Below are 230,134 nucleotides of genomic sequence, written 5' to 3'. Positions count from 1 at the left end.
ACTTGGCCGTTTCTCTGTTTTACGCGGGTTAAAATTTGTTATCTAATATTATTTCTAAACATTTAAGAAAAAAACTAGTATTTAATTTTATATTATTAAAAAACTAATTAAAGAATAAATAAACAAAAAAAAAATCGATATTTACTAACAAAAAATTTGAATTGGATGCTGACCGTTAACACCACGTTTCATTTTGATTGGTTGATGGAGGAGGTTCGGGGGGAAACCCGACCCGAGAAGAAGACATAGTCATACGTAGGTAGGGTCTGAGTTTGGATCACAATATTTGTGACACGTGGAGATCGTGGGGCCGAGGTTTGAGGTCAAAAGGAAAAAACAAAAGAGAATCAAATATAGAGAAACAAAAGAAGAAGCAACCAGAAAACTAGGCGGAGAAAAAAAGAGGGAAAATCAAAAGGGAGAACATTACCAACCTCTAACTCCTGCTCTTGATCCCACCACTGAAAGCGACCTCATCATCTTATCCATCAAAATATATTTCTTTTTTTTTTCTTTTTTTTTTGTATATATGTTGGCAATGAGTGTTGTGTGTGTGTGTCTCTGAATTGGGCTTGATGTGTAAAGTTGAATTTGTATGTGTGAATTGGGTTAGTGAATCCTCTATAAATTAATATTTTATATATTAATAATTTTTTTAAAATAGTAAAATCTTTCGGTTCTAATTTAAGTTTTTGTAAAAAATCATCAAATTCGATAAGATAATAAGATAATAATTTTTTGGAAATTTTCTTTATAAATACTAGGTCCCATTAAAACTCTAAATTAATAATTCATAAATATTACAATTATAAATATTATAGTAATTTGCTAAAATATGAAGTCCGTAATGCTTTACGCATTTGATCATTCATGGATGATGCTGCGATGCCTTTTAGATGAGAAGACATGGTTGGGTATTATGAATTATTTTATTTTTATATTGAGATTTATATTAGTACATATAAAAAAGGTGATAGAGTCTATGGTGTGTAGAGAACGCATAGGATCGGCGTTGCTAGGACGTGGGCGCTGCGTGGCGCTCCTGAAACCGCTCATCTCAATTTGTGGCAAAAACCTTCATTATGTTTGGATTAATATTTTGAATGTTTTTGTTTTGGTGTTTTGGAGATAAAGAGAGAAAAATATAAATAAGTAAGTATGTGTTTTGAGATAGATAGTATGTTTGGATTTGTCTTTTGAGATATATGATATGTTTGGATTTGTGTTTTGATATAATATAAAATAGTGTAAAATAAGTGATGTAAGTTTGATGTTGGGATTTAGAAGACAGGAGTTACTGTTCATTGTCAAATCATGTCTTTGAATATATATATTTCGTAATATATATATGTATGTATATAATATTTTGTTTGTTAGTGAAATATAATATATATATTTATGTTAAGAGAAGAATAAAAAATAATAAAAAAAGTAATAAAATAAAATAAATTACAATTGCACAGCTAGTGGAGGTGTGCAAAACACAAAACCAAACATAGCCCTTCATTCTCTGATACCTCACTCTTGAGTTTATTTGAGTCTAAGTTATATTTTCTAGTTAGTTTTCTACTTCTTTTATTTTTGGGAGAATTACACCTTTTCAGCGATTTGGTACGAATGTACGTAGATCATTATAGTTTGTAAAGCTATATCTAATATTTTTAAAATTTATTTTTATCTAACAAATAAATCTTTTATTAGTTAAAATTAACTGAATTTATCGATATTAATGCAGAAACTGAATAGAAATTGATATTTACTCTTACTTGACTTAAAATTGACTTATTACAAGTCAAAAAAAAATTTCGGACTAAACGATTTATTTGATCTGCTATAAATCAGTAGTACGTCAAGTGGGGTAAAAGTAATTTTTTAAAATTTTTTTGTTAATATCAACAAATTCGATAAATTTTGACTAATAGTGGATTTATTTATTAAACAGAAGCAAATTTGAAGGGTGTCAAATGTAATTTTTAATCATAAAGGGTTTATGTGTAATTACACTAAATTTAGGAAAGGGGATTATGATTATCTTTTTTGTGTGTGTTTTATTTGTAGGGAAAGGGGTTTGGATTTTTCCCTATTTTGTGTTAAAGTATTTGATATTGAATTTGGATATCTAAAATGAATATAATTGCTTTAATCTTACGGTCTTCAATTTTGGTTTAAAGCAAATAAAAGTTTGCATCACTGGTAAAATTAAGATTTCACAACTGAAAAATTGAGGGTTTGAGTTGCACGAACAATATATATAATATAATATTTAATTATAGTTAATTGCTGACATGGTTAATTATCAATGGCCACAAATAGTCATTTATCTCCGCCTCACAACGGTTGTTGGCAGTGGCTTGCAATGGTGGCTAAAATATTTGTCATGGCTAATATTTTACCATGACTATTAGCTGTGGTAAACAATTTTTTCATGATGGAAAAGCTAGTTTTATGCATCAATTTTATTTAATCATAATTAATAATAGTTATGTACCATATTTTTAGTTATAGCCATTAAAATTACAGGCAGTAGTAATTTTATTTTAGTAGAATATGGATGTGTAGTGTACTTTAATATTAGTGTCTTGTTTCGTTGTTTTTTTAATATGTTCGTTCAGTTAGAAATATCGAATTAGTATTTGAGTTTGAATATATTGAATGATGTCACCATGTTATGAATCTTACTGGGCAAATAAATTATCTCGGTTTAGAATGTACTTTCACTTAAGATGATTTCGAGATAAAGGAAAAATTCAAAAGTATTAGATACAATAAAAGAATATATATCTAACGTTTAGGACTGTGTATTTATCTATATTAGTCTTATCGCACCATCTCTACGTGCATATAATTGATGAGAATTTTGTAGCCCAGCCCTCAACCCATATGCTTTTGGATGGCAGCTCACTCACACCTTCTTTTAGTCCACTTCTGGGCTTAGCCCACTCGTCCACACCGACCAGCTTACCTAGCCTACTGGTCCAACCCACCTTCTTATATATATTTATTCGTACTTTTGTTGAAATCCTAAACCTAAACTCATTCCCTTGCTTTTCTCTCACCTCCTTGTTCTCTTCTTTCTTTGTAATCCTCGTTGTCGTTTCTTTTTCCTCGTCTTCTTCCTCCAGCACCCTTATCTCTCACCTCCTTTAATGGTCTCTCTCTATAAATGCCTCTTCCTCTCTGCTTCTGAGACACAATCCAATAGACAGAACAATCTTCTTCTCCCTTTCTCCAAAATCTCTGTGTTCTTTGTGAACTATAAACCATGAAGTGATTTGGGTTTTGTGAAGTCTTGTGTGGACGAGTGTTCTTAGTGGTGTGATCTCTGTGAGTTTTTTGCATCTAGTGTGTGTGGTTGCTAGCCTCTATGGCTGTGGGCTTCCCGTCACTGGATCTGACCTTTGAGTCCTTTAATTGCTTTGTTCTCCTTTTATTTGTATAAATAAAATTGTTGATATTCCCTTGTAATATTAGTTTGTAATTTTAAGGGTTTTATAACCCATATTTCTGTTGTAATAGTTGATTAGGCCATTTGGTTCCATTGGACTCACTACTGCTGATTCCACCCGACAGTGGTATCATAGCCGTTGACAACTGGTAAGATGGTTTCTCTTCTTTCTGTGATTTTTTTTTTTTTTGTTGCTGTGTGCGGAAACTATTAAAGAGCTTATCTTTTAATGCTTGGTTGGGTTGCTATATTTATGTTTAATTATTTACTAACCTAGACCAAATTCCTTGCTAAATCCCTCACCTAGTCGAGCCCTTGAGGCTGACTGGTATCTGGATTGAGGTTTTAGCCAAGATTCCCTTAAACTGTTATTTGTATACTCTATTAGTTTTTTGCTCAAAATCTGATAATTATTATGTACTCTGTGATTAATATTTTAGATACTTCTATTAATATGGTTGGTTATAATCTGCAACCTTGTAATAAAAAACTAATTTTTTTAATTTGGCAACAAAAGATGAAAGACATTTTAATTCAAAAAAAGTATTCAAAGCAATTGATGAAAAATGTGCGCATACCATTTCTGAAGAAAGGAAACTTGACAATGATGAATATGCACACTCTTTATAATTTTAAATTTATTAGCTACAATTTTAAGAAAAGTAGGAAAAAGAATTCTACAAAAGATCTTTGGAATAAACTTGAAAAAGTTTATACTGAAACCTCTTTACCCAATAAGTTGCTTTTACTTGAGAATTTTTTTAGATATAAACTTGATTTATCTAAAAATATTGAATAAAACTTAGATGATTTTACAAAATTAACTCAAGATATAAAATTAAACGGTGATAAGAATATAAATAATTATTCTCCTATAGTTTTGTTAAATGTCATACTTGAAGTTTATAGTGATGTTAAAGCTACAATAAAATACGGAAGAGATGATGTAAATCTTGATACTGTATTTAATGGTCTTAAGAGTAAAGAAATGGATATAAAAACTAACAAACCTAATCATAATCAGAATGAAGTTAATTATGTTAGAAAAAGAACAAAATACATAAATTCTTATTATAAATTTAGAAGACATAGCAAAGGAAGAAGTAGAAGTCAAGTAAATCAAGATCTAGAACTAGGGATGAAAAGCCTAGAGAAAGAAGGTGTTCCAATTGTGGAGGTAAATGACACTATATCAAAGACTATAAGAAACTAAAAAGAGATAATAATAAAAATAATAATAATAATAATAATAATAATAATAATAATAATAATAATAACAACAACAACAACAACAAAGAAGATGCTAATGTAATAATTGTGGATTATTCTAAAGAAGTATATGTGATTTGTGATGTAAATTCTGTGCAGCCTTTGAATATGTGTGAGTGATTAATTGACTTTAGTTGTACCTTTCACATGAGTCGTTTTAAAGAAAATTCACAAATTATAGATCTGAAAATTTAGGCTTTGTGTCCATGACAAATGAGAAACTTTGTGAAATAAAAAGTGTTAGTGAGATATGCTTAACCTTTAAAGATGGTTATAAGTTAACCTTGAAGAATGTTAGACATGTTCCTGATTTATATTACAATTTAATCTCATGTGCTGCACTTGAAGAAGAAGGGATAAAAGGTAGATGGGGAAAGGGAATAATGAAAATAATGAAAGGATCTCTTACTGTGTTTAAGGTTGAACGAAAAAGAAACCTATATATGTGTTCTGTAAATTATGACATTCTTGTTGCAACTATTTCAAAAGGTGATAAGACCAATTTATGACATAAAAGATTAGGACACATTAGTATGAAGGACCTGGAATTACTATAGAAAGAAGGTATCTTGACTGAAAAACTTTACAAAATTGACTTCTATGATGAATGCATACTAGGAAAATAACATAAAGTTCATTTTCCTGCATCACCTTATCCTAACCCTTCATCATCATCATGTGTTGTTGATCATGTGCATGTTGATATTTGGGAGCCTGCTATTATTCCCATCCATGGTGGAAATAGATATTTTCTAACTATAATTGATAATTACTGTAGAAGGTCTTTGTGTTAACGAAATAAAAATCTAAGGTTTTCAAAAAATTCAGGAAATGCAAAACTTTAGTAGAAAATCAGTCAAGAACGAAGTTAAAATCCTTATGAACTGATAATGGATTAGAATTTTGTAATCAAAATTTTTCTAATCTATGTGATGAATTGGGTAATAAGAGGCACAAAATAAATCCCTATGCCCCTCAATAAAATGGTGTCGTTGAAAGAATGTATATTACAATACAAAAATATTTTAATACTTGGAAAATGTTTCGTTTTTCATTTCAATTTTTGTTAATATTTTCTTTCTTTTTAAAGAACAAGCTTTTGACTGTAGTTCAAATCAATTGTTTTAAATACTACAGTTATAGCTTTTATTTTTTTCTTTAAATTGAGTCACTTCAAAATTGTTTTAGTTTTTCATTATAATTTCTTTAACCCTTTCTTTACTTTTGTCTTTTTACAATTTTTTTTTCTATTGCATGATAATATAGTTTTCAGTAATGTAAAGAGCAACATAACAGGGTAATATGTTTTTCATTCTTTTCTTTTTGATGTTCAATTCTATGTCTCTTATGTGATATTTGCTATGTGTGTGAGTTTCTTTTCTTTTTCTTTTTTCCTGTTAATCTTCCTTTTTTCATCTTTTAGATATTAATTCTTACTTTTTTTTTTATGGCGAATTGACTATGAAATGTTCTTCTTTGGAGTTTTATGATTTTATAATTTATGTATTTGTTTTTATGTAAAATGTTGTTTCTCATTTATCTAAGTAGACTAAATATTGAATATTACACAAATTAATAAAATATATAAATGTTTAGAAATTTACTTTTTTATTTTTCATTCAATATTTAATTTTATATCATAGTCAGTGCAGATTTTTCCATTTGCCTTTTAAAATTTTATTATCAATCATCAACGGAACAGACGATATACCATGGCTGTGTGCAGGAGACTAGAATGAAATCCTTTTCGAGCATGAGAAAATCGGGGCAAATCGACCGCAGTAGCAGGTAGAAGCATTTCAGGATGCGCTTCGACGTTGTAATCTCACAGATATTGGGTATGGAATCGACGTCAACAACCACATACAGTTAGAGTAAGGCTCGACCGAGCCTGTAGGAATCCGAGGTGGTGCCCGATGTTTCCAAGGGCAAAGGTGATCCACCTTCCTCTTCTCCGTTCTGATCATTGTCCATTGTTAGACATGAAACCAGTGCAATGGGCGAGAGAGATCAGCGTAAGAAAAGGTTCAGATTTGAAGCGATGTTGCTCATCCTGACAGATTGTGACAAGTTCATCCGGGACGCTTGTGAAGCTGTATTGTTAACTGATCCGAACCAGGCGGTGTGGGAAATAATTAAAAGCTGTAGGGCGGGGCTGTTGAAGTGGGATAAAGAAGAATTTGGTCATGTAGGCAGAGGAATAAAGAAACTGAAACAAGAGTTGTCGGCGAAGCAACAGGGATTGATTGATGAAGGCACACATGGTGACATTCAAAGGTCAAAGAAAAAATTAGAGGAGTACCGTGTGAAGGACGAGTTGTTGTGGCAACATAGATGCGAGGCCCATTGGATGACAGAACGTGATCGAAAACGAAGTATTTTCATGCTACAGCCACAACGAAAAAAATAGAATGCCATCAAACGGATCCAGGATGAGCGGGGACAGTGGCAGACTGAGACAGAGGCAATTCAAACAATATTCATCGACTATTTTCGTGACATCTTCACTAGTAGTAATCCAAGGATGTGGTGCTTGACGAGGTGATGAACACTGTACCGACGAAGGCCACGACAGAGATGAACGATTAGCTTGTTCAGCCTTTCACTGCTATTGAGGTTCAAAATGCTATTTATCAAATGTTTCCCCTGAAATCCCCTGACCCGGATGGTATGCCTCCGTTGTTTTTTCAACGGTTCTGGCATATTATTGGAGCTGATGTTACTCGCAGTGTGCTTCATATACTTAACAGTGGATCTCTGCTTCATAAAATGAACTTTACCCATATTGTGTTGTTACCCAAACGGTATGATCCAGAAACAGCTACCCACTTTCGGCCAATTAGTCTCCGCAACTTTATAATTAGGATTGCGTCAAAGTGCGTCGCTCATAGGCTCAAAGTGATCTTAGATAGGATTATTTCACCTAGCCGATCTGCAAAAATGTCTCGTTGCCCTAAAGCTTGACATGAGTAAAGCGTATAGTAGAGTAGAATGGAGTTTCTTGAGATGAGTGCCAGATAAAATAGGAATACAGGAGCGTTTTGTGAGGGTTGTTATGTCATTAGTCACTTCTGTATCATATTCTATTATGCTTAATGGCTCGCTCATTTGGTTACTTTAAACCTCATCGGGGCATTTGCTAAGGTGATCCACTATCTCCGTATCTATTTTTACTTGTTGCAGAAGTATTTAGTTGTATGATTCATATAGCTGAGCAAAGAGGCGAGATTACGGGGGTGGCAATTTCTCGCACCTCCCCATGCATATCTCACTTATTTTTTTGTAGATGATACCATTATTTTTGGGCATGCTCGGGAGGAAGAAATGGCAGCAATCAAGAGGATTTTGCAAGCTTATGGGGTGGCGTCCGGGCAGGAGATTAATTTGGACAAGTCTAACATTGTAATAAGCCGTAATGTAACCGAGGCACAACGTACTTATCTAGCTTCTATTCTGGGGATTTAGGTGGTTCATAAGCATGAAAAATATCTTGGTTTACTAGCTACAGTAGGTAAGTCTTGGGGTGAACTCTTTCGAGGAATCAAAGATAAGAGTCTGGAATTGGACCCAAGGATGGAACTCAAAGTTACTTTCACAAGCTGGAAAAGGAGTTTTGATTAAATCTGTTATTCAATCAATCCCTACATATGTTATGTCTATTTTTAGGTTACCAGATTACTTACTGCGGGAAGTTGAGGGGATGACAGCAGATTTTTGGTGGAATAGTAGGGGAACGAAAGACACATTGGGCGATGTAGTCGACGCTGTCTAACCCGCCGGGGGAAGGGGGCCTCGGATTTCGTGAACTACGTGTGTTTAACATGGCGCGGATGGAGACTGATAAGAACCGACAGTCTAGTTAGCCAATTGTTCAAAGCGAAGTACTATCCACAAAAAACGTTCATGGAAGCTACTTTGGGGCATCGACCTTCCTTAAGTTGGCGTAGTATTCTTGCCGCTCGGGACTGATGAAGCTCGCTTGGAAATCCATGAGATTAAGCAGAGATGCAACAGAGAAATACCTAACTCACAAATTTAGAGAAATAATTTCTTCTCATAGAGAACGGAAAAATCAAATCCAAACGGAATGCGTTGCTTCTGTTTAAATAGATACAGAATATGAAAACTGAAGGAGGGAAAATATTCAAAACTAACTAAACTACCCCAACTGCCAGCTAAGCTAATCTAACTACCATTGTACACGTCAGCAGCTGCATAAGTAAGAAATGCGATAAAAGACAGAAGCGTAAAAAGAGAAGTGCGACTATGACTGAAGCATTGTGTTCTGTTCTGTTTCTTCGTGGCCTATGTCTGCAACTTCAGCTCCATTGTTGCAGTGATCATTGCTGTAACTCTACAGGGACCTATTGTTAAGAGGGTGTCGGTGGAAGATTGGTGGAGGGCATAGCGTGTGCATTTGGAGAGATCGTTCGCTCCCACGCCTGGTGGAGTTCAGACCTATAATGCCACCAAGGATCCTTGATCCTGATGCTAAGGTCAGTTAGTTAATTGATCTGGATACAACCTGCTGGAAGGAACAACTGATTATGCGAATATTCAATGAGGACGAGGAGACGCTGATAAGGGACATTCCACTACAGCAGGTTCATGGGGCAGATACAATCATTTGGCACTATGGAAAAACAGGCCAATTCTCAGTAAAGAGTGCGTATCGTGTGGAGTTGGAACGGGTTAGGATGCAAGGAGTGTCAAGCTCGTGTACACAAAGTGCAGACGATGAAGTGCGACAGAGAAGTGAATGGAAAGAAATATGGCGACGTCGTGTGCCGCCGAAGATTCGGACTTTCATGTGGAGAGTCTGATAGGTGTATCGGCCCGGACGGCCCAATGATACAAGTGGACGGCCCAATTCTTATAGCAACGGCCCAAACTGTAATTGGGTGCTAGAAATGGACTGTATAGATAGTATTTAGATGATATAATAGATACTATTATAATGAAAAAAAGCCAATAAATATAGCGCGCATAGTTGTTAGGATTTGTATCTTCTCAAAGGCTTAGATATGACCAAGTGGTGCATGATTCTTTTCATAGGGAACCATTGTACTGAGCTTACGAGATAGGCACTCTATATTTTGAGGAATGACAATTGAATGAAGACAGAGTGAAGAATTCCAAAGAAAATTTTTTTCTTCTCCCCTTCAGCTTCTGGAGCTCTTTCCTAGCTCGAATAGGAAAATCGACAATCGTAATTTTATATCATAACAGAGTCTGTCACGAAGTTTTACCAGCTACAGAACGATTATCAAGTAGGATTCCAGGGGTTATGGTGGTGTCTGTTGTGTGTTCGGCATAGACTTAATTGCTTCAACTCAGGATTTTAATGGTTATCATGTGAATTGGTGTTATTGGTTTCGGTCGAAATTAATAAATCTATCATCGTTTCTTCTAAAAAAATAATAAATAAATAAAATTCCAAACTTTTTTTTGTTGGTTTTTAATTTTTTTAATCTATTATTTTATTTAATGAATTCATGAACTACGTGAGTGGTTATTTCCAAATAATGAAATTTTATAAACTATGTAATCCTGAATCAAAATGTTCATAAGTCTAAATTCACAATTTTTACAATTTGGACTATGATTTAATTGACCAAATAGTTATAAGATTCTTAATTGAGGATGGACATCCATAAACAATAGAACCCTTCTTTTTTCACGATTATTATCAGTTTCGTGTTTTCTTGATTTTATGAATTATGTGATATTACATACAATTTGATTCATAATAATAATAAAAATAAATATTTCCCTGAAAAAAAGAAAAAATAAAAGAATGAATGCAAACTTCTTATCTGTGAAAAGTAGAACTCATAAAATAAGAAAAGGCCTGGTTAGTTGCTTTTTAATTTTTTTTCCAGTATCAATTGATTTATTTGATGAGTTCATGAAATTATGCGTAAATTAATTTTTTTAATTTAATTTATATATACTATTATGCTTACTTTTATTTAAATAATGAAGATGGTTTTTATTTAATTTATTTAAATAAAACATATTTTTATTTTTATCCATATCTTTTTAATATATATGTTCTTATAATTATAAATTTCTATAAATTTTATTGATGTTGATGCACTATAATTATTTTTTTAAAAACAAGTAATTTATTTTCAAAAATTGATTGAATTTCACATATTTGAAATTTCATTAGAATATAATATTAATCATGATTAAATTAAATCTTTGCGTAGCACGGATCATATGATAGTGTGTGTATATATATATATATAAAGGCCTTGTAGTTTAAATATTATAATTCTTGGTTGATTATTAGGGTGTTTGTCTAAATCTATTTAAAAGATCTTATAAGTTCATACACAGTACAAGATATTTTTATTAGATTATACGATATCAAATTTCATGTTAAAGATAAATTTTTCAAGTGTTTGCATAAAAGAAATTGATGAAGCTTATAAATTATTAATAATAACGAATTTATAATTAATATGAAAAAGTTTGTTTGAATTTCTTAAAACTAAGTTAAGAACGCCTATTTTTTTTCCCATAAGAGTTTATATAATCTCCTAATATTTTATTTTGGAGTTTATATAGGTAAGTGGATAACCCTTGATTTTTTTTAATTACATATTCTAGTTTATTACCAAGTAAGAATTCAGAATAGACTTAATGTAGGGACCACACTTAGACACTTGAAATAACGAAAATACCCTAGTTTTTCATTTCCATAACTTACCTTGGATTTGCACGTAAAGCATACAGCCCAATCTAAATTGGAGTATGTACAAACCTATTACGATCTTACGATTAACATGGGTTAATCGTTCATATGAAATTGTACAACTCGACCAGACCTATAAATATATGCTCTCAAGTATGACATTTGACTACCATAGTTTTTTTCCCGAGCTTAATTTCATTTCAAACCTATAATTTTTACTGACTTAAATATTAGAAAATCCTAATTGTCAGTTCAATATAAAAATTGGATGAAAACTTAACGAAAACTAATGGAATTGGCTCGTTGTTAGATGAACGTTAAAATCAGAGAGAGATTTGTAATTTTTCAAACAACAAGGAGGAATCAATAATTATGCCAAAGTTCAGGAAAAGTAATTATAATTTACCCTACATAATATTTAAAAATATTTTTTTTTCAAACAACTCATATAATTTAACTTTGAAAACTCGGTTCAAATTTGATCAAATAACTTAAGTTTAAAAGCTCGACTTAAGCTAGACTCATGAACCAGCTTGATGCATTTTACCCATTCAGTTGAGGTTTTCGTGGTAAAACAATTTTCTTGTTGACGATTTTCACCTTTTCTATAAATAAAAGCATGCAAGTACTATCACACACTATAAATAATTGTATACTTATGGGAGCAAGAATTTTTAGGAACATTTGGAATATTTCGTTTTTGAGCAAAATAGTCGTTTTCAAATAGTGTTCGATCGATTACATATTAATCGATATTCAATTGATTGATATGAGGTTTGCGACAAAAAGAATTTGTCTAAGCCACTTCTTTTCTTTTTGTCCAAGTTGCTTTTCTTTTTCTCTAACTCACTTCCTTTTTTCTGTATGAGTTTCGAGAATATCCTCATTCATAGGTCCGAGATCTACATCTCTGAATTGAAAGGTTCGAGTGATCAACTCTGCAATCAGTTGTTTGAATCAATAGGTCTTCAAATTGTTCATTTGAAAAAATAGAAACCCTTCTTATTGGATGATCATGATACTTTTCGAAAATCGAAATTTTTGATCAATGTAGGAACATCCTTTTTGTTATGGTTAAATGCAATATAACCCTATGAGATAAAGAAACCTCTTGGGGGCGCAAAAACACAATACGAATTTATCAACCTTTTAAAAAAATTCAAATTAGAGATGCATGCATGTATATTGTGCTTGCATCACACTTAGTTTTTAAATACTCAAAATTTCGAATTCATAGACAAAATCTTAATCATTCACAAATGCTATGTTTTAAAATGACACTTATATATGGATTATATATATGAATTAATAAATAAAATATAGAGCAAGTTGATACAAGTTTTAAATATAAAATACTTCAACTCGGAATAATATATAGAAACGAACATTTTTTATATGTTGCACTAACTAATTTCTCGTTTATATTTTCAATCTAATTCGTTGTCCTAAGAATTTAATTATGGTGACATATATTGTAAAAGTACAACTTCAAAAAATTTAAATTTAAAAAAAACGACAAGATTAATGTTTCAAATAAAAATTACAGTTAATTACACTTAGACTCCCTTTGAAAATATGAAACTACACTCCCCCCCCCAAAAAAAAATTAAAATTACACTTACAGCCCTTTTGAAAATTCACTGTTTACACTTGTCCTCCTTTCGTTAGGATTTGGATGAAAAATGCTTACATTAGCTAAAAAAATTATATAAATTTTTAATTTTGTCCGTCTTTCAACATTGCCATGTAATAATTTTATACTTAAAAAAAAATGTAATAATGTTAACCTCACTCTATATATGTATATATTATATTTATTGCTTTTAAGTACAAGAATATACTTAGACATTTTTTTGCAAATTTCAATATTTTTCATCCAATTCCTAATAGAAGTGGGTCAGAATTTTTTGTAAGGGTGTAAATATAATTTCAGAACTGTTTTTTGAGAAAAGTGCAACTTTTCATTTTGAGAGGGGGTATGTTGTAATTAACCCATACTTGATGAAATTAAATTTTGACTCAAGGTTGTACCAAAATGCTCATTTGAATTTTCTTGGTGCACATACCAATCAAGCTTGAAAATATTTTCCCTTTACGAAATGCTTAAAACTCCTTCAAGCTCGACTTATCACTAAAAACAATTAAATGTGTCGAATCAAATTGTTGAAGCTTAATTCATGTTTGACTCATTTCTCTCACAATGGTAGAGGCGCATTATGTGTGTGCATCATCCGCATGACAAGAGAAATATAAACAGTCACTTTCCCCAAACTGTATAATACCAATCAAGCTCATTCCCTTTTGAACTTGAATCCAAGGCATGAAAATTGTTCGTGTGCTCCAGCCATAAAGAATAAAATGGACTAGAATACTAGGGAACTACCGAAAATTCTAGCCCGAGCCGGCTCGACTGAACCTAAGTCAATCATATGGTGAGTGCAATATACTTGTCGTGTGATTGATATTGTACAATTAAAAAAAAATGACCAATCACATAGCAAATGTGATATACTTGCTCTGTGATTAGTTTGTACATACTCAACATTTGAGAATTAAGGGTATCCCAATATACCTCGTGATGGAAGCCCTCAATTAACCCTCCTGATGTGGGGAATTGATCGCAGCAGAGAAGTCTAGACTCATCGCTCGCCTGCTGTTCACAAACGCCACAAACTGGATGACGTCTAAAGGGCTAAAAGAAATGAGGCGGACCACAAACCACATTTTCACAAACTTCGGACCAAGCTGTTGTAGTTCTGATATTAAATCAACATAAGTAATAGTTTCATGTCGACTAAAGAGTATGAAATTGCCAGAATAAGGCATTCTTAGGATCTGAAGTGAAAGTTGACAGTCTGAGCTTGAGAGAGGCATATGATGAACAACACCATATATAGGAACAACATTATATTTCAGAAATGATGAACATGAAATTAGTGAATACTCAGCAATCTGAGTTTTTCAGCCGGAGATAGACAATGAGAACTTTTGATAACAAACACGTTTTTGTTTATACAATGTAAACCTGGGAGGCAACGACAGCTGCTTGCCAAAGGCCATTTTCGTCTGTAGCTGCTGCAGATAATGCTGCCAGTGTTTAATCCAATATGTATCGAAACCGATTAGCTACTGGAAAAACTTCATCTCTGCCCCTTCTACATGAAAAACCTATGATTTTTTTTACAAATCTAACTAAGCAATTCTACATTCGGGGTATTGATGAGGTATTAAGACGAAACATAAGTAGAAAAATGATCAGGGAATTGGATGTACATCATGGCATCAGCAGGATATCAAAGATTTCCTAAACCTAAAGCATAAGTTGGCATCTGAAAAATCATTGGACAAAGCTGAAGAAACACAGCCTTATCCCTGTAAAAATTCAAAGCCTGGAGTTAAAAGAAGTTCAGCTGGAGGTTTTACACGCGTGAAATCTGCGTGCTGGAGAGAACGGCTAATATCATCAACTGAGAAGGGGATGCTGCATGCAGTGTAAAAGAAAAAGATTATTAATACTGGAAGTTGAATTTCAATTTCGTAAAGAGCAAATAGACATTACATCTTATTACCTTGAATTGTCATCCAACAAAAATGAATTACTATCAGCATGACCCGAGTCCTCTTTCATAAGTGTCTTCATGCTCGAAATAACCTATTAAGACCCAAATAAGAAATCTGAATTCAAGAAGCCTCAACAGCGTCAATGGTAAGTATAATATAAACTAGAGAAAGAAAAGGAAAGACGAAAACTTACATCTGGAGATACACTTCGTGTGTTGTAGTCGTCGTCCCAATAAAGATTACAAATTTTATAAAGCTGTTGAGTGCTTAGTATCTGTGGACACACATTATATTGCACAAATGAAACTCCTCAAAATCTTATGCAGGGAAAGATGCATCATTAGTTGGATAAGAACGGAAATATTAAATTAGATCACAAATTAAACAATAATATTTAAACACAAAAATACATCTCTACGAGTTGAGTCAAGTCAATTTTGAAAACTCTCTTATTTCTCAAGATCTTTGGAAAATTGTAAATGAAGGCTTTTAGGGTGAAATTTAGGCTGATTTGTCTCATACAGAGCAGAAGAAATACAATGAGAACATAAGGGAAGATTTAAAATCCTATTGATGAAGGAATAAGAGGTAAATCGATCTATATTCTAAAACATTATGGGTGGAGAAAATTAGAAAAATGCATGAGATATCTTTAAATTGAAGTTCCAACATCTGAATCCATTGACTTGAATCATAATGAAGAAATTTTGATAACTCATCCATAAAGATAGTAAAAACATCTGAATACTATCACAAGCTGCTAAAATATCATATGTTATGCAGATACCATTAAAAAAAAATGAATTGTAGCAAAAATTTTGTAAAACATGTCAAAAAAATTTGAAATTGTTGTAATGGATGAATCAAAAGATTAGTTCACATTGACATTTGTAGAGCTCATGGGTTCTCATTTTGCCCGGCCCACTATTATTCATGATCGGTCTTAGGGTGGTCTTAGGCCTCTAAATGGGCCCTAACTGGATCTATTTTTAAACTTAGGTCCAACCCATGGACGACCCGGTTGAGGCGCAAACCAAGCCCAGACTAGGCCCACATCAAACTCAAATGTGTTCGTTTAAATATATATATATATATATTTTATAATATTGAGGTTTCTTATAAACAATTAAATTTATAATTGTCTTTTGTAATAAATAAATAAGAAATTAAATCACATGAAAATATATATATTAAAAAATAATAGTTAAGAATATATACTTAAAAAAAAAGGCCCAACAGGCTCGGCCTAAGCTCGGTCCAGAAATAGGTGGTCTTGGGCCATTGGGTTGGGCTGGTCCCAAGTATTTCGATCCCATGCGGGCCTGGATCGAACTAGCTCATTTTTTTATTATCCGGCACTGGGTTGGGTTAGCCCATCGTGACTAGTTTTCCTCTTGAATTAGTTCACCTAGATGTTTGAGGACTTTTAGAAATTGAAAGAATATTACTATATTGAATTGAATTTTCAATTGTACAGGAGGGTCAATTACATACAAGTTTTCTTGACAATAAAAAGAAAACAAATATCAAATTCCATAATTGTAGGATATCCTAACTACCAGCCTAATTACAACAATACAGAATATCCTAAGAACACAATCAACCTAATTCTAGGGATACAAACATCCAAAAAATAGCTAACTTAAAAGATACTCATGTTTTCCCATTTCCCCACAAGCTGGGGAATAAGCATTCCAAGATTGGACACAATATGCTCAAAAGTTGAACTACTTAACCCCTTGGTAAGTACATCAACAAGTTCTTTGTAGCCACATACGGTCTGCAAATTAAACCTCTCTAATTTTACTTTTATTAAGTGCCTATCAACTTCAATGTGTTTTATTCAATCATTTTGCACTGTGTTATGAGCTATAGTAATCATATATTTGTTATCACAATAATGTTTCATTGGGCCATCCCAGTTAATCTTTAAATCTTCTAGAATAATCTTCAACCAAAGTAGTTGACACACTCCTTAAGCCATTGCTTGAAATTCTACCTCGGCACTAGATCGTGCTACCACATTTTACTTCTCAATGTCACAAGGTTCCACCAAAAATGGTACAATATCCCGAGATTGAACTCCTATAAACAGCTGTGTCAGAGTTTTAGATATGTGAAGAGAGAAACAAACGACGAACATTTACATGGTTCGTTCATATGACCTACATCCACGAGATAAATGCCTAAAGGACTAAATCATATTATTCTCTTTTAGTTTGAGATATAACCTCCACCTATTTATATATGTGAATTACATATGTGTATAACATAAAAATAAGGAACTATCTCTAAAATCAAATCATATAGATATCACAAGAATCACTAAGATTTTTGTTGTGATTCTCTTGTGATTTTTCAGTTATTTGGAAAATCAATTCATGATTCTCAACACTCCCCCTCAACTTGGATATGGAGATCTTGATCGTAATGTCAACTTGGACAACAGAAGTCAAAACTTTTCTTTCAGTGTGATGCCAGGGGAGGTCACCGGATGTCAAGGCATCATCATGCCATGTATACACATCCACAGTAGCATAAATAGAGATATCATGTCAGAAAGCCAGTTTTAGGGGCAAAACACACTTAGCCTATAGAAGCAAGGTCGATTAGACACGCACACAAATTAGGTGTAAGACAAATTAGGGTTTCAAACGGCGACGCTCTAGGGTTTCATAAGGTAGAACGCAGGTAGGGCAGCAGCGGAGTGTAGGGATTCAACAGGCTCTCACTTTGTTCTTTCTTTCTTTCCTTTTTTTTTTAGTTTTTTGAGAAACTCGCTCTGATACCATGTCAGAGTTTTAGATAAGTGAAGTGAGAAACAGAAGACGAACATTTACGTGATTCAGTCATATGACCGACGTCCACATGAGACAAATGCCCAAAGGACTAAATCATATCAATCTCTCTTAGTTTGATGATATAACATCCACCTATTTATATAGGTGAATTACATATGCGTATAACATAAAAATAAGGAAATATCTCCAAAATTAAATCATATAGATATGACAAGAATCACTAAGATTTCGTTGTGATTTTACAATTATTTGGAGAATCAATTCATGATTCCCAACAAGTTGATTCTGCATGATCAACATTGGTATATATGTTTTAAGTGCTAGATCTCCATTTCTCTTAAAAAGAGTACCTTTTCCCGGTGTTCCTTTGAGATAGTGCAGTGCTTGAGCTATCTGCAAATAACTTTCTTTTGGGCTATGCATGAACTGACTTATCATACTCATTGCATATGGTGTGTGGTGAGAGAGAGACCGATAAAACGAGCCTCCCTACAAGCTGCTGATACATTTCCCTATCTACTGCAACGTCCTCCCTGCCTTCCCAAGTTTAATGTTTGGGTCTATTAGAGTACATAACGGTTCGCAAGTTGTCTTGCCTATTTCTTACAGAAGATCAACAGCATACTTTTATTGGGAGACAAAGTACTATGCTTTGAGTGAGCTACTTCAACGCCAAGAAAATAATTCAACCTTCCTAACTCTTGATCTTGAACTCCTTAGTCAAACATTGATTTAAAAAATTTATCTTTTCCCTATCAGTATTTTGTCATCAACATATATTAGAAGTATCATCACTGACCCTAAAGGTGATTGTTTGATGAACATATGTCCCCCTTGGCTTTGTAGATATCTAATAGCTATCATACTCTTGCAAATCTCCCAAACCTTGCCCTTGGTGATTGTTTCAATCCATACAAGGCCTTTTTAACTTGCAAACAGTCTGAAGAGCTACATCGTTTCTAAAACCTAGTAGCACTTCCATGTAGATTTTTTTTTCATCTGGTTCTCTGTGCAAATACAAATCCTTGATATCAAATTGCTACAATTACCAACTATAGTTAGCTACCAAAGATACAACTCTTACAGTGTTCATCTTTGCTACAAAAGCAAAAGTCTCTAGGTAGTCAATTCTATAAGTTTGGGTATAGCGTTTGCCCACCAATCTTACCTTATACCTTTCAAGCCATTTGCCCTATACTTCACAATGTAAATCCATTTACAACCTATAGCTTTCTTCCAACTAGTAGCTTCACTAACTCCCCTGTTTTAAATTTTTTTAAATACTTCCATTTCCACCTCATAGCTTGTTTCCATTTTCTATTGGTTAAAGTCTCAAATAATGTTTTAGGAATAGGAATGTTGTTTAGGTCAACACGGAAGGCTTTACGAGATGCTGAAGATTTTCTAAAGAAAGGAAATGACCAAGAGGGAATAGTGGTTGTTTGGTACATTCTATAGTCCCTTTCTAATAGCAATGTGAAGATCTTGATCATCAATGTCCAAATGAGATCTAATTTTGCTATGTAAAGAGTTCAGGAATGTTACCTCATTCTCAAAATTCAGGTCGAAGTCTTGGACTTACACAAATTCAGGATAGACCATCTTTTTCCTTGAATACACCTTGCCAAATCTCACATTCTCAAAGGCAGGTTGGTACATTCTATGGTCCCTTTCTAATACCAATGTCTCCTCTTGTTGATTTTGAGGTTTAGGTTCACACAACCATATGTTCATATGTAGACGCCTAATTAGCCTCATGTAGAGGCTTAGAAGAATATGGAAAATCAAGTACGAAAAAAGTCCCCAAGGTCCACTTTTTCCTTCAGTCCAATTTTTATATTTTCTCCTTGAAAACGAGGAGTGGTGAAATAAGATTCATGATTATCGAAAATGACATCCATTGAGACATAAAACTGCCTTGATGGAGGGCGATAACACTTATACCCTTTTCGAGTTGAAGAGTAACCAATAAAGACACAATTTATATATGGTGGTCAATGAACATAAGCTGTGGCTATTTCTTTTTCTACTGTTTGGACATGGGGAATATGTTATCAGATGGTTCGGTGAGTTGGTCATATGGTTAGTAGCTCCTAAATCCATAATACATAATCTAGGAGTTCACAAAGGTGGTTTCAGAGACATTTAATCAAACAGAGAATGGAAACTCACCTCATATGTCAAAGAAGAGATACCTGAAGGTTTATCCATGCTACAAATTGCAACCAAGATATCATGCAACTCACCAAGATGTTATAGTGGTTGTTTCTACTACCTTCAGTATCTCCATGGAAGAAAAGAAATCTCTAGACAATTAAGGCTAAATGCCTTAAAGAAAAAAACCAACTATAAAGGCCGGTCGGAATCACATAATTGTATGCAATGGAGGCGAGGAAATTGGTCAATTTTTTTCTTCTTCTAGGGATTGAAAGCCTTACAACTCAGATACAATGTTAGAAATTGAAAGAATATTTTCTATACCGAATTGAAGTTTCAAATGTACAGGAGAGTCACAATATACAAGTTTCCTTAAATAAATATGAAATAAAAATCAAAGCACATGATTCTGTGGGATCCTAACTACTAGCCTAATTACAACGAACAAACAATCTAATTGTAGGCATTCGAACATCCTAAATAGCTAACCTAACAAAAAGCTCATGTTTTCGCACAGAACCATGTCCTGTTTTGTCGAAAGCTAGGTTTCGGTATTTTTGTGACCTTTGTCGATGATTTTGCTCCAGTAACTTGGGTTTACTTAATGAAAAGTCATTTTGAATTGTTTTGTTATTTTTCTGTCTTTGTTATTGAGGTTCAAAAGCAGTTTCATACTTTTATTCAAATATTATGAAATGATAATGCTAAAGAGTATTTGTAAAAAACCTTCCGGACTTACACGATCAAGCATGGAATACTTCACCAAACCTCTCATGTGTATACAAATTGGTGTTCGTCCTCAGGAGATCCTAGGTCTGTTAAGCGTGTCTTCCTAGGTTACTCTCACCTGCAAAAGAAGGTATTGTTGCTACTGTCCAACTCTTAGTAAGTATCTTGTTTCAGCAGATGTTACTTTTCTGCAACATGTTCCTTTCTTTCCTACAATGCCTACCAACTCTTCCAAGAAGAAGGGGGGGATGGCGATTTGTTGACTTACAATGTCACTTATTAGTCAACTAGTATAGCTGATTCCTAGACACCACCTCAACTTCCCATCCACCATTTCTATTCCAGACAAAAGGTTCCTTCTAATACAGGTTCAGTGCTAGTTCATTCTTCGTTGTGAAAACAAAAGTTCTATGATGAGTGATCTTGACATTCCAATTGCTTTGCGCATAGGTCAAGTACAGTTTCCTCACTCTATTTCCTCATTTGTTTCATATGATCATTTGCCATCCTCATGACATGTTTTTGTTCCCTTCCTGGACTCTGTTGCTACCTACCTAAAAAACTATTCATGAGATCTTATCCCATCTTGGTCAGTGTACAACTATGATAAACAGGAGATAATGCTTTGAATGCTAATAATACGGATGTTAGTTTAGTTGCGTGCAAGGGAAAAGGCTGTCGGGTGCAAGTGGGTACACACTGTTGAATTCAATTTGGATGGATATGTTGATTGGCTTAAAGGGCACCTTGTTGCTCAAGGCTATGCTCATACCTATGGCGTGGATTACTCCAACAATTTTGTTCACATATTCATTTTGTTGTAGTCACTAAGATTTGGCCCTTGTATTAGTTAGACATAAAATTGCCTTCCTTCATGGTGATATACAAGAGGAGCGATGTACGGAGCAACCACCTGGGTTTGTTGCTCAGGAGGAGTTTGGGAGAGTCTGCCATATTTAGATGTCCTAAAATGTCCTAAAACATTTGGAAAATTCAATCAGGCTATTGAAAACTTTGGTTTAAGCAAAAGCATATCCGACCACTCTGTTTTCTGTAAACTATCTGTGTCTGGAATCATCCTTCTTGTAGTGCATGTTGATAACATTATCATTGGGTGTAATGACACAATGCCAATTTCATCTCCGAAGACCTTCCTGTACAGTTAATTTTACACTAAAGATTTAGGAGTACTTAAATACTCTTCAGGAGTTCAAAAATGTGGCAAGAAGCAAGAAGGTCATTGTTCTATCTTGGAGAAAATATGTCCTTGATGTGTTGGCTGAAATTGGAAAATTCGGAGTTAAACTCAGTATTCCAATGTCTCCTAATCTGTAATAGCTTACAAGAGAACATTAGATTGGAACTTTTTGAAGAACCTGAGAGGTATAGGGTGCTGGCTGAAAATTTAAATTATTTAACAGACTCGCCCTGACATTGCATATTCGGTTAGTGTTCTGAACTAATTCATGTCCTCCCAACAATTCATCACTGGACTACACTAGAGCGAATCATGTGGTCTTCTCAAATGTGGACTGCGCAGGTTCTAGGATTGATAGAAGCTAGGTTACTGTTCCTTTATTGGAGGTAACTTGATCTCATGGAGAAGTAAGAAGTAGAATGTGGTTTCCCAATCTAGTGCAAAAGCAGGGTACAGAGCCATGACATAGTCTTTATGCAAAACATATATCAGTTCCTAACTGAAGTTGGGCTTAAAATTTCAATACCAACAAACTTCTGGTGAGATAATCAAGCTACTCTTCACATTGCCTTTGGGAGGACCAAACGTATCATGATTGATTGTCATTTTGTTCGAGCAAACGTTCAGCAAAAATTGGGTCTCTATAAGCTACATGACGACACTAGATCAACTAAGAGATCTTTTTCAAAAGGTTATAATCGGGACTCGGATTGATTATCTGTATAACAAGTTGGGCCTGATTAATATCTAGCTCCAACTTGGGAGGGGGCATTGATGAAAAGGAAAGTATTACTAGGAGATTGCATATGTATATTAGGAAGGGTTTTAGTTAGGATTGTAGGGATTTGACTGATTCTATTTCCTAGTTTAAGTTCTCTTTGTATGTATAAATAAGTGTATAGATTGAATACAAAATACACACGAAAATCCCTTTACATCTTATTCTACACAGCCCAACACTGAAGTAACAATGATAAAGAAAATGTCACAACTATATTTTCACTATAGCAACGAACAAATGTATACTGCCTCTTTGACCCCAAAAGCAATAAATTGATGAAACTTGATTTTAGATATGCACTTTCATGAAATGAAGTTTGGGATTGCGAAAACAAAAATAGCTAGAGATAAATCTAATCAAATCTTATGAAGGAGAAAATCAATATTCAAGTTCTTCAGTCGATCCAAAATGAAGCTCAAACTAGAATTTGATTGGATTCTAATTCTGAATCCCCAATAGGAAAGTTGCATTCATTAGAAAGAATTTATAGGTTATCAAATGTTGCACTCTCTTGCGAATCATAGAATTTTAAAGACGCAATAAAGGTAAAGGGATAACCGTCAGCTAGTTGATCTTCCTCAATAGAAGGACATGGTTGAACTAAAATTAGTTTATACAAGTCATGTAAGCAACAATTTGCAAAGTTACTTGCTGTCTCTGTGCAAGATGAGTTGGCAGTCTATCAACTTGATATCAACTTAACTTTTCTAAATGAAGAGTTGTAAGAAAAGTTTATATAGCATAACCACAAAGCTACATTATGCAAGACAGTAAAGCTGGTGAATGATTTCTGTGAGGCTTTCTATTGCTTAAAACAAGCGCACTCTTGTATGGAGTAGCAAAACTCGCAAGTACTTTATTCGAAGTGGATTCCATTTAAGTCCAAGTGAGATATCTCTATATGTAATAAGGGAGGTAAAACTAATTCTTGAACTGTGTTTATTTTTATTTTACTGTTTTTTTCGGCACAAAAAAGTTTTGGTGGCTTCACTGATTACCCTCATGGGCTAGGGCATAACCTGAAAACCATAGGTCGGCTAACATGAGTACTACTTACAAGTTAGCCACCAACAAAGCCCTTATGTCGGTAGAGGGAATAGAACCCACAACCATCCAACTGGAAGTGGTCCATCCTAATCATTTGAACCAACTAGTGTCTGCGAATTGTATCTTTTGTGTTGATGAAATATACATTGGCACTTTTTTATACTAAAGAAAATAGAAAAGGCAATATGATGATTGCACTTGGCAAATGTGAAAAATGAAGAAAGAAAACTAAAATTGAAATAAGCGAGAGCGAACGAAAAAGAAAAGGACAAACTTACTGGGCACAAGTCGGTGGTGAGGTCCTCATAAGTAATTCGTAACTTTTGGTGTATGACCTGCACAATTGGTTTGATATCGGTCTAAAATATATACTGAAATGCATGTAATACCAACAATGCTGCATTCATAATGCAATAACACTAATTCTATATCTAAACGCATTGTATTTCCGGGATACTGACATTTAAACTAAAATACATGTAAAAGCTCATTTTTCTTGAATTTGTACAGCAATTTAATAAACTTTATACAGGGATTGCATAATTGGTGAAGTGTATTAGAAATAGTTTGTATAGGGAAGGACAACATAACATACCAGAAATCCTACAGCTTGTTGTACATGTTTTAGTTCATTTCTTGATGAACCTGCATACTGTACGAGATAACTAATTGCTCAATCTACATTTGGCAAATGACTAATCAAGCAATAAGTAACCATGATACCAGCAAAGAATAAACCTCTACCACTTGTGCTATGAATATAATGGCTTTCAGTAATAATTTCAGTAGCTACGATGATAGTATACCTCTCGTGCATTTACGCACCAAAGTTCTAATTCACCTAACCCTGCTTTTACGTATTCCCCATTGCTAAATGTGCAGCACTCTCTATGGAGAAGGAGGCTACGGAAACATGAAATAAGGTTACAAGCATAAGAAAATCGGACAGCTTATGCCAAAACGACGACCACGGTAAAGGTATGTGAGCTACCTGTTGAAAAGCTGAATGTTAATATACGAGAAAATTTGCATGAAGGTTTTCTGTACAAAGATCAGAGGAACCTGAAACAACAATTTCTATTAGATGAAGTACAAGATTCATAAAACAAAAATAGAGTTTGTTCTTACGTACAAAATTGTCTTTTAGTATATTCAGATGCCTATTTAGGCTCTCAATGATGTTCTGCCAATGGTTAGCCAAAGAACTGCCAGATGATTTCAAAGAGTTTCCTCCGAGTGTTCTGGGTGCCTGAGTATTATATATTCTACATAAGAAATAATGAATATGACAAGTATAACAGAGCAAATCATAGATGTGATGGAGGCCACTTCTTTGACAAAAGGAAACAAATAAGTAAAAGCTCATCTACAGGTATACTCTTTTACCTGTTTGGAATACAAATTAGCTATTGTGAGAACCAGTTTTTTTTAATGCATTTTCACTTTCAAAAGCCTCAAAGAATATAAAATGGAGACTAGAAGCTGTAAATACAAAGACTCACATAAGAATCGATATAGAGCACTAAATCCAATTTGCCGGAGCAGTTAAGCATGAAAATAAAAGATAAGCTTAAAAGAGAGTCCAGTGAAGTACACCGTAAAAAGACAAGCAAACGAACAAATAGCTCAAAGACTAAACCTTGTCGAGACCTTACTTGGATGCACAAAGAAAGGAGAGATGAAAGTTCCTTCTTTAGATTATCACGAATGATTCCGTAAATCTTCTCAACATAAGCAGTTAATTGTTGCTTGAACAATAGAGCTGGATACTTAGCCTCAACCTGGCATACTCCGCTCAGTCCACCTATAGAAACGTTGGCAGAAGAAGCAGATCGGAAATTCTGGAAACAGATCAATATCAAATAGTTACTCTGTTGTGTTATTGAAATTACTAGGAAAGTGCTTAAGACCAACGAATATGACAATGATATTCCTCCACTAATGGGCATTTGCCAGAAATAAATAAGAACTTCATACTCGGGCCATCCTTCCAAAAAACGATGTAGGTTGTGGAGGTTTCCCAGGAGTTGAACCAGTAGCTTTTATAGTTTGTTGAAGTAAAAAGAGTAGTGTAGATATGTTGGAAAGCCAGTAAGCCATATGCTTATTGTTCGACTCATCCTGCAACGTGATACAGAAAATCAATGTAAATAAGAGAGAACTAGAAAAACAAAGATGCTGGACTAGCGTAGTGGTGTACAACATAACAGATTGGAATGGATCAATTGGTGAAAGCTGGCTATTGCCTTTCTAGCTTTTCAGATTGTTATAGGAGCAATACAAACAGCTGCATCAGAAAAATTGGACCCTTTTGTTTAGCTAGAATTTTAGAGTTCCAACACTCAAATGAAGCACTAAGCATAATTACAAAAGAACATATTAATCATCTGATCCTAACGGAAACTGAAGAGAAACAAGTGAATCATCAAGGAACAACACCATTCAGTATCAAGCAGTGTTTCTTTCTCTTTGGCCAAACAATCGAATCTAACACAGAAGCAGAGAAATGCAGACTGCTACCAGAAAGTTACAGCTTCACTTAAATATTTGGAAAATGCACCTCTATGGCAAAACCGATTGTCTGAATAAGACGATCAAATACACTAGTTTTTTCAGCTTCAAAGGATTTCCAGTGGACAAGGCATTTGTAAACGGTAAATGCAGCAACAGGTTTTCCTTCAATAAAACCAAGATCTTCCGTTATGCATCTAATGAGAGCATCTACATTCTCCTGGAACCACCACAAACTTTGTTATTCATGGACTGAATTAACAGCAAAAGGGAAAAATAAATCTATTAACCTACAAGCAGAGAAGTGAAAAATTTGTCTAACTATTTATATGAAATACAGGAAAACTCAGATGAGATAATACTTGATAGCATTAGCTTTCATTCAATTTATTGTGTCTTCCACTTTTTATTTGTTCCTCATTTGAAAATTGAAGGGAAAAAACCAATGAAATTACTTAATACCTTTTTCTGATTTTCAGCTTGACAATACATACTGGATAAACAAGTAAAAGGTTACAAGATTTAAAGGCTATGGTCATCATGGACGATCTACAACACTCCCTAACAATAGACCAAGTAATGCAGTTTCAATCTTTTTCACTATGTGGAACTCATACAATTTGTAAAAGATCAACACAAAGTGAAGTCATTTTGTTTCACTGATTATGACTTAAAAGGGATCTATATCTAAAAAGAAAGATTAAAGCAAATTTACTAAAAAATCCTCCTCAACATTATTTTTATTTGCTTAAACTCAGCAAGCCAGTACCAGGAGAACATCTTCGGTCACACGGCCGGCCAACATTACCTTAGAAATATAGGCCCTGCTAAAGGACTTCCACAGCTACGTCAAGTTTCCACTGCTCTTTAGTGTCCTCTTCTTTTTGGGCACAACAAGCAGTTTCACGTCACATATCAAATATATTACACACATTGAATACTTGCATAAAAACATGCTTGCATGAAAATCATTGGTTTCCTAGGTTGATTAATGGAAATAGTGTACCCGTTGCGTCTCTGTATTGGATCTCCTCAGCTTGCTATCAGATCCAATGCCAAATCTTTTAATGGGCTGTGCACTTTGGGGTTCCTGTATAAACAAGCTAGTAAAAATGATCAAGCTGATAGACAATGCAACTTTTATGTGTTACAAAACAGTGTGTAACTTCAAAATTGCCATGTCGTAGAGCTGACTTACATGATCACCATTCTCCACAGGCTGCAACAAAAAAGCAATATCGTATCAGACCTACAAAAAGTTCAAAACTTTGACAAAGATTGTAACCTAACCTGCATGGTTTGAACTAAATGTCCAGACATTTTCCCAGCAGGACTATTCTTCAAAGCTTGTCGGTGAAGAATCTCATCCTCGATCTCAATATCTGAAAGTTTCTCTTCGAGCCTAAATTAGAAGTAAGAGAAGAAAACACCATAGGCATCAAAGCTTTCGAGTTCACCAACTTCACATGGTTGAAGGAAATAAAATTAGTCTTCATTGGAATTAGGGATTACTACTCCTCCCCTTAAGTTTGATGTAATTACACGTAAACTTCATGTGAATTGGAAAGTTACATTTAGTACTCCTAAACTTTGCTTTATTCCGTTAGTCAAAATTCACTTAATTGCTTGATATTGACAAAGAAACTAAATAAAAATTGATATTTACCTTCGATTGGCCTATTACCGACTTATTGCAAGTCACACACAAATTTTTCTGACTAAACTACCCTTATAATCGTGAAGAAATACCTTCTCACATGCATTAACATGAAAATGCATATGGGTAATTTGGTCGTAAAGGATTAATGACTTGCAATAAATCAGTAATAAGTTAATCGGAGGTAATTATGGATTTTTATCCGATCTTTTTTGTTCAGATCAGGAAATTCGATAAATTTTGATTAACACAGGACTTATTTGTTAAATGCAAGCAACTTAACCTCAGGGATACTAAATAATTTTTCAAATCACAGAAAATCTATATATAATTACACCAAACTTCAGGGAAGGGGAGTATAATTATCCCTTGAAATTAAAACACAAAAGAAAATGTACAGGAATAATTCCTTCAATTGAGCTCATTGGCCTCTTAAATGGTTACGGGAATGACAAATTTACTAAATAACCACCTCTGCACTGTAGTCTTCAATTGAATAATCTTCGTCTCTGCCTCCAAAGCTTGCTTCAACCTGTCCTCGCTGAGCTTGCTGGTTTCTTCATACTTCTTCTCTGTTTCATCGATTTTCTTTTCCAAAGAACTTACTAGTGACTGGACCATAATTACTCTTATTCATTAGATTTTGCAAATAAATATGTTACCAAGATACAAATAAAATTGGAAAAAAAAGGCAATTTACCACCATCTGATGCGATAACAAAAAGAACTCCGATCAAATGAAGCAAATTATACCCCTATCAAAACCATTGATAAGGGGTAAAATGCTTTATTTTTCAAAACATATGTAGTAATTTGCTACTCGTTTCACATATCATACGGGATAAATTGCATTTAAACCTGAATTAAATATGACTTGGATTCATGAACTCACCTTCAGCTTTTCATTTTCAGCAGATAGTTTATCAACCAGTTCATCTTTAATAACAGGAAGATCCTGTATAAAAGTTGCTGGCCCAGCTAGTTTCTTCGCAGTTTCAAGTTCCTTCATCAGCTGATCTTTAGTTTCCTGAAACTGCACCTGCATTTTCTCCAACGCTGATGCTAGCTTTGCTGTTTCCTGATTTTTGACTTCCTCAATGTCAGCCTGGAGAAAGAGATCAAACAATTAGGGAAAGTGACAGAATTGATTGTTATCTCTCCCTTTCATGCATTATAATATAAAGACGCATGAACCATTTATAGATTTCCATGTTGGCATGGCTAGCGATTTAATTGGTGCCCCATTACGCGAAGTATTGTCCGTTTTGGCTTCGTATGAGCCTCACGGACGCCTCGCTAGGGAAAAGAGGCCTCAAGGCTTATAAGCCACTCATGCTCGTCTTCTGCAACCAATGTAAAACGCTTGCCTACATCATTAGGCCCCTTGGCGAGGGGCTTGGGAGGGGCACATGGCCTCACCCCACAGATGGCGCAAAATGATGTGGCTTGCGACTCAACAGTGCCCCATTGCCCGAGGGATTCTTCGCTATGGCTTTTTATAAGGCTCACGGCTTTGTCCTGAAAAGGAGCCTCGTTAGAGAGAGGAGGTTTTGGGGTAGCCACTCATGCTCCTTGTTTGCAACACGATGTTACACATCTAAAACTTATTGTCAAGGCAAACACAAATATACTACCCTCATTCGTTTTTCCAACTGCAGTTGCCAAGTTAAATCTTCAACTTCCTTTTCGAGCTTGCTTTTGGCTTCTTGGAGTGCTCCAGTTTCCTTCGCAGCCTGAGAAAGAATGGACAGTGTCAACATTTTCCATTACTTGTTTCTTTCCCTTGGTAACCAAACGTTTGTGGGGTTAAATGCAATTTAACCATGTGATATGTGAAATGAACAAAAAATTCCCTATAAAAAAAGAATTGTAAATTATCCCCTGTGTTTTGAAAAATAAAGCAAATTACCCACTATATATGATTTTTAGATAGGGAGTAATTTTCTTTATCTTTCAAAATACAAGGGGTAATTTGCTACTTTTTTTCATAGAATCTTTTTACTCATTTTTCATATCGCAGGGATAAATTGCATTTTTCCCAAATGTTTGATGGTTTGAATCAAAGACTTAGATTACTTTAAAAACCATTTCAACACTTCAAATTCAAAATTTGAACTATTAACAAACAAACAGCATTATACTTGAAAATTGTCACTGAACTGCAACATTATTAAACAAAGGACTGCGCGCTTCCTTTCCTGAGCAGTTCATTATACGCAAGTAAAGGTGATAAGAAACACTCACCGATTTAAGCATTCGTAGTTCTTTACAAGCCAATTTTGCTCTCCAAGCACACTGAGCAGCTATTGCTGCTCTCTTCAATCTCAAATAACCACAACAGGCCAATGTCCCTCGACATCGACTCTGGAAATGGACCATCCATTAGTTAAAACTTTTCCCACACAACAATGAAAAAGCAAGTTCTTAATACATAAATTCCTATGTCTTCAGCAATAAATAATGGATAAATACAATTTACATAAAAATCTGTGTGAAGCATGTTGGCCTGATCATGATCATAACGAATACATAATTGGATTATATGTTCTTTTTTTTAAAGAACAAAGTGGTCACTAATTAGTCCTAAGGAGCTAAACTATTGATATTTTAGAAGTTGAATGACTAAAATACAACTTCAATATGTTTAGGGACTGAAAATAGACTAGTGGCAATGTATGAGGATTAAAATTGTAATTATTCCAAAAACTCCTTTCTCTAAACTGTTGATAAGGGAGTAACTTGCTATTTCTTTTTCATAGGAATTCTTTTTGCTCATTTTCAATATCACAGGGAGGTAAATTACATTTAGGGTAGAAATACCTCCTCGTTGCTTGAAAAATTACATATACCTCACTGATTTTAACGTCCGCTACATATTCATTGGGAGGCTGCTCTCCGGATTCTAAATATATTAAGGGAGCCCTCGTTAAAGGATTGTTATTGAGACAACATGGACACATTAAAGAAGCCTATTTTGATGTTGACTATGCTGGTTCCAACAATGATAGAAAGTCTACTTTGGGTACTGCACCTATCTTGGGGGGATTTTAGTGACTTGGCGCAGTAACAAACAAACTTCAATTGCTCGATCTAGTGCAAAAGCTGAATACAGGGCCATGGCACACACTGCTAGTGAGATACTACGGTTGAAAAATCTACTTGGAGAATTGGGTTTCAGATAAACTGATCGTGTGCCAATGTAATGTGACAATCAGGCGGCTATTCACATAGCTAATAATCTGATGTTTCATGAGAGAACAAAATATATTGAAGTTGATTGTCACTTTGTCATGAGTAAAAAAGTTTTTACTCCATTTACACCTCCTTGAGAGCAGAGAGCGCAGATCTTTCCACTAAAGCTTTTGGGACAAAACAATTCAATAACTTGTTCAACAAGTTGGACATGGTTGATATTTATGCTCTAGCTTGACGAGTGTTAGAAGATATATATTAATAGATCTGATATGGTTTGTATATATCTAGTAGTATAGTTATATTTGGTAGGTATTTGTTCTATTTCTATATATTTGAGGTGGTTTTTTCTATTTAAATATGCATATCTCATTTTTCGTTCTCTACTTTTTACAAACATATATTAGGAGAGTTGTTGGCAGTAGATTAAAGCAAATCTGGACAAAAGAATCCGAAGTATACACCCGAAACGGGTCGCTTAAATCCAGAGTAAACATCCAAAAAGAGTACCCAATAAATCACTTGTAAGTATAGTTCAATTCTCTCATTAAAAGTCTTCAAACCCATTGTATCTAATAACATACCTCTTGACCAAAAGTTATTAAGGTAAGCTTATTTAAGAGATGTGTTAAGGTTATACAAATCCATAAAAGTGGGCAAAAATAAAGAGGCATAACTATTAGTCAGTGCTATACTTTTTTCGCATGAAATTACCTGGATGAGGATGGCTGATTTAGTTTTCTTTCTTAACCAAAGTTCATTACGAGCAGCCACTCCCCTCATTCCCGCTTGAATAAGAATAGCAGAAGAGGACAAAAGCGCATAAGCTTTCCTAGCAAAAAAAGTGCGTGCATCTTTCTGGATGATCAAAGCAGCAGCAGTTCTCCTCCTATGCCCATAAATATGGCGTGCATCTTGCCCTGACGTCCAAAGAAACAACAATTAATAGAACTTACTACAATGAATATGACCACTTGGAATATTTCCCATGCTCTTTTACATACATAACAAAATGGATATTTTTCTATAGGAATGACTATTACCACTGGGAATATTTCCATACACTTGTACATACATAACAAAATGGAATAATTACATGACAACAGTTGAAGTTAGGCATATTACTATGTACTCTCTTGGTTTTGAGTGTATACATTCATATTGTACATTTCTAATACCATTCTGAAGACAAGATGGACAAGCAAAAATAGAATCTAAAACATGACTAATGGGGGTAAATGTAACTTTCTAGAAAATTGAATTTATTTTGTTGTTATAATATGTTCAAACCTCAAAGGGTGCGTATATAATTATTCCTAAGAAATAAAAGTAAAATAATTACATACTAATTAATACCTCTACATAAAGCTTGAATTTGTATAGCTGACATGCGTAATGAGATGAACTTTTTGCGATCCAAATAAAAACGAATTCTTCTCTGTATTTTGCATGCAGATTTCCCAAGCACGCGGCTTCGGTGAGAATCTAGTTCAGCCATCTGACCAGCTCTAAGAAATACTTTTGTTCTGCCAATCTGTAAAACTAGATGCAATGAGCAAAATTTATATCTTGTGCCTCTCTCTAGTGCATGATACAAGTACAACTATGACATTCTAAGTAAAATTAGCATTCGAGGACAACCTTGAAACAAGTGTCCCACGAATGAATAATGAACTAATCAAATGATCCTGACTTTTATATGGCAAGTAAAAGAAGAAGCATTAAAATTACTTCAAAGAAGGTTCAAGCTTTTGCTAAGGCCAATGAAAGGAGTAATAAAAGTTAATTATGGTAAGAAATCATGCAAAGATGTAATTCCACACTTATTAGGAGAAAATTAACATCTTAACAATGAAATATGCAAAATGATCAGTTAATATATGTTGTCTCCATGATTTCATCCTTGTATTTCGAATGAGCACGGATAATCCAAGCTCAAATAAAAAGGACCAAATTCAATTGCAAGCTACCTTACCAAACACAATACTTGCCAAATTCTTGAAAAAAAGCACAATGTACGTCATAAAAGTACCTGGTAACCTTTAAGGTCAACCTTGTCCATGAGTCTTCTACAAGCATTAACCTCATCGCAACTATAAAAGTGTAAGGAATTAAAAATCAGTAGGACGAGCCACCTATAAAAGAATTACATGATTAAAAGAGAACTTGTGAAACTGAGGTTTGGGATGAGAGTCAAGTATAAATTGCATTGTAGTACAAAGGCCAAGGTTACACGAACAGATATCAAGTCAGTAAAAAAGAAATGCTCAGGGAAGAAGGGAGGGAGAAATACTTGACACAAGCTGATTGTTAATGTTAAACTAGATAAAACAAAATTATTGATGGAATTACATATTTTAATTCAAGGATAATAGGGAAGGATTATTGCACTTACGCTCCTAAAAATAGCCAAATTAGGCAAATCATCCATCTATTTGCGTAATTACACTGAAACCCCCTCTAGTTCATTTTTTTCTAACACTTTCAACGCTCTCTACTATAACACAAAAAATGTTGCCAACCCTTGAAATAGCCGAATGATATGCCGATTTTACCATGCTGACTTCATGTATCTGTTGATCAGATTTCGTTGTACCATAATGCATCAGCTGAATTAAGGTTGGCAAGAGGGAGGTTTGTGGTGGACCAAAGACCTGCCTAACTTCATTTGAGAAAACCTACACCCAGACCTACCATGAATAAAAGCCAGCCCCGCCCTGCCCCGCTCCACCCCCCCTCCCCCAATTGTTACGCCACCCCCACCCTAACCGAATTAATTGTTTAAAATTATTTTTTATAAAGTTCTACAATAATAAACATTTTCTTAAATAAATTAAGTGAAATTATTCATATGAACCATAAAAAAATTTGGATTTTTAAATTGGATCAATTAATGTGACTTTTTATGATTGATGTTTTAAATGTAATTGTCATAACAACTAAATATTTGTTACACAGTCTGTGAACAATAAATAAATATAGTATTAATCATTCAAATACAAATACCATCCCTACTTAATTTCAAATCATAATTTTCAAAAAAGTGAAGTGAGTGAATCAAAAACTGAAAACTTAAAATTCAAAAATTTAAAAATAAATTAATTATTAATAATATTTTTGTTCGGGTCTAAATGTAGGGTTGGTTACAAAATTTAAACTCGATTCCACCCCGAGACCCATTTAATGGGACTTGAATGGGGTGGGGGCCCGATTCACCCGAACCCATTACCATGTCTAGCTATATATGTAGTTAAACAAATATGAGACGTATTTTTTTAATACTCTGTCAAATGGAAATATGACTGTTATATAAAAAACCGAAATTTAGATTAAATTTCTTTAATAATAAAAAACATGATACTGGAACTAAAACTACTTAAAAAATTGAAAAAAATTGTCTAACTGAAACTCCAAATCATAATCAAGTAATATGTAAGTCCTCAAGAAATTTCCGTGCTCCTACATTCTCAGTCACTCTTTCTACGATCTCCAGTTAACTAGATACTAGAAAGAAACAATCTTTCAATTGGATTAATAAATTCTCCATTTTCAATTTCATATGTTTGACAGGGTCATATTAATTTATAGGACAAACACTAAAATGTCAGGATCAAGACAAATTCACCTATTATTCCCCTAGATGTCTCTTGAAATGCATCATCCATTTTGCTGAAAGATGCAGCAAGAGGAGTAAGAGAAAAGGAAAGGGAAAAAAAACAGGGGATCAAGTAGGAAACTGAAACTGGTTCACTAGAAAAACACTAAGACCTCTGTCATGAGTAGAAAGAAGTGGTGTTTGGTACTCTTTCATATCCGCAATATGTATGATGTTTCAGATGGTGGGTTTGTATCATATCGTGTTAAAGATCCAAGTCCAAACTTCATCAATTCTCCACCATGCTATTAGGTAGTTATAAATTCCTTATTGACATGGCAGATTATGGGAAATATTAATAACTGGTGTCCTCAAAACAACGTCAGAAAAGGAAAACCCAAAAGCTAATTTAATCGTATCGAACAGCAGATGGAAATAAGAATTTCAGAAGCAATAAACGAAATAAAAAATTCCAGAACAATGTGAATCATAAAACCATAATTATGCACATGATATTGTGATTTAAGTTAGATAATCCCATATTGGGAACAATTTACTAAGTGCATGCCTATTCGTGCAAACAATCATATAAAGTTGTAAATTTTCTACCCACATATTTTCATCTAAATCAGTGTTCTATATTAGCTAAGCTATCGACAAATTTTTTGTTCTCATGTTTTAGACAAGAAATTCTGTAATACTTGTGGAGCAATTAATATTATATTCATGCATTTAATGCAAGTAGATTCTTCAACAGTATGTATAGGACAAATTTATTGATACCACATTGAACAAATTGTTGGCATATTTACCTTCCATTTACAACACTAGGCTCAAGGATTTTGAAACGACTTATGAACTCATCAAATGTTCTCCTAGTGGGATATCCAGCACAACTTATCCTGATTGCCTCCATAACCCCCTGGAACAATTTCTTTAGTAATTTCAGAATACTTGACAAATGGAAGAAAAATCCTATTGAGGACAGAAAAACAATTGAACAATGATGATGACCATGACAACATGACAGGTGTAAGACTAAAGCTTACCCCACAACGAAGCTGCTGCAGTACAATAGAATTCTCAAAGATACCAGGCTTTAGGAGATTATTGGGCTTCACACAACGAATGTAGTGTGGCTCCGTCGCATTAAGAGTCTCAAGTAGAGCTTGCAGTTGTTGCTGTATTAGATACAAGACATGGATTAACTAAAGATTGAAGAAGAAAACCTACAGTATACACTCTTCATGAATGAACAAGAAAAAATGAACCTTAAATTGAGAACCAATGGAAGAGAATTTTGATGTTTTAGAAGACTCCTGAGGTAAAGGGGGGAAAAGGCCAGAGACAAAGGAGGAATCTGAAGAACTAAGGAGAGCCTGATGCTCAGGAACAACATAATCCTTGTTCTTATCCAAAAACAGTTCTGTTTGGTAAGTGACCTGCAGTCAGAGTTGAAACTCACATTAAGCAACACGGCTGTTTTTTCAAGCCATATATTGGATGCATGACATAAGATAGGTATACATCTCCTGCATAATGGCAAATGGTGAAGCCACTTCGCGATAACTTTGGCTTGGCAAAACGCTTGTGGTTTTTGAATGTCTGGTATAGCTTCTGTGCGAATGTCTCATTGGTAGATCTAGGGAACATGCTACAAGAAATAAACAATTTAAGCAAATTGAATAAATGGTGCCATTAAATAGTTTCGACTACTTATTACAAGATCAAGATTTGAACACATACTTACCAAGCCTCGTCAAGAAGAGCAATAATGCCGCCAGGTTTCTGAAAGGAGCAAGTTCCATTAGAAATTTATGGGTCAGAAAGAAAATTATAGAGGATAAGACCAAAAAGCATTTTGAATATGTATTAGTCATCCACTTGAATGATTAACATTCAAGAAATCTCTTGATAATTTTTCGTTATCTGTGGACTAGGAACCAAGTGCCAGTACAGAGCAAGATCATTTCGAAATCAGTCACATGACAACATACAATCTAAGTCACATATATTACATATTATAAGTAAAAGTATGTAATTGAAACTACCAAAAAGATTAAAATATCACATAAATAAGGAAAGAAATGATGATATTCTTGTTATACTAATTGATTAGTTGCTATGTGTTACCGAGGACACAAAAACAACAGAACTAAAATACTTTAGTGTCATGTATAGTTGAATTGCACAAAAATAAACATCTTTGGTATAAAAGATCATCAAAGAGGGACAAAAAAATATAAGTGGAGATACCAAAAGCAGAGATTCAAGTGAAAGTGCTATATCTGAACTTCTAAGGAGATAGTTTGAGATGAAGTCAATTATTTGTCAAAAAATTAACTGTATAAAACTAGCATGTAGGTGCTAGGTCAGTTCATATCTGATCTTAAAATGTCGTCCAAAGATTTATAGCATAAATTCATTGATGTCTTGTTAAAATAAAGTATGCAACACAAATAAGGTAAAGGTCAAAATACAATCCATCCTGGACAAAACCATTTTTTTAGGATAAGTGGCACAAACATCTAAAGATTCAGACAAGAAAAGAACAAATGAAACATTTCATGAAGAATATAAGACATTACATATGTAACGACTCCGGAACTATTGTTTGTAAACCATAAATGGATCCACAATAGGAAACAATTATTAATTCAACAATCTTACAAATTAACCAAAGAATTCAAGTCGAACTTAAACAACAAATGCGGCATCTGAAGTAAAATTTTCATGCATGGATATGTGCCTACATTCTGACAATAGTAAATTTAAATTGTACCATTGCTTCTTCATACATGAGTGGCATACAAAAGCTTAATGTTAACAGCACTATGTGTCTTGGATAATTGCAGATCATTGGATGAAGATAAAAATAATTATTTGATTACTTATACAACTACAAGATATGACGATGAAATAAGTTTATCTCAAAGATTAAGAAACCTCAAGTGGTTCAAATAAAGAAATGATAATATGAAAATTGTGGAAACTTATTCTTAATTTCTTCTTTCTTTCACATGACTTAGTGAAGCGGGCCAATGATCTTAAAGAAAATATATTAAGTAGAATATACAATTTGTCACCAAGTTACTTTTCATGTAAGTGAGTAACACACACATATAAAGATGTCAATAGGACATGAAGTAAACCAATGGTTTCATATTAGCAATTTTGACACATTAAGAACAAACTAAACTAAACCATACACTTTGATTCTCAAATAACCTTGCATAAATTACAAAAAGAAGCACAAAAATTGTACATAGACTTAGGTCCTCAAAAGGACCAATAACATGATAAGTACAGATTTAGACCAAAGCGATTTACAACATCATAACAAAATATGTATCAACTCATTAGAAGGTGAAACTTTGAAAAAATGATGAGTAGCAATAAAATTATACTGAACTAGGAATTAGTTCAGTATTCAGACCTTTTCAATAAGATCAAGAATATCTTGATTATCAATAAACTCTATATAACTCCAATCAATTTCTTCTTTTGAATACTCTTCTTGCTCCATCTTGAAAACATGCTGCCAGAAAATAGAAAATATCATCTCGATTCACTATTCTGATTTCTTTAGGTCTAGTTTAATCTTTTTATGTCAACCTTCTCAACTACTAGCAGAGGATAGACGATATATTATTGTATCACCTGATTGAAATGTTGCTGCAGTTTCTCATTAGTCAAATTTATACAAAATTGCTCAAAGCTGCAAGAAAAGTGTGAGAAATAAGAAAATATGCATAAAAAAGATGTAGAGTCAAGAGTTTAAGGAGTAAAGGATCACGTAGCATAATCAAAAAGCTAGTTAAGTAAAAATAAATTGTACAAAAGTATAATTCAGTTGTAACTCATGGCAACCTTAAATAATGCTAGCTAGCAAAAGTAAAAATATTACATAAGTTCTTCACAAAAGTAAGTAGAATTATTTCAATAAGCCTAAGTTCTACGATGAATCCCAATTGGATACTATGATCATTACCACAAATAACTAAAGCATATGAAATATGCGGCCGGAGATAAAGTACTTAAGTTCAAAAGCTACCATCATATAGTAGTGAATAACAACTTGACCTAGCATTCTTTAGGTCATATCTGCAAATGATGAAGATTAAGCATACCGGTCAAGCACCTGTTTGTCTTGAAGCTCTCAAAGCCATAGATATCCAGCACCCCAATTAAGAATTTTGAATTAGGATCTTGTCCAATAGAATGGTTGATCTTGTCCACGAGCCTGTTGCATAAAGTAAGTATAGTTGAATAAAACATTTGAAGTAAGAACAAACAGTCAAAAGACACAGTTTCCACATTTCCTTACCAATCAAACAATCTTGAGTAGAGAATTTTAGCCAAACCATCTCTACTGATAGCTGCAGCATCTGGATCAAGGCTTTTTGTTATGGTCTCATCAGGAGTAACCATGACACGTTGGCACAAGGAATTTTCAAGAGATTTCTTGTTGCACCTAAACAAAGATTTTAGCTCAAGAGCATTCTGATCCACCATAAAATATAAAAAAATCCAGGAATTTGATTATAAAAATTCAAATAGACCGGATTGCTTACATTAAGAGATCAGCTGCTGTTTTCAGATGGAATCGAGATTTGTCATCCTTGGGTTGTGAATCATCACCGTTGCTTCCCTTTGCAAACTCAATATTACCCAAATGAAGAATTGCAGCCACAACTCGGAAAATAGAGTCCTAAAAATGGAGATTTTACCAATATTAGGACCATAAATTTAAAGACAGTAACGTCAAAATATTGATACCTGTTCATCAAAACTGATCCCAACAACATCCATGGCCCTCCTTGTGGAAAGATATTCCTTTCCATCATTAATTCCAGCCAATTCATAACAATTCGATTGATTTAAATAATGAAACATCCTTGGATCTCCCAATTTGTATCTTTCAATATCCTGCCAAAAAGCATGAGAATTTGACAGTCAAAAGATTGACATTTAGGTTAAAATCATCTTGGAATCATAAAATATTTAAGTTGATATGTCAGTTATATATTACTTTGTATTGGTATCTTAAGGCAAGCAAAAACTTTACACCCAAAACATGTATTTCTTCCATTAGACAAAGGCCATTCAAGTTAAATTTTTCAAGAAAAAGAAAATTCAACAAATCTTATTGTTCTAGGTTTGCTAAATTCCCCTTTTCATGGGTAGGTCAAAAAGGAAGATAATATCAAAAGTAGCACCACCCAACCAAACTTTGCATGTAAGGTCTAGTTCAATGTTATCAATAGCTGTAAACAGCTTGTAAAATACTCTAAATAAATGTCATCCTACACTAAAGAAAGCAATTTTTATGACCCCCAAGATTAGATTTAAAAAGGTAGACTAGATAATTAGATACATCATTTCTTCGACCATGAATATATTGTAGGTACAATAGGAAACATAAAATTAAAAAAACGGTCATCTTTTATAAATGTAGATAGTAAATGTCAAGAGAATAATTATCGCATTAGATTTCTTTACATGACATTCAGCTAGCAGAAAGCAATGAAAAATATTAACAATATATTTTCTGTTCACCATATCTAAAATTTCATATTTCAGTCGATGAGCTATAGTTAACCAAGCAAATGATAATTGGAATAGTTAAATCTATTCCATCCCAACAAGGACACACATATTGTACTGAGTTCATATTGTGATTTGGAGAATAAACACACTTCCAAATGAATGCAGAACAAGAGGTGCCCATCTGACGTACAGACTCAACACTGGTGCCAACATTCAACAAAATCAAAAGATTAGATTTAAGTCCAACAAGGACACACATATTATATTTTGACTTAATTCGATGATAAATTGGAGATAAATTATAATTCCAAATAAATGCAGATGGAGATGTGTCCATTTGAAGTATAGATCAACCAACGGTCCCAACATTCACAAAAGTCAGAAGATTAGGAAATTATGATCTTAAACATGAAAAGTAAATGCAGATGCAGCAACTCCTGAAAGCTAGTGGAATCAATCAATCCCATTCATCAACCTCAACTTAATTACACTGGAAGGAGATACCACACTAGAATTATTTAATTGAGTTTTCAAATAATTGTACCTATTTTTAAATAGTTTTTCCCAATAATGGAAATATTGAGGTGAAACATATATGCAAGAAAAATAACTACCTGATCTTCTCCACTTGGGCCATAATAACCATTTCCTACAGCCAATATTGGAAAGTTTGAATGTCATAAGGACTCGTCAGAAGTGTGAAGGGTATTCCAAAACTCTGTGGTGTGGAATGGAGGCCCTCCACAGTGGTCATTGTAACACTTCATTAATCCTACATCAAATGTGCATGTTGGCTGGACCATAATGTATAAAGTTCAAATACTAATGGCCCAAGAGCCAATACTGAACTCAGGATAGTCATTACGAGCCAAAGGGAAAAGGATTAAAGTAGATAGTTTCATGTCTGTGTTTTGTGTTGCTCAGCTGCCAAACTGGAGCATAACAGAACAAGGCTAAGATTTTAACGATTTTCATATAACAAGTAATAAAGAAGAAGCTAGCTAGTTACATTATAACTCAATGTTGTCCATGTGAATAAACCAATATTACACAATGTATCCAACAAATCATACTTTGCTAATTTGACAGTGCTTTCTGTTGACTAGCATGAACCTGAAAAGCCACATAAATCAAAATAAATGTAAAAGTAGCTCAAAGTGTAAAGAATGGCCAATAATATTTTACAATCTGGAAAATGAACCTAATAATTTATACTGGAATTTAAGAATGGTATAAATATAAGATTTTCATAATGAAGTTCCAATTACACCAGAAAAAAATTATCAATCATAGGATAGAGACAACAATAACAATTCAAAGCACTCACTACTGCACTCTGATTCATGATTTACTATTATGCTATAGAATGTAATTCTACAGAGTCCATAACAGACAAAAGCATTTGCCATATGATAACTTATGATGGACAATCCAAAACAACCAATGTTACAATTGTACTTAAGTGTTGTTGCATTTGCCATATGATAACTTATGATGGACAATCCAAAACAACCAATGTTACAATTGTACTTAAGTGTTGTTGCTTAAGGTTTATAATAAAGTATGAACTGAATTTCACCTAATTAGGAGCAAGGACGTTTTTTGAAAAGTAAGCAAAAAAACATCATAAACAATACAAGATGAACTTGAGCAATGTGTCTTAACCTTGGATGCTAAAATTAAGTTGACAAATGGAAAGAATCAGAAATAATTTCTCCGACAGCAACAATGTATTACCTCTGCTGGGCCAGCACAAAGCATATAAAAGCAATGGTAGTTTCTTTCAGGATCAGACACTTGGCAAACACGCGATCTTTCAAGCAAATACGTTCTGATTGCAGCACCAGAAATCCTACCCCTATTATTAAACTGAATCTCCACAAATTTTCCAAAGCGGCTGCCATGAAAAAGCAAGTTTATCTTTTGACGAAAAACTAAAACAATATATCAAAGATAATCATAGACAAAATTGTATTTTGAGGCAAAAAGTGAGAAACCTTGAATTATTGTTTCTCACTGTCTTTGCATTGCCAAATGCTTCCAGGACTGGATTTGACTGTGAAATTCAGGATAAGAAAGGGGGACTTTAGGTGGGAAAGAAAAAGAAATAATCTTAAATATCCACTTAACCCTCTTTTTTGTTATTTGGCCTCTTTGGGGAGAAAGGGTTATGGGATAGGATATAAACACAAAACTATATTCAGTTATCTAGAATAAAGAAACTTATTCAGAAGCAAACCTCAAGCACTTTCTGCTCCACAGACCTTCCCCCAGTAGCAACTCCGCCTCCCATATATGCAAGATACTGCATCAACATCTTTGTGCTCTCAGTTTTACCAGCTCCACTCTCTCCACTGACCAAAATTGACTGGCTTATACCTTCATTAATCATCTGCCTGTATCCAGAAGTTCGTTTCACTTGTTAGAACAAAACATCAAAAATAGCTGACATCAATATTTAGACATCCTGAAGAACATAAAATATTGCCTGTAAGCAGCATCTGCAATAGCAAATGGGTGTGGGCTCAGCTCACCAAGGGCCCTTCCTGTGTACTCTTGCATCATATGATTATTGTATAGATGAGGTAACCGTTGAAACGGGTTCACTGCTATCAAAATGCTACCTGTATAGGACTGCAATAAACCATCTGAGTATTGCGCTCATAAACCTAATCATCGAAAATAAAGTTTCTGATACATGTTGCACAATGCAGAACATGGTCTTATACAAGGAACCAAAATGCACCACAAACTTATTTGTGAATATACAGGCTAAATTGCAAAGTGAAGTGCTTCGTCAAGGGAATACAAGAGAATGTTATCAAAGATATAAAAAGTACTAGTAAACACTTAAGTTTGTGAAAAATGGAGAAGGAAGTAAGACCGGAATATATACATCCTTAATTTTGAGGAGTCTAGAAAATTTAATCATTGAACACTACTCACATATATTTCATTCATATCATATCTACATCTCAGATTGTGCAGAACTCCTGGCTCATGCAGATACGCAAGCTTTGTCATGTCATCCACGCCACAGGAAGGAGCATCAAGATCTTTTGGGTATACATTGGCTACAGCAGCTACTGCCTACAAGGTAAAGATAAGCATAAAGAATGAAAGTTAATCTTTTTTCAAGATTCTCTCCCACTTAGACAAATATCCCGTTGTAGGATTGCTGAACAAATTTACCACCATCACGATTGTTTGATTATTATCTTATTGCAGAAATAGGTAAAAAGGGAAGGATGATACGAAATAAAATGTGATTTAAATCATAAGTGCAATGTAACTAAGAAAATGAACATCTACGCATGCGCAAAGATGTTTAGCATTCAATTTAATGTCAAGTTATCATAAAGCAACAGGTTTATATGATTTAGGAACACCAGGTTAAAACAACTATCAATGTGCAGAGCAAACTTTAGGATGCAAATTTACATAAGATGGAGTTTTTGGGAGTGAATTCATAAAATATTTTTGGCCGCTTAATTGCACTAGTCTTTTCTAAAAGCATAAGATGTTTCTAGACACAAACCTAACTATAATAGTAATAAACTCTTGAACTTTCCATGCTAGAAACAATCAACTTAGATCTAAATACATGGGAAGCAAGGTTTGTCCGCTACGGATACCAACATTAAACTTCAGCACGCCAAGATCTATCCTTTTGATGCTCGTAAAAGTTAATTTCACAATTATGAACCAATCAATTACTGATGTTGGATCATGCATGCATTAAATCTCAGTTCATAGAATATGACTAGGGATTCTTCCAGCCGCTCGAGCATTATGAAATTTCTTTATGGTATAGTTCAAATACACTAGTAAATAACAGACTATATTCGAAAAGTTGATAAATTGCTGAAATCAACTAATCAGAAAAGGCACACACAGGGGAGAGAGAGAAAGACCCAGAACATATGAACCATTGCCGACATATTGACTCACTCTTTAGGCATGCTTTCGGGACACTATATAGACATTACATAAGAAAGCAGCTAACATACAGTATGTCTGCATATGAGAAAACATCCATATATCAAATACATACCGTTTTCCCTGATGTACAAATTACTTTGATCTTTTTACCCTTAACTTCCACAACCTCCCCATCTATCCAAGATACCTCAGAATCCTCCAGCCACACATGAGATCCAACTGCTATATTGGCTGAAACAGTCTGATGAAAATTAGGGTTACTATTTATCATTTTCTTAAAGAAGCAATGTAAACAACACAAAGTACATAATGGCAATTTATTTCATATGTAGTATATACTGCAATGTCTAGTCTGTAGATCCAATATCTCAAACAATTTAGCGTTCCATAATACATGAAGAAAAACTAAATGCTCTTGCACTTAGCAACTACTGACAAGAACCAACAAAATACCAAAGAAAATTAAAACTCATTTCACGAGAGTCCTTTCAGCTCTCTCCTTGTAATATCAAGGTGAAATGAGTTACTTTTTGTAGCTTGTATACCATGAAATGAACTCGATTATTAAAATTATGTTTGATTTAAAACATTTTTATTTCCAAAACTCAATCAAACATGCCTTTTCAGCTCTCCTCAACTTTTCAACTGTGTCTAAAATCCAACCATTAAATATTTTCTGTCTAATAGGTTCCAAAATAGTATGTTTTAAATCCAAGCACTTCAATATTTTGCCAGAAAATTTCTTGATAATCTAAAATTTAAAATCTTGAAAGTGGAACTCTAGGTGATGCGACTATTATACCTCTCTACTGCCCCCAAGCTGGAAAATTTTCCATGAAGACAAAACTCAAGGGATTAAAAACCTAAAAGGCCTTTTATCTTCCGAACTAGAGTAAGAACAACACCAATCCCCCCCCACCCCACCCCCCCCCGCCCCCCAACCCAAGCTAAATTTACCATATTATGAGTTACAACTCCCATAAATATTTACTTAAAATCTGTCCTCTACATTATCACATTAAGTTCACCACTCTACAAGCCCCCGACAAAAGAAACTACAACATATCCATGCAGGGGGGATAAAAAGAAAAAGAAAAAAATCCATACCATTTCGGACTTTGGAGGCATTAGAACCCAAGATACTTCCTCAAATGGTTAATGCGTAGAAACCCATGAACAATTTCTCCCAACAATCCATGTTTAAGTATAATCACATCGTATATTTATTTGTATCATTTGAATAGACAATATTATTGCCCACATATTACGTATTTCATCAATATTTCCTTCTCTCACACAGCTCTTCTACTCCTCCACAATGATAATGTCCGAAATATGAGGAAATGATCCAGGGGATATGAGAATGAGGGTTTAGAATCACACTGGAAAATCACTCTTTGTATACATATGTATGCATGATAAATGTATCAAGATAATACGAGAAATCGGAAAACCCCCTCCTCCCTCCGCACACTGCTTTTCCTTTCCCTAGGGAATGGGAAATGAATTCCTCACACTCTCCTTTACAATGCGATGCTTTCTCTCTATGTTTCTCCTATTCCTTTCCCTCTCGCTCTCCTCTCTTTTGGTTTCTTTCCGTTTTTCTTGCTCTTGAAATGTCTAAAATGTAGAGAAACCTCAACTGAATTCTTTTAGCACCAACGACATAGTGATGTTCCTATAATGCCTCTGGAGAATTTGCGTTATTTTGGCACTTGGGGAAAGATTTAAACGGCTAAATTAATATATATTTTTATCGTAAATACCTATATATATTAGATGAATAGCAATTCACCTTTTGTAATATTAAAAATGTGCACGTTAGCCCCTATGAAAAAAATATAACAATTTAGTCCCCTGTACTTTTTAAATGCATCAATTTACCTCCTTATACATGGAGATAAATTGCTTCATTTTAAAAATCTTAGGGGAGTAAATTGTTATATTTTGAAAAATATACGGAGGTAAATCACTATTTAATTTTTTATAAAAGAGTGATTTACTCACTTACAATATCACAAGGGAGTTGCTTGTATTTTTTCTATATATATTTATCACATACAAATGCACATCCTCTCTTAATATTCCCCCATACGGCTTGTATAATCTTTTCTATCCCTATAGTTTTTGTATTTATTAATATTTAATAGTATTTGTAACAATATTTTGATGGTCTATTCATAGATCCCATGTTCTTTATTTGAAAATAAGCATTTAAGAATAAGAAAAAGAGGTTTGGAGTCTACAGAGAATAGTTACTCTTATTTTTTTCCTATACAATTAGGAGGAACGAATCAATAAACTTAGATTTTTTTTTAAATTTATAATACATTATTAACACGACACTCACTCAATCAAGGTGAAATGTCAAAATTCTCTAGGCGCAATTATTTCTTATTTGTTAACTTATACAATGCCATAGCTATTCTTATTATTATTTATTCAATAACGATAATCACATATTATACATTTTGTTGTCCCCTAAAGTAGACTTATATAAATAAGGGATTTATCATAATTGATATTACTTCTAAAAGTAGGCATATAATATTTAATTTCATCCCCCGAAGTAGATGTTTTCAATAGAATTTATTGCTTTCTGGACTAAATAATGAGTTAACTTACCTCCAATAATTTTGGTACTATATATTTACACATTTGATTTTCTTGAAGTGATTTGAAATAATGGTTGATTCAAGAATCCCAAAAATTCATCATTTATTTAATTGATAAGTGGCCATTTATTTGACAAAATGGTATATATGTTGCAAGTCCATTTTTGCCTTACTTGAGGTTAACTTAATTAATTTACTTCAACAATATTTATATTCATTAAATTTTATTATTAAGAAAAAAGATAATATAAAGAATGTATTCTAACTTAGGTTAAATGTAATTTACTCCCTGTGATATTAGAAATAAGCAATACAGCCCCTTCTGGAAAAAGAACTGCAATTTACACTCCTTGTAATTTTAAGGATAAAGTAATTAAGCCCTTTGCGCACTTTTGTGCAGTACATGTGCATTTTATTTTTAATGTCTTTTATTTTAAATTATAATATTATATTTATATATTTATTTAATAAGATCCAACCGTTGGATCTTATTAAATCTAAGATTCAATTACATCTAGATCAATGGCCTAGATATAAAATAGTATATTTATGTAATATATACTTACATAAAATTTAAGTAAAAGTATATGTACAATATATGTACTTTTAATTAAAATATATATCTATCTATATATATATATAGAGAGAGAGAGAGAAGGAGAGGCTGGATGGAGGGGAAGACAGGCAACGTAGTGTGGGCACAACCAGGTTGTGCTGCACAATCAGTCGCCATGCTGAAAATGTTCCGGCGGCATGCTCCCGACACCATAGGATTGGGTTTTGTGATATTTTTGTTCTATTCTTTTGAATTATAATTTAATTATGATTATTTTTTTCTATTTTCGTAAAAATATGTTTTTGCCATGCAAAATTAACTATGGTAAATTTATAAAAAAAAATATTTCCTTATACATGTTTGTTGTTTCAAAAACAATAAATAATGCATAGCATCACATGCAATAAACTTAGCATACCCCTATTAGGATGATCACAATCTCGTTTCTATGCGACCCTCTGAGACCGCAGTGGATCATTGGTCTTTCTAAAAATAGGCCCTATGCTATTATAAATTATATAATAGATTACATTGAATGAGCCTTTTGTAATCCTTCTTTTCTTCATGATCCTCTCCAAGTTCCTTCTTGGACTCCATCTTCATGGATGTCTTTATTTGTTGTTGCTTATTTTAGTCAAAGAGAGAAGTGAAATATGAGAGAAAGAAAATTTAAAGAATAGACAGAGAGAGGAGAAGAAAGAAAATGAAAAATTAAAGAAGATAATATAGATGTGTGGGAAAAAGAGAGAAAACTGAAGGGGGTCGGGCAATGGACCTGCACGGCAAGACCGAGAGTAGCCACAACAGCGGCTTTGCGGAACAGTGATCGAAGCGGCGGAGCAGCGATGGTTGACGGATGCTTTTGGGAGAGAGGCGGATTTGGCTGAAAAGGGGAAAGGAGAAAGATGGGATGAGAATTTAGGGCTTTGAATTTTTGCATTTTTTTAATAATAAAATATATAGTAAATAATAATAAAGAAAAAAAAAGTGTGAGTATGTGTGGATGTGTGATGCATTAACAGATTAGGTTATTGAGTTAGGCATGGACAGGCCTAACTCAAGGTGATATACTACTCTTGTTGACAGATTAGTTGGTTGATTTAAGTGTGGGTACGCCTAACTTAACATGATAAAATTGTCTCTCAACAGATTAGGTTGTTGGGTTATGCGTGGACACGCCTAACTGAAGGGTTGTTTTGTGTTCACTGTGACATGTAAAAATCGATGTTAGTGATGCCACAACACTCACCAGAAGCTAGATGAGAGAAAAAATGAGAAAAGAAAAAAAAAAAAAATACATGGGTTGCCTCCCAAGAAGCGCATTTCTTTAACGTCTTTGGCTAGACGTTGTTGTGCCTCAACTCAAATAAGTTGGACGTCCCGAATCCACTTCTTCGATGTAATGCACCCGGTGGTTGTGGATTTAGGAGAACTTGGCGGTCCATGGATAACTTCTTCCTTAAACTTATATTTTTATGAAAGACTTTATTCTTGTAAGTGTTTGGGCTCAAGGGAGGCTTTGATTGATTGTCGTCTTGAAATGCCACCTCACCACCGAATATAGGATTTCCTCACACCAAAAGGTCAATAAAATCCATGAAAACAGAATGCATATCATTAGAATTTGTGTGACACCACCAATGCTAAAACTCATAATCTCATTATCAAATTTCATAGAGAGAATTCCAGCATCAATATCAATTTTAGTTAGAGGTTTTAAGGAATGGTCTTCCTAGCAAGATGGATGTGGAATTAAGAGAATTATTCCCCGTCATATAAAGCACATAAAAATTATCAGGAAAAACCAATTCATTAACTTGCACAAGTACATCCTCAAGAACTCCTTCGGGGGTAAACCACGAAGCGATCAACAAATTGAAGCACAACCCCTGTTTATTTCAATGGGCCAACATTCAAAGATTCAAAGACAATAAGAGGCATAACATTGATTGAAGCACCCAAATTACACATAGCTTTTTCTATTCCAATCTTTTCAATTGTTCAAGGGATATAAAACGTACCCAGATCTTTGCATTTAGGAGGTAGTTCTCTTTGAAGAATGGTAGATGCATTTTCTCCCATACTTACCCTTTCATTACCTTTCAATTTGGATTTGTTGGTGCAGAACTCCTTGAGAAACTTTGCATAGTGAGGTATTTGTTAATTGCATCGAGCAAGAGAATATTTACCTCAACTTTGCGTAAAATTTCAAGAATCTCCTTCTCCTCGTCATCTTTTTTAAACCTGGCAAATCTCTTCGAGAAGGAAGGTTTGGACACAAACACCTTGGGAGTGTCCTTGCTGACTTGGTTGGGTTTTTCAGCTTTTGTTGGAGGAATTTCGAATTCATGCTCTGTTTGCCCTGCTGTGCGTGCCCAAGCACAACTGAATTTTCATCCTCTATTTGCAGCTCTTTTCCACTACACAAGGTAATAGCACTAACACTTTGCTTAGGATTAATGATAGTTTGGAAGGGCAACTTACCTTGAGATTCCAAATGACTGACAGGTGATGCCAACTGAATTATTTGGGACTCCAAATTTTGAATGCTTGTACGAGTGTAGGACTCCAAATTTTGGATGCTTGTACGAGTCTCCTGTTAAAATTATTGAGTGTTACCAACAAATGTTTTCATCATGTCCTCAAGAGACATACTTGAGTTGGAATTAGATTGAGGAGCTGGTGGTGGTTGTTGGTATGAAAGTCTTTGAAAATTTTGAGGTTGATTGCCATATCTCAAATTTGGGTGGTCTCTCCATTGGGGATTATATGTATTAGAAAAGGGATCATGTCCCCTTTGTGATGGTCCAGAGAATCCTCCTAAGGCATTGGCATGTATGGTGGGTTCTTCTTGGAGTGTTGGACATGCATCAATAAAGTGACCCAAAGAGGTACAAATGCCACAAGTTTTAACTTGTTGAGTATTCCATTAATCTTTTAGTTCAATTATGAATCTACCTTTTTAATCCTAGTAGAATTAGGTATCTAATTAGTATATATATATGATGTAATTTACTTTAAGAGACACTTTTAACTCTTGAGAATTTCAGACTCCGAATACTCGTCTCTCTATTTTTTTGCGTTTTTATGATATTTTCTCTTACTTTGCTTTTCATGCGTTCTTTCATGAGCATGTCTAGCTAGTTCTCTCATTCCGGTTAAAGACTTGGTGAATGTTTAGTTCCAATGAGTTGTGAGATCTAATTCATGCTTTCTACGTTCATTCATATTGATATTTGTGTTGTTCTCTGTATTTTTATTACAAATAATTTGATTTATGAATGATAGGTACCGTTATTCACTGTCAAGAATATTTGCGTAGCCAATTGAACTTGCAAACCCGTAATTATTTGTTTCGTTCAGTAACTAATGTTAACATAGCATAATTGATTATGTAAAAATTTTCGATTATGTTGTGGGAAATGCACAATCTAACTTAAATAAATTTTTGTATGAATTTATTGGTTAGAATTGAGCCTTTCTAGTTCTTAATGTTGTCGGTAAATTAAATTTTGAGGACGTTCCCAAGGTTGTTTACTGACTAGGGATTTAGTCAACAGACGTTCTTTGACTATCCACTAGGTAAGGAAATGTGAGGTCGTTAGGTCGTATCAATGGGCATAACTAATTTATCTATCATGAATGATTGTTATCTTTGTATCTATGATCGACTGTCGAATTAAGCATGATTCTGTGTTTAACTGGAATACTCTTCTCTTTTTATTAGCCTTTTAGTTTATTTAATTTTTATTCTTATTCTTCTTCACAATAAAAAATCCCCCTTATTTTTATTTTATTTTTACTCTTGAAGGAATTAATTTAAAACCAATCCCTGTGGATTCGACAACCATCAAATTCATAATAGATAAATTGATTATGGTCATTGGTACGACCTAAAAATCTCACATTTTCTTACCTTGTCGATAGTCAAGAACGTTCGTTGACTAGATCTCTAATCAGTTGGGAACGTTCTCAAGATTTAATTTACCAACAACATTAAGAACTAGAAAGGAACAATTCTAACCAATAAATTGTTAAGAGGATTTATTTAACCTAGATTGTGCATTCCCTACAACATAATTGAAAACAACTACATAATAATTATGATGCGTTATCAATAGTTATTGAACAAAACAAATAGTTACGGATTTGCAAGTTCAATTGACTAGGCAAAATATTCTTGATAATCAATAACGTTACTTATAATTCATAAATCAGATTATTTGTAATAAAAGCACAGAGAACAACACAAATATTAATATGAATGAAAGTAGAAATTATAAATGAGATCTCACAACTCATTGAAATTAAGTATTCACCAAGTCTTTAACCGAAATTAAAAGAATTAGTTTAGCATGCTAATGAGAGAACAATTAAAAGAAGGAGAGAAAATATTATAAAAAAATGCAGAGAATATGCTCCCAAGAATGAGATATCAAAAGATGTTTATATGGTGAATTACATCAAATATATATACTACTAGTTACTTGATCCTATTAAAACTAATAAAGGTAAATTCCTAATAAAACTAAAAAGACTTAAGGAAGTAAAATTAATATCCTAAACAAATTCTTCCAGCTAAGATAGTTTTCAATCAGCCAAAGGAGTCCTAGTTCACCTCAAATCTTTTCAAATTTTGTTTCTTGAACTTCCTTTTTCAGCAGCATTCCCGCAAGGTTAGGGGAGGGCACGCCTAACTCTTCCTTCTAATATGTCAAGTATTGATCCATTATGAGCTAATGTTGCAATATGACCTTTGATTAGAATCATTTTGATTACAAAAAATAGCAAAATACCACTTAAAATTATAATGAAATGCACTCATATCAATCTTCTTGGAAATAAAATTTTTTAAAGAATACTTAAGAGATAGTTTGCAACTCGAGAAGTCGAGTGTTGCATATAAGGCAGTTGAAATGCCCACAACTTCATTTAATTGCAGTTCACAAGCTCTTGAGAAGGTCAGCTATAATCTCCAAAGGAGTATGCTAGCTTTGACCGATCATTTGGATAGTGATCCAAAAGGCATTTCAGGAGGTGATATCTAACATCGATTTGGGAAAATGGCTTGAGGCCACAAAATACGAAATGGATTCCATGTTCCTATAGAGTATGGACTTTGGTTCCTATTTGCTCGACTAGGACATCGAGGACGCTCCATTTCTTCAGTCCAATGTGGGCTGTAAAACAGTCAATAATGCCAGTTGGGTGTGCCATAACGGTGATATTTGCACAAGGAGTGTTATAGCGCACATATATTCTGCATAGGAAGAGGTTTTAAATAGGCGTGTATAGTTCTGAGTGTAGTGCAATGTGCCTTTCTTATTTGAAAAAAATTCTCACAATTTTCATGGGAACCAAACCTGAAAAGTTGATCCAAATATATGTATTGTTACATCGTCATCCACAATGGGTTTGTCTAACTTAACTCAAAGGCAAATTTACCTCCAAGCTTTTGCCATTGTCGATCTAAGAATTTCATCAAAATACACAACAAATCATGGTAAAATCTGTTATTCAGCTAATATAATTCTGCATTCCATTTCTATATGAGGAGTATATTAGTTGACGAAATTGAGGTCATATAAATTTAGAGGTCATGTCAAACCCCTCCATATGCGTATAGGCTAATTGTACTTTTTTTTAAAAAAAAAAAAAGAACACAGTGATGTGGACTTGGAAATCCCATATCCATTCAAATCATCGCCAAAAGAATAAATGGCCTCAGATGCTAACTATATAACCACATGGGTTGTTGTAGAAATCAATGTTCAAAACCAACCTGGTGAGTCTATATGATTACTTTCTATTTGTCAGTAATTTTTCAAATCAGAATTGCAACTCAGTTGCCTATAAAAGATCCTTATGAAGCATACTTCCTTTAATTAGAAATATTCCAAATTTATTGCCCTGCGATGGATTGGCTGTAATGGCAGAATGAATTACAGGCAGAATGAATTACAGGCAACATAAGATTTTGGCAATATTAAGAGAATACAGATTAGGTTGTTGTCAGGAAATTGCATCCAATGTCAGAGCACAGTACTTGTCCATGACAATCCCATTTTTGAGGAGGAAAGAAAGAACTATGCATGTCCTTGTAATATTCTTGCCACTGCTATTTGAAGATTTAATTTTTGTTTATTAGTAAGATCATTTGTCAGGCACTTTCACACTTGGGAAAAAAAGTGAACAAATGAGTTTTAATAACTAATTGAGCTCAAACACGTTTTCAATTACATAGGACTTTAATGCCAATGAGCCCTACTTTGTGGAAAAACGAGTCTCCCAAATATAACGTTATGAATTTGAATCGCACTAGCATATGAATTTTTAATTATTTTAATTATAATTGTTTGTCTAATTAAATAACAATTGTTTATTATGTAGATACAATTTAAGTTAAGGTTCACCTAATTCTTGAAAAATCAATTATGTAGATATTGATCTTAGCATAACAGATTTAAAATAATTAGCTCCCATAGAAATTAATCTTAAAAAGATTGAAATCGCCTAAAGCAATAAGCCAACAAAATAGCCCCAATTTCTACTTTTCACAAAAGGCTGATTAGTACATTTGAACAATCTTAAATAATTATAATTTAGAATCGAAATCTATAACTACTCAAAAATAAAAAACTATATATATATATATAGAAACCCAAGAGTATTTGATTAAAATAAATAACCAAATTACCCTTGCTAGTAGCTAAAATCCCCTGACACGATAGGGGATTTGCGTGGGTTTGCTTAAGAAGTGGATCAGAACAGATCGAATCGATTCAACTGGATTAAAAAATTCGTCGATTGGATGACCAAAGGATGAAAGCCACGTGTCCTAGTTTGGGAAGTGTCCATAACGGCATATACATTAGAGCAAATCTATAAATAGTGCTTCAGTAAAATAACCCAAGTATAATAAGTTAGTACTTATTAGTTTAAAACTGTAAATGATTTTTTGAAGTGAAATAATTGGGCAGGGATCGAGCCAAACACTTTGCCACAACACCAGCAACTTTCTCTAAATAAATAAAAAAAAAACTAAGTACAAAATAAACTTTCATTGTACTTTACTTATAAGAGCATTCAACCTCAGACCTTTACTAATTCGATTGTTGAAATAATTTTATCCGGATAATCTCACATGTTGATTTCAAGCTCATTTTGACCAATTAAGAAGAAACTCAATATCCAAGAATCCTTTGCCCATATTATTATTTATTTTAAAAATATTTCGATTGAGCTCAACTTAAACCTTAATAATTTCATATTAAAAAGAAAAAAGAAAACGGAGTCATCCCATGTGAGGCATAGGATGCTCCTCACGTCCAAGTCCTTGTCACCTCATAAATATTTGCATGCATATTCTCTGCAAAATCAGTAGGGCCATATTCTGCTGACACACACACCAAATATCAGCTAATACCTCCAAATCCCACCTAAATAATGTACGTACATGTGAAAGGCTTTAGGTATTTCAATCAACTCTCATGAAATATTATGGGGCACCACAGACGACAAAAGGGAGCCCCTCACGAGCACCTTTGCTACTCCCATAAATGATCTCATCTAACCAAGAATCCCTTTCCATAACACTGCAACTTATACATATATATTTATGTGGTGGGGGTCACTATTGCTTCACATTCGTGAACCGGAGCCTTGCTTGCCTTGGGCCCCATTCCCTCCTGTTAGGTATGTTAAAATCTTCTGTCACGTTTTTGTGTGATTCTATCGTTGTTTGATTGCTACGCATTCTTTTTGTTAAGTTAGATTGTGCTTTAAAGTGAAAATAATATTTTTTGTAGACCCTAATTTAGGGTCTTTACGATTTCTATTATATTGGTTACGGAGCTCTCATTCTTAATCTCGTAATTTAAAAATAATAGCATTTTTGATCCCGTATCATCTTTCCGTTAAATATTTAATGGAAAAGACCACGTGGCTTTTAAGTTTTTAGACTTAGCACTTAACGGCAACATGCTAATTAATCACATGACTTTTTCGTGAGAAAAGTCTGACGAAAGTGTCGTGTGATTAAATTTGTTACTTTTCTAAAATTATAAGACCAAAAATGAGAATCCCAGTAACTAATAGAATTAAAAGTGTAAAGACTATAAGCTAAGGGATGAGAATTGATTTAAAAGTGGGACTATATTGATTATAGGTGTAAATGTCTTTGAGGAGAAAGGAAAAAAAATAAAGGAAAGAAAACAAGAATTTAATTTAGGGTATTCAAACTTGTCTCAATATGACAATTGAATCTAAAGTTGTCAGATTTTTGAATTGTAAATTATTACATGTTTGAATAATTATATATCCTAGTTCGAGGGTCTATAAGGATTCGCATGGGATTTGGATTTAAAAATAGTACGACAATACACTAGAAGAGAAAGATGTTAGCCGCAAGATTAATAATCAAGTGATGATATTAAAATTATCATTAATTATAATTTAACGTACATTTATTTATAATAATAATAATAATAATTATATTATGATAAAATTAAAATTATTATCATTTAAGATATATTTCTAAGTATAATATTTCTAGGTATAGTATTTATAATCTATTTGATTATAACTATATATTTATAAATAAAATATATCAATTAAATTCATGTAGTAATTGTTAACTTCGATTCTATGGATTTATATGGGGAAAATTGCAATTTTGATCCCCTAAGTACTTAAAGTGATAATCTTAATCTTGTACGAATCTATTTTGATAATTTTATCCTCTAATTTTAATAATTTCACACATTGAGAATGAAAATAATCGAGATTTACTAAAGTAGTTGGAATTTACTTGATATTTTTATCACTAATATCACATTTTTTGTTTTTTGGGAATGCAATTTATCCCTCTGTGATAAATGAAACGAGCAAAAAATTATTATGAATTTCTTTTTACAAATTATCCCATATATTTTAAAAAATAAAACAAATTATCCCCCTAGTAATAATTTAAATAGTGATATAATTTACTAATTTATAATTTTTTTTTACTCATTTTTACATATCACATAGGATAAATTATATAAGAATTCCATTTTTTTAGTAGTATATAAAGTCCCCACATACAAATTAAAGACAATGAAATCAGAGATCAGTAGCCTTATAAGTTTATTTCATTCAATTATTGCACACCTCATAATAATGTACTCAACATTCTCACTTTATGACACAACACACACACACACACTTATATAAATGTCACCACGCTCTCCTCACCTGAAATTCAAGAATTACAACATGGGGAGCTGTCAAACGAAAGAGAAGAGCAGCAGGGCGAGCGAGAGGGTGGTGGAGGGGTTGAAGAGCAAGGTGAGGGTTCTCCAAGGTGAAATCAACGAGATGATGTGCATGAGAGAGAGAGAGAGCCAAGTTTACGAGCGCGAGCTTATGGTGTTGGCTTTGAGACAGGCGGAGTGGAGGAGGGAGAGGAAGAGGCTGAAAGATGAGCTGAGGAGACTCGGCAGGGTCGTCGAGGAGAAAGAAGAGCGGCTGCGGTGCATGGAGGGCTGCTGCGTGCTGGAGGAGCAAGCCAGGAGGGACGAGACGTTGGAGAAGTGGAAGCAGCTCTATTTTGCTATCAAGGTTGAGCTTGATGATCTCATTAGCAGGACGCATCAAGGTTCGGTTATAGTAGTTTCTCGTTTCTTTTTAGCTGTGTTAGGGATGATCGCGTTTATGTAGATGTTTGCAGTTGTTTGAATGATTATGCCCGCTGAAAAGCAATTTATCTATGTGATATTGCAAATGAGCAGATTATCCTTCTATTAAAAAAAAATAAAACAATTTACCTCCTATACTTTTTTAAAAACATAAGGAGGTAAATTGTTGTATTTTAGATTATATAGAGAAGTAAATTGCTATTTTATTTTTATAAGAGGCTAATTTGCTCATTTTCAATATTACTGGCATTTTCCCTAATCATGCAGGTAATTAACTCTTGATTGTCGGTGATGCTTTTATCATAGTGATAGTTGCTTTCTGTGTATGATTATAACATCGCCCATAAAGTTTTTTTTTTTTTTGTGATTAAATAAAAAGTAAGGGTGGAATTTGTAATTTGTCAATAATTGAGGGTTTGAAAGTGTAATTACAGGATCCTTAAGTAAAATCTTCTTTCTTTGGAGAAGGTTGAGTTTAGTTTCTTTTTTCTTATAAGCACAGGGACGATTACATATGACTACTCTCATGATCGCCTAACTACAGAAGTATTTGCTTTGAATTATTACACGCGGTCATCATTATTGGTTGGTGATGTTTATACCAGCTGTTTTTGTACACAATGAAAACATCATGCATAAGGGTTGTTTATGTAATTACTCAAAAAGTATGGACAAATTCTGCAATTTGACTACAATTGAGGTACTAGTAGTGTAATTAATCTTTCTTCCTTGAAGGGGATTGTGTTGTCTTCTTGATGTTTTGTGTGCTGTTGTTTCCGTAGAAGAAAGACTGATGTGTTGGAAGACAGATGAAGAAGAGATGGTGATGAAGGAGCTGCAAGCAAAGGAAGAAAGAATTGAACTTCTCCAAGCAAAGTTAGCTTCAATGGAAGATCAAGAATTCAAGAGAGAGAGAGAGGTGGACATATTGAGACAAAGCCTGAGGATAATGAGCCATAAAAAGAGAGGAACAAAGCCTGGCAAGAGGTCAATCCAGGAATTTTGATCTCTCGATCGGACAACATATATTATTATAAGCTAATTGTCAATTTATTAGAGTAATCAGTACAAGGTTGTTTTGTGGGGTTGTCAATTAATTAAGGGCCCTCGTCATTTAGGCCAGTGTGCAAGATTCTTGCATCATGAACCAGCAGATCAGCAACTATATATATATATATATATATACATATTACTGTATGCCAAATCAATATACAAAAAGAAATTAAATCTCATTTTTCTCGCGTAGGTCTACTTGTCTTCTCCTTGAGTAGATCTTTGACTTGATTAAGAGAGTGTTTGAATGAGCTTATAAATTTTTTAAAATATCGTATAAAATATTTATGAGTTAATGGGAAGTTGCCAAGTGTTTGATAGTTTTATTTTGTGTAAGAAACTGATAAGATTAGAAAATAAAAGTTTAGGAGCTCATATAAGCTCTCTAGGAAAAGTATGGGGACCCCATTTATTTTAAAAATCTTAATAAATTGGTTCGATATTTTTCAAATTAATTACTAATTAGTCATTAGAAACAAATTATGTATAAGCTCCATGAATTTATTTTATTTATTTAAACACTTTGATAACTTCTTTTCAAAATAAAGGGTAAACGGTAAGAAGCTCTCTTGAGCTTTAACATAATATAAATATGTTTGATTACAATTTTGATCATATATATATATATTTTGCGCGTAGGAGAGGTGGCAGGGGATTTGAGAACTTAGCCACAGTCCCGAAACTTGACCAGTAAGTGCTAAGTTGGCGTTTTTAAGGATTTTAGAATTTGGCTTCTCTGACAAAGCCAAAAATGAAAAAAAAAAAAAATTCTTGCCACATAGGACACTTAGAAAAAACCCAGCACACAGTATTTTTATATTGACGTCACAATCCTCTTATATTTCATTCTTAATTTTTGGAACGGCTGAACCGTTACAACGATTATTTCAATCATTGTGTTACAAGTTGTGTTCCTACTATTGTAAAAAAGGCGGAATGATAAAATATTGTATTACAGTAATGTATTCTCTTATGTTGTTTAATTTTTTTTAATACTAATATTTTTGTTTGTTTCGTGGGAGACATTTCAAAAGCTGTTGGAGCACTAACCGATTGCCAAGATACACTACCCTCATTGGAGGGCTAGGCGGCAATGATCGAGTAACAACTATGGCTGGCAGCTGACGGGGGCAAGAGCAAGGACCGTGTATTTGATCTTGATTTTGAGGTCCACGCCTCGAGCCACCTACACATTACCAGCACTACCGCTACTACCACCGCCACGCCCAGACATGGAGGATTGGATGGTCCAGCTGGAGATAATGATTGTCAACATGATAAGCATGATGAAGTTATTGTGATAACTCTGCAATTATCATGATTTTATAGCGATTTAATCTTTCTTTTTAAGCCAAAATACTCTTAATTATGTGATTTTATTGCATATTCAGCAAAAAGGAAGATTACAAGGAAATTTCTGCAGAATTGACAAAGCGTGCCCACGCTTAGTGGAGTAGTCAACTCGGGATAAGGATAAGCACGAGCGATTTCCCCAAGAGATAAAGGAATCAAGTGTTTAGATTTAGAAAGGATTCTTTAAAGCTTATCTCTTGTAATTTATTTACCTTTTTAGAGTTTATCACGTATCTATCCCCCCACTACGTCTAGATTCATAGGGGACTTTTATTATAAATAGGGGGATCTCTTCATTAGAAGACGTTCAGCTTTTTATGTTAGAACTCTATAGAATTCTCTGTTCATCTCTTCTCTTTAATTTTATTCTACTACCGGAATTAATGGAATTCCACTTTCTAGTGTGTTCTTTTATTAATATGTCCGGCTAAATTCCTTAATTTTCTGGTTAAGGTATGGTGATTGCTTGATTCCCATTATGTTGTGAGATCTAATCTGCGTTCTACACTTGTCAAACAAATATTCATGTTATTCTCTGTGCTTTAATTACAAACGTCTGATTTATGAATGATTCGGCCGGTTGTTCATTATCAAGAAGGTTTGCTCAGCTAATTGAACTTTATAAATCCGTGTAATTGTTTATTTAGTTCAATACTTAGTGGCAACGTATCATGATTAGTTATGTCACAGTATTTAATTATGTTATGGGGAATGCATGATCTAGTTTAAACGAATTGTCCTCGTAGGAGTTTGTTGATTAGAATCAGGCCTTTCTAATTCTTAATGCTGTTAATAGATTAAATCTTGTGGACGTTCCCAAGGTTGTCTGTTAATTAGAGATCTAGCCAACGGTCGTACCTTGGCTAACGAAAAGGTAAGGAAAGGTGAGGTTGTTAGGTCGTACCAACGACCATAACTGGTTTATTCGTCCATACATGTGTTATTCTTGCATCAATGATCAACTCACGAGAATCAAGCATAATCCTAGCCTTAACCGGGAAATCTCTCTCATATCTCTATCAGATATTTTTAATTATTTAGTTTTTGATCACTTCATTTATCACAACCTTCCCCCCATTATTTTCTATTTTCTTAAAGAAATCAACTTAAAGCCAATCTCTGTGGATCGACCCTACTCCCACTTTCACAAGTGTAGTAGGAATTATTTTTGGTGACTTCGACACTCATCATATTGCAAGCCAACGCCTTGACTGTCGGCCTCTCACAACCCAGCGCCTAACGTAACCACCCATCACAGCCTTCGGCGGACTCTTTTGCCCTAGACAATGATGAGATGGACCATGCCGATGAAAGGGGCAAGTGTAGATTAGGGTTTTTTTTTTTATATTTGTAAACATACAATTTTTTTATATTAATATAATACTTTTTAGCAATTATCCATTTGTAATGTTAATTACATTCCATAATTTAATATTATTTAATAAATCAAATTAAAATAAAATAATTAATTTTACTAATTAATTATAATAATAAAATTATTATTTTAAAATTTAAAATATTTTTTAATAAATATATAAATTGGGAATGGGCTTTTTTACATTTTGTGAATGTGTTTAAATAAAAAAAATATATCATTACAAATTTAATGACTAAATATTGTATGAACTGTTTTAAAACAATGTCTTAAATCTTGTAGAAAATAATGGTGCAAAAATCGTTTCAAAACATGCAACAGTTCCTATATGTATTCCAAACAAAGGATAAAGGCATTTTAAAGTATATTCCAATTGAAGGTTCAAACTATGATTCAGTGCCCATTCCAAAATGTATCACTCGGACATACAAAAGTCGTGCCAAAATGTATTTCTAAATTAGTGGGAATATATGTCTTTCTCACATTCAAATTTATGTACATAGTGTTACAATGCCTTTTCAAAATATGTACAAAAATTAAAATCATTCCAAAACAAAAAATATTCCGAAAAAAAAACTTATATTTTTAGATAGTCAGACGTAATTAGGAATTTATATGAACAAGTGGTACAAAAACTGTTACTAATTAGGAAGGATCCTGGCCCATCCATTTCAAATAATTAGGAACACCGTCTATTATGATGGAAGGGATCCCATTCCACGGCCATTCCAAAGTCATGTTTAAAATTAAAATTAGCTCAAACGTCATGATGATATAGTAAAAGTAAATGATTTGGATACTTAGTAAAAAATAAATGCGAGGATTGAATAGAGCATCTAAATATTTTTTTTCATTTATTACGTTTGAAAATGTCTAATACATAGAATTCTCAAATAATGAAGGAAAATTTCATCACTACCTAAAATAAATAAAAAAAAATACTAACAACCTATAACCATGCAATTATCTTACAATAGCATAAGATTGTCAAAACCCTTATTACATCCTTAGGACAATTAATTGAAATAATATTGTTATAAACTAATTAAAATTCCTAAAGAAAGCGAAGATGAAAACTTAGCATCGGCCTTGTTTCATTTATTGTTACCCATTCCAAGACTGTTCTTCACACCATCAATGGCGTCTTGAGCCATATGAGCCATCTGTTCTCCCTTCTGTATATATAACCATAAAGAAAGTAAACAATATATACTAAATAATAAAGTTAAATCCGAATAGAAAGAAAATCAAACTCATTTGTATATTAACTTACTGAAGTAATTTCTACTTTTAAAAAGGGGTTTAATGCAATTTACCCCATATGATATTGTAAACGAGCAAATTACGTTCCTATGATAAAAAAAATAGCAATTTATCTCCCTGTACTTAAAAATTACAGGGGGATAAATTACTGCATTTTTAAAAACAGTACAGGGAGGTAAGTTGCTACGTTATTTTTTTTTTTTTATATAGAGGATAATGTGCTCATTTATAATATTACAGGGATGTGAATAATTAATTATTTTAATATTATTGTAGAAAGATAAGTTGAGAACCTGCTGAAGAAATGCAGTATTTTCTTCCTTGCTTCTTTGAGCCTGGCCTTGGGTATTGCCAGCCATATCGCAGGCCTTGTCATGAGCTGCATTTGCTGTGCCTTTGACTGACTCCATCCATTCTTCTGCCTTGCCCTGCCCACCCCCAATACCACATATATACATCATATATTTCTTCTATTTTATGTCATAAATTCCTTTTCATCTAACTTTTTGTAGACCTTTTAGTATATCAAATAGGTTTAATATGTTTTGGGTTTGTAATTTTGGTCGTTTTGGTGCTGGATTTTTCAAAAGTTACCGGAATAAATCATGTTCCCCTATCGATTTTGACATTTTTATCCGTTACCTTTCTATAAGTTGCAAAAATGTCTTGTAATTTTTTGATATTTCGTAATTTGGGTCATTCGGGTATTGGATTTTGCAAAGTTATCGGAGTAAATCACGTACCATGTCATTTTTTTTTTTTAATTTTTCACCCGTATTGGCAAAAGTGAATCAATCAAAACAAAACTCTTATTTGATGAACCACGTGAAACACACATGATTTATTCCGATGACTTTTACAAAATTCGGCATCAAAAAGACCAAAATTACGGAATGTTAAAACGTTAAATGACTCTTACAATCCTAAAAATATAAAAGATGTTAAAAGTGCCAAAATTACAGGATCGAAAATATTTAAACCTCTCAAATATGTAGCAAAAAGAAATTAAAATATATAGATGCAACTTATATTAAAAAGATATGTCTTTTTAACATTAATCTGAACAACAGCCAATGTAAGAATACCTGAGCCTGGCCGTGTGTCTGTCCTGCATTGAATTGGGCACTCGACATCTTCTCTTAGACTTTTAATTTAGAAACTATTAAAGATTTTTATTTTAATGTAAAATAATTTGTAGAAGAAAGTAAGTGTATTGGTATTGCTTTAAATCTTTTCAACTTTTTAAGATATTTATAATGTGATTGAGTAATGGAAAAATGAGGAGTGGCATTTACATTTGTTGGTGATTAGTGAATTGCTGCCTTTGACTTGTGCATTACACACTAATGTCCAAGTTTGGGCGTAGAATGTGCTTCTCCATGCATTATACAATTCACATTTATTTTTCGGGGTAATTACACTCTTCTTCTTTAAAGTTTGGTATAGTTATATACGTAGACTCTTTGTGATTCAAAAAATTATATCTAACATTCCTAAAATTAGCTTTAATCTAATAAATAGTCCTCCCGTTAGTCAAAATTCACTGAATTTGTTGATATTAACAAAAAAATAAACAAAGATATTTGTTTAACCCCGATTGATTTGTTATTGATTTATTGCAAGTCAAATAAATCTTTTTATGACCAAATTACCCTTATACGACTTCATGCATTGATGCACGTGATGAGGTATTTCTTCACCGTTATAAAATAGTTAATCGAAAAAAAATTATTTGACTTGTAATAAGTTAGTAATGAGTTAATTGAGGATACGTATCAATTTTCATTCAACTTTTTGTTATTATCATAAAATTCAATGAATTTTGACTGACGGGAGTACTTATTTGTTAGACGAAAGCAAACCTCAGTGTTGTTAGATGTAATTTTTTAAATTATAAAGAATGTACGTGTAATTACATCGGACCTCAAGAGATGGGAGTGCGACATCCTTATTTCTATCATCCAATTTGTATTTACTTAATGAGATGTAAACTTAGGATAATTGCATTTTTCTTCCCTATAGTTAGCCAATTAGTTGAATTTGGACCTCTAAAACTCTCTTTGATTTGGGTCGTTTTTTATTTGTGTTTGGTCAGAAATGGTCATTACCGCTAAGTAGGCTATTAGTTTGACGGAATTAAACTATGAATTTTCAGAATTGGTATGAGTATAGAAAATGTAATACGAAGTTTGATTTATTGCATACAAACACTTTCATAATCAATAAATTGCTTATTACGGAATTTAAGTAATTATCCTTTATAACGCATTTTTACTTAGATCATTTTTAATTAAAATTTTTAAATCATTTATTTTCAGCTGAGGCCATATGATCTTAGAGGTTCTTTTGAGTCTTGCTCGAGCCGGATGATAAAAAATTATCATGTCCGATTCCTTCGGGGGATAGATCTATAAGAATTCACCTATCCCAATAATGGACCGTAGGTGCGATGATTTACTTCACGGGCGAGGTCTCTGGTTCAAGTCCAGGATGGCCCAGCTGCGCCAGGGAAAAGAATAGAAGATGGAGCTACCTTGTTTTGTAAAGCAGAAACTCCGGAATACAATGGCAGCGACTGATTTCCTAGTTGGAAAGCAGGAGGGTATAGTTGGTCGTGATAGTGCAGTGAGTCTACCCCCCCTTTTTCCCTTTCCTACCACCCCAAAAAGGGTAGTAATTAATTACTAGTTAACAGAGACAAACCTCAAATTTTTGGATAAAATATAAAATAAAAAAAGATGTTGCGGAGACAGGATTTGAACCCGTGACCTCAAGGTTATGAGCCTTGCGAGCTACCAAACTGCTCTACCCCGCGCCAAAGAGAAGAGGTCAAAACTAATAGCAAACAAGGATTGAATGTGCCCCTCTACCATATCTGTACAAATAGAATAGTACATTTATTCAGAATGGTAAAGAGGCCCTTTATGAATTCGAACTCTGCTATATGTGTGGGTGGGATGCTATTTCTTCTGCATAATTGGTATTGTCTACTATAATAGTATGTGTTGGTTAAACTTAATTTATTCGATATTATTTATCAAAATATGATTGTTGTAATAATCTTTGTTGATATTAACATTCGTCAGAAACGATTGTAATCGATTTATTTCAATTAATAATAATTCATCGCTCTTAGTTAAAAAAAAAAAGAAAAAACTCATTTTCAACAACTTAAGAAATAGTTTTACCATTTTTCTCATAAAATTAATTACTACATAAGTATTTTACTTTTTTTATAATTTTTAACTTTTTGGAGTCTAAATTGTATCCCACAAGATTTCAAGATATTTGTTTTATGAAACGAAGGCCAGAATTGGTGTATAGAAATGGAATTGGCATTCTCAAGTCCGTTCCGATATAAATATGATTGGTATAGGCAAAAAAAAAAAAAAATAGTGATTCCATAGAAATTCTTATTCTAGGGTGTATTTTATCAAGTATCATTTTTTTTATTAATTCAAAATATTATTTTGAATTAATAATAAGAAATAAATTTTCTCGTTTATTCTTTTTTAATAACGTATAAAATATTTTATAAATTGCTTATTAAAAATATTTCTATTATACAATGCATTCAACATATTAATATAATATATATATATATATATATATATATGTGTGAAAGGACAAATTTATTACAAAAGTATATTAAAAATTTTACCAACATCAAAATCGACCGTTGTTTTCGCCTATCAACATGTCTTAAAACCATAATTAGCTTGTGGTCTTTTTCAGTCTTTTTAACAGGAATTTTATTAGATTTTAATTCTCTCTCTCTCTCTCTCTCTCTATATATATATATATATATATATATATATACATCCTTAAGACGCATCTTTCATCTTCATCTTTGTATAGTAATGTGAAAGAATTTGGTGTATATGTTTAATGAAAAAAGCTACATGATCATTAAATATATGAGATCAAAAGTGAGAATCTTGTAACATATGTAACCAAAAATGTAAAGGTTCCAATGATCACATGCTCTTTTCCCGTTAAAACATATAACGAAAATGTTTCATTTGATCAAAAGTGCTACTTTCTAGATGTTATTAGACTAAAAGTGAAAATTCCGTAACCCATGAGGCCAAAAGCGGAAAGATCCTAAGTTATAGACGAAAAACATCATTCCCTGAATATGGGCGTTAAATAGACGACGCATGTCATAAAATCAATTAAGTCCTTTTGTTATGTAAGAACTTGTCAGGTTATACATAACTAGTGACGAAATGCTCAAATTAATTAGACATATATAAATAAGTTGCGAATTGTTTTTACGACATCATTACATTACATTATGACAAGAATTCAGTGATAGAATCCTAAAATTAGAACACAATTCTATCACTACAAAAAGATTGCTAACACCCTAAAATCCATCTATCTTATGACAGCATGAGATTGTAAAAGCTCTTCTTATTACATCTTGGGAGCTATAAATCTTTATCAAGAAATTCTCAAGACATTAAGTATGCCTTCTTTCACTTCTTGTCATTCATCCCAAGAGTGTTCTTCATTCCATCGATGGCCCCTTGAGCCATGTTCACCATCTGTTCTCCGGTCTGCACAACAATAATCAAATTAAGGAAACAAAACTATATACACTTACCCTAAATTTGTACACAAATATATAATCAAACTCAATCATATATTGATTCAACTCCTAAATGAACTTTCATGATTGAGCAACTGAAAACATAATAAAAAAAAATTATACGAATACTTTTTATTTGGGTTGATTACACTTCGGCCTCCTGTAAAAATATTGAATTGCACTTTAATTCTTCCGTAGAAGTTTCAGAATTCCACTTACACTCCATCCGAAAATTCACTGTTTTACACATGAACTATTTTCGTTAGGGTTTGAACGAAAAATGATGACATTAGTAACCCCTCATTTAACATGTTCATGCCTATAAGAGAAAATTTGTAATTATGTTAACCTTACTCCACACAGATATATATATATATATATATATTATATTTATTTATTATAAGTACAAAACTATACATGAAAATATTAAACGAGTGGCAAAACTGAAAATTTATGGAATTTTCTTGTTAACGTTAGTATTTTTCGTCCAAATCCGAATGAAATGGTGTTAGGTGTACAGATTGAATTTTAAATGAAGTATAAGTACAATTTCAAAAAAAAATTGAAAGAAAATGTAATTTGTGTTTTTAAAAGGGATCTAGATGTAATTATCCCTTGTTTATTTTGTACATTTTGTTTAGAAAGATAAGTTAAGAACCTGCTGAAGAAGTCCAGCATTTTCCTCCTTGCTTCTCTGGGCCTGCCCTTGGGAATCACCCGCCATATCGCAGGCCTTGTCATGCGCCGCATTTGCTGTGCTCTTAGCTGATTCCGTCCAATTCTCTGCCTTTGCCTGCCCAATAGTATATTCATATAAAGTTAAGTATACCACATCTCTATGATCTCTTTACTTAATAAACGCCTTTTTTTTGTCTTGCAATAATTACACCCTCTCCTCGTGAAATCTGATATAATTATATGTAGATTTTTTATAATTAAAAAAATTATACGTAGTATTTTTAAAGTTTGCTTCTGTCTAACAATAAGTCCATCCGCTAGTTAAAATTCACCAAATTTGTTAATTCTAATAAAAAAACTAAGTAAAAATTGATATTTACTTTCGATTGACTTATTACTGTACTGACTTATTGCGAGTTAAATAATTTTTTTCCGATTTAATTTTCTTTCTGCATTAACACGTGAAGATGTATGAGAGTAATTTGATCATAAAATATTTATTTGACATGTAATAAATCAATAATAAGTCAATCCGAGGTAGATATAGTATTTTTTTTAAAATTTTTTTATTAATATCAGTAAATTCGATGAATTTTGACTAAATTGAGAGTCTTATTTGTTAGACGGAAGCAAACCTCAGGGGTGCTAGATGTAATTTTCCAAACCACAGTGAGCCTACGTGTAATAATTACACCTAACTTTAGGAGAGGTGAGTGTAATTATCCCTTTTTTCAGTCATACTTGATGTATAATGCGATATGTAAAATATGTATGTTTTTTAAAGTGAAAGCGATGCATTATTATTCTTTATGAATAAGCCGATTACAATCATAATATGAAATCTGTATATTTAACAACTATAACAATCATATATTAAATAACAATATCAGATAATTATATCTACTCAACGCCTACTATTAAAGTAGGACAACATCCCACACGTTTGTAGAGTTCGAACTTATGATGACCTCAGAATCATGAGGTTTCAGTTTCGCTTAAAATCGGAAAATAATATTTAAGTATCTCATAATGCAATTGTGAGATGAATATTCACCTGAGTCTGGCCGTGGGTTTGTCCTGCATTGAACTGGCTGCTCGACATTTTCTTTGAAAGTTTTGAGTAGGGAAATACTGAAGCTTTTGTTTCGAATGTACCGTGACTCGATCTAACTATTTGAGCTCTTGAAGTATTTATAATGTTGTCGATTAATAAAAGAACAGCAACAAATTGCATGCATTTTGTATAGGAAATTGCTGGTGATGAGTGAATTGCTGCCTTTGACTTGTGCAATACGCACTGATGTCCAAGTTTTGCCATTGGATGTGCTTCTCCATGAGTCATACAATTAATTTTAAGATAATTGATTTAAAAATCTCTAATCATAAGTTTTGGGACGGGGGAAATTATATATTTTTCGTTCCGTAACTTGGATTTTGTATAATTTTAGTCCAAGTTTTTATAGAATTCTAAAAAATAGTTTTATAACTTCTAAAACTCTCATTTTTCATTCTCCTACCAACTTTCATAAGAATTGATCGAAAAAACTACATGCGAGCATGTAATTGTTTCACTCCATTCTAAAAAGATTAATGGTTGTTGTAGTTTTTTCTATTAACTAGTAGACTGAAAACGGAACTTTCTGCAAGTTATGAAACTATTTTTGAGAATTAGATTAACAATTTCCTAGTTTGAGTAGGTAAATGCAAATTTATTTATTGTATTACTTTTCATATACATAATCCTATCTGCTAGTAAATTTTAAAATGAAATAAATGAAGAAGAGAAATCCAATTTGATGTGATTAAAATTGGCAAAGATCAATACCTTTGTGCTAAACATGAGATTGTCCAAAACAACCCAAATGATGATGACACGGATCCATAGGTAAAGTAAGGCCCATTTAGGTCCACAAGTCAGCTGAGGAGGATGGATGAGCAACACGTGTTGGTATTACCAAAGAGGACATATGTCATCCGTACAAGTGGTTCTCGGTATATATACCCCAGCATTTATGAAAATATAGGTAAATATTCATTAGATAAACTCATATATTCCATAATATTGACTTATGATTTATCTTTCTAAGACCTAACTTAAACGTCGCAGTACTCACACCGAATCTAGTGTAAACCTCTTTGTTGTGCAGTCTCAAGCTTGTTCTCATCCGTTCAAGCCCAGGAGTCTAATGACTTATGACATTTGGAGATCGAGCCCCATCATTTTGGCACCATATGTGGAAAACAACCTTGAGCACATAATACATGACGGTATAGCGAATGATCGATTTCCTAATGAGAGAAACTCACCTGAGGAAATGGGCACTCTAGGAGTGATAAGAACGGGAGCTCTTATACAACTTATGAGGGAAGACTTGCAGAATATTATCTCTACCGTTGTTAAAGCGGCACTAGAGTAGAGTGAAGCCAGCGCTAAAGAAACAACTTTCACACAGAGAAGATTATTTGAGGAGGAAATTTACAACGAACAACACTGATACAAGAGAATGAGCCCCCCCCGGGGGGGGGGGGGGGGGGTTCATGGGAGCCTTAGGAACCTCTTGTATAAGGAATGAGAAGTGAGTCGTTTATATCCAATGAGGAGAAGGGGGTCCTCTTTTGTGGCAGAATTAGCCCTTAGGTGATTTAAAATCCCAAATCTCCCAAATATGATGGGTGTAAGGACTCCCAAGAGCATGCACTATCCTTAGAACACATCATGCAACTTTATGAACTATCAACTACAATGAACGCTCCCATGGGATAGGAGGATATGCAAGGGACAAGAGGCCACCCCATGTGGGGAAGTTCACGACCTATACACCCCTCAATGCACGAAGGGGGAGAGCCCTGATGGCCAAAGAAAATAGCAGTAAGGTCTCCAGCACCCATGAACGAAGGCCAAGTTCGTAGGAATACCACAAGTATTGTTACTTCCACAGAGATGTAGGGCATGACACAGAAAAATGCTTTCAGTTGAAGGATGAGATTGAGAGATTGACCTCTTTGGTATAAGAGTAGTACAAAATTCCAGCTGAGGCAAATGAGTCAATCACGAGAGGGAAACACCAATCTTATAAGACTCCCAGGAAGGCAAGAAATAGTTAACGATTCCGAAAGAAAGGGGGTTGATGATAACCAACCAAGAAGAGATGTCATAAATACCATCTTAGGAGGACCCACATCGGGAAACTCTAGGACGCAAGGAAAAGATACTCCAGGGCTTCAAACCAGAGCGGACTCATCCTGGCGATACATAAAACGCAAAGAACTAATCTAATAACCTTTGATGACAGTGATCATCATGGGGTGGAAAGACCAAAGGATGATCCTCTCATCATATCCATGGATGTGGCTAATTCCAGATAAAGAAGGTGCTTGTAGATAATGAAAATTCCATCAACATTATCTTATTGGATGTGTTGAAGAGAATGGATTTAGATTTTGTAACTTTAAAGCCGGTATCGATCCCTTTAAAAGGTTTTGGAGGGTTGATGCCTTTGGGAACTATTGATGTACCGACATCCTTATGAGACGACCCCCATAGGAAAACGGTAATGCTGAAATAGCTCTTGCTTGATGAGCCATTTACGTATAATGTGATCCTAGGATGGCAGGCTTAAACAAATTCCAAGCGGTGGTATCTACTTTTCTCCAGAAACTAAAATGCACAGTGAGAGGTGATTAACTGATAGGAAAACGAGAAGGATACTAAAAAAGACAAGTCCAAAATCTTTAAACAACTTAGAAAAAGTATTGATGTCCTGACCATTGGTTTGAGTAAAAAAAATTAGAGGTAAATGTCAATTCACGTTTTAAAGTTGTGGCTGACTTGTATTATACTTACACATTTGTACTTTTTTGGTAAATGGGTAGGAGGGTATGTCTTAGATCAATCCAATGGAAAGTCTTGCCACAGACAACACTCAAGTAAAAACCAAGCTTGTAGTTGATGTCATTGTTTCAATCAACAATGTCTTATTCCGACCTCCATGAAGGCTTACTAAAACTATATATGGCTTATTCTACAGGCATCTTGAGTGTTTGAACACTCACTCTAGTTCAGCTTTTGTCCAGTAAATGACCAGCCCTACTGTGTTTGAAAGACTAGCACTTCTGGCTTGTTTGTCCATGAAATGTTAACAAAGCATGTTTGTCCTTGTGCATGTAACTTTTGTATTTCATTCTTTTAAAATTAAGGTAGCAAAATGAACATATTTCAAGATATAACCATTTCATAAATGTTCCACAATCACAATATACATGAAAATTGGGTTCTTACATATTCTACACCCCCGCACAAGCCATTTAACATAATCTTAAAACATATCTAAAACCAACCACAACCATGGCATCTAACCTTATTGTTATATTTATGGCCCATGACCTTATTTTTGGTAGGCCCAGTTAAAAATCCAACACCCAGTCCACCTGGCAACCCACATTACTGGCCCATGACACGACCCACTTACCAGGTACTTATATACTCATTGCGTTGCCATAACCCTCATTTCTCTCTTGCGTTGTCTGCTTCTGCTTCTCCAGAATCTCTCTGTAATTTCTTCCGTTCTCTCTGACCGGTTTCCATGGCCCCTTTCCTAAACCAATCCAATGGTTTAAGGAAAGCCTCTATGGCCTTCCATTCTCACCTCTTCTCTGGATCGTATAAATAGATGTGCTCTTCCTTTACTGAGATATACAGAATATTGAAATCCTCAAAAGCCCTCTTACTCTTCTTCTTCATGAAACCGTGAGTGTTGAGGCCTTTTGTGATAGTGTGAAAAAAGAAATCTTAGTGATTGGTTTTGTGAGGTCGGGTTTCTGGTGATCTATGGTGTTACCGTGGGCTTGGTGCTCTTTGAGTACAAAACTATTGTGATCGTGTTCCTCTTGTTGGATCTGACAGATTCTGAGCCAACTTTATAAACAGTGTTTTTTTTTATCTTTATTAGTTTTTCTTTCACTGACATTCATTCTTTATTTCTGTAATATTGATCTGTATATATTAAGGAGTTTCATACTCCAAATCATTGTAATAGTTGGTTATGATTTGTCTGATATCCACTAAACACTTACATTCATATCTAACCTTACCAGTTCTGCAATGATTTTGCCACTTTCACCTCATCTTCAAGCCCATACTCTTGGAAGCAACCAAGGTATAATCTATCGAGCATTGATGCACATTAGGGGTCAATCTGTACAAAGTAAATTTAACCTTCGAGTTTCTGAAATGTTAAAACAAACATTCAATTCACAAATTTTCAATATTTCAACAATTAATGTGCAAAATAAAAGAAATTTGGGGTTTTAAATTACAAATTAAATTTGGATTTTGCCCACAAAATCACAAATTTGGTTCATTTTTTTAGTAATACATCATGTTCTTACAACAAAAGATGAAATCCAACCTAAAATTTAACAAATCCATTTAGAAATAAGGAAGAATCTTGGATTCGAGTATGAAAGCTCCTAAGCCAGAAATTTACTTGAACTTTTGCACAAGCCATGTATCTTCTTCCGCGATTCAAATCTGTCCATGAAGACTTTCAGATTGTATTTCTTCCATATTGGTTAATTTCATTTGTGCCATATTCTTTAGTTGTTTGCCTCCAAATTTATGCTAAAACAGCCTTTTTTCTTTGTTTTTTTTTTTTTTGGGGGGGGGGGGGGGTGAGGGCGCAATAGGGAGGGAAAGTACCGTTGACTAATCGCTTGAACGAGGAATTTTTTGTTTTAAAAAAAAGTAGACTTGCAAATAATAAATTAAAAAAAGGCGAATTTTCCCTTAAATTTCACGTGTGTTGTGCATGTGGCTTTTTCGAGTGAAAGTTTCTGCCAAAAAACAGCATTAGATGTTAAGTTGCAAAATTCACATTGTTGGTATAGTAAATTGAAAAAAAAATTAATGCCAAAATAAAAAAATGATCGTAATTCAAAGGATAAAATACTTCTTATACAATTTATTTTATGAGATAAAATAGTGCCCAAAACCTGACAATTCAAGTTAAAACTATATTGAGATAGATAGGGATTATAAATATTTTATGGTAATTAAATGATGTCAATCTACCTGGACGACTTGATATCTAAGTGGTCACATATTAAGTAAGAATTATCTGACAATTATCGGTACATTTAATGCACAAAATATTTAATATAACATGAATTTAATCACTTAATAATTGCGGCGTCGTGACGGGTTCAGCCTCATATAGGCTTGTCAGCCTTTCGTTTTCATAACGTTCCTTACATTTCCATCAAATTCCCAGAAAATTGGATGGTGAATTTGTAGAGGTAAAACAAACTTCCAACAACGTTTCTTGACTTCTATTATTTTTTGCTCCGGTGATGCAAAATATTATTTTTAGGTTCAAAGAAGCTGCAAAGACATCATCATCCGCTATCTACATCTCTGCCTCTGCTTTATCTCGCATGTGATCGGTCTTGAATTTTTATTTTAAATTTTATTATATTTTAATTTCATTTAATATATGCACATCATATATATATATAGATTATGTCATTTTATTTTATTTAAGGGAAATTTTTGTACATGTGGCATTTGTATATTAAATAAATTAAAGGATGGAATAGGATCTAGAATATAAGATCTAGTCCGTGCATACCATCCTACATATATCGGCATTAATGCGTAAGCGCGACTGCAGCTTCTTGCACTAAAGGCCGAGTCACATGCACAAAATGCTCGGCCTCACGCTCAACTTGCTCCCAACACCGCTGCACATCTTTCCCTTCTCTCATTTTCTTCACGAAATCCACAAACCGTCTCCAGTTATCCGGTTGAAACAAATCCGGGTTCATCCTCAGATAGGTAAACGCACACATCTCCCTCCCGGTTGAGTTCCCCTCAACATTCAATGCCGAGGCCTGCAATATTTGTTCGTGTGCGCACCCATCATACCTTGGCAGTGCGTTTTCTCCAGCAAGTGGAACCCCAGCTTCTTGAGTGGCTAAAGCGACTTGCCTGACGAGTTTCTCAGGCGCACACAGAGCATCCTGTGGTTGCTCGTGATCTCTCATCTCGATACAGGTGAAGTTGAAGATAGCACCATTGCGAGCTAGCATTTGTGCGATAGGACGGTAACCGTCTCGGAAACGGGTGTTGTAGTACCCTGCTGTGAGCTCAGGAGCATGGGACCGGGTGCCGTAGTGCCAGTGGATACCTGCAATCTTGGCTGATAACTTTACGCTCTTGTTCTTAAATATAGTCTTGGCTGATTGTAGTATCCGCTCGCCATGGTTGAGAAGCATTTGGGAGTACCAAGAGAGGAAAAACTGCCCGTAGGGGCTGTTCCAGCCACCGCCTTCTTTTTTGAAGAAGTTTGTATCTTCAGGCCAGCTATTGTAGTTGCCTGCATCTGTCGGCCCGGTGGCCCCCCATTCAGGTTTACCAATAGCTTCAGCCGCTGATTTTAAGTTACTGAGCATGTACTGCAGATTAACACAAAGATGAGCAAAGTTCAGAGTTGAGGCAAAATCCTAGCAGAAATAAGGACAAAATTTGAATGAGCACCTTGTCATAGCACTGAAAAGCTCCAATCCCAGGAAATCTCCATGTCCCGTTTTGCTCAGGGTATGAGGGATATCGAAGCTCGCCTGCCGGACCCATTCCAACTTGAATTTCCTAGATAAGAGGACGTTTCAAATCTTTTAGCAACCGAACTTAAAATGAAATAAAGCGCGAGGTATGTTTTTGTGAGGCAGCCAACACCTTCACTTCAATCCAAGACACAAAATACACAAACATACCACAATGGTGTCACCGAGAAGGTGCTCAAATTCATTACTGAAAGCCCTCATGAAATCTGAATAACATTGCACAGGAGTTCTTCCCTTGAGTGCTGGAAGGGTATCACATCCAAGTGATATGTACTCGTAATTCCTCCTACCCCATTGATCAGTATATGCAAGATCGTGGTCCTTGTTGATCTCCTCTACAACCCAATTGGGCAGAGGAATTCTGCATTGTTGCAATAAAAATTAGTAAACACAATACAAGTAAAAAATCCAAGCATTACAGAAAACAATCAACTTTTCAATTCAAACACAGCAATAAATGCATAAACATGCTACTCAATCACACAAGTCAGCCAGGTAAAGTTGAAACATGCTGCTTTGCGAGAAAAACTAAGATGTTATGTAGGTATGAATATTACTGCAATCAGACTTTGCATCACTTAATCTGACAAAACAACCAAAATATACAGGTTGACAAAGCTGCATTCTAGCCGATGAATCTCAGTTTAGATATGAGGGCATTTGTCGATTTCTACAGTAGTTATTGTCGGTGTTTGATAGCTGATACAATAAACATTGCTAACTGTTGATTCTGATTTGTTTGTTCAGATAATGACATACTTAATTCTTTCACGGAAAAATAGACAGCATTATGCAAAAGAATGCATAACTTGATTAGGCTAGTCGAAAATCGATCTACTAACGTACTCAATTGCTTTTTAAACGGATCTTGTAATACTATACTCGATTGGTTGATATATACACCTCGTATTGAAATGATGTATATGTTGCAATCATTCATACATCTAATGTACAAATCAAATGTGGCATGAATTTAACCATTAAAACGAAAGCATTACTCCGTATGCAGAATTAATTAGGCTACTTAAATACATACTCTTTAGGAGAAGGTTATTGCATTTCTAATTAGGCAAGTCAAAATCCCAAAGCTTGTATCATGCGTTTCTTAATTGAAGGATTTGAAAATTAAATTTCAAACATATAACAATAAAGTCATTGGTTAATTATGACTTTCAAATATTCTTGAATAATCATTTTGCGTCATTCTGTCAATAATTGTGATAGATGTTAAATCCACCTGACATTGACTGTTATTTAAGAATATTATGAATAATTCTAAATCATTTTTTAAATCAAAATCTCGATTATTCAAATACAATCTAAATAATTTTCAAATTCTTTCTAAGATTCACTTTTAATAAATATTTCTACGACGATTTTACCCGTTCTTGCTAGATCACGTATATTTTTTAAAATATAAAATATATGCGAAAATTATTTATACACTTAATAAATTTATATATTTTGCTTAGCAAAGTATTAGTTATTTTGGTAAGGATAGAATCGTGCTTCTTTTAGGAAAAAATAAGGAAACAAGAGTTCGTATATACATAAAATTGTCATTTATTTGGCAAAAAAACTAAAAAATCAAGAGGAAAAGCAGGAGTGTTAACATGAAAAAATAAATTGTTAGAAAAGAGAAAACGAGGAGTTTCACTTACGTGCAAGAATCCCCAACATTTCCGCCGCACTGGTGAAAAGACATCACAGCCTGCACCTTAAGCCCGTGTTTCTTCGCCATCTCCAGAAGCTCCGAGTACCCGGCCCAGTTATACTCCCCGGGTTTCTCCCCCTCCACCAACCCCCACCAAACATCCATCATTATCCCCTCCACGCCCGCACTCCTCAACGCCTGAAGGCTAGCGTTCATCGCCTTCTTCCTATTCACCGTGTGGTTCCACGTCACGCTATCCAACGGCATCATAACGTACACCGGCACCCCATTCTTCTTTTCTTCCCCCCGCGCATTTCCGCCAGCTATGTACTCCCTATCCGGCACGTCACCCGTGCTAATCGGAGCAGACATCAGCGCTTCTGCCGCCAGCGACAGCGAGATCTCCGGCCGCACCGAGCCCAGGGGCGGAGTGAACGGCGGCGACGGCGACACTCGGCCATTCTCCAGTCCGTTCATCGTCATCGAAACCCCCATATTACTCGTCCCTGACGATCTCCAAACCGCTGTTACGGTAGAAGACGACGGCGCTTCGCCGGGAACCACACCCGCATCCGCACACAACGCCGCGCCGGAGATTGCTCCGATCTGATGAGGCAAATTCATAGCCATTATGCAAAAATTTGAAGAATTCGATCTCTTATCACAATTGTAATAAAAAATCTTTTATTCTTCCGCGTAGAGGAAAATATAGCTCAGGTGAAAGGCAGTCGCATTGGGCTATTTATAACAATCGACCAACTGTTTTACGTATTAGATTTTCCAAGAATCAATGGTCCATCGATCTGGCAACACGTGGGCATCGGACACGTGGCGGTAATGAAGCCGGTTCCGAGGGGACGGCTGAGATTTTCTCGCGCTCTCGTGGAAGGGACAGTAAGATTTGGATTGCGCGCGAAGGTTGCTCCAGCGAGGATATTGGGAGGTGATGAGTGGCTTGGCGAAGATGTGAAGGAAATTAACACCTATAATTGGTATTAAAATAAAGGATAAATTAAATAATTTTATAAAATTATAATTTAAAATATACCAAACCAAACCAAATATTCAAATTTAATATATATATATATATATAATATGTATATACTTATCGTATAAATTTTTTAATACTCAAATATACCCTTAAATTCTTTTATTTCCTTCAAAACGAATTTTGTAAGAATAGTAATTTTTAAAATTTTTAATAATCTCACAATTTTATAATTTTTTTTTCTCTCACCTACTAATCCATGTTTCTCTCGCTACAAACTTCTTTATATTTATTTTTTTTACAAATTTTTATATTTTTAATAAACTTATAATTACAGTATATTTTTTTATCACCTCATTCCACGTTTCTTTTTTTTCATAAATTTTTTTTCTTTTTTATCACATACTTTTTATCTCCATCTTACATCATATTTTTTATATGCTCGTGGGAATTGTGTGCAACGTGACAACGATTAGTGTATATAAATATAGATACTTATTTATATAAAAAAAAATAAAATTTATTATTTAAATTTATAACTATTAACTAATATAAACCATATTGTTTTGAAATTCGGTAGAATACCGAAACCGAAAAAAAAAATAAAAAATATTATTTACTCTATTATCTATATACATAATTTTTCTTCATTTTTTTCTCATTCCTATTGATAATACCGATATACAGTCTTTTAAAAAGATAACTAAGAAGTGTTTGTGAATGCTTAGAAAAACCGTTTTCAACTTCTTGCTTCAAAAAAGCACTTTTGAAATATTTGAGATGTTAACTTATGCTTTTGAAACGGCTAAGAAAATGCTTTTAGGCCAAGAGCTAAAAGCACATTGGGGGGTGTTTTTAGCTGCTTTGACTTTTTTTGTAAATAAATCGAACTTTGTTTTTGACTAATTTGCCCTTATTATAATAATCTTAATTTAAGTTTTCTATTTTTAATTTATTGTTAAAATTGTATATCTAAAATTGATATTGGACTTTTCAAATAATTTGAAGTTTAACAATAAATTTTTACACTTTCATATATTTAATAATTTAAGTTTTTTATATTTTATGTGTTATATCATCTAATTATATTGTTTCATTCACATATTATTATTTGATTCATTAATAAAATAATTATTTTTTTGCAATCATGCAAGTTCAATTATTGTATATGAATCAACAATTATATTACTTGGTAGGACATTATTAAATTAAACATACTTTTTAAATATTTTTGAAAACATAAATATGAAATACTAATCGAAATAAAATTTATGATTTTTGTGGAATAATAATTATTAGTGACAACAACAATTGAAATAATAAGCAAAAAAATATATTTTTAACACAGAAGGACAAGACAGTCTTTTATTAAGTAAGTTTATTTTAGAAGTGATTTTTCTCCAAACACTATCTAATTTAGCTTTTATATATATATTTTTACTTTTTTTACAAATACTACTCACTTTTGATTCTGCTATAATTTTTTTTGCAAAAATTAATTTTCTAACAATAGAAGTTTTTCTAAGCACTCACTAAATTACCAATAAAGTGCTGATGTTTGAAGTTAATTTTTTTTTATTTGAGGGAATTAGTAGTTATTTTTATTTTATTTACATTGACTAGTTTAGAAAAAATTATCAATACTCATTTTGATGTTTATTAGTAGAAGTTATTCTTATTTTTGTTTGATGAATATTATTATTAATACATTTTAAGTATTTTATATATTAAAAAATATTTTAGTATAATATTGACTTATTTATTTTCTCTTACAAAATAAAGAGAAAGATTTAATTAGTAAAATTATCAAAATAAGTCTTTTTTTTTAATCTATTTTTCTCATATCAAACAAGGAGAAGTATTTGAGATTTACTCCCCAATCGAACCAAACAATTTAAAGAAAAAATATTATTTTTTTCTCCCCCTTCCTCTTTCACTTTCCCTTTTCTCTCACTTGAACCAAACGAACCCTTAAGATTTTAATATATTGTGCATCCGAGAGCTTCCCTTTTTATATTTTTTGGTCAAAAATTCTATTTAAATGTCATTTAAAAACTAAAAATAACATTATATATATATAATTAGGCAATTTTCTTAACGAAAAAAGAAAAGGAAAAAACTAGAATAATCATAACATTTTACCCTTTTATTTGTCACTACATATATATTAACTTAGATCATATATTTGTCACTACATATATATTGTTATTTACTGAACTATTTATTCTCTTACCAACTTTTCTTAGAAAGTTGACGGACAAGAACATGAGATCATTTCCCTCCATTCTAAAAAAATAACGATCCCGTAACTTATACGTGATTTTCTTCATCAATTTCGTAATGAAAATTGATAAAAATAAAATTTTTCCTAAATTATGAAATTATTTTAAAAAATCTCATAAATAATAGAGTTGAAAATATATTGGGCCTAAATTATAGCAAAAAAAAAAATGTAATTTGCCCACCAATTATTGCTCTTTAGCATTCTCAAATGAATATGTGATGTTGGGGATTTGAATTATTGCTAGATTTTTGTCTCTATTGGTTCATTCAATGAACACATGAATCTATAATTAGGTTTGATATATGTTAAGGTCGTGTTTGGTTTTGAAGGGGGTTGTGGTGGGGACTATACGTGTTTGTGAAGAATGGCTCAAGTTGAGTGATGGCGGAAGAGTCTTGCAAGTAATGGAACTTGGAAGTATTGTCCATGAGCTTTTTGCAAATAAAAGCTGGCCACCAATGACCAAACATGGATTAGTGGCCTCAATTGAAAATCAGGGGACAACACTGCTCTCTCAACAGATTTAAGTCATTAACAACCACACAGGACTTTGTTATGGAAATTGAGGTTCATAATTACAGACTGATTAAGGGTAGCAAATCAGGGAAGTGACTCCTCAATTTATCAGAGGGTGGATTGAATTTTGTTTTTTTTTTTTTTTTTTTTGATAATTACACAATTTTCTTCTAAAATTTGATGTAATTATAAGTAAATTTTTTGTGATTTGAATATTATATTACACGTGTAGTCCTTTTTTTTATGAATTCAGTCATGAACATCTGGTATTTGATCTTTTTTTGGTAATTTTTTTTTTATAATATTAGTAAAGTTCGTGATTTTTTTATTAATGAATCAGGGATACTAAATGTAACTTTTTAAATCATAAAAATTTTATGTGTAATTATACTAATTCTTTTTTAAAAAAAATAGTGTAATTATTTCAATTTTTTTATTCTTTCACCAATTAAACTAAGCTTGGTTGGTTGAATCTTGGTATTTTTGCATTGGATGGCACATTCTGCAATTAATACTTTTCAAGGAAGTCGACAATACGATTAGGTTTGGGCCTTAACCCATTTCATCAACATAATTCAGTTTGAGTGACCAATTTTATAGTTCTTTTGTTTGATTTTGACATCTCTTTATTAGTTCTCCATCTCTTTGCTTAAAAAAAATGGATAAAATTGGATAAATGTCAAATTTCTACACTAGTAAATGTCATTGCATCGCATATTTGTAGGCAATAACCCTCCAACTATTGTGATTATGCCCCCCCTCGTTGAGGTTGGTTATCAGTTTGGATCTTAACTAGTCTTCGCCTTGAGGCATTGTTTTATACAAAGATTGTCCAAACATTCATCATAAACTCCCAATTATCTTTTTATGTGGAGGAGGTATAGCTCAACTGATAAAGTTGAAGTTCATGATTTTAAAGTCATAAGTTCGAACTTTATGTTTGAGATGTTATTATACTTTAGTAGTGGAGATTGTTCTATTTTAATAGTATATATTAATTAAATATAATTCTATGGTATTGATGATTAGTATAGGAAGAAATGCAATTTGCCCCTCTGTGTGAAGTGAAATGTGCAAATGCCCTCAATGAAAAAAAAGTAGCAATTTACCCCCCTATATTTATAAAAAAATAGAATAAGACATCCCTTATACCCATTAGGATGAATCACAGTCCGAGACCACCACCGTTCGAATCCTCTTGTCCAGACAATTCCAAAGAGACCAGCCTTTCTCAATTTCATCAAGTATTTATTGATATCTGAAAATTTGAAGCATTTCCACCATGAACGTTTGCACTGAAGCTGTTTGCCGTTGTTTCTCCGTTGTCAGGATGAATCACGGCCAGGACCACCGCTGTTTGAATCCTCTCGTTCAGAAGATTCCAACAAGACCAAGTTTGCTCATTTTTATCAACATTTAACCGAGATTCGAATTTTTGAATTTTTCACCATAATTTTTTTTTAATTCTGCTAAGATTCTTAGCCTTTAGTTTTTTTTATTAAAAAAATGGCATCGTGATTTTATTTGTGCACCCAACGGATGACAACCCCAGCAGAAGACGGTCGCAGTTGCTTCCTGGTTCGCCAATTGACCTTATTCTTGGCCAACTGTGCCTTAAATTCTATGCTCGACCAGAATTCCAAGATTGAAGCTAGATCTCCTCGGCCAGCCATAGCGATCAGGCTAACTGGTTTTGTGCGTCAGCGAACTGCTTATGCAGGACTTCCCTGCCTGCGACTTGACGAGTTTGAACATCGATTCGTCATCGCAGTCCCACCAGTACGGCATCTGCAAAATAGACCACATAAAAAAATAATTATTTGATAAAAAAATAAAAAATTAAAACTAAACCAGGTTATACTTACGTTGAGCTTCTGGAACCAGAATAGCTAGTGCTCCTATAGGATTTGCGAGATGTTGGGCCAGGGATGCGAATAATGCCCTTTGACTGCCGCATTGACGGCTGTGTGAAAATCACGGTCGGACTTGAAAATGATAATTAAATTTTAAAGTTAATAAAAAATCTAAAAAAGTATAAATTAATTGAATAAAAATATGGCGTGTACGGACCTCGCATCCCAGAGGCTGACGTAATGCCTCTGGGCCTGTGGGAGAAGTAGTTTTTCTGGTGGCGACAAGCGGTGAGGACACGGGCGGGCAGAGAGAGAGAGAGAGAAAGAAAAGAGGAAAGAGGGAAGAAAAATCTGCAAGTGCTGTATATATATAATTTGGTCGTTCCAAAGTGTTACAAAATTCAAAAAATCGACAAAAGCCGTTACAAATTATATAGTGTAAAATCTCCGTTTAAAAATCGTTACAATGTAACGATACGACGTCTTTTTGGTAAATTCCGTCAAAAAACCGTTACAAAAGCCATTATAATTAATTATTTAATTTTATTGAAAATTATTAAAAAAAGATTTAGTGTTGTGGAAACGTATCATTATACTGGAACAATACAATTGAAATATATTTTAAAAAAAATTATTTGATATTGATACATGTACGCAGTATGCAATAAATTTGTACATTCATAAATGTTAGTATTACATTGATGTAACTGTCATCTTACAGTGTTGAACTGCATGTGTTAATCGTGCCGTCAAAATTAAGATCAAACCGTCAGATATGATCACACTCACCAAAAAATCCATCTGGCCAAGTTGTAGACTTATTAGGTGTACGGATTTCGACATATTAGTTCCTGGAATGTTATAGTAATCATTCAATACGGTGTATTTCTAAATCAAGCCATGTGATTTAAAATTACGCCGTTTAATATGATTTAATGGGCACATACTTAAAATTTGGTATGAATCTAGTACTCGAATGTAAAGATATCGTATTTTTCGATCTGAATTTATGAGATGGCTCAATTTTTGTAACGGCTGGTATAATTTTACATTATAACGGCATTTGTAATGATTTTTGTAATAACAAATGAAATATAAAATTCCCCCTATTTTTGTATTTTGATTTCAAAAATTGTTTGTAACAAATGTTTGTAATTTAGCCGTTACAAAATTTCATTTCTCGCCTATTGACAAAAGTTGACCGCTTTATTTTATAACAGCCTTTGTAATAATTTTTAAATAAATTAACCTTTCCAAAATAATAATTTTTTTAAAAACTATATATATATATTTTATAATTTTCTTTTATTTTACAACATGCAATAGAAAAATATTTCATTAAAAAAATAAATATTATGTAGCGTCGTATTCATCATCATCAATCTCGTAGTCCTCGAAGTTATCTTCATCATCCTCTTCATCTTCACTATCAGTTTGACCAACTTCAGTCTGTGAAGTACCTGCAACCTACTGGTGTGCAATTGAAAGATCCACCATAATTTGTAAACCAGTGGGATCACATAGATGATTGTCAGTAGTAACTTCAGGGACTAGTACGACTTCCTCCGGCGGATATGCAATCTTAGTCCATTTGGACTCACCAACAACTCTCCGAGCCTTAGTTTTGCAGATAGCCATCCAATCTGCTTTGTCCCTCTTCATACTTGGGTACTCAGTGTAGTACACCTGTATTGCTTGTTGTGTAAATATGAACGGCTCATCTTTTTTGTACACCTTTTTGAAGTTTACATCAACGAGGTGATAGCATGGGTGTACCTTCATGTCTCTTACTGGATCGACCCAATGTCCACCTTGATATCTACCAACTCAGCAACAGTTTCCAATGAGATTGGGTGCAACCGTTCCATAATGGCTAGTCGGCAGCACGCACTACATTGTAAAAATAGTCTGTCAACCCTGACTCATAATCATAGGGGCCACCGCCATAACAATATGAAGAAGGACCGGCATCAACAGAACAGGACCTCGTACCATCATCATGCACAACATGGTGAGAAGAAGAAAAATAACTTGGTCCAGCTGCATAAATAACCATCTGTTGCGCCCAAATTCATATGTTGTTCATCACCCCAATGCGAATAATTACCCTCGACATAGACAGTTGGGGTTTGCTTCTCAGGCACTGGAAGGACAGTCATAGTGTTAAAATACTCTTGCACCCTATCCTCGCCACGAGAAGTCTAATTATAATATTCTGGCATAAATCATCACATACACAAGTGATAATTGACATCGTCGAGTGTTCTAAACTTTATGTTTTTGCATTTTTGGCAAGGCACCTAATTTTATCTCCATCCATATGTCCACGCTGACACTTTGCCCATTCTATGAAAGTTTTAAACACATCCTCGAACTCCGGTGTCAAACCTGCCCTCATAACTAGATTTAAACTTTGCATGACCATGAATGTAAAACAGATTCCTCATAGCTAGATTTAAACTTTTTTTTTATACATATAAATGGTCAAAGTAATTTCATTTTTTTAAAAGTAATAATTATATAATTACATCAACACCTTCACAAATTAACAACACATCAATTCGATTAATACATTAATATAACTAAAAATAATAAATAAATTATAAAAATTTATATAAATTAATACCACTATATTATATAAAATTTAAATTCATAATTTTCGAACTTGTTCAGGAGAAGTTGACCTCTCCAAACCCTTAGATTAGCTTTCAACTTGATTCTTGATCCAAATGATTTTCGTACATGCACATTTTGTTGTTGGACTCTTTAAGCTCAAAATGAGAAGTCAAAAGTTCATCCTCTTTCTTGTCCATATAAGTAAACTAAAATATTATCTATCACAATATATTTTGTATTTTATCAATATATTATTTATCATAATCTATTCTCGTCTGATGTGTAATTATTTATCTATCTGTTAGTCGTTCGTTCCATCCTTTTATATAAAAGAACTCTAAAGTCATTGTAAAAACAAATCAACTCTAAAAACAATTAAAAGTAAACGAGCCCCAAAGTCATGGTAAAAACCAATTAAATATCAACACAAGTTGACAAGTGGTAATTTATTTTTGGCAATGCGATGGTCTACTTTGAATTGAATTTTTTATTATAGTTTATTTATTTATTTTATATATATACATCATGCATGAATAAAAAAAATTATGTCATTAATTTTAGAGTTAATTACACTTTGTCTTTTGAATTATCCATGACGGAACATTTATTTTTCTAATACTTATCTTTTTTATTGGACAAAATCATGGCTCATACCTTAAATAGTTATATTATTCTCAATATATTTTAATATTTTTACATTAAATCATCGCTAGATTATTTTTTAACTAAAAAGTTTTTAATATGTTAAGAATTTAAATTTAAAATAGAATAATGAAATAATATATATAATAGATACACAAAACAAATATAATATTCCAATCCGGCTTATTTTCCAACTTCTCATCCCTCCTTTCTCCTATAAATTACGCCACCGCTAACAACCCTTCTTTGTCTCTGAAGCATACACTGCTATGGCTTCGACCACCAAAGAGGTCCTCACCGATCTGTCCCCCGTCATCAAAGTTTACACCGACGGCACTGTCGAGCGCCTTTTCGGCTCGCCTCACGTTCCTCCGTCCCCGGAAGACCCCACCACCGGCGTCTCTTCCAAAGACGTCTCCATCTCGCCGGCCGTATCCGCCAGACTCTACCTCCCCAAACTCACTCACCCCACTCAAAAGCTCCCCATCTTAGTCTACTACCACAGCGGCGCATTCTGCCTAGAATCCGCCTTCTCTTTTTTCCACCACCGCTACATCAACCTGTTATCTGCCGAAGCCGAAGCTCTGGTCGTCTCTGTCGAGTACCGTCAGGCTCCCGAACACCCTCTACCGGCGGCATATGAGGATTCCTGGGACGCCCTCCAATGGGTCTGCTCCCACGTTCTTGACCAAACCCTTCTCGAGAAAGATCAATGGATCACTGACCACGGTGATTTCACCCGTGTTTTCATCGGCGGCGACAGCGCCGGTGGGAACATAGCCCACAACATTGCGTTGCGAGCTGGGTCGGAGTCTTTACCCGGAAACGTGAAAATCATTGGCGGAATTCTTTCACATCCTTACTTCTGGGGCTCCAATCCCATCGGAAACGAACCAAAAGTAGATATAGAGGAGAATTTCATGTACAGGTTGTGGTTATTCGTATATCCGTTCTCTCCCGGTGGGATTGATAATCCATTGATCAATCCCCTGGCTAAGGGAGCTCCAAGTTTATCCGGCCTTGGATGCTCCAAGATCTTAGTCTGTTTGGCAGAGAAGGATCAGTTAACGGCGAGGGGGCTAGTTTACGTAGAGGAAGTGAAGAAAAGTGGGTGGAAAGGTGAAGTAGAGGTAACGGTGGTTGAAGGAGAGGATCATTGCTTTCATATATATGATCCTGAAACTCAGACGCCCTCCGCCAAGAATCTCATCAGGCGTTTGGCTTCTTTCATTTCCCACTGAAATTTATGATTTTTTCCTTTGATCTCTTGTTTGTTGAGTATGAGCAGGTTTTATTTATATGTATCCAGTGAAAAATAAATAAATAAATAATGTAAATGAAATTATACGAAGAAGTTTTATTTCAGTGACATGCATGATATGATTCATGCAATCGAGATATTACCTGTTCCTATTGTTTTTACTAGGAAATTGACTATATATTTCATTATTGGATCAAAATTTGGCTTAACGTATCACAAGAATATAACATTTCACAAAACTAATATAACAAACACAAAATAAAATAAAAAACATAGAATATAGACATTAAAAATAAAACATGTGCAGTTTTATTAAATTGAAATTTCTTATCAAAAATCCCAAAATACGGGATTTCGTTAATTTTATTTTAATATTAAATCTTTTATGCATTATATTTTTACTTTTGTATTGATTTGTTCCAATACAAAATCATTATTAATAAATTTTAAATATGACGGCCAGATTTTTCTGGCATGGCGAGTTGGAATCTAGAACCCATTGGGTGGCTTGAAGCAAGCTATATATGTCGGAGTTCCCCAATTGAGGGAGTATAACATTGCTTTACTGGCAAAACATTGCTATATATATCCCGACACGCTTCTTCACCAGGTTCTTTGACACCAGTATTTTCCAGGTTCTAACTTCTTTGCAGCCGGGACACACCCCCTAATTCGTGTTCGGTGCTTGGTGCAAGGGATAGTTGACTGCTGGGCTGCTTTGGCGAAATGGAGACAGGCAAACGGCTTTAGTCACTGGGCACCCACGGTTGCCCCGCCCTCACAAGTTCCATCTTATCGCTCAGCCCAAAATGCTGCCGTGTGACATGAACGTGGCAGCATTATCTCTTTGGAGCATTGGTGGAATTGATCAAGGCAGAATTCTTGCCCGCGGACACTGATAGCATTATCTTGATTCCCCTAAGCGAGTCAGCCTCGAGAGATGAGGTTATGTGGCATTTTGAGAGGAAGGGATATTCACGCTGCATAGCACTTATAGGTCGGCCATTAGCATGCCTACCTCAGCAACTTCTGCAGCAGTGGGCGAGGATTGGAGCTTCTTGTGGAGGAGCAGAGTTCCTCCTAAGATCCGGCTGTTTGGGTGAGATGTGGGCACAATGCCTTACCAACGCTGGAAAACTTGTGAGGAAGAGGATTAACGGGGGACATACATTGACAAGTTGTGCCTGTGAGCCCGATATCGCCCTCATACTTATCACGTGCACAGTTGCTCGGCTTGTGTAGGCTCTTATTGATTTGAGGATGTCGACTATCCCACAACAAGCTGAAGTGGGTTCGGCTTCGTGAGGCACATCAGGCAATGGACGCACAAGAATTCGTGATGTTCATTTACATGCTGGGGTTTGTGGTTCCAGCATAACAAGCTTATTTTTTAAGGGCAAAACCTTCAGGCTTATCAGTTGGTGTAGCTGGTGCGTAGACTGCTCTCTGTTGTGTCTAGCTTAATGTTGGATGACCTGGGTAGACGTTATTGGGAGGGCTAGACAGTGGTCTTGATTTATGTTTGTTTGCACTTTGACCTCTGTTATTTGCTTTGCCGAGTAATGAGAATTTACCAATTTTTCCTCGAAAAAGTGTTACAAATAATAGGATTAAATAGTTTTCTTGTCAATTAAAACTATTACTATCAATTTATTTCGAATATAATCGTATATACTAATATTTCAACCACAGAAACATAAATAATACTATAAACTTAATATTGTTTTATAACTAACTACAAATGATATATTCACCTCTAAAAAAATATATTTTTACATGGGCATCGCACGACATACTTCTAGTACGCCTTAAAGAGCAAAGGCAACAAAATCCGGTTAATAGAAATTTGCACCAACCAATACATAATTATCCTGATAACTATACCACATTTTTAGGCATATGACAGGCTAAAAATAAGGTGATAAAATCAAATTCCCGTTTGAGCAGAAAAATACAAAAAGATTCGTATGAATTATTACAGCGCTTAATCAATGTCTTAATCTAACAGCATTTAACACTAATCAAAGTGTGAATATGCCTATTTGCACTATAATCAGGCACCCCAGCATGAGAATATTTGCCAACACGAGAAACTCACCAATAAGATTTATCCAACACAACAGCATAAAAATATTTTCATAGGAATTGGAAAAAACAGATAAGTGATAAACATTTGGAGAAGACAAATTGGAAGAGCAGAAAGAGTGGTGCAATTAATTGTCATTCCAACAACAAATTAAAATCACACCAAAAATAATACATCATTTACCAATTTTCCTTCCAAATCTTTTGTTGCAGCAAATAAAGTTTTAAAAATCATGAGCACAAGGCAGGACCCAAATAAGAGTAGGATCAATTAATCAACAGCTTAATTAGGGTTTTCACCAGAATTCAGCTAAGAAGAAAAATATTAGCAATCAATTAATTTAAAAAGGAAAACCCCCAAAGAATTCATAGGCAATTGAAAAAATAAAATAAAAGCAGGAAGAATATAGAAACGCAATGAATAATCACAAAAGCAACAATAGATTGAAATCGCGCCAAGCAATACATCACAATTTCCAGTCATTGTTTCAAACTCTCAGTAACTTCTAATAGAAGCCATTAAATCCCGTGGGAGCAGAACAGGGAACACATACAGTAGCAGCATCAGTTGATGTCTTCATCATCGAAATCGTCCTGGAAGGAGTTGAAGAAATCGGCATCCGCGAGACGGTGGAGGTCCAAGACGGGGCCCTCGCCGAATAGATCCAAGGATGAATCGACGTCGTCGACGTCCATCGCCACCGTAACGCCGCCGCTCTGCTCCTCCCCCTCCCCAAAGTAGTCCATCGCCACTGTCTTCATTCTCTCTTCGCTTTCTCCTCTCTCCCCCTCTCCCTCAGAAATGATAATATGCAGACAGTGTGGGTCCTACAGATGAATTGGGTTTATAAGGACCGGCCCAAAATTGTGTGTATATCTTAAGTTTGTTAGGCTATAGCTGCCTGCTTTATTTCTTTAGTCAAAAATTACTAAATTTTTTGTATTAACAAAATCTAAAAAAAGACTGATACTTATCAAAGATTCACTTATTATAGGTTGAATAATTTTTTTTAATTAAATTATTTTTATAATATTAAAAATATACATCCTCACATGTATTAATATATGAAAATATAAATAAGGGTAATTTGGTCATATAAAAATTTATTTGACTTATAATAATCAATACTAAGTTACCTCGAAGTAAACATATATTCTTATCCAACTTGTTAATATCAATAAATTCTGTGAATTTTGATTAAAGAAGAGACTTATTTTTTAGATGAAAATAAACCTAAGGAGTTCTACGCATAATTTTTCAAACCATATGAGGTTTACATATAATTACACCAAATGAAGACCGTAAATATCCCCAAAAGACTACATTGGTAGATTTAAATCAACTTACTATTATTACAATATTTAGTATGCAGTACTGTTAAAAAAGGTGATTCTCTCAAATACATCAATAAATTTTAAATCAATCAATTCATTCAAAATAAATAAAGAAACAACATACTACTATTAAAAGTAGACTAAATACCTACATTCGTTATACTCGAACTCACAACTTCTAGTACAAGAATCTTATGGCAGAACTGATTATGAGATAATTAATTTAAGATAATTGATTAAAAAATAATTGTAACATTTGAATTCACAATTTAATAAATTATTAATACAAATACAAATTGCATATTAATCCCAAACTCATCTTATTGTTAAAATTGATGAATGAATTAAAAATTCATTTAATTGACCTAACGAATGATTAAATAAATATTAATTATAGTGGGATTCAAAGCCATGAATTACAGCATTTACCAAACACATAAGTTGAATAGAATTTAATTTCAAAAATAATTATTTGAAAAAGAGATCAAACAACATAAGAAATTATAATATTTATATTTAAAATACAGATTTGTTATACCATGAAGTCAAAGGTTCGGATCCGATTAAAAGTAGATCATATATCCGTACTAGTAGTATTAAAAAACACGTTTTTTTAGTTGCCGTTTGGTTCAAGTGAGAGAAAAGGGGAGGGGAAGTGAAAACGCAAGGGAAGAAAAAAAAAATAGTTTTTCATCAAATTATTTGATATAATTAAAAAGAGAGCAAATATTAAATACTTCCTCTTGTTTGGTATGAGAAAGAAATAATATTTTTTTGTAATTTTACTGATTAACCCTTTCTCTTTATTTTATAATAGAAAATAAATAAGTTAATACTATACTAAAACAATTTTAATGTATAAAAAGTTTAAAATCTTATTAGTAAAAGTATTAATTGAATAAGAAAAAAAAATGTTTTTTATTAATAAAAATATTCATCAAAGTGAATATTGTGCATTTATTCTAAATTAGTCAATTTATATAGAATAAAAATTACTGTCAATGATCGACGGCATAGTAGTTTTTCTAACGATTTGGTTATTCTTTCTAAAAAATTATGTACCGGTATTATTAATACGAAAAAAAATTGAGAAAAATTATATATATAGGTATAGAGTAAATAAAAATAAAATATGTACTTTTTTGTTTTTTTAGCTTTATACTTTTATTTTTTGCTCAATTTTGAACGAAAAAGAAATTGAACTCCGAAAGAATTTCATATACATCCAATTTTACTTCCATTCCAACTATTCCCCTAACTAAACAACCAAACTTTTTCTTCCACATTCATTTTTATTTTCATTTTTTTTTGGGCATTGTATAAAGATTGATTGAAGTGTGAGGAAAATTATTAGAAAAATAAATTCATAGTACTAATTAAAGTTGTGGGAAGAAATATGTATAAATTGGTATGAGTTAGATAAGAGAATTGTGGCAATGGAGGTAATGGCGAGGGTTGGAATTCATGTCAACCCCTATCCATCTCCCTCTCTCCATAATCTTCTTCGTCTGCATACTCAGAACACCCTGTCTCTTTCCTGTTGCCGCTCACTTTCCGTATACGATCATCGTTGTTTCCTCCTCCTCTCGCCGTGGCCGCTCCATATACGCAGGTCCCGTCAGTGGGACTCCAACGCGGAAACCAACAATAGCAAGAACTTCAATTTCGGGGATGATGTTGAAAGAGAAGATATTGATGATGGCATGGAGCAGTGGACTGAAGTTCTTGAGGATTATATTGACAGCATCTGGATACTTAAGGCGACTCTCTCTCTCTCTCTCTCTCATCTTCGTTCTCGTAGATTGTGAAGCTATATTGTGTTAAATTATGAGTTTTCCGGTGTGGGTTTTAGCAGAAAACATGAATTTGGAGGTAATCTAGTGTTGGGTCTGTCTTTTCGTGGAGTTTAGACTTGGGCGTTTGTCTTTGTTCTTATAAATTGATTAGTCCATTGCAGTGTTTTTCTTTGTAGTTGGAGTGTGAATGGTCTGCATTTGTTTGTCTGATTATCATTTTTTGTGCAGTTCGACAATAGTATGAATTTTTTCTTCTACGGAATATACCTGTTTGTGTAATGTACACATTGGATATATCTTGTTTTCCTTTTCTCTCTAGTTGCCTTGCTCGTCTGATTCATCATAATTGAAGGTGTTCAGATATCTGGAATTATGTTCTAACTTGTGTTCCTCGACCTAGTCCCCCCTGCACGTAGTATGTAATATTGACTCTTTCTATAACAGAATTATATTAATTGTGAACGATGATTGTAGAACTTATTTGGGTGAACAAAGTAAATCCCAGTGTTTGTCTTTCTGATTCATTTTTCGCCTATTGTTCGCTTGCTCTGTTGATTTTTTTTTTTTTTATGAGAGACAACGGGATGTAGTGGATGCATTCATTGGGTGTATGGCGAGATTAAGTTGTAGGGACGTAATTGTTTTCCTTGAGCGGTATGGATCAACTTGACTCGCCTCTAAATTTCCAGCAGTCAAAATATGAAATTGGCCTAGTTTTCTTTCTGTATCATTAATTTAGGGGGCATTAGTTTGTATGTGTTGTGGCTGAACTTACAGTTGTTGAATTCATGTTCATAGCTGTTCGACCTATTCTCAATTACTTGAATCTATAGACGTCTTATTTCGAATCAAATACTGTTTTGACATTGGTTCACATCTCTAAATTTCACCAGCATGTCTCAGGGATATGATCCCTTTACTCCTGTCATTTTTGTTAGCTTTCAGCTATTCTCCCACAAATTTGGAAGCTGTTTCTCATCACTGATCTTCCTTATGCATTTGCATAGTTTTACACATAAAAGTGTCTATAGGATCTACTGCTACATGAAGAGCATCTCTGTCTTGAATATATTCTTCATGGACTTGCTTTCTTGAAAGGTTGACGGCTACCTCAAGATTAAGCCTTTGCCCATGCAGGTGTTTGGATCCTATGGTTGGCTGCTTCCAGCTATTATAATATCACTGCTGCTGACAAATGGTCCAAAGGCTTTTCTTATGGCATTAGCACTTCCCTTTGGACAGTCAACTTTTACATTTGCAATAGAGAAGTTCCAGAACAGGGGAAGGATCAAGCCAAAGCCCAAGACCAAGACTAAGAAAGGAAGATCACGTGCTTATAGTTCAAGGAAAGCTGAAATGGAAGAAGAGGCTGAATGGATTGGTAGCCGACAGCCCAGAAAGAAAAAGAAAGGATATCAATCCTGGGTTTCGAAAACTGGTGTTTCTGTTAGCAGCAATGATAAAAGTGCAGCCAATTTTGGTGGATGGGACGAGCTTGATGTAGGGATGGATTCCAATGTAGGATCTTCAAGAAGGGCAGCACATAAATCAAGTGGGTTGAGAGAGGAACATGCAGAGAAAGGCAAGAACAAGAAATGGAGTGAAAGTGATGGGCCATTATTGCTGAGGTTGCTGATTTCTATTTTTCCATTTTTGAGTTCATGGACTAAAGTGCTATAATAGTACTATAAGCTAATTGTTGAAAAGTGCATCACCAGTCTTTCGATCATACAACTTGGATCTTGCTTGCACATGGAGATCTAAGTGGACATTTACCTCGAAAGCAAGGTCGATAAATACTCTCTAAGGCTACCCAACTAACCTCAAAGGTATGCTGATCCAATTCTTGTTCATTGTATTGTATTCGTTGCCGAGAGTGATTGCAAAATGCTAGATCTTTGAGCTTCTTTGTGGAGTCAACATGCATTCAAGTGAGGGATACATCGAAGCAATCTTCGTATTATGTGCACCACCATATATCTTGAAGGTAAGATGGACGTAACTTTCTTCCAAGTTTCACTCTCTCAGACGTGATGGAGCTAATGCGGGAGTAATCTCCTTCCAACTTTCACCATCTTGGTATTCATTCCTGCACTTGGATACATTCTTGGTCGATGATTATTCCGGTTCTTCTCTGGACAGTGGTGCTGGTGGCATAATGGCCTTCCACTCTAGGCCTGTCAAATGACAGGTTTTATCCTACTCAAATCCGTACTCAACAAATACCCAGAATAATTACTTATGTACCCACCCTTGCCCTATTCACAGGACACCTATTGGGTCTTACACGTGTCATAGATCGTGTCGGGTAGCAAATATCAGCATGAACCTTCGGGTTGCTTTCTTGATGATCTGATGGAGAATGCGTATAGATTGATTGCAAGCACTGTTTTGCAATTGCCTGGAATAAACTTTTTCAGTTCTAATGTTGCTCCAGTTCTAAAGTATAAAAGATCAGAGAATGACTCTTTAATCTGAACTCAGCATATTGAAGATCTTGAGCATCTTTATAGAAGCATTTATATTCAGCAGAGAACACAAATACTTTAATAGATTGATGAGCACACTGATCCTGTGCTGCTACACAGTTCATAAGAGACACACTACTGATGTAAGTGCTCACATCTTTAAATTATGAGCAACCAAATCTATAAGGTAACTTTTTACAATTTATTATTGATTATAATTAAATTATGATGATACTATAATAACTAATTTAGTAATTATTAATATTAAAATATTTATATTTATTTAATAATTACTATTAAAGTAGAATAATAAAAAATATGTTGATGTATGATACTTGATTTGTTTCTACGATTTTGTGGCTGTGAGTAATAGAATATTAGGAAGTCTATGGATATAATAACTAGCTACAACTCGTGCTATGCACAGACATATATATATTTTTTTATTATATATGGTGCTATAAATAAAATTTCAACACAAAATAAAATTTTTATTTTTATGGGTATGATGCGTTCAAAAAATGTACGGGTTGAACAGATATAGACTATGCTCAAAACTTGGGCAAAAGCGAATGCAACTCTTGAAGTGGGGACTTGCAAGAAAGGCGTTAGCACTCCGATATCCAAGTTAGTTTTGAATTTAGGATAAACTCTTGTAAAAATAAGTCGCAATGAGAAATCGAGATATGATTAAGAAAATCGAAAGAGAAATTGTGATTAGAATGCAATTCAAATGCTAAAACAAGAATAACAGTGGTTTTCCAGATCCTGGAAGGTGTCCCCGTTGAGGGATTGAACCTGTATATATAAAGGGAGGCATCCCCTTCTGTTAGGACTCTGCACACCACCCTTATTCTCGGAAAAAGAGGTCAAAATATGTGTAGATAAGTCATGATTCAATTTTATCTCCAATTGATTACCTCATAGCAACATGTTTTTGCTTGAGGGAGGACTCCTTGCATGTGATGACTGCTATTCTGCGGGGAGTCCTTCTAGGTTTAGGAATCTTGGGTCTTGGGGCGTCTCCCTTCTCCTGGGCTGTCCTAATTAGACTTTGGATGTGAACTTGTGGTTTGGTAAGTGTTTTATCGGGCCTCTATCTTAGGTCAGGTCCATGGTCATTCTGGTGGGCTGCCCTCTTCTTAGGCCGATGGGCTATGCTTAAAAGGTCTTGGACTCTATAAACCCCCTTTGGGCCATACCATTATTTAGTCCCCCCTACTCTAAGGCGGAAGGGTGCCCCTAACTTCTTAGAGTAGGAGCCCTTGTTACACTAGATATGCTCAAAAAACGCAATGAATATGAATTATGCTCAAAGTTTGGGCAAAAGCGAATGCAAATTCTGAAGAGAGGACCTGCAAAAACGGCGTTAGCACTCCAACGCCCAAGTTAATATTGAATTTGAATTTGAATAAAGTCAAAAAGTAAATAAATATAATTGAAATCAAGATATGGTAAATAAAGTCGGTGAAAAGTGTAAGAATACTTGATAATGTGCTTGTGGAGTGCTTAGAGAATGTTAGAAAGCGTTTCAAAAGTGTTTAGAGAGTGAAAGAGATGATTTAGAGAGTAAGAAAAATGTGAGAGACATTAGAGAGTCTCATGAAGGTGTTTGGAAGTGCCCTCAGTATGGAAGAGTAAATCTGTATCAAGGGGGTGCCCTCTTCCGATAGAGCTATGTATGTTTCCCCCATTTGTGGGAAAATGGATGAATGTCGTTTGGATAGGCCATAATTTGTTCTTATCTTCTGTTAATATTTGTCGTTGAATGCTTATCTCCGAGTTTTGGGGACCTTTCATCAGCAAGGGCTCCTACCGCTAGGGAGTCTAAACTGCCAAGGAATCCAGGGCTTTGTGGGACCTCCCTCGTCCGCAAGGAGTCCTAGCTGCCATGGGGTGTCCTCCTTGCTAGGGCTGATGTGGTGTAATGTCACTATTGACCTCGGGTTTAACAAGATGCCACGTGGGAGAGTGGGCTGCCACTTGTGTAGACATTTTGGGCCGAATATTTATCGGGCTTTGATCATTGTTCGAGTAGGGAGATGTCTTGCGCTTCCTCCCTTTGCCAATCTGTTTTCTGAGGGGCACCTGCGCAGGCCGCCTGCCAGGTCCTCTTATAATGTTAGGGGCCTCTCATTTCTTTATTCATTTTGGATTGTTTGGGCCTCTTTGGGCCAGTTTATTTTTAAACACATCAATAACCATAAAAAAAATATCATGAAAAAATGTAAAATGCCCACTGCAGCGTAGAAAGTAATAATTATAAGCATATAAAGTGTTAAGTTTTGAAACTTTTTAGTGGAAAATAGAAATTTGAATTGAAGGTATATAAAAAATGAAGAGATGCATAATAAATTTCATTCTATATAGATACAAACCTAATGGAATAATTAAGTAATTATTTAAGATAAATTAAAATTAAATTAGTATCATAAACTTGGATATAAGATTTAGGATAAATGAGGAATAAATATTTAATATATTTAAAACAGATCATTTTTCTAACCGATAGGATTATTTTTATAATTAAACAATTCAATTATAATCTTAACAATAAAAGTTTTTTGATAAATACAAGATAAATGTATAATATATTTAAAATAGATCATATTTCTATAGACCATGATCATTAGGTAGGATAAATATAAAATTAAATTAGTTATTATGTTGGTATAAGATTTTGTTATATATGAAGTAAATAATTAATATATTCAAAATATTATTAAATAATTATTTAAGATAAGTATAAATAAAATTAGTTATAATGCTGGACATTATATTTCTGATAAATACAAAATAAATATTTAATATATTTAAAATAAATGGTGTTTCTAACCAATTAAATCTTTTTCTCGACAATTAAATAATTCAAAATACAATATTGAAGATAAGATTTGGGATAAATACAAAATATATATTAAATATATTCAAAATAAATGATGGTTCTAACCAATAATATTTTTTCTTGATAATTAAAATATAGTGTAGATGATTTTATGAATACATACAAATTAAATTATTAATTTAAAATAAATTAGATTTTCTTACAAATGAAAATTTTCCTCAATAATAAAAAAAATTAAAAAATACCAGAAAATAGTATTTGGTCAAAATTGAATCAAATTGTCAAATTTTGTTATGATATATATTTTAAATTATATTTTAGGACAGGAATTGTAATAAATATTTTCAAGAAAGTGTAAATAATAAGACATTTTCATTATAAAAAAATTGGTCTGCCACGGAATTTTATTATAAATGCGACGATATATTTAATTTTAATTAAAAAATTTAATAATGTTTTTCTCTGTTCTCTTTTCCTTTTCCACGTAGAACAACTCTTTTGTCTTCGCTACTGCACACACCGGAAAAGTACAAACTGAAAGCCGCGCCGCCTCTCTCCTTTCCAGTCTGCCGCTGCCCTCCGTCCAAGCACAAAGTTTCTTGATTAGGCTGGTGGTGTTGCTTGATTTCCAAACCTAGTGTTCGTTGATTCATGTCAGTTTTGACTAACCTACAAAGTTGAGAGAACAGAGAAGGGCTCGTCGGGGCACTTGACGCCGCTGAGAAGACTTTTGAATTCAAAATCCAAGTTTTGGGAAGGTACCGTAACTTTTTTGATAAATTTAGTGTGATTACGACAAGGTTAAATATCACAACTGTGTGGAAGAGAGGACAATCATTTTTTTCTTGTTTGTTTCATCTTTTGGCAATGGTTAATAATCGGAATAGGCTAATCGAGAACACGCTGTGGGAAATTCATCATCTTAGAAGGTTTAGGTGGATAAAAATAGACTAATCTTCTTAAATATCTAGTAACAATGCTGCGATAACTTTGCTCAAGAAAAAGTTAGTAGACAGTATTATCTGAAACAGAATGACACCCCTCAAAATTGAAGCAGATGATGTGAATATAATGCTTCAAGAATGAATGTTGAAATAACCATATATGAAGGCAATTATTTTTGTCTAGAAGATCCACTCAGTAATATATCGTCCTAATAAAGGACATTGGAACAAGAGTCGAGAAAAGCGAAGGACGTCAAGATGAATAGAGTGACAAACGGTGATTTTAATAAATTAGAATCATCTACACTCGTGAATCCTTTTTGATGAAGTTACGATGCATTTATGCAGTTGATGATAATAAAACATGATAAAATGTGATTCTCCAATAAAGTTATCACTGCATTGTCTTAAGAGGATGTTTTCTGAAATTCTATGTAATAGAAGTGATTGCTATGAAAGATACACATTTCAGTTCCCTAACCTACTTAAGTAATGTAGCTCTGAGTTGAACACAACAAAGGTGAGTTCATAGAAAATATGTTTCCTAAAAATTATGAATTACATGAGGAGACCTTTACCATGGGAAATTGACAACTATATATTCAGGAATCTAGTGATCCAGCCTATAGAAGATTAGGTAATTGTATTAGGGGCATGCAATATTGTTTTTAGAATATTATAAAGTTATGCAGTAAATGTTCTTATTGAATTTTGTACATGAATGGAATGGTTTTGTCTCATATACAATTTTTTATGATTCGTTGATTTTGGAAACACGCATTCATGTTATTGATAAGTTAAAGACTTAATTGTTAATTGTCATTATGGTGAAATTTGGTTCTAGAGTTGTTTATTATAGATAGATTCTTTGTTTACTTTTAATTGCAATTCAATTTGGTTTGTGTAATCAAGTTTGTCAATATTCGATGAGTGAAATTCAGTTTCTATGGGAATGATATCTGAAGTACTACATGATAAGCCGTGCATTTGTGGTAGTACACATCATCTGCACATAAAATTAAGTTATGGTTTTAACTTATCTTCTGCCAAAGGACAATGTCAAATGTAAATACTGTCGCACGTGTTTAGTTCTGATTAATCAGAAAATATAATGGTGTTTTTCTTTTCTTTGACATAACCATTTGTATTTGCCCTCTTTTTCTTCCTTCAGATTAAGTGTTTATGTATACAAGCTGACTACAATACGTTGTTGAGAAATTATCATCATAGAAGTAGTAGATATGGTTGTTAATGGGAGGAAAGCTGGGGTCTCAACAGCTGCACCACACGAACTTAATGTGCGGAAATTTGCAGAGTCTAGAGCTGCGGAGCTCATGGGCCTGCACTCTCTTATTGCTGAACGTCTGGAAAACAATTTTCGGTCCCAAAGGAACAAGAGGAGGAGAACTACAGGTCACGATGATAGGGTAGCAAAAAAGAAGTTTAGGAAGAGAAGAAGAGTTGCAGCAGAAGATAAGGGTAAAATTGATTCTGTCAGTAAAGATGAAAAAAAAAATTCTCGTCGTGTTCGAAGAAATGTCGAACTTAAGAAGAATCCGTTGAGTGGATTTGGTACTTCAGGGGATGGGACCAAGAGACTAAGAACACATGTATGGCACGCAAAACGGTTCACAATGACAAAACTTTGGGGATTCCACATTCCTGTTGGCCTGCATGGCAGGTAATTGCGTTTGTTTACTTTATGTTGCCAATAAGGTAATGATTTTCAAATGATATCTAGTGTAAGCAATTTAACAATGACCAATGGAACCTCTGGGCATATTGCTCTATTGTGATTCAATTAATTAGCAAGGTTTAATGAAGTTGAAGTATATTTCCTATGCTCTTGTGCACAGATGATAAGAAAGAATCCTTCTACTGTCTATATATATATTAACTTTCATTTCATGCAGAGGAAGAGGTTCAAGGGCTCTCCTGAAAAGATTAAAACACGGAGTACTTGTGCATGACGCAAGTTATTATGGCTGTGTCCAGCTTGAAGGTCCAGAGGCATGCATCCTTACCTTTTATGTTGTACAGTTGTATATATAAACTCAACTTGTTATTATCTCAACTTTCCTTTTTTCTTGCTTGTGGATTCAACTTTGTCGTATAGTTTCTACATCTGGTTAAAGTTACTACTTGAGGCATGCTTTGTGTAGTCGTATAGTGAGCTCTGAACTATGTTTTATATATTTCCAGGACATGCTGGTGTCAGTTCTGAGTGCTGTGTTGATGCCTTCTCCATCAGCATGCTCTCAAGGAGTTTCACATGATATTCTTGCTGGCACCATATTGGGAACTGCTATGGTATGAACCATCTTTTGAACTTCCTACATCGCAAGGTTGCACAATTGTTGAATATTTTAGCAATTTTATGCATTTTGCAGCTTCGTCATGCTGGCAAACCCTCTTTCCCTCCCATTGCTCCTGTGACCTACATGTGGCGACCTGTGCAGCAGATCTCTACTAATACAGGAGATGTTAGCGTAGACGACTTTCATGGAGAGCAAAACATGGATGATAATACTATTATCCGCCAGGTTTGGGTGTGGATACATGCTGCTGCTTTTCAAGAAGCATATGATGCTTTGAGTTCTGCCGTTGAAAGGAAGGTAGGTATCACAAACTTAAAATTTAAACCTGAATGTTAGGAAATGTGTTTTACTCTCTTTTCGCTTCTATATTTGCTTTGGACTTAAATGAGTGGAATGGATATGTGCATCAAATTCTTGTTCGAATGGCTCAGGTAATGTACTATAGATTGAGAATTTATGTCTTTGCTTTTTACATGTTGTGATCTAAAGCTACGGACAAGCTTCCTAGTGCTTTTTGGTGAACTATGTAGTTTGCTGTTTTCCAAACATGTCACTGTTTACAAGGGAGAAAGAAAGCTCCACAGAAGCTCCCTTTGTGGGTGATGTACAAGGAGTCACTTGAAACACAATAGAATGCATGTCAATGACAAGTTTTTTTGTTTCAGACAGATAAAGCTCAATCAGCTCGTTTTGTTACTCGTGAGGGGCAGCTTGCAAAACTGGAACTGATGGGATCAAAAGTATTTCAATTGCTTCAAAAGACACTGCTTCCTGCTAGCGGGTGAGATACTCAAAAGTTCTGTCTATTTCTTGTCAGTCTAAAATATGTACTCTAAATCAGGCTTTCTTACATTGTTTGGCTTCATAGTAGTTCTGAGAACACTTGGCATCTGAAGACATGTTCAGTTGATAAGCATGATGATTTCGGCGAATCAGAGAAGACATCCATTTTTGAGAACAGCCAGATTTCATCTTCTGCAGTTGTTTCATTGGTTGTGAAGGACCCCCGTGCATTGACTAAAAAAGGAAATGTGATTGTTTCTGGACAAAATCCACTTGGTCTATTAAGTAATGAAGAATGTCAAATTAAGGAGCAAACTGTTCCATCATTCCCTAAGCATGAGGCCGAGTGTGCATGTGAGGACAATGATTTGTGGGATACCAGCAAAGGGGTATGCCCTCCTGTGGAAGAAAGTTTTCTCTCTACAGAAAAGTATCATCAGCATAAGGAGTTTATTTGCCTTGGTCATAAAAGCTCAGAGCCTCAAAATGCTTCTGTTGATGGAAAATACTCTTGGGTGTGCCCTATTTTGCTATTCAAAAATGAGGAGCATGAAGACTCAATCACAAGGTACAATGTCTCCGTTGATGCTTCCCAATAGTCTTGCATGTCTTGCTTTCTTATTTTTTCTAAAAGAACACGCTATTAATTCATGAGATTCTAGTTATCATCTTGCAAAGTTTTCTTTATTTTGAAAATTCAAATATTCTTCTTGAGCTTCACGCACTTTTCCAGATAATTCATAGTTACTGGAGAAAAGTTTCTCACAATCTCCATCTCCATGAGCAGTTCTAGCCTCATAACATTCCTGACTGAAGTGCATGCACGTGCGAACTTACTGTCTACTGAAAATAGACAATTAATCCTTCAATTTCTGCTTCAATAATAAACTGGAATACGGTGTGTGGGTATGACCTTGTGGAAGAAAAGAAGTCATATGCAGATCAAATCCTTCTAAGCAAAAGATCTAAAATTTCTCCACAACAACTGCTATGCACTATAAAGGGAACGCGGTTCTGTTTGCTCTGGTATCTGAATTATTCAGCAATTCTTTTCTTTGAATAAAATTCCTGCAACTCTGGCAGCATTTGCTTGCTGTTTCCTTTGAAGATACTGTGACCAAATGATTCAAACATTTATTTACCTAGTCGGTTTCTTTCTTCACAAATTTCTTCAGGTGTTCCATTATTCTCCCTCTGAGTTGGGTTAAAGCATTTTGGCTTACTTTTTTGTCCAATGGTGCTCATGCCATAGGTTTAAGAGAGAAGCACTGGGTTGCTTGTGAGGTGAGTTCATAGACTTCCACATGTGCACTACTAATACAATGATTATCAAGATTTTTGGTTACATTGTTCACCTTTCTGCAGCTTGGTTTGCCGCACTTTCCCTCAGACTTTCCCGATTGCAATGCATACTCTAATGTTATGGCAATCGAGGCAGCTGCACTTAGCCAAAAATCAAGGCTCCTTCCTCCTTCTAAAAGGCCACTGGAAGTTCCAATAGCACCTCCTTGGGATTGTGTGCAACTAACTTCTGGAAGAAGATTGAGTGAAGTAGGAAATACAGGTAGCCAAGTAGAAGAACTTGGCACACAAGATGAAAAAATTGACGTGTCAAAAAGCTTTAGCTATGAAAAATTGGAGACCAGCAATTCTGATTGTCATGGTGTTCCATTTGAGGGCATTATAGCAAGGACATCCAGTATGCTGAATGATTTCTTGAACATCAGTGGTGATCATTTGCTTTTATTTCCAAAAATTCATAATCAGAAGAGTTGCTTGTATAAATTAATGAAGGACGAAGAATTTCTCAAAGCAGACACTACCATATCAGAATTGCAGTGTGGCAAAACACAGTGCTATATCCGAGTTCTTCTGCGTGCTCATAAGGAAGGTGTTTTTGAACAAGGAGCAGTTGTATGTGCACCCCATGTTGCTGACATAATGTTGTGGACAGCCAGGTCTAGAATATTTACTGGATGTCTTTAGTTCATTTGAGTTGTTTTTCATGAATTTCATCATAACTCTTTCCTCATAGACTTGTTATCCATGATGCAGATCACAAAGTGACAACCAACAACTTCAAATCCCTCAGTCTTCATTAAAATCATACTTTCTGCAGTTGCCATCTGGTAAATGGGAACTTCAAATACCTGAGGATCCGACTCTCCATGAGACCTTTAGGTGGCCGATTGGCTTTATTACGACCGGTTTTGTTCGGGGAAGGCAAGTCTTGGCAATGCTTTTGATTGAAAGCGATGTCAATCGCCTTTTTCTGTTTTCTTCAGTTCATCATTTTTTTGGTGCGTACTCTTCGTCAAATTCCCTTCATTGCTTTTCTTGAAACTAGATTTATACTCTTGGACATGCAGCAAAAGGGCAACCGCAAGCGCCCTTTGTGAGGCCAGCTTACTCTCTGGGCTTCGGAAGGAACAATGGAAGGCTTTACCTGTGAGGCAGAGGAGGAAGGAGATATATGTTCTGGTCAGGAATCTGAGGTCCACAGCCTACAGACTTGCTCTCGCGACCATTGTTCTTGAACAACAGGAAGAAGATGTCAAATTCATGTGATCTCTTGTCAGCACTTGCCTGCATATTTACATTGATTATGAGTGTTAGTGAACTCGTCAGGTAAGAATCACATAAAATCATTTACTAGATGTTTAGCCGCCTTCTATTCCTGCTAATGAGCTATTTGTATCACAAGTTTGGAGACTTTAGATATTACTCCAATTTCCCATTACAGGCAATTCGATATTTGGTGAGGTTTGGGAAGAAATGATTCCATGATGTGCAGAGTACTTCCGTATTAGCAGAGATCTGCAGATTGGAAGGACATTTTTTATATGCAAGGTGAAACTAATTTCTTTTAATAATAATAAGTTTCTATCTAAACTTAAGACTTTTATTAGGAAATACACTTTGATGAGAGAAGTAGTTATCCACAACACCGACTTTTTTACTTGGAAGTGCATTGACATCTGAAAAAGATGAGTTTCTGATATCGGGGTTATGAAACTACTTGGATGTTATCCAGATTGTGCTCTACATACTTGAAAAATTCTCCCAAGATCTCCTCATACTCATAGCTTAATTTTGCTTTGGATTAAAGGGATATGGTTTCGGGTTTTATGGTTTCAGAGCTGTTTAATCTCTTGGCAAACTCCTGGTTTTCCAGGTGCAGATCATGATTTCTTAGCAATAAACAGGAGTTTGACGATAATGATGTCACTTTGTGATGAAAATTAATTCTTGGAAATTTTGATGGCTGGACCAAGTGAAATTTAATTAAGTGGCATAGTTGATATACAAAGATATATATTTATTTTCCTTAAGAATGTTATTTTGTTTGAATACATTTGGTTCGTTCTAGTGAGTTTCCGGTTGATTTGAACTAAATTTATATATATATATTATTTTGATAATTTCATTATGAATAGTCGATTTTGTTTGGATAATTTGAATGGATCTGGAGACTAAAAATATGGATGTTTATGTTTATACCTCCTGAGGAATAGTCAAATCTAACCCTTGAATAGGGTATGTAACAGGTCGTAGTCCAGCCCCTATTGAGGATGAACACGCCTGCCTATATGAAGATCAACCCGCCCAATACAAGAGCTGGAAAGGCATAGAGGGTGTGTTACAATATGCACGCCCATGTTTCAGAGTGTGCAGTAGGTTTCTAGTATCTTGCGAGAGAAATTGGCATTATTTAAGAATCTTTGTGGTCTAAGGAAGTAATTAATTCACCTTCATTGATTGAATGATCAATGACTATATCAACATGTTCTTGCGGAATTCTTCTCCAGATGAATCTGTTTGTCTGATTGCTACTTGCCTCATGATGAGCTGAATTGTTGATTAGGATTGCAAGGTTGGATAATAGAAATAAGGTAATTACTAGTATTCCTAGTTTTTAAAGGAATGACACCCGATGCTCGTTGATTTGCCTAAATGACTTGTAGTGTTGTTTTTGGCGCTGTGGTTAGGGGCTAGGAGATTAAGAAAGTTGGGTAAAGGTAAATTTCATTAGTAAAAGTGAGTGATACAATGTTGATACAACAATAGGAACCTGTATTCATAGCTAGGCTAATCGGCTAAGTACCAAGGAGAACATGGCCTAGAGCACGGCTGTGTTGTGGCCCCTGTAACACATTGTTTAATCTTGCCAGGCTATTTTTCCAAGCTCTAAATGCATAAACCACCTCTAAGGATGTGGGACTGTATTGTACAAGAAGCCTATGTCTAACCTGCTATGCAACAAGTTCAGCGATGCCTCTGGTTGTGTTTTGAAAGATGCTGCAGTTTCTTTGCCGCTAGAGATGATTGCCTAAGGACACACGTGCTGCCCGGTTCGCAGCATTCACCAAGTGTTTAGCTCTCCATTTTCTGGCAGCCTATTGAGAAAGTTATGGTTCTATTACTCCAATCGCTTCTCTTGTCCTAATTCAAGTTAGTTTTTCTAGTTACCTCTTCCTCTTCTCCATTGCAATTCTTTCTGCATAACCTCAGGAAATTCATTAAAGAGGACCTGAAATTGAAATAACTCTGCTACAAATTTCAAGGGCACAAACCCTAAGCAAATATATATTTCTTTTAAAAATTAATTATTAGTACTATTATATATAAGCAGATATTACTAAATTATCTTAAGGGTTTGATTTCTGTTAAGTGTTAGCTGATCCTTATTATTAGGAAAGGGTTTGTACTAAGACAATGTTAAATCAGTGTTGTAGCCATGAAAATAGATAAGCAAAAAACTAGGAAAAGAAAGGAAAAGGTAGACTCAAATTACGTTGTTTGAAGAATTGGATTTCTCTGTAGTCTTTGCTCAGCGAACACCACAAAACTCAACCCCAATACCGTATCAAACTTCTTCGAGATCAAGTCCAATATTATTCAATTGTTGCAACAATATATTGATTTTGATGGCTTGTCCGAACGCACACCCCATTGCTCACATCTCCAACCTTTAAAATATTTATAACACGTTTCAAGATTAATGGAGTTAGTCTAAAATTGCTCTCATTCTCCTTACAAAACCATGAAAAATAAGGTAAAATTATATTGATACTTCTGGAGAATAGATCTAATTAAATTAATATTTTAACTATTTATAAAATTACAAATATATTTTTTGGATGAATGTTAATGTAATTTATTCCATGATTCTTTTTTGTTTGTATAAATTATTGTCTGTAAAGAGGGTGTTAATGTAAACATGAAATGTTTTTAAAATTCAGGTAGTTCATGTAAATTGTAATTACAATTTTAGAGAATATACTTATAATGTTATAAGGAGTGCAGGGTATTTGTATAATTAAATTTAGTTATAATAATACTTTCATTCCCTGAGATTTAGTATAATTATACATAGGCCCCCTCTAGTTTAAAAAATTACATCTTGCACCCTGAAATTTGGTTTTGTTTAATAAATAGTCCTTTCGTTAGTTAAAATTTACCGAATTTGCTAATATATATTAATAAAAAAATAGGATAAAAATTCATATTTATGCTCGATGGAGTTATTACTAATTATTACAAGTTAAATAAATATATTCATGTCCAAATTACCCTCATGCGTTTTCAGACGTTAATGCATGTAATGGGGTATGCTTTCATCATTACAAGGATAATTTAGTTACGAAAAATTGTTTGACCTGCAATAAGTCAGTAATAAGTCAACCGAGGGTAAATATCAAGTTTTATTATATTTTTTTGTAAATATCAACAAATTCAGTGAATTTTGACTAACGAAAAGACCTATTTGTTAGACAAAAGCAAACTTTAAAAATATTAAATATAATTTTTCTAACTACACAAAATTCGCATATAATTATATCAAAATTAGAAGAGAAAAGTGTAATTATCCCAGAAACCTAACCATAGGATAATGTTATTTACCCTAAAAACAAACGACTACTTGATAATTGCATGAGATGGAGATGTAAGATGATGATGAAATTGTGGTATACAAAGGCTATGGGCAGCCACACACCCAAGAGAGGCAGAGGCTTATCATGACGTGTGAGCGAGAGAGAGAGAGACCCTTGCCTTCACACTGCGGCGATAACTGAATTTAGCATTTACTAACCATTTATTCGCCCCATTCTCTTTCTGGATCACAGGATTTCTTACCCTTCACTTTCGTGCTAAAAAGACTCTCTCCGCCCGTGATTTTCACAAATAAATTATACTGACTACATCCATATTTTAATAAATTAAATACATCGATCTGATTAATATACAATATAATTAAATACTACAAAATAAGATTACAATAAATTCACAAGATAAATACTTACATATTCGGTGTAATTTGAACACATGGCCTTAAATTTATTTACGAGATCTCAACCTTAAAACACTAAACTAAAATCCTATCCGTGACTTTAAGACATACCGCCAAACCCCATCCACGCAAATTGATCAAGCCGCTTTCCAATCTATGTGCTCCAAATATTTTCTAATTTTTGTTTCTACTTCCTATCATTTGAAATTAAGAGAGATCCTGATCGATACACATGATGCGGGCGCAATCTTCTTTAGCCGGTTAATGGGGTACGCCCCTACCTTTTTATTTTGCCTACCAAAAAGAAAAAGAAGAAATTAAGAGTACGTGTTTAGTTAAGTTTATCCCAAACGCACTATAAATTTATATATCTTATAAAATGTTATTAGCATAATAATAAAAAAAAAAAAGTTGAGAAAGTTTTACATTTCTTTAAAAAGAGCTTATAAGCTAACAACATCTTATTTTTAAATTTTATAAACTATACTTTTATAAAAAGTTTCACCATACATTTTTCAATTTCTTATAACTTCCAAATATCCTATAAAATATTTTGAAAAACTTATAAGCTCATATAGAAATTCTCTCACGTTATCTTTAAATTTTTTAAATTGAATTAATGTAATTGGTCGGAAATTAAAACATCTTTAATTAAGTTAAGTTTCAATAATATAAAACATATTTTGTAAGAGTAAGACATTCTACTATACAGGGTGATAGACGTGATAAAATTATGCAGTTTTAATCATAATGGATAATACCTCGTGCAATAAAATATTAATTTTTCTGATACCCGTGCATCAATATAATTGATATTCACAATTATTTTTTAATTCCAACTAGCATAGGCGTAATCATGAACAAATTATTGTATAGTAGAAATTTCAACATAAAAATGATTGAAATTTAATTTTTGGACATAAAACTAACTTGAGTTATTTGTGGGGCGGAGCTCCATTCTCTCATTTTGACTTCCCTTGATATGTAGATCATCGTCATCATACGCATACGCCAATCCACCGTGTCGGGTTAGATCCATACCCGCAAGCTCATCATCGGGCGAGATCCGAAGAAGGTCAAGCCTACGCAAAATATAGAATAAAGGACCCATTGTTGCGCTAACCCACCCGACAATCACTAGAATCTGGATAATATGGGCTGCCAACAGGCTCCATCCACCACCCATAAACAACCCGAATGGACGACCCGGTTTCCCCGGGTACACCTCATTCACGTACCTCTCTCTAGCGAATAATGCTGTGAATATTATGCCCCACGCCCCGCAGCCGCCGTGCAGCTGCGCCGCCTCCAAAGGGTCGTCGTACTTCACCTTCTCCGCCAACTTGTTGCATCCGATCAGCACGAGCGCCGCCACGAACCCGCATATCAGCGCCGCCCATGGCTCGACCACCGAGCAACCCGAAGTGATGGCCGCGAACCCGGCTAACAACCCGTTGCAGACATCCAGCACGTTCCAATGCCCGGAGAGGATCCGCTTCACGAACAACGTCGTCAAGGCGGCGGTGCAGCCGGCCAGAGTGGTGGTGACCGCCGTTCGACCCACCGCAGACCATTGCCCGTAATAATATCCACTTTTATACGGGTTCAGGATTGTAAAAAACGACCCGGGATTAAATCCGTACCATCCAAACCATAACAGAAAGGTCCCCAACACCACGAGAGACGCGCTGTGGCCTCGCAACGCCACCGCCCGGCCCTCATGGTCAAACCGCCCGATTCTCGGGCCTTCTATTAATGCCCCGTACAAACCGGCAATGCCGCCCACCATGTGGACAACGCCCGACCCGGCAAAGTCGATGACTCCGGATCCGAATAGGAGGTTTCCTTTGTTATTGGCGCTGGCCCACCCGTCGCTCGACCAAAACCAATGAGAAACCACCGGATAAACGAATCCGGTAAGGAAAGAAGAGTAAACTAAGTATGCAACGAACTTGGTTCTCTCGGCGATGGAGCCGCTGGTAATGCCGGCGGCGGCTATGGCGAAAGCCCATTGGTATAGGAACATGCTGTAGTCGACGTGGGGGGAGGGTATCTCCTTCATGCCGAAGTAGTGGTGGCCGATGAAGCCGTTCGACGGCGAGCCGAAGGCGAAGGCGAACCCGAATAGGTAGTAGAAGATGCCGCCGGCGGCAGCGTCGAGGACGTTAGTGAGCATGATGTTCATGGTGTTCTTGGCGCGGACTGAGCCAGCGCAGAGCATGGCGAAACCCAGCTGCATGGCGAACACGAGATAGGCGGAGAAGAGGAGGTACGTGGAGTCAATGGCGTGGGAAGCATCGGCGAATTTGTTAGACACGGCGGAGAATTGGCCGCAGATGTAGTCGGCGGCAGCGGCTGCTTTCGTGGTGTTGGGGCCAAGAAGCGGCGCCAGCTCCTCTACCGAGCAGCTTAAAGAAGCCATGGCTTCAGATAAAAGAATCAAGGAACTGTAGGGTCAGAAACCGGAGAGTAAGACCGTATACTGTGTAGAAGTAGGAGAAAGAAGTTTGAGGTCGGAATCCGAATTTTATACTGAGAATGGATTTTTTCCACTTTGTTTTCAATGGTTTAAATTGTACCAACCCATTTTAGAATTCATTAGCAGTATTGGAATAAAATGGTTATCTTAAAATAAAAAAATTAAGGAAAATTACAACCAGCCCCCTAAAATTTCAGAAAATTATAAATAATTTTTATTATTTGATAAATTATCAATACTTTTAATTTTAACATCGTCCCAACAACTAGCTAGTCTATTAGTTTTTCTCAGGTTCTCAGCCATTTTTTTTTGTTTTGAACTAACCAAAATAGCTCTATAGGCTATGAATTATATTTTATTTATTTTTTAAAAATTTAGAAGGTATTATTATTTTCCTGAACAACAAAGTAGTATTCGTAACTATGCTAAATTTTAGAGAAAGTTGTTGTAATTTATTCAAAAAAACTAAAAAAATGAATATTATCTTTCTTACAAGATTTGGTTTTTATTAATTTCTGCTATAAGATTTAGGGTATTTACTATTTCTAGTAATTTAATATTTATTCCTTTTATAGCGTGTTGATGACAAATGACTTAAAATTGTTGGAATCTTAATTGGTCATAGTTTAAATAAATTATACCAATTATGTAATTAATATCACATAACACGAAAAATAATTAATTAACGGACAAATTAAGACTAGGGATAATGTCACTAACTTTTTCTGAGATTTAGTATAATTACATATAAATCTCCTATGATTTAAAAAATTACATCAGTTGTCCTTGTTTCCATCCAACAAGAACACTCCATTAGTCAAATTTAATAAAATTTATTAATATTAGTAAAAAATAAAAATAAAAATAAAAATAAATAAAATCCATATTTATCTATACCTAATTATTACTTACTATTAACTTATCTAGATTAAGTAAATCTTTTCTTATCAAATTATCATCACATATAAATCTTTTCTTCATTGGAATCTATTCTTTTCCCCTAAATAATTTCAGATATTTGTAAAAAGATTGGTAAGGGATAGTAAAATAGTAAAATAAAATAGAAAAGATAGCATCAATATTCCCTCAAATTATATTGAATTATACAAATACTTTCTTCTTTTTTAGAATTACAGATATACCCCTTCAGTCTAATGTACTTCAAAGGGTATTTTATTTTTTTGAAAATTTACTGTTAAATAGGAAGTGTACTTATAATTATAATTTTATTAAAAAAATAAAATGTTTGTGCAGTTAAATTTAATATTGGGATATAAATGTAATTTAATCCATAAAAAAATGAGTTGGTTAATGAAAGATGGGGGAGTGAAAAAATATTGGGGCAGGTGCAGTTGTTTCCCAATAGTGTGGGTTTTTGTGGACCATTTGGAGATGAGAATGTTGTGGTTTGCTTTTGTTGAAAGAAGATAAATATGATTCTAGTGGGCATTTTTACCACATGCCATGTAATGCATTTTATCTTTAATCATAAGGTATATTTATACCATTTTAAACGTGTAAAATTATATTTTTTCTTAAAATCAAAAGGAATCCTCTCTATACTCTCAAACCCTTCTCGGTTCACTCTTTTAAGTTCAGTGCTATATACGAGCAAAAAGAAAAAAAGTGAGGAGGTCTCTATGGATAGAGTTCGAACCCGGAGGGAAAGAACTGATGAAGTGGCGGCTGCTAAAAGATCGGATAAAGCAGAACACTCAGTAAGTAAAGAAGACTCGGCCCTCTCTAGGTAGAAAAAGGACATTACGGGATATCTCCAAAATTCGATGTACTTCTTCAAGTGTAGGACACATCTCATGTTTGCCGAATCTAAAAACCATTGCCTTTGCATCCCAACACTTCACTGCGGCTATGATCAGATCCTAGTGTTGGTTCACTTTTTACTTTATCCTCCACCTCAATTACATCGAGCCTCTTCTCAATGATGTTAAGCAGCTCCTGATCGCAGCAATCATGCCTTCGAAGCTTTTTTCATTCTCCAAACTTGGGGATAGACGATGGACCCGCTATTCTACATGATGTAGTATTTTGAAAGAAAATTCCATCAAAAGAGTGGACATTTCTGACATCTCTTGACACCCTTGCTTTGAAATGTCACAATATTTTTTTGACGTATGCAAAAGTGATGGAAAAGAAAGAATCTCTTTTACATATCCCACTAGTTTATCAATTTTTTTTGAAATGATAAAAACAAGGATATCCCCGCGTACACTCGAAAAAGCTTCATCTAATGAACTCTACAACCCTTGGGTTTATATCAACAAACAAAAAGAAATAAATTTCAACAAGGAGTTTCTAAATCGAATTGAAGCTCTAGACAAAAAATCTATTTCTTTGAATATACTCGAAACGTTTTAGAGATTGCACTTACTCTCTTGTTGAAAAATGCTCTAATTGTTAATCTAAATGGAAGTGGTGAAATTATAATTTAATTTGTGTACCTTGATTTTATAAAATAAAAATAATTAATTATAAATTCATCAAATGGTGATTATGCTTGGGGATGTATTTGTAATATTAATATCTTAAAATGAATGGATTTATTATTAATATCTATAAAAATAGGTTAGTCTGAAGAGGTCCGAAGGAACTCAAAGGAAGAAAGAAACCGCAAGAGTACAAAAGGATGTAAGACCCAAGGTGCCCCTCAGGGGCCTAATTCGAGTATGGGCACAGGATGCCTCCAAAAAGCTCATTTGAAGCCCTTAGGGAGTCCGACAGAAAGTGCCCACAAGAAGTAAATTGGCCCAAAGAGGCCCGGATCCAAGAGGGCCTTGTAGAGCTTAGAGTCTTGGAATCCCTAACCAAAGCAGGTGTATATATCAAGTAGCTTAGGTGGCATCGACGTAGAACCTCCGAGCGCACATCCCACACAATCAGATAAGGACTAGCTGGCTCTATGGGGACATGCGATGCCTCTAGTCGGAAATAACCTCCAAATCTTAAAAACTTGGACTTAGCTGGGGGAAGGCGTTTGCTCAACCACCACACCAAAAATTCAAGACGCAATCGTTATCCGTAGAAGATACCCTCATCCACTGTGAACTCCAACCACCCCCGGGGATCACGGGTCTCCAACCGTTGAGATAACCTTCTATAAAATTCATGGGGGATTTAGTTTTGTCCAACCATATTGAGATAATGGTCCACCAAATCTATGATAATCCTCCACTGAATCTATGGAGTATTCAATTTAATCAAATGGCCTGAAGGTTGCCAAACAAATTGAGAGTTCTCCCAGCAGAAGAAGCTAACTTTCACCTTCATAATGCAACTTTTGCTGCAACAATAATATTATGGCAAAATTTCACTTTTCATCATGTAACTATAGGGCGGTTGCACTTTCCGTCCTTCATCTTTTTAAAAAATACATTTAGTCCTGTAATTTTGGAACTTTTGACAGATTTAATCCTGTAACTAATGATTGAACATTTTAGTGAAATAGATTTAGTCTTTTTATGTTTAACATGTATGACACTTTTAATCCTATTGTGTCGGAATTAAAAGAAAAATATTGGCCGGAAAATATATTGTGAAATGCATGCAATCACCTACTTAATATGAAGATCCCACAATGTGTGCAAGGTCGAAAGTCATAATTGCTAGATTGTTGCGAATGAGTAATGTGAAAGATGTTGAGATCGTAGAATTGAAAAGAATGAACGATTATAAAGATGCTCAAATCGTTAAATTGAACGGAAAATGAAAGTTAAAGATATTATTATTTGTCAATTGGGGAAGGAAAATAGACTTCAAGACGCTGTGATTGCTAAGTTGGAGAGGAAGAACAATGTAGTTTGGATGATGTTAACAATATCTTAGTTAAATTTTATATAGATTATAGTGGAATGAGGAAGAACAGTGTACTTTTGTTGAGAATGATCTTGTATGTATATATCATGATTGTAAAACTTGTAGAACTTGATATACCTATAATGTATCACTTGTTCTGTGCAAAAACATAATGTTGCAACAATTTGTGTTAAATTGATCAATCATCATTCAACAATTCCGTTAACGTAATGGAACAATACAAAACCTGTCAAAAGTGCTAGTAAATATAATTCATTCAAAAAATTGATTAATTCGTTCAAAGTGCTAGTCAATACAATTCGTTAAAAAATTGATCAAAAAAGTGCTAGTTGTATCACGTGTTCACCAAAAACTGACAAAATATTGATCAACTTTACAAGTGCCAAAAATAGACAAATTTTCTCCTACTACATCTAACCAATGAAGCAACCTTTTTAGCTTCCAACCTTCTTCTGTTTTTCACTTCCACCACTTTGCAACACATCTTTCAGATTTGACAAAATCACATATTTGTTTCCTCCTTTCATTAGCACTTTGGGTCATGTAGTTGTACTGGACTTCCGATTTAGTGGTAGTTATTGTTGGCTAAAATTGTTATTCGATTCTTTGGTGCCATTAGATGTTTGCTCCTGCCTTTTGAGCCTCGTGGTGCCTTTAATCCTGATGGTCTTGGTATTGGTGGCTTATGTGCTGATGGATTTGGCAGATTTGGTGTCATTATCTGTTTAGGATATAAAACAAACAAATTAATGAGATAACATAATATTTTCATTAGAAACAAATTAATTGTGCAAGTTATTTATACCTCTAGTTTAGCTTCAACAACTGATCCTCTATCTTCAGCTTCAACAACTAATCCTCCAACTTCAGAAATGGCTGATGTACCAATTTCAACAACTAATGTACCAGCTTCAGAAATGGCTTGTTGAAGGTTGTGTTTTCTTCCTTTTGACCTATTTGGAAGCAATGTCTATAATTAGTTTTGGAGGCTAATACATACTGAAAATAAAGAAAAATAAAGTGCTCACAATTATTATTTTTGCAACATTTGGATGATTTGTAGCCTAATATGTAACTTCAGCTTCTGCAGCCCTTTTGCTTGGACAAGTTCTCTGGTCATGCTTCTCTTGACCACAAAATTTTCTCTTGACATATTTTCTTGTCCCCCATTTGTTCTTGGCCTTGTCCCTGCTTTCTTGCAACCTTATCATCAAATACTCCCTCAACATTCATTGTTAAAATAGACTTTTCTTTTGCTTCCAAAATGTAACTATTGAATGTTTCACAACAGTTATTCAAAAGCATGTCACATTTTGGATATGGTGTAAAATGTGACCTACTCCACTGTATAGGTGGCTTATCACTAAGCCAATTTATTGCGTTTTTCTCCACTGTATAGGTGGCTTATCACTAAGCCAATTTACTGCGTTTTGATCAATCTCGACAAGTTCTTGCATTTTTCTTCTAAATTCTTGAGGTATTGTTGCCTTTCATAAAGCTATTTTCAGTGCTTTACCCCTAAAACTAGCATTCTTGAAATTACTATGCATGTGTTCGACAGAAAATCTGTGATCTGAGTTGGGAAACACAATCTTAAATGCCTGAATTATCCCTTTTTGCTTGTCTGAGATAAAAGTGTATTCATAGTCTCTTTTAATATTAAGGTCCTCCCTTAAAATATTAAAAAACCATTCCCAACTCTCCCTTTTCTCAGATGACACAACAACATATGCCATTGGATCAGAGCTTTCCTGTTCATAATCAGAGCCTAAGTTAATATCCTCATCCTCAATCTCTGTTACATGATTGTCAGTCTCATAGCCTATCAAATCGTCAAAAGTCAGTGTCACCCAATTCCTCATAATTTTTTACTGTAAAGCACGATTTGATTAGCCGAAACGCTCCAATTTCTATATTTGTCTATCATTGATTCGATGACTAAATATGTATTAAAATATCGATTAAATTAACTATTTACACTTGAATTAATTTAGTAAATTTCAAAATATAAATAGAATAAGGAATATATTGATAATTAGTATATTATTTCACATTTTTCATCATTCAATCGGGTATAAAATTTTACTTGTATATACATATGTTCGCTAGTATTGGGTTTGTCTTGATCTAAACTATTATCAATCTATGATTTGCCCACAAATAAGACAATACATCTTCTTGTGAAGCCTCAATTTCTCTTCCTTAAATCGAGTTAGTCACTATAGCCATTATTCCCATTTTTGGTAGCTAAGTCCCCATTGCACTCCAATGAGAGCTTTAGGCTCAAAACACAGAATTAGGGGTGACAGCGGGGTGGGTATGAGGCGGGTTGGGATGGATCTGGGACTCGCCCTGCCCTAAATTTTTCTATGCCTCACCCCAACCCATCTTGACTCACTAGAAAACCCATCGGGATGGGTTCGATCCAATAGATTCGAATATTTTTTATATGGATAAAAAAGAAGAGGAAAGAAATCGGGGGAAGCAGCAGCAAAGCGAGACATCAAGGCAAGGAGGCAGTTATGCGAGTGCGGCAAAACGAGACGGCGAGGCAAAGCGAAACAAGAGAAAGAAGACTTAACATCAAGAAAATAAGGAGAGCGAAAAGAGATGGAGAGAGAGAGAAAGAAGAAAAATGGAGAGAGACAAAGAGATGATGAGAAAGAAGGTTTGGGGGACGGTTGGAAATGGCAATGGGGAATGGTGAGGCAAGTTTTATTAAAATACATATTTATCTATAAATTAGAAAGAAAGATTAATATATCAGGGCGGGTCTTAAAAATTAAGACCCAAGACTCGTCCTGGACCCCATTTTTCAAACTTGAACTCGCCCCATTAAGGGCGGGTTTTCGTGGGTTTGAGTCAAATTACAATTCCTACACAGAGCCACTGCACGGGCAAAAATACAATGCGAATGACGATGTATACCAAAATCACAATTCCGTTCCGATATTTGAAAACAATGCCATTCTCACTCCTCACCTTCCCTGCCGAGTAACAAAAATATGTAGAGAAAATAAAAAAGAGGTGAGAGAGAGGGTGAATAGAGAATAAAGGAAGATTAAAGTGACAAATTTGAGGAGGTTTAGGTCCAATGGGTGTGAGGCGGACCAATGATATGAACTTCACTTGATAGTGTTTCAAGACCTCAATCTTTTATGTTTTCTTTCCCTAGATTGATTGATATTGCATTATAAATTTCAATTATTAATAATTAATATACACTAGTTATCAAATATGTACAACTAATTAATAATTATTATTTTAATGATGGGAGTCAAACCCATAATTATATATAAATTTAGTGTAGTTATACATAATTTTTTTATAATTTAAAAAATTAAATCTAATATCCCTCGATTTTGCTTCATCTAACAAATAAGTTCATCCGTTAGTCAAAATTCACTGAATTTATTAAAAATTAACCAAAAAAATAAAAGTTGATATTTACCATTGATTGACTTATTATTGACTTATTGTAGGTCAAATGATTCCTTTTGTATTTAAACTACTTTTATAATGGTGAAAATATAATTACTCACATGCATTAATGTGTGAAGATGTATACGGTAATTTGCTCATGAAAAAAATAATTTTACCTGTAGTAAAATCAGTAATAAATCAATTGGGGTTAATTAAGAGTTTTTATTCAATTATTTTGTTAATATTATAAAATTCGGTGAATTTTAACTAACAAAGAAACTTATTTATTAGATAGAGACAAGACTTATGTATACTAGATATAATTTTTCAACCCCAAAAAATTTATATAAAATTACACAAAGGAGAAGGTGTAGTTATCCCTTATTATATGGGATAATTAGACTCCCCTCCCCTCCCTTAGGATTTGGTGTAATTACACCTAGACCACTATAGTTTGAGAAATTGCACCTAGCACCTTGAGGTTTGTTTTCGTCTAATAAATAAGTCCGTTTGTTAGTCAAAATTCACCGAAATTGCTGATATTAACAAAAAGATTGAAAAAAATAATTTGTATTTACTCCAATCGACTTATTACAAGCCAAATAAATCATTGTATGGCTAAATTATTTTCACACGTCTTCATACGTAAAAACATGTGAGGTGGTATATCTCCACAGTTATAAGGGTAGTTTAGTCTGAAAAATTATTTGATCTGCTATAAGTTAGTAATAAGCCAATAAAGAGTAAATATACATTTTCATTCAGTTTTTTTGTTAATATCAATAAATTCAGTAAATTTTAACCAATAGATGGATCTATTTATTATACAGAAGCAAACCTTAATTGTGCTATATATAATTTTTTAAATTATAAGAGATATATGTATAATTACCCCAAATCTTAAAGATGAGAATGTAATTTGTCCTAATTATAATCAAGTAGACAAACATTACTGCTAGTATTAATAAAGAGTGAAGAAGTGTGATTTGGTGACAATTTTCCCACTAAATTTCTGTAATTTTGATGTGCCAACTGCTACCACTACCACCAAATAATGCCCCTCCTCACACTTAGGCCCTTCATCTTCTTCCGCATCACAAGGGCATTTTCATCAATGGCCACCTCCGTCACCTCCTCCATCGCTGTCAGCCCCACCGTAACCACCAAAGCCCGCCTGCGAGGCGTGGTGTTCGACATGGACGGCACATTAACGGTTCCCGTAATCGACTTCCAGGCAATGTATAGGGCAGTGTTAGGCAAAGAGGAGTATGTGAAAATAAAGTCGGAAAATCCATCTGGGATTGATATTTTGCACCACATTGAGACATGGAGCCCCGATAAGCAGAAACAGGCTTACCAAATTATTGCGGATTTTGAGAAACAGGGCTCGGATCGCCTCCAAATTATGCCCGGTTGGGTTTTCTTTCCCTATTTTCTTGAGTACATAGTTGTTCTGGTTCTTGATATAAGTAGATTATGGAGATACATGCCAGTATATGTGTAAAGTTGAGCTAGGATTTTGTACTTAGATGAGTGAGTAGTTTAATAGCCCTGGTTTCAGTGTAAGACCCGCGTAGAAATTGGTATTGTTCATTTAATGTGTTCATCCAGATATTCGTCAGAAGAATGGTAAATTTAGTGGAAGGATTGTCTGTCTTTTTGGTTTTATATTAATATCAATATAGTAAGATTAGTATAAACTAAGTGAATTTGTGGTTGTGCTAGTGCACGACTTATGGATTTTTTAGTGAACCAAAGATTGGAATGAAGAAGTATATATACCTGTGAGTTTGTGTTCCTTAAGCACTGATTTGACATGTCTTTGTTATAGGATTAGAATGTGTGAGCATGTGAACTTTGACTAGCAGAAATCTTGTTCTGTCTTATGATCTTGTAAGAATCTAACTTAGAAGAACCTTTACCATTACACATTTTCCTTGAAAGAATTGAAAGTGGCTGATTTACTCTCATGTCCCAGGTAAAATGTCTCATTTTGCATTGGCATCAAGTTTGAGAAGAGAGCTAAAAATTGAAGGTTTTGGATCTTTTTAGTAGTTAGTAGTTTCCCTTAAATAAGTTTTTGAAAGCTGTGTAACATAGTTATTTATACTTTTTCATTTCAGGAAATGGAACATTTATTAGTTGTGCATATCCCAAGAATTGAATAGGAGCATCCAAGTTTTCACTGGAGGGAGCATTACCTGGTCTCTTGAATTTAACTCTTTTCTTGAAGTGGATTTGGATAAACTTAACTTATCAACATAGTAACATCCTAGCTAAACGTTGCTTCAAAAGTGTTGCTAATAAAATGTTGGGAGATTTTGAATTTTTTGAATTCCCAGAATGTAACCAGTCAATAAACTTGTAACAGAACTTCATTACATTATGTTTACCTGTAGTTTACAACCTTTTACTCTATGACCCCGGAACTAGGAGACGTAATAAAATCTTTTGATCTGTACATGTTTTTTGTTAGCCTATTGATATGTGCACCATCCTCGAAAAGGACGGGCCCTTTTGAAGTTAGAGTTTGCAACATTTTATAAATTTGACATAAAATTGCATTGCATTTGTTGTGTCTGAATTTGATTTGATTAAAAATTCAACTTTGTTGCAGGTGCTTCAGAACTTTGTGAATTTCTTGATTCGAGGAATATCAAGTAAAGCTTTCACTATATAATTGAGTTTAGTTTATCAGTTCAGTTACTGTTCATTAAACTTATGTGGTAGCCTTTTTCTTGGGCTCTATTCTCGTTGGCTTCTATTTTCTGTTCTTTATATTCATTGGAGTCATAATCATTACATATTGCTCTGATTTTTTTTATTTCTTACTTTATATTTTAATTCCTAGATAAAAGCAGTCTATGAATATATTTGCTTCAATGTTTTCTAGCTTTTCTGGTGCTTCCTGCACTATCAAATTTTGATTGATTTTTTTATTTTTAGTTGTGTTGCTATATTTGTGCATAATATGTGACAAGAACTTAAAAAATGTAACTGCTCTTTCCATATAAGATTGAGGGGCAATAATGAATAATAATAACTTGTTTTGTATGTATTATATTTTGGGTAAAAGCTCTGTAATATTTAGGCATTTGACAATGATAAACTTGCTGGTATGGCAAAGTCTAAATCTAGTGATGATTATAGTTGTCTATAGATGGTTTAGTGAGAATAGGCCTGTTAATGAGCGGACATTATCCAGTCCTCAAGTTGCACAATGGTCCTGGCCTCCTATATTGGGTTCATAGTTGAGCCCAACCCTGGACCATGGACTAGCCCATCCAGGGACCAAGCCTAGGCCCAGTCTTACCCATATTTGTAAACTATCCATTGTAAACATGAAAAAGATAGTGATACTTCTAGAATTTTATCTAGGCACATAAGTTCTTGTTTTTCCCGATTGGGATGACTTAAAAAAGGTTAAGTTTCCTAGTTTTATCTCTATACGTGGAGATTACGATTGTTAGAGCTTCTTGTTTTCTCATTAAAAATAGTTCGTGCTTGTGCAAATTCATCAAGCAATTCTCATTTTTCATTGATTGTTTGATGGTACACTAAAGTTTCAAATGATCTACTTAAATAATTTTTAATTTTCGGTATTGGAATCACATTTTGGTTTTGTAGTAGACATAATAGGAGAGTTAGGTGAATACCTCCTAGAAGAGGGGAAGGAGAAGATTAGAGGAAGAAGGCTCTTTTCCAATAAATCCGAATTGACTGATGATTGATAAAACACAAATATAACAAATAATATAGCAAACTAAATGTGCAAACAGTACAACCAATTAAACAAACAAATTCTTGAGCAATTAAGGGAAAATGTCACCGTATAATTGGGTCTTCAAAATCAATTTGCGAGAGTAACTTTCAAAACTTCTAACTTGTAATGGAACAAATTAGAGAATTTAGAAATATTTTGGTGGAAAAATACAAGTAGGGATTCATATTTCTAGAGTGAAACAATTAAAAAAAAGAATGAAATAATAAAATGACGATAGGATTTGCGTAGCCAAGCGTTAGTCTGACCATATCATTTTTTCAAAAATTTTTGGGGCCTTAGGGCTGAGCCTGGACTGTATTTATATGGTTTGGGCTCAACCAATCTATTCATTTGAAAAATATATAGGCCTTGTTTGGGTCTGGGGTGGTTTCGTGTCTGGACCAACCCCTTCTAGCCTGGGTTAAAAATGGACCTTATAAGGGCTTGTTTAAAAGTCTAGGACTAGCCGAGGACCGGCATGAACAGTGACAGGTGGTCTGTGCCGGGCCAGGGCCGGATCAGCCTAATATGCTACTTGTCCGAAGGACATCGTATATTTTTAATAAGTTAGTTTAGTAACATTCTTGTGATATGATTACGACAAACATGTAGAACTGCTTTGCTCATTTTAAGAAATTTTAATGTTTGATTTGATCTAATTTAAAATTGAGAATTTTAAAATCTACTATAAAAAGAGAAACACAAGACAAAATTTAATGGGTAAGACCCAAACCTGACCGGATGCTTTGGGTGTAATATGGTAAGACCTAATAGGTAGTAGTCTATAGGCATGGTAAGGATAGGGTACATAAGTAATCATTATGAATATTTATTCGGTATGAGTCTTGGACCTCTTGGTAGGGTAAAACCCGGCCATTAACTAGCCTAATTGAGAAAGGAGAATAACATGTATAATTACTGAGTTTTCTAAATGACATATGATTGAAACTCATTGGCATTATGAACCGAATGTATATCTTTTGGGATGCTGTTATTGCATCTTTAGTGATCTTTTGGAATGAATAATAATTGTATTAACTAGTTACACATCTGGTAAGCAGAGAAGTTGGAGACTGCAATATCTAAATTTTACTAGGTTAGTGTCTAGTAAGAGAAGAGTGGATCACCTCTCTCAATGTGGCGAAGTGAGGTTCATTTGCACATCCTAAAATGAACTGCAAAAAATTGCTTGAAAGAATTTCATTTGTATAATATTTACCCTCTTAAAACATGGTTTACCAGAAAAATGAATGTGAAAGATCTCCTTCCAAGCCGTACATACGACTTTCATCAAATACGGCTTTCCGCAGAATTCTATATGTATCTAGGAAACCGAGTATGGAATTTTGTTTACTCACTTTAAATTGAGTATCCGTTTCCCTCCCTTTTCTGCTAGGATTGGAAATCCTGTATTTTACATATCCATACGAATGAGACCTTGGGGTTTTAGCTAATGGCCATAATTTGACCAAGTAGCATAGCAACATCCATTGGCTAATGCTTCTTAATTGATGTTCCTCAGTAATAATGACAGCAGGTAGTTGCTGTAATTTTAGCACACACCTTGCAACAGCCATGAAACTCTCTGCATATCAGTTAAACTTTGTTCCATTCTTTGAAGTAAATTTATTAGAAAATTGTTAACTACTCAATTTTGGTTGATACCCTTTTATTTTGAGCATACAAGAAGAGAACTCATCATTGTGATTCTATATTTAAACGCCACACTCTCCGTCCATGCTTGAGTGTTGCACTTTTATTTTGTATCCTTTATTTTGTAGGGGTTCTTCTCCTTTTCTTTTTAGGTAAATAAATCGTGGATATTTATGCTTTCAATATTGTTTCTGTCATACACCATCCCACATGAATTTAGAACTGAAAAAGTGAATAGCTTATGAGCTTTGGCTGAATAACTCAAGTCCATTCATCCCTTTCTTGGCTAGATGCTCATAACCAAATTTTAGGATATACATGGTGGGTTTCGTGGCATTCTTGCGTCCAACGGGCTCGCAGGCCCGGATGTGAGAAATAGTATTAGAGCAGATCACCAAGTGGAATTGGGGGCCAAGTGTCATCCAGGAGAAAGTGCTATTGGAAGCCACCTCTTGAACCTAGGGGAAAAGTGGGAAAAGTGCTGCATGTGCAGGAGTGGTTTTTGAAGCCGTAGGAGCAACTTCTAGAATCCTGATGCTTGCGGCTGATCATGTGCCTTGTCGTGCTGTGACAAGGACGTTCTGTAGAAGAGATGATTGTGATACCCTATTCCACATGATAAAGTGAATACCTATAAGCTTTGGCCAAAGAGCTCAACTGCATCAATTGGATATCCATTTTCGACTAATAGTTCATAGTTGAATTTCAGAACCCATTCAATAGGTTCGGAGGCAATTCTAGCATCTAACGGGCTTGCGGGTCTGGCGCTTGACATTGGAACAACTTGCTTTTGTTGTATCCTCAATCCTTCATCATTTCCCTTGTTTGTTGTGTTTATTTGATTGACTGTTGAATTTGGATATGGAAGAAAATTCTACAATCTTCAGTGATATGCTTACTTAAGTTGACTTTAGCATCATGATGATGTGATTAGTTCCTAGAACTCAATGAACTTTTATGGACAGTTTTCTAGCTTCTGGGCCTTGTGCCTTCTTTCTTTGTGTCATGTTGATTCTTCAGTTTTTTACGTGGTAAAATTGTAGAGATCTGGATGCTCAGTTTGATTAATCCCAGAGCTTTATGTATATGAGAGTCAATGTTTTCAATAGGATGGAGCATGTATGGATAAATCTTTTCAGCTAGGATTATGTTATAGTCTTTTATCCTTTCCACCAATTGATGGTGGACATGTTAACTTTTTTTCTTACTTTTGATTTTCAGAAGAGGATTAATCACGAGAAATGTCAAGGAAGCAGTTGATTTGTTTCATCTACGCTTTGGTGTAAGCTTTGATAAAATGTAGAGATGCTGTTTTTGTTTACCAACTTGTTCATCTATTTTTGTGACAGACTATCCTGCTAAACTTTTTTATTGTTATTGACATACTATTAACTGAAAAATATTACTAGATGACTTGAGGTCAACAGTCTGGCAAATAATGTTGAAATGTCTAGGTTGCACTGTGAACTCTCTTGTCTGCATGCAGATGATGTTTTCTCCTGCATTAAGCAGGGAGTTTCGGCCTTACAAACCAGACCCGGCTCCCTTGCTACATATCTGTTCAAATTGGGGAGTGCAGCCTGGTGAGGTTATGATGATTGGAGATAGTCTTAAGGATGATGTAAGTTCATACTTCATAGCAGGCATTTCTTCCTTTCCATTTTGAGATTACGACTGATTTATTTCGTTTTTTTTTGCTTGCTTGTTTAGATTCTATGACCATTCACTTTCCCTTAATTCACTTTTTGCCCGTATTTGATACTGTTGCATTTTTGTTATTTCACTTTGGTGTTCTTGCTTCTTTTTGCTCCTCATAAAATATATCTGATTTTTTTTTCTCTCTGTGATACTGTAGCCAGTTTAGACGCTTGTTTCCGTGCTTGTGGTCTTTGCAGGTGGCCTGTGGGAAAAGGGCAGGAGCTTTTACTTGTTTGCTCGATGAAACAGGACGGTACAATTCTCCTGAATACCAGAGCGTGGAATTCAAACCAGATTACAAAGTATCTTCCCTTGTTGAAGTTCATTCACTCCTGCAAAATCATTTCAACCTGACTCCTTGATTCCAACACTGGGACTTGGGATGAAGTGCTGACATGTTGAACTCATGTAAGCTCTAATCCATCAAGTATCTCGGATATGGTTGTGGTTATTCCAAGTTTGTCGGTGAATGCAGAATCAATTATAGGACGAGGAAGGTGGAGATATTAGAGGCAATTTTTTAGAGGCCCATTTGTAAGTGAATGAAACATTGATAATGTTTAGATTTGTGTTTTGAGTGTTTTGTTTTGTATTTTAGAGATAGAGAGAGAAAATAGAAATAAGTGTACGTTAAAGATAGATGGTATGTTTGGATTTGTGTTTTTAGGTAATTTAAATATTTTAAAATAAGTGGTGTAGGTTTGATGTTGGGATTTGGAAGGCAAAAATCACTGTTTATTGTCAAATCATATCTCTTTTATATATATTTTTATATATAAATATGTATATATATATATAAATATTGTATGTTTAATGTTGTATTTTTATGAGACAAAAATCACTGTTTGTTGTCAAATCATATATCTTTTGTGTTATATATATATTATATATAAAAAGTTGAAAAATGAAAAAACACACGGATAAGGTGTAAAAGCACAAAAATAAACATCGATGCGTTTTATCTTGTTTCGAAAAATGCAAAAACATAAATCCAAACATAGTGATTAATTCTCATTCAGCTGGCTGCTATGGTTAAATTTTTGCCTTTTGCTTTTGTTGCAGTTGATGGCTTTAAGATTGAATAAATTTCAAATGGAAATGCTTCTGGAGTAGATGGCCCTAGTCCAGTCAATTTTCATGTTCCTTCTCCATTGAAACAAAAATTTCTGGTTTGTATTTGACTATCCTGTGAGGCACTTCTCCAGTCTTGCCTATTGCAGGACTGAAAACATCATCGTATTTGTGTACAGGTACATGTATCATAGGTTCCAGTTCAATAGCTTACCCAATGTTAAATATGTTGTAAGATGTTTTTGAGCTCACAAGATGTTAAGGATGTTTGGTAAATTTTTTCTAGAAAATTAGTTTATAAGGATAAAAAATAAGATGTTTGGAGCTTATAAGATAAGAAAAAATACGATGTTAAGAGCTTATAAACTCCTTTTAGAAAAAGTACGAAGTTTTCAATATATTTTTAAAATGTAATAAATTACTTCAAATTTTGATAACATGAATTACAATATTGATATTATTAATATCTTATAAGGTTCATAACTTTATTTTATTCATACACTTCAATATATATATATATATAAATAGATATAAATAAGATTAAATATCCTATAAGTTTCAATGTATATAAGATATGAGCTTATAAGATGTTTTAAATTAGTTTAGCCAAACATCCTCTGTTCAGGGTTATAATGAGGTAAAAGAATTTGTATGCCTTCCCCATTGACATGTTAATGTTATTGTACTCATCAATCATCTCTAGAATCCTGTTGTATTGAACACTGATAGTACACTAGTTCCACCTGTTATATGTATATCCTGAATCAAGAGAGTTTAGGTGGTAAAGTCTTGTTGTGCCCTGTCATATAAGAGTTGGCAGTGGACTGAGAGCCCCATAGCCCAACCACCGCAGAATGACCGCCCTTGTATAGTCATCCCCAGCTCCCATCTCACTGCTCAAAGTACCCTACAAACTCTTGGTTGTGTGGGAGAAAAATGTCCAAGAACTTTGACGAATTCACCTCAATATTACTGACTAGTGTTTTTGCGAAAATTAGTTATATTCTCTTGTTTAACCGCTCAATGTTCTTTGCAGATACACAGTGCAGTCATCAACAAGCATTTATGTCATTAGGGAACTCCGCTCACCAATAAAAGATGGAACATATAGAACGAAGAAATTGAAGATGCAGATGTGTATCTATAATGGAGAAGACGAAAACCAGCGATGAACCATGGCCAGACACTCCACCGGTTTGCATTCTGGAGCTGTGTGGCCGGCACCCTGCAGCAACGATATTCATCGAATTTCAGATCAGGATTTTACATGCCTGCTTTACTTATTCTTGAACTTAATGTGACTGTTGGTGTTGAGATTCTACCTTTATCGTTGCGAAAGTAAGATGAAATTCATCTCTCTTGTACCTCTTTGTGAATCTACACAGGACAAATATTTGTAGCGCCATTGACAGATATATATCAGCATGAAATTCTTGAAACTAAAGCTACCCATACTCATGGCATGGAGAGATTAAATATTGTATTTGATATGATGGAATCTTGTCCAGGGACTTACCCTGCAACTTCATCATTAACCATCCATGGCCTCAAGTCATCGTCCACCGTCAGATTCAGATGTCTAATCCACTTCAATGTAGCCAAATATGAGACCATCGCATCATGGTTACCGCTGAGAGAAATTTGTGCCAGATGTTAATACATAAATAGCAGAATATACATATACTTCATTTTCATTTAGTACATACAAGGGCAAGTTGGTCATTTTGTAATACAATCGGGAAAAATTCGAATTGGGTGTTAATATTTGGTGTTTTCATAAGATAGGGGAGATAACACGTTTCTTTCCAGGAGCCCTAACACGACTTTACCTGTATGCAAGAGCTTTATAACGCGTCTTACTCAAAGCTTCGTGGTATGGAAGAGCACTTGCGACATTCTGGTCATAATCTCTAGGCTTGCGACACTTATTCCACTCTGCAGTTCTTGTCCCCTGATTTGCATAAATAAGATAAAATAAAAAGACAAAGTACCATTTTTGCCCCTATAGTTTTCTTAAATTATCGAAAAAAGCCAAAAAAAAAAGAAAAAAAGAAAAGAAAAAGGGGATTACCTTTCTAACATGAAGTGCATCTCGGACGGTCAGATCATTAGCCCAAATATATGATGCCATATGGTTCCTATATTCCTGGAAACGAGACAACCAGCTGTCACAAATCTAATTTAGACATATTACATTAAAAAGCCCTTTAATTTTGAAAAAATTACACATGCACTCCTTCCTCATGTTACACATCATAAGTTTCTGCCATCTTCGAAGGGAAATTACAATGCAAAATTTGATTACGAGGAGCACAATGTTAATTTTTCAAAATTGAGGCGATTCTTTCCAATAGTTTTTGTTGGAGTTGGAATCTTGTGCTGTAGTTTGTGAGAAGATGGCAACTCTTAATGACTCTTTCCTGGCTGATCTTGATGAATTGTCTGATAATGAAGAGGATCTTCAATGACAATGCGGAGCACATGGAAGAAGTGCAGAAAGTTGAAAATGCGTTGGAAAAGGGTTGTGATAACTCGTCTCAAGGACTTGTTTTGGAAGACGATCCAGAATACCAGTTGATAGTTGATTGTAATGCCTTGTTCAGCTTCTTGGTGCCAAAAGGAAGAACTTGGCAGGGTTTTCAACAGCAACATCCCAATTTTGTGTCGGGTATCACAGAGATTCACAAAAAGATAGAGAAATGGCAAGAGCCCCCTCCTGCGAACCAGCCTAAACTCTTCCTGTACCTGATTCTGAGCCCAAAAAGAAGAGAGGTGGTCCAAGGTTGAGGAAGATGAAAGAAAGATACGCTATTACAGACATGCAGAAGCTGGCAAATAGGATGTGTTAGAAATTATGGCCCAAATACAAAGGCCCACTCACAACAAAGCCCACCGTCACTTGGAGGCCCACACCCGGTACCCGACCCGCCCGACCCGGGTTTGACTATACTTATATACTCTCTCACCCTCAAACCCTAATCTAATCTCTCTCTCCTTCTTGCGGTTTCCGCCGCTTCCCTCTTCTCTTCTCTCCCCCCTTCAAACCGATACAGCTGTTGGTCTCTCTCTCTCTTCACCGTTTCCGGCGGTTATCAAGAGCCAACTTAATGGCTCTTGCGAAACCGCCTAACGGACACTCTCCGGGTGTTTCTTAGCCTATAAGAATGGAGGTTCTTCAACCCTTTTGCTCTCGGCCGAACTTGAGAAAATCAGTGTTTCCTCCCTCAATCTCTGTGATATATTTTCTGTGTGAGAACGTGCTTTGTGGTGAGCGATAGTAACTGGTCTTTGTGATCGGAGAGTTGTGGTTGGGTACCGTGGGTAGTGGAGCAACCGTGAGGGTTGTGGCTTGTGTGTTTGGGTGCGGTATCTGTGACCGTGTCCCTTCGGAAATTGGATCTGGCTCTTTCCCCTGAGCCACATTCAAACAGCATTATTTCTTTGTTCTGTTTTTCTCATTTCTCTGTAATTTTCATTTCTGTAAATTGTTGGTGTATTCGGCCTGTAATTTTTGAGGAGTTTCGTACTCCATCGTGTGTAATAGTTGATAGGATATATTTGGAAGGAAATACCACTGGAGGGTTATACCCTACAGTGGTATCAGAGCTTGCGTTCTGACTCGTGCTGATCCTGGTGGCGGTAACCTCTGATAAACCCCTCCTTTCCTTTATCGCGTTATTTTTTCTTGTGCTGTTGTCGACTATTACTGTTATATCTCATTACTCCTATTATCTCTGTTGCCGTGGTAAACCCCCTAATATCCCCCTTGGCCGGACCCTTGAGGTCGTCGGGTATCTAGGTGAGACTTAGGCTGGTAAACCCCGGCCTTGGTTACAACTGTTACATTTGTGCGATTTTTTTTTTGTGTGGTATTTCTGCTATTTGCTATAACTGTTTGGGGTTTCCTGCTGTTTCTGCAAGTTAACTATATCTGTTATATCTGCTGTGATTTTCTGCTATATTCTGTTATCTGCATTACCATCTGTAACTTCCGCATTATTCCCACTATCCCCTGTTATCTCTATAATCATTCTAACTCAGTAATACACTTCTACTGTCCGTGGTTTTACTCTGTGTATATCTGTTTTTGGTGCGTTGTTTTTTGGTTGTTACTTGATATATTAATACACTGTCTACCTCTTTAAACCTCTCAGTTTTTTTTTTGACTTAAAACTCCAGCTTTTTTTAAAACCAGTTTTTGAAGCTTATTACCTGTTTTTCAAAAACCGTACTATCCTCAATTTTTTTTAAAATGGCTGGTTACAGTCTCCAACCCTTCGATGGTAAAAGTGACTTTGCCATTTGGCAACAAAAAATGAAAGGTGTTCTCATTCAACAAAAGGTTTTCAAAGCCATTGATGGCAATTATGCAGAAACTGTTTCGGAAGAAAAGAAACAAGAAAATGATGAATTTGCGTATTCCTCTATTATTTTAAACCTTTCTGACACCGTTTTGAGAAAAGTTGGTAAACAAGAATCTTCAAAAGCTTTGTGGTATAAATTAGAGGAAATTTACACCGAAACTTCTTTACCGAATAAGCTGTTTTTATTAGAAAAGTTTTTTAGATATAAACTCGATTTATCTAAAAATATTGATGAGAACCTTGATGATTTTACTAAACTGATTCAGGATATTAAACTTACTGGAGATAAAAATATTGATGAATATTCCCCAATTGTGCTTTTAAATGCTATCCCTGAATCTTATTCTGACGTAAAGGCTGCTATTAAATACGGTAGGGATAGTGTAAATATAGAAACTGTTGTTAATGGCTTAAAGAGTAAAGAATTAGACATTAAAACCAACAAACCTAGTCAGAACCAACATGAAGTCAACCTTGGTAGAGGTAGAATGAAATCTAGGAATTTTAATTCTAGATACAACAGTAGGAGTAGAAGTAGGAATAAAAACAGTAGAAGCAAATCTAGAACTAGAGAAAACAACTTCAGAAATGATAAGATAAAAGACAGACGTTGTTATAACTGTGGAATAAAAGGTCACTATATAAAGGATTGTAGAAAACCTAGACGAGAACACAGGGATAAAAATTATGAGGAGAAAGAATCTGTTAACAATGTGTCCATAGAATCAAATGGTGAAGTTTTTGTGGTATACGAAGCTAATTCTGTGAATTCATTTGACATGCATGAATGGCTGATTGACTCTGGCTGCACATTTCATATGAGTCCTTTCAAAGACATTTTTTCTAATTTGAAGCATGAGCATATTGGTTTTGTATCCATGGCTAATGAGAAAAAATGTGATATTAAGGGTCTAGGTGACATTTCATTATGCTTTGAAGGAGGTCATAAAATGGTTCTGAAAAATGTTAGATACGTACCTGATTTAAGTCACAATCTAATCTCATGTGCTGCATTAGAGGAAGATGGGCTAGAAGGTAGATGGGGGAAAGGGACTATGAAAATTTTGAAAGGATCATTGGTTGTCTTTAAAGCTGAGCGAAAACGAAACCTTTACATCTGCACTGCTACTTATGAAAATATTGCTGCATCTGTTTTTGAAAACAATAAAACCACCCTTTGGCATAAAAGACTTGGACATATAAGCATGAAAGGTCTTGAGTTTTTAAAAAGGGACGGTGTTTTGAATGAAAAGATTGACAAATTAGATTTTTGTGATGAATGTGTCATGGGGAAACATCATAGAGTTCATTTTCCTACATCCCCCTCCCCAAATCCATCTATGTCTACTTGCATTTTAGACTATGTTCATGCGGATGTTTGGGGACCTTCAAATGTGACTACCCATGGTGGTAATAGATATTTCTTGTCAATCATTGATAACTATTCTCGTAAAGTGTTTGTTTTCTTAATGAAGCATAAATCAGAAGTTTTTGACAAGTTTGAAAAATGGAAGATCTTTGTTGAAAACCAAACTAGTAGAAAACTGAAATCTCTTAGAACTGATAATGGCTTAGAATTTTGTAACCAACAGTTTTCTGAAATGTGTGATAAATTTGGTATAAGAAGGCATAAGACTAACCCTTATACTCCTCAACAAAATGGAGTAGCTGAACGCATGAATCGAACACTGCTTGACAAAGTGAGATGCCTATTGATTAGTTCTGGATTGCCTAAAACGTTTTGGGGAGAAGCTGTCCTAACTGCTGCTCATTTAATAAACATGTCTCCCTCTGTGCCATTATCTGGAAAAACCCCTGATTTCATGTGGAATGGAAAATTGCCTGATATTTCCTGCTTACGTGTGTTTGGATGTTCTGCTTTTGTTCATCAAAATGTTGATAAACTTGAACCTAGATCTCTCAAATGTATCTTTATTGGTTATCCTGAAGGGGTGAAAGGGTATAGACTATGGGTTAGGAGTCAACCTGGCTTTAAAGTTCTGATTAGTAGAGACGTTACGTTTAATGAAAATGAGATGCCTTGTTTAGAAAAGACCAAACCCATAGAAAACGAAATCACTTTTAATAAAGTAGACTTAGAGGATAACCAAGAAGGGGAGGGATTAGACAACAATAACCAAGAACAAAATGCAGAAAACCTTGAAAACATAGGAGATACAAACCCATTAATCAACCCCCTAGATAACTACCAACTTGCTAGGGATAGGGATAGAAGACAAACTAGGATACCTTCAAAACTTAGGGATTTTCACACAAGTCTAAATACCGAACTAGGAGAACCATCTAGTGTTGAAGAGGCTTTAAAAAGTGACAAATGGCTTAGTGCCATGAAAGAAGAAATGAAATCACTAAAAGACAATAAAACATGGATCCTAGTTCCTAAACCCAAAAATGCGTCCGTTGTCGATTGTAAATGGTTGTTTAAAATAAAACAAGAAAATCCCTTAAAATATAAAGCTAGACTTGTTGCTAAGGGCTTCACACAAAAAGAAGGCATGGACTACAATGAAATTTTTTCGCCTGTTGTTAAATACACTACTGTCAGAATTATACTTGCTCTCACTGCCTATTATGATTGGGAACTCAAACAGATGGACGTTAAAACTGCATTCTTGCATGGTGACTTGGATGAAAATATTTACATGAATCAACCCTTCGGTTTTTCTGATCTTTCTAAACCTGATCATGTTTGTTTGCTGAAAAAATCTTTATATGGCTTGAAACAATCACCACGTCAATGGAATAAAAAATTTGATGAATTTATGCTGTCTTTAAATTTCTCTAGGAGCAATTATGATCACTGCCTCTATTTCAAATATGTTGATACTACTCCGATTTTTTTGGTACTATATGTTGATGACATGTTAATTGCAAGTTCTAGCTTACAACTTATCCATTGTCTTCAAAATGATCTTTGCAAAACTTTTGAAATGAAAAACCTTGGAAATGCTAAACAGATTCTTGGCATGTGTATTACTAGAGATAGAAAAACATCTTCCATTCTTTTGAACCAAAAACCTTACCTGTTATCTGTTCTCAAAAAATTTGCTATGGAAAATTCTAAACCTACTGCTGTTCCCTTGGCTGCCCATTTTCAACTCAGCAAAAATCAATGCCCCCAATCTGAAAGTGAAATGCAAAAAATGAGTAAGATTCCATATTCAAATGTGATAGGTTCTATTATGTTCCTTATGGTATGCACTAGACCTGATGTCGCCTATGCCATCAGTTGTTTGAGTAGATATATGTCAAATCCTGGTCCCCCTCATTGGGAAGCATTAAAATGGTTGCTTAGATATTTGCGTGGATCTGAAAATGTTGGTATTAAATTTTCAAAACATTCTACTCATGCACATCTTATTGGCTATGTGGATTCTAATTACGCGAATGATAGGGACAGTCGTAAATCCACTACCTCCTACATGTTTACATTCTGCAATTCATGCATTAGTTGGAAATCCCAACTCCAACACATTGTTGCTTTATCTACGACCGAAGCTGAATATATTGCTACCACAGAGGCTTTCAAAGAAGCATTATGGCTTAGTGGACTTCTTAGTGAAATCGGCTTCCTAAAAGAAAAACCTGTGATCTTTTCTGATAGTCAATCTGCTATTCAATTATGTAAAAACCCTGTCTTTCATGATAGGACAAAACATATAGATGTTAGGTATCATTTCATTCGTGATATTGTGGGGAAAAATGAGATAAGGCTAGAAAAGATCAGTTCGGACGAAAACCCTGCAGATATGGGCACTAAATGCTTGCCAATAGAAAAATTCTGTAAGTGCCTAAAAATACTCTTACTAAATCCTGATTAATACTTCTGTGTTTGGTTAGTGTTGTTTATATTGCAGGTACAACCTTGGAGTATTTATTGGCAATGATGAGAAAACCAGATCCATAAACCCCTGACCTATACCATTGGGTATTTGGTCCAAGGTGGGGTATGTTAGAAATTATGGCCCAAATACAAAGGCCCACTCACAACAAAGCCCACCGTCACTTGGAGGCCCACACCCGGTACCCGACCCGCCCGACCCGGGTTTGACTATACTTATATACTCTCTCACCCTCAAACCCTAATCTAATCTCTCTCTCCTTCTTGCGGTTTCCGCCGCTTCCCTCTTCTCTTCTCTCCCCCCTTCAAACCGATACAGCTGTTGGTCTCTCTCTCTCTTCACCGTTTCCGGCGGTTATCAAGAGCCAACTTAATGGCTCTTGAGAAACCGCCTAACGGACACTCTCCGGGTGTTTCTTAGCCTATAAGAATGGAGGTTCTTCAACCCTTTTGCTCTCGGCCGAACTTGAGAAAATCAGTGTTTCCTCCCTCAATCTCTGTGATATATTTTCTGTGTGAGAACGTGCTTTGTGGTGAGCGATAGTAACTGGTCTTTGTGATCGGAGAGTTGTGGTTGGGTACCGTGGGTAGTGGAGCAACCGTGAGGGTTGTGGCTTGTGTGTTTGGGTGCGGTATCTGTGACCGTGTCCCTTCGGAAATTGGATCTGGCTCTTTCCCCTGAGCCACATTCAAACAGCATTATTTCTTTGTTCTGTTTTTCTCATTTCTCTGTAATTTTCATTTCTGTAAATTGTTGGTGTATTCGGCCTGTAATTTTTGAGGAGTTTCGTACTCCATCGTGTGTAATAGTTGATAGGATATATTTGGAAGGAAATACCACTGGAGGGTTATACCCTACAGGATGCAATTTGGGGTACCAGAGGATATGGAATGCTTGGACAGGCTGGCAGTGGTAAGCTGCGTGTATCAGTTGGTCAGAGCAGGCCAAGAAATTTGAGAGAAATTACGGAAGCAGTGGTGCGACTTCTGGACTCACTCAAGTTTGGCCTTCACACCTGTGCAGGGAATTGAGCTTTCAAATCCTAGGGTCATTCTCGGGCTCCCTTTCTGACTCAAAAAAATACTAGAATATCTGCTTTTCATCACCTTCACCTACACCCATGTATCTGAGACAGACATAAACACAAAAACCCTATTCGTATATCATATGTATATGTACGTATACGTACGTTATACGTATGTGTGTGCTCTAAATGAAGAACAATAAGTGTGAAAGGTAGATCTAGTAGCATCATGATATCCTGGTAAAGTCTTGATAATGGACGGCAGACTGAGTGTTGATCGATGAAGAGAACAAACAACAGAAACCAACCCCAACTCGCATACTTCATAACTACAGAGTTCATCATGAGCCTGATCGATCAGTGCATCTCATTGTAGGGGGTTGCCATTTTGACGATCCTAAATTGTTGAAACGATGATTAAAGAGTTTTGGCAGAGTTTGTGTTTTATATATATTGTTAACATTCAAAAGTCTTCCTACCCTCCCCCACCTACCACAATAAGTTTTTCTTTATTAATTGGGGTAATCACATGTAAAATATAGAGAAAATCTCATCTTTTTTGTCTCATATATAAGTAACTTAGGTTTTTTATTACCTTTGATTAGGGTAATTTACCTCCTTGTGATATTACAAATGAACAAATTATCCTTCTATGAGAGAAATAATATCAATTTATCCCCCTATATTTTTTTAATTAAATTGAAGCAATTTACCTCCCTAAATTGCTGCATCTTATAAAAATATAGGAAAATCAACTGCTATTTTTTTTTATATAAATATAATTTGCTCATTTGTAATATTACAACAGACTTGTTTGCAAGTTTTCCCCTTTTGCTTCTAATAATTACGGAAATATACATTAAAGAAAATAACTTACATTTTTTCCCCTCAACTTTTCGTCCCCTCAAGTTTTAATGCTTGTGCTTGTATTTGTTTTTTATTTTTTTGTTTTCATTTTCCAATTTTGAGCATTTCTTTTTACGGCATATGGTTTGTCTTTATTAATGTAATAGATAGGGGTGGGCGTCGGGTCGGGTTCCTCGGGTTCGGGTTTGTCGGGTCGGGTACCCGACTTGTCGGATAGTGTATAACACTACCCGACCCCGAACCCGAGTAGGGCGGGTACCCGGTTAGTCGGGTACCCGACGGGTTCGGGTACCCGACAGTCGGGTTCGGGTAGTTGTCCTCAAGTTTTTTTTTTTTATTATTATTATAAAGCAATGAAATTTTATTCATAAAATAAATTGCAATGGCAAAGAATCACAAGAGACATTCAATTTTTGCAAACATCATTACCAACCAACATGAACAAAATAATCCATCAAGTCATTACATTCTAATCATCAATTTACAATTACATGTGAAGTACTAGATCTAAAATAGTCCAAACTCCAAAGTAGTCCAATCAAATATCAATTATGGTTGAATCGACTCCCAATTTTGTCAGCTCTATATGAAAACAAACAAAAAAAAGATTGAGATTAATATAAATAAAAGTATATAGAATTTAATATAAAACAAAGCAAAAGAAAAAATAAAAAGTACCTTGCTCAAACATTTCAATTTGACTTAAATCTTCTTCTATGCTTATTGGCTTGGAATCTTTACGGATCCAATTTTGAGCACAAATAATAGTTTGAACAATTTTAGGAGAAAGTGAACAATTATATCAGTGAAGGGATCAACCAATTAACTGAATAAAAAGTATCGAAATATACTCCCAACAAGAAAATGTTGCTTTGGCAGATATAGATGTGAATCATGTGATTACAAATATTTCCTCCAAAATTTGGTTATGAAAAAAGCACAAACCAAATTACCATGAACTTAGATGATATAAATATTTGGATTCTAATCTCAACCAAAATTCACTAAAACAAAAAAATAACAGAAGCCCATTAAACCTTTAACTTTGAGGAATTTAAGCAGAACTGAGACCCTATACATGAAATTCAGGACTTCATAATGATGGAAAATGGTGCATACACAGTAGAATTTTGTTTCTCCTTCTTTCAAGAATTTTGTTAATGTGAATTATGTGATCAATTTATTGCTGGCTGTCCTTCCGTCTAACGAATAATTGACATTCGTCTTAACCCAACTATAGAACACTTGAGCAAAAGCAGTATCTTTCGTTCGAAAATGGCTGCCGCAGGTGTAAAACAAGCTCTCTCCAGTATTCTTTAATTTTCTTAATGTGATCTATAGACTGTTATTCGTTTTCCTTTTGTTTATGTTTTTTTGTTTTTCATTCTATCCCTTAAATTACTTGAACCGCTTGATACACAGAAATCTGTCTTCCAAGTTAGCCATGAGGAGCCTAATAATTCTGATTTAAGTTAGCTTCTGTAAAATACTGACATTAATTTAAAGAAATCATTCAACTAAGTTTTGATTCTCCAGTTCCTACCATTAATGCATAAATAGATTTCTAAAGATCATATGTAGAAGTGTAGAACAGTAGAAGGGTGCTTGAACAAATAAGCATGCTGCGTATTGACACCTGAGAAGAGTATCTTGTATGAGACAGACAGATAGTAGCAGCAAACAGAGAGCAACTTCATCACTTTGAAATTTGAAGCTAAGGAAGAAGGCAAAATTGCAGAAACATTATATCATATACAGATTCCTTACCGTGCGGCGAGTGACGGCAAGAAGGCGACAGCGAGTCTTGTGCGACGGCGAGTCTTGTGCGACAGACAGCGAGAAGGGTTAGTGAGAGAGAGGGAAAACACAGACTGAGAGGGAGGAAGAAGTGGTAGGAGACGGGATAAAACCCTACAAAATTTTTCCCCCTTTTTCAATCGGGTACCCGATCGGGTTAATCGGGTTGAGTATTATAACCCGAACCCGATCCGATTAAAAATAGGCGGGTTTCGGTTTATCCGAACCCGCCAAAAAAACCCAAACAAACCGACTCCTTTTACCCGAACCCGATCGGGTCGGGTCGGGACCCGATGAACCCGACCCGATCGCCCACCCCTAGTAATAGATAATTGTTTGTTTGCGTTAATTGTGAATTAATTGTTCAGTCATGTTTTAAATTTCTATTCTCTTAAAATTTACTATAGTTTTTCTTGTTTCGTACTGCGAATTAAATAATTATTATTTTAATAATTTTTTAAAAGAAAATTACAGGTGCAAAAAATCCACTCCCATATATAAACTAAGTTGACTTCAAAAAACTTGAGCCAAACATTTGCAAATTATCAATGTTTTAAATTTCATTGGCTTATATGTCTATTTGTGTTTCTCGCGATTTTCACCACACAAAGAAAACAAATTAATGGGGCCTCAAACATGTAAAAAAAACATAACAATATAAATACTTTATTAAAGTAATGGAACATGAAATATTATTTCATACTTATTAATATGACAAATATAATGCCCGCACCCCATCAAGTCAAATCAATTAGTTTAACTCTTATTACGACACACCTTGACTAGCAACTTTTTTCTTATTTTTTGATTTATTTTTGGTTCCTATTAAAAATTGGATTTTAAAGTATTTTTAGAGGGGTGTACTTTTAATCTCAAAACTCTTTTGTAGAAAAGTATAATTTAACATTTTTAGAGGGGGTCTAAATGTAATTAGTCTTTTTTAACTTTTAATTGGTTGTTTATTTAGTTAAAAAAAAATAATTTTTGGGGTTGATTTGTAAGATTTTTATTAAATTTATTTGAATACTAAATTTATATGATATACCTTTTTTTAAAGGAAAATAAAATTATCATTTCATGACAAAGAGAATTAGCAACATCAAAGACCACAAAGAAACCATTACGGAAAGGACAGTAGAGCATCAATATAATTCTAAAACAGTCATAGACAACTTCCAATGGAGATTGAATCAGGCATTCCATAACTCACTTGTTCCCAAATCAACATGACAACATTGAGTTTTCACCATAGAATTATATGGAAGAAGGCTGCATGTTATGTTCATGATAAGAGTATTCACCAGCCTTTGCCAAATCTGCTCAAAATTTTAGTGATAGTAAGATGTATATTATGATTTGTAAATGAAATATAGAAGTTTGAAGATGCATGAGAGTAAGTACTCACCATAGTCTAGTAAATCACACGGTACATGATGAACGTTGCAACGTCGTTCATAGAACGGATGGTTTTGTTGACCTTCTCATGAAAATAAAACTAAGAAAAAAAAATTTGGTTAGGAAATTAATTAGTGCAAGTAAGTTGTATTTACTGGAACATAAATAATTAGAACTTTTGTTTATTAGTAGATAGATCGTTAAGAAAAAATATATACATTTAAATTAAATAGATAATATTTTAAGAACACAATATTTAGGACATCTAATTTGGATGTCGTTTAAATACTTTATAACTTCACGAACTACCTTTTGAAAATAAATAAAATTTCTCTCTAAACATTCATATCATGACTGACGGATTATACGGTGCAGTCTGGCTAAGAGAAGATCATAAATATTATAATTTTATGTCGAAATATATAACTTGTTACATATGAAAGCAAATGGTTAGCTACTCTTATTATCAACTATAATAAGATAAAAAAAACAAAAGAAGTCTAACTAAAAAGTATTTTCATACTATTTATAACTATGTACATGTCTACGAAATAGTGTCACGTTGATTTCAATATTTCTGTGTCTACTTGACAAAAAGACACGTGTACTTAAATTAACTTATATACTTTCTTTATCTACTAAACTAAGACTACCATAATTATATTAACTAACGTATATTCTATATCTACTTAAACTAAAATACACGTAGTTAAGAGACATGTATTGTTATATTAACTAGCGTATCTTTTGTATCTATTTAACTAAGAGACACGTAGTTGTATTAACTAGCACATCTTATGTATCAATTTAACTAACGCATAGTTAGTTAAGAGACACGTGCAATTATAATAATTAATCTGCATCAACTTAACTAAGAAACTTTTGCGGTACATTAACAAATTTTCTTTTTATATCTACTTAACTAAGAAATGCATGTAGTTATATTAAATAATGTACCTTTTCAGTTTTTGTGGTTCCCGTGCGTTTTCTAACCTCAATAGTCCATCTGCCCTCCAGTCGCTCCGTCATTGACAACGGATACTTACTTTCTATCTCGGGATAGACTTCCTCTAGTATTGGGAACACCACCCTCTGCCCAAGCTGGATTTCTTTGGCTTCCATTTTTCTTCTGTTCAAACTCTCATATGGTAATAAAACATAATATGTTGCTTTCCCTGTTGCATTCTTTGATGCAAGAAAAGAAGAATATACATAAGAGAGTCATACTAATATCTGCAATTTCATACATCTCAAATTTGGTCTTATGTAGTTTCTTTCTGGTGTAGCAAAAATGTTAGGATATGAAAATTTGTACTTATCCACATTCAAATTAAATATGTAATATAAGTGTATGGTCCTTTGTTATATTAGAATTGCTTCTTTCAAGATTTTATTATAGTGGATATAAATAAAGTGTGAATTCTTAAAGAAAAAATTAAACCTACCTCTAACATCTCCAAAACATATTCTGACCGTTCCTCGCATCTCAAAAGTCGGAGAGAAATTGCTCTAGATTCCACAATGCTAGATGCAACTAGATCCCGTTTCTTCCTTTGTGAAGATCCTTGGTTGCTTGAACATGCTTCCTCCTGCAAGATTGAATTTTAATTATTAGTTGATAAGTAGACCATAAACATAAACTAAAAGGGTGTGAATGATTTGTAATTAATGTGCCTGAGTTGTTTTTTTATTTTTTCCCATTCATGGGTAGTTTGCAAGAGGTTATATATATATATTTCGTAACTTACAAAATTATAGAAGGTTAAATGATTAAGAGAATAAGCATATTCAGGTTTCAATTGACGACATAACAACTATATGCATGTACAAAGTGTTCATCCCTTAATTTGGTTTGACTTGCAATAGATTCCCTCTAATTAAGTTCTACTTTAGTATATGTATTTATGTGTGTGTTTACTGTAGAGTATCTCTTTTGGCTTGTTGAATTCTTATATCAAGAGGTTATTCAAGACAAGCAATAATTAATAAACATAAGATTTAATTAAATCTGATTTTAAGATAAAAAGTACTCTAGTAATTTATGTCATCAAATTTATTAATTTGGTTGAAATTGTAACAACTTATCACAATTTTAACTAGAGCTTTAGCATTTGAACCTAATTTCACTTGAATACTCAGCTTTTAACAATCCCAGATTTAAAACTTTATTGTTTGGATTGGAATATAAATTTCATCCACAATGCATTAATATTTACCAATATATTAAAGAAAAAAAAAAAGAACGAGAAGAGAAAGAGAGAGAGTTATAAGATGGAGAAGAAAGAATCTTTCCCACAAATTGAACCGTGTGACATCCCCCTCCCCACCCACCCACACCAAGAGAGAGTGAGAAATACAAAAAGTCTTAAAGATTGAGGAAAAAGAATCTTTTTCACAAATGGAATCTCATATAAAAAAAAGGGAAAAGCATTATTTTAGTCCGCTAAGTATGCCTAATTTTAATTTTAGTCCAACAACTATGTCTTTAGGTCCAATAACTTACAAAATTGCTTACTTTTAGTCCTCTGTCAAATTTTCGAACAATTTTACCCCTATGAGTGCATATGGACTAAAACTGCCTTTCAAAAGTTGCATAGGAGTAAAATTATCCTAAAATCTACTAGAGGACTAAAAGTAAACAATTTCTTGAGTTACTGTACCTAACAAAAATGGACATAGTTATCGGACTAAAATTAAAATTAGGCATACTTAGCGGACTAAAATAAATACTTTTCCCTAAAAAAAATTGGTAAGCAAATTTTGATTTTTTTTTTTCCAAAAAGCTTTGTTTCAAATTCAAAGAGAAAGCCAAAAGTATTGTCTTTCCACTTTCAAGATTGAGCAATTTTCAGTTTTAGGTCAGTACTTCTTATAAAATTTATATTTAAAATAAAAGATCTAAACAAATGAAGAAGACTGAAGACCACAGACATGAAGATTTGTTTTTTGAAAAAAAAAAGGGAAACAAAATAAAGAAAGATAGATCTACCGTACCTGTTGGACTCTTGGAGGCACTTGTGATGGTGGTGAGGATGGGGGTGGGGGCGGAGGTGCCGGAAAATTAAAATCCAACGGCTCCGGAAAGAGCACACCATTAACTCTCCAACATCCATAGAAGTTATCTCTCTCAAGTATTGTCTACAAGGTGAAAAATTAACATTGGTCAGAGTTTAGTCAAAATTATAACATAAAATTGAAAGTTGAATGTTGTTGAATCATTGAGAAGATCTACATTGGTTTCTTCGTTTGACCCGTGCTCCATCTTTTCTCCTGTGACAAAGAGTTTTCCGGAGGATGTGTGTGTGTGTGTGGGGGGGGGGGGGGAAGAGAGAGAGAGAGAGAGAGAGAGAGAGAGAGAGAGAGAGAGAGAGAGAATGCAAGTAATAAGTTGTGTGTGTGTGTGTGTGAGTGTGAGTGTGAGTGTGTTTGTGTAAATGTACAGTGACTTATATAAGATATTTTCATAACAAATGAAGGCAAAATATTTCTTAAATATAATATTTTCATGGTCCTTGAATAGATGGCTAGAGTGAAATTGCAAATTTACAAAAGATTTAAAGCCTAAAAAATTAAAAAAAAAAATCAACAACAACAAATATGCACGACTTTAATAGGAACTATAAATATATTTATGACATATGAAATTGTGTCCAAATTTAAAATATTTATAATGTTGCAATAATTTAAATTACTTTTATATATAAAAAAAGGGTCCACCATACAATTTTACAGACCAAAGCTACTCACTAGCCATATATAATTAATTTACCACATAAATTAATAGTAAGTATAGTAAATCATATACATCATAAAATGACTTTTCCACAATACCTTGCAAATGTGTAGGCAATTTAAGAGATTTTTAGTAAGGCCTATTATTGAGATTAATGACACATAATTGAAATTAAATTGTAAGTATGTAGACTGTATTCTATATTTTCTATTTCTGCTATTATGGTGTGGATACTAAATTAATTGTGATGCTCTAGCTAGTTCAATACAAAGTTTTAAACTTCATGTGTTATTATTCAAATATTAGTAATCGAATAAAATTCCGTTTTAAATAGAAAGTAGTAATAGATTATTTTTTTGTAAGCAAACTCAGCTACAATTTAGTCGCACATAGAAACAAATAAATGTATTAATTATTAAAAGCATATGAATAATTAATTGGCTGTACGACCGTAAATAATTAATATGCATTTTGTATGTACGAGATTCAGTTCGGAAATATACTTATTGTGTACGGATGTGTGATTTTTATTATGTACGAAATTCAGTACGAAAATATATTTATTGTGTACGAATGTGTGATTTTTATTATGTACGAGATTCATTACGGAAATATATTTATTATGTACGGATATGTGTTTTTTTATCATGTACGTATATATATAATTAATTCATAACTAGGTATGAGATATTTATATATAAAATATGAATAAGTGATGATTTTTTTTGAGTCGTCGTATATATATAAAATTTCTAAAAAACAACATACGAACCACAAATTTAAATTTTTAATTAAGTTAACGATTAGCCAATAATAAGAATAGCAAATTTCTAAATTAAATAAAATCCTTTTGCTCTGACCTAAGTTCCACCATTTAATTAATGTAATCCTTTTTGCGCCTAAATCAACTTTCTAAATATAATGTCTTGAAATCAAATAAGAAAATTACATTAAATAAAAAAAGAGAGATATAAAAAATAAAAAAATTAGGGTGATGAAAAAAAAAAATGGATCAGAGAGAGAAAAGTGTTATCTATGTAAGAACAAAAATAAAAGTGTAGAGAAAGAAAGAGTTTACAACATCCTAAAAAAGTATTTGTTCGTTTTTTTATTTAATAAAAATTATTTTTAAATCTTTGTAAGTATTTCCTTTGTTTTAAAACTTGTGAAAGAAAGGAAAAAAAAAAAAAAACAGTTTTTACTTATAAATGCTCTGATTTTTTTAATGAATATATATAAACTTTATTTGATCAATATTATGTTCATTATAATAATTTGAATTAAAATTTATCATTTTCTATTATTCTTCAAATTTGCGCGTCTAAAGTTTACATAAACTCTTCATTATTTGATACTATTAAACTTTATATATTTCATAAATTTCATATGTCTGCCATGACTTTGAGAGGTGAACATCCCTTTTTATAGGCGTGAGCAAAGTTTTAGGTAGCTTGAACTCATTTCTTTGAACTTGTACATCATGGATTTTGTCATGAGTTAATTTCCTGATGGGCTGTATTTAAATATGCATCTGGCCCAATTTAACCATTACAAAATAAAAGAAATAATTTAATATATATTCTGAATTGATCCATAAGGACACATATGACCCAAACTCAGGATGGGCTCATGATTTTATGTCTTTAAAATATGAAAAATCCAAATTTTTTACGGACTTTTATTTTGAAATATAATTATTAGTCAATTTATTTGGATTTTAACTGATTATTTATCCCAAAATATTTCGACCTTAACATAAAGTATAAAAAATGTGAATTAAGTTGTTGTTAGAATTAAATATGCCTATTCGTCCGTGAAAGTGTTATTTAATTCAATGTTGACTTTTTCTATTAGAATTTGATATTGTAATAGTAAAATAATAATTATCTATTCATAGTTAAATATGAAATGTATTAATTGAAATAATGTTTTGAGAATAAATTTAATTTGCACACTTGAATTATGCAATGAATAGTAAACACCACTCTAATTACGAAATGTACCTGGCGAGGGTAATTACCAAAAGATCAAATTACCCCTCTTTTTTGAAGAAATTTACAATAAAGAGTAGCATCCACGCATGGAGATGCGGGCTGGGTCGCCCGACCCGACCCGCCTGACCCGGTCCGATTGACTCGCCTACTCTGAGAAGGATTAGATCACCCGACACTTGGACCACTAGATGACGCCACGTGGCAAATCCTAAATGGTACCGTACACTACAAAATACTAGCATTTATGAATATTTTTAGGCAAGTGCATTTATCACATTTCTTTTCTTTGATCTCACTCGCTCTCCACTGATTGCTTTCGACCCCATTTCCTAACTTAAGCATCAGAGGGCCTTAGGTGGGGGCTACCCAGCAAGCCTAACGTGTGTTCTGTTCTTAGGATCCACTCGTAGGAAGCTTAAAGTTGGATTCAACGATCCGATCTGAGGTACCAGGTTCTGCAACCCGATCCCAAAGTGTGTGACCTATATCATTTTGGTGTCGTATGTGGGAATCTAAGAACAGGGGAGTTAGAAAATGGAAGGATCATTGAGGAGAGATCAACACTTAGAAGAAACTTCGATAAGAGAAGAAGAACAAATGTTACAATTTCACGAGCGGATTTACAGTAAATGATGGAGGAAGCAAGCAGGAAGGCCATAGTTGAGTATGAGAGGAGAATTGTGACGCCTGCTCGTGAAGGTGTAAGAAGACAATCATTTAGGGATGTCGAAGGGGAGCAAAGGCATAAGGTCTCGAGGGCACCTAAAAAAGGTCCCGAGAGAATGATATCAAATGTGGTAACGAGTAAGAGGACGATCTCACGGCAACCAGGCATCTCTAGGGCAGAGGTAGTCAGCTGCCAGATAGAGAAGTTAGGAAAGCAACTTGAAGAATTGAAGAAGCAAGGGAGATCGTCTCGCAGAATAGAAGTTCTCCATTCACTAATTGGATTCTTTTAGAGGTCGTGAATAGTAGTTTTCGGTTTCCTAACCTTTCCAAGTATGATGGGACCAAGGATTATAGGGAACATGTTGCGACATTTGACCTAGTGATGAATCTATACGGTCAGACAGACCCAATCAAGGCCAAACTATTCGTAACTACTTTGAAGGGTAAGGCGCAATAATAGTTTACTAATTTGGGTAGTGGAACCATTGATTCTTATGAGGAGTTGATTCAAAAATTTTCTTTTCACTTTGCGAGCAAGAGGAAAGCAAAGAGGTCTGCTACATACCTCTTTACTATTAGGCAGAGAGACGATGAGAATCTTAAAAGCTTCATGGAAAGGTTTAATAACAAAATGTTGGAGGTGCAAGATCTGAGAATCGACATGATGGTCAACATATTAATTCATGGGCTGAAAAAGGGGCCATTTGCGTTGGCTTTGGCTTGCGACCCAAAGAGAGGAACATAACACATGATGGAGATGGCGTACAATTACATAAATGAAGAAGAGATGAACGCCATGAAGGACAGTGAATGGACGAGGGACCAAAGTCGCATGAAGTACGTAGCTTTGCAACCTATCTACAAAATCAATTTATTATGCTCGTTTAAGGTAATTTTTTTAGGCCAGGCAAGCTAGCAGATAATAGAATGAATGAAAAAATGAAAGAATTTTTTCATGCTGCAGCACAATGTAAACATCTCTTATAGAGTCTTGCATTTTTTGGCGCCAATTTTTACCTTCAAAAAGGCCAAAAAAGTCTATTTCACATGTAACAACTAAAGTAAATGGATTGCCCATTCTTCCATTTAAATTTGATGGTAAATGAGGTTTGGGACTACGTTGGAAACTTTTCTTTAAAAAATGGTATCAAAGAGAAAATCATGTAAAGTATGGGATGAAAAGTAAAAGGTCCATTTTTTACGGGACCAAAAAGATAATTTATCCCAAAAAACATTATATTAATTTCATCCCCCATTTAATATTTTTATGTTATAATTTTACACTTATAAGAAAAAAATATAATAATGTTAACCTCACTCCATATATATATATATATATATATATATTGTATTTGTCACATTATAAGTACAAAAAATATATATGTTAAACAAAGGGCAAAATTAAAATTTATGTAATTTTTTTGGGTAAATCAGTATTTTTTGTTCAAGTCCTAAAGGAATGGAGTAGGTGTAAATGAAGATTTTTTGAAGGGCTCCACTTGTAATTTCATAACTTTTTTGAAGAAAAGTATAATTTAACATTTCTAGGGGGGTCTAAATGTAATTAATTCTTTTTAACTTTTTATTGGTTCTTTATTTTTATTTATGAAAAAATAATATTTGAGATTAATTTGTAAGCTTTTTATAAAATTTATTGAATACTAAATTTATATCATATATCTTTTTTTTCAAAGGAAAATGAAATTAATATTTCATGTAAAAGAGAATCAGCAACATCAAACACCAGAAAGAACCCCATCACAAAATAGGTAGCTGAGCATCAAATAATTCTAAAACAATCAGAGACCACTTCAATGAAGATTGAATCAGCCATTCATAACTCTCTTGTTCCTAGATCAACGTGACAGCCATTGAGTTTTCTTATAAGTGTATGGTCAGAACAATTTGTAATTCATGTGCTTTTTTTTCTTTTTCACTTTATGACTAGTTTGCTAGAGGTATATATATATAGGGAGAAATATAATTTTGGTTCAATTTTTTAGGTACGGTGGCAGTTTTAGTTTGGGTCTAATTCAAATTATGAATCAGAGAATAGTAATTTTTTGAAAAATGGAAATTTATGGACTAAACACCCTAATTTTGCCGGAATCGCGCACATAATGTGCACGTAACCACATAAATTTGGAAATTTCTCCAAAATTTGGGGAATTGGCTTACATGAAAGTAAATTTTCAGTGGTGCTTACATGGCTAAGGTGACGTATTTTAAAATTTTACGTAAGCACTGGTTGAAAAAAATACTACCGCATAAGCTAATTAGCCGAATTTTGGAGAAATCCCAAAATTTATATTGTCATGTGCGCATCATGTGCACAATTCGAGCAAAATTAGAGTATTTTGTCCTTAATTGCCATATTTTGAAAATTATTGTTCTGATTCACTATTTTGAATTGGTCCTGAATTAAAATTGCCACCACCCCTAAGAATCTGGCCCAACATTGTATTTTTTCCTATATATATGTATGTATATATTGTGACTTACAAAATCATAAAAGGTTAAATGATTAATAGAATAAGCGTATTCAGGTTTCAATTGATGATTTTGATTTTTCTTTTCAAAAAGCTTTATTTCAAATTCAAAGGGAAAGCCAAAAGAATTATCTTTCCACCTTCAAGATTGAGCAATTTTCAGTTTTAAGTCTGTACTTCTTATAAATTTATATTTAGAATAAAAGATCTAAACAAATGAAGAAGAGTGAAGATCACACACATGTAAATTTATTTTTTGAAGAAAAAAAAAAAGAAACAAAATGAAAGAAAGAAAGATCTACAACATTAACTCTCCAACATCTATAGAAGTTATCTCTCTCAAGTATTGTCTGCAAGGTGAGAAATTAACATTGGCTAGAGTTTATACAAAATTATATTATAAATTTGAAAGTTGAATGTAGTTGAATCATTGAGAAGATATATATTGCTTTCTTGGTTTGACCCGTACTCCATCTTTTCTCCTGTGCACAAAGAGTTTCTCGAAGGATGTGTGTGTGTGTGTGTGGGGGGGGGGGGGGGGGGGAGGGAGAGAATGCAAGAGACAATGACAAGAGAATGACTAAGCACCTGATGAGTAATAAATTGTGTGTGTGTGTGTTTTTGTGCAAATTTATAAAGAGTGAATGTAATGGAGACAATTCTCATAATTTTATTTAATATATCTACACTGACTTATATAATATATTTTCATGACAAAGCATAATGACGATGCCACGTTAATACATCATATTGACGTAGCACTATCCTCACTGTTAATTATCAAACACCAAATGTAGGCAAATATTTCTTAAATATAATTTTTTTCCTGGTCCTTGAATAGATGCCTAGAGTGAAATTGCTAATTTACAAAAAATTTAAACTTTAAAAAAAAAAAAATCAACAACAAGAGATATACACGGCTTTAATAGGAAATATAAATATATTTATGACCCATGAAATTGTGTCCAAATTTGAAACATTTGTAATGTTGCAATAATTTGAATAACTAAATCACGAAAAAATTACTTTTATATAAAAAAAGGGTCCACCATATAATTTTACAGATCATAGCTACTCACTAACCATATATAATTAATTTACCACATAAACTAATACTAAGGATAGTGAATCATATACATCATAAAATGACTTTTCAATAATACCTTGCAAATTTGTAGGCAATTTAAGAGATTTTTAGTAAGACCTAATATTGAAATTAAATTGTAAGTATGTAGACTGTATTCAATATTTTGTATTTCTGCTAGTATGGCGTGGATACTAAATTAATTGTGATGCTCTTGCTAGTTCCATACAAAGTTCTAAATTTTATGTGTTATTATTTGAATATTAGTAATCGAATAAAATTCAACATAAAATAAAAAGTAGTTATCAATTATTTTTTATAAGCAGATGCAGCTACAATTTAGTTGCATATAGAAACAAATAAATGTATTAATTATTAAAAGCATCTAGATAATTAATTGGCCGTACGATCATAGATAATAATATGCATTTTTGTTATGTACGAGATTCAGTACGGAAATATATTTTTACTGTGTACTGATATGTGTTTTTATTATGCACAAATATATATAATTAATTCATGACTATGTATGAGATATTTATAATATCTGCATAAGTATGTGGAGAAATTAAATAAATAATGATTTTTCTTGAGTCGTTGTATATATATAGAATTTCCAAAACCCAATATACGAACCACAAATTTAAATTTTTAATTAAGTTAACAATTAGTGAATAATAATAATAGAAAATTTCTAAATTAAATAAAGTCCTTTTGCTGAAATTTAAGTTCCACCATTTAAAGTAATATATTGAACAAGATTAACCGTTTTTAAATTTACAAGATAGTTAAATTATAAAATAGAACTAGTGTGTATTGCACACTTAAATATGTGTGTAAAAAATAAGAGAATTATATTAAATAAAAAAGAGAGATATAAAAAATGAAAAAATTAGGGTGATGAAAAACAATGGATAAGGGAGAGAAAAGAGTTATCTATACAAGAACAAAAATAAAAGTATAGAAAGAGAAAGAGTTGACACGATCCTAAAAATGTATTTATTAGTTTTTTCATTTAACAAAAGTTGTTTTTAAATCTTTGTAAGTATTTTCCTTGTTTTCAAACTTGTGAAAGAAAGGGAAAAAAAAACACTTTTTACTTACGATTGCTTTGATTTTTTTAATCAATATATATAAACTTTATTTTGATCAATATTACTCAACTGATGAGTAATATCATATATCTTTTTTTTTTTCAAAGGAAATCGATTGTCATTTCATGAAAAAGAGAATCAGCAACATGAAGGACCACAAAGCACCCATTACGGAAAGGGCAGTTGAGCATCAACATAATTTTATAACAATCAGAGACCATTTCCAATGGAGATTGAATCAGGCATTCCATAACTCTCTTGTTCCCAAATCAACATGACAACCATTGAGTTTTCAACATAGAATTGCAATATGGAAGAAGGCTGCATGTTATGTTCATGATCGGAGTATTCACCTGCCTTGTCAAATCTGCTGAAAATTTTAGTGATAGTAAGGATGTATATTATGATTTGTAAATGAAATTTTAGAAGTTTGAAGATGCATGAGAGTAAGTGCTCACCAGAACCTAGTAAATCACGCGGTACATGATGAACGTTGCAACGTCGTTCATAGAACGGATGGTTTTGTTCACCTTCTCATGGAAATAAAACTAAGAAGAAAAAAAATTGGTTAGGAAATTAGTGCAAGTAAATTGTATTTCATGGAACACAAATAATTAGAACTCTTTAAGAAAAAATATATACATTTAAATCAAATATATAATATTTGAAGAACACAATATTGAGGACATCTAACTTTGACATCGTTTAAATACTTTATGACTTCACAAACTACTTTTTGAAAATAAATAAAATTTCTCTCTAAACATTCATATCATGAATGATGGATTATACAGTGCAGCATGGCTAAGAGAAGATCATAAATATATAGCTTGTCACATGATGAAAGCAAACAGTTGGTTACTCTTATAATGTAGAAGTATTTCCATATTGTTTATAACTATATACTTGTCTATGAAATAGTGTCATGTTGATTTCAATATATCTTTGTCTACTTGACAAAAAGACACGTGTACTTAAATTAACTTACATTCTTTCTTTATCTACTAAACTAAGACTACTATAATTATATTAAATAACATCTATTCTATATCTACTTAAACTAAAATACACGAAGTGAAGAGACATGTATTGTTATATTAACTACCGTATCTTCTGTATCTACTTAACTAAGAGACACATAGTTGTATTAACTAGTGTATCTTATGTATCTATTTAACTAACAGAGACTTAGTTAAGAAATGGGTGCAGTTATATTAATTAATCTTCATCAACTTAACTAAGAAACATGTGCGGTACATTAATTAATGTTCTTTTTATATGTACTTAACTAAAAGATGCATGTCGTTATATTAACTAATGTACCTTTTCAGTTTTGGTGGTTCCCGTGCGTTTTCTAACCTCAATCGTCCATCTCCCCTCCAGTCGTTCTGTCATTGACAACGGATACTTACTTTCCATCTCAGGATAGACTTCCTCCAGTATTGGGAACACCACCCTCTGCCCAAGCTGGATTTCTTTGGCTTCCATTTTTTTTCTGTTCAAACTCTCATATGGTAGTAAAAGATAATATGATGCCTTTCCTGTTGCATTCTTTGATACAAGAAAAGAAGAATATAAATAAGAGAGTCATACTAATTTTTGCTATTTCATACATCTCAAATTTGATCTTATGTAGTTTCTTTTTGGTGTAGCAAAAATGTTAGGATATGAAAACTTGTACTTATCCACATTCAAATTAAATATGCAATATAAGTGTATGGTCATTTGTTATATTAGAATTGCTTCTTTCAAGATTTTCTTATAGTGGATATAAATAAAGTGTGAATTATTAAAGAAAAAATTAAACCAACCTCTAACATCTCCAAAATATATTCGGACTGTTCCTCGCATCTTAAAAGTCGGAGCGAAATTGCTTTGGATTCCACTATCATAGATGCAGTTAGATCTCGTTTCTTCCTTTGTGAAGATCCTGCATTGCTTGAACATACCTGCTCCTGCAAGATTGAATTTTAATTCTTAGTTGATAAGTAAATCATAAACATAAAATAAAAGGGTGACAATGATTTGTAATTAATGTGCCTTTTTTTTCCCTTTATGGGTAGTTTGCTAGAGGTTATATATATATATATATATATATATATATATCATAACTTACAAAATCATAGATGGTTAAACGATTAATAGAATCAACATATTCAGGTATCAGTTGACGACATAACAACTATATGCATGTACAAATTGTTCATCCCTTAATTTGGTTTGACTGGCAATAGATTTCCTCTAATTAAGTTCTATTTCAGTGTATGTATTTACTGTACAGCATCTTTGTCAACTTGTTGAATTCTTATATCAAGAGTTAATTCAAAACAAGCAGTAAATAAATATAATACTTAATTAAATCTGATCTTAAAATAAAAAATATTTTAGTAATTTATGTCATCAAATTTATTGATTTGATTGAATTTATAACAACTTATCACTATTTTAACCTAATTTCACTTGAACACTCAACTTTTAACAATTCTAGATTTAACACTTTGTAATTCCCATCCACAATGCATTAATGTTTATCAGTTTAAAGAAAAAAAAAGACAAGAAGAGAAAGAGAGAGTTTTAAGATGAAGAAAAAAGAATCTTTCCCACAGATTGAACCGTGTGACATCCCTCCCCCCACCCCACACACACACACACCAAGAGAGAGTGAGAAATACAAAAAGTATTATGATTGAGAAAAAAGAATTTTTTCCACAAATAGAATCTCATATAAAAAAATTAGGTAAGCCAATTTTGATTTTTTTTTTTGTCAAAAAGCTTTGTTTCAAATTCAAAGGAAAAGCCAAAAGAATTGTCTTTCCACTTTCAAGATTGAGCAATTTTAAGTTTTAAGTCAGTACTTCTTATAGAATTTATATTTAGAATAACAGATCTAAACAAATGAAGAAGAGTGAAGATCACACACAAGTAAATTTATTTTTTGAAGAAAAAATAAGAAACAAAATGAAAGAAAGAAAGATCTACCGTACCTGGTGGACTCTTGGAGGCACTTGTGATGGCGGTGCGGATGGGGATGGGGGTGGGGGTGTCGGAAAATTAAAATCCAACGGCTCCGGGAAGAGCACACCATTAACTCTCCAACATCCATAGAAATTATCTCTCTCAAATATTGTCTACAAGTTGAGAAATTAACATTGGTTAGAGTTCATACAAAACTATAACATAAAATTGAAAGTTGAATGTAGTTGAATCATTGAGAAGATCTACATTGGTTTCTTCGTTTGACCCGTGCTCCATTTTTTTTCCTTTGCAGAAAGAGTTTTTTGGAGAATGTGTGTGTAGGGGGGGGGGGGAGAGAGTTCTTTGGAGGATGTGTGTGTGTGTGGGGAGAGAGAGAGAGTGAGAGAGAGAGAGAGAGAGAGAGAGTAGAATGCGTGTGTGTGTGTGAGGGGGGGGGAGAGAGAGAGAGAGAGAGAGAGAGAGAGAGAGAGAGAGAGAGAGAGAGAGGAGTAGAATGCGCGTGTGTGTGTGAGTGTTTTTGTGTAAATTTAAAAAAAGAGTGAATGTAATACAGACAATTCTGAGTAGAATGCGCGTGTGTGTGTGTGAGTGTTTTTGTGTAAATTTAAAAAAAGAGTGAATGTAATACAGACAATTCTCACAATTTTATTTAATGATATCTATACTCACTTACATAAGATATTTTCATAACAAAGCGTCAGGATGATGCCACGTTAATACATTGTATAGACATAGCACTATCATTACTGTTTATTATCAAACACCAAAGGTAGGCAAATATTTTTTAAATATAATTTCTTACAGATCCTTGAATAGATGACTAGAGTGAAATTACTAATTTACAAAAGATTTAAAGCCTAAAAAATAAATAGAAAAATCAACAACAACAAATATGCACAACTTTAATAGGAAATATAAATATATTTATGACACATGAAACTGTGTCCAAATTCGAAACATTTGTAATGTTGCAATAATTTTAATAATATAATTTAACTAAATCGCAAAAAAATTACTTTTATATAAAAAAAAAGGGTCCACCATATAATTTTACAGACCAAATCTACTCACTAGCCATATATAAATAATTTACCACATAAATTAATAGTAAGTATAGTAAATCATATATATCACATGAAATGACTTTTCCATAATACCCTGCAAATGTGTAGGCAATTTAAGAGATTTTTAGTAAGGTCTAATGTTGAGATTATTAATGACACATAATTGAAATTAAATTTTATGTATGTAGACTGTATTTTCTATTTTCTATTTTCTATTTCTGCTATTATGCTGTGGATTCTAAATTAACTGTGATACTCTTGTTAGTTCAATAGAAAGTACGAAATTTTATGTGTCATTATCCGAATATTAGTAATCAAATAAAATTAAACTTAAAGTAAAAAGTAGTTGTCGATTATTTTTTGTAGCCAAACGCAACTACAATTTAGTCGCATATAGAAACAAATAAATGTAGTAATTATTAAAAGTATATAGATCATTAATTGGCCGTACGATCATAGATAATTAATATGCATTTTTGTTGTGTACGGGACCTTCAGTACGGAAATATATTTGTACTGTGTACGGATATATAATTTATATTATGTACGAATATAATTAACCCATGACTAGGTATAAGATATTTATAATATCTGCATTAGAATGTGGAGAAATTAAATAAAGGATGATTTTTCTCGAGTCATAGTATATATATAAAATTTCCAAAACACAACATACAAATCATAAATTTAATTTTTTAAATAAATTAACAATTAGCAAATAATAAAATAGCAAATTTCTAAATTAAATAAAATCCTATTGCTAAGACCTAAGTTCCACCATTTGATGTAATCCTTTATGCAAGTTGCATAAATCATTTTTGCGCCTAAATCAACTTTCTAAATATAATATATTGAAATGGATGGCCAGATTAGATGTTTTTTATTATATACTCTATATGTACACAAACATTTTATACATAAATAATAAATAAATGTAAAATAAAAATTTGCTATCTAGAATAAGTATAATAATATATGTTATATATACACACATATTGAGAGAGAGACAGCCCACTGCTGCGGAATACCGAAGAAATCAAAGCCGTAATTTATCACTAACGTATCACTAACGAGATTAACATTGGTTAGAGTTTATACAAAATTATAACATAAAATTGAAAGTTGAATGTAGTTGAATCATTAAGAAGATCTACATTGGTTTCTTTATTTGACCCGTGCTCCATCTTTTCTCCTGTGCACAAAGAGTTTTTCGGAGGATGTGTGTGTGTGTGGGGGGGGGGGGAGAGAAAAACAGAGATAATAGAGAATGCAAGAGACAACAACAAAAGAGTGAGTAAGCAACTGATGAGTAATAAATTGTGTGTCTGTGTGAGTGTGTTTGTGTAAATGTACACTGACTTATATAAGATATTTTCATAACAAAGCGTCAGGATGATGCCACGCTAATACATCATATTGACGTAGCACTATCCTCACTGTTTATTATCAAATAAAAAATGTAGGCAAATATTTCTTAAATATAATTTTTTTCCTGGTACTTGAATAGATGTCTAGAGTGAAATTGCTAATTTACAAAAGATTTAAAGTTTAAAAAAAAAAAATCAACAACAACATATATACACGACTTTAATAGGAAATATAAATATATTTATGACACATGAAATTGTGTCCAAATTTAAAACATTTGTAATACTGCAATAATTTAAATTACTTTTATATAAAAAAAAGGGTCCACCATACAATTTTACAGACCAAAGCTACTCACATAAATTAATAGTAAGTATAGTAAATCATATACATCATAAAATGACTTTTCCATAGTACCTTGCAAATGTGTAGGCAATTTAACAGATGTTTAGTAAGGCCTATTATTGAGATTAATGACACATAAATGAAATTAAATTGTAAGGATGTAGACTGTATTCTATATTTTCTATTTCTGCTATTATGGCGTGGATACTAAATTAACTGTGATGCTCTTGCTAGTTCAATACAAAGTTTCAAACTTCATGAGTAATTATTCGAATATTAGTAACCGAATAAAATTCAACTTAAAGTAAAAAGTAGTTATCGATTATTTTCTGTAAGCAAATTCAGCTACAATTTAATCGCATATAGAAACAAATAAATGTATTAATTATCAAAAGCATATGGATCATTACTTGGCCGTACGATCATAAATAATTAATATGTATTTTTTTATGTACGAGATTCAGTACGAAAATATATTTATTGTGTACAGATGTGTGATCTTTATTATGTACGAGGTTCAGTACGGAAATATATTTATTGTGTACGGATGTGTGATTTTTATTATGAATAAGATTCAATACGGAAATATATTTATTATGTACGGATATGTGATTTTTATCATGTACGAATGTATATAATTAATTTATGACTAGGTATGAGATATTATTATGCATAAATAAAGGCGTCTTAGCCCAATTGTTCTGCATATTACGCTGATGGCGACAAATGTTGTGATTTTACCTTTTGGAAATTTATTTGAAGAAATACGTAAAAAAACAAAAAAGGGAGTCTGCACCGCACACAAGGGGAAGAGCTGGGGCAATCTCTTTGCCATCTCTCCCTTGAAACAAAAATATATATTGTTTTTACGGTTAATTACATTTTGTCATTCAAACTATGATTGTTTTTATACTTTGACATCTAAATTTTTTTTTGTGTCAACTTGCCATCTTAACTTCAAAATCCTCAAATCCAAAGTCAAGACTATAGCCTTAATTTGGGATTACAGGTGTAAACCCTTAAATTAACGTTATAGAAATTTAAATCAAGTAAAAGGGGGATTTACAAGAAGATTTTACCTTTTGAGTTTGTTGAATACATTCTTGCAGAAAATAATACGAGAATTAGATAGAGATCGTACCCATTTTTACCTATCAAATATATAATTTTATTTAAAATAAGTTATTAGTATTTTGATTTTCAGACACAACAAAATTAGCACCACAATGTCATCTTGAGTTTGGAGTTCTCGATATATAACTACAGAACTATTAGACCTCGACTAAAATGGTATTTGCTTTAATATAAATTTCTTATAAAATAAATGGTATATTACAATCAAGGGAATTATATCATTAGAGGTGTTCGACAACATTTGCAAACACGAAATTTTGCATTACACCCCTTACCTACCATAGGGAAAAGAGGTGTGGACAACATTTTTGGTGAAAATAGCCAATATTGAGATAAATTAATTTTTTGTTCTCTAAACTAGTCACTAAATCACTTCTAATACTCAAAATTAGTTCTTGACCAAAAATGTCCCTCCGTTGATTTTGATGGTCAACTAACTTTAATAATTTTAAAAAAATTTAGAAACCAAAATTTTCTTGATTTATTGAATTTTTACCATAATTTTCTTGATTTATTGAATTTTTCAAGAGAATTAAAGCTCGACTATTTTAAGCATCAACAGGGCCTTGTCAGATTGATACGGTTATTAAAATCTCACAATCAAAAGTTGCAGGTTTGAATCTCACGATTGTAAATATATATATTTACTTCCATAGTAGTTTTATGTTTCTTTGCCGTTTAAATGTATTTATTGATTTGAATTGTTGATTATTAAGTCATTTTTTTTTTAATTTGAATAATTCCAATGATGTAATGAAAACTGTTTTTAACCTCAGTTCATTGGCCTATATTAGGACTTTTTGTGATAAAATTTCTCTCTTTATAAGTGACTCTTTTGCATAATTGTAAAATAATAATGTTAGAAAAAAATATATTTTATTTTGTAATTTTTTATATCATTACTTTTAACTCGTCATATAGCATTTTTTCATTCTTATTTAAGGATTTTATCTTTCTTCTCTTCTATCTATTTTTCTTCCTTTTCATTATATTATTTTAAATGTTTCATATAAATAATTTTTTTACAATTTTATTTTTAAACATTTTAATTGCACGCATTTAAGAATATATTTTTTATTCTCTAAAGATCTAAAAATTTTAATTGAATATTTCAGTTTAATTTGATACTTCGTAGTTTCAAGAGCAAATAAAGGATAATATCAAAGATTTAAAACTTACAATAATTAATGGAGATGCGGGGGATCGAACCCCGTGCCTCTCGCATGCAAAGCGAGCGCTCTACCATTTGAGCTACATCCCCACGGTTGTTGTACTTAACTCAGTCGTTACTCAAATTAAGCTAGTTTTGATCAAATACTAAATGTAATTGGTTGAAATCTCATCTATTTTAGATTAAAACTTAAATTTGTATTCATTTACAAAATCATCTAAACATTATTTTATTTTCAAAAATAGTATTTATCCATACAAAATTCTATCTTCAAGATCAAGAAACTAATTCAATTTGTAACACTATAATTTATTTTTGATTTTAACCATAAACCTTTGAATCCCTCTTTCATTTTTCCAAACTTACATCACTCTCTCATAATTTTGAATTATTTAATTATCTTGAAAAAAATCTAATTAGTTGATTTAATTTTAGCAGAAACTTAATTTCTTTTTTATTTGAAAAAAGATAATTAGATAAAAAAATAAAAAAAAAAACTATATTCTCAAAACTTTGCATGAAAACAAGAAAGCCCTCATCCTTTTTTTTTTTTTTTAAGTACTTTTAGGATTCATCTTTTTATTATTAGGTTTTTTATTCTAATTATTCAATGATCTGTTATCATGTGTTTTTTGTTGATTTTGCAGTTAATTCTGCAGGTGAAAGCCATGGGAGTGAAATATGAGATAAAAACTTTGTAAAAAAATCTCATCTCATTGATTGGAGCTGCAAAAGCTCTTTAAATAACCTCTCTACAAGCGGGATAGAAAGCAGAGCAAGAATGGCCTTCAACTGACTCCTAACAACCTAAACTAATAAAAGGTAAACGGCACTAACTAAAATTGGAAAATGAAAACACGACTTATATACATGTTACAAAAGTAGACGCTCCACCTGCTTTCTGTAAGGCTCAGGATCCAGCAAAGCTGGTGAAATCTCAAAAGAGAGCTTTAAGCCCAACGGTAGAGGTGTATGAGCTGGTTGTAAGTTGATATAGGATTTGTTATGTATCTTATGGTTAGCACTAGCTCAAATATAGCTTATGTTGTAAGTTGCTTGAGTAAATATATGCTTAATGCTGGGCTACCTTATTAGGATGCTCTTAAATGGTTACTTAGGTATTTAAATGGTTCTATGAATACTCACTTAGATAGTAGAAAATCAATCACATCATATGTGTTTATTTTGTGTGATGCTTGCATAAGTTGGAAATCACAACTCCAACACATTGTTGCCTTATCTACAACTGAAGTTGAATATATTGCAACCATCGAAGCCTTTAAAGAAGCAATTTGGCTAGAAGGACTGTCTAAAAAAAAACGTCACAGTATTTTCTGACAGTCAATTTGGAATTTAACTCTGTAAAAATCTTGTCTTTCAAGATAGAATTAAACACATCGATGTTAGTTATTATTTTAATAGAGATATAGTTGAAAAAATTATTAATTTAAAAAAGATTGATCGAATCTAGTCATATAGATATCGGAACTAAGTGTTTGCCAATAGAAAAATTTAAAACTTGTTTTAAAATCTTGAACTTAGGATAGCAAAATTTTCTTCAGTATTCTTTGCATTTTTTAAACCAAATATATAAGTGTCTATATTATTTTGCAGGAACCATTGTGGTACCCCGACGAATGGCGATGATGAAGCCAGATCTGAATGTGGACTTAGTCCCTCTTTAAGGTCCATGGTCCAAAGTGGATAATGTTAAAAATATGGTCTATGTCTCCTTTGGCCTAGTCCAAATACACCACTCCCTCTCATTTGGATGGCTCTGCCCACTCCACTATCTAGATCCATTCTATTTAGCTCAGCCCAGTTTTGCCACCCAACCCATTCACCCACCCTGGCTCCTCTTCTATTTATACGTACTTCTACAGGTAAAAAATCCTAACCCTAATTTATTCTGGCTCTTCATCTCTTTCACCTCTCTCTCTCTCTCTCTCTTCTTGGTTTCCTCCTCCGCCGTTCTTCCCTCTCTCCCAAATCAATATCTTCCCCTATATATATTTTCGGTGGTTTATGGTGATTAGGATAACTAGAAATCTCAATCTCTCTCTCTTTCACTCCTTAAAAGTTCTATGTGAACATTTCCTTAGTGAAAATCTGAATGGTCCTAAGTGGGCTGAGCTTTGGTGGTTTGTATGGGTTTAGTAATCGTGAGAGGTTGTCTTCCATGGTGATTTTGGACTCCCATCTACCTGATCTGGCCCTTGAGCCAAATACTCTTTTCTCTTCTCATGTAGATCTGTTGATATTATTTGTTAATATTTTTCTATAATATTGGTGAGTATAAGGATTTTCTAAATCCACGATCTTCTGTAATAGTTTATTAAGATTTTATATTTTGGGCTCACTACTGTGGATTCTTCCAACAATAGCAAAATATCATTATTTTTTTTTTTTTGGTAGTGTCGCCATATCTCTTAATCTATAAGACTTAAAATCAAAACAACACCAACCACACAACCAACAGTACGAACAATTAGTACCATGAACTCAAACAAAAACTTCAGTACTCCCACTCCCAAATCTTACACAAAAACCATACACATTAATAGAAAACAACAGGGACGATCGTCCCTTTATTATTAAGACAACATAGCCAAGAAACGACAATCTTAATATCTCCATGATCAAAACATTCAGGCACAGACATGAGGGTTGGCAGCGAGATACTCCTCAGCAGCCTTGTAGAGCACCGCAGCCTGTTCCTTCCCGGCTTTGATCTCCTCATCGTTCAGCTCGACGTCACCCTTGGTGTGATACTCACTCTTCTGCTTGATCACACACCCTCCGTCTTCCGTGGGCTCGAATTTGAGCTCGTAGCAGATCTTCTCGAACTTCTCCCCCAGCACGTTGCCTTCGATCAAAGTGTACTTGCACACGTAGTTCTCGGTGTCAACTTCGTCGATTCTGTGCTTCACGTACTTGAAATGAGAAGCTGTCAAATGAAGTAATGATCAATGACCGAGCTACAGTTATATCTGTTGTAACAACGGAGAGTATAATATGGCTTTTAAATATGATTAATTATTATGGTTAAAAGTAAAAAATTATAGTCGATACTAATTAACCACGGCTCCGTAACCACTATTAGTCATTGTTTCTATAGGCAGACCAAAACATTTGCTACAGCTAAAAGTAAAAGAGAAGATCATAATCGATAATCGATAATTTGTGTTTGTGTGGTACGTCGAAAAAGAGAAGATCAACGAAGGGATAGTTTCAATATTTTAATTGACTATACATATTTAGTGATAAAATTTTTAATTTTGTCAGAATAATAAATTTTATAGTTTTGATAGTAATAATTTGTGAAAGTTATCATTATCAAGAACTAATGATAGAAAATTGAAATCAATTAATTAGTGACATCTGTGTACTGATGATTACAATAATAATTCGTTTCCAGTATAGTTATAATATTATAAAGTTGGTATTGTAAATGTGTCATTAATTATTTATTTATAATGATTACTTTGTATAAATATTTTGTTATTAATTATTATATTGCAATAAAATTAAAATTATTTCCATTTAATTTATATTTTTAAAATTAATATTTTATAATTAATATTGTATTTTATCGTAATGATAATTTAGCGGAAATAAAAATAATTATATGGGTGAGTAGGAAAATTAACCTATCTATATCCATAAAAAAAAAAAAATCGAAAAGTCAGATTTTCATCACAATTAATCAACCTTGGTCATAATTTTATTTATGGCCAAAATATTTATCATTGTTTATGTTTTGAATTCACTTTCAAACCAATGGCTAGTAGCTATTGCACAACCATGATTAATTAGCATTTGTAACGATTTTCTTTACTTTTAACCATGGTTATTAAATATAACGACGACTAATAGCTATCACAGAGAACGTTGATTTTTCGACTTACCGTCGTGGAAGTTTGTCTGCATGACACATCCGGGAGTAACACCATGTCCTTCAACAGTCTCAATGCTCTTGATGTGCTCGGTGCATTTGGGGACAACCTCGTGCGAGTCTGTGACCAAAGCCCTGAAGAACCTGGATGCTGAAACCTTGGATTTCAGTTCATGGAAGAAAGTCTTGACACCCATGTTTTTTGATGAAGAAATTTGCTGTAAGGAAGTTGATATGCTTTGAGTTGTGAGGCAGATCAGAAGCAGGAGAGGGTGTTTTATAGGCAGTGTTTAGGACGAAGTCATTGTCAAATTTGAACAGCTCATGGGCCAAAAATTTCAAACGTTCGATAATGGAGTGCTGTCGACTGCTTTATTTAATCTTTGAATTCTTTATTTCAACTTTTGCGATGGCTGCTAGGATATCAACAGATGTTCGTACTAGGAAAAATAAGAAAAAAACAGATGTTCGTATTAGATTGTCACAGTGGACCTGTCATGTCCGGAGACAATCGTTTTCTCCAACACACACACTAATTTTGCCATTTGGGATAAAAGTATTATGGCAAAGGATTGTTGAAAGTTTTAGTTCGATCTGAATTTGATCAAATCCATCTCAACTATATATGAGTGTGTTAATATTATCCACCACAGAATATTTGCCATGATAATTTTAGTTCAATTCTTACATTATAATCAATACGGCTTAAAAATTATGGTACATTAATATTATTTAATACAGTCTAATCAACATTTGCCATGGTAATTTTAGCTATAGCCAAAAAAGATTTGCTATGATTTTTAGTTGTGTTAATGTTTTGACCTTACTTGCAGAAGCAACGGCTAGTAGTCATTGCGCAACTGTATTATATTAGTATTCGCCACAATTCTTCACTTTCAATAATAGTAATCAGGCATTATAAAAAATAATCTTTTTTAGTTAACTTTTAAAAAGTAACGAAAGATTAGCAGATCGTATACAAAACAAAGTTCTTTACTAGTAAATACCAGCAACACATGGCATACTCAAAATATCTGTGAAACTATTCAAAAATTATAAATAATAAAAAACTTCAATAAATAAAATTTCACTAATGTTTTTATTAAAACGAATATAATTTTAAAATATAATGAGAGAGAGAGAAATAAAAGAGAAATTACAATAGTTTAAGATAAAAATAAATAATATCAAAGAAAAAGTATAAAAATTCTTGAATGAAAGAGGAAAAAAAGGTATAGATAAATCATAATTGAGGCGGTGGGATATCCATAGTCCTTTGTTTTTGTTGGAATTTCCGACATAGTGATGGGCTGCTGAGCCTTTAGCCGCCGTGGACCCCTTGTGGAAAACTTGAAACAAACCTTAAACTCAAAAGACAACATAGACCGACGACGATTCCCATATTTAGACCAAACTCCAACTCTATTATGCAATGCTTACAATTCCATTTGCGTATGTTGATCAACTCACCAAAAAGCAAACGAGAAAAAGAGAACAAAACAAGAAAAAAAAAAAAAGATTTTTTTCTCGTTAATAATGATAAATAAATTATAATAACTCATCTTCGTATACTTTAAATAATATATTTATATGACTAATATCGATAAATAAGTTACATAACTGACATACAGTAAGAAATATGCCCACAAATATATCCGGTAAAATTCAAATCCATAATCTCAAATTCATTCATAAAATCTGAGTTTTAGCTTTAATCATTATGCTAAAAATTCATACCAAGAGAAAAAGAAAGGGTTTTGAATAGGAAAGTGTACATATTTTATGACTAGGATGCCACCAAGAACATCTAGAATTTGGATAAGGTCGGAGAAAGCACCGAATAGAGTTTGGCTTATGTAGAAAACAACAACAAGGTAATTAATTAATTGTCCTATACAGTAAAATCTCTATAAATTAATAAATTTTTTAAAATAATAAAATTTTTCGGTCCCGACTTGGGCCTTTGTAAAAAATCATCAAATTCGATAAGATAATAAGATAATAATTTTTCGAAAAATTCCTTTATAAATATTAGGTCCCATTAAAACTCTAAATTAATAATTCATAAATATTATAATTATAAATATTATGGTAATTTGTTAAAATATGAAGCCTGTAATACTTTACGCATTTGATCATTCATGGATGATTTTGCGATGGCTTTGAGATGAGAAGACATGGTTGGGTGTCATGAATTATTTTATTTTCATATTGAGATTTATATAGTATATGTTTCATTCATCATGCATTAATATATTTAATTGGCTATAATAGTTATTTAAGTGCAATGAATTACTATAAACATATATATTTAAGTAATCTCAATGAATTGATACATGCATCTGTGAATATAATAGTTAATTGTATACAATGAATTGATATTATACATGAATATATTTAATTAGTTACAAAGAATTGATTGATGCATGAATATAATCAATGAAAGATATATGAATTCATTTATTTTCAATACATATGTACTAAATTTGCTTAATTTAAAAAGTCTCTCTTTTAATTAATAAAATATTAATTTATCTCTTTAAATTAATAAAATTTCATGGTCTCAAGATTATTAATTTGTAGAGGTTTTACTGTATATATTAGTGACGAAATATTATATGATTTCGAAATCGTCATTGAAAATTTATATTATGTAAAGATAATTTTAATTTTATCATTATGTAGTTACTAATGACAAGAATATTTTTTGTATGTATAAAATTGTTATTGTAGATAATTAATGACAAGACAGTTATAGAGACAAAACAGTATAATATTGGTATTATTGTTACTCTATTGTATTGTATTATTTCTGTAGCTTTGTATAGTGATACATTCTAAGCGAAAACATCATTTTATATATATTATTGATATTACATTGTGTTGTCACTGCACTTGTGTCATTATGGACATGTTTATTTGGTTGGACTAGGTTAGACTGGACTAACAATTCAGGATAGTCCCAAGTTTACTTCGAATGATCCAAACTTGATATTATTGAAGAAGCCCGACGTTGTAGCTATTGTTCATGTGATTGTTAATCCGAATTTAAGAGGTGGATTCGACTATCCCACCTCCTCTAATGGTGTTAGGTCTTTTTGGATAATTACTGTTATACTCTTCGTACGTAGATCTTTAGGAGCGTTTTATATTACTATTGTCATATATCACTTCAAATGATCGCATGAAGTAAGCAATAGATTAGATAATTACACTTTTTTTTATCGCGCTGTTAAGAAAATGAAGTAAACAGAAAAGACATGTTGTTAGATAATCATATCCCATATATAATCACACTCGACGCTATCATTCAATTAACTCATCGCCAAGAAAAAACATGCTCTAAATATTTTTAAGGGACAACTTTAGATACAATGTTTTGTTATTAATTATTGTTGTTAATAATAATTTGTACAAAATAAACATCATTGATAAAATTATGAAATTCATTATTTACAAATTTTTATCACTAAATATATATATATATATATATATATATAACTAGTGATAATATTGAACTCGTCACTTAATTCTTTTGTCGCTATTTTTCTCTTTTTTTTTTTAGTGTTATTTGAGTCTCGTCCTGAAAAATTAATAATATAATTATGAAACTAGAGAGACAAAAATATTGTTGTCATATATATGCGGTGTGTTGTCTACTAGCAAAGTTAGCACAAATAAAGTGACACGTCTCGTTTTGTAAAAACGATGGCTATATGTACATAAATTGGGTACAAAAGAATGTTAGATGCACTGTATTTTGCGGGTAAATCCTATCTTTGATCTCATGTGTTAGGGTTTTATTTTTAATTAAAATTTATTTATTATGATTTTTTCATATTTTATTTTATAAGTTGAATTGTTTTTCTAATTTTAGTCTTCACCTATATTTTTAGTTCAATAATTAACAGAGCGCTGTTAGCATTTTTTGTTAATTATTAAACGAAAAATACATGTAAAGACTAATAGTAAAAAAAAAATCAACTTATGAAATACAAAATAATAAAATCAAAACAAATATCACTAAATTTAAAAAAAAAAAAAAACTCTAATATATAAACTTAAAAATATGATTTCCCAATTTTTGCTAAACCAATTAGGTTCCTGTCTAGCTCCTTAGTGTAATTAATATGTTATACTCATTCATGAAGATTTCCAAATTATCTGATATTAGTCACTGTCAACTATTGACTGTTGTCAAGAGAAAATGAAAATAGTTGTGATGTGAAAAAATTGCGTGGGATCGAAGGGATGTAATCTTAAACATTAATATATACCTGTCCTTACAGAGATTGGTTTTCATCACGACTTAATCCACTTTACATGAAAGTGGTTAGGGTTTTCTAACATCATCAGAATTGTCATGGGCTGCTAAGGTTGAAACTGTCAAAAGAAAATCAACTTTATTTCATCATCGTCATGATGTTGATGTAATTGATAATTACTCGGTCGGTGGGTCAAATCTTGCTGGATTTCCTGTCCAAGATTTAATACACCTACCGTTCTACTTCGTCCACTAGTTCTATGCGTGATTTATGCCCTCCACCATTATTGCCTCCACGTGTTAAAGAAAATCAAGTGATATATAAAATTAGGGTTAAATTCATTTTCACCCATGTGATATATAAAAATATCAACAATTCCCTTATGAAATTTTTAATATCAAAAATCACCCTCATATTATGAATAAATAATCACACCGCTCCCTGATTAATTTTAGCCTATTTTTTTTCGAAACAATAACTAAAATACCCCTTCTACTCAACTGGTCAAACTATTCTTATTATTATATAATTATTTTTATTTATATTAAGCATAATTCAATACTATTAAAATATATTTATAATATATATAATTATAATTTATAAAAAATATAAATAAAAATTATAAACCCCATCCCCCCCAACCCGGCCCCCACCCCGTCTTCTTCCCCCCGCCTGCAACCCCCTCCCCCACCCCCACCCCTCGCCTGCGACCCCCTCCCCCTCCCGTTCCCTCTGCCCACTGTCCTTCTGGGCGATCGGCGTCGCCCAGAAATGGAGGGCGATAGCATCGCCGTCGAAAATATGGGCGACGGCCATCGCCCTCGCTGCGTTGGGCGATGGCCGTCGCCGAATGGTGAGGAGGGGCGCCCTCCTCTTCAACAGCGGCGGCGGTTGTAATTTTTTTATATAATTTAATTTAAATAATATTATATAAATAATTAAATAAATATTATATAAAATAATATTTTATTATTAATAAAAATATATAATATTTAATTACATAATTATTATAAAATAATATTTTAAATAATCATTATAAAGATAATATTTTATTATTAATAAATATATAATATTATATATTAACTGTGAGAGAAGGACAAAAATATCAAAAAGAAAGGTATTTTCATAGAAAAATCGCAGTCAAAGCGTGTGTGATCCAAATTTTGTATAGAGGGATTTTTTTAAACTTTATTTTATATCACAGGAGGGGTATTTGATACTTTAATTTTCATAAGGGACTTTTTGAACATTCCTATTATCACGGGGGGGTCTCTGGATTTTTTCCTATAAAATTATGCAGATTAGATGTTCTTGTGCGAATCATATTTTATTTTTTACTCCATTTAATATAAACACGTAACCTAACATAAAGATGGCATCATATATTTTACTTATGTGTGAGTTATAATTAGAAAAAAAAATTACTATTGACTACAATATTAATAGCTCCTATGACTAAACCCCTAGTAAATAATTATTATTGTTGGGTGGATAGCAAAAATACCTATCCAACTTTACAAACGAATATAGAGTATGAAACTCTTTAATAGACCAAAAATCATAAGATAAGAACAAATCAAACGAAAAGAATACTGCAGTATCAATTAGGCTCAAATTCAAGTCAAATCCTTTGAACACACAAAAGTGCCGCACCCACAACCCGATTCACGATTGCACTACTACCTGAAAAACACCACAAAGGTTCTGTCTCTCGATCAGACAGATCTCTCTCTTTCTTGGTCACAAAAACCTTAATCACACAGATTTCACAAAGAATGTTGGAGAATAGAAGAAAGTTGTTCGATTTTTCTCTCTGTTTTTGGTGTCTCTCAGCCGAGGAGGAAGAAGCCCTTTATAAAGGGATGAAGATACACCAAACAATAGAGTCCTTCCTTAAACCATTTTGTTGGCTAAAGAAGACTCCCATAGAAGCTGGAGACTTGAAAGAGGAATGATTCAGAAAAGATGAGAGAGAGAGAGATCGAGGAGTTCGGCATTTGAAGGAGAAAAGAAAGATAAGGACTCAAATTAAGGTTACCCGATTAAGTGGTGGAGCAGTCTGGATCGGGTCGAACGGATCATGGGTCGGATGGTGAGCCCGATTACTGGCGTGCTCGATTGCAAGGATGGTTATACAACATTGCTTGGTGAAATCCATCGATTTTGGTAAAAGGCACAGGGGAATAGATTTCATAAGCTTTTAAACAAATTGATGTAACTGATAAGCTTCGGTTCGTCATCGCCGGTTGGGCTTTGTGGCACTAATACCAAATTCAACTAATCAAGCAAAAAATAATTATTCAAGAACACCAATCTGTAAGTTGAACAAACTCCATTCAAGTTGGAAAAACACAAGATCATTAATGCTGAATGAGAGCCACTCCAACTCAAAATACATGAACCTGAAGTCAGTATTCTTATTCATATAACTTATTTATTTCATAAAAAAAATAAGTAGAAAAGTATCGATAAAATTATGCGCAAACGTGGGGATGAGCAAGAAGGTATTCTTCAGCAATGGTATAAAATGCGGTGGCTTGATCTTTGCCCGCCTTGATGTCCTCCTCCTTGATCTCAGCATCACCCTTTGTGTGGTACTCGCTTGTTATTTTGACAATGCATCCTCCGTCACCTGAATCCTCGAACTTAGCCTCATAGTAGACTGATTCGAGCTTGTCCCCCAGCACGGCCCCTTCGATCAAAGTGTACTTGCTCACGTAGTTCTCAGTGTCGAGTGCATCGATCCTATGTTTGACATATGGGAATGGAGCACCTTCAATCGGGTACGTAGAACAAAATTCATTAGCTAATGATGAAATAAATATTTTTTGAAACTATTTTTACAAACTTAATTCATATTTAAATTAATTACTCTAACACTTTTTTAATATTTACCATATTACAGAAAAAAAATAAAAACATGAAATCTTTATTAACTCACTAAAGTTGCATTTTATATACAAACTTTCCTTAGTTGTGGAGTCAAAACGAAGGGGTAATGAAATTTCTAAAACTGTCAACTTGCATTTGCATTGGGAAAAAATGCAAGCTACCTCTTGTGATATTATAAATGAGCAAATTATTCCTTTATAAAAAAGAATAATAATTTATCACCCTGTAATTTTTAAAAATATATAAATTTATCCTCCTATATTTTGCAAATGAAGCAATTTACCTCCTCGTTTAAGGAGGTAAATTGTTTCATTTTAAAAAATACAAGGAATAAGTTGCTATTATTTTTTCATAAAGAGATAATTTGCTCATATATTATATCACATGGAGATAAATTGCATTAAACCCTACATGAAATTACTAATAAACATAAAAACCCCTCATACAATAAATAAACGGCCTGACAACCCCTTAACTTTTAATAAAGAAGATGTTTGTAATTACTTACTTTAAGGGGTGTTGTGTTGCTCTTTTTTTGTTTTCTTTCCTCCGAATACACTTCTTCATAGTGTTTGGATTTGTGGTTTGAGTATTTTATTTTGTGTTTTGAAGATAGAGAGAAAAAATATAGATAAATAAGTGTGTTTTGAAGATAGATGATATATTTGGATTTGTATTTTGAGATGATTTAAAATATTTTAAAATAAGTGGTGTAGATTTGATACTGAGATTTGAGAGATAAAAATCACTGTTCATTATCAAATCATATCTTTTTATATATAAATATTGTATATATATAAATACTGTATGTTTAATGTTATATTTTTTGGAGATAAAAATTACTATTTATTGTCAAATCATGTCTCTTTTATATTATATATAAGTGTATATATATATAAAGTTGAAAAATAAAAAAACACACAAATAAGATGTAAAAACACAAAATAAATATTGAGTGTGTTTTATCTTATATTGAAAAATGCGAAAATATAAAACCAAACACAGTGTCTCACTATTTTCAGGACTATTGCATTTAACCAACTTCTAAAATGGATGACTTTTCCAATTTCTTAGTAATATGTTAACGCACTACAAAAAGATTATACCAATACTTAGAAAATTAAAAAGAAGAGTAAATTTGTTTTTAATTAATAACGAATTTAGTAAAAAATAAGAATTTTAAGTTCTTATAATTTTAAAATTAACATTAAAAATAAAATATTCCCTTGCTCTAATTCGAAAAGAATTTTAACATTATAAAACTTCATAGGCTGGCCCTTGGCGAAAAAAATTAAAAAGTTCCCCCTAATTAAAATTTACCATCAAATATTTTCATTAATAAAATTTCTAGCGAAATCAACAACAAAAAATTCGATATTAAAACCAACGACCACCTAATACAAAATAAATATTTTTCGTACTAAATTCATTGCTAACATAAATTAGGGACGAAATCCACTATTTTTAGAGAAACTCTGCGTTGTTGCCAATGACATTATTTATTGCAGTAACGCGTGAAGAATTGCTTGCGTAATAGCGTACGATACTGACCGTCAGGGAAGTTGGTCTGCCTAATGGTTCCGGCGCCACCATCTCCATGGAGCAGCTCAATGCTCTTGATGGCGACGGGCATAATTTTGGGCAGGATGGTGTAGGATTCAGTGACCATGGCTTTGAACATCCGCTTGGGCGAGACCCCAACCTTGATTTCTTGGGGGTATTTGATTACTGCCATTTTGAAAACAGCGAAATGAGAGTGAAGTCGATAGGAAACTAAACTGAGAAGCTGAGAGGTGTGGTGTAATTAAGCTGGAAATTGTGATGGAATTTATAGGTACAAATGCCTTGCATTATTCTATGGCAAAATTATTTGTTTAGTCCGTTAAGTTAATTTTAGTCATTTAAATTTATTCGTTTTAGTTTTAGTCCGGTAACTTTTAATATTATTTAATTTTAGTACTTTGACCTAATTTCGAAAAATTTTACTTCTACACAGCTTTTCAAGAGCAATTGTAGCAGGTGCTCGATTAGAATGGTATAAGAGTTTAGATTTATTGAAAAAATATTTGTTTATATTATACTTAGAGTACTATGATGGACTATTAGCCTTTATCATCAAAATAATAAAAGAGCCGTATATTAGGCTAAATAACTAAATCTACATGAAATTGATCGATAAAAAACTAATAGTACCAAAAATAAAGGAGCAAGACGAATTGAGGTCAAAGTAATTGGATGAAAATTTTTGTTTTCCCATATTCAATTGACGTTGGGAGAACGCAGTGTGTAAAATTCAACATTCAGGAGCAGTACATCAGAGACCGGTGACTTATCTAAACTGGCAGTATGACAAAACGGTATTTTTAGTCTTATAAAAGTGGGGGTAGCATTTTCATGACAATCAATTATGATGTGACAATTTTAGACTCACAATTTCTAAATTTTATGCAGTTAAATCTAAAATCTGTCGAAATACAAAAAATTATCTGTAATTGATATGACAAAAATGTGGTAATTAAATTACAAATTTAAAGATAAATAAAATAAAATCAAGAAACACTTAACCCTATGTTTTGATTTGGTTTAGGCCCATTTCGAAGATGAGCAAAGAGGTTATGTCCTTAAGGTTTTCCTTTCCCAAAGTCTTTGACGGATGGCATCTTAGGCTCCTTTCATTATAAAAAAAAAAAAAAAAATTAATTGAGATTTCGCTATAATATAAATGACCACGATTTAAAAGTCATAATAAATTAGTATTATTAATCACGTTAAATAAAATTACAGAAAAAATTTAAATTTTTTATCACGATTAATTAATATTCGCCATGATTTTTAGACATAATCAAAATATTTGCTATGGTTTTAGTCATAACTAATGTTTTGACTACACTTACAGAAACAACAATCAATAGCCGTTACGCACCCGTGATTGATCTGTATTTGTCATAATTTTATTTTAATATGATAATTAACCGTAATGAAAAATTAATTTTTTGCTAATGTTCTTTTTTCTCATATATAATTGTTAGGTGTTTAGGTTATTGATTCAACATCCAATTTGACAAAATTCTCAATGAAATTGTCATGTTTTTGTCGCATCAGATTATATCGACTGCATTTTAGTAATCCAAACGGCTGTGGACTTCAATTGCATAAAATTTTAAAAATTATGAGTCCAAAATGTCACCACCATTTAAAGCTGCGAATCAACGTTTCAAGTTAAAATTGAAATTTAATAAACAAGTTCGAGTTCTATAAGAGATGTAGCTATTTGTTTGATTTTATATATGTAATTATAATTTATTTATAGTAATATTGATGTATCAGTTGAATCAAAAGTATTATAACTTATTATTTAATATCAATATATTAGTTAAATAAAAAAATTACTATAATTTATTATTTATCAAATTTGAAAATATTAATATATTAATTGAACTGATATAATGGCTGCAAAACATCAAGAAAGCCTTAAGAAAAAAGCGTCACTATCTGGAAAATATTAATAAAATAGTCCAATATCTTGACCAATTAATCTTAATTAGTAAAGTATGAGATTTAACGTAGTCAAGGTTGTCCCATACTAAAATATTCCTTCAGTCTTCCTATGATGCAAAAACTGAAGAAATCAACAAACCATGTCTAGAATTAATGCCTCTTAAAGTCCAATTTGGGGTGCTTGACACTTTAGTTTTCGAAAGTTCTAGTCGGAGCACTACATTCCATGGGAAATTCTTGTCGAAATATGGGTAAATTATATAGCAAGTTTTGTTTGTACTCATTTATCCGTTCTCGGTGTTTGTTTTTTATTAGTATTTTAGCATTTATTTTTTATTAAATTTGTTGACAACTAGAGTTCGAAATGAGTTAGATTTCTTCTTTATCTAAAATACTATTACTTATATATAGTTTCACATCTCTGTAACTTTAGTACTTGAGTTTTAGATGAATAAAACATTGTTTTTCCTTCTTTCATTCTCTAATTTACTGCCATGAATGTATTTTGTTTCCATCCTTCAAATTCTTCACAAATTATAATAGATTTTCCTGAAATTAACAGGTATTAAATAAATTATTTTTTATGATAGTTCATTATAAAGAATATTTATTAGATGATCGTTATTTACCTTTTGTCATAAAAAAAAAAGAGCAATAAAACATTTCCTATGATTCAAAATAGAGCAAAAAACTCCATCAACACCAACAGCGTCTTACATGTGCCTTCCATGCAATTTTCTTGATTTTTTTAGAATAAAATTATTTTAGTATAAGGGGAACTTATTAAACGGTCGTTATTTACCTCTTATGATGTTGGAAATGTTAAAAATAATAATAAAAAAAAATCCCTCAACACCAACATTGTCTCGCACGCACCCTCCTTGCTATTTTCTTGTTTTTTGAGAATAAAATTAATTTTACATCATAATTTATTACCTATTCAATTTTGTGCCATGCATATCTACATTCCAATGAAAAGACGATCAATACTATAAGGCACATTTAATTTGATATATACCTACATTAAAAAATTAGTATAAATTAATATATTATTTATTTCTTTGTATGGGGCCCCGTACAAATTCAAAAAATGTCATTCTCGTATTGTTACGGAACCAAAATTGAAATTAAGCCTACATGAATGCTTCATTCTCCAACTGCGTTTGTTTGGTTTGACGGGTATTGATGTGAAAAATCCTAATTTACCAAAAATACCCTTAATGAAGGGCATTTCTGTAATTACCGGTACAGGACGCAGGTCCTGCTCCAGTGGGATGGGTAGAATCAGCCCTGAAAGAAACCCGTTCTAATAAGAGTTGTACGATCTGAGACGCTATCACCCAGATGATGACACGTGGACCCAACCATTGTACACCTCTAGAGTTATAAATACCCCGACGTTTCATTTACTGAGGTAACTGTTTTCTATTATTTTCGACCTATCATTCTAGTTCGCACATTTTTACTTCGATCAACTCTAACTTGAGCGTCGGAGGGTCGTTGTCGGGGACACACCCGACGAATCTCACGTTCGTGTTTCTATTCTCAAGATCCAATCACTAGATCTGGTAAGGATATGTGGCCGAGTACGATCAACCATCGTGGTCAAATATTTCGAGCTCGATTAGGTATAGAATAGTAAATTGGTATAAAGTTACTCTGCAAATTCTCATAGAATTGGAAATGGTGAAATCAAATTCTTGAAATTATTTCACTGAGCAAAAAGAAGTTAATGCCAAAAGTAATGCATATAAAAATGTACAATCAGCAATCACATTTGAGCATCAAACATGGTAAGAAGCTAACCAAAATATATGCCTATTCTGCAACCAAGACAAGTGCAAAAGTGGTGGACTATTTCCAAAACTCAAACATGGAGAGAGACGGGCACTCTTAGAACTTCCCCTACGCCAAGAGCCAGAAGTTTTTATGCGTTTTACTGTTGAGAAGATATCCTGCCTTTTGCCCCTTTTTCTGTACTGCAACACACGTGCATTTGCTGTTCTCAACCACATAATCTGCTGTATCAAATCCTTTAAGCGATAACACTTTTCTAGGCCTGCTTAATCCACAACAATAATCATATAAACATCATTACTACTTAATAAGGGTTTTAATTCCAATCTGCTTCAAAAGCTTACCGTACCTGGAACAGCCTATCAAACTGGGACGGATCTAAAAGTATAAGTTTGATAGGGCCGAAAATTATACTTATACATTGGATTTACGTTGTCAAATAATTAGGCGGCAATTAAACAAATTAGAGGGCCAGTGTATAAAAAGAAACAAAAATTATGTGTAGATAATACAGATTAGCAACCAGAATTTTACTTAATAATTATCTCGAAGCTAATTTTTTTCGTTACTATTAAACAATTTTCTTGTTGTGAAAATAAAATTTATATATTTTTTTGAAAAAAAAAATTACAACCCCCCACCCCACCTCTAGATCCATCGTAACTATCAAATATTACTCATCACACTTTAGTATCACACATTCACGTCACATCAATATGTTTCTCCTTAAATTTATAAACTATAAATTAATTTGTAATTTAAAAATGGGAGAATTCCACACATATATTCACAAAATCTTCTTAAAAATTGTGGTAAGGGGCTCAATCAATATCAATTTAATCTAAGTAAATTGGCAAGATAGACCAAAATGGTTATTTTCTTAGATCCTACCCGTTGCAGCTTTATCAAGAATCTCTAATATAATATGAATTTTCTCGGAAACTGAGTTGGGTGATATGTATATACCCAAATCTTGATGATAATTATTACCATTTTATGAATTTTTCAAACTATTAATTATAGAGGTATTAATTTCCTTTTCTCAAAAAAAAAAAAGGGTAAATTAAGGATGAAGCAAAAAGTGTGAAAAACTCACCCTAATATTGCATTAGAAAGAGTCTTCCGTTGCCCAATAATCAGAAGATCAACTTTAGAGGCTGCGCTGTGGGCAACAATCGCAGAGGCCTTGTCCTTTCCGTCCGTCATCTCCACCTTCTCCGCCACCACCTTCACCTTCGGCTGCCTAGCCATGCACGTTCGCTTCATCCCATCGAGAAAATCCACTTCTCCTCCCCCGGCGCCCTCCGCCGCCGCCAACGACAAGGAGTAAGATCCGCCGCTGCTGCCTCGGGTGCTTCCTGGAGACATTGGGTTCTTGAACAGTGCACCGAACGGGTTCTTCCACGGGTTTGGAGTCTCGACGTGGAGTAGAACCAAGGTGTCGTTTTCGACGAGTGCATGGGAGAGAGCGTAGTCAAGTGCACCGGCCGATTCGCGGCTGGGGTCCGCCACCACCATCACCTTGCGCGCCGCCGCGTTCACACCTACCATAGTTTACCCTCTCGGCCGCGGTTTATCACCAGTAAAGGCCACGCGAAATCCGACGGAGACCGCCTCCTGGGACGGCGCTATACCAGCTCCTGCTTTTTATTCCTTGATGGGAATAGCTGAGCAATGGATGGACAAATGTTGTGAGAATTTTTATTTATTTAGTCACATTTGTGATCCACAATTTGTTCCTTGCCAAATTTGTGGGATTGCTTATCAATTATCAAGGACAGCCATTCGAATGCGAAAATGCATTTTTCATCCTGTAAAAAGTTTTATTATATTTATTTATTTTATATATTTTTAATATTGTTAATTAATAAAAAAATATGGGTATTGAATGTTGAAAATACAGGCAAAATTATACATTTAGTCCCACAAAATAGGTGGTTCAGTATTTTTAATCCTCTACGTTGTAGTATTTTCAAAATAGTCCTAAAAAAAAAAAAAAACTCAACATATTTAGTTTACGAAATTTTTGAAATGGTCCCAAGATCAAGAAATTTTACACATTTACTCCTCTTCTCTATGGGACCTGTGAGACTAAACATATCAATTTTATTTATTTTTTCCAATTTTAGGATCATTTTTAAAATTTTGTGAAACATAGGTTTAAAATGTGGCGAATTTTCTCAATTTTGAGATCATTTTAAAAATTAATTAAAGTAGAGGACTAAAAGTGTTGAATCCTCTATTTTATGATACTAAAAATATAATTTTTCCAAAACTATAATTTGTTGACACATATAAAAATATAATAATCAAACTAAAATAAAATAAATGTTTTGTATTTTAATTTAATGCCACTTAATTGTATTTTAGCATTTGATATCAATCATTTTGTAGTATGCCTGTCATACGTACTTTTAGTTAATTATTGTTGAGGTATTATTTACTTTATAAACTAATAAGTGTAATACTTACTTTTCTTAAATTGATCGGTTGAACAAAATTATTTTTCATTCCACAAATAATTATGCCTTCTCGAATATCTTTTCAAGTCCAAAGCTGAGAAAGTAGACCCCATTCTGTATCCCAGCAGGCTTGACCGTTTTGGTCCAAGTAAAATAACAAGCTTACAATCCATCTATTCTTTACTAACTTGGCAGGCTCATAAACAAGTCCAATCCAACAAGATGATGTGACGGACAACAATGATGACAAGTTACATATCTTTTTGATATTACAATGTACATCATATAAAAAATTCTCCAACAATCCTCTCCTAGATTTTCAGCAACCAACCTAGAAGCAACAAGTAAAACGAAACCTGCAAAAATCGGGCTAACTGATAAAACTCATTCAAGCAGTCATAACTTTTTCAAGATAATCACAATCCATATTTTTCTTTTTGTTTAGCTAGCTCATGATGTTTTCTAATTGTGTATCACAAGCTATAAATACTTTTCATGTTCACTCTGGGAAGACCTATAAACAAAGGCCCTTGTGCAATTATTTTGGAATAAATATTTTATACTCGTACACTCAATTCTCTCTGCAAATGAAAATGAAGTTGTCCTATTTAGTAGCCTATATATGCTAGATTAGTAAGTTGGGTCATTTTCATGCTCTACTACTCACTTCAACTCTATAGCAGGCTGGCTATGTTACGTAGAAGGAAAATCTATTACACACTACTCCAAGAAAGAGCGCCGAAGCCGGTCGCACCCCACAAAGCAGCTGGGTTAGAACTATGCACGCTGTTGAAGGCAGCATCGCGCAACCTGCTTCATATGATCTCACTCCTAGCAACAATATCCTTACTCAGCTATGTATTGAGTTATTACCCTCTGTCATAAATTTCTACTCTAGAAGAAAAAGCATATTGTGCATCCCCGATAAGCATACTTAACTTACTATTATAGTAACACTCCCAATCTCACTAATTTCCTGCAAACAGATATAAAGTTTTGGGATATCCCAATACCCACGTCCTGCAGGAAAAATTGGCAAGTATGTAGAAAAAACTCAAAAATGAGGATTTTAAATCCAGAAACCATAGCACATATTTATAAAGCATTTCAACAACAAACAATAAAACTTGATGAATATAATATTAATATTTATAAACATATTTATAAAGCATAGCCCGAGCGTGCTGAGCAGGATGGCTAAGGAAGCCGCGGATAAGACTAGTGTTGATGAAGATCGGGACAAATTTTTGAGGGTGGCGCAGCTCGCCACATGTTGGGAGGACAGCCGGGCATCTCTTCGAGGCAATGTGCCGCCTCCCGAATGGCAAGATATGTCGAGCTCGTCGCTGTATGGCGAGGCTGGAGGGGACACTTTTGCAATCTACAATTTTATGCTGTAAATGAACGAAAAATATCTAAGCACCGTAAGCCCAAGGAAATGCTATATGAAACTTTCATATCAACTCCAACGGCTGCATGTACACAAGCTAAAGCCATGTATATGTACATATCATGATAGCTGAACTCGTACACCATTCTTGCCAAGCTTGATTGGGGGAGAAAAAGGGATTTGCAGATGGAATAAAGTTCTATACAGGATTCGAACCTGCGCGGGCAGAGCCCACATGATATCTAGTCATGCCCGATAACCACTCCGGCACGACCACTGTTGCATGCTTCTCCATCCTTTCTTACAATAATTTTATTATTTTTATTGTAATATTGTATACACTCTCGTTTAATCTTTCATTTCAACGCATTTTTATATACACTCTGCTATATCTCATCAAGTTGCATATATGTATTTCATATGTTTTAGGGATAATTATGCTTTTTTTTATTTGAGATTTGATGTAATTATACGTAATTTTTTTATAGTTTGAGAACTTACATTTAATACCTTTAAGATTTGCTTCCATCTAACAACTATAAATTCATTTGTTAGTTAAAATTTATCGAATTCACTGATATTAAAAAAAAATCAGAAAAATTATATTGTCACCCTTAATTGATTTATTATTGACTTATTGCAAGTCAAATAAATTTTTTTATGATCAAATTACCCTCGTACGTCTCCATGAGTTAATGCATGTGAGGAGATATATCTTCATCGTTATAAGGGTAGTTTAGTCGGAAAAAAATTATTTGACCTTCAATAAGTCAATCAAGTAAATCTCAATCTTACTTCGATTTTTTCGTTAATATCAGCAATTCAGTGAATTTTGGCCAACGAAGAAATTTATTTGTTAGGTTACCAGTAAACATCAGGGGTGCTAGATGTAATTTTCCAAACCATTAAAATCTACGTATAATTATACTCTCAGAGAAATTAGATGTAATTTTCCAAACTACAAAAATTTACATATAATTATACCATATCTCAGATAAAGGAAGTGTAATTTCGCTATTCTTTAATTTTCTTGAACAAAATTATGTTCAATCAAAATTTTCTATTGAAATAGAACTTTAAGACATTACAATTTAAACTCCAACTTGCATTTATTATTCTTTTAACCTCCATGATATTGTGAGAAAATTAATTCACAAGAAAGTAAAAATGCAATATACTAATATAAAAAATATTATTTCCTACTCTTTTAATGTAGTTACGGACTAAAAGTCGTGATAAATCACTATTATTAACTGCAGTTAAATAAAACAGATGCTAAAACTTAAACTATCTACTATGAAAGGTATTTTCGTCATGACTCTTACCCATGGTAAATATTTTAATCACATTTGTAAAATGACAAACAAGAACTTTTACGCGGCAAATCAATGACTATTACTAACACTATAAGCAAGTATGATATTAATAATAAAATAGTGATAATATTACACTAAAAATATATATTAAGAGACAATAACTTTTCTCTTGTCACTACATAATTATTAGTGATAAAAAAAATGTATAAAGTTGTTACCTACCAAATATAATTAGTGACACACATATAGTGACAATTTAGTAACAAATATTATATATTGTCATTAAATTATCACTATATGTGTCACTAATTGTATTTAGTGTCAACATTGTACACTTTTTTTTATTACTGATTCTTGCTAATTAAAATCATGAAATTCATATTGTGACAAAATAAATTTCTTGTTACTAAATATATATAATTAATAACAATATTAAAATTGTCGGTTGGTTTTTTCAATAATGTGCTATTCTTTTTTTATAGTGATATGGCTATTTATTTTAATTATAAAATTAACTATAATTAAATGTTATATTTTTTTTTACAAACAATCATAAAATATTCAAACGAAAATTAGCAAAATTGACTCGATCTCTTTAAAATTTTCAAAAGTACTTCTAATTTAACAAGACTCATATTTTTTGTATCTGTAATTAATTTATAATATTTATTCTTCAATATGTTTTGCTATTTTTGGATGGTTTTACTTAATATTTTCTTTTTTCTTTTGTGGGGAAATATTTTTATTCAAATGGAGACGTCAACTTTAATAGTTGTTAATACATTTTGTGTGATATAGTCCCCACAAAATCTACATGTTGTCGGAGAGTTTCAATAAATGTAAATTTCATTAAATAAATAGTAGTACATTGATACAATACTTGTCGGGGGATTTATTAAGATAGCTGCTGCTAGATAGATCACCCGTGGGTATGAACTGTGTGGAGGAACAATAATTGATGAAGTGATGATGTTCATAGGGGAGATGAGTGGCGTTACTATTGATTTGCAGTTCAGTTAAATTGTTACCGTGAAAACATTCATATATGCCCTCAAGGTAAGTTTTGTAATTTCCAAAAGGTAGAGGAGTATCAAAATAATATTTATGGGGATGAATAACTCCGTATATTTTTTTATTATTTATAATAATTTTAATTTAAAATTTTATTATTTTATTAACTTTTTTGTATTGAATCTGTATATAAACTTACAATTTTTAATATTTTAAAATATTAAATTATTTAATTGATATATTAATAAAAATTAATTACTAGCTTATAAATTTTAATTAAAAAGTTATCACACTCGTATAAATTATTTTAAATTCTTAAAATTAAATATTTATTTTTATTTATAACTAAATTTATTAAATTTAATAAATTATACATATATATGCATATAAGTTTATACAATATAAATATATAAATATGGATATAATTGGACATATTTATATTTATATATTTATAAATACATACTTTTATGGCAAACGGCCGCAATGGGTTGATGGGAACGAGGGCACAAGCAGGAGATGAGTGTGGGCATGGCGATAGGATTGAAAAGAAGGAATAACTTTTTAAAAAAATAATTTAATAATTAGAAATATTTTTAATAAATAAATTGTTTATTTTACTAATTTTGATATAATTTATATATACTGCATAAATTATTTTAAATTATAATTTTATATAGAGATTAAATTAAAAGAATTAATAAAATAATAAAAATTAAAATTATAAATTAGTATAAATAATAAAAAAATATATATAGGGTTATATTACTCATCCCCATAAACATTAATTTACACACCATCTACCTTTCTGTAATTATAAAATACCTTCGAGGGCTTCTATCATCAAAAAATTAAATTAAACTTTGACCAAGGCAACAAGTATATTTTAGGACTTTAAAGGCTGATTTTAATAACTTTTGAAAAAAGATAGAAATAATTTATATAAAAAAAATAATAAATAAAGGGTGTTAATATAGTTATCCCTATATATTATCTAGATTCTCTAAACCAACATCAGTACATACTCATCAATAGCACATTAAAATACTGCACAATTGTCGTTGCAGGTAAAGGGGAAAAGTGAACAGAAAAATGAATTTGATAGTATGTATGTGAACGCGACTAATACAAATTTACATACGGGGATGTAGCTCAGATGGTAGAGCGCTCGCTTAGCATGCGAGAGGTACGGGGATCGATACCCCGCATCTCCATCTGTTTCCTCTCTCGGAAAATTTCTCCAATACAAGAAAAGAGAGCTATTTTTATGTAAAATCCTAGAAAAAAGATTCATAAATAGCACTGTTTGAAAATCTCAATTTTAAGGCCAAATTACAGTCACCTCCGCCAAAATTTAATATAATTACAAATACGTTCTTGTTATTTAACAACTTATAAAATTATTTTGATTTTAATGTCCATCTAAAAACTAACTCTTTCGATTTTTCATCCATTTTTTATGATGAATCCATCCAAAATATCCTTTTGAATTATGAAATATAATTTTAAATACAAATTTTTTAAAAATATTTTGACGAGCTAATATGCTGTATGTATTCTTTACATTTACCCACCCTAAAATTCTTTTATATTTTATTAAATATTTTTTTCTTGTAAAAAATAACGATCAAACAAGGATAAGGTAGTCATTTTCACCTCACCGCCTAGAAGCTGTATAAATATTTTTACTTTGAGGGATATTAATAATTTTTCAAATAACAATAGTCCAAATATGATAAAAGCAGCTGTAATCTAAATGCAAATTTCTAAGTGAACTCCTGCCTGAGTAGGCTGAGCATTGTACATTGGACAATATTAGTCATCAAGAATCAAACCATCCATTAGTACGAAATTTGCATCAGTTTTAGGTCATAGGATTGTACATAGAGTGGTTGAAATGCTCCCAACGCTGAGTGCTATCTCCAGTGCCGTCAGTGCTGCTTTCCATTTATTCTGCCAATACATGCATATATATATATAATAATCAGGAAATTCATGAAAAATTCTAGTTTAAATTTGGTATGTATGAATTTGAGCTAATCATACAGTAAGTGCAGTAAACTTGTCGTGTGATTGGTATACAATTCAAAAAAAATGATCAATCACATAATAAATGTACCATACTTGCTCTGTAATTAGATTGATTCGGCTAAATTTGGTCCGACGACAAAATCTTTTTGGAAATTCAAGTTATGAGATTTTTGTTTGTGGAAGGAAAATGGGGATCATGCTTATATCTTTTATAGTTTAAAAGACTACGTTGACTTTTTTTATGTGAGGGAGTTTTCTCCTATTAATGTTTTTATAAGGGGTAAAATGCAATTAACCTAAGAGAGTTCATCTATCCAAGTAATTGATTGTTTTCTTTTTTATTTATTTATTTTTTTTAATCACGAATAAGGTGCCACTAAAGAATTCATTCTGAGGAAAGGCAAAGTGCAATTAAGCCCGGTATTGAATTTTTGTATTGTGAATTCAACTTAAAATTGTATTTTTTTTAATATATAATAATAATATATTTTTAAAATTTTAACTTATTTATATAATATAAGTTTAATAATTTATTGAATCTAAACTTTTTATTTTTTTTAAACGATTGAGATTAATTGATTAGATCTAACGATCAATATTTGATCAAAAAAGATCCAATGATCATTAAAATAAGAAATAATATATATTAAGTAAGGGTATAACGGTTATTTTCTTAAAAATTAACACCGTTAGTTGGATTTAACGGAGAGGGGGCGATTGAACAGAGTTTTACAAAACACATGGGAGCTTTTAGCCTATTCTAATAATAGGAGGTTTTTTTGCAGATTTTTTAAAACATAGGGGTTTTTTTATGCATTTTGTCCCCTAAAAAATTAATCAAAATCAATTAATTGCAAATCAAGAGAAAATTCTTTAATTTCTTGTCTTAAAAATATATAAAAAAAAATGTAGAGAAATTTGCACTTTCGGTGCAATACAATAGAGGATGCACTTTTGGTCCCATAGTTTATAAATTTAGCATACTTTTGTCTCGTAGGTTAAAATATTGTAGCATATCTGCGACAAAAAATGCTATAATTTTTTACCTATGTGATCAAACGTGCTATAATTTTTTATTTTACTGAAATCAAAATTGCTAAAACTAGTAAACTTTGATGCCAAAAGTGCAATACTTTTAATCGTGTGGGACTAAAAGTATAATTTTTCTAAAAAACTAAAGAAGTAAGTAAATATGCCCATCAAACAGTACTCACAATTCTCGCTGCAGGAACGGCGGCAGGCGGCGTCGGGGTTGTGCTCCAGCTTGGTGGCTGTGATCCATTGTTGTGAAAATGAGTGTCTTGTCCAGCTACTGTTGGATTTATGGTCTCCCATGTTCTTGGCTGCAGTTTTGTCAAACGTTAAAGCTTACAACCCTATCTAACCAACATGCTTACGTTAAATCCTACTCTCATCAAATTTAGAATCATATTAACTTATTTGTATTCGCGGCAAGAAATATTACTTTTTGATTTATTATATTAATTATTATGAATAGAAACAAAAAATCATGACAAATAATAATTAACTGCAATTGTTGGTAATTTGTTGTTATTTTAAAAGACGGCCAAAACATAGTTATTACTAAGTACCATACCAAATGCTTTGGTGATAGCCCGCAAGCTTGTTGGACTTGATAATCATCTCAAAATTCATCGAGTGCATTTCAAAATTCAGCAATGAACAACTCATAAAGAAATCTAATGAATGCATTTAGTATTTTTTGACCATATGTAGTCTATAGATAATTATCTTATCAATTTTTAATGGATGTTGGACGGGATATCACAACTAATATTATGATAAATATTGATATAATCTATGGTCAAAATAAGTTTCACATTGATTTGTTAGAAGATAGCTGGTAGTATTGATTTAATTATCACAACTTCAAGCCGTACTAATTCATCCTGTAGGAAATAATTAATTATTTTTTAGTGATATCTAATGTTCATGAGTAACGGTGAGAAAGCATGAAAATTGTTCAAATGAAATTGGTTATAAAAAATATTTTTTTTTCTAGATTATTATCCAAACCCCGCAATTGTTGGGATAATTTCACTGACACCCTTTAGCATTTAAACATATTATAAATAAAACATTTAGATAGAAAAACCTACAATCATATTTTACAATGCAAACTTTCGCTAATAAATCTATAAAAACATGATAGTAGGGGGTTTTGGTGTAAATTTATCAAAAGTTAAAGGAATATTTTAATTATAATATATATATATATATATATTCAAATTATAGGGACGGTTTATCTAAATTTCCAAAATGCTCCCGAAAAAATTGAATTGACCATCGTAAAATAAAATTAATATGAAGATGTAAATTTTATGCTTGTTTAATCAATTTTTGTTATAATTTTTTAAATATGGTTAAAATTTTTGCCATGATTTTTAGACATGACTAATGTGTTTGGCCGCTGTTCAGTAATATTTAATTAGTATTCTTCGTATTTTTTTTGAAATTTTTTATCATCGTAATTAAACATGATAAAAAAAATTATATTTCTTCGGGCGATTGTTGGTTACCTCAGCCGGACGTTCTCCTCTTTGTCTCCCGGATGCAAACCGTTTCTTGGTTTCCAGCAAAGTGTAGGTATCCAAGAACTGTTGACGGCCACCATGGCCGTGAGAACTCTTGTTAGATCTATAACAATAGATGCACAAAGAGTAAGACCCTCCAGGGCCATCGAAGCACTCGACGCACGAGAAAAACGTTCCAGGTATCAGAATTCCACAGCAATCACACAGTGGCCTCCCACTCTTGATGATATAGTAAAGTGTGAGAACTTCCCAGAAATCCAGAGTGCCATTTCCGTCCCTGTCGAGATCCCTGAAGAAATGCGGGCTGCACAGCCGCGTGTAGCCCTCGAGTTTCATGAACTCCAAGAATTCTACGAGGCTCACTTTGCCATCTCCATCGGCGTCCAGGGCTCTGAAGAAGTCGTACGCCAGGGCCTTCACCGCTGGAGGGCTTGCGCGGTAATGAGCATCGGCTATTGCACGTAGTCGTTCCATTACCGGCCCTGTCGACTAATATTCTTTCAGAGGAATGGGATCGATGGAATTGGTTTAGGTCAGGAGATGAATCCGGGAATTTGGTTGGGTTGATTGATCTGCGAGTAGGCTATCAGAGGCAATGTTTGGGGTGCTTTGACTTTCATGCGATGGATAAAGAATTTGGTATTTTGGAGTATCATATATTAAGACAGTGTGTGACGAAATTATAGTACTTGTTTCGTACAAAGTTTTAAATAAAAGTAGAAATAGTGAAAATTTAAATATATATATCTACATTTTGGTGGTGTTATTTGAAAGAATATTGGGATCTGGCGTGTTATCGATCTTCTCAAATAAAGGAGAAGTTTTGGGTTCAAATCGTGGTTAAAAAGAAATAGTATTAATTATTTTAAGTAAAAATAATTAATTATTTGTAAAAAATTAAGTGTTATTCTCGAAAGGAAATTACAAGTAACAAATTTGAGGGAAATGGAGTCTGATTGAAGTTGGCAGAATATTCAACTCTCCTTCATATATTTCACAATTCAAGATTTAAAGCAATATATTATGTGTTTCAGTGTTGAAGATTAATGTCTATTTAGTGAATATAGGGGAAAGCTATGGTTAATGAGCAAAGAACACCTCAAAATTCTGGAATAGGAGACCTTTAAAATAAATCACTGTCAAACTAAATTGGGAAGGACCCGATAATGATTTTTCAGTACCTAAGTCAAATACATCATACGAAGAAAAGTGTACAAAGTTGTAAGAATATTAGGATAACAAAAGTTGTACTTGAGATATAGAAGGCGGCTACTTACAGACTTTACTCAATTATACAATTTCACGTGCACTTCAAACGCCAAAAGCATCGAACAACGACAATGAGTCCATTCATATTAGAATTTTGAAGGTATCAGAGTTCCGACATAAAAACCCGAGTTTTAAATGAGCTGGGAGTAAGATCTAAGCCCGACTTTCATGAAATTACCCCACATCACAATGGTTCCAAAATAGGCCATTAAAATCACCAATGGGTGAGTAATGAGAACCCTAAAAGAGTTGCATAAATTGAATAGCCGTTTGACTTGTTCAGCTGATGATCTAGTCTGAAATTATAAACTGGCAGGCATATAATGGAGGGTAATGAGAAATAATTAAATTAGCTGTAAACAAAATATTTTATAACCACTGCGCTGACATTGACCAAGCATACAACACCACCTTAATATCATATATATTTCATTGGTCAAAACTGTCATTATTGGGTGCTGTAGAGGACAAAAATGGGCAAATGTTTTCTTGACTATATATGCAAATACTCTGATGAACAGCTAGCCAGGAAGTCCAGCCACTAAGCTGCCATCACCATATAAAAAATATAAAAGTTAAACAAATTGGGTTGTCCTTAATTCACAGCAGTGTTTGTCGGATGATTTATGCAGAGTGTGGAGCAAGACAGCGATGAATTTCACAACACTATCCAACATGAGATCATGCATTAAAAATACTGCATCAGGCAATACATCAAACCTTAGTGGTCAAGGTGTGGGTGGAACTTCAGCAGGCAATTCATCAAACATTGGTGATCAAGGTGTAGGTGGAAGTTCTAGCAACAACATGAATCCTAGATGGGAATGAATGTTGGGGTCTAATGTGGAACTGGAACATGTAGTTTAATTTGTGTGATTGTTGTTGGATGTTTAAGTACTTGACTTTTGATGGATGCTTATGTTTTTAACATAGATTATTATGAATGTCTATGAGATCAATTGTTGCAGATTTTTATCCAGGTATTGGTCAATTTCTCGGCAAATTTTGTGTCACATTTACATTCATATTTTGACAAAATTGTGTATAAGTTGTTTACAGAATTCATGATTTGCGTAACAGGTTTCATTTAAATTGCTGGAATTTATGGTTCTAGTTGAACAAAAATAGTGAAAAGTGAAATGTTGAAGGGCTTAAATGAAGCAGCCAGCGAGCAGGTGGGAAAGGTCCAACACTGACCTTCGTCTATTTTAACCCCCCTAACTAACGCCAATGACAAAAAATGATAAGTTTGAGGACTAAAATTGTTAAAAACGATAGTATGAGGACCAAAAGTGAATAAATGGTCACCAAAATCGTAATTCTCCCTTTTCATTACTGTTAAATACAAATACTGGATTAAAGATCTATTGGCAAGTGGGTCTGTGTAACAAACTTTTGTATCCTATGTGGAATTTTATTTAATTAGTAGTGGTAGTCCTTAACATCTACAACAAAAGTCTTTTGGGCTACTGGGCTTGCTCTTATCAACTGGTGGGCTGGGATAGATGTTGGGCTCTTCTAATTCTTCATTTGGGCCCATAAGCCTATCAAAATTATACGGTAAACAAATATAATAACATAATTTTGATAGTTAAATAATTATTTCAGTTATATTTTTAATTGCATTGCATCGTTTTAATGCTTTCGGTATACACATTGTCAACATCTTTAAGTACTTGGTAAAATTTGTTATATAAAAACATTCTAGTTTTATTGGTTTATGATAAGTGAAAAAAAATTAAAAATAGAAAATAAATAAGAGATGGAAAAAATAAATCTTGCTAAGCTTTATTTTACCTTTCTGTGTTTTTGTAATATAATTAAAAATTTTCCCGTGTTTTAAAAATAAATTAAAAATTCTTTTTATATAAAAAAATTGAGCGTAAATCCTCCTTCTGTTAGAAATTAACGAAAAGTAGAGTACACATGCCCTTACTGCATTTTGACTCTGTCAAGGGATCCCCAGCCAACTTGTTGGATTCTCGACACGTGGCAAAGACCATTTTAATTTTACATTTACTTTTTTCCTTCTTTATTTTCTTTCAATAATCTTATTTTTTTTGTCTTTCTGCCACAAAAATAAATTTTTATTCCAAAACCATAAACTTTTTAAGTTCTAAAATTCAAATTTGTTTATATCTATATTTTATAGGGGTAATCAAAAAAATTTTATAACCGCCCAAATCAAACTAAATCGAACTATTTTGTATGATTTATCTTCCAAACTGCAATTTTAAATTTAAAATAAAATCGCACCACACTAATTAATTTTAATTTAGATTTAGAACTAAAATAAACGCTCAAAATCAAACTGCACCGGTCAATATATAATTATTTTTGAAAGAAAACATATATAACATAATTTAACAAAAATAATTAATTATTTATAAGAATTTCATATTCAAATTATAGAAGCTCAAAGTTCATATATTATCAAAAGTGCAGGTGGCAAAGCCCATTTTTGTAAAATTTATATTTGAATTCCATACCAAAAAAGGAAATATATTTAAGTTTTAAAATAACAAACCTTCCACCGCTTCTCTCTTTCTCTCTTCCTTTAGATGTGATTGCAGTTAGAAGTTGGCATTCAAAATATTTTTAAAAACACTTATTTGTATTATATTCTGATCAATTGTGTATCTAACTTTAATTATTCCCCAACTAGTTACATTTATTGCTTAAAGACTTTAACTATGCCTGTTTTTAAATTATTGTGGATTTGATTTTAATTATTCCGATAGTCTATTACTTTTTATCAATGAAAGAGTTTTAACTATATATATTGATGGGGAAAACCCTAATTTTTGGGCAAAATACCCTTAATGAAGGGCATTTCAGTCATTTAGAGGCCTAGGATCTACGCCTGAGTGGAAGCGGGTCGGATGGACCCATTTTATTATCGAAGACTCGATTCAGGGAGGGTCGTCCGACCGAAAACGCCCATCAAACTGATGATGACATGTGGCACAAGCAACAATATTCACATAGGCCTATAAATACCTCGACGCCTTACTCTTGGTGGTAACGGATATTAGCTATTTTCGATCTATTTCCCAAATTCGCATATTTTTACCTCGAATAACTCTAACTTGAGAGTCGGAGGGTCGTTGTTGGGGACGAACCCAACGAGCCTCACGTTTGTATTTAATCCTCAAGACCCAATAATTAAATCTTGAGAGAATACGTGATTGTGGTCGATTCTACAAGTCGAGATTGTATATTTCGAGCAAGATCATATATATATATATATATATTGTTTCTTGTTAGTTTCAATGCCTTGTTTTCATTATGTGTTAAAATTGTCAAACTGTCAAAATTTGTACAAAATGGCACTTTTAAATTTGATTTTGAAAAAATATGTTATAAAACCGAGAATAGCAATTTAATTTTAAAATAGCTTTAGAAATATCAAACTCGCAGCGTGATGACCCCTACTATTTTATCATCCATTGTTTTAATCCAAAATTAAATAGAAAACTCTTAAGAAAAACACCCTCATGCTCTTTTATTTTTATTTTTCCTTACAATTATACTTTCCTTTTTCTTTTATCTTTTTTGATAAAAAAAAAATTCATGTTAAAATAACTTGTACGGAGTACTTTGTAATATTTTATCGGAATTTTCAGTGAAATTAATATATAATCATACCAAATTTTCAATACTTTAGATTTTAATTTATTAGTTACTCATCATAAAAAAATCTTTTAAAAATATATATAATTTAAAAATCACCGTACAAAATTTATATACTAAAGTTCATTTTGTAAATTTAAGTATCTGCAAATAAAAATTTTAATCAATTATAAGGATTACATTTTATTAATTATTATTTAGTTTAAACATATAAATAAATTATATTATTTACTATAATATTCATTTACATTATCATTATATGCTTTGAAATAAAAATTTAACATTTATATTTATTTTCTTAAATTTTTAAATTCTTTCTTAACTTTCTTTTAATAAAGTTAATTACATTTTTAAGAGATAATCAGAAACTCAGATCTTCACATAACGAGAGTGTTATTTTTACAAATAGATTCAACAGATCTTTAGAGGGCTGGTTCAGAATCTTCTTTATATCAATTTTCAAGTACATTTAAAGCCAAAAAAACAAAGGAACAAAGATTAGACACCAAAATCATCCTTTACCATAATCGCTTTCTGTACAATTTCAAGCAGTTCAGGTAGTCATATACACAGGCAGATAGTACAAGAGTTAATATATAGAGATTCGAAGTAAACCTTCTCCCATCCGCTGGAATTATCGTGCTGTCTTAATTCATCGCCTGCGGTAAAGGATTCTCCAGTCTAGCTGATCTACTGCCTGCCCGACAACCGTGTTTTTTTCCCAGCTATCTACGTATTCATGTGATACAGCACAAGATGCATCAAGGTAAAGCACCAGCAACCACGATTTCCCTTGAAAATCGGTGCATGACTAGATATTGAGGATTTTGCTGTTTAACACCTCATTGTGCATTCGGACCTGGACCAGAAAGTTTAATCATGTCAGAATCAGCACAAGAAATTTCTTCATAGCGTTTAAAAACGTGCTTCGTTCTTTAAATTTGCACTGCTGCTATGCCTGGCCTCAATCAAGATTAGAAATATAACATCTTGTGCAAGAGGCAGGCTAGACAAGAGCTCGGAACGTATAAATTCAAAAATAAAGCCTGCGGCCAGACATGCATAAATGAAACATGTTTCTTATGGCGTGTGATTGTTGCACCCTTCAGATTGAAGTTGAAAATGCCGAATTAATACATTCTTGGAATAGAACAATCTAATATTAAGGAAATACGTTTTTGTTTATGGAAGGAAGCTAGCATATCCAAGTAAAATGACAATCATATCTCATACATTCAGTACGGCAACAATGGCAACTTCAGGAGAAAACTGCAGAAAGTTATTAAAAATCATGCAAGTGTCTAAGGAGGATTGTGTCTTAGAACCTCTTGGATATCCTGTATTTTACATATCCATACAATTGAGTCCTTGGGTTACCGAAATTTTGTATAAAGAAGTGCTTCGAATCATTGTTATTTGATTCGGACCTGTTATAAAAAAGTCGAGGTATTTCGAATTGTTTGTTGACGCGGACAAAGTCAGGGAAATAGCATCCTTTCTTTGCTATAGAACGAGCCAATCAAACCAGGAAATATGGCGTGCCCGCCTTCCTGGTGGTGAGTTGAAATTGATTCACCCTCGTCCTCTAACGGATGCGGATGGTTGTTTCAAATGTTGGTACAGGGGCACTTACAGTCCTAGGAGTAGCTTCTAACTCAGGTCCGACATCAATCCTCTCATACCTACTAATTGATGTACCTGAGATGCATTTCCTCATGCAATCTGTGCCCGCCTTCTAAGCTTTACGGAAACAAGAAATTGGAACAATTTGCCTGGATAGCAGCAAGAGTATTTCTGCTCTACAAGAATACCTTTGAGGATAATTTATCTCCAATTGTTACGGATGAAATTGTATTTCCTCTACCCTAGGGGGGCAAACCGTCGAGTATATTATTCAGAGTTATTGGTCCAAGGATGGAGGACTATTGATCAACCAACTGTACTTAGTGGATTCACAAGAACAAGGTTTCTATAGAACCATTGAATCCCATACTAGGCTCTATGAAGATCATAAGCCAAGAAATGATGAAAAAAAAACCTTCGGCAGTGTTATATAGTAGATCGTACAATTGAATGTAAAGATGTTGATCATGTAATTTCAGTGAAATATTTAAACATGCTTCTTCTCAGATAAGAAAAATGCAAACTGTAATTCCTCCTCTTGTTTGCAAGAAACCTGAATCCTCATTTATACCCAAGGAAGGAGAAAGCTGTGACTCGCTAAATATGTTGTTAAAAAACTAGGATCAAATCAGTTCGGGCGTTCAAGAGCGCTAGTTTGCCAAATACAACCAGAAATTTTTTACCTTTTTCATTTTTTGTCCTTTCCGCATAGTGACATCTGTCTGTCTTACCATACAAGTTTCTCTAACTATTAGTAACTGTTTATTCATAGCAAGTCAAGAGTTGCAACAAGAATGATAAAGACTTTATAATTGCATGAAAATATAAGTGCACAGAAACATCAAGAACACCTACAAGTAACAAAAAAAGAACAGCGAATACAAAGTCAAAATAGACAAGCACCAGATGCATGGTCACCAGATCAGATTAGAAAAATGAATGATAATTCAAACATTCCAACTCATCAAATCAAGACACGATAAGGATTATTGGAAAAAAGACAGAGATTCCATATACCTTAAAAAGTGACGTCCCACAAGAGCAGCATGTTCAAAATTGAGCCAACTCAACAAGATGAGCTAACTACAGATGGCAAGTTTTCCAGTCCATTCATCCGCCACCCCATAGTCTAGGCTAAGCTCTCTCAAGGGAGGGATGTTCTCCATAGCAAACAGCATGAGATGTGGAAAACATACATTATTGTGATCATACAACACAAGCTGCACAAAAACATTTGGGCTTGAACTGTGGCTCATGTAGCAAGCTAGATTCCTCATTCTTGATACATCCATGGCATAATCCAAAGGAGGGATAGATGGATATGCTGGGCAGACATAGTCGGAGAATATTTGAGATAAATCACCCCACTCTTTCCATCTTTGAGCAAAACGACTCGGGTAAATTAAACTATCACCATTCATTGTGAATATCTGGGCTTGCTCGCGTGTAAGAACAACTCCAGCATATTCACAAATAAAAGAGCCAGCCTGGATCAAGTCCAGTGACCTCACTCCCCAACCAGTCTCCCTCGACCTAAACACTTCAAACCGATTCCTAACCCCCTTTTGGGTCACACGATTTCGACACATGGGAGGACAACGGCAATGGGGCCCACATTCAAAAATTAATGGTTTCCCTCTCACAAGAATTCCATTCATGTCATAAGCAAATTCACCCCCATTTTTCATTGCGCAAAAGCAATCATCCAAACATCCCCCAATGCACTCACATCCATTGTTACTCCCAGAATTATACACATAAGGAGGAAAAACAGTTGTCATAAGGTATTCATAAAAAATAGGATCGTGATCTCCATCAATATCATTGTAGAAAAACACTGGAAAGTTCTCCTTTTTCCTTGACAAATCAAGCGTAACATAACCTTTAGGCCGAACTTCTAACGGCTTTATCCTTAAACTCTGTGCAAACCTCATCACACTACTCCCCATTTCCACCTGATTCTCAATCCTAACAAGTTTGAACTTAAAAACCCCGAATCCTGACTTCCCCACATCGAACCAAGTCTCGATTATTCTATACAATCCATCATAAACATACACTTTACCACTGATACTACCATCATATTTAAAACCACGAATCACCCTTACCTCAACGCCATAGTTCATACTCCTCTCAAGAGCCAAATTTCCACATTCCAATTTCTGATGCACAACCTGCTTATTGTGTTTATCCTGTCCACCATGTCCCGTGTAAACTATCACATCCCCGGCATCCTCGTCATCTTCATAACCTCCAGAAACGATAATGCTAGTGGCAATCGGCTCCCCGTTAGAGCTTTGGCTGGCTGGAACGTAATCAATCCCAGCCTGGGGCTGCCCGTGCAATCCCACAACACATAATTCCATCCTGAAAAAGAACACATCCCCAATCGAAACTCCCGGGATATCTCCAACGATTCTTTTATCACGATTCAACCACAAACCGCTATGTCTCATGAACGCGGAAGCCTTCAAGTCGCCTCTCGTTTTCCGGTGAGAAACCATCAAATCTTTGCGCTTTTCATCCTCCGCGGTGGCAAACACTCGCAGCGAGTCAAACAGCATCCGGGTTTTGCGAATTAAGTCCCGGAAGTAACGCTGGTCGTCGGGTTTGAGATCCGTGACCCGAACCAGCTCCGAAGAGCGCGTTAGGTACTTCCGGCCGCTACGCGGCGTGATGACGATGTCCGAAACCTGGGTTTCTGGGTTCGGCACTGGGACTATGGCGCGTGAATTGAGGTCAGAATCGGGCAGAATAGCAACATCTCCGTGCTTTTGGAGGCGCTGAGCGAAGGCGGAGCGAAACATCTCGGAAATGCGATAGTATTCAGAGTATACGTCAGCCTCCGAGGAAGAAGGGCTGCAAGCAGGGGCGGTGGCGGGGGCCGGGGAGGGGGTGGAGAAATGGAGTGATTGTGGGGTTGGTAGTGGTTCATCTAAGGGTTCAGATTTTGGTTCAATTTTGGGGATGATAACGGGGGCGGGTGCCGGGCCGGTGGGGGGTTCGGGATATAGGTTCAGGTCTTGAAATGGTACCACAGAATTAGAACCCATTCCCAGTTTCGTATTTCAGATTCTCTTTTCCTCGTTTCCCCACCAAGGAATGAAGATCTCAGAGGTGTTTAGTGTGTGTGCTGCGTGTTTTGTGGAAGTTGTTTAGTGTGTGTGCTGCCTGTTTTGTAGAAGTTGAGGAAGGTGTACTGAATGAAAATCGATGGTTATAGTGTGTAAGAAAAACTAAACCAGAGAGGGATGTTGAAACTGAGGAGTGACGACTGTGGGAAAAATTGCACTTTTCATCCCTTATAAAAGGAGAAATTCCATATGTAGTCTATAATATTAGGAATTAAGTATACTTAGTCCTTCATTTTGGAAATATATACATTTTTTGTCCTAACTCGGTTATAAACCAATAGTTGCCACTTGCCGGCAAAGTTTTTGTTTTAATTTTAATTTTCTTTTACATTTATATTTCTATTTATTTTCCATTTTCTATTTTTTCGTTTCTAAGTTGAGTGGATTAAATTTTAGAACTACACTATTTAATATAAGATAGTTTTTCTTCTAATTGCATTTTTATTAAATAATAATATTGAGGGAAAACTAGAAAGGACTAAGTGTGAATTTGTTTAATTTTTTGTTGAAATTTATTAATATTTGAACTATTAGTAAATTATTGACTATTATATATTTCGTTGATAAGTTATATAAATTAATAAGTCGAAGTTAAATGAACGACATCAAATTTTTTGTTTGATAAAAAGAATTCAGTTGAATTATTTTCAATTGTAATTAATAATTATTTAGAGAGCACGTGCGCTTTCCATTAGTTATTTAGCCGAATATTTAAAAGATAATGGAAAATGCATGATCTTCTGGATTTTGAGACTAAATATGCAGAGTTAGCAAAGTTTTTGGCTATATATATAAAAAAAATTATCATATAGGACTAAAAATACAATTTCATCGAGGGCTGAGTCAGTATAGTGTGGATGGAGATACTTTTGATGAATTGACGTAAATACCCTTTATAAGATTTTTGTGTGGTCTATGTTCATTTGTACTCTCCTTTTCACTTTCTTCTCCTGTTTTTGATAAATTTGGGGATTTTAGAATGATAAATTGTACTTAAATGTCCTGTGGGCTTTGCTCTTTAGATTTTTTACCATGTTGCTGACAATTGAATGTTAACAGTTGATATTAATGTCAGTGTTGAATTGTTTAGTAAGTACATTTTTTGTGGTTAATTTATATTATTTAATATATATTTTAAATAATTCATTGTTAAATTCGTTAGCTGTAAATTTTCGTCACTAATTCATTAAAAAAAAATATCTTGTATTATTAACAACGATAATTTTACTTGCTAATTAGCTCGATCCTTCTTTTTTCGGTTGCAATTAATGGATTTTCTTCTAGTGTTATTTTTATATTTTCAAGATATTTTTTTGTATAAGTAAAGCTAATAATATGTATTCTTAAGATTAAATAAAAATAGGATAAGTTAGTCTCAATAACTTTTTAAATTAGTTCTAATTACACAAACACCTCTGAAGTATATTATCGGAATATCCTCTATGTGTATGACCTATCATTTTACAATACCTTATATGAATACCCTTTTGGGGTGTACCTATAATTTTATAAAAGACAATGGGTGTTTGTATAATTATGTCTATTTTTAAGGATTGTCAATTTAATTTACCTTAAAAAATATATTGGGATAATTGCGTTTATTCCCTACACATACACCTTTCAGAACTTCAACATTATTTACACAAATCACCCCTTCTTTTTGGAAAATCACACAGACATCACCAGAAATGTCAACAACATTACACAAAATTTTATTCTACTTTTTTAGCTGTTATGGGTGATTTTTATAATTATACAAAATATATGAATAGTATACGTAAATAGACCATAAGTTAAAAATACAAACATAATTATCCCAAATATGTATTATATGTGTTTGTTACTTTCTTAAGCCCATGTATGGATTCATTTTGAAAAACATTCAAATAGCCCCTTAGTTTCAAATTTTAGTTTAGACAGATCAAAATAACCTTATACCTTAACAAAAAATAAATAAATAATTTGATTACAATCATTCACGTTAAAATATAATATATAATAAAAATAATATAACAATCATATCCTGATAAATAATATCATACTAATAAAATCTAAACGTCACTTACAATTATATGAGACAACACCTACTATGTAGCAGAAACATCCCGCGCTATATATCATGATCAACAATATTATATAAATAAAATTTAAATACCACTTACAATTAAAGGGGACAATACCTACTATTCAGTACAACAACATTCGGCGCTATATATCTTAATCAACAATATTAGATATTTTAATTGTAGATAATTTAAGTTTTTGTATCGATTTTAGTTTAATCATAGTGAATAATAATTATTTACCATAATTTTAGGCCATAACCAATAAAATTGTAGCAAATAGTAACTTTTTTCTAGTTTTATGAAATTAAGATATTATAAATTTATATAGTACGACTATAAATAAAAAAGAAAACAATTTAAATATGAAAATCTTCGCGAAGGAAAATATTCAAAAATATGTTCTTAAAGGGGAAAAAAAAGACCTCTTTATGATGAAATTATCAACTGTTTTGATACTTCATAATTTATTGTGTTTTTTTTTTTCTAATTTCATCGTTACTTAAATATTTTATTATTTTCAGAATTTCATATTTAAAAATAAATATTCTTTCATGATTATTTTGAATATGGATAATGTATTATTTTAGTAGCTTCGTATGATATAATACTAATATATATCTAAAATAAAATGCCGTTTAATTATTATTTGCTTAAAAGAATTGAGATTTGTTGAGATTTTGATTTTAGAGGGTCAATGTGATATGGGGACTACAATATGGGGTAACTTGAAAATGATGTAATTTGTACTACATATTTCATCAACACTCTTGTAATTTTACAAAAAACAAGGAATATTCGTATAATTATACTTAACTTTGAGGATGTTTATGTAATTTATCATCTTTTTACAGTCAGTATTTATTTTTGGGTAAAGAAAAAGTTTGTAAAACAGAAGTCCCAAATCTAACGATTATGAATTATGTGTACTCGAGGGAATGATGATGTTGCAGCATTCTTGAGAGTGTAGGGCCTCAAAATAATGCAATTGAGTATAGGGGGCCAATTAAATTGTTGTATTTTATATTTACATAATTATATTTTATAGGATAAATTATATCGACGCCCCTTAAAGTTACATTTATTGAATAGCTTGTACATATATATTTTATGTCCCATATGATTAATTAATTAGTTTTAAGGTTAATTATACTTAGATTATTTCTAAAAATACAAAATTGCATTCCCCCCCCCCCAAAAAAAAAAATTAAAATTTCACTTTCACCTTGTCAGATAATTCTCCATTTATAAGCGACCCCCCTTTTATTAGGGTATGGAAGAAATTAAAATGCTGACATCAACAAAAAGAAAATACATGAATTTTTAATTTTACCCATTATTTAATATTTTCTATAATAATTTTATATTTGTAAAGGGATAAATGGAATATAGAAAGTAAAAAAGGTATAATTATAATAATGTATTGCTCCCAAATTATACGCATTGGATAGAAAGTAGCCACACATGAATGGGAAAACTAGTCATCTCTTGGTGGCTTTTTAACTTTTTATGTATGAGGTGAGGTTAACATCATTATTGCATCTATTTCTTGAGAATATCATTCAAGTACTTCATCTAGTGCTTCAAGCAATAGATACAACAATGGTGTTCACCGCACTCGTATTTAGAAAGTAAAAAAAGTATAAAAAATGACTAACTCTTTCATTCAATGAACGGATACAACTTTTATCCAACGGCTATAATTTGAGAAAAATATTTTATTATAATTACACAATTTTAACTTTATATATTATTTTTACCTATTTAGAAGTATAAAAACTTACAAGGATGCTGAATGAGGGTTAAGATTAAAAGTTTATGTATTTCTTTTTTTATCTAATATCAGTATTTTCCATCCAAACCCTAACGGAAGATGGTCAAAGATAAACAGATAATTTTCAGAGTTGGTGTAAGTATAATTTTAAAGAGGGTTAATTACAACGACCTCCCCTGATGTTTGACATAATTACAAATACCCCCTCATTGTTTGAAAAATTACAAATATCTCCCTGATGTTTGATGAAATTATGTAATTCTTGGATGAAGATATGAAATTGTCTACTTTGCCCTTATAATATTTTTTATTGTTTTGAAAAAGAATTAAAACTTACAAAAAAAGTCAGACGGGGTGGATAGAAGTTTTTTAAAAATTATAAAAAAATTATCCACTTAGTCCATAAAAAAAATTAAAAATAAATAAAATTTATAATTTTTAATCCACAAGGGTATTTTGGTCAGTTTAACATAAAAATCGATGGAAACCTAACGGATTGGGCTAATTATTAGACAACCGTTAAAATCAGGGGGTATTGAGGGGGTGTCCGTAATTATACCAAAGCTTAGGAGAAGTCGTTGTAATTTACTCTTTTAAAAATATAATTTCGTATTTTTAAAGAGAATCTAAGTATAATTAAACCCTAAATTTTAAGTACTTGATAAAAAATTATCCAAGTTAAAGTTCCAAATAAAAATTACAGAGAATAATTAAGAAAATAATGTATATATTATATTCAAATATATAAATTCAAGTGGGACATGCACGTTTACCTGGCGAAATAAAATAATATTTTATTTTATTTTTTTGAAGAAAATTATGTGGGTATTTCCAAGTATTTTATTGTTAATTATAGTCATGATTTTTTCAACTAATTTATCTATTCAACAAACAAATAGCAGTTCTATTTAAATATGCAAACTTCTTCTCACGATTGAGATGCAAAAGAGTTTTAGAATGATTTTACTCTTTTATAAGAGTCTCAAACAATTAATGTATTTAAATGTTTTATAAGAGTCTCAAATAATTAATGTATTTAAATGCCAAATTCATATACTTAATTTTTCATCAGATATTTTGCTTCATTTCGATTAAAAGTTTTTTAAGTTGGTTCTTGAAATTATTATTCCTCAAGCCTTAATTGATTTTTTGTCGTATCTTAGAAGTGAATTTGCTTGTACCAAACAACAATCATACAGCGGGAGCAAATTTCATTTTAAAAAGAATATCATGTACGCGTCAAAACCTTTTCAGAATTTCACATATCCCAAACAAGATCTAATTATACAAATCTTTTATAATATTATAAGTACACCTCCTAGCCGTCGGTGTAATTATCTCATAGGCATACTTGTAAAATTTTTCCATAAATAAGGGAAGTATTTATAATTACAACTATAATTTTACGAAAAATAGAAAATATTTGTGTAATTAAATTCAACTTTCAAAAGGGTTGATGTAATTTACCCTATTTTATAATTAGAAGAACTAGAAAAGTAGGGTTGGTAGGTGAAGTGGGAGAAAATGTCAAAATTAAAGAGGTTGCAAGGTTGGTTCACAGCGTAATGAGAGTGAAACCCTCAGTTTTGACATAAATAATTTTAATTTAAAAAGAAAAGTAAAAAAAAAAAAAGAAAGAAACAATGAGCCCTAACTCAGTTGTCGAAATTGAGGTCCATGATCTTAAAAGTCATGTGTCGGAACCTCACCAATGCATTTGATGTTGTTCTACTTTATAGCGGGTGTTGTCTTTCAACTGTAATAGTAGTGTTGTTTAGATACAATTTTATCGGATATTATTGATCATAATATAATCGTTGTAACTATTTTTGTTAGATAGAAATATTCGACATGAATGATTGCAATCAATTTATTTAAAAAAAATTAAAGAAAGAAAGAAAATCACTCAAGAATTGGCAGCTTAATTTATGTTTGTAAAAATTTATACTTTTTTAAAAGTGCTTAATTTCAGAAAAAGTTGTCAACTCAACTGCCGAAGTTGAGACCCCATGATCTTAGATCCTACAAGAATGATTGTAATCAATTTATTTCAATTATTAATAATACCTTGCTCTTAATTAAAAAAAAATCAGAAAAACTCAATAAGTTAGTAATTTTAGCCATTAAAGGAAGAGGTATTTTCAAAATATACAAAAATTAAATATGGCAAAAAAAACATTACAAAGTTCAACTTATTTACAAAAATACCTTAAACTGTAATAAATACATTCCCACCAACTTGTAATTCTATTTGTTTATTTTAATTTAATTTAAGGAAAGCATAAGCAGAAGTTATATATTTTACGTACATTTAATTCAATTTAACACTTACTTTTTTGCAAACACTCCATAAATAGTTAGGGCCTAAGTGCTTGTGAAATAATATTATCTCATGAAGTATTTTTCCCAATAGACCTAAGTTTTCTAATAAGATTTTCTCTAAAATATATCTAAAAACACATTCACTACTTTTGGGAAAGACATCAAAAATCAATTCTATATATATAATACAGTGATATTTAAGAAAATCAATCAGCCTAAATTAGAACTATATTTTATATATACTTACACATATAAATGCACAAAATTGATATTTTTGAAAATTAAAATAATTGTATAAAATAGTTTATAGACGTTTTAATGTATATATAAACAACACAAATTTTAACATTTAAAAATTAAAACATGCACATATTATAAAAAAAAATTAAATAATATTATTGTCCCATATTTATAAAGTTCTAATAGTAATATTTTTTAATATTTTTAAAATTTTAAATTGGACCTATCGATTACAACTGTCGGATACCAAATACGAGTAGGATTTACTCCTAGGTCCAATAATTTCTTAGCCGGGTCAAGTCTGGATTGATTTGTGGCAGACCCGCCCCAAACCCCACATATCACCATCCACAAATATACTCTTAATTTTTATAAAGTCCGGCGTGAAACTTCCATTTTTTCAAAAAATAAATAAATAAATAATCATAAAAGTTCGAACGCAACATCTCTAATGTCGTGTGGCTCATATACCATATCAAAAAGTTACTTAATTAAAAATTTAAATTATTAAAGAGCTAAAAACAAATGTTAACATTTTCAGATCTTGCAATACTGTTCCATAACACGTGCACAATATTTCACATCTCAATATTCTTGATATTAGGTGTGGAATTGATTGATCATGCACGGATGGCCTAATCAACTTTACAGGACATATAAAAACAAAAATTAAATAAACTAGTTCAAATATATGACGATATAAGTACTACGGTTTTAAATTATCATCAAACATTTAAAAACCACGAATTTGTATATACCCTATTGCCCATGCACCAAATAGACAAAAACGTGTTTCACAAGGATGCAAATCTTGTGTATACCGCTATTTCTTTGACAGCAATACTAGAATTTATAATTGGGATTTTAGAAGCAAAAACTATTGAAAAATCAATTATAATATTTGGATTCATTTTCTGAGTATTTTGTTGTATTTTGTGGAGATAGAGAGAGAAAAAATAAAAATAAATAAGTGTATGTTAGAGATAGTATGTATGTTTGGATTTATTTTTGGAGATAATTTAAAATAAATATTATATGTTTCATATTGTGTTTTGGGAGACAAAAATTACTATTCATTGTCGATTTTTTTTTATCGTTTCTATTTTTTTTATTTTTATAATATATAATTATTATTGCTAGATGCATTATAGATTGGAAAAGAAATTCAAAACACATCGACTGCGTAGAAATCAAAACACTCAATTTGAAAATTGGCACGAGCGCCAATGATATGCTTTTTTTAGAATAGTGAAATGCGTTTGAATTTTTTTTGAAATATTTTTTATGAAGAAACAAACTCTTGATCTATTCGATTGAGATGAGATGAAAAAATGTCCTTACGTAAATCAGGCACAATTTGTTAAGTTTGTGAAATTGATGAGTCACAAGTTTAAATTTTGCTATTCGTGAAATGTTGTTTTACTGTGTAGTAAGTATATTTTTATTATAATAGTGAGTGCTGTTTAAATTTTATTTATATGATATTATCAAAATATAATTATTATAATTATTTTTATTAAATATTAATATTTAATAAAAATAATTATAATTAAATTATTTTAATTAATAATAATTCATTTCTTCAAATAAAAGAGGGAAAAGCACAGTCCATCCGCTCAATTTTTACTATTTATATAACATTACAACTGTAAAAACACAAGCAACATTGGGGACCGAACATCTTCATTCATACACATGGGCGCAATCCCCAACAAGAAATGGGCCCCTTTGATTGGAATTGTTTTTAGGTAGATTTTGTAAAATTAAAAGAAAATAAAATTTGAGTTTTGAAATGTTCCAAAATTTGTATTAAAAGATGCGACCACTGTTTGATATTATTTTTAAATTTTTGGTGGAACCACTGCAGGTTATGAAAAACACTGATAGAATCAATTCGAAAGGCATCATCGTTAGGGATGATTCGAGAATTACGAGACCATACTCTAAACCTATATTTAGAGTATAAGGCTCTATATCTAGAGTTATAAATTTAAGGTCTATCTGTATAAGGTTACTCGTAGAATCATACTAAGATATCATATTAGATATGATGTGAAAAATCATCTTTGTTTTAATACATCAGCATACGATGTTGTCTTGTTTCCATGAAATAGTGAATGACATATAAATTGAACGTAAATCCATTTTATTATGTGCATACTTAATTGGATGGGCCTTTTGCACTCTATTTTGCGAAACCATTTTTTTTTTTTGAGAAATTTAATTTTTCAAATAAGTTTATGAATATTTATTTTTGTCCTAAAGATTCTTCATATCACTTTTAAAAATATATGTTTTTATTTCTACTTAAATGTGTATAAGTGTACATTGTTTATCTTTACTAAAAAAAATGTATAAAATATTTGAGATAAATTAATTAGTCACAAAAATTTTAAATTTATATAATACTTTATATTATTAATTATTTTTATATCAAAATTTATATTATTAATCGATTACTAATTTTTATATCATATATAAAGTTCCAATTATTTATATAATTTTATAGTAATTTTTTAAAAATAGGTCGTGGGTACTAATTAGTTAATTTATTCAAATATAAAATATTCCACCAACCAATAAAACAGACACACAAAAAAAATAAAAAATAAAAATGAAAGAACAAAGTACGAGTTTTACATTTTAAATTTTGAAGTAATGTAAAACTCAAATGGTAGTGGAGGGAAACTTGCCTAGTGTTTGGATTTGTGTTTTGAGTGTTTTGTTTTGTGTTTTAGAGATAGAAAGAGAAAAATAGAGATAAATAAGTATGTGTTAAAAATAAATGATACGTTTGAATTTGTGTTTTAAGATAATTTAAAATATTTTAAAATAAGTGGTGTAAGTTTGATGTTGGGATTTTGGAGACAAAAATCACTGTTCATTATCAAATCATATCTTTTTTATATATAAATACTGTATATCTAATATTGTACTTTTGGGGGACAAAAATCACTATTTATTGTCAAATCATGTTCTTTTTATATTATATATATAAAAGTGTATATATATATTATATGTAGAAAGTTGAAAAATAAAAAAACACACAGATAAGGTGTAAAAACACAAAAACAAACATCGGATGTGTTTTATCTTATTTTGAGAATTGTGAAAACACAAAACCAATCAAAGCAAAGGACGGTTTGACATTTCTGCCCTTAGGAAATTATTTACAGGTCAAGCACACCACCGCGGAGTAACATGGAGGAGCAAATTCTGTCTACCATAGGAAATAGGAGTAATTATTATACATGTGACCAATTTTCTCACATAGTAAATAAAATTTGGATTAATTACATTTATGCCTCTCTAAAAATAAAAATTTATACTTTTCTACTTGCACCCTTTATTAGAATTCTATATTTACAATTGTATTTCTTACGATAGTGTTTGGATAAAAAATATTGACCTCAATCGAAAAAAAAACCATATAATTATACACATCATTTGACATCCCATATAAATTGTTAAAGATATGGTTAGTTTTTTATTGGGTAAAATTTTACTTTTTGTCCTGTAAATATAAGGCAGTTGCACTTTTCATTCTTTATCCTTTTAAAAAATATATTTTTAGTTCTGTAATTTTAAAATATTTGATAGATATAGCCCTGTAATATGAAATGTTCGAAAAATTCACGAAATGAAAAACTTTAGTTGAGAATCAGACAGGAAAGAAGTTAAAAGCCATACAGACTGATAATGGGTTCACAATTTTGCAATAAATTTTTTTTTGATTTATGTGAATAATTTGACATTAAAAGGCATAAAACAAATTCCTATACCCCCAACAAAATGGTGCTGTTGAACGCGTGAATAGGATCTTACTAAATAAAGTTAGATGGATGTTAGTAAGTTCTGGATTACCAAAATTTTTTTGGGGTGAAGTTGCTTAACTGGTGCATATTTAATTATTAGATCTTCTTCTGTCCTATTACTTGGAAAAATACCTGAATTTGTGTGGTCTGGTAAAAATATTTGTATTTCTTCCTTATGAATTTTTGGGTGTTCTGCTTTTGTACTTCAACATACTGATGAACTTGATCCCATTCATAAAAATGTGTATTTATTGACTATCCTGAAAGTGTGAAAGGATATAGATTGTGGCTTAAAGCCAACCAAATTTTAAAGTCGTAATAAATAGGGATGTTACTTTTAATGAGTTTGAAATGTCATGTCTTACTAGTTCAACTAGAAAAGATAAAAAGTTTGACTTAGAGTCCACCTTTAATAAGGTGGAGAGTTTTTCAGAGGATAACCAATAGGGGGAAGTAATTGAGGAAGAAAATTATCAAAACACTGAAAATCAACAAGACACTGAGCCAAAATAGTGAAAATTATGATTCTGAACATAGTTTAGAAAATTATCAGTTGGCTATGGATAGGAACATACGTGAACATAGGATTCCCTATAGGACTTGGTCCTCTTTTGGGCCTATGGTCCAAAGTGAAGAATATAATTTCTTGTGGCCCATTTGCACAAAGGCCCAAGCCCAAGCCCCCTCTAATCTTATCACTTGGATGACTGGCACATCCCTAAGGTCCAACTCATGACCACTTACTTGCCTCATCAATCCGACCCGGTTCCACCTCTTTAAATATGATGCCTCTCTCTCTCTCTCTCTCTCTCTCTCTCTCTCAGAGTCAAAATCTTAATCCTAATCACAACATCTCTTCGTTCTCTTCTCTTTCATTCTCTCTCATTCTCTCTGGTCTTAGTTTTTTCCACCCCTGTCTTCTCTCTTGGTTATCTCTTTCGGCAATTAATGTCCCACCTTTATATATACCCTCAGTCTCCTTCTGCAGAAATAGAGAGCCGAAAACTCAATCCCTTTTTCTCTCTCAATAAAAAATTTTCTGTGAATTTTTCTGTGTGAAAAAACTAGTGTTCTTGTGTGGACTTGAGCCGTTGTGGTTTTGGGTTTTAAGCAACCGTGATAGGTTGTTGGGGCTTTGTGGTTCTTGAGCATAAAGTTTATAGATCTTATTATCTTAACCTATTTTCTATGAGATCTTCTACTTTCTATTAATATTTAGATTTGTAGACAATATTTCTATAATCGTTCTTTTATAATTATTTTATAATATTATTTGTATAAGGATTTTTCAAACCCATTTATCTGCTGCAATAGTTGAATACATTTTGGTATTTGGATTTGCTAATATAAATTTAAAAAAACTTGGTTGTAAGATTTGTTTAATATTAACTTAGCGTTATTGAATTAAAACACTATGTAAGTTTACTACTTTGAATGTCATTTTTACTTAATTAATTTCTGGGGTTATGTTTTTGAAAGTTTTTTATACACTTAAAAAAACCAAAAATATTTATACAAATTGTGAAAAATATACGGCCGCATTTCCCATTAACAATACACTGTAACTTTCTCTGTATTATATTTTAATACTAAATTCATTTTTCTTTAAGTCATGAAAAAATTTACATTTATTTATTAGCTGCGTGACACACTATTTTTGTATGTATATATAAATAATTTTTTATATTTTATATTATAAATGAGAATAATATTTATAAATCAACAAATCAAATTTAAACAAAAGGAAATATGTAAAAAAAAGTTAACTCAAATATTATCAACACAACAAAAAAATTGGTGCAATGGTATTAACATGATGTGGAATCACTTTAATAAAGAAAAATAGTAGTTAAAATTATCTTTTAAAACTATATAATTAAGAATATAATTTTTATATTTATAAATTGGTGTGTGTTAACTTTCACACAGAAATTACAGAAGAAACACAGAGTGGCACAACTTTGGAAGAAAGTTGTGATATTGCTGAAGAGTTGAAGATAAACAGTAGCCCGTTTTGTTTTTAGCCTTTACTTATAAAAGCGTGTTTAGCAAGACTACACTTTTACTTATCCGTTGTATTTTCTTCCTTCTTTATTTTCTTGTTCTTGGCAGTTGGTCTGTTATACTCTGCCTATATTTACAAGTTCTGTAAACTGATTGCATCTTCTTGTTCAATGGAATTTGTTCTTCTGTTTTTGTCAAGTACTAACACCATGAACTCTCTCCTTCTCTCTCGTGATTTACTACTTCCCTGCGCTCTAGTTTAACATGGTACCAGAGCGGTAAAGATCCCATACATTCATTCACTCATCCAAACCTCACAACCATCATGACTGACAAGAAGACTGAAACAATAAAAATGGAGGATTCAAAAACTCAGCAAATCATAGATATGTTGAAACTTCAGAGTGCAGAAAATTCTACATTAGGATTGGTATCCGCACCTTTAGACGGCACCAATTATCTTTCTTGGGCAAGATCCATGATATTTGCACTAGGAGCCAGACAGAAGGTTGGCTTCATTGATGGTACCTGTCCAAAACCCACTCAAGACAAAACAGAAATAGAGCAGTGGCAGAAGATAGATTGTATGGTCATTACGTGGATTCTAAATTCTATATCAAAAAATATCGTCCAAGCTTTTTTATACACCACATCTGCAAGAGACCTATGGCTCGAACTTGAGTCCAGATTTGGAGAAAGTAACGGACCCCTTCTCTATCAAATTCAGAGAGAAATAGGGTCCATCACACAAAACAATAACTCAGTAGCCGTCTATTTTACCAATCTAAAGAGGTTGTGGGACGAACTTGCAGCCTTAGACCCATTGCCTCCTTGCAGTTGTGGAGCTGGAAAGAAACTGGTGGAAAAGATGACTTCAACTCAGTTAATTCAGTTCTTGGTAGGTCTCAGTGACGCTTATGATCATGTGCGCAATCAGATACTACTGATGGATCCCTTACCCTCCATTGGTAAGGCATATTCCATGATTGCTAGAGTTGAAAAACAGAGACAACTTAATTCTGGAATTCATGGCTTTGATAGAGAGGAAATCATGACAGTACAAACACAAGATTCAAGAAGACAAGGTTTTATGAAAAGAAAATCTCTTGCCGATAAGAAACAGATGTACTGTGATTATTGCAAGAAAAGTGGTCATATCAAAGATAACTGTTTCGAATTGAAGGGATTTCCAGACTGGTACAAAGACCTTGTTGAACAAAGAAAGAGGAATGGCAAACAGATTGTTAATAGAGCATTGACTACACAGGGAGTAAAAGGAGAAAGGGGCTCTCATACTATCCTTGATGAAAATGCCATTTCTGAAATCATCAGAAAGGAACTCAAGAAGGCACTGCAAAGTCAAGAACTAAACCAAGATCTTTCCAATTTGGCGGACTATGAGGACTTTGCAGGTAACACACTTTCTCTTAACAATTCCAATGTTATTCATAATTGCTCTTGGATTATAGATAGTGGTGCTTCAACACACATGTGCATGAATCGAAATCTTTTTAAATCTTTACAACCACTGAAGAATAAAAGCTTTATCAAATTACCTGATGGTTCCTCTTGTGAAGTTGAGCATGCTGGTAATATTGACATTTCTCAGCATATCATGCTTAAAGATGTTTTGTATGTTCCCAGTTTTAACTACAACCTTTTATCTGTTAGTAAACTCTGTGCTTCAGGTTTTTTAAGTGCTGCATTTTTTAAGGAACAATGTCTTGTGCAGGACCTTGTGACTAGGAAAGTAATTGCAGTAGGTAGGCAAAGAGGAAAGCTATACCTTCTTGACCACAAGACTGAAGAAAAGACTGAACACATAGGAATTCTTGAGACTTATCCAATACCTCAAAGTGAAAAACAGGTTGAAAAGCAGGTTGTAGATGATGGGAATCTATGGCACAATAGACTAGGACATGCTGGTCAAGATGTTATGTTACATTTACCTTGTTGTAAACGAAATGTGCAATGCATTAAGAATTGTCAAACGTGTCCTTTGGCAAAGCAGCATAGGCTGCCCTTCCATCTTAGTGAAACTCAATCTCAAAAAATATTTGATCTTATTCATGTTGATGTTTGGGGGCCGTATAGACAATATTCCATTAACAACTGCAGCTATATGCTTACTATAGTTGATGACTATAGTAGGGCTGTATAGATATATATGATGCATCACAAGTCACAAACTCCACAGAAACTTGATTATTTCTGCAACATGGTGAATACTCAGTTTAATGTCAATGTTAAAAAGGTAAGAACTGATAATGGTACTGAATTCATTAATCAAGAATGTCAAAACATCTTTCAGAATAGAGGTATAGTGCACCAAAGAACCTGCACTTACAGCCCACAACAGAATGGAATCGTTGAAAGAAAACATCAACATCTATTACAAGTGGCTAGATCACTTTTGTTTTTTGCTAAATTGCCAGAAAAATTTTGGGTTGAATCTTTACTTACAGCTGCTTATCTAATAAACAGGATGCCTACTCAAATACTAAAATGGAAGACCCCTTATGAATTATTGCATAAAAGAATGCCTGAATACAAGCATCTTAGGACTTTTGGATGCCTTTGTTTTGCTGCCAATGTCAATCCCTTTAAGAGGAAATTTGAACCAAGAGCTGTTAGGTGTATCTTTCTAGGATATGCTCAAGGAAGAAAAGGATACAAAGTTATGAGTCTTGACACAAATGAGATATTTGTTACAAGAGATATCATTTTTCATGAACAAAATTTTCCTTTTCATAAAGAGAAACATGATGATGTTCCTTGCCCTTTACCTACAGTATTCTATAATCTAGAGACTGACATTGAAAAAGATAATGAGCATCATATTCCTACTGATTCACCTGTACCACTTAGGAGGTCCACAAGGCCCTCCAATAAACCAGCATGGATGAATGATTTTGTGTGCAATAAGGCTGCAGGAACAATCTTTCCTGCAGACATTAAGGTTAATCCCAATTACAGTTGCTTTGTACACAATTTAAACTTGATACATGAGCCTAAAACATATAGTGAAGCACAAAACCAGGAAGAATGGAAGATTGCTATGAGGCAGGAAATCACTGCTTTAGAGAAAAATAACACTTGGGAAATTGCTTCACTACCTGAGGGAAAAACACCTATAGGCTGTAGATGGGTGTACAAAGTTAAACTAAGACCTGATGGATCCATTGAGAGATACAAAGCCAGGTTAGTTGCAAAGGGTTTCAGTCAAATTGAAGGGATAGACTACACTGATTGTTTTGCCCCTGTGGCCAAAACTGTTACAGTGAGACTTCTTCTAGCTGTAGCAGCTGCAAAAGGCTGGTTACTACACCATCTAGATGTCAATAATGCATTTCTTCATGGAAATCTAAATGAAGATATTTACATGCAACCTCCTGAGGGGTATTCTGTTCCTGATGGGAAAGTTTGTAGACTTAAGAAGTCTCTTTATGGTTTAAAACAAGCTTCAAGGCAATGGAATGAAGAGTTCACTGAGAAGATTAAGGCTTTAGGATTCATTCAATCCAAACATGATTATTGTCTCTTTACAAAGGGTGCTAATAATGACTTTGTAGCTTTGCTAGTATATGTTGATGATATTTTGGTTACTGCTGTTTCAATGAACTCCATACAAGAGGTTAAACTGTATTTAAATGAGTTGTTCACCATTAAGGACTTAGGTGAGGCCAAGTACTTCTTGGGGCTTGAATTAGCTAGATCTGAACAAGGCATAGTAGTGACACAAAACAAGTATGCCTTAGACATTATCACAGATATAGGCCTTCAAGGAGGAAAAACTGTATCTACTCCTTTACCTGCTAATTTTAAGTTTGCTGCAGAATCAGAAGGAGCATTACAGGATCCTTCAAGGTATAGAAGGCTTGTGGGAAGACTTCTATACCTTGGTTTCACAAGGCCTGAGATCAGTTATGCGACACAACAACTTAGTCAACACATTCAGCACCCTTGCAAGGAGCACTGGAATGCAGCTATGTACCTGATTAGATATCTCAGAGGCACTCATTCTTCAGGTTTGTTCTTTCCTGTTAATAATGATTTTAAACTAAGAGCCTACTCTGATGCAGATTGGGCTTCCTGCCAACTTACAAGAAGATCTACAACTGGATATTGCATAATGTTGGGATCAAGTCCTGTGTCCTGGAAGACTAAAAAGCAGAACACTGTGTCTAGGTCATCTGCAGAAGCAGAATACAGAAGCATGGCTTCTACTGTGTGTGAGATTACTTGGATCAATAATGTGCTCAAGGATTTGGGCATCAATGTTCAGAGACCAGTGGCCTTTTACTGTGACAACAAAGCAGCTATTCACATTACAGAGAATCCTGTGTTCCATGAGAGAACAAAGCATGTAGAGATAGACTGTCATGTGGTAAGAGACAAGTACAAAGAAGGCCTTATCTTACCCACGTATGTTAACTCGAAGCAGCAACTTGCAGACTTGTTCACCAAATCGCTTCCCAGTAATCCATTCATGTTTTTGGTCTCCAAGTTGGGCTTGATCACGTTTGATGCAAGTCCAACTTGTAGGGAGGCTGTTAACTTTCACATAGAAATTACAGAAGAAACACAGAGTGGCACAACTTTGGAAGAAAGTTGTGATATTGCTGAAGAGTTGAAGATAAACAGTAGCCCGTTTTGTTTTTAGCCTTTACTTATAAAAGCGTGTTTAGCAAGACTACACTTTTACTTATCCGTTGTATTTTCTTCCTTCTTTATTTTCTTGTTCTTGGCAGTTGGTCTGTTATACTCTGCCTATATTTACAAGTTCTGTAAACTGATTGCATCTTCTTGTTCAATGGAATTTGTTCTTCTGTTTTTGTCAAGTACTAACACCATGAACTCTCTCCTTCTCTCTCGTGATTTACTACTTCCCTGCGCTCTAGTTTAACAGTGTGGTGATATTATTAATCGTTCTTTGTGAGTGTCAAAGATCTTTCATTTTTATGTTAGTATAGATGATTAATAATCAATTTATAAACAAATATTACACCTTTTCAATTCAGGCGAAAATTTTATTTATCTATATATCAATCTTAATCGATATCTACATTATATAAAAAAAAAAATGCCTTTTTATCTCACAAACGACAGTTATGACACCACAACACTAATTTATCATGTCAATAATACCCCTAAGTTGATTGTTTTTTCTTTGTTGCCTTCTTTCTTTCTTTTTTTTTTTCTTTTTAGAAATACGATGTGGTCGTTTACATATAATTTTTCTTATTTATAATATATTTTAAAATATAAAATATTATTTATTTTATGCATACAGGAACGACGTGCCACAACGGTTAATATAAACAAAAAAAATATTATTTTTTACTCATAAACAACTATGTGTTATATCGTAATACTAATTTTTTTTTGTGCCGATGATACCCCTGTCTTATTTATTTCTTTTGTAAAATACGATGTAATCTAGGTCCAAACCTATTATCTAGAGTTGGAGATAATAAAACGTCACGTATCCCTAGGTGGTTACAACTACTCCGGAGGCTTTGCGTATAAGAAAAAAATATTCTTACCTTATAAAAAATTTCCTTTCTATTTAAAATGAAAATTCAAAACATATTTTAAATACATTTTATACGTCATATCAGTTCTTGATTATTATAATTTAATTAATATTCAATTATATACTCAAAATTTTATTTTTCAATTGAACTAACTTATTTTTATTGGTATAAGACATAATTATTTGAGGTGAGATATCACATCAAATAATTATTGTCTTATTGTTTTTAAAGTTTATTAATTAATTCTCCTAGCTAGTGGACGGAGAACGTCAATTCCAAAGAAGTCTTGGAATGAAAATACTTTGCCATCTAAATTATGTGGTATTTTTTTTAATTATACTTAGACCTCATTTAAAATTATAAAATTATATTTTTCTCTAAATTCTTTTTCAAATTACACTTACTCCCTATTTAAAAATTTACTATTTACACTTGACCCTCTTTCATTAGGATTTAAATAAAAAATACTAATATTAGAAAAAAAATTCATAAATATCTAATTTTACCCGTTATTGAACATTTTTATTTAATGCTTTTTTACTTATGAGAAAACAAATGTAATGATGTTAAAGGGGTATAAATGAGGATGTTAAATGAGGAACAAAATTAAATATTTATATAATTTTTCTTTTTGCAAAGCTCAATATTTTTTGTCCAAATCATAATAAAGGGGATCAGGTATAAATGAAAATTTTTTGAAAGGGGGTGTAAGTATAATTTCAAATTTTTTTTGAGAGAAAGTATAATTTTATATTGTTAAAGTGTAATTAGCCCTTTTCTTTTTTGCACTTAATCATTCAAATTCTTTTAATTAAGCCTACCCTCACCTAAGTATCATAAGTAGAAGTTTTATCTGGCATCGTGTATCTGCCGTCAAGTTCATCCCTGGATGATCCCCTCCATGAAGTTGCAGAAACGCAGGGAGCTCTGGTTTTCTTCGTTCACCAGAGCTTGTTGCAGTCGCATTCGCACGATTCTCACCATCTTGTTGAAGAGCATGCCCAACATAAGTTTGATTTCCTGAAGTTGTGTTGAGACGGGAGGTTCTGGCGGCAAGGTGGTATTGAATGTCGAGCTCTGTGGTCTTTAGTACACGGGCGAGCGGCATCTAATATTAAGAGTAAGACATCTAGATCAGTATGAGATGTAAGGAGTATTAAAATATTTATTCTACTAATTTAACTTGTATGTTCTTTTACTTACATTACCAATAAAGATATAGCATATGATTGACTGAAAACATGGTATTCAAAATTCATACTTGTATATTAAAAGAAATGAAGTTACAATGACATGAGCTTGAAGCAAGAAAACTTTGAAAGAACAATCTAATAACATTATTAAAACTTCTAACATATGGAAGTTTATAAGTGCAAGTGTTTTCCAACATTAATGCAACCATGTCCAGGATGGATGTGAAAGTGTTTCCCAATATTAATGCAGCCACCCACCACATCCCACGATAAAAATCATACACACACACCTTAAAGAGGGAGATAGAGCGAGAAGCGACGGGCGACGGGCGGTGGAGAGACACGATAACCGGTGAGAGATAGAGTGAGAGAGTGGATCGAGAGAGAGAGAGAGAGAGAAAAGTGGTGAAATGGAAGGGGATTAGGGGTTTATGGCTAAATCCCATTATGTATTAATTTTTTGGGACGATATTTAGAACGAAAATAGTAATTTCAGTTGTCATCCTAAATATAGTAATTTAATAAAATGATGCTGTATTTAATAATAGTCGTCCCAAGTATAACCAAATCGTCCCAAATTCCATCTCAACATAATTTATTAAAATTGATAATGGAAAAATACATCTATGGCACCAAATTGTGTGAATCAATTATTAATATTTGTATTACAATTCAATTGAATTGCATAAAAATTAAAAAAAAAAATACATCATATATATATTTACTAAGAAGGAATAGAATATATAATTCAATATTCGTACTTATAAGACTGTTTTGGTATCAACCATCATTACACTAAATCATTCGACGGAAGCAGTCGATTTTAGATTTGACGTTAGATATAATCACATTGATGTTATATTAATGTACTTAAAGTTTCAACCTAGTCTAAATTACGGATATCGATATATCGTATTTGAAAAATTAGACTATTATTAAAGGACGAAACGGAACGCTGCGTCGGGACGGGAGAGGAACAACTGTCCCAAACTCCGTCCCAAAAGCAATCCCTAGTTTTTTAGATTTTTAAAATTTTGACTTGCCAGAATTTAAATTTAGGATGCATTTTAAGACAATTTTGGGAATGTTACTATTTTTTGTCCCTTTTTTAAACGAATGTTAGAACGACCTTGTTATTTTAGGACAATAAGTATTAGAGCAAGACATTCCATCCCACCCTTCTGCAGTCGTCTCAAAATCGTCCCGAATACCGTCCCAATTCGGGACGATTTTTGGGACAAATATTATGTGTCCCAAACATCCTTCTCAATAATTTTTTTTTTTTATAGTGATATACATATCTTTATTAAAAAACAAACTTGTTATATACTTCAAATTTAACTTTTTATAACTATTAATAATTTTTTATTATTGATCAGTACCATGCATATTAAATCTTATTATTAAGTTACTTACAATTAGTTATTCTTATATTAAAAAATTCAATGCATTTATAATTCTTCCGTAGCTTAGCCATGATACTAACTAGTTATTATTATATATATATCACCAAAACATGTGCTCCAAGCAAACCGAATTAGGACATAAGCTTTTGTACGTGTCTTTCTATACGAGAAAGACTGAGTGGATAACTAAGTTTTCTCTAAGTTATCCGGATACATACATACATACATACCCCGTAGCTCAAAAACAAGAGAGGAATTGTTAAAGTGAAAACCAGGGGCAGAATTCGACAAGTGTCTCTACACATGTAAACCGCTGAGGCTACAAGCACGCCACGTTTTCATGCAGCAAACCCTCTTCCCTCCTCTATATAACTCAATTATAACTACGCTCGGGTTAGAAGATAAAGCAGCAGAGTATATGAGTATACTTTAATAAGGTATATTGCTCTTTGTAGCCTCTCATCAAACAGGTTGAAGACATAATTTAAGGTAAGAAGCAGCAAGAATGGCAAGAACAGTGGCGAGGAATTTGGCAGCTCCGTTGCTGTTTATCAATTTGATTATGTATTTCATTGTGTTGGGCTTTGCGAGTTGGTGCCTCAATAGGTATATCAATGGTCAAACTGCTCATCCAAGTAAGTTCTTTTTTTTATATCTACATTGTATATATATACATGCAGAGTAGTATACGTGTTAGGAAACTTTTGTGCACATAGATATGCTAAAACCAATTTAGAATAAATGATGCAAATTAAGATATGATCAGACATAATTTTGTTCAAATCCAATTTCTTTTAATTGTACTTTTTGTTTTATGGAATGTATATCTATACTCGTTTTATTAAGTGAGGGATGCCCTGTGGCATCTCATCTCAACTATTTGGTCCCTGTATTATCTCTTTTATCGAAATTTTCTCATCTTATTTATTATATACTTTACTAAATATTTATATATACCTTTAATGTAATTTTGATATAATAAAAATTGTATAAGTATATATGGTTCCATTATAGGCATATTGCAAGCCTAATTGTGAATTAAATATTATACATAGTTCACTGGAGAGTACTACAAAAAATTAACTCGGTTAATTTGTGCAGGCATGGGAGGGAACGGAGCGACGGGCCATTTCCTGACCTTCGCCATACTAGCAGCTGTTCTCGGAATAGTTTCAAAGATTGCCGGCGGCAGCCATCTCAGAGCATGGCGGAACGATAGCCTCGCTGCTGCCGGCTCCTCTTCCATACTCGCTTGGGCTGTTACCGCCCTCGCTTTCGGGTAAGTCCTCGTCATTGTGGCTGCACGGTTGGCTGGATTATGTCACATCAGTACAAATTTGAATAAATTTAATTTGGATTGGGTAACAGTTGAATGTGGTGCATTCCTCGCAGGTTGGCATGCAAGGAGATAAACATAGGAGGGTGGCGAGGGTGGAGGCTGAGGGTGTTGGAAGGTTTCGTTATAGTGCTGGCGTTCACGCAACTGCTGTATGTCCTACTACTCCATGCCGGGTTTTTCAGCAGCAGATATGGACCCGGGTACAGAGACCGGGAGTACGGCATTGGCGCTCCGGCGGCAGAGGCGGAGCCCAAAGGCGGCGCCACTGGTGTTAGGGTTTAGGCTCATGAAGTGGAGACAGACTCTCTAATATTAGGGTATGAGATTAGAGAGGATAGATGTGTGTAGGTAATGGTGTATGTAGCCTGAAATGTGTTGATCTTTTGCTGTCTTTTTTCATGGATGGTTGTGAATCTGTGCGTTGTGTAGCTAAGACATTGATGGTATGCAAGCTTTTTACATTCTTTGACTGCCCTCGTATCCATTTGTGGTGAAGGTCAAGAGCAAAAGCAGTATTCTAGTGAAGTGAGAGAAGCAAAACTTGTGACCGTTATCCAGTTCCCGACATAATACAATGTACTATGTTTTTATAGGGTAAACAAATCGGGGTTGGATCTTTAGTCTCTTTATATTAATATATACTGTAAAGAATCATGTTATTTTTTTGGAAAAGAATAGAGAATTTAATAAAATTTGTGCAGTGAGTAATGTAATAAAATCTGAATTGGAAAAGAATTATGTTGCCTATTTTGTTTGAAACAAGATTTTATACACGTGCAGTCATGTGCACAACAAAATTTGAATTGAAGTAGAAATGCAATTCTAACAACAAAATTTGAATTGGAATAGCTGGAAAATGCAATTCTAATTTTAGTAGTGAACTTTGACTATGATGCCACCTAAAAATCCAGCATCGATTAAAAGATCAAAAAACAGCATGCACAACCCCAGTCGGTGTTTAGTCGGTTGGTCCATCAGGTGAGGTGCGATTATTTTCTGTTTCACAAAACTGGTATGTCCAAGAAACAGATTTGATGCGGCCGGACAGTTGAGTCATACAACTGCCAATAGACACGACATTTTAAAATATTTCCAGGTAGCTTTAAATAGATTAGACGCAAATCGATTGGAATCTACTGTTTGAGTTTTCAAACAGATTTGATAGGACTAAGTCACTTGATGTATGTTAGTAAGTTCAGGTTCTACTGTTTGAATTTTCAAACAGACTTGATATGACTAAGTCACTTGATGTATGTTAGTAAGTTCAGGTTTAAATGGTGCACGATTTTTTTGGTTAGTTTGATGATTCAAAGAGTTTTTAAATGGTATAAAACTACACAACAAACTTTTCATTTTTGTCTGTACACACCTATTAATAGAGCCTTTGTGCAGTCATTTGATAAAATTATTACCCACTCACATTCTCTCATTTATTCTCTCATCATTTTTCAATTTTAAGCTATTATGAACCCATGTTTTGCACTTCAATATGAATAGATATACTTTATCGGTCATTGTACATTCCCACTTTGATTCAAGTTCTCATTTATCTTTCTCAATAAAACTGTTACTGGTTCAAGCATAGGAATGCTAACTTTTATTTTGCAAGATTAGCACCAATTGATCTTAGAATTTTTCTTGAAGATTCTTCGACCCTTGGCGCCATCCGTGGGTACTTTGAGTTTAAGATGTGAGAATTGGCTAGCTCTAATAATGGAGGTTACAACAGATCCTTTGAGGAAAACACTTACTTACTTGCTGCAGTTGGTTTAGCCATTCCACTTCCACATCAAGTCAAAAGAGAAATCAATACCTCCAATCCAGTTTTTGATCCAGCAGTTATTCCTGCAGTCGTCAATCTTTTCTCTAGCTAAGCAGCTCAAACAATTCATAATAGAGCTCTTTGGTCGGTGGAGCAGGACAACCTTCCCAACTGGAAAAAAACAGGACACTTGTTGAGCAAATTCAAATATACATACTATCTCTAATGCATACTTATTTATCTTAGTTTTTCTTTTTCTATATCTATAGAACACACCGAAACAAGTTAAAAATGAAAGCAAAAATAGTGCATATTTCTTTGGGTGTCTAAATATTTAGAACTGGGTGAGAGTGATTAATATGGGCAAAGATTACTGATTTTTACCCTAATTAATCTTCTTGTTGGTTTACTCTCTTTTACCTTTTGAATCCAAAGTCAGTCTGTTTGACGCCATTATTGGAAATAAAAATCCACCTTGACTTCATGCGCAATAACAGTGAAATTAATGCGTTTAAGATATTTCACAGCCATTTCTTGGGAATCTTTTTCAAATTCAATAAATGTTGGCTGATCGTATATTTTATTATAATTTTATAATTTAGAGTATTTTTTTTTATCTGATCCTTTTAAATTTCATGTTTGAAACTGCGATTGGATCGATTCATTGAAAAGAATTGATTCAAACGTTTTTTATATATCCATAGATACTATACTGAATTTTAATTAAATTTCGGATCAATCTCTATGGATTGACTGCCTCCATTATTTTGTTCTGGATCTTCCATTATTTTGTTTTGGATCTTCCAAATCATTCCCGCATGAGATTCGGACCCATTTTTTTTTACGTTTCGAAAAAAAGATTCATTCTCTTCAGAAAAACTCGGATGTAGAATCCATAAAAAATTCTTTTTCATCAATTGTTTTTTTAATGTATGGTTGGATTATGATATGACCATACAATAATGAGTTCCCACCGTCCATTTGATTTTCAAGTTGGAGACCATTGAAGATTTGCTTTTCAATGTGTCTGCAGCTACAGGAAAAGGGAAAGTGATGGTAATGTTTGCCTACCAAGTTAATTATTCTTGCACTTCTTTTTAATTATTGAAATTATCTATATAAAATGATAACTAATTATGTGCCAAAATTTATTTATTAAATAAAATAGTGTAAAATAGGGAAGTATCACAACATTAAAAGTTAGGGTAAATTACATTTACACCCTCTAAAATTAGGTCTAATAACACGACGCCCCCTACTTTTATAAAATTACAATTATAATCCTGAGGATATAGTTATGATTACAACCACACCCCCTATTTCAAAAGTAAAACTTATACAAACACCCTTTGAAAAAAATTACACTAGCACCCTTCAAGGGTGTAGTTGTAATTTTGTAAAAGTGAGGTGTTTGTATAAATTACACTAACACCTTTCAAGGGTGTAGCTGTAATTTTATAAAAGAATAGGGTGTTTGTATAATTTTACCTAATTTTGAGGGGGTGTCAATATAATTTACCCTAAAAATTATATTTAGAATTATCTTGATATTCTAAAGCGAATTGAAAATGCAAAATATTAATAAAATCTGTGATTTCCCCCAAGAAATAAACAAAAACTATTAATTAAAAGTGAAAAATTCTGGTCAATAGTAATTAACTATACCTGCACAATAGTTATTGACTATTCCTAGTAGACGAGGCTAAAAGATCGACTATACTTAAGAATAATGGTAAATATTTCATGGCAATGCTTTTATCATAGCAAGGAGTATGGTAAATATTGATCAACAATGGGCAATAACTTAAATTATTACAGTAATTTTTTTAATTGATAATATTGATTTATCCTAACTTTTAGGATAAATTATGCCGAGTTTGTCTTTTGTTACTTGATATAATTACAAATAATCCATCTATTCTTTGAGAAATTTATCAATTCCCCTCCTAGTAATATTTATCAAACAATTGACCTGTTTTATTAGCTTTCGTCAGGTACTTATCCAAATCTTTTATTGAATTACCCAAAATACCTTTCGAAACCCTAAATTATAATTTTAATTTTTTAAAATTTCATATATTTTATAATTCATGCCCATCAATTTATTTTATATTTTTTCAATTTTTTTTGAAAAATTTAAAATTTCAACAAGGGTACAGTTGACATATCTACATTAAGGTTCAAGGCGTACATAATTATTAAATGTCGGGGATATAGATAACTTTTTAAATAATAATTATGTTTTTATAATCTTATCAAATTTAAGAAGATCCCAATATAATCCATTCTAAACTTTTAAGCTGTTTACAATGTAGAAAATTACACATTTTCTTACAGTGGTTATATTTGGAGTAGGAAATCATCAATATCATAAAACATAAGCATACTTGAACAGCCTCTTTGAATTGTAATTTGCATGCATAATTATTAATAAATTTTTGTAAAAGATCCACCCAATTTTTCCCTTTTGGATAAATTAGTTAATAAATAATTAAATTTTATTTTGATATCCAGCAAGGCTTAAAAAATTATGTTTTTATTTTTTCCACTTAAAAATGTATTTTTTATTTTCTACTTAAATTTAGAGAAGTGCAATTTATCTTAAAAAAATCACTAATGGTAAATTTAGGTAATATAATAATGTAAATTTATTTTTATATTCAATATAATTTTGTAATTTTAATACTTATTACTTAATTTACTTTGAAAATTTACATTATTGATATATATATTTTATTTACTTTTATATTTTAAAATTTATTTTTATAATTTTTTCGTGTCATGGCACGGGATACTAACTGATTAATATTTAAAGATTAAAATGCGTAATTAATATGATAATATGGTGGATAACATTTTCATCAAGATATCTTAGGGTGGACTTTGATAAGGATTTCGGGTTGACTTGTCATTTTGTCCAAAAGATTTGCTATTATTACCGTTGAAAAGGTTTCTTGGAAAAGGGACATTATTAGGCTCATCATCATTATCTATATTAAATTAATTAAATAAAAGAACAAATATAGTAACGAAAATTTTGGTCAAAATTCATAAAATCTGTTAATTTTAAATGTGCATAAGTAGAAAATAATTTATGGAACAAATTAATTAAGTTAAACATAATTATATTTTTAAAGAAATAAATATATCAAATGGTATTTTAACCGACCAGCCTATATCATGACAACCAAAGTTAGTTAATAAATAATACAAATTCGGCCAGTGAGGCGAAGGTAAGGCAGAGATCTCACGACTTGTCATTTTATAGAGGTCTTGTCTTCAAATCTCAAATCTCATAGATGTAGTAAGACTAACTTTTTTGTTGTGAAATTGTTGATTTAATTGATAAATTTTAAATTCTTAAATAAAACGAATATTGTAATTTATTGCAACTGCAGAATAAAAATTTAAATTAATTTGGATGTCGTTGATTAGTTGGTTAGCTCGTTTATTTGTTTTTTAAAATAGAATTTTCAAAATTATTATCTCAATTAAAATAATTATACGATACTTCTAATCAACAATTGATATTTAAAAAATAATAGAAAAAAAATACAATTTTTTTTTAATTTTTATAATTATTACTAATTTTTAGTATCAAGTAAACTTCTCCCAAAATTGGGGAATTGGAGGCCACTGCTTTTCTTTCAGTGTTGGAGAGATAACTTTGACTTTAAGAACTATTTTTTTTTTTAAAAAAAATAATATTTTTAGTCCAGCATCATTAATAATTATAATTTAGTCCTACAATTTATATCTCTTCACATACTGGGTCTTAATTTTGGTATATTTGGGTTAGGGCCTCACAAGTTTGGTCTTGAATTGACAAATTTGGTCCTCTATAAATTGTTCTGGGCCAAATGTGTTGTCGGAAAAAAGAATGGAAATAATGTGTCAACCCACGTGGCATGTGACAATGGGGTGGCAATGACATGTCAACACAAGCGGCATTGACATGTGTTTGTGCCCAATAATACATGTTGGCTGAAAAAATTTATGGAGGATCAACTTTTACAACCTAAATTAAAATTTGACTATTTAAGATTAAATGTGGGAAGCTCAAGACCAATTGTATAAAAAATAAAACAAAATGTATAAGAGGGTATAAATTACAGGACAAGATTTATTAATCAATAAATATATAGGACTAAATGTGTCATATCCCCAATAATAATTGGACTAAAATTAAAATTTCTCAAAAAAGAAAAAGCAATTTGGGGCCAAAAGTTAGTGGGTGTTTGCAAAAGTTAGAAAGAAAAAAGTGATTCTTAGCTTATAGCTTAATTTTAGTTGAGAACGAGTAGTGTTTGCAATGACAGCTTTTACTTTTCAATTTCTAAACTTAGCCAAAAAAAAATTGAAGCTAATAGCATTAAACCCTCATGTTCTTCCATCGACTTCAACTTTTCAGCTACTTTTTTAATCAACTTGCAAGCACTTCCAATTTTTACTATATATTAATAACTTTTTGCAAAATCACTTAAACGTATCACTATTAAGAAGCACAAATTTTTGCAAACATCCCCTTAGGCCTATGAGCACCTAAAGAAGTACGTAGGTGCTTCTAGGTATTTTTATTTTAAAAGAAAAATAAATTCAACACGATCTTTTACTATTTTACCCTTCTTATCACAATATTTTTACCGTCCTATGATAATATTTTACCCACTAATCACTGTGCTATAATAGTTAAGGTCGAGCATTATCACACCTACATTGTGGGTTTGAATTCTTGTTAAGATGTTTGGTGGGGTTATACATAGGTTCCACATGTGCATTAATTCTTATATGTTCAGGAGAATCCTCTCTGACCTATATCGGGTGCCACCCCTACTTTTCTATTTTGTCTACTAAAAGAATAGATCTTTTTAATCCATAGGGTTAAAATGGTCGTGAATGCTCCTAGTTCAACTTTTTTTTTCTTTTTTTGGTTTTATGTACTACTATTTTCCTCAGACACTCTAAATTTTTTATTTTTTTATTATTATTTTTTTGTATATATAAATTTATGATTTCTCCAAAAGTATAAACTCTTGAAAATATTCCTGAAGTTAAAGTGTAGAAACCAACATTAATAAATACTTCTTTTATAGAAACCAAGAATAAAGTCCAAAGTACTTAAAGCGGGGACCCGCTTTGGGACCCCATTTAAGAGGGTGTTTGGCTAAATTTTTTTAAAATATCTTATAAATTTCTATATCTTATAAGATATTTTAAAAGTTTATAAGATGTTGAATTTAATTCGAAAAATAAATTTTTAAAGTGTTTGGATAAAATAAAATATTAAAACTTATAAAATCTAAAAATATTTTATAAGATGTTCGGGTATTTGGCATATATAAGATCTTTTATTGGTAAAATGATTAAAATGGGCATGATACCATTAGAATAAAATAAATTGTTGTTTCTTGACATATTTTTCTTTAAAAAAATTTAAAACGATTTTACAAATAGTACACATTAATTAATTCCAAATAAAAATTTAATGGATAATCTTTTTTACAAAAAAAAAAATAATGAATTATTACGTAAACTTTAGAATAAAAATGATATACATGTATATTCATGCTAGTCGAATATTAATATAGATATATTATTGATATTTTCTTTGTTAACGCAATGATTATTTCTAGTCGTATAATTTATAATGTCTTGAATTTATATTTTTCAGTACATATAATATCAATATTAATCTTATTTTTATTTTAATTGTAATATTAAAAAATAATTAAAATAAGAAATTCATTAAATGGTTATCCCAACTCCAGGATGTATTAATGATATTTATATTTGAGATGGTGATTTTTTGTATTTATTAGTTGAGGAGTTGTCATTTTATAAGATTCTGTTTTTTATTTTTTTTTCTCTAAATATTTTGAGATTATAATACTTGAAGGATTTGGTCAAAAGAATACTTTGGATTTTAAAATGAATTGTAAAAAATGTGCAATTTCTAAGCTTCATTTCTTTCATTATCAAGTGTGCACACAACTAATTTGCATGTAATTATAAAAACAAAAGTAATTTGCATGTTCTTGTTAGTCTATATTCAATATATTACAATATGATTTGCTTATCTAATGCTCATATATGCCTGGCAACGAGTCGAGCTCCATTATTTTTGTCGAGCTCGACTCAGGAACTTTGAGCTCGAGCTCGACAATGGATTCTCGAGCTCGAGCTTGATTTACCCTGTTTTGAATCATGAGTTTGAGCACATTTATACAATAATTTATTTTTAATCAACTAATCATTTAGAAAAAACAAACAAGCCTACCAAATTCATAAAATCAAATAGAAACCACAATATATAAAGATTAAATTTGTCAATAAACCATTTAAATAAAAATAAATTAGTTACATTTATCAAAATCCAGAAATCTTTCTAAACCAATGTTTGTTCAAAAGTGACAAAGTCCACATAACGAAGTCGTTCTTGTTACTATCCTCTCAAACCTACATAAAATAAATGATTATAAATTAAATTAGAACCATATAACACAAATTCAACCAATATGTATATATCTCTTTGCAAGTGAATGAGAATAATACAAGATTATCGATACGAACTGCTAGAAAATTAGCAAACTCAACAAAAAAGATAAGAAAGTTACCACATAATTTGATATCAATACCAATTGAAGTATCAACTCCAACCTCCAATCTCAAACCTCAAATCTCAAATCTCAAATCTCAAACTTCAAACCTCAAATCCACCACATTAAGTCATCTCAAAGATGTCACAACATGATGCAATTAAAAAGCAACAATTGAGACAATTATTGGCAGTTGAGTTGCATAAAGTTACCTTTGGCACATCACCATCAAGAGGTAAATTTACATATATTGCTTTTTTGTCTCTCTGTAAATTAATGAATAAAATTCAATACACTTATAATAAGTTAGAAACAATAGTGATATGTTCAAAACTTTTAAAATACAAAAGAACTTACCAAAGATTTTTTCTTCACTCCAAAGCGTTTTCTCACCCAATCTCCTCCGCACATCAACACTTGAACCATATCTAAAGTCAATGATGCACGATATTTGTCTATTACTCTACTTCCTGCACTAAATGTAGGCTCAGAAGCAACAGTGGTGATCGGGATAGCTAAAATATCTCTTGCCATTATCGATAAAATCTTATACTTCAATGCATGAACTCTCCACCATTCCAGAACATCAAAGTCTTTCCCATCCTTCTTGTCCTTTTCAAATGTATAATAGTTTTCCTTAAGATATAAATCAAGTTCAGACTTTTAAGGTTGAATAGATTCCACTGACTTTAGATATTCAGCATACTCAGACCAGCCACTTTGAGTTTCAACATTTGTAAGATCTCTATTCGATAGTTTGTTTCTTTGCCCTTCTCCAATTGACTCATTTTCAATGTTATAAATAGCCACATACTCAGAATAGAGCTCATATAATGTCTTCCGAACAATAGTAAATTTGCCTCTCAACATTCTCTGAAGAATATAGTCTTGGAAAGCAGAATTCAAGCGCTCTCAACTTACACCTTGGATCCAAAGCAGTTGCTATAGACACCAGCAAATTAGTATCTCCCCAATATTTGTTAAACTTGTTTTTCATTCTTGCAACCATGTCCTGAATGAATATATCATTCTCTAATGACTTCTTATCTAACAAAACTTTCACTCTACTCACCTCATTAAGGAACAAATTTGAAGTAGGATAATCACTTCTGGAAACAATGTGCCTAGCTGTCCAAAATAGCTCTAATACCGAGCACACTTTCTCTGCTTTTGTCCAATCCTATGCACTTGGACAAATATCATAATGTGGTTCTCGATTGGCAAATCTTGGGAAGACATCTTTGAATTTGATTGCAACAACCAACGTTTCATATGTTGAGTTCCACTTTGTCCGACAATCATCAACTAACTTCTTGTCTGATAAATTCAATTGTTTCACTATCTCAGAAAATATTTTAAGTCTTGCATCGGATCGTCGGACATACAATACACTATCACGTATAACATCAACAATATTTTTAATCTCAGAAAAGTCCATCTTGAGCAATGAGATTAAGTATATGGGCACAACATCTTACGTGGAATGGTTTTCCCTCACAAAGTAGTCTTCTTTTGTTTTTTACATAAATCTTCAGATTTTCAATAGCTGAATCATTGGAAGACGCATTATCTACAGATATGGTGTGGATCTTACCATCGATGCCCCAATCCTCCAAGCTGCACCAAATGGCATTCGCAATTTCAAGACCTCGACGTGGAGGTGGAATGTGAACAAAGTTAAGTACACGCTTCTGTAATTGCCAACTTTCATCAATCCAATGACCTGTAATGACTATGTACTCGATCTTTTGGTTCTTTGATTTCCAACAATCCGTTGTGAAGCTGATTTTGTTCACATTTTTCAACAAACTCTTCAGCTTCTTCTTTTCTGCCTCATAAATGTTGATGCAATAAGTTTTTGCTGTAATTCTTGTAATTCCGCACCACTCAGGCATTCCTCTTCTTTGCATCAAATTGAATCCCTCTTCTTGCACAATAGAAAAAGGATGCTCATGCATCATTATCCAATAAGCCACTGATTCTTTCATTTTCTCCATATCAAACTTCCAACATACAGACTTGGACACGAAGTTGGATTTACACTACTGGTGACAAAACCAAGTTGTGTTTGCAAAAGTCCATCTTTAGACTTGTCAGCTTTTGCTTTAATAACACAACTTTGCAAGCGCCGATGCAATTGAGTTGTTGGAGTAGTTTTGGTTTTACTATACATCTTACAATGTATACAAGAGATCTTTATGACTCCATCTGCATCCTTTATTTCTGTGAAATCTGACCAAACTGCTGATTTTTTTTTTACGTTGGGATTTTGATCCTAAAGTTTCATCATCTTTACTATCCAACTCAATGTTCTTCTCTGTGTCAATAGTACCCGTATCAACTCTATTAGTAGCACTAGTTGTTTGTTCAAATATTTCCTCCTCACTTTGCATTACTGGACTTGTTGAATCGGCTATAGAAAAAGAAGTACTTGCTGAAATATTCATATCTGAACATTGAGGAGGAAATACTTATTGCCTTGAGGTTTGCTAGAGAAATTATTATCAATTAAAAAATAACCATAAATGCATATCCAAACTGGTAATCAATTAACATAACATTCTAAAACTTCCAAATTCTAAGTTTTGATATGATGTTTATGAGGTTCCAAGTGTACATAAGGACCATAACACTACAATTCAAGAACCAACAACAATTCAACACTAATGATAATTTTAAGAACGATCTAAACTAAAACTACATCTCCGTAGGTCACTCCAGAAAAGGAAAACAAAAGTGTATTGAATGCACAGAAGAAGATCAAACAAAAATAAAATCAAACATGAATGAGAACAACCTATTTGGCATTGGAGCCTATTTCACAAAGATCAAACAAAAATAAGAACAACCCAGAATTCTCCTTTCCCCCATTAATGAGCACGAAGCATTGAATGCACAGAAGAAGACAAATTCATTGACCAATGCTATATATATCAAGAGAAACACACACCAACACACAGCATAAGAACTCATAACATGCAGTCACAGGTTGCGGTGATTGGCAAATCAGAGAAGGAATAAACGAGAGCATAAAAGCATTTAAAATCAAGAGTGTACATAGTAAAACTGAACAGAAGTAAGTGAAATACAATGGCAACAGAAGTAAGTGTTGAATAACTCAAACTGAAACTCCAAGTAAAACTCAAACTTACCGAAGAACAACTCCAAGTAAAACTCAAACTTACCGAAGAACAACTCCAAGTAAAACTCAAACTGAACAGGAAGCCGCACTCGTCGCGGTAAGCCGCACTCGTCCATCCATATGCAACTGGATGGACAAGTTATATAGCTTGCCAACACATTAACACCCCACGTCATCCCAATGTATCTCCAGGTGGCTTACAAGTATTTCCTCCTCAATGTTCAGATATGAATATTTCGGCAAGTACTTCTTTTTCTATAGCCGATTCAACAAGTCCAGTAATGCAAGTGAGGAGGAAATAGTTGAACAAACAACTAGTGCTACTAATAGAGTTGATACGGGTACTATTTCCTCCTCACTTGAGGGGGCTAGTAAAGATGATGAAACTTTAGGATCAAAAACAAAACGTAAAAAAAAAAAATCAGCAGTTTAGTCAGATTTCACAAAAATAAAGGATGCAGATGGAGTCATAAAGATCTCTTGTATACATTGTAAGAAGATGTATAGTAAAACCAAAACTACTCCAACAACTCAATTGCATCGGCACTTGCAAAGTTGTGCTATTAAAGCAAAAGCTGACAAGTCTAAAGATGGACTTTTGCAAACACAACTTGATTTTGTCACCAGTAGTCTAAAGATAGAATACATTGTCGAGCTCGAGCTCGAGCTCGACAAAAATGGTCGAGCTCGATTCGTTGCCAGGCCTATATAATGGTATCCACACCTTGGATGCCCACCAACGTTTAGACTATGCTACTAAATATCAAACTCTAACTTCTAAATCTCGAAAAAAATTGGCTTGACTTGGCTTGCCTCCCAAGAAGAGCTTTGTTTTAGGTGGTTAGCTCTACGGTATTGCTTCAACATCAGTTTAGTTTTTTAGGGTAGCGTGATCCTTCCCTGTTTTTAAGCTTGTGAAACCATTTTTATGTACCTGAAAATTCCGAAAAAAATCACTCATAGTGTTTGGATTTATTTTCTAAGTGTTTTGTGGAGATAGAAAGAGAAAAACAAAGATAAATAAGTGTGTTTTAAAAAGAGTATGTATGTTTCGATTTGTTTTTGGAAATAATTTAAAATAAGTATTGAATGTTGTGTTTTGGGAGACAAAAATTACTGTTCATTGTCACATTATGTCTCTTTTATATATACTTATATATATATGAGTGTGTATATAATTTTTTTAGTTGTAGGGCCTATAATTAGTGTAGGTTTATTTTGACCAAAAACAAATGAGGTACTATTTCAAAACATCTTAAAACACCACCAAAACTTCCAAAACAAATCAAGACAAACAATGTCCATGTTTTGGCCAATCTCAAAGGTGGACCAAAAATGAAACCTAACACTATATAGAAAATTCTCCTGTTTGGTCCGTGGTTTGAGTGAGACGAGGTAGGGGATTTCTCGGATGGTTCGTCATGCTCCACTTTTAGCTGCAACTGACTGTCTATCCTGCAACAAAATTCTTTGTTAGAAGAGTGTTAAGTAACATTAAATTAAATTCAAGGAAAGTTTTTTATTCTTCACATCAATTATTGCACCTGTTCAGGAGTCGATGAATGGAAGTTTACACGAGACCTATATGAATTCTTCAATATATTAACAAAAGTTAGAAAGCTTAGCACATGCCTTGGTGATGGCAATCTAAAACTTGAGTCCATACTTTCAATCGCATCATATTATTGTGTGCACAAGGAATGCAAAATAGACCTTCTTCCACCTTTCTTCCTTGATCAAGTGTCTATCTTTCTCGATATGCTTTGTCATATCATGTTGTATAAGATTATACGCAATATTGATTCTCGGTTCGTTATCGCAGTACAACTTCATAAGTCCATCCCATATAACCGTCAATCATCCAAGAGGATCTTAAGCTACAACTCTCATAGTCCCGGAACCATTCCCCTGAACTCTGATTCAACACTTGGTCTTACTATTATCTTATATTTTTTTGCTGACCAAATTACTACTACGAAACGTGCAATAGCCAGATGTTGATCTTCTATCCATGGTAGATCCATTATAGTTGCTATTTGTGTAAGTATCTAGTGTGAGTTCATTATTTCTCTGGAATAGAGCTCCTTTCCCTTGACTACTTTCCAAGTAATGCAACACTTAGTATGAAAGCTTATAGATGTGGTTCCTTTGGATTGTGCATAAACTACCTAATCATACGTACTTGAAATGTGATGTCTGGTCGAGTTTGAGTAAGATGATTA

The 230,134-nt window shown here is 33.1% G+C and overlaps 18 protein-coding genes, 2 long non-coding RNA genes and 3 other non-coding genes across 39 annotated transcripts; 7 read left to right on the top strand and 16 right to left on the bottom strand.

The window, feature by feature from the left end:
- Positions 1-14,389: 14,389 nt before the first annotated feature.
- On the bottom strand, positions 14,390-45,827 carry LOC105158628 (myosin-8). 3 transcript variants are annotated; one of them, XM_088878191.1, is made up of 39 exons: positions 45,246-45,827; positions 44,251-44,379; positions 43,143-43,286; positions 42,685-42,830; positions 42,436-42,592; positions 42,194-42,252; positions 41,934-42,093; positions 39,426-39,575; positions 39,221-39,357; positions 38,974-39,120; positions 38,788-38,889; positions 38,307-38,364; positions 38,083-38,184; positions 36,397-36,434; positions 36,174-36,300; positions 35,918-36,088; positions 35,696-35,827; positions 35,459-35,568; positions 33,084-33,186; positions 32,408-32,585; positions 31,766-31,971; positions 30,104-30,223; positions 29,494-29,592; positions 28,752-28,964; positions 28,332-28,471; positions 27,493-27,604; positions 27,401-27,421; positions 27,209-27,292; positions 26,252-26,422; positions 25,669-25,812; positions 25,347-25,532; positions 24,824-24,940; positions 24,683-24,753; positions 24,498-24,594; positions 24,287-24,343; positions 23,970-24,026; positions 15,172-15,252; positions 14,987-15,069; positions 14,390-14,898 (listed from the first exon to the last, which is right to left on the bottom strand). In XM_088878191.1, the coding sequence occupies exons 1-39, from the start codon at positions 45,264-45,266 to the stop codon at positions 14,784-14,786; spliced, it is 4,545 nt and encodes a 1,514-aa protein (XP_088734317.1). In that variant the 5' UTR covers positions 45,267-45,827; the 3' UTR covers positions 14,390-14,783. The 3 variants fall into 3 exon arrangements, with proteins under 3 accessions (XP_088734317.1, XP_088734318.1, XP_020547963.1); XM_088878192.1 differs by having other exon boundaries at positions 33,084-33,144; positions 45,246-45,826; XM_020692304.2 differs by lacking the exons at positions 41,934-42,093; positions 42,194-42,252; positions 42,436-42,592; ... (2 more) ...; positions 44,251-44,379; positions 45,246-45,827 and adding an exon at positions 40,811-40,957.
- A 10,583-nt stretch (positions 45,828-56,410) lies between these two features.
- LOC105158627 (uncharacterized) lies at positions 56,411-58,231 on the top strand. 3 transcript variants are annotated; one of them, XM_020692831.2, is made up of 2 exons: positions 56,411-56,946; positions 57,796-58,231. In XM_020692831.2, the coding sequence occupies exons 1-2, from the start codon at positions 56,523-56,525 to the stop codon at positions 57,990-57,992; spliced, it is 621 nt and encodes a 206-aa protein (XP_020548490.1). In that variant the 5' UTR covers positions 56,411-56,522; the 3' UTR covers positions 57,993-58,231. The 3 variants fall into 3 exon arrangements, with proteins under 3 accessions (XP_020548490.1, XP_088734437.1, XP_011073740.1); XM_088878311.1 differs by having other exon boundaries at positions 57,772-58,231; XM_011075438.3 differs by having other exon boundaries at positions 56,419-56,946; positions 57,769-58,231.
- Positions 58,232-61,861: 3,630 nt separating this feature from the next.
- LOC105158626 (uncharacterized) lies at positions 61,862-63,163 on the bottom strand. Its single transcript, XM_011075437.3, has 3 exons — positions 63,116-63,163; positions 62,324-62,458; positions 61,862-61,942 (listed from the first exon to the last, which is right to left on the bottom strand). Exons 1-3 carry the CDS (start codon positions 63,161-63,163, stop codon positions 61,862-61,864), a joined length of 264 nt encoding a protein of 87 aa, XP_011073739.1.
- Positions 63,164-64,771: 1,608 nt separating this feature from the next.
- On the bottom strand, positions 64,772-64,845 carry TRNAM-CAU (transfer RNA methionine (anticodon CAU)). The gene has a single exon. It is a non-coding gene; the product is annotated as a tRNA-Met (tRNA).
- Positions 64,846-66,338: 1,493 nt separating this feature from the next.
- LOC105158625 (uncharacterized) lies at positions 66,339-68,445 on the bottom strand. Its single transcript, XM_011075436.3, has 3 exons — positions 68,357-68,445; positions 67,283-67,417; positions 66,339-66,592 (listed from the first exon to the last, which is right to left on the bottom strand). The coding sequence occupies exons 1-3, from the start codon at positions 68,402-68,404 to the stop codon at positions 66,512-66,514; spliced, it is 264 nt and encodes an 87-aa protein (XP_011073738.1). The 5' UTR covers positions 68,405-68,445; the 3' UTR covers positions 66,339-66,511.
- A 5,360-nt stretch (positions 68,446-73,805) lies between these two features.
- LOC105158624 (beta-amylase 1, chloroplastic) lies at positions 73,806-77,304 on the bottom strand. The gene is made up of 4 exons (XM_011075434.3): positions 76,584-77,304; positions 75,073-75,283; positions 74,837-74,947; positions 73,806-74,754 (listed from the first exon to the last, which is right to left on the bottom strand). Exons 1-4 carry the CDS (start codon positions 77,204-77,206, stop codon positions 73,948-73,950), a joined length of 1,752 nt encoding a protein of 583 aa, XP_011073736.1. The 5' UTR covers positions 77,207-77,304; the 3' UTR covers positions 73,806-73,947.
- An 8,399-nt stretch (positions 77,305-85,703) lies between these two features.
- LOC105158722 (2-hydroxyisoflavanone dehydratase) lies at positions 85,704-86,873 on the top strand. Its single transcript, XM_011075562.3, has one exon. The coding sequence runs from the start codon at positions 85,745-85,747 to the stop codon at positions 86,714-86,716; it is 972 nt and encodes a 323-aa protein (XP_011073864.1). The 5' UTR covers positions 85,704-85,744; the 3' UTR covers positions 86,717-86,873.
- Positions 86,874-91,554: 4,681 nt separating this feature from the next.
- On the top strand, positions 91,555-94,431 carry LOC105158623 (uncharacterized). 2 transcript variants are annotated; one of them, XM_011075433.3, is made up of 3 exons: positions 91,555-91,916; positions 93,090-93,580; positions 93,671-94,431. In XM_011075433.3, the coding sequence occupies exons 1-3, from the start codon at positions 91,593-91,595 to the stop codon at positions 93,714-93,716; spliced, it is 861 nt and encodes a 286-aa protein (XP_011073735.1). In that variant the 5' UTR covers positions 91,555-91,592; the 3' UTR covers positions 93,717-94,431. The 2 variants fall into 2 exon arrangements, with proteins under 2 accessions (XP_011073735.1, XP_011073734.1); XM_011075432.3 differs by having other exon boundaries at positions 91,557-91,916; positions 93,090-94,431.
- Positions 94,432-97,702: 3,271 nt separating this feature from the next.
- On the top strand, positions 97,703-105,108 carry POP1 (ribonuclease Ps). Of its 9 annotated transcripts, none has more exons than XM_088878638.1 (13): positions 97,704-98,023; positions 99,381-99,890; positions 100,123-100,219; positions 100,412-100,519; positions 100,600-100,824; positions 101,193-101,308; positions 101,396-101,878; positions 102,486-102,594; positions 102,676-103,268; positions 103,366-103,610; positions 103,680-103,938; positions 104,054-104,160; positions 104,859-105,108. In XM_088878638.1, exons 2-11 carry the CDS (start codon positions 99,451-99,453, stop codon positions 103,760-103,762), a joined length of 2,499 nt encoding a protein of 832 aa, XP_088734764.1. In that variant the 5' UTR covers positions 97,704-98,023; positions 99,381-99,450; the 3' UTR covers positions 103,763-103,938; positions 104,054-104,160; positions 104,859-105,108. The 9 variants fall into 9 exon arrangements, with proteins under 9 accessions (XP_088734767.1, XP_088734768.1, XP_088734764.1 ...); XM_088878639.1 differs by having other exon boundaries at positions 97,706-98,023; positions 99,524-99,890; positions 103,366-103,533; XM_088878637.1 differs by having other exon boundaries at positions 97,707-98,023; positions 101,399-101,878; positions 103,366-103,533.
- A 2,440-nt stretch (positions 105,109-107,548) lies between these two features.
- LOC105158622 (ammonium transporter 1 member 1) lies at positions 107,549-110,146 on the bottom strand. Of its 2 annotated transcripts, XM_088878321.1 has the most exons (3): positions 108,841-110,146; positions 108,533-108,684; positions 107,549-107,896 (listed from the first exon to the last, which is right to left on the bottom strand). In XM_088878321.1, the coding sequence occupies exons 1-3, from the start codon at positions 110,022-110,024 to the stop codon at positions 107,880-107,882; spliced, it is 1,353 nt and encodes a 450-aa protein (XP_088734447.1). In that variant the 5' UTR covers positions 110,025-110,146; the 3' UTR covers positions 107,549-107,879. The 2 variants fall into 2 exon arrangements, with proteins under 2 accessions (XP_088734447.1, XP_011073733.2); XM_011075431.3 differs by having other exon boundaries at positions 108,533-110,144.
- An 8,173-nt stretch (positions 110,147-118,319) lies between these two features.
- On the top strand, positions 118,320-126,940 carry LOC105158620 (Haloacid dehalogenase-like hydrolase (HAD) superfamily protein). Of its 3 annotated transcripts, XR_016064789.1 has the most exons (7): positions 118,323-118,747; positions 119,953-119,995; positions 123,973-124,033; positions 124,238-124,372; positions 124,647-124,983; positions 125,512-125,699; positions 126,557-126,940. XR_016064789.1 is itself a non-coding variant. In XM_088878891.1 (5 exons), the coding sequence occupies exons 1-5, from the start codon at positions 118,390-118,392 to the stop codon at positions 124,809-124,811; spliced, it is 753 nt and encodes a 250-aa protein (XP_088735017.1). In that variant the 5' UTR covers positions 118,320-118,389; the 3' UTR covers positions 124,812-125,195. The 3 variants fall into 3 exon arrangements, 2 of the variants coding, with proteins under 2 accessions (XP_088735017.1, XP_088735016.1); XM_088878891.1 differs by lacking the exons at positions 125,512-125,699; positions 126,557-126,940 and having other exon boundaries at positions 118,320-118,747; positions 123,973-124,050; positions 124,264-124,372; positions 124,647-125,195; XM_088878890.1 differs by lacking the exons at positions 125,512-125,699; positions 126,557-126,940 and having other exon boundaries at positions 124,647-125,195.
- On the bottom strand, positions 126,662-127,790 carry LOC105158720 (putative serine carboxypeptidase-like 52). The gene is made up of 6 exons (XM_011075560.1): positions 127,771-127,790; positions 127,592-127,685; positions 127,350-127,471; positions 127,037-127,150; positions 126,843-126,897; positions 126,662-126,745 (listed from the first exon to the last, which is right to left on the bottom strand). The coding sequence occupies exons 1-6, from the start codon at positions 127,788-127,790 to the stop codon at positions 126,662-126,664; spliced, it is 489 nt and encodes a 162-aa protein (XP_011073862.1).
- Positions 127,791-140,281: 12,491 nt separating this feature from the next.
- LOC148788810 (uncharacterized) lies at positions 140,282-142,150 on the bottom strand. The gene is made up of 3 exons (XR_016064788.1): positions 142,063-142,150; positions 141,825-141,968; positions 140,282-140,419 (listed from the first exon to the last, which is right to left on the bottom strand). It is a non-coding gene; the product is annotated as an uncharacterized LOC148788810 (long non-coding RNA).
- Positions 142,151-150,064: 7,914 nt separating this feature from the next.
- Positions 150,065-153,183, bottom strand: LOC148788809 (uncharacterized). Its single transcript, XM_088879139.1, has 6 exons — positions 153,116-153,183; positions 152,878-153,021; positions 151,705-151,848; positions 151,217-151,444; positions 150,352-150,441; positions 150,065-150,263 (listed from the first exon to the last, which is right to left on the bottom strand). Exons 1-5 carry the CDS (start codon positions 153,143-153,145, stop codon positions 150,358-150,360), a joined length of 630 nt encoding a protein of 209 aa, XP_088735265.1. The 5' UTR covers positions 153,146-153,183; the 3' UTR covers positions 150,065-150,263; positions 150,352-150,357.
- A 4,785-nt stretch (positions 153,184-157,968) lies between these two features.
- On the bottom strand, positions 157,969-158,041 carry TRNAA-UGC (transfer RNA alanine (anticodon UGC)). Its single transcript has one exon. It is a non-coding gene; the product is annotated as a tRNA-Ala (tRNA).
- Positions 158,042-160,443: 2,402 nt separating this feature from the next.
- Positions 160,444-162,120, bottom strand: LOC105158618 (pathogenesis-related protein STH-2). Its single transcript, XM_011075428.3, has 2 exons — positions 161,860-162,120; positions 160,444-160,898 (listed from the first exon to the last, which is right to left on the bottom strand). Exons 1-2 carry the CDS (start codon positions 162,041-162,043, stop codon positions 160,600-160,602), a joined length of 483 nt encoding a protein of 160 aa, XP_011073730.1. The 5' UTR covers positions 162,044-162,120; the 3' UTR covers positions 160,444-160,599.
- A 6,308-nt stretch (positions 162,121-168,428) lies between these two features.
- On the bottom strand, positions 168,429-170,818 carry LOC105158617 (major allergen Pru ar 1). The gene is made up of 2 exons (XM_011075427.3): positions 170,555-170,818; positions 168,429-168,884 (listed from the first exon to the last, which is right to left on the bottom strand). Exons 1-2 carry the CDS (start codon positions 170,736-170,738, stop codon positions 168,586-168,588), a joined length of 483 nt encoding a protein of 160 aa, XP_011073729.1. The 5' UTR covers positions 170,739-170,818; the 3' UTR covers positions 168,429-168,585.
- Positions 170,819-174,202: 3,384 nt separating this feature from the next.
- LOC105158719 (Adenine nucleotide alpha hydrolases-like superfamily protein) lies at positions 174,203-176,003 on the bottom strand. Its single transcript, XM_011075559.3, has 2 exons — positions 175,395-176,003; positions 174,203-174,560 (listed from the first exon to the last, which is right to left on the bottom strand). The coding sequence occupies exons 1-2, from the start codon at positions 175,847-175,849 to the stop codon at positions 174,407-174,409; spliced, it is 609 nt and encodes a 202-aa protein (XP_011073861.2). The 5' UTR covers positions 175,850-176,003; the 3' UTR covers positions 174,203-174,406.
- A 5,612-nt stretch (positions 176,004-181,615) lies between these two features.
- TRNAA-AGC (transfer RNA alanine (anticodon AGC)) lies at positions 181,616-181,688 on the top strand. Its single transcript has one exon. It is a non-coding gene; the product is annotated as a tRNA-Ala (tRNA).
- Positions 181,689-182,207: 519 nt separating this feature from the next.
- Positions 182,208-185,712, bottom strand: LOC110011753 (uncharacterized). Its single transcript, XM_020692919.2, has 3 exons — positions 185,046-185,712; positions 183,720-183,848; positions 182,208-182,427 (listed from the first exon to the last, which is right to left on the bottom strand). Exons 1-3 carry the CDS (start codon positions 185,532-185,534, stop codon positions 182,344-182,346), a joined length of 702 nt encoding a protein of 233 aa, XP_020548578.1. The 5' UTR covers positions 185,535-185,712; the 3' UTR covers positions 182,208-182,343.
- A 4,748-nt stretch (positions 185,713-190,460) lies between these two features.
- Positions 190,461-194,824, bottom strand: LOC105158616 (histone-lysine N-methyltransferase family member SUVH9). The gene is made up of 2 exons (XM_011075426.3): positions 192,603-194,824; positions 190,461-190,821 (listed from the first exon to the last, which is right to left on the bottom strand). The coding sequence occupies exon 1, from the start codon at positions 194,636-194,638 to the stop codon at positions 192,665-192,667; it is 1,974 nt and encodes a 657-aa protein (XP_011073728.1). The 5' UTR covers positions 194,639-194,824; the 3' UTR covers positions 190,461-190,821; positions 192,603-192,664.
- An 11,985-nt stretch (positions 194,825-206,809) lies between these two features.
- LOC148788808 (uncharacterized) lies at positions 206,810-214,083 on the bottom strand. The gene is made up of 2 exons (XR_016064480.1): positions 213,958-214,083; positions 206,810-213,582 (listed from the first exon to the last, which is right to left on the bottom strand). It is a non-coding gene; the product is annotated as an uncharacterized LOC148788808 (long non-coding RNA).
- A 1,377-nt stretch (positions 214,084-215,460) lies between these two features.
- On the top strand, positions 215,461-216,882 carry LOC105158615 (membrane protein PM19L). The gene is made up of 3 exons (XM_011075425.3): positions 215,461-215,708; positions 216,175-216,352; positions 216,466-216,882. The coding sequence occupies exons 1-3, from the start codon at positions 215,579-215,581 to the stop codon at positions 216,692-216,694; spliced, it is 537 nt and encodes a 178-aa protein (XP_011073727.1). The 5' UTR covers positions 215,461-215,578; the 3' UTR covers positions 216,695-216,882.
- Positions 216,883-230,134: the final 13,252 nt, after the last annotated feature.

The sequence above is a fragment of the Sesamum indicum genome, linkage group LG3 (assembly GCF_026168435.1).
Source record: "Sesamum indicum cultivar Baizhima isolate 11 linkage group LG3, ASM2616843v1, whole genome shotgun sequence".
Classification (NCBI taxonomy): domain Eukaryota; kingdom Viridiplantae; phylum Streptophyta; class Magnoliopsida; order Lamiales; family Pedaliaceae; genus Sesamum; species Sesamum indicum.
Note: the sequence above shows the minus strand (reverse complement) of the source record. Positions and strands in the feature narration are given on the sequence as shown.

What these genes read in the sequence shown, in the direction of transcription:
- LOC110011753 (XM_020692919.2), bottom strand. Translation starts at nt 185,534, where the DNA reads ATGGAACGACTACGTGCAATAGCCGATGCTCATTACCGCGCAAGCCCT. An exon ending in GAGGAGAACGTCCGGCTGAG is followed by an intron (nt 183,849 to 185,045) that starts GTAACCAACAAT and finishes ACAAAACTGCAG; the next exon opens with CCAAGAACATGGGAGACCAT. An exon ending in CCGTTCCTGCAGCGAGAATT is followed by an intron (nt 182,428 to 183,719) that starts GTGAGTACTGTT and finishes ATGTATTGGCAG; the next exon opens with AATAAATGGAAAGCAGCACT.
- LOC105158616 (XM_011075426.3), bottom strand. Translation starts at nt 194,638, where the DNA reads ATGGGTTCTAATTCTGTGGTACCATTTCAAGACCTGAACCTATATCCC.
- LOC105158620 (XM_088878890.1), top strand. Translation starts at nt 118,390, where the DNA reads ATGCCCCTCCTCACACTTAGGCCCTTCATCTTCTTCCGCATCACAAGG. An exon ending in TCGCCTCCAAATTATGCCCG is followed by an intron (nt 118,748 to 119,952) that starts GTTGGGTTTTCT and finishes ACTTTGTTGCAG; the next exon opens with GTGCTTCAGAACTTTGTGAA. An exon ending in CTTGATTCGAGGAATATCAA is followed by an intron (nt 119,996 to 123,972) that starts GTAAAGCTTTCA and finishes TTTGATTTTCAG; the next exon opens with AAGAGGATTAATCACGAGAA.
- POP1 (XM_088878635.1), top strand. Translation starts at nt 99,451, where the DNA reads ATGGTTGTTAATGGGAGGAAAGCTGGGGTCTCAACAGCTGCACCACAC. An exon ending in CATGAAGACTCAATCACAAG is followed by an intron (nt 101,879 to 102,485) that starts GTACAATGTCTC and finishes AAATTTCTTCAG; the next exon opens with GTGTTCCATTATTCTCCCTC. An exon ending in AGCACTGGGTTGCTTGTGAG is followed by an intron (nt 102,595 to 102,675) that starts GTGAGTTCATAG and finishes ACCTTTCTGCAG; the next exon opens with CTTGGTTTGCCGCACTTTCC.
- LOC105158624 (XM_011075434.3), bottom strand. Translation starts at nt 77,206, where the DNA reads ATGGCTATGAATTTGCCTCATCAGATCGGAGCAATCTCCGGCGCGGCG. An exon ending in AATGTTGGGGATTCTTGCAC is followed by an intron (nt 75,284 to 76,583) that starts GTAAGTGAAACT and finishes GCAACAATGCAG; the next exon opens with AATTCCTCTGCCCAATTGGG. An exon ending in TTCTCGGTGACACCATTGTG is followed by an intron (nt 74,948 to 75,072) that starts GTATGTTTGTGT and finishes CCTCTTATCTAG; the next exon opens with GAAATTCAAGTTGGAATGGG.
- LOC148788809 (XM_088879139.1), bottom strand. Translation starts at nt 153,145, where the DNA reads ATGGAGCACGGGTCAAACGAAGAAACCAAT. An exon ending in GGTCAAACGAAGAAACCAAT is followed by an intron (nt 153,022 to 153,115) that starts GTAGATCTTCTC and finishes CTCAACTTGTAG; the next exon opens with ACAATATTTGAGAGAGATAA. An exon ending in TGCCTCCAAGAGTCCACCAG is followed by an intron (nt 151,849 to 152,877) that starts GTACGGTAGATC and finishes TCAATCTTGCAG; the next exon opens with GAGCAGGTATGTTCAAGCAA.
- LOC105158615 (XM_011075425.3), top strand. Translation starts at nt 215,579, where the DNA reads ATGGCAAGAACAGTGGCGAGGAATTTGGCAGCTCCGTTGCTGTTTATC. An exon ending in TGGTCAAACTGCTCATCCAA is followed by an intron (nt 215,709 to 216,174) that starts GTAAGTTCTTTT and finishes TAATTTGTGCAG; the next exon opens with GCATGGGAGGGAACGGAGCG. An exon ending in GTTACCGCCCTCGCTTTCGG is followed by an intron (nt 216,353 to 216,465) that starts GTAAGTCCTCGT and finishes CATTCCTCGCAG; the next exon opens with GTTGGCATGCAAGGAGATAA.
- LOC105158618 (XM_011075428.3), bottom strand. Translation starts at nt 162,043, where the DNA reads ATGGGTGTCAAGACTTTCTTCCATGAACTGAAATCCAAGGTTTCAGCA. An exon ending in GCAGACAAACTTCCACGACG is followed by an intron (nt 160,899 to 161,859) that starts GTAAGTCGAAAA and finishes TTCATTTGACAG; the next exon opens with CTTCTCATTTCAAGTACGTG.
- LOC105158719 (XM_011075559.3), bottom strand. Translation starts at nt 175,849, where the DNA reads ATGGTAGGTGTGAACGCGGCGGCGCGCAAGGTGATGGTGGTGGCGGAC. An exon ending in CTTTCTAATGCAATATTAGG is followed by an intron (nt 174,561 to 175,394) that starts GTGAGTTTTTCA and finishes TGGATTAAGCAG; the next exon opens with GCCTAGAAAAGTGTTATCGC.
- LOC105158627 (XM_011075438.3), top strand. Translation starts at nt 56,523, where the DNA reads ATGTCACCACGCTCTCCTCACCTGAAATTCAAGAATTACAACATGGGG. An exon ending in CATTAGCAGGACGCATCAAG is followed by an intron (nt 56,947 to 57,768) that starts GTTCGGTTATAG and finishes TTGTTTCCGTAG; the next exon opens with AAGAAAGACTGATGTGTTGG.
- LOC105158623 (XM_011075432.3), top strand. Translation starts at nt 91,593, where the DNA reads ATGGAGGTAATGGCGAGGGTTGGAATTCATGTCAACCCCTATCCATCT. An exon ending in ACAGCATCTGGATACTTAAG is followed by an intron (nt 91,917 to 93,089) that starts GCGACTCTCTCT and finishes TTGCCCATGCAG; the next exon opens with GTGTTTGGATCCTATGGTTG.
- LOC105158625 (XM_011075436.3), bottom strand. Translation starts at nt 68,404, where the DNA reads ATGTCGAGCAGCCAGTTCAATGCAGGACAAACCCACGGCCAGACTCAG. An exon ending in AAACCCACGGCCAGACTCAG is followed by an intron (nt 67,418 to 68,356) that starts GTGAATATTCAT and finishes ACTATTGGGCAG; the next exon opens with GCAAAGGCAGAGAATTGGAC. An exon ending in ATGCTGGACTTCTTCAGCAG is followed by an intron (nt 66,593 to 67,282) that starts GTTCTTAACTTA and finishes ATTGTTGTGCAG; the next exon opens with ACCGGAGAACAGATGGTGAA.
- LOC105158628 (XM_088878191.1), bottom strand. Translation starts at nt 45,266, where the DNA reads ATGCCTCCAAAGTCCGAAATG. An exon ending in CTGTGGAGAATGGTGATCAT is followed by an intron (nt 27,293 to 27,400) that starts GTAAGTCAGCTC and finishes TTGTTTATACAG; the next exon opens with GAACCCCAAAGTGCACAGCC. An exon ending in TCCTTTCTTTGTGCATCCAA is followed by an intron (nt 24,941 to 25,346) that starts GTAAGGTCTCGA and finishes TATAATACTCAG; the next exon opens with GCACCCAGAACACTCGGAGG.
- LOC105158617 (XM_011075427.3), bottom strand. Translation starts at nt 170,738, where the DNA reads ATGGCAGTAATCAAATACCCCCAAGAAATCAAGGTTGGGGTCTCGCCC. An exon ending in GCAGACCAACTTCCCTGACG is followed by an intron (nt 168,885 to 170,554) that starts GTCAGTATCGTA and finishes ACCCGATTGAAG; the next exon opens with GTGCTCCATTCCCATATGTC.
- LOC105158622 (XM_011075431.3), bottom strand. Translation starts at nt 110,024, where the DNA reads ATGGCTTCTTTAAGCTGCTCGGTAGAGGAGCTGGCGCCGCTTCTTGGC.
- LOC105158626 (XM_011075437.3), bottom strand. Translation starts at nt 63,163, where the DNA reads ATGTCGAGTGCCCAATTCAATGCAGGACAGACACACGGCCAGGCTCAG. An exon ending in AGACACACGGCCAGGCTCAG is followed by an intron (nt 62,459 to 63,115) that starts GTATTCTTACAT and finishes GGGGGTGGGCAG; the next exon opens with GGCAAGGCAGAAGAATGGAT. An exon ending in ATACTGCATTTCTTCAGCAG is followed by an intron (nt 61,943 to 62,323) that starts GTTCTCAACTTA and finishes TTATATATACAG; the next exon opens with AAGGGAGAACAGATGGCTCA.
- LOC105158720 (XM_011075560.1), bottom strand. Translation starts at nt 127,790, where the DNA reads ATGGCAGAAACTTATGATGT. An exon ending in ATGGCAGAAACTTATGATGT is followed by an intron (nt 127,686 to 127,770) that starts GTAACATGAGGA and finishes GATTTGTGACAG; the next exon opens with CTGGTTGTCTCGTTTCCAGG. An exon ending in TATAAAGCTCTTGCATACAG is followed by an intron (nt 127,151 to 127,349) that starts GTAAAGTCGTGT and finishes AATTTCTCTCAG; the next exon opens with CGGTAACCATGATGCGATGG.
- LOC105158722 (XM_011075562.3), top strand. Translation starts at nt 85,745, where the DNA reads ATGGCTTCGACCACCAAAGAGGTCCTCACCGATCTGTCCCCCGTCATC.